At 43.7% G+C, this 253,508-nt stretch overlaps 1 protein-coding gene across 1 annotated transcript; it reads right to left on the reverse strand.

Moving 5' to 3' along the window:
* Positions 1-369: 369 nt before the first annotated feature.
* BACH2 (BTB domain and CNC homolog 2) lies at positions 370-183,398 on the reverse strand. The gene is made up of 8 exons (XM_058020269.1): positions 183,100-183,398; positions 140,290-140,376; positions 98,544-98,648; positions 79,904-80,054; positions 45,717-45,971; positions 16,325-17,869; positions 7,029-7,235; positions 370-3,391 (listed from the first exon to the last, which is right to left on the reverse strand). Exons 5-8 carry the CDS (start codon positions 45,957-45,959, stop codon positions 2,912-2,914), a joined length of 2,475 nt encoding a protein of 824 aa, XP_057876252.1. The 5' UTR covers positions 45,960-45,971; positions 79,904-80,054; positions 98,544-98,648; positions 140,290-140,376; positions 183,100-183,398; the 3' UTR covers positions 370-2,911.
* Between the last annotated feature and the right edge of the window lie 70,110 nt (positions 183,399-253,508).

Below are 253,508 nucleotides of genomic sequence, written 5' to 3' on the forward strand. Positions count from 1 at the left end.
GACACTTATTTGAGCAGTGGTTTTAAATATCAGTTCCCAAGGTAGAGGAAATCAAGGGACCCAGCACCAGTATGAGGCCAGGTCAAACCTAAGAGCTGCAGCGCAATGGGTTGTGGGGGTGGGTTTTTTAAACCGTCGGAATGAGGTCAAGAGTACCAGTTGCACATGAGTTGTTAGTAGAGTAAATCTTCATGTCAGGAAGCAAGTTAAAACTTGGTTTTATACTCATAAAACATTCTATCTATTCATATATATAGGAGGTCACTTAAAAATAAAAAAGGCAACAGAAAAACATCTTTAAAATACTGTGTCAGTTGACCCTTCCCTCCCGCCCACCCCCAACCCCCCCCCCCCCCCCAAGTAGCTATGACTCTATAATGTGATTCACATTTAGTTTTAAATTCTAGCTTTCACCATGGTCTCATAGAAACAAAACTTCTCTGCGAAGCACAGAACTGCTTTGCAACGTCAACAAATTAAAAGGAAAATCAAATCCCACCCCCCCCCACCAAAGAGCTTCTCAGTGAAGTTACCTGCAAAGGATGGTTGGGAGGGGGTTCAGATATTTTTAGGTTAAGCTCTTTTAAAAAGAAAGGAGAACTCCCCCTTTTTCAACCGTCTGAACTAGGAGTTTATGGCATTTGTATATTTTTGAACATTTAAAGGTAAGGATTTTGTACAGTAATGATTAATACCTAAACATAAATATTCTCCTACATTATATACTAGTTTTCCTTTGTACATGCGGGGGGAAAAAAAGTATTTTCAACAAACATGGCACATGCTATATGCAGTTCCTCCTCAGTAGCTTGGCTACAATTACAATAGTTTGCATGAGGAGGATAAAAGCAAGACTTTGTGGCGAGTGGGCGACAGTCCATGAGCACAGTCTGAAGATGGAAGAAAGTGGAGAGAGGGAGCTGATTCCTCCTCCAGGGTTCAAGATGCTGATCTACTTGAGTGCCTCAAAAAACCACCAGCGCACACCTCTAGTGTAAACGTTAGCACAGAAGAACACATTATCACTTAGTGCTTCTGAGAAGCTGCTTCCCCACACTTTTTTTTTTTTTTTTTTAACAGGTGTGAACAGCTGGTCATTTTTTTTTCAGCGAGAACAAACAATATCAGCCAATAAAGCACATGACAGTTGTCGTCGATAAAGCCACACAACCTGGCACACGTAGGGCAAAGAACCACAAAATAAAAACTCAGTACACTTAGAATAGTAATAATTATTAAAAAAAAAGCATTAGGAGGTTGTTCTTCTGTCTACACTGTACATACAGATGTTATGCTTGGAAAGCTGCTGTCTCACACAGTCATAACATGAGTCAACATTAAGATACAAGTCCAATACAGTTACAACTAAGCCAATTCACTGAGTAGTCTCCTTTGAGACAGCGCTCTTTTAGCTGCAGTTTGTGCTGAGGGCAATGCTGCAGGATGAGAGGATCCTGGAACACAACAATTTGATGGGTAAGTGACCAAATTGGGTGTTGGCAAACGTATGTTTTGCTCTTAGAGGATACAGTGCTAGCTGGACTTCCGTAAGGAAGCCAAAGTCAACAACTAGGGGTATGATCCTGCAACTCTGCCTACCTAGGCAGGGTCAGTAACTTCACCAGACCCAGCTCTGCCACTTGGGTCTGGTGGGGAGAACAGGTAATGTCTGAGGACAGCTGAGGTCAGGCTCTGGGGACTAGCCGGAGCAGCAGTTGCTTCCATGAGTAAAGGATGCAGAGTGGGGCTGGAGAAAAAGCCCCCAGGTATATTGACGTGATCTCTGTTTGCTTTACCTCGTGGAACATTTGATGAATTGATCCAGTTGTCAAATACACTTTTCTCTAAAGAGTGAAATATACTTTCCCCTATAAGACTCCAAAAGCATCATTAACAGCACTTAAACTTGGTTTGTGAAACAGAAAGAAGTCTAAATATAAAAATAATTCAAGCAGATTCTCTTTACAAATTGTATAGTGAATTCAGTATTTGGCAAGACTGTTTTTACTACATAATGAGCTCCTGAGTGTTTGTCTATTAGATAAAAATTTTCTATTTCCTTTAAGCCATAAAGCAAAGAAAACCATATACTCAAGTTATTCTGAAGTCATGACTTCATTTATGAAAAGAGGTTTGACCAGAAACTCAGTGCAAGTGGCAAAGTTGACCATTGCTGTACAGTATCTGCAAGAAAATAAAATAACTCCACATTGCTCAAGTGGCACGAAATGGCTGTGCCAAAAAAAATTGTCTATAATAAAATCTCAAATAAGTTTCCGACATTAAAGTTTTATAAATAAGTACAAATTGAATGCTATTGCTGAACTGCGAACTGAGGAAAAAATTATCGTGTAACAAGTTACCAAACTAGTTCTAGCATCAAAGACAAAAAGGAATGTTGGAACTTGTTTGTACAATAGAAATGAAAGCTTCCAGTTTGTAGGATGAGAAAATTGAGGCATGCAGGGACTCTTGCATATGGATATATATATTTTATATATATTATATATAATATGTACAGTTTAGCTATAAAACTTTGATGTGTAAAGAAGCTGTCTTCAATGAAAAATTGAACATTCAGAGGAAATTCCTGAGTTAGGGTTTTGTGACATGGGCCACTGAGAAAAAAGCTGCGGTTGGGTCCTCAGAGGTGTTATGTCCATCCCTGTTAAGATTGAAATAACATACAAAAACAGACAGTGTTGCCACTGCTTCGTTCCCTGCCTGAGCAAGGGATAGCACCATTGTGAAGAGAACTCCTGCTTGTAGAGAGGAGGGAATACTTAAAAACAGTATTGCTGCTAAGACCACTGTAGTGTGCACCAAATACGTTCTTCTAGACAACAAATGAACACTGCCACTGGCTGACTGAAGAACACCTGACCAGGTGTAACGTTAAGGTTACGAGTCACTAGGTGTAATCTTTCCTGGGTTGTTCATCTGTTGTACATTTATCAGTCATTTCCTGACAGAAGTCTACCGTGACCGTCTGGCTGCTCTGCTCGGGTGGAAGCTCTCTCTCGGGGTAAGTACCTGCGTCGGCTCCATCCAGCCCCGCGCCAGCCGAACAATTCTCCGAGATGTTGTTGGGCAGCCAGGGCGCTCCCAGCTGCACCGAGCCTTGCTCCGAGCAGCACTGCATGCTCTCCCCGACGCACTGGGAGCCCACCAGGCTCTGCTCCACGCCGGCTGGGGCGGGGCTGATGGTGGTGACCGGCTGTAGATCCATGGGTCTGAGAACGGGGCAGTATCGGTGGAGGGCTTGGATCTGTTCCGGGCTCTGCATGTCTCTACACACTTCTTGGGAAAGACACGAGAAGTTGTCTAGCAATTCTCCCATGCTCGCTTTCAGCTGGTTCCTTTCTGAGAGCAATTTCTCTTTCTCACACACCTGAAAAAGAAAGAAGGCATCTTAGACTGAGGAAGGGACATCCACTGCCTGCGCACTTTGGGCACATATGTGTGGCACTCACATTCTCTGAAAAATCCCTTTGCCCAGGGTTTTTCTCCTGGGAAGCTGAGAAGCCTCAGCGAAAAAGGAAAACAATTCTTATCGCATTTGCTTCTCCTGTGCTTTGCTTGCCTGGAATGTGGTTGGAGATTGTTTACCCACAGGTGATTGTTTTATTGGATTCTGGCATGAGCTGTTTTGTCTCATTGGCCAATCAGTGCCAAGCTGTGTCAGGACTCTGGAGAGAGTCACGAGTTTTCATTATTATCTTTTCAGCATTGTGTATGTATCCTTTCTGTATTCTTTAGTACAGTTTAGTATAGTATTCTTTCATATAATATAGTATCATAAAATAATAAATTAGCCTTCTGAGAACATGGAGTCAGATTCATCATTCCTCTCTGCCACGAGGGTCCTTGCAACTACAATACATATGCAGCAGTACCCAAGAACATCAATGTGTCACACCTGTTTTCATATGGCCAGAGGAAGAGTCACAAAGACATCAAGTATTTGACCACCATGGCCTGTGTGGACAGGAATTTGGGAAACATCTGGAGAAAAACATTTGAACTGGAAGATGATAGAATCCCAAGTTATTCTCACAGAACTGTTCCCTTTATAAACTAAGGCTGCCCGACAGACGATATAAAAGAACTCTGAACAAAACATTTTGAGGGAGAAGGGCCATTTCCCATCTAATCAGCAAGAAAACAGGTTAATTCCTGAAGTGAGGATGAGCTGCTGGTGTTTGGTTCGCCCTTGAACTGTCAGGTTGGCTGCTTAGGCTGGGTGCACCCCCTGGAGCTCCATTATCACTGAGAGAGGTGAGTTTTTTCAGAAGAGAGGATCTAAGTGTGCTCTGTGGCTTGCACCATGGCTTGTTTTCTTATGTTCTGGTGCTTAATGGTTTGGGCTTGATCTAACACAGATATTTTTATGAACCCAGCCTAGGGTTTCACCTCTAAAAAACGGTGTTGATTCAGTGTAGACTGGCTGGGATGGTCCTGCTGCATCTCCTGTCTCAGGCAGGTGGGCACACAGCTCGAGAGAGAAGATGAGATTTTGTAGAGTACCAGAACAATTTCCAGAGCTGAGCTGGCCCCAAAAGCAGCGCAGCCACGTATCTCACCTAGTAACACTGCTAAACCCAAGATGTCTCAGCATCTGAGGTGTGAAAGCTCCACAACTCAGATTATCCAGCTATGGGTGGTTGTTGACAGCTGATAGTATTGCCCTGGGTGCAGAGCCCACACTGGAAGCATACAGCTGTGTGAATGTGAAAGAGAGCAGTACACATGAAAAGAACTAACTACTAAAATATTGATAAATCTATCAAGAAAGCACAAAAATAATAAAAAAATAAACAGATGCTCAAGTACATCTTGAGATGATGAATTATGGAGGAGAATATGCTGCGAGTTTGCAGGGAAAAAAGGGAATGTGAGTGGGTAGATGAATGAGTGAGAGAAAGCAGGCAAAAAAAAATTACCTATCAAACTCTGAGGATACAACCATTTCACTCACTGTCTGCTGTGAAACCATCTGTGTCAAGAAGATGGGTGACTTACAGTAACTACAGGGGGAAAAGGGGTCTTTCATAAACAAGACCCAGCCAAGTGAAAAACCCTTAAACCACAGCACCATTATGTAATTCATGAGACTGGAAGCTGCTGATCACAAAGTGGACAGAAGAAAACAAAGGAATTTCCAGTGGTCACGTGTTGTGTGTTTATTCTTTTCCCTGTCCCTGTCTTCCGTCTCAGGGGGCTGGGTACCCGGGGAGCAACCAGTCTTACTATTGAGGCAAAGAAGGCATTAAGTACCTCAGCCTTTTCCTCCTTCTCTGTTGCTATGTTTTTACTGCATTCAATAAAGGATAGAGGTTCTCCTTGGCCTTCCTTTTGTTGCTTGTCTGTTTAAAAAACTATTTATTGTCATTTACAGCAGTAGCCTGATTAAGTTCTAGTTGGACTTTTACCCTTCTAATTTTCTCTCTGCATAACTTCACTATATGCTTGTAGTCCTCCTGAATAGCTGCCCCTTCTTCCAAAAATAATAAACTCCATTTTTTACTTGAGTTCCAGCTGAAACTCTTTGTTCATCCACGCTGGTCTTCTCCAGTGCCCTATATTTTTGCATGGGGGATCAGCCTGCTCTTGTGCCTGCAAGATTTATTTCTTGAAGAATGTCCAACCTTCCTGAACTCCTCTCTTCAGTACTGCCTCCTAAGCGATTTTCCCAACCAGTCTTCTAAACAGGCCAAAGTCTGCATTCTGGAAATCCAAGGTGACAGCTCTACTGACCCTCCTATTTAATTCTCCAGCAACCAAAAACTCCATCATTTTGTGATCACTGTGCCCAAGAAGGCATCCAGCCATCACTTCACTCACCAGCCCTTCACTATTTGCAAACATGTCCAGTGGGGTGTCTTCCCTACTTGGCTCACTCACTGCATATTGCCACGTATTCAAGTCCCCTTTGCTAAATAGAAATGTCAACTTGTTTTTGGGAAGAATCCTGCACCTCAAATGGTTTTTGATTCCTCAAATTGAGCATGGATCAAGCCCACAAGGCCACTCATATGCCCTTCATTAATTCCCCTGAGATGCGTGTTTGTGCTGGGCAGAGGACTTAAAATTTTTATTTTGTCTGTCTGCAGTTTACTATATCAGACAATAATGGCAATGTCACAGGATTGCACAAAATCAATTAACTCAAACCAATTTTCAAGTGAAGGCTACAGCTGTAAGGCTGAATCACCCTGGCTGCTAGTCCAGCCCTCAGAGCGCTGCTCCTGAGGCTCTGGAGAGCGAGAGACAGGAACTCCTCCCCACCACCAGCCCAGTGCAGACAGGCACGTGCAGCCAAGACTGAACCTGCTTCTTCTGACAGCCCGATGAGGATCCATCCACTCTTTCACTGTGCAGAACCTCTGACTCACCCTGTACACACTGTGTGCTATTCTCAGTGCAGGAAGCAGTTGCTCACTATTTTGTTTATCTTTGTTGTGTTGTTTGTTTTGCATCAGTGCAGCACTACTTTGAACAATGTTTTGATTTTTCTTTTTTTTCCCCCCAGGGCTTCAGCAGCAAGGCATCTGAAGGCTTCACAAGCCTTGATGATTTAAGCCTCCCAACCAGCTTGTGAGGTCAGTGTCACCTCCCTGTTACAGACGGGAAGCAGACAGGCACAGGCAGCAAGTGAGGAACCCAAAGTCTTGTGGCTTTCTGCCATTTGTGAGGTGATGGTAACTCAGCTTCTTCAACAGATCCCTGCCTCTTTCACACGATGTTTCCTACAGCTTGAGCAAAGAACAAAGCAAAATGAAACACAACAAACCCCGCCTGAAGTGTCCATACCTTGACTGAAAGTGAGAGGAATTTTCTGAGCAGCCCCTTGGCCTCGGTCCAGTCACCTCCCTCCCTTACATGAAAATGTGATGACACTGTCCACTGGGCATTCTGCTCATCAGTGTACAAACTGACTGAACCCCCTGAAGTCTGGACTGGAATTGCTGCTGGTGCAGGCTACAGTGTGAGGGTGAGCTGGGCTGCAGCAAAGGCACAGAACTCACCAACTTGCGGATTTCACATTCCAGGTTCTGAATGCAGTCCAGTTTCCTCTTGCGGCAGCGCTGGGCTGCGATGCGGTTCTTGCTGCGCCGGCGGACATCGTGGATGAACTCGAGCTGCTCTGAGGTTAGCTTGTGCATCTTTATCATCATCTGGAAATCATTCCTTGGAAGATCTGTGATTTGATCAACAGGAAAAGGAAGTTTCACCTAAAACAAACACAAGACAAGAGCAGAGAGTCATATTTTGCTTGCTCAATGCAAGCTGAAAAACAGTGAGCGGAAGGACGATTTTCTCTGCTGCCACCCCCTCAATAAACAACAAACCAAGTTTTACATTGAGCAAGTTCTTCCCTTGTGGCACATTGTGGAGGTCCAGATGGTAAGGATAAGACAACAATCATACTTAAATCAGCAACACATATGAATCCCAGCTAAAAATTTCATCTTCCTACAAAGCCTTAATAAATGATCTCATTGCATTAATATAAGGTTCTGTCCACTCAGAGACACGGCCTTTTGGAAAGAGTGAAGTACCTTGCTGCTATTATATTCAAACTAGTTTCAAGGAAAGGGCTATTACCACAGCAGGAAATGTGCATCTGCTTGGACTGCAGGACTGAAAGTTTGATTAAGTATGAGATTAAAAATACAACCTGACACCTCAAGTGGATGAAAAATAATGTACTGCAATTAGGAAAGGTCACCTAATCAGCATTTCAACTGAACAATACACTGTGTAAGAAGAAAGGGTCAGAGGAGTGTGATGCAACACATCCTATCTTGCTAAAATATACACATTTAAAAATAAACTTATATATATTGTTCACACTCTAATATCCTTGCAGATAAAGAGCACTGAAATTTTATTTCTTGAAAAGGTCAGGGTGGGACTTCAGGAATCCTAGCAATTATGCATTAAAGCAGAGCAAAACACAAAGCTCCCAGCAGTCTGAAGCAATGAACATACACTGTGTCAAAAGCTTGAGAAGGGTGGATGTGCTCAAAGCCTTTTAGGTATTTTAGCCCAAAATCTATCAGTTTGCTCAAATCAAAGCAGCACCTCCCTTTAGAAACCTCTCTTCACTTAAAGCCTCAGACTGATAACTGTTAAAAAACTGATGTTATTTGGCCAACTGTTGTATTTGGTGGCCAGATAAGAGTCAGCTGACAAAGCTGAAGGAGATGCAGAGTAATTTGATTGACCCCTTCTTTTTCTGAGTCATACTCACACTGCCCAAAAGATGGCAGTAAATATTTATGTTTCTGTCCCTGTCTGGTACAATCTAACCTCTGGAACAAGGAGACTATTCTGCACACAGGCTATCAAAGAAGGTAAGTTGCTCCAGCCAAATGAAAGATAATGTGCTGAAAACACTCCTTTGATATTTAAAACATGCATTGTCTTCAAATGGTACTCTTAAAAAATATTTGGAAATAAAGCAACAACATGGATTATAAGTTATCTTCTTCAGAGAGCTGAGTTGTTTGAGCAGACCAGTTTGCTGAGGACACACCAACACCAACACAGAGCAGTGGCCTCTGGCATTGACAGCCATGGACCATCAACCAGGCACCTGAACCTGCAGTAAGCAGCTCCTCACCTTGTTCAGGGGTGTTCTTGGCTGTTTTCTTGTACCCTTCTAACACTGTTCTGTGCAAACACCTACCACATTCTTTCAGATGGCTTCATGCCCTGAATGCTCATTCATGCCCCTCTGCCCCACGTGTCCAGGCACTGCTTCATAACACACTACTTGACAGGTCAATTTAAAGCAGCAAGGAATGCCAAACACCGCCCAAACCCTCCCAAATTCTCGCTAGTACACACAAAGGCTGACCCGGGGCACAGGGATGTGAACTACCTTGTTTACAGACTGCCAGTGAATGGCATGAAACCTGTTTGATTTCCCCTCCCGAGCCTTTGGATGGTTAACATAAACTCAGTGTCACCTGTTTTTTTCTCAAGCTTCTACCAGGGTCTGAAAATGAAAACAGCCAGTGCTTTCCTCTGAAAGACACCACAGTTTCACTGCAAAACCAGCCCTTTCATGTTCACAGTTTTTCCTTATTTTCTTAAGACCAAAATGGAAAGCAATGTTAACTTTATTTCTCCCTACCTCTCCCTTTCCAAACATATTTACTTGCAAGGAGGAGATGTGCTTGCAGCTGGAATGGGAATGAAAGAGAAGCAATTTAAATATGTCAGGTAGAAGCTGCTGAAGGGAAATGGGAAAATAAATAAAAAAAGATTCGTTAAAAAAAAAGAGATTGAAAATAAAACCATCTACACAGCAGATCAGAGACTGCTATCAGTAATCCCAGCATAATCCCACTCCTGTCACAGGCAGCACTGCACAGGATTAAAAATGTGAAAGGGAAAGTGGAAGTGAGTCAGACTCATTTCCTTCACCATTCACAGCATTTTTATTGCCTGTCTCCCTCTTCGAAATCAGCTGTCAACTGAAAAAAAGAAATAAATACCAACGCACCGAGCTTTTGGCACGGCCACAGTGAATAACTGCACCGGGGTGTTGCTGCAGGGAGAGGCTAAAGCGTTTTACATCTGCACAGGGCAGGACTCTCAGCTGCTGTTTACCATAACAGTGTGGTGAGTCATTTTGCTAGAGCCTGCAACTGTGCAGTGGGTGGGATCCATCTGACTCACCCAGAGCTGCCTGAAACGATGGGCTGGAACTACCTCATGTCCTGCTCCCTTCAGATGGCAATGCTGCACGGCTTCTCCCTCCTTCTGGCTGCAGAAGGAGTGGATTTAAGATTCAGAAAAGATTCTGCCTCTTACAGCATCTATGAGAGGTGAGATAAAATTACCTGAGGTGTCTGAGAAAGACAGTTAATCTTTTCTAAAATATGAAAAAACACCACGAGTTTGCTTTCTTGTAAAGTTTTCTTTCTAATTGCTATGATTTTTTGGTTCAAATTATTTCAAATTAAAAATGTAAGTGGGATCCCTGCTCCTTCCAGGAGTTACTCCAGCCAGAGCTAACCTCACAGAGCTCCAAAATCTTCCCTTATCTGCACAGTTACTCTTTCCCTGCATTCTTACACCAGCAGCACACGCTTGCTTTCCACTGCACAACAAATAAACTGGCACCTTCTACCACCACTGCAGACTCTACTGCCCCAACTTTGCCAATCTACACTTGGGAAAAAGGAAATCTGGTTAGGATTTTGTGGCATTTCCCCCCCCTTATTAGCATTAGGATGCCAGTGTAAATGTCAATGCTTTGAAAGGCTAAGTCAGAGCAGTGATGTAGGCAGAGAGGGAAAGTGACTGACTCAGCACATGGAATGCCCATATATAACCAATTAATTCCTTCAAGCTTCACTAGTTAGTGCCAGCTTGGATCCTATGCCAGTTACTGCTGTTCTGCTCATCTATTGCACTGGTCATTCCTGCTGCCCTCCCCTCTCTCTTTTTTACCTGGAATAAAGGAAAGAACCAAGGACCTGATTCATTCCCATTAAAACATAAAATGTCAACTCTTGGGAATTTATCCTATGGGTAACCTTAGCTTCTTCATTCTTTCTTTATATCTTAATTAAGACATCGTCTCACTCTAGCCAAGTGTTAGTAAAGATAATGAACTTCCCAAGTGCCACATCACAGTAACTTAAAGGACAAATACATAATCCATAAGAAAAAGCAACCATTATGTAGTGGGCATGGGAAGGTGGAACTCACTGTACCAGTTGGTCAGGTGCTCCAGAGCTGTAAGAAAATATCCTGCTGCCTTAGTGCCCTCACATCCTGAAAGCCTCTGACACTCACACTTGGAAGGCTCTCAGGACCCACCCAAGCAATCTAGCCCAGGGGCTCAATCATATTAATGCCTTTTTTTTTTTAATGCAGAAATGAGTACTTGGCTTCACACAAGAGAGTCCAAGGCATTAATGTTGTGTTTTCAAGCATCTTCCTTAGCATGCAAGTCTGTCTTCCACACACACTCAGGAAGAAATTCATTCCAGGACAGGAGCTGAGGGGTGTTCACCTCTGATAGGGGCTGAATTGTCTACAGGGTATTCAGGCACCACTTGTGGTCCTGCAGACTAGGGACCTATTCCTGCCCTGATCTCACCTGGACAGAGGCTATCTAAGAAGCACAAAGGTAATAGGCCATACTTTGTGTAAGGGATAGCCAAGATATATTTTCTCATCCTGCTGTCTCCTGGCACAGGTAAAGCCTTCAAAACACCTCCTTTTCCAGGTGTCAACTATACCAAGATGGCAGAGGACTGCAAAAGGGGAATGATGAGCCCAGGCAGTAAAGATCTACCATTGTGTCAGCAAACCAGGGTCTAAATTGTCTGTCCCGCTTCAGATCAGCAGGTTGCACTGCAGTGTGCTCCATCTGACACAAGACAGCTGATAGCCTGGGGTCCACTCCAGCCTCACCTTGTGAGGGCCATGAGAGGTGTTTGGGTCAGCAAGTGCTGCCTGAGAGGGCTCTGCTGGGGAGGCAGCCTGGGTAACCTTTTGATTTGCTACCTGCCTCACAATAGTGGAGGACCAGGCTAATCCCATCTCCCAGTAATCAAGAGATGTGGATGGGATTCTCATCCTTTAGCTCATGATTTAGACCTGTACTCAAACCACACACTGCTGGTACTTAGGATGCTGGGCTGACCTCTTCCCATTGACTGCTTGCAGTGTCCCCAGCTTCCAGCCCTTCAAAAGCACAACAGTGTGATACTCCTGCCCTTTAGCAGGCTTCTCTGAGACCAGGGATGGCACAGAAACACTGACAGAAGCCACAGGTGCACTTAAGAATGGAAGGTCAGGCAGTGAAATGACAGGGGGTAAAGTACAGTATTTCTCTGAAAGAGTTGCTTTTGCAGCTCAAGAACTGGAATCCTTCAAGAGCTTGTGCAAGGTCTACAGAGCAGAGTATAAAAGAATTGGTTGTAGGGCTCCACAAAATAATATAGTGTTTAAAAGGACCCTCCTGACATTTCAAACTCTCAGTGTTGTTGTAATCCAGCAATTCTTTGCTACCAGTATGAAGACCACTCCTACTGAAGAGAGGAAAGAAAACAAAACTTCCGTGAAGTTTATCTTACAAGACCAATGTTTGACAAGACATCATTTAAACAGACATTGAGAAACAATTCCCAGTGCTCTGCTGATGCCATCCTAGTCAGGAAAACATCTATCAGAAATCAATCTGGAGACTAATTTTTCTCATTTTCAAATTTGCAAACCTAGCAAAATCAGGAAGGCTGGGCTGAGTGATCATCACATTCTGGGGAGGTATCACATATCACAGCAAGTTAAAGCCTTCACGTGTATTTTTCTTGGTTGCCCTTCTTTCCATGTAACATTCTCCACTGAATAGGAATATTAAGCAGTGAAGCAGTCTCAGATGAGGTAACTCAGCATAGTTACAGTACATTTCTGGTAGAGCAGCTTTGGTTTAACTCCTCTTTTCTGGGGCTCTGACTTGCAGTATTTTGCTAAGCACCAGCAGATAACAGAGAAAGGGTGGCTGCCTGTCACTTAACATGGAGGGGTTTCGACTCTTGCTGAAAGTTATTTACCAACAATATCCTCAAAGGTCTAATTGCATTAGCTTTCCCTTTATGAAAATTTCCTTTGAAAAGTGAGTCACTAACCCAGGCGGGAAATTCTTTTGAAATACAGATGAGGAGACACTGAATGCAACTCTCTAGACAGTAATAGCTCTTGGAAAACTCCACCTCTTACCTCCTCTTACCCTTGTTTATTTTTTTCCTCAGAAAACTCACTTATCATATTAGACTGAGCTGAGATTTCTTTTTAACTGGTTTAGTAGTACAATATTTTTTACAAATTTTCTAGCAGATAAAAATTCCAAAGTACTTGCTGAAGAAAAGGAATACCAAGAAAAGTAGGTAGTGCAGAAGTTTCTGTTCCTTAAGTAGGTTAACAGATTGACAGACTACTTCCTTCTCAACAATTCATTATTTCAGGGCTTATTGTTTTGTTGTTGCTATTTTAAGCAGGATTGTCAGAACCTGCCTGTAAGCACTGAACTTTAAGTCTTCTCTCTAGTATTATATCTCAGCAATTGATTTTTCACAACCTGGGGAGACCTGAGAGAACTGAGTGAAAAGAACAACACAAACTATTAAATATTTCTGCGAAGTCCCAATAGCTGAAGTTACAGCCCTGTTCCTGCAACTCTGTGCCATGGGTACACCCTACACTGCACTTGCTGCTTCTGTCAGGAAGCCTCTGTAACAAAGGGAGATTGCAGAAGAGCCTTGGTGGCTCCAGGAAGGGAAGCAATAAGCAAGGACATCCTGGAGAAGATTTACCAGTGGTGTTCCAAGGACTGCCACCTCCTCTGACAGCTGTGACTGCCCTCTGCAGCCCCAGTGGGATGGAGGCTCATCACAAGGTGGGGTCACCTTCACCCACGTGGCATCATGCTGAGCCCCAGCACCCCACTTCTGGCACCAAACCACTTTGGCCACGTGCTCCAGAAGGGCAGCTGTCTGTGGGAAAGCAGAATGCCTGAAAAAAGCACAGAGAAGCCTCTCACCTACTTCTCACACAATCAATACCCCAGCAAATGTTTTGTGACATCAATTCTGGCAGCAACAGCACTCTGCGAGCCAAATTAAGACCAACTAGGTCCAAATTCCAGGGGAACTGAGCAGGCCCCTGAGATAACTGATGGTCAGAGTCCACCAGGCTTATTCCCATCAGGCCATCCCATTCCAATAAAAGCTGACCTGAAGCAGAAGAACCTGCATGGCCACTCTCCAGAAGGTCAAGCATGTCACCCCCAGATATCTTATCAGGTGCTTTTTGAATAGAAGCCCAGAAAACACTGTGTGTTCTGATATGGAGGGGGAAAGGCCCTGTCTGAGAAGTCACCAGGACAGGAAGGGCAAAGCAACAATTTCAGGAATGGAGAAAGATTCCCATGCAGCTTGCAGGGAGGTGAAGAACAGAAAGCTGTGCATTTCAGACATTTGTGAGTCTCTCCTGCTGTTTCAATCACAGCCAAACAGCTGAAAGCAGGTAGAGCAACTTATACAAGTTCCTGCTGCTTATTTTCTACTGTCTAGTTTAAGATACCCTTTACTGAGGTTTCCACAGCAGCAGATCTTGCATGATGCACACCCTAAGTCACTGTATTAATACAGCATTGTTTAATGAGGCTGCAAAGTCTGCTCTTGTATTGGTAACAACCTTCAAAAGATTAATTTTTAAACAAAATTTCTACCAAAGCGGTGGTGTGATCTGTTTACCCTTGGCTTGTTCAGGATAGTGCAGTGCAACCTCACGGAGCATTAATTTCCTCACCACATTTTTAATGCCCAGCAGCCCTAATCAAAATACCCTGGGGAAAAAAAAAAAAAAAAAAAAAAGCCTTATCAGCAGTCCCAGGGAGAAAACTTGCTCAGCACAGTTCAGAAAATCTTCCCCAGAGGAAACCAGCAGCAAAACCAGGAGTGGAGCAAACCTTTCCTAGCACTGTCTCAGAGGCAGATGTCTGCCTGCCAGCAGCACACTCAGCCAGCCTCCCCATAGCTGCTTGCTCCTTGTGTCCCTCCTCTCATCCATGCTCTCCTGCACATATGCACACACATTTTTCTAGGAAACCACCACCAGTCTAATTTCACTCTTCCAGGCTCATTTTTGCTGCAGCATATTTCCACACAATTAGGTAATTATGACAGCTAATTAATTATCAAATCTCGAAAGGCGAGCCTCTGCCCTCTGCGCTGCCTCATGCTGAGCAAGCAGCACACGTGGGTGGAAATGGATGCTCCCTGGTCCCTGCTGCCCTCTGCCCCTTGCAAAGGCAGGAATTCACTGAGTAACCCAGCTATGGCCTGGGCTGCTGTAGGGCTTCCCAAATGGGATCTCCTGCACACTGTCCCAGACAGCCTCCCAAAGAGATTCCTCTGCCTTCTGCATCATGCCCATGAGGACGAAGAACTGTCCTCCCAGAATCATTGGTCCAGTGTGACCAGAGATTAGGACACCAGGGGCTCCCCTGGCTCTTCAGCCCTTTCTGAAAGCTAAGCAGCCAACTAAAGGAAGCACCCACATCTGTCTGAAAAATAAAGCCTGGGATGTAGCTGGAATAAAGATTGAGCAATAAAGTTCACTCTTTTCATCCTCACTCCATAACTAAGCCCACATGGTTCTGAACTGGGTGCTCTCAACATACGAACCCTCCTCTCAGCATACGAGCACTTGTTGCTCCCCACACTGAAGCAAAAGCTCTCAGTGGAGTTTTCCAGCATTACTAAAGGAACCTGGTACCTGATTTCACCCAGATGTTCTCTAGGTCATGCAGATTCCCAAGGAAACTCTGTGAATAAACATCCAATCCTTTCCACTTTCTGGGCTACACAACACATCTCCTTGATTTAAGCCTGCCCTCAAAGTAGTGACTTCACACAGTTTATTTGGTCATGGTTAGCCAGTTATTACTGCAGCATCTTCAGCTGACCCACCTGCAGTTTTAGAGAGGGCCCCTCTTTCTCCTCCCTCTTTTAGGAGAACTACATGGAAATTGACAGCTTGCTCTTCAGCCCCAAATCATTCTCTTGTCATTGCCCTAGCAATCCTGGAAATTAAAGGATAACTTCTCTCTGAAAACATTTGTGCCATGGTTGCTAGAGCTGCGAACAAAATGTTACAGGCAGGGAACATGATCTCAAGTTGTCACATAATAGAGGCAAAACCCAGGACCTGAATGTGCAGCACACACACACAGACAGACACGTGCAAAGATGACTTGAATGCCATTCCCTCAACACAAGGTGGTCAGCTAACAATTGTTTGAGTAATTTCACAACTCTGCTGGCAGCATGCAGCCTGGGTCTTCAAGCAAGCTGCCCAACCCTTGGTGTCAGGAAAGGAACAGCTTGAGGTTTCTCAAACAAACCCGCAGCAATAACAAGTGGAGCTGGAACCACCTCAGCAAATTAGGAATAAGGAGCAGTGCTTTGTGCCACAGAAGTGGGTGAGGGAGGGAGGAAGACAGGAACCTGCTGGCAGACTCCTAAGCACATCAATGCACTCTCATCATTCAGCAGTTTGCTGTTTTCCTATACCCAAGTTTATACAAGTGCTGAACACTTCAGAGATCAAGCAGACCTATTAATGTGAAGTCAACCGTGTGCGCTCAGCTGATGAGGGAATAACCAGAAGTTACTCTTTGCCCCTACAAACAAAGAAAGTGCTGGGGAAATGCAAAGTCGTTTGAGAGAATCAAGGAGAGATTAATTGGGTCACAACAACCGTGATAGATGTACTTATCTTAAATCCCTACCTCATGCCCTCTGTCTTGCACAGGACATGATTCACTGTCTGCTTCTGAGAATGACCCAGACTCATCGCTGGAGTTTGTTCCATAGGATGGCTCACATTTAATCTGGGCTCGGACCGGGTTGTACAATCCATCGCCCACCACGCCGGGCTCCTGGTGCTCGGGCGCCAGGAACCGCGGGCCTTGGGAGCACGGGGAAGAGGAGAGCTCGCAGAGGCGCAGGCTGCAGGGAGAGCCGCCGCTGCCGTCCTCCGCGTACGAGTAGGAGGAGCACGAGCTGGAGGTCCTGGTTCTGGTTTCCAGAGGAGGAGAGCGAGGGCAAACTTTAATTGGCACCGGACAGCTGGTGTTGGGCCGCATCCGTCCCGGCAGGTGATCGGCCGTGAGGGCGCTGTGCGAATAGGTCTGGGAGCTGGGCAGGGACTGGCTGCCGCCGGCCCACAGACCCTTTGGCACAGGCTCAGTGAGGTCTTTGTCCAAGCTGCTCACACCAGAATATGAATGCACCGAAGTGTTTACTTGGTCACAAGCATTTGAAGAGAATATAACGCTCCTCCTGTCCAGTTCCCCTTCTTGCTTACAGAGAGTTTCAAAGCCGGGCCCCCTGAGTGGTGATCCCACTGTGAAGTTGGAAGCATCCTTCTGCATGGCATGGGACTGTCCATAGTTCCCTGTGAAAGGGACATAATCAGTTTTGTGGTCACCCTGAGTTGTCCCTTTTTCAAAAGGGCATGCTGGACTCCTGCCAAAGTGCTGTTGGGAAGTGCTGGGGAAGCCAACCAAATCTATGCTTTTTGTTCTGTTGAAGAAAGACCGCAAGCAAGAAGGAGAAGACCCACTTTTTGGCCTGTCGACACAAGTGAGGCTTGGCTGTTTCCTGTCCATTTCAACATCCCCTTCTTTATCCCTGATGTCAGGTTCGTCTCCAGACAGGCAAAGTGTGATGCTTTCTTCATCGTTCTCTTCATTCTGAGGCTCACTTTTTATCTGCCCCATAGCAAGTCCTGATTTGAGGCCATTTCCAGAGCTCTCTTCACTGAATGTGCTTGCAAAACCTGAGGTACTGATGTGTGATGTGTTGTAGACATTCTTGGTACAAGCAAGCTGGTATTTCTTGTATCTGGGGTACCGTGTTACTGCATCTTTATCCAAATTGTCCTTGCTATCTCTCAGCATGTCAGAGTCAGGCAGCATCCCTTCGCCTTTGTCCGCTCCAGCAACAGTGGTTTCAAAATTGAAGGGTTCTTGGTGCATCCTCTCCCTGGGGCAAGATATTTTTGACGTCTCCGATTCCATCGTCTCCTCCTCGTCTCCATCGGAGTTCTCCTCGTCGTGCATGCGCTGGCAGGCGGTGTCTTTTTTGCACAGGAACAGGCCATCTTCGTTGTTCAGCAGCTGTGTCTGAAGGAAGCTGAAGCAGGAGTCCTCCAGGTTGTGCATGCGCAGGAACTCGGCGCAGTGGATGACCTCCTGGATGTTTTCTCTGCTGAGTAACAGCTTGGCAGTGTAGGCGAACTGTAACAATGGACCAAATCCCCTGACAGTGACCTGCAAAAATAGAGAGGAAAATTGCCGGTGTTACCATCAGCTCTTGCTATCATCCCAAGTCCTTCATCATGTAGTTAGATAAACTAACAGATCTGGCATTCAGAAATAAATACTGCCCAGCAGCAGCTGCTCTTCTGTCACACCTGCAGTGATGCTACATCCCAGAACAAGCACTGCTCCCTTTGTGGGCCTCCTGTACATTGCTGTACTGGTTGAACTGAGACAGTTTTTCCCAAGTATCTTGAAGACCTGTGAACTAAGTCTCTGGCCTAATAAACAGTTGACAAAACTAGCCTGGACACTGCAAAGTCTTACATGGATTTCATTTTTACTGTGCTACAGCCCCCAACCATGAAAGCACCAATTTAATTTTGATTCTTCTGCTCTGATGGAAGGTTCAATAAACAGGTTTCAAGCTTAAGATACCACTTATCCAAAAAGTGTTTTGATAAGGAAACACTTATTATTACAGCAAAATTCAACAGAAAATCTTTCTGCCTCTTTCAAAAGCAAACAATTTCCTTTTTTTCTTCTAAATTTTTTTGCAAGCCATTGCTGAATACATGATAGGTAAGTACAGACTGCATAACTTTCCTCTATCCCATGGAGATTATTCCCCTCATACTGTTCCCAATTTTAGTGAGCCTGAGGTACAGCTAACAGAAAAGAAATTAATATTTATAGTTCAAATGGTAGAGATTATTCTGAGTCCCACCTCAGTACTTAATTCCCCACCATTTTCTTTGTAGAAAGAGTAAAAACTGTTTCCAGGAGAGTGATCTCCAGACAACTGTTCCAGGTCTGACTTATGCACTGCTACTCATCTTTTCTTTCCATACCATCTGTGTTTAACATTAATTTATGATATATTTAAAAATACACACTTCCCCCCCCCTGCCATTTTTTATGGTTGTATCTTTACATACAGCTATCAAATAAGTTGCTAAGTCACATAGTGAACTCCAGATACTGTCTATTTTTGACAAAAATACTCTGACTGCCACCACTAACTTCTCTTACATTTTTTTCTCCCAATGGGTATGAAACAAAAGGATTGGAAATATTATTCTTCATGAAGCAGCAACAGGCTGCTTCAGAACCACAACCCATCATCAAGGATTAAGGTTTCTGCACAAGAAAATTCAGTGCTTTGGCTACAAGTTTGAGATTTGGAAGACCACAACTTAATTTCCCATTGCACCAACCACCTACTACATGACCCTGGTAAGTCCCTCCAGTCTCAATTCCCTGAGACTGAAGTTCTTGCCTTTCTTGCAAGTAGCACTCATTTATCTGAGTTCCCTGTGCTTTGCATACCAGGCAAAGGCCTCTGAATGGGATTCAGCACAGCCAACACCTGCATGCCTGTGTGAGGTTGGGATGCACAGCCTGCAACCTTCTTCTGGATGCAGATGTCTCTGGTAGGCATCCCCAGCTCAGGTCCTTCGTTTAAAACAAATAAGAAGAGGAAGCACTGCTGTCTCCATTTTTCTTTTCTTTCTTTTTTTTTTTTTTTTTTGCAAAATGGCCTAAAGACAGAAGGGGAACCTAGAAAGTAGACCAGGTTCCTTCCCCAGGCTGTGAGGATTGAAACTCCCATTTCCCAGCTCCTCAGAAGGGTATATTTGGGATGGTATAGGATACCCTGAAGGTGAGCTGCTTTTTACTATTCTTCCAATTGAATTAATGCCACCGAGCAAAGAAGCTGCTCAAAAGGCTGGTGAACTATCAGGCCATGAATTTGCAAAGGTCTAATTCATGATTAGAGTGTATCTGAGTGAATAATTTGGTTCATCTCAATGAAAAGCCTATAAAGCCCCTATACTGCCTCAGGACCAGCGACAGAGTCCACAGATTTTTACAGAAAATCCTGACTTCCACAAACAAGCCTTTGTTATTCATAGATCTGTACTTATGATGGCAGACTATGAAGACACCACAAGTGGTGCAGATTGTCATGGGGAGAAAAATATTTTAAAACACCTCTAAAATTGCTTCCAATAGCTATTCCATCCATAGTATTACTGCTCTATCTGCTATTTTAAGAAGCAGTGCATTTTCATGCACATACTTACACACTTGCACATTCCTGTCTAACAATACGCCTCTGGTATGGAATTGCCAAGATTTACAGCTGGCTATTAAACCAATCTCTGCTTTATCAGTGTTACACTTTCTGCCTATTTGTTAGATTATCAGCTCACTAAAGGCCTATCTGCATTTTATCTATGCAGCATGATTAACAAAATTGCTCGGGAACTTAATGAGCTACTCGCAGGCTGATGGTAAGATCTTCAGTGTGGGGGCTTACATATTGCTGCATATCTTGTAAGCTCGTAGGTCTGCAGGGACCGCGGAGCACAAACACAGCTCTCCTGGCAGTGGTGCCACTCGGCCACTAGGTGGAATGGCTGGAAAGCAAATTAGAATAATTTTCTGTGCTGGGCCAGGGTTGCACCTGCCTGCCTGCCGCCCCAGCACAGGCGCAGTGCACAGCCTCGGGCTGACTCACACAGCCCCACAGCAAGGCTGTCTCCCACGCTGACACAGCTTTTGCTGCAGGTAAAGCAGCACGGTAACAAACAGCAGCAAGGCAGCGTCGGAAGCGGAGCACCAGACTGCGCCGCGGGCTCCCCACGGTGCCCAGCAGATGCCTCCTGCGAAGGATGATGAACACTCCGAGCAAATGTGTGCCTTGACTTCCTCTGGAGATACTACCCACTGACACAACCTTCACTCTCACAATCCTCAGATCCAAAGGGGGGAAGTTTCTTTTCAAGCACCCGGCACTTGTCATTGCCCTCAGGCAGAAATCTCTCTAGTGCCAATTCTTGAAACTGCACAAACAATAACTTTGGAAACAAACGGGTGCAAAGCTTGCTGCCAAGTGTGAAAGCCAGCGCAAGCTCTGCCGCCTGAAGCTGTCTAAATATTGATTCGGCTCCCGTGGCAGGTTCCCTGCCTCGGCCCCACCAGTTTTGGGACTGCTTGCATCTGATGCATTCTGGCAGGAAGGCTGGAATCGAGCCACTGGAGCGTGACTATGAACACCGCACACTGCGAAAGAAAAGCCTTTGAAGCTGCATGTACTACCACCACACAGGCATTTCTCTAGGAAGAGATAAGGACAGTCTTTTAAAATCATTTGATCTGACTGATGCATCCCAGTGAAAAAAGTTAGTGAAAACAAGTTGATCTACGTTTGCAGAAGGAAAGAGATAATTTCTCTGCTATAACAGTCTTCATTTACACATGAGAGAGGCCTTTGTTAGAGGGGTAAACCCATACCAGCAACAATCCCAGGTTTTTTTTTCTTTATTGAAAATAAGATGTCCAAGAGTTGTTTGCTTTTAAGCCTTATTTTCTGTATAAATTAATGTTTAAGCAGGCAGATCAGTTTGTGGGAACCTCCACCAGGCACCCCGTCCAAGCTTATATGCCAAGTCACTACTTTCCTGCCTTTTAATCCTTTGCCTTATTCCAATTTCTTTTCATTTCTATTGTTTAAATGGAATTGACTGGCTACTAGAAAACCAGACAGAGAAAAGGAAAAGCATACATATAAAACAATGCTCACACAGAGAGAAAAGCAAAGATCCTATCTTCTTGGAGGCTTGATTTCTTTCCCTTATGTTTACTTGTTTGTTTCCCTTATGTGCACTTGGAGCATGTCAAACAGCTCACCCAGACTAAGGATAAAGCACTTTATTTGTCTTGCTTCTGTCCCCGGCTAGACTTGTATGCATTAGAACTGTCTAGAGCACAGAGGACACGGGTAGTGCAGCCCTGCCTAAGGCACCTGGCACACCTCCTTGCTCTGCAGCAATCCAAGAGACCAAGCCCACGTGCAGCTCCTGCCTCTGCTGTGCTGCCACAGGTACACTGGGCTCAGTGTGCAGCAGGGAGGTCTGAGTCAATCCAGCATTGTGGTGATAACAAGGCTGACCACCGTTAAGGTGAGAGAAAACAACTTCTCCTGCCTTTTGTCTATGTCTTGTCTTTCAGACTGAGCTGGGGGACGTGTTTTGTATGGCCATGCCCTTGTGAGTGTGTGCTATTGAGGAACAGGCTGGAAACAATGCAATGATATGATCACCATCAAGAGATGTTAATCAGCATTAGCCATATTGAATTTACCGGCAAAACACAGACAGCAGCCCTGCAGAAAACAAGCACGCAAAGTCTATTTTAGTTGAGTTTGACATTGCTTTTCTCCTCACAGAGTCCCGGGGAGTGCGATGCTCTGGTTAGTCCTAATTGATTTAAGTGACCAGACTTCCACTACTTCCTTTGGGAGATCATTGCCAGACTCTACTTAAAACCTCCTCGTGAGGAAATATTTCCCTTATTTTCCTCCATCAGCTCTCATTACATTTCCTTGATGCATTCCGGGTAATGCTTTTTCCTTTTGGAGAAACAGCTGTATTGTTGTTAGACTCTCTGCCTTCCTTCCCTTCTTCGCTGGTCATTAATGAAAAACTGGCTAATTCAAGGAAAAGAGTATTGATCACTGTCGGATGGGAGAATAAGAAGCTGAGAGGACAGTCAGCAATAAATGCTAGTAAAGGAGGCAGCATTACAGATGCAAATAGAGCATTTTTAGCAAAGCATTCTTCTAGTTCTGGGCCCGTACTATTCTAAAATTAGGAGGAGGGTTAGCTCACTTTCACATTGGGAACACCATCTTTTTGTAAGGGACTTCTAGGTCAGAAATTCTATTTTAAACCTATCTGTACACACACAGGCAGCGTGGGAGACGCAGCGCTGTGGGTGAACTGGCTCTGGCTCCCTGCTGTACCTGTGCCCTCCGTGAGGGCTGATCAGGCATGCCACGGAGGCCTCTGTGCTGCTCTGAACACGCGGGACGGGGCCTGGGAGCACACACGGAGCGCTGACGTTTCTGCCGACGGGCCGGGCGCGCTGCGCACCGCAGAGTTCATCAGTGCACGCTCATTAGCGAGCTGCCCAGACTTCCAGATGTCTCAAAATCCCAGACAAATAGACAAAACCCTCCAATTCTGCACAGACAGTGTTTCTTGTGGGGGGTGGGAAGGAAGGTTATTTCCAAAGGAAACAGGGATGTCTGGTAACCCCGCTCGGAATGGCATCTGTATGAAAAGCTGCATCTGGAGCAGGGAAGGTCAACCCCTGCGAAATGCCAGCAAAGTCTGACTTCAATTTAAAGAGGGGAAAAGTGATTAAGGGCAAGAAAAGATCACTGTAAACATGTAGGAATGTAAAACTTGGCAAGGCAGTTTCTAAAATGGAGCAAGGGAATGTTTACAGTAATCTGATGCAAACTAACATCAAGAACAGAGAAGAACTGTCTGGTTTGCTATGGGGCGCTATTGGCATTTGCAGCAAAAAGAAATTAAAATGTAGGGATTTTTTCCCCTGACTCTTAACCTAACAGTCAATTCAGAGCGGTCTTGGAAGGCTTTCCAGGGAAGATGATGGATACTTTATGTCTGGGTACTGCAAAGGAAAACTAACAAAGCGCAACCTTGTTCTGGAGAGCTGGGCTTTAATTTAGTAGACTTTTCCAGGGCTAATTTCTGTGTTAATGAGGGCACAGCGCCAATGATCTGCTAGGAAAGAGCAATAAAGTTCAACAGCAAATGCACATGCAATTGTTCCTTTCCAAATAAAGCATACCTGGGGCACATGCAAAGAACAAGCTCATTGGTGGCGGCGTGAGAGGGCAGAGCCCTCTCCTCCCTTCCAGGGACACAATGAAACCTGCAGAACATTAGTTGCTAAATGCTACTGAACTGGGGGTAATTTGGGTGGTGAGACCTTCAGACCCACTGAGAATGCACAAGTCCCGACAGAGCAGCGCAGACGCGTGTTATTATCTTTACACATTGGAGTAGACTTGTTAAAACTCAATAGGAGCACTCATAGATTTGCTGTGGAGCATGCAAGCTGCTTGTAGGTTAATGGTTTATATTTTTAGTATTTTGATTTTCAGGTTAAATTCATCAGCAGGCACCTAAGAACATTTAGAAACCCCTCATCTCTAATTTCCAATCATCAATTCAATTAAGCCATTTTGTGGGGAAGGAAGAAAAGAAGATTGAATCAAACCTCACATACTGAATATCAATTCTCAAACCAAGTATTAAAACAACTGGATAGAAAAATAGCAGAAATGTAACTGTTTCTTGCAGAACTCCAAATGAACCAGTTATTCACATATTGTTTCATATCAGGTCTGCTGTGGTACCTGTTTTACTGGCCTTTCAGCATTGTGCTGCAGTCCCAAGGCACGTGTAGAGCTTTTTAATCCATCTCAGCCCTGACGCTGTCTAATATGCCCAAGCATGTAGCCAACAAACCACCAACTTCTCACTCAGCCAGCGGGTTCCCAGCACTGCAAGTTATATAATCAAACACATGCTAGAAAAATAGGAGATAAGATTAGTGACAGTTAACTGCTGCTATTTTTTTCCACAGCCTGAAGAAGGTCTCTGGGATTAAATATTAACTCTAATCTTATTTGCTAAAATTAGCACACAGTGTATTCTTTTTGTTCTACAGCCAATTGCAAGTATAGCACAGAAGTTATTTTCAGGGGGTAATCTGATAACCAAAATCAGTCACCAAAGCTGTTATTCCATTAAGAATTAAGAGACTTCCTGGTTATTTACTTGGTTATTTTTACCTGGGATGGTGAAGCCTGGATTTTTCCTAGCTTGAGCCTATATGGTTTTGGAAAACTCTCTGAAAGATTTAAGTATATTATTAGGCTCAAACAGGTCAGTCACATGTGCAAAACCAACGGTGTTAAGACATCACGGTTTGTTCCTATATATGCACACAGGCAGGAATTGTTTTGAAACCATGATCCTTTTACATAAGGTGGGAACATGCAGGAGGCAGGAAAAAATCAGAAAGAGACGATAAACTGCAGAGTACTTTTGTAAGGCAATGCCACACTGGTATTTTATTGCATTTCCCGTCTTTAATTTAACAGCATTTAAATGTTCTGTCACCAGCAGGTTGCAGATGTATTTCCCTTATTTATTTGCTCATATGGCTGTGGAGCTCCTAAAATGAGTGATTACTCTTTAAAAATTCCACTTGGGTGAGAAGCTGGTTTTTTTGTCTTATATAAGCTTTTAAACAACAAAGGAATGTACAAGATGCTGATGGAGAAGTTCAACAAAAAGAGGCCTTTGTTTTCACTCTAAAAACATTTTTTAAATTAAGTAAATACCCTGCCAGCACCAGTTTTACATTCTGCCTCTTCTGGTAGGGCATACAAATTTTGTGCAGAAGAGTGACAGTGACAGCATGGCCTCTCCCACACCACATTGCAGGGCTGGGAGGCCACCTCACCATCACCTTGCATTCTCTGAGCACGAACACACGCCAGGGGAACAGAGAAACTGGACACACAGCTTTATTATTAATATCAACTGGACACACAGCCCAATTATTAATATCAAAAGTCCCCCTGGAAAAACTGCCATCTGCAAAGCCACACCCTGAGCGGTCTAAGGGGCGTCCCGGTGTCCTTCCAGCGCATCCTCCACTACAGCCTCTTGAGGCTGTCGGACTGAGAGCTTTAAGAAGATGCTGCCCTTAATGGTACTTTTACAGAAGGTGCCACACTGGAAGTGCTTGTCCAACTCGCAATTTTGTGCTTTCCAAAGAAAAAACCCAACAAGCGCCACCCTCAGCCTACCCCGCTGAAATCCCAGCTGTTGGCCAGACAACAAATTTACACTAGAAGCCCTGACTGTGTGAGAGCAGAGGGAAACCAAGTGACTCTCTGGCATAATGAACACATCCCGGGGCAGCACGAGCCCTTCAAAGAGCCTCCTCCCTCGGCACCCAAGAGGGAAGGAGAGACCCACATCCCTCAGTGCCCGCAGAGCATCCCAGTGTGACTGCAGGTGTGGCTGCAGGAGGGGAGCAAGGGGCAGTCATTCAGCTAGGCTTGCCTGGAGGATGGGGAGCAATAATGGCAGGCTGTGTCCAGGCTCCACTGTGGGCAGTGCGTCAGCGCTGACGGCGGGGCCCGCGGCTCCGCATCGATCACCGGGCACAGGGATGGCGTCAGCAGCCACGGGATCAATGATCACACCACTGGCTGTGTCAGCACTCCCCACACACGGCTCATGGGTGCGCTGCAAGAGCTCAGGCACCCACACTGAGGTTTGACTGACTCTCTGTGGCCGTAGCCCCAGCTTTGAGGCGCTCTCAAAAACCCCAGTCCTTAAGTCACAGGCCAGTAATGCCAGAGGAACCAAAGGGGAAGAGAGAATCAGAAGATGTCTAGGAAATTAAAAAAATAACCTAGAGCGTAGTAAAAGTAAAAATAATCTCTGATCCAACTGCAATGCTTATTTTAATCCACAACTTCTAGCTTTATTTTCTCGCAGAGTTACTGAAGCCAAATTGAAATTCCTTCAACCTTTCAAAAGCGAGACTGGTTTCAAATCAATGAAAAGAATTTACTTTTGGAAATTGTGACAGTATCCCTGCACATTTTCTGCATCTCTGAAAATTCTGAGGAAAAGGCAATTTGTTGTATTTGCCACACCTTTCAGAATATATACTGTTTATTGAGAAGGAAGGTAGAAATCATAGGCATAAGCTGCAGACACATCTCAGTGCAGGAAGCAGCAGGCAACTTAACAAAGATCAATAAATACACTTGGAAAACAGAAAGGCTATAGGATGGGAAGATACAGTGCTCTTCCATAGCAGGGATGCACTGCCTGCATCACATCTACTCCAAACATCAGTCACTGCCAGATGTACCCATTGGGCAGCCCTAGGTCTTACCATTATTCACAGCAGGCTTCTGAGCAAAAGGGGACATTTGCCTGCATGGCTGCTCCTCTGGCCACAGAGAAACTCAGTCATGAGAAGTTGGGCAGCTCAGGAAGGCAGCTCTGTGCTGCACCTCTCTCTGCCACCTCAGAGCAGCACAACACCTTCGGCAAAACAGCTCTTGGCCTGGAGGGGGAAACTTCTTAAACCCCTGCAAGCAAACCCGCCACATGACACTGCCAGAGCCCTTGTTTTAAAATCTCACTCAGTAACCTGTTTTGAAGTCAAATACCATTTTATTATTTTTTCCTAACTAATTCTGGTGGCTTGGGGTATGTTGTTGATGTCAGGGGTTGTCCACAGCATAACAAGAACACAGAAAACTCCAAGTTATGGCCAAGAGAGTGTCTGCAGGCAAGCCTAGGAGAAAAGGCTCTGGGAGGAGGATTTTGGGGCTGCTAAGGTGAGACTCTGAGTGAAGATGCTAAAAAGAAAATTAGAGATGAAGATGCTTCAAAGAACAGTCTCTCTAAAGGCACAATGTGGCCACAATGTTAATCAATCAACAAAGCACCCATAAAAAACAGTGGCACTAAGCAGCAGTTTAAACACCCAGACACGGACTGGAAGAGAAAGCAAAGGGAAACATGGCTGTGACACCTGGCTGTTTCAAATACTTTTGTGTTTTCCAGTGCAAGGATCATCTTAAGAAACCTGGAACACAGTAACAAAGGATGACACAAGAAGGTGGCTCAGCAGAAATGCTGCCTTTGCTCCCTGGGTGCCTGTACAGGCCATACTGAAACCAGTGGGGAAGAAACAAGCAGAAATGAACAGATTTTAACCGAAAAGCATCATCAGAATTAAAGTGCAACTGTAATTTAAAATTAAAATTAGTCCCACATTTTTGCAAAAGGAAAATTAAACTGACCCCAAGATTAAAAAAGAAAGAAAAACAAGAGGAAGTGTTAGCAGTAAGGGGGGTGAGGAAGGAGTGGGAAAGCTTTCACAGAATATAAATTGTGAGAGGAGTCTGTGAAAGATCTGTTTAAGTGCATAACATGAGCCAAAGTGGGTAGAAAAAGGGAAAACAAAAGCAGTTTCAGAACTTTCAGAATAAAGAAAGAATCCTAGAAGCCTCCAAATTACATTAGGAAATATCAAAATAGTCAGAAAATAAAGATGTGTGTAGAATTTTGCTAATTCAGAGGGGTGCTTAGAGGAGTGGTTTAGAGTTTCTGAAGCTGTAATTGATTTACAAGCAAGCACAACAACACTGAAAAAATACCAAGACTTGTAAATTCACCAAGGCTCCTCTTTCCCAGGCATGGCAGAATGTATTTATGCACACGAACTATGTAATAGCGTATTAAATACACAGTGCATTAAATACATTGTAATTACTTCATAAAAACAAGGAGTACTTCACAGCAAGCCGCCTCACTGCAAGCCCTCCGATTACACTCCATGCAGTGCAGGAGAGGAGGAAGCAGGCTCTGTCAGACATGATTGAAAATCTGCAAGGTTGCACTCTGAGGAGGAGAACTAAGTGGGAAGACAAAGGAGCCGGAGCAGAAGCAGGCTCAGCAGAGGGGCTGGGTAACACCCAGAGCAGCTCAGGGATGCTCCAAACCACAGCGCTGACGACACCCGTGCTTCTGGCACTCCTGCCACCCTGTGCTGGCACAGCACAGCAGGGAAAATCACTGGCATCCTTGCACTGGGGCAGCAGACAGTGCTGCCCAGCAAACACCATCACATCTTAAATCCAGAGACGCTCTTGCCAGGTTGTGGATGGAAATTAATGTAAAAGGCTTTACTATTGCACTTCATGAGGTAACCAAGCAATCACACCTATTAATTGGTAGGCTGAAACCCTGTAAAACTGACCCAGCTTCCTATTTTTAAAAGAAAACCTGCCAAACGCTGCATTTGTTCCAGTTTTCCTTCTCCTCCCCTGACTTGCTGTTTAATTTCTGGTATTTGGATTTGCAATTCTTCTGCCATCACCTTGTTTTTGTTCTTGCATGGCTACAACAGATCTGAGGATTACAGTGGCTTTTGTTCCACTGCTTGGAACATTTCATCAATGACCTGCAATGCTGCTCAGCTCAGCAATGCAGATTTGCAAGGAGAACCAGCCACTGCTGAGCTGGCAAAGTTGGTTCCCTCCCATCCTCCACGAGGAGCAGTTAACTCTTCTCTCAGTGGCTCAAAAGGTTAACTAGGCTCTGTAAATCCCACCTGAAAAAAATTGTAGGTATTTGCCTTCTTGCTGAGATTTCATGTCTGCCATGAGTAAAAGGCAAATGGCTCTTTTAGTCCCTAAAGGAGTGCAGGCTTAGCAGGAGTGACCCATGGTAAAGAGGTCAAAGGCAGGGAAAGGTGGGAAGGTTGGGCAACAGCATCCCAGTGCAGCCACGACCTTGTGCCCAGCTCTGGGCTGTCCCCAAGGAAATGGCTTTCCCCTTTCTGCTTCATATATGATATTTTTAAGATCTACCCAGAAATTAAAGAGTAGAAAATGCCATGTTACCCTAGAAGCCCCAGAAAGACTTCACACAGAAAAATGATGGCATTTCCAGCTTGACTTCCTCAGAGGGTAGAAGGTGGGACTTTACAGCTATTTGTGTGTGTGTATGTGACTGCATATGCTCACGTGCACCCACGCATGCTAGTGTGAGAAAGAAACTAGATAACGTGAACGTGTGTGAAAGGGATTGAATTAGCCCCATCTGCTCCGAAAAGATCGTTTTCTCTTTGGATTTCTATTACCATCGTATCATTGCCACACTGGAGTGATTCTAAAAGGCTACAGCTCTGGCAGCCAGCATCATTACAGCTGCTCAGATTATTAACAGCATAAATAAACTCTCAGAGACACTACTAAGAAAATATTAACTACAATTATCACTGTCTAATAAAATAACGAACAGCTAAGCGTTACTCTGCTGCCTCAGTCACCAGCGAGTATTTATGTGTGCTGTGAGCAATGAAAACCAGTTTATGTGCACACTGAAGCACTCTGGAATTGGTTCTTGCTACTTTATTTTGTTTTACTTATATTTTTCTAAAGATCAAGCAGCACAGGCTGAAGCTCTGTATTTGCAGAATTCAGTGTACCCTGCCTCCTCTCCCGCTGTATATAATCCTATTAATTCCAAGTGAACAGAAAGCCACGCCTGTAGCCATGCACATGTCTGTTGGAGGAGGGAGATGGGCAGCGTGCAAGCTACCAGCAGCAACTCTGAAACCTCTTGATGGATTTTTACTCTTGGGCCTTGCTGGCTTTTTCCCTAGATGAGGAGCAAGGGCCCACATGACATCAATGCTGTGTTTGCTGCATGGATACTCCTTGCCTTTACCTTTTCCACTGGCCTGCACCACTTTGGCTTTGTGAGCTTGTTTTTCCTCCCATTTCTCAGTGACATTCTAAAGTCATGTTCTTTCTTGAGTGCACTGGGGAGATTTGGCTTGGTTACTAATTAATATAAATTATTAATTCCCTGCAAGCACTGGGGAAAAAAGTTCCTAATCGCGTAGAGAGCAGGACGTGGGAGCAGGAGCCTCTCGTGCCATGTCCCCAGGCTGGGCTCCAGCCCCAGGAACCCCCTCCTCAGCAGCCATCTCATCTTCACTGGCTGCTGGGGTTCACCACAAAGAGGAGAAAGGAGCTGCCTGGCCCTGAAGCCACTCCCTGCGGGGCAGACATGGTGCTGAAGTGCTGGCAGGGTGACACAGGAAGAACAGGCTCCTTACTGAGCTGAACACTGGGACCTTTCTGCCTGAGCAGGGGAGGCTGGTCCAGAGTGAGAGCATCTGCCAGAGCCCTGGGGAAAGGGCCACATCCCTGCCAGGTATGGAGGAAAATTAGAAAGATGCTAGAGAGGGCAGCTGCAACTAAATACAGGTAGAAAGGAAGGCAAAACCACAATGCTGAGTGAGAGAAAAGAGACAGGGGCATTTTCTAAAACAGCTTCCCTCAATCTAAGCCAAAAAAAAATCATACACTGTATATTTAGTGTTTTTATCCCACTGCCTTTTTTGATCATTTCTGCAGCATCTCATGCTCCCTGTCTGGTCTCTTTTTTTCCTCTGCAAGCCCTTTGTTCCACAGCCCCCCCTCCAGTGCTTACTGCCAGCTTCCAGCAGCCACAGCAGGAGCACCTTTCCATTTGTGTGCCCTGGGGCTCTGCCTGCCTGCACTGGTACAACAGTGACAGGTGAAGAAAAAGTGGGGTGCAGAGGCAGGAGGAAACATCTTTAAGTGTCCCCCTGTGCCAGCTGTAAGGGAAGGAAGGACAGCAAGGAGGAGGTGACCTTCTCCCTCCACAGAAACCACTGTGGGAATGAACCTCTGCTCCTGGGAGGGGAAAGGTGGAGCCACAACCCTCCTCACTGTTTTCTCTCCAGCATCCTCCCTCCTTCATTCTCAGCAATTGGCCTCTTCTGGCCACCGAAGCACGTTAGCTGTGGCTTGGCCTGAATAAGTGACCTACATTAATTTTCCCTCTGCAATTAAAGTTGTTTTCTGTGAAACAATTTGCAAGAACTTTGGGAAAGAAAACAATTTATTGTTCCATACATGTTTTCAAATAATAAATTGTTCTCTTCAAATGAACTTTGTCCCCCTAAAAGCTTTTTCCCCCTCTGTGAAAGGTAAAACACAGAGAATGGTAAAGGATTTGTTGAAGAAGAACCGAAGTTCATTTTAAATCAGTGTACCATGTACAAATGCTGTCTTACAAATAGGATTATTTAATTTAAACCTTAGATCTGTCAAGTTCCATTACTTCAAATGGAGCCTGTCATTTCTTGACTTCATTATAAATCAGGATTATATTACAATTTATGTTAGGTAAAGTCTCTGCTTCCACAGGAGATGGGGAAAAAAAAATTACACAGCAGTCAGTAAATAGAGCAAAGTCACTGTGCTGCTCTTGAAAGGCAAAAAGTCATCTTGCTAAATGAGGGTCCGAGCTGTCCTGTACCAAGACTGTTCCTAATAAATAAAAGACCTCTGGGAAAAGTGCTGAGCATACGCTGGATCTATTTTCAGCTTGCATCAGCAGCTGCTGCCCCTGGGATCGCATCTTTGCTCATACCCTACACCATATGTAATCACTCCAGCGCTGCAACCAGTAAGATAATGAAAGAGCATGGCATAAATCTATACTTGAGTGGAATGCTAAATGAGAAAAATAATACAAAAAAGGGGGAAATAAACCACATTTTCAAGTCATTAGGAAGAAAGACTTTGACATATGAAGTGTTGCAACCATTAATAGCACTTATCATATAGAGTGGAGACAAAGAGACAAATTAATCAAACTGACAGAACTGGGACATTTTATGCTAATGCAGGCTCCTGGGTTTTCGTTTGTATTCCTCTGTGTCTGGAAAACTGATACCATTACAGGGCAGGAAATTGCATGAATAACATGCAACAGATCATAAAAATTCGCACACCAAGTGCAGAAACACTGCCAAAAGCACTGTAAAAACAAGGCTAGAGACCTCAACAGAGGAGCTCCCAACAGCTAATGAATGCAAATAAGTACAGGAATATTTCCCATCCATGCATAACAATGAGACATAGGCTGTGACTCCAGAGTCTCCAATAGTGTAGGTAAAATAAAGCCTGGAGAGCAAACATGCAGAGAGCTGGGGGAACTGCTGGCCAAGCCAGGGTCTGACTGTGTTTGCAGTATTGCAGCCAGCAGCTCAAAGCCACTGGGGAACTGGCACAGCCAAGTGTCGCTTCTGTCTGAAAGTACTGCTATGTTAGATTTAATGTAATATTTCAGGTAAAGAGACAGGGAAGGAGGATGTGAGAGGAAACAGAACAGTCACAAAACAGCACATAATCACACAAACCAAAAATCCCCCTGCCCCTGTGCAAATGCACTGCACACTGTAAAACCCCCACAGGCAAAGACATTTAAAACACAGAATGTGCTTGCTGTCCAAAGTCACAGCCATGGTGTAAGGGGCAGGAAATGGTAAGAACTACAGGAATGCTGGGCAGGGCATGGTGTAATGCAGGATCTTGCCAAGGTTGGCTCATTTGCTGTTGAGGCTTCTCAAGGACCTTTAAAAGCCCCTGGCAAAACAGAGCACTGCTGAAGTGCAGAGAACTCATCAGCCACATAAACTCCAAAGAACAAATGCTTTCGCTTGACAGCCAGCCATTTCTCATTGTTGTTTTCTAAAAATGTGAAGTTTCCCCCCTGTAGGGTAGCTACTGCACAAACCTAAAGCAAGGAAAAACTCTGGGGGGTAACAGCAGTAAAGCTGATACCTTTTGGAGCTGAGTCATTTCCAGCAGTGCTCTCACCTTCCCCAGAATAGAATGATATGCAGCTGATAGGATTGAGCAAGAGCATTTCTGTGCCAATACTATGTGCATAAAGAGGGTGTGGAAATGCCAGCCTGCCCAGGGGCTGCTGCCTTCCCAGGTCCTTCCCACATTTGGTGCTGGAGAAGCCCATATTCAGAGGTGGCAGGGCAGCAGCTGGCTGACCTCAGCAGGGATGGGCGTGGGGAGCACACCAGGCAGAGCCCAGCTCTCCATCACTCTCCAGCAGATCAGTGTGCTGGTTACAGAGTTTTAGCCACATGAACAGGGTTTATCTCCAAAACTCCTTCTTTCCCTTTGGTCACTGCTAGAGTCCTAACAGAGTACCTGGTATTGTAACACAAAAAGGGCATGCACACACCAAAGCAAGCTACTCCAAAAGCTTTCTGAGGACAATGACAGAGTAACCTTTGTTCTAACGGGAGAAATCAGAAACAGGCATTCATCTTGCAAATGCACACCCATCTGACAGATGGACAAGAGTTGCAATCTGCAAATGGGATTACTTTCTCCCTTTTATGTAAAAAAATGATAGCACAGACAACTAATTACAGAAAGGCCTCATGAAACCCTTGGCTTTAAGAAAATAGTAGTGTTGGAATGAATTGGTTAAATAGTTATAACCACTTCGATTTCTTCTGATTTTTACAAGAGAAAAGACACCTTTGGAGTCTCTTGAGAACACATATGACACCTGACCATTTTCTTTACCCAAATCAGAGCAGTTTGGGAAAAGAAAAGCCTAGATATGAGTAAAATATCCATTAATGAAAGAGAACAGAGAGGTCTTTACTACCACCTCATCATTCAACCAAGAGGCTGAAAGCACAAGTGACAAACGACCATAAATTCTCACAGCCTCTTAGCTAAGCAATTCCTCTGCAGAAAAGCAGTTATAAAACCAAAATTTAACTTGGACAAATAATTCAGATTAAAACCGTATCTGATGACTAAAATGAGAGTGCAAGAGCAGATGATACAAACAGTCTGGTTCTCCAAGGCTGGGATTGACCTGAAACCCTCTGCAGAGCAGTTTATGTGTGCAGTGCCTGTGTGCCCCACAGAGCTGCTTGCAGAGGTCCAGTGCAGCTCCTGCTAGGATCACCATGGCTGGGTACCACCAGCTGAATACAAAGGCCAGAAATGTAATCACATGCTTGTCTTTAAAACCTTACTTATGTATGTATGCCCTCTCAACTGAGTTTTCCAATTGGACAGCTCATGCATAATAGTGAGACAGAACTCCTAAGAGAAGGATTAGGCTCATCTTTAAAAAGGAAGCAAAACTAAACCAAGCCTGAGGTAGCCCTTACTGGGTGTTCTTCTCAGTCCTCCAACTGCAAGATGCACTGGAGACAGGGAAAAAAGCAATGGAAGTCAGTGATTTAAAGGCTTCTGCCACTACTGAAAGCAATGATTTTTGCTTTTTGAACGCAGTGATGACTTTGTACATGTGAACAAGTTTCTTTGTAGAATGCCCCAGTGCTTCTGTATCTCAGGGACATCTCTCCATTCTTCACTTCCTTGGACAATGGTACAGATATTATGTGACCTCAATGGCTACTGCTTATATAAACTGGGCAAAAATGACAAGGAGAGATGGCTCTTGCAAAAGACAGGCAACTCTTCAGTTTCTGTGCCTTACCTTTGACAAATCAATTCCAACATTTAAAACATACCCATTAAAATGTGGTTTGATGTGTTCAGTCTCCTGAAAACTAGCAAAATCAAGGAATAGACAGAAACTTCTTGATTTGTTTTTATGTATAAACAAAAGTGCCATATGCAGAAAGCCAACCATGCTACAACAAGAAAATCTGTAGTCAGACAAAGATAAGGCTAAAAAATAGTTGAATTCAACATGCAGATTGAATGGCTCAGACCTATCCACCTCAAGTCCAGCTTCCCCTTCCAGAAACAGAAACAAGCACTAGTCCTCTATGGAGATCAGAAGGGAAGTTGTCAGGTTTTGTCTCTCCACAGCTTTTTCCTGTCTTGAAAGTTTACTGGCTCCAACATTGTCCTTTGAAGGAAACAGGAAACAACTCAAACTTACTCTGTTTTTACTCTGACAGGCAAATTTTCTCTGAAGGCTGCCTGTGTATCTGAGGAAAGAGGTGGCTAGGCATGCTGTACTACTGCTCTGTGGTCAGAGATGGAAAGATATTTTGCTTTCAGAGTTGTTTAAACCTTGTTTCTTATTAGCTGCAGGCCCTTGAAACAGAGAACCACAGGTCTGAATTTCAAAGGTAAGCGAAAACCCAAGACATTTCTCAGAAGCAAAAGTTTTCTTTACACAGTCAGAAATGTAGTCTCAGCCTCCTAGATGACAGTCTCAAAAATCCAGCACCACTTGATCAAACAGATGTTTTCCAGAAACTAAGGACTGTACTGGTAAAGTCTGAATAGGCAATTCTTTTTTCTTTTGATCTACTTTCTAAAACTTGAAACATTAACACAGACTGCACTCCCATCCATTCTGGGAACCTAAAGCAGGAGGTATACGCAGAGATGTGGGAATTTGGTCCTATCACAACTCAAAGCAAGCAAATTTCAAGCAGAGCATTACCCTGTGTTTCAAGTGCAATACACTGGATGCCCACAAGTCTTTGAACTGTTCAGGTCCCTTTCTGGGCCAATTAATTTATTTAGATGGTCTCCTTTCTCTTTCACTATCTCCATAAACCCACCTGAGCCCTGTCTTTGGGAAGTACATCTGACACTGCAGGAACAGAAGGAAGCCCTGAGAACACAACAGCACCCATGAATCCATCCTGGCTCACCCTTGCCAAATCTCTCTGCCATCCTTACAGTAAGTCTGTACACTTCCATTTTTCTGAAGTGTTGCTCTGAAATGATGAGCAGCTGCTGCAGGGAATGATGTGGACCAGGTGCAATATATACTCAACTAAATATGGTTCCTTCAGCACTAAAAGAAAGATGGCCTGTTTCTGGTGTCCTGAAAACCTACAGCTCCCATTTGCCAAGAATGATCAGCTCTCTTTGGAAGAGATTAAGTCTTGCTAGGAACCTGCTTGTCTGTTGTTTGGGATATAAGGGATGGTCAGCAACTGCTGTCACTTGAGCAAAATTTCCTAATTAAGCATCCTCAAAGTGCTCCTGGTCTCCTGGTGAGGGACAGGAAGCCTGTAGCAATTCACAGGCTCATCCTGATCTGCCCCATGCCTCCAACCCTACTTTCCTCTTGGATGTGTAGTTTCAGCAGCTGCTGTCCATGGCAGCACACAGGAGCTCAGGAGTGATGCGGGAAGAACAGGCAGGGAACACAGAGCAGACCCCATCTGTCACTCAGGACCAGGCACCCAGGTGAGGTGAGCACCTCCATCCTGCCCTGATCAGCCTGGGAAATGCTGCAGCTAGTCCAACAAGCTCCACTGCCTCGTACGGAGGGAAGAAAATGAGACTGGAACTGGCTGAGGGCTGATGAGCTGGAAGCTCTGGGTCAGGTGTGTGGGCTGCTCTGGGATCAGCAGCTGTGCCAGCTGTGGGTCAGTCTGATCCCCTCCACATGAGGTAATGTGAACCAGAGCGTTTAGAGAGAGGTAAACATTGCTGAGTGGTTCACACAAGGTGATTTAATCATCACTGACCCAATGCACAGACCTGTGCTGTAATTCCCATCTGATGCATCAACTTCCACTCCAGCATGTGCAGAGAGGTGATGACAGTATTTTATCTGGTCACAAGAGGCCTCAGAAATCTACTGCTGAAGGTTTTATATTGCCGTTATTTAGCTTCAGAGCTGATACATCTCAATTCCAGCTGTTTGGTGACACCTTGTTTATATCTTGGTGTTACTGAAAGTTTTAGTATTGCAGTTTTCTGCCATTCTCAGTTCACCTATGGTTATTTTGACTGTGGACCCCCAGAAAGGAGCAGGGTACCATTTAACTTCCAAGTCAACTTTCTCCACAATGTCTTTTAAAGACTTCTAAATTAAAAAAAAAAACAACAACAAAAAAACCCCAAAACAAACAAAAACCCCCCCCCATTTACTTTTGTGTGCAGGGAAACAGACACAGTTAAATGCACACTTTAATGCCATCAACTCTTAGAAGGTCAGATTAAGCAAAGAGAGAGACAGAAAGGTTGATTAGCTAATCTGATGTATCCTCTTTTAGGATGCTGAAGTGCACTGATCTACACCAGTACTGAGCACCAAATTTCTTAAAGGGGTGTCCAAATTTTGTCACTCTCAAAGGCCATTTGCCTTACAGTTATGAAACAATGTGCAGTCAAACACATATAATTGAAGAGTTTGTTGCTAAAAACCCATGCCAAATTTTTCAGTTTATTTTAATCTGGCTTCAAAACAATTGCCAGTGGCTTCTCTGGATATCTTTTCCCAGTAATTTACAACATGCTTACTAGAGAGATGCCTGATATTTCTTTTCATTTAAGTCTTCAAACAGCCACACAAACCTCCTTTCAAGAGCTTTCAGAGAAATTAAAACTCACTTTTTTAAACAAACCAAGCCTGGGCTAGATCTGTAGTTTGACCAGTTACAGCTGCTCCTATTTATTTATTTTATTAAAGTAAATAAAGTACCCAAAGAAAAAGCTTTTAGTAGTGTTAGACTGCACTGGGACTCAGAGGTGTTTGCTGGCTGTCCCTTGTCAAAATGGGACAGATGAAAATTCATTACAGCACAAAAATCCTGGAATAAACCAGACATTTTGCTCTTCAGAGCTTGCATCAAATTTAACAGAACGTTTGTGTCTACTTCTTCCTCTAAAAAAATCCAACTCTGCAAAACTCACAAAAACCATCTAATTCCCAAATTCTAGTATGATTCAATTGCCTTCTGCTCACCTAAACCCCATACTTCACTTCCAAATTGAACCATACTTCTTAGGTTTAATGTTTGTTGACTTGTTGCAATGCATAATTTGAATACATAGTATATTCCATCCCATAACATGCTCAGTTTCATTAGTAGCTGAGAAAAACAGTCAGTCTGACAATATTCACCGGGGAATCCTTGTCAGAAAGTGCTGTATGAAGATTAAAATCTCATTTTTTGGGGGTCTTGGGAACAAAACTTGGTACTGTAATCAGAAAGTACCTTACAGGTCGTGGTGTCTGATGCTGTGAAGCTGCCAGGTGTCTTCACTGGACCTTACCTATCAGTTCAGTCAAACGCCCAGCCTGTATTTTGGGACTCTAAGAGAGCAGATACCTGGTTTGAAGTCTTTAATGAAATTGAAAGGGGTTTTTATGTAAGAGAGAAAGCAAAGGTAAGAGAATTTAAGTGGAGGGGGAGGAGAAGGAGAAATCTTTCGGTCTGCATGGCCTGAAAGAGTGCTCAGAGCTGAGGCACAGTCATGGCTCAGCCATCTCATTTTCATTCATATATATTGGAACACAGCAAGCAAAAACAAAAAACCCAAACAAACAAACAAAACCAATCCACCTCCTGTTATGCATTCTTATTGCTTCTTCTCGTGCCCTTAACATAGGATTTACTATTCAAGCTATCTTTTACATTTTAGACCATGTCTGTTATATTTGATCAAGAAAGCTTCCACACTGCAAACTGCCTTTTCACTAGCAAGTGCAATCACAGTCCATCAGCCCAACTGACAGTATAGGGATAAAATGTCTCTAAAATCATGGAATATTCAGGGCAGTTTGAAAGGAAGGATAGGCCTGGTAGGTCCTGGGAAAATGTTAAGGTAAGCCCTAGGAAAATGTTAGGTTTTACTTGTATAATCATTTAATGACTATGATAAATTTTATGATTGTTAGGTGTGATGATTGTTTGGTAAGTGGATATAATTATTGTTTAATTGTAACAAGAATCATGAGAAGCAATCTTGGGGGGTTTGATGGAAATTACAAACATCCATGCTTGGATGAAATCAATGTATACAATAGAACAAGATAAGTTTAATAATTTATATGTAGTTGTATAATGAAAAAGGTACAAAAACATGTTCATCTCAAACCCGTGTTGGAGTCAGATTTGGCACCCAGAGCTGTTCAATAAAAGCACCTGCCTATAATTATTCCATGATTATGTTTTCCTGAACACTAACACAACTGAACAGGAATGGCAGGCAGGAGTCTAACAGGGGCAAAAAAATTGAGTGCAGTTATTGCAATGGTGAATTTTGTTCTGTGCATTCATCTCCCAATCCCCCTCCACAGTACACTTTCATATGCCTGCTGGAATACATAAATAAATTGTACAGCTACTGCCAAAGGGAGGGAAAGGAGTTATTGCAAGATTTTCTCTACTTAACATGCATGTATACATGACTTCTGTTTTGCTTTTTGAAGCCTAAGCTCTCACCACAACATAGATGTATTTTGCTTTCCTCCACCTGAGAAGACCAGAGAATGTTATGAATAGCAAGACAGCCCTCATCAGAAAATAATGGAAGTTACACTATGCAGAATGAAAAGTATGTGGCTAGTTTCTTCATCACACTTGAAGCATGAAAAATCAAGCAGTGCTGGAAGCTTTTGCTCAAGTGCTGCACATCTTGAGCATCTCATTTCTGTTTTATTGCTCACCTACTAGAAACAAAGTACATCGTTTGCACCTTGCACTGTGCTACATAAGCAACATACATAAAACACCAGCCAATTCTGTCTCATAGTTTCTTCTGAATTGGAGTCCTGTCATGTCAGACTTCAAAGAGTACCCAAATGCTCAGTTTTACTCTCAGTACAGAGCTGCAGCCTCCAGCCATCCCTCTGTGCAGTCTGTGTCGGCACTGTGGGTCAGCATGAAAGATAACACATTCCCTGGGAGGAATTTCACAAACCAAAGACCCAAGCTTCTATCCATATGAACTGATTAAAGTGACATTACTGAGGTAAGGTTGAAGCATAAGTGAGTTTGAAGCCTGATGGAGATAACCCTTTGCCACCACAAAAAGCTCTGCAGATGAAGGGAATAATGGCTTTCAGGTTCTTGCCACCTCCTGAGACAAAGCAGGAATAATTTCGGCCAGTGCTGCAATCAGTGAGGAACATCAATGGCCAATACAGTCATGTAAAGAGAAAGCCACATTACTGCTTTCCATTCTCTGAGAGCTAACCTTAGCTACTCCTAATATATCTCCAGGGTGCCAACGAAAAAGGGTCTTTTGTTGTTCCCTACTGTGTTAAACATCCCTCCAGCTGGGAAATAAACTTCTTGCCCTCTTGCTCCTCTCTTCCACATTTATCACCTCTTTCACTCTATGCTCCTGTGCAGAGCACTCCCAGCTCAGTCCCTACACTCTTCAAAGGTATTATATTTATACATACAAAGAATACAAAGAAAGGAAAAAGACAAAGTAAGAGAACAGTGTTTATTTCTAGAGAGATTAAAAGGAATAGTAAGTGCCTTTAGCCAGCAGGGTATTTAATAGTTGACCTCCTGCATCCTGCCTTTGATTTTCTCCTCATCACAATCATCTCTCGTTGGCTAATTCCCAGCATTTTTCCCTCAGGCTGGCAGGTTGGCATGGATGGTTAGCAGCTGCCAGTATTTCTCCTCCCTGTCAGCTACGAGCCATGCTAATGTTAGATGCCTGGCTCAGTCCCACCCAGAGTGCTGCTGCCTGCCTTTGCCTTCCAACACACTCAGCTTTTGCCAGCCTTGAATCCCAAATACGAGGTCCTGTCCTGCCTTTCTCCCTGCAAAGCTTAACCCACCGTGTGAGGGAGTCAACGAAGAAGCAGATGACAAATTTCACAGGGCTAGACCCTGTGGAGAAAAGGCAGGTTTTGCACCAACGAAGGAGAGAGAATGCGGAGGAATTCAGCCTTTACATCTATTCTCTTAACAGCAAAGGAAAGAGCGGTGGGGACAAATCCCACAGCCTCCTCCTAAAAGAGATGCTGCTTCCTTTTGCACCTTGGAAGACTTGGACACCACAGATAGCTCAGTTTAATCCTTTTGGAAGAAAACATTCCCAGCAGACAGCTCATTGCACTAAAAAAGGTCACCACTCTGAAACAGATTCAAGAAATTTGAGGGCTACAGGTAAAACGAACCAACCTACTGGGGAAGCAAGTTTCTAAAAGAACACAAAGGCTGGTATCAGACCAGTGCTAAAGAAAGCTTGGTCTGCTGTTTCAGAAAACCTTTGTTTAGCTTCATCTGAGAGGAAGGCATTTGGTGCTCTCATGGATGGTGAAAATTTCTTTCAAGTGTAATTTCCCAAATCAAAAAAATGCAAGCAACATTGAGAATCTCTTTCTAACCTACAGGAATCAAATGCCACTGGGGACTTTTACTTGTTGCTGTTTCTATTTCTGCCTTTTCACCATTTAACTGCACCCACAGCTCACAAAAGTGAATAAGGTGTTTGCACACATGATGCTCCCTTATCCAGTGCCCAGCTTTCACCTTGCCCATCCAGACTTGCTGTGCACTTCCATTAGCAGAGTTAGGCAGGTAATAATAGCAAATAAAAAGCCCATTTGATGAAGCACTGGCTGCTTCTCAAGTAAAGTTGAGTACCACTACAGCATGAATGACTCAATCATGTACTCGAGAGCTATTACTTGCAGTGATGAAGCAATGTTAATTGGATAAAGGCCTGCTGCCAGCTAATATTGGCATGACCTACAATACCCCTGGCTGACAGCCGTGTCTTTCTCCATCACACCTTTTTTTGTAATCTGGATGGGAAGTGGAAACCATTAAAAAACCTCGTAAGTGCCATTTAACTTCTTATCATAAATTAAAAACTTAATTAAGTGCCTTGTTAGAGGAAGGAAGACCAGTTTTTGTGATTAAATAAAACAAAACAACAGTTAGGGGTATGGAGTGAATAACCAACTTTACAGCTTCAAACTCAGTTCTTTGAAAGTATTAATTCTGGGTTGCTTTTAACAGCACCTGCTAGAGGAAAGCTGCATTAATTGCTGAAAAACACCCCGGGTAAAAGCAGGCAAGGTTCCAGTTGTTTGGCAAAACTGAAAATGAAGAAAAAAGCATAGAAGTTAAGAGCTAATGGGTCTGTCTTTTATTAGCTGTAGGCAGCTGAAACACTCCATTTCTCTAACTTGCTCTGAGGGCTGATAGTTCACACACCATGGCCACATCTGAGCTCTTGCTATTATGCAGCTGTTCTGGGCAGCTTGTCTACACACTGAAATATGTTGCCTTAACAAAAGGTGTGGTACAAAATCAAATTACCAAGGCCAGCACAAAAGGGTTTATGGAAACTCTTCAATCAGTGCAGAATTAGCTCCATACTGATTTGTTTAAGTTGATTAAGGAAAGGTTTGAACTGAGGCCAGTTAAGACATGCTTGAACTAACCTGAAATGTCTAACACAAGGTTTTGCAGTGGTTTGAAACCCTCTAAATCCAACTAGTCCCAATTCTGTGTGTGCACAATGTCTCCCTACTGAAATGACTGGTGTATTGTAAAGACTGCTCTTGCTTGTAACTGGATATAAACAAGAAATAATGTGAAAAACATCTGTTCCCTGTTTAGCTAGACAACAGTTAACAATGTCTGGATGCCAGATTAACAAAATGACCCCAACATACTATGAAGTAAAAAAAGTCTGCAGTTTAGACTTCAGAGGCAGATTTACTGCTTTGAATAATCAGAAGTAAGTTCTTTTCTTTGATGTTAAGCTTCCTCACACCAACATAACATGAACGTAAAAGCTTTATATATAAAGCTTTATTCAGCTCCAACACCAAACCTTTGACAAATGATAGTAACAACAATGCCCTTTCTCCACAATGTACTTCAGCAGTTTTCAAACTATACTCAGATTTAAAATACAGTGTTTATGTGGCTGAATTAAAAATAGCTCTGTAAATTTATGAACAATTGTTACCTTTGGAAAAGTTTTGAATAGTGAAGACTACATTTAAAAATTCTTTTCAGTATCTGTTTTTCTGTATTCTACACCAACATAAATTGTCTCTAAGCATAAAAAGTAGTTGTTCAGGATATTCACATTCAGCTTTTGTTTAATTTTTTTTCACAGGAAGAATAACCCCCTACATGACAGAACAAGTCAGTTTTCACAGATACCTAAAGAGTACCACTGCTGCCAGAGCTCTGCAGACCACAGACTGAAAACAGTAGCCTTGGGAAGCATCCTAGCATCCTTAGCTTGTGAACCAAAGATGACCCTGCTAGCTTCTTTAAATGCCATATAACTCTTTCCTCTGCCTTATCAGCTTTTACAAACCAGGAGTGTTTCAGTTCCTCTTGCAGGAGCTCCGATGCTGTTGGAGGCACTTCCCATACCTCTGCACAGGCACTATCAAAGCGCCCCGCGCTGAGAAGCTGAGCAGCACCAGAAGCAGGGATGTGCATCTTAACCAAGGAGTAACTGAGAAACAGTGAGATGCATCAGGCTGCTCTCCTTGTGAGTGACTAGCTTTTGTGAGGAAATTATTTAGCTGACCACCTCACACACGGCTACCTCAGAAAAGTAGCCATAAGAAAACTAAGATTCAATGTGTTTAGCAGCAATTAATTTGCATGTGGAAAATAAAATATCTGTGCAAGTAAACATTGGTAACTGTCATTATCTCTTTTAATAGGCCAAGAGAGTTCTTTTCCAGGATGAGAAAGTCAAAGCCCTCATGCTCTAGTAGCTCTTTTAGTAGCTCTTCTGCTACTAACAGAAGCATGTAGCAAAGTAGCAGTGTTGGTCTTGGGTAAGGCATGACGATTTCAAAGTTCTTGGAAAAACCTTAAGAACTAGGTTCACTACTTCTGCATCTCCATGAGCTTCACTGGAGCCATAAGAGCAGCCACTGTAAACCTAAGTCACAAAAATTTTTTTATCTTTCATTGAGATACATTCTAAAATGTAAAACTCTAATACTTCATTTATTTGAAGATGATTCACTTAAATAGAAATGATTTATGGTTGAACTGGAGGATTTTTTTCTTAGACAGCATCTCATATAAAACACATAGAAAGACCAACCTTTGTATTTTAAGTCTGTAGTGTCATATTAACATAGGACTGGGTGACCAAGTGCAAGTACATCATGACCCCTCCACTGGCCTGCAGCTCAGCACCTCACTGCTGCTGGCATTAGAAATCTTCTAATTTCCAATCTACTTTTACTGAAAGCTGGTTGAAACCAATCAGTGCTTGAGCCAACAGTGATTTTGGCATTAGAGAGAAATTCCTCCTCTCTGCTGTTTCAGCTCCTCCGTCTAACTAGAGCTGCAGCACATCTCAGTTGTCACACCAACAGTATGAGCCTGCCATGGTCCTTTCTTCTCCTCCTTTAGGCCAGGCTCATTCTTCTGAACATCTCAGTCACTCTTCTATGTGCTTATTTGAATGTCAATTACTTTTCTTTATGTAACAGGATCTGAATTATACACAAGAGGTTTCACTAAGACTTCATAGAAGAGCACTGCAATTTCACACTTCTGCACCCTTGGGCATGCTTTGTCACTTCTCTGCTCCTACCCTTGCTTTGGCAAGAAAGCCATGCAACTGACTGAGACTCGATTCTTCCACTGGAAATTATTAGTGGACACTGCAGAATCAAAGTGTGCATCCTAGCGGGTCCTCTAAACTCCTCTGCAAAATGTCTGGGTTGAATGTCTTCATGAGTAATACTCAGTGTCAGGACTCATGAAGTCACAGCCAGTGACCTACTTCTAATGCTCTCCAACTTGTGCTGTGACAACATTACAACGCTGCTGAAGTCTCTGGAGAACTAAACCAGAGGGGGAAAAATGATGTGTGACATTTTGGGACCTGTCATCATTTAAAAACACACCATGACTCCTCAAGGGCGTTAAGCAAAAGATGGTGAAAAACCTTCCATATGCCAGAGCACCTTCCCACTGAGTGACTGCTGTGCTGTGCCCTGGGTACATTGGCACTCTCCCCATGCCACCCTTCCCAGCTGGAGACACTGGGCAGGCAGTGCCAAGGCAGCAGAGATGCACCTCCCCTCTGTGGGCAGCAAAGCCACCAGCGTGCCCTACGGTAGCTGTGCCGTCACAGCTCTAGGGCTGTGAGGAAATTACAGTGGGGGTGGAAGCCAGCCAGTGAGATTCTGTGATAAAATAAAGTAAACTTTCCAGTGAGGTGGGTGTTTTCTACGTCCCTGGGTTTCCTGCTGTGGGAGCTACGCTGCATGACAAAACTCTGCTCTCTGACAGACTGAGTTCATGGTTTCTTGGGGGAAAACACGGTTAAATCCCAAACTCTTTATGAGGGGAGCTGTGAGGAAGCCAGACTGAATGAGGAGCAGGAAAGGGGAAAGAAGTGGAATAAAGCTATGAGCTGCCAGAGAGGGGTGGACAGCAATGAAACTCCCAACAACATGACAGCTCAAATGATTTTTCAACAATAACCTGCCATGTAGCTGTCACATCACTCCTTTCAAATTTCCTGTCTAGAAGAGCAGAGGAATATAAGGGTCCTCATACTGCCCTGAACGAGGCTACGTAATGAAATGTTTGGGAGCAATTCCTTCAGCAGCAGCGACAAAGGTGAGACGAAGCATCCTAAAGTTTTGCCTCCATAAGGCTGGCATGGTGTGAACGTGTCCATCCTTCAGTGATTTGCAACCCACCCAAACACAAACAGCACATCCTGAGCCGTGCTGGGACAGCCCCTGACACCTGTGCCCCCCTCCCTTTGCCAGCCCAGCAGACCACAGAGGTTTCCCTCCCCAGGAGGGAGGAAGGGGTACCCTGTTACAGCGGGGGCACGGTGCCCATACTGTACCTCTTCCGGCAGGCTGACCACCAGGTCATTTTCCGTCTGCCCAACCAAGGCCTGCAAGAAGTACTCGCTGCAGGCAGCCAGCACAGCGCGGTGGGCGCGGAACTCCTTCCCCTCCACGATCAGCGTCACGTCACAGAGAATGTCCTGCTTCCGCTGGTCATTTAAGCAGAGGAGAATATTGGTACAGTGCACCGTTGACTCATACACATACATGGGGGAGTCAGTCTTCTCATCCACAGACATGCCGTTCACACCCTGCAGGGCACAAGGGAGAAGAAAGCACAAACAAGGTGGTGAGGAGCAGCACGGTCCCTGGGTGGATACGCTATGGGGAGATTCAGCTCGAGATCTGTAAACCTCAAGACCACAGCCAAGCAGCCCATTAATGCTTAAATCCAAGAATGTTCCTAGGGAAACATACAATGAATGATACTGGTTTGATGCCACTGGATTTCACCCTGTCATGCTTGGATTACCTACTTGCCCCACCAACTTCCCCCTTCAAAACCAAAATAGGGTTTAGATAGACTGAAAAGTGCTTTTCTTCAACCACCTACTATGCATCTCCAATTTCCAGTTTAGTAATGGCAATAACACGGGGACATTGGAAATTTTAGAAGATTTTAGAAAAAAGCTAGAGTGACTGTTGGGTTTTCTAATGGTGAAAAAAAGGGCTTGGTGCTTGCTTCTGATATTTCCAGATCAAAGGGAAAAACCCCTCAAACCCCCAGATCTATTCTCCAGCAGACAGACAGCACTACACAGTCACACTGAAGACCTCAGCTCAAGTAAAAGGTAAGGTGGAACTGTACCTGACAAAGACAAGCCACTAACCACAGCAACTTACTTTCTCAATCACAATTTTAAGCCTTAAGAGGGAGAGAAAGATATTTAGCAGCTTCAGAAGAAATTTGTTTCCATGTATGGCTAAAGCAACATGCCTTCATCAGTGGCTTAATGACATTTACAGAAGAGTAGATCTTCCCGAATTCCAGACCCACAGACCCAAAAAATCCCTTCACCTGAATGGATGTGCAGCCCCAGGCAGCCCATGGGTGCTGAGGCTGCTCCTGCTGAGGCTCTTCTGACTGAAGAGCAGAGGTTGGAATGATGTCAGACACCCATTACACACCCATTGCTACTGTCTGAGGCAGGGAAATTCTCTGCCTGGTGTTCTGCAGTTTCTGACACATGTAGAACTGGCAAAGCCTCTGAACACGGAGACTGGATTTGCAGTGGTGATGGTGGAGGGAAACAGCTCCCCCCAATACCTCACACTGCATGAACCCCCTTTGCACTTGATATACTGAAGTAATTAATTTACTAAAAACATCTTCCCCAGCATTGGACCGAATCCTTTTTGCATTATTTTCCCATTTCAACTTCTCTGAGTAGGAAGGTGTAAAAGCCTGTGACTGAGCAGACTATATATCCCAAACCAAACCCACTTGTTTTCAGGCTTACATGGGGAAAAGGATTATTGGTATGTATTACTCTACCTACTGCTGAAGGGAAAGTTGTGCAAGCGCACAAACTTGCAGCATTTTAAAGGAATCATTTTTCCTTATTTAGAATAACAACTGCCTTCTGAGAGGTAAAATTCAGAGGCATCAAGGGCTAAGGGTAAGATGATGGTATTCTGGTAGAGTACTGCTGCACTGTAAATACATGACTATTGTATCAAGTGAAAGCAAAATTCCTCCTCTGCTACTTTTTCATGTGGATTGTTGCAGCATTCTCCTCTGCTAGTGCAATATACAGGCACATCACTAGACACAACATGACTTCAAACTATTTCTCTTGCTGTGAGTTCAAACTAGGTTACCATTTTCCTACAGTGCCACTTGAAAGACACTAATCATCCAGACAAGAATGGATTTAAGAGGACAGACTTGTTACTTATATTGACTAAACTTCTCAATGGTGACTTCATCTTCCCACCTTTACATGAGTATTTTTAAGCCCTTGGCTATGATGACTCTGTACAGAATAGGTATTTTTGCCAACAGAGCAAAGCTGTAATATTACTGGAAGTCTTAATGGAATGCTTACAGATTTTCTTTTACTGGCATTTTCAATCTTTATGCTGACTCATGTTACACTTTTGAGCACTCAGCTGAAATGCTTACGTGAACAGAAAAAAACCCACAACCAACGAACACAGATTAGTCCTTCAACAACTTAACATGCAGAGAGAAGATACATAGCTGCTAATTGATCTGCATACAGGCAGGGGAAGGAGACACTTCGGGGGGTGAGTTATACCAGCTGGATTTCTTAACTAGAAATAATAAAAAAAATTTCTCTGTATAAATTGAGACTAATGAGAAGAATTGACAGCAATCATGCTATTAGCACTTCACCAAGGTAAAAGAGAAAATGACACTTAGCTCATCTCACTCACAGCTTTCTGTATAACTAAACTCTGATGATAACGATAGCACTATAATGATGTTCTAAGTGGTCACTCTTGCGTGCTATGAAATGAAAGAGTTTACAAGAACAATCTAGTGGGAAAACCTGAGAGTTGCAAATGACAATGCAAAGGGGAAAGCAGTAAGTTTTTTTCCCCCCTTTATTTTCCAGGCATGTCTTATGCCTGTAATATCTCAGATGATGAAGAAAAGGACAAGAAACCCGACACCTGGCAGATAATGAACAGCACATCAATTATATTTTCAGTGCCTTAGAAAAAACCCACCAAACCCCAGCTAGCCTGAAATTGCAATCCTCTCTTACAGTAATAGTGCAATTTGTGTGAATCAAACCCCAAATTACTTAGTTACTAATTAGTAATTTCTCACTTTTTAACTACAGCTCTCATCAAGTGTATTTTTTTTTTTTAAATTGCTGCATGTGCTGTGAAGTGCTGAAAATATCATGGTGTATTTCCCCACTGGTAAGCAAGCCTGTCTCCTCTGCTAGGAAACCTGAGCAGTGCAGTCCTGAGGCGCTGGCGCTGCAAATGGCACCTGTGCTCCCGGGAAGGGCCTGCACCCCGCTGCCCACATCGTCATACTTTCCCAAGGCTGCTGCTGTGACTCCAGGGGCTTCCTGAAGGTGGATCCGTGCCAGTCACCTTCCCACAGCCCCTGAGAATCCACATGGATGCCCCGTCTGGCAGCTGTGACCTCAGCCTTGCACAGACCTCCCCCTGCCCGTGCCCCTGGCCGCTCTAGGCCGCGCCCGAGCCCTGCATTGCGCACAGGGAAACCGGGGCTGGGCTATGGCTCAGGACCACCTATTTACCAGCTTTTAATGCTTCAACACCAGTGATTTACAGTTTTTCCTTTTCCACAGCCTGCCATCGACCACATGACCTCCAGACGTGAGGTGTTTCCTCTCCAAGAGGGCTTTATCCTGCAGGAAAGGTGCAAGATGGTGAAACCTCTCACTGGGAAGTATATTGTTCATTTTCACAGGGAAAGGGTTTAGAGGGCAAAGAGAAAAGGTCACTGTAGGACTTTGGCATGTAGTAGCACGAAAATTAGAAGAATTAAACTCTTTTTTTTCCTCTATCCTTGGAATAAAAAGACCCAGGGATCTGGTATTATCTCTGAACTCTGAGGCAAGCTGGGCTGCAAGCCTTTTACACAGTGTTAATTCAAACTGCATCATTTTTTGCTGAATTCAGTATTATGCTGAGTTTGCAGAACCTTATTCATGGAAATCATTGCTACACACTTCGTATTTTCTTCAAACTGAAAAGGGAATGTCTTAGCAAGCCTTTCTCTGGCTCAAAAGAACATGCTGTGCATTTGTTTGCATATAGGTCACCATGCTGCCAGAAAAAGCCTCTATGAAACAAAAGTTTCCAGAAACTGGCATGAACTATTGTGGGCAAGGAAAGCACCATTGTAACTGAGCCAAAAAAGCTGCTGGTAAAGGCCAGCCACTGCAGTGAAGTGAAATAAAAGGTTGCTTACAAGTTCCTTCCATGGTGATGGGTGGAAGATCCCACCAAACTCTTCAGCATGGAGGAAGCCTACAAAACCTCAGGAGACTAAAAATGTTGCTCACGGAACATCCAAATCACTCTGGTTTGCAGCACATGGTCTGTACTGGCTGGCACTCATCTAAAACTCTCCAGGAACTCATAAACACTTTGACTGAGCTGCTACCAAAAATACATTACCTATCACAAAAAACCAGCTCCTGCCTCACAAGACTGGAGCACAGGCAATGTGGTGTCTGTTTCTAAAGAGAAACAGGAGGAGAGAGAAAATCTTATCAAGACACACCAGAAAGTCCTGCATCAGAACTGGGCTAATTATGTGAAAAGGTAAATCTCTATCATGGCAGAGCTACAGAGCACTTAACCAGGCAAATTATCATCGTGACAAAGCAGCATGGCTTCTGCAAGGGGAAGTCATGTCTCTGATGGGCTCTATTAGAATTCCTGAAGTGCATCAAATTAGCAGTGAGGAACACTGGTACATGTAATTAGTGTTGACTTTCAGAAATTCTTTGACAAATTTCTTTAGAAACGCTGTTAGAGAAATTCAGTTGCCATAAGCTGAGAAATTGCATCAGACTGGAAATAACTTAGGATAAACTGTATTCAACAGAGGAGGAATGCAGGGACAATTTTCAGCATATTAGCAGTGAAATTTCTTCAGAAACTGGCTCACATCTGGCTGTGGTCATGCTGCTCAACGTGTCCAAGCTTCTCTGCTCTCTGGAGCTACAGCAAGGTTGGGCACACTTAACTCTAGGATGGCAGACTGCCTGGATGTACATACAGGGTCCCCTTGCAAGGTCCATGACATGATCGAGCCAGACTCTGGGAACAATTTGAAACAACAGAGGTTTAGACTGAACAAGGAAAAACTGAGGAACAAGTTGCCTGGAGAGGCTGTGATACCCTGACCGTTGAAATAAACCAAAATAGTACCCCATCCTCATAGCAGGATGGTTGCTTAGTTTTTCCTTGAGAGATTTCACAGTCACTGCAATAAAGCATCTGTACAACTGACCACTGCTGAATGTTACTGGGCAAAGAATTCACTCCATATGTAAAAGCATTCGTTGCTCCTAATAAAAATATCTGGAGCCACGTTACTGAGAGTACAAGCTTACATATGAATATTTACATGATGCAGCATGTATATTCCACTGCCCAATATTCCACAGACAATATTCCACTGTCCAACAACAAATGTCCTTGTATTATCCATCCTTCCTGACCTACTAACCACTGCAAAACCCCAAATCTACTGCTTCCTAGACCTCTGCATCCCGTGTCCCCAGCTGTGGGAGACAGCAATGGACATGCTGCCTGGTGCTCCCCTTTCTCAAACAGGAACTGAAGTTGTGTGGGGACCAAGTTGTTGAAGGCAAGCAGTAGAGAACATCTGTCCAAAGATTACACGTGGTGGGTGTCACTGACACCAGGAACTCCCACAACCCAGTGGCTCCGGCAGAGCAGCTGGTTTAGGACATGAGAAGCCATACAATGCTAAATTCAACTCATAAATAGGTGCATAAACTGCAGCAGAAGTGTCTTTGTAGTCTGTGTGTGGTAAACCACCAGCAAGGATGGGGGAAAAGAGGGACCTGAAGGCATCATCTCGTCTGCCTCCTGGTACCCTAAGCAATGTAAACAGGACATCACATCCATAACAGTGCACAGAGGACTCCCAACAACTTCACTGCAAAGGTCTAAAAAGGTTTATCAGTTTCTCCTCATTATGCCTGTAATGCTTCATTTTAATACAGAAGTCAACATATAACACTGTGATTCCTCATTTAGGAATTGCAGTGCCTGACCTGGTGTGAAATGAACCAGAGGTTTTTCTTGGAAGCATAAGCTGGAGATCACATTTTATGTCCTGCTATGCAAGGCAACTCCCAACTTTCCCCTTATTGTGTTAAGAGAGGATCAATACTGAACTGAGAGTATTTTTAGTTCCAGTTCACATTCTCTCAATCAGCTCCACTAACAGCAGAAGAATCTAAGGAACAGTTTCAAATGGCCAACTTGAACACATCTAAGGCTCTTTGGTCAGCAGTAGCTGGAGTCTGCATTACAGATTTGCACGTAAATGTCTCACAGTATTTCTGTTCAATGAGATTCAGGCAGAGAATGTGAAAAAATGCTCTTTTGTTCTGACATTTTCCATTGTTTTTTTTCCCTCCTAACAATTTAGCAAAAGGTACTCAGAAAAAAATGGGGAGAATGATGATAAAATAATGAAAAAAAGTTGAGAGCAGCTTGTACTTCTGACAATTGGCAGCAGAAGCACATCAGACTTGACAGTTTTTAGGGATAAACATGCACTGTTTTTAAGTGGCAAGTGGGAGGAAAATAATTTTCCAGGCTTCCTTCCCCATCTCCTAATATTTTTTCTATGAAAAGACTCATTCTGTGTAATCAACACTTTGTTTTTAAAGAAAGTTATCAATAACTAACACTTCAGAGCTCCTAAAATGACCATGCTTATAATTGGTTATTACGATCTCTCAATTATAGCTATAACAACAAAGGATATGATTATATTGTCACTGCTTTTCTTTAAAAAGAAACTATTGAAAGGCCTAATGATTAATTCACCATTTTTGAGAGCTCATTGTAATGACAGCAGACTATATACAAAGGTCTCTTCAGTGAGCCCATTATTCAATTAATAAATGCTGAATACTGAGCAGTCATAGTCATATGAAACTCCCAAGAATTGTGTGAATTTTTAACCAATTAATTATCAATTACAACATCATAAAACACCAGCACAAAAATAGAAACAACGAAATTTAATTATAGATTATTCTTCTTAGTTGCCGCAAATACTACACAAGACTGATTTTGATTAATAATTCATACAGCAATAAAGTATCAGGAAAGATAATTATACTGTGCCACAATTCTCACACTGATTTCTGTAATTACAGATTACAACAGTGTTAGCAATTTAAAAAGGTTAGGGAGCAGTAGTAATTTGCTATGTCATCCTTAGCAATATTAATGTCTTCTTCTCTGAGCACCCCAGATAATTGAAAATAGACTTGTGGGCCGCCAGGCTACATGGACTTCCTCCCGCCAAACACAGTGTGGGTGCCAGGGCCATTAGCAAGATTGTCTTAAGAGATGAACTTTTCACATTGACCAGGTAGCTTCTGCTGTAAAGCACAATGTACATGGACAACTGGAAAAGACACAGCAGAGCATTCCTGGCCAGCAGCTGCAGATATGCTGCTCCCGAGAGTGATGGCCGGTGCTCCTGACCTAGTGCCTTGTAGAAGGACCTTCACTGGACTGTGAGTGGGAAGGGGGACAGCTAAGGGACCCAGGGAGAATTTAACCATGGCCCTTCGAGACAGGCATGTCTGGCTGGGCACACAGCAGGGCCCTGCAGATGTTTGCTAACGTCTCCCAAAGGCAAGAATTCCTGCTGCTGAGGAGGCTGCACGGCTCCGACCCACTGAGCGTCCACAGCCCAGGGAGCACCCTTGGAACAGCAGAACAGCAAGTGGCTCAAGGAACACAGACTGGTCCTCCATGGGTTACACCACAGGCAGTGGCAGAAGCATCAGCGCCTGAGCTGGCTGCATGGCGGGGCCACGAGCCCCATTTCTCTACGGCAAGCTTCACATGGGTTCCAAATGGAGATGAGAACACTGGATACTCCTTCCTCAGCTAAACTGTCAGGAACAGGGATGTATCCTGCAGACTGTGGAATGGCTGGGTTTGAACAGCTCAATTATCATCACAGTGCAGAGGCTTTGATGTTGAAATTAAGTCCCACTGCAAAGTCATTCATTGCTTTTCTTATACTGGACTAAGACCCTACAGCACAACTGGATAGATACTGCGGGAAAAAAAAACCAAAAAACAAACTAACAAAAAAACCCCTAAAAAACAAAACAAAACAAAAAACCAAAAAAAACAAAAAAAAAAAAAAAAGAGGGAGCCTGATCCTGCAGACCTTTAAACAGAATTGCTGAATATGACTTTAATCTGTAGCATTTTTATTCACAATGGTTTTGCTATTGGTAGAATGCACACATGAGCAAAAGTGTACCACAGCTTCATGTCTACACTGAATCTTTTTTTTTTTAAAGTACTGTCAGGATGCCTGTAGTCTCCATGATGAATGCTTATTTAAACCCCAGGTGTCTACTCTAAAGGAATTGTGCTTCAGGTTGTTCAGAGATTGGTACCATAAGGAGTCAGGGATTCCCAGTGGAGGTTGCTTTGACGAGTCCAAACAGATTTATGTTCCATATAGAGATAAAACCTATTTCTTGACTTCAGAGGGTTGTGTTGCTATTGTTTCTTGAGAGAGTAACCCAGATGAACAAGGTAATGAGAGCTCACATTCTTTAGGGACCTTAGTTAACACGCAAATTATGTTTACACACAGTATATGCATTGACCTATACAATCTATACAGGCCTACTAGGCAAAGTATACACATGAATGTTTTTATGACTCAGTAAAAATTATATAATTATACTACTAATTTTCATACACTGAGTGAGTCAGGCTTAATTTAACATGAATTTTCAATGTTCTGTAAATAAACTGATGATGCCCTCAGGAAAGAGGCACGATAGATGTGCGGGGGAATGGTTTGGGTTGGAAGGGACCTTAAAAATCATCTAGTTACAATTCCTCTGCTGTTGGCAGGGATATCTTCCACATAGACCAGGTAGGAAAACAGGAGGAACAACACAAAAACTGTCCACTATCCTTATTTCTCAGAAGCTACTTGACTGACATATATGAACATGGAAAGCAAGAAACACAGAACTCTTTCTGGATAAAATCTCCTCTCACAGCTTTCACATTGCTCTTTACAGTAGCTGGCCACGGTGAAGGGGACTGGAACTAAGTCTGCTACTCAAAATAGCTTATTCAAAGCAGAATGGGGAATGCCCAACACTGAAACACTGCCAGGAAACCACCAAGCACAACAAACAACACATTATGTTCTTCTGAAGCAGTCAATGGTTTCAGGACCTTGGTAAGACGTAACCTTTTGTATTGTTCTTGGGTGAGCTGGACTGCCAGATTAAAGAATCTGAGAGGGAAAAATGAAACAGTGGTTTGTTTTTATTTTGCCTTCCAGCGTGGTAAGCTCTCTGAAAAAGTTTAAGGTCTCCACACAAACAGGGGCTGGAAATTCTGGCAAATGCCCACTGCTTTTCTTGCTTTAAATGAGTATTTGGGGGTTTTGCTTGAGGAGTGATACAGTGTTATGGCTTCCCCCTTTTTCCTAAACCTTTAAGTAATTTATGTGTACTGGTGTGGGCATATGTGTACATATATGTATAACTCACACTGCAGAAATGCCCTCTGAAATGATGGAAGTGCAGAAGTACAAATGGTTTATCAAATATCCAGGTCACTTGCCAGTATGACAGTCTCTCAGGATAGTAAAGAAGGTGCTTCTGTATTTGACATCTCTTTTGCTAAAATGACTGAGAATAAAGACACAGCTGATATTGCCCTAATGCCACCAAAGTTTGGAAACTACAAATTATGAACAACAGCACTGTGCAGCTTTTTTCAGCAGCCTTTGAATGTCAAAGATTACACTAACAAGTTGTTTGTATAAAAATTATTAATTTCTTTTATCTTCTATTCTCAAGCTTAAAGTGGAATTCAGTGCTGAAGCTCTGTACTTTAAATTTTGGTTGCTATATAATGAGCATTGTTTTCACTTTTTAAAAAAGAAAAAATTAAAAACCAAAAAGCAATCACAAAAAAAAAAAAATCCACAAATAAGCAAACAGGAAAGTTCTCTCAAAATTTTGCTGTACTAATGACTGCTTTTCCAGTCTATTTGCAGAACCAGTGGAAGCAGTTCTATCTGCCTGAGAGGCTATAGCCAAAACCACTGTGAACACCTTTGACTACACAAATTGCAGTGGCTGGGAAAGCAACCCGACCCCATTTTCTCCTGTCATACTGCATAGTTGTTATGGGAAAAATCTGCTCTCTTTGTTTTATCCCCTAAAATGCAAGCTTTTCATCTTTGCTGCAAGTTAGCAGGTGGTCAAAACATCCTTCATCCTTCCTTGGGACACAAACTGGCATGTGCTTTGGAACGTGTCTGTGGTGATTAATGTGTGAAGAGCAGGGAGGCGTGCAGTAGGTCACTGGGTTAAATTTGGGACAGGCTTGTGTAGGGTGTTAACTTTGCACCTTCTGCTCTCAGGAAAGAATACAGGTGCTCCTTCTCCTAAGAACGGGCCACTACCTGTCTGTGCAGCATTTTCCACAACCAACTATGACGTTCTCCCTTGAAAACTGAATGAAAAAATCTTTCTTTACAGTAGATCATAAATTTTTGACTAATCTATAACAAAGTAACTAAACAAATAAATAGATTCTAATGACTACTGCATTTGGATCCACAGATTTACACTGAATCTTGGAAGTACAATCAATATACGCAAAACCCCCCTATTTTGACGTTTTTATAATGATCAAGTGATCAGAAGATGACTGAAATGACTATTTAGAAACTCAGAGCAAGTGCCAAGGGGATACCTGGATTACACCAATGCGGTTTTGATCCTGCAAAGATCTGAGAATCACTGTTTTGTTATCAGAAGGTTTAAGCAAGGAGTTGCAAGCTTTCCCACTATTCTCAGAGTCTGACATATACCTAGGTGCCTACTTTAAGTCCCTTTATCCATGGGCTGGCCTCGACTCTGGAACTTGACTGCCTTTCCTGCTGTAGACAATAAATCATCCCACGGAGGAAGGTGCATGGAAAGCAATCAATTCTGCTGCCAACAGCTACCAGACTGCAGCCAAGGTAAGGAGAGGATGTGAGACAAAAATGGACACTTGGACACAGTGCAAGAAACTGCAGTCTGAAGGAGCCCAGAGAAAAAGAAAAGGTTTGATGTATTTGGGTACTCGTTCTGAGGGTACGTAAAGCCAACATTGCATCTGATCTGTAGCTTCTGATAGGACTGCAAAACGAGCAGAAGGCAAACACAAGCTTTCCTTCTCCTGCAAGATCCAGAGGAGCTTATGAAATCTTCTTTGCCATGGTAAAGAACAAGGGATTAGAGCTACAAAGACTGCTATATGAAGAACTTGGATTTTATCTGTGTTTGAGAATACTTGCATTATTTGTTGAGCTTTTCATGAAGCTTTTTGAAGCTCATTTTTTTCTTTACCCCCTCAGAACTACAATGTACTCAAGCACACTTAAAGCTGCAAAAGCCATCAAATCAAATGAAATCAAATCAAATCAAATAGGAGATTAACACCCCAAACCCAAAACTAAGCCACACTTTATCCCAGGGAAACAGAGTGGCTTGATTATTTCTGTTTGAAACTCTGTCATGGGAGTTTTAATCTCTGGGCATTCCTTATATGGTTCACAAACCTGAAAGGCAGAAAGGACCACCTACTCTGGCCTCCTAAAGGCAAATCAACAGCTGCTTTTATCACACAGACGTGCAATCCTGACAGAGCAAAGAAATCCAGTGAGTTTTTTTGCCAGGCTCTCTCTTCAACTGTAACTGGAATTATCTGTACCTTTCACCTCCAAGTTCTCTCTTGACAGATTCTGAAATAGTTGTTCCACTATTTTACCCTGGACTGACGTCAAGTTAAACCAGCCATCAGTTCCCCGGGACATCCCTTTTATCTTTGTGAAATATCGGAAATACAGTTGGCAGCCCTCCAATTTTCTGGAATTTCCCATTTCCCAAGATTTATTATAAATTACCAGCCACTTAACAGAGCTTTTCAGCTACTTCCTTTAAAATTCCTGGATGTAAAAGTTAGTAGGATATGAAAATGTTTAATTTCAACCACTCTTGCCTCCCAGATCCTCCTTTGTTGCTGCAAACTTTCTCTTCTTTCCATATTACTGCACAGGATGGACACATCCTCTTCCACAGTTTCAAATACAAAAACCACCCGGGGAACACTTCTGCCTTTTCTATTTTCCCTTTTTGGGTATTAAACTAATAAATGTTTTATCACTACTAGTATTTCTTCATTTAACCAGAATGGCTTCTCATTAGAGTAACTTTTTTGTTATTGATGGCAGTGTAAAATCCTAATTTTGAGAGCTGGCAGAAAATTCTTCAACAATTCCCAGTGCGTTCAACGCTTTTTACTTTAAATGCAATGTTATGCCAACACAACAGATTCTAACTTTGGAAAACATCTTTTCCAATTCTGAGTACAGCGCATGCATAAATTCATAATCTCCTAGAAGATGATGTACTCTGATTGCACAAGGTCACTGTATGGGATTTGAGATCCCATGATTCATGTTATTTAAGACTGTCCACAAACAGTAATGTCTGAAAAATTGCTTCCCTTCTTGCTTCATTTTCTCATGCAACAAGTCACAAACTTGTATTTTCCAGTCCATTTCTAAGAGGACCACTCCAACGGAGTGGAGTGGACCACTCCACTCTGAAAATCTTTTGGATTCCTGCTCATGTACCACTCTCTCCAGTGCCTCTCTCATAATGCTAGAAACCTGGCTAATAAAATGTCAAACAAAGCGATTCTTGTGCAATCCTTATGGTTTAGACTTACATACACTGGTTTAGAGTTACACCAGACTTATGTAAGGCTGGTTTATGTGGTTGGGTATTCACTGCTGTCACTCTCTCCCTCTGTGGTTATTTACAGCCCTTGTCTGCTCATTTATCTTCAAGGGCAATGTAATGTAGGTAGGGAAAGAGGCCACCAAAACCAGACATTCCCCACAGTCTCTGCAGACCATAGCTCGGAAACCACAAAATCCCAAGCCTTGTCCACCGTCAGCGGCATGGCGAGTGCCACCTGTGGATAATTCTCCCTTTCCTCTCCATTCACGAGGGGACAGACGCTCCAGGACACCTTGGCTGTACCATATCTGAGGACAACACAAAAGGAATTAGTGAGGTCCTTGTCTGCATAGTGGCAATCACCACTGCCACACTACCTTCAGGACCATGGCAGGTTTGCTCAGGGCTGTGTTTTCCATAGCTGCGACCTGTGGAAGCTTTGCCTGGCTGATGAAATGTACACCCAAACCTACAGTCTGGACAATCTTTAAGAGAGAATGTTTTCTTTTTTACAGAGAAGAAAAAAGTCTGTATGATTTTTCTGATATGAATTGAGAAGCTATATTCTCCACAGATCTTGGAGACATGCAATTAAAGACTGTCAAATTTGCATGCACGCAGGATTCAATTGAAGGCTGAGCAGGCGATGTTATAACATTTCTCACTTGACTTGACAACCTTATATTCTTTTAACAGCTTTTATGCATAATTTCCTTGCTTTAAACAAACGGAAGGTGCCACTGTGTAACCTGACCCCTGAGCTCACGAGGGTGAGGATGAGGGTAGGAGCCAGGAGATTCCTGCTTCCCAAGCAGAACTGGCTGACCATCACTGGTCTGCAAAATCCCACCCCAGCAGTTTGCAACACCACACCAAACACAGACGATGGAGCAAGCAGAGCACAAGTCCCATTGTTTTGTTAGAAACCCAACCTTTGAGGAGAATTGAGCAGAAGCCACTAGATGCCCTGGAATTCCCTTAGCAAAATTTCTTGTTGGTCAGCTGTATTTCCAGCAATGGCTGCAATGTCTCCCCCAACCCACTCTCCAGCTGAGATCTCATGATTTTGCTCCACAGCATGAGGGCACCAGAGCTTTAGAAGAGCTCAAAAAAATGCTGAATGTTGGGAAATCAACACATAATTTCAAGCTTTATTTTTCTTTTTCTTTCCCCCTCAGCTGAAACACTTCGGTGGTGGTTTTCCAGCAACTGTCTGGGAGAACATCACAGCAAGAAAACTGTGACTCTGTGCACCTCAAGTCTGGAAAACCTACTATGGTTCAAAATAGGGCTTCATAGAGTGAAATTTCATAGAGTGAAATTGCAAGACACAGGGCAGCCAGTCCTGTTTCTGCTGCACACGTAGAATAAGAGGCATCAGGAGGTCTTCATGCAACAAGACACAGCTGACACATTCCAGCACTTACTTTTGAGGGTGTTGAGTGCCATTAATCTATGCCCTTTAATTAGATTTGAGATCTCTTGCAACAAGCGGGATCAAGCCATAAAAGCATGAGGACAAGGAGATTATACTAGAGATTAATAATTATATAGTATAGACAATCCAGGATAAAATAAAACTCTCTTGCTCCACTGGAGACTGGCATGTTTATGTATAAAGCGGGAGATCTATAAAGCTCATTGATTAGTATTTCAAACGAAACTAATCTAAAAGCATTACAAATTATTAACTGAAATATGTAATACAAACAGTGTGCTAGGAAACAATCAATACTTCTCTGTGCCTGCAAACCCCTACAGCAATTTTTGTGCTAAAAAGGAGACCAGCCTACATGGCAATCTCTAGTGCTTGCCAGGGAGTTTGTCTCATGTAAAAGAGAACAGTCCTCAATGTAAAAGCAAGCATGCTTTTTTTCTTACTTCTTCCCCCTCAACTTCTGCCTATCCTAAATGTACCTAACCTATACAGCAGACTGCAATAAAAAAAATACATTAATTAGAAAATCACTCCAAAGTCTTTCTAACTAAATCAATGAAGTTTGTTTCTTGGACTGTCGTAAGAATGCAAACATTTTTATGCAGGACCCAATCCAGTCTTTTTAGACAAACTTGACCACATAGAGACATAGCTTCAGGAAAGGAAGAGACAATTTTGAGCTATCAGACTAAATGAAGATTTTGCCATTATGATGATTGGAGTCTTGTAGGCTCAGTTAATTCATATTTATCAGAGGTCAAGATCAGGTAAGTCTATCCACAGATTCATGCCATTACCTCAAGAATTTAAAGTGCGAGTAAGACACAGTTTGATTATATGCCCAAGGGAATGTTAAAATGCTTTAAATAAATACCTGTTGCTTGATGAAATACAGGACAGCCACCACTGGATTATGAATGGTATGATGCTATTCCATCACAGCATTCCCTTCTCACATAGTGTCTTAAAAACAGACACATAGGTGCGTGTGCCTACAGTAATATATTTATATATAACCATACATCTATATGTACATATATATGCCCACATATATACATATATCTATATACATGCACACACATATGCACAATGTTTAATTACTATCTCTTAAAAATATACATTATTGTCTTTCTGTGTCTCATGTAATCTGGCACAAGTTTTTCAAACATTTAAAAATGACATGTCTCTTAATTAAGAGTCCTATCAACAGAGCAACCCATCCTTATATGAAGGAAGAAATGCTCCTTTTACTGTAGAAGTTAGGTGTCTCAGTATTATTTGTGGCCATTATTCCACACATCTCTCACCTGAAGTACATATGCACACATGCATTCTTCTCTGCTACATGTGGCAAGAATTTTTCCAGAAAGAGCAAGAGAAACAGGTGAAATTAAAATCCTGAAAAAGATGTTTGTGCAAATGTTTTTAGTAATAATAGAAGAGAGATGTGAAAAAAAACCCTCTAAAATGGGAAAATCCAGAGGGAATGGTGAAAAGTTGAAAGCATGGGGAAGAGCCAGGAGCAACATCCACAAGGACACTTAGAATCGTGTTATTATGGATGTGTGGAAGGGTTCAAGAAAAAAGGAGGGAAAGGACCAGGGTTACCTTGGAGACAGAGGCTGCTGAAGAGGCTAGGGGCTCATGGATCAAGAGCTGCTCGGAAGGAAAGGCGGAGGAGGGATGGCTGGAGAAGCTTCCAGGGACAAAGGTCTGTAGTAAGGGGGCAGGAGCCCAGTCCCAGCTCCATTGCTTCCAGAGAGGCAGAGGGGCTGGAGTAAGAACAGGGAAATGAATTGTGAGAAAGAGTGGCTATTGTCCACTGTTTTCAGTGAGCAAAAAGAAACTGAAGAAGCTGAAGAAAAAGCATCGCATACTACAGCGAGTATGTAGGGCTGTTGGGAGGGAGGAGAAAAGAGGGCACAGGCAGCAGAGAGAGAGATGTTTCACTGCCCAGAACAGAGAAGGGAATGACTGCCAAGGAGCTTGAAAGAGCAGCGGGAATGAAGGCAATGCCGAGAAAGAAGATTCACAGAAATTGTCTGTTCTCCCTCTGGGAGGTGGGATGATGCTGGGAGGTGAGGAGAGAGAAAAGTCACAGGCACTCAGAGAAGCAAACAGGGAGAAGTGTCAGAGTGGAGAAGAGATGAGAGGGGAGAGGTAATCACTGGTGAGAGGCTAGAGAGTGGGTGAGGACATGGTGCCAAGAGATGATAATCCAGCTGATTAGAGAATTAGGCACAAGAGATGTCAAGCAAAAAGGCAGAGAACAGAAGAGGCTATGGATGTGGCAAGAAGATCCTGAGCTTAAAATAAAACTGTCGAGCAGTCCAAATACACCAGCCATGCACTTCCCCTCTGCCTGCCCCCTCTCTCCATTGCACCATCAGGGATCAACTACCTTATTACTGCAGGGAACAAACAAAAATACAACTGCCCTCAGGCTGATCCTGAAGGAACAACAGAATAGGAATGAGGAGAAATAAAAGCAGGCTGGCAGTAGCTGCCCGTGGATAAAAAGGAGACCTTTAGCACAGCAGTGTGGCTGTATTTGATTTACGAGGGCTTCTTCATGCAAAACGAGGCAGAGCAGTGTAAATGGCTTTCTAAAGAAAGCCTGGTGAGCAGCAATTCCTGCACATCAGAAAGAAAGGAAACGAGGATGTCCTGGGCCAGACCGGGATGGCTCGGGAGCTGGGGCTCCTGGCTCAGCACTCAGCACAAAGGCCCTGGCACCTAGCTGTGCCCAGGCAGGAACAGCTACACCCTGCAGTGCCAGGACTCAGCTACCGAGCCCCCAGCGCTTCCTTGGGCAGCTCTCACCATTCTGATTGCAGTGTGACATCCCTTTGTAACAAAGAGGCTCGGCTCCTCAGGAACAGGACTACCAAGCACTGTAAAAATCCTGCTCTTTCTGACAAAGATGTCCACTTCCAATTTAAGGAACAAACCACAGCAGTCTGGATTGCACACCACACATTTTTGTAAACGTTCTTTTGTAGTAGCAAGTAATTAATCTTGTGTTAGAGCCCAAGAAAGTGCCTATGAGTCTCTGAACTTGCAAACAGCTGGAAAATGCCTACTTAGGCTAGTGCGCACATCTTTGAGTAATTCCTATTTGCTAATTATCCTTTCAGAAGCTGCCAACAGCTATTCTAACATTTTGCTAACCAGGGAGGGATATCACATCTCATAATAATGTGAATTAATAACAGGATGGTGGTGAAGAAATGGGACAAAAATCAGGTAGTTGAGAAAGAAATTAAAACTAATTGATTTGCATCAAAAAAATCCACAGTACGTAAACACCATTTCAGAAACAAAGAACATGGCTGGAAAACAAGTAAACAAAAGTGAAACCAGCATTTGCAGAAGTTGTCAGAGTAGATTCCTTGTCTTGGTGACAGATGAGATGAGACTTAAGCCCAGGACCCCTTGCAAATGAGACTTGCTAGTACTCCAGTAACCCACTGCAACCAAAGCAACATTCCCCTCTGCAACACAACAGATGTGATTCAAACTGGCAAGCCATGGCACATAAAAGCACAATGCCCTCCCCTGCTCAGCACAGTTTTTTGCAATATTCATTGCAGGGGCCCAGAGGGAATTCCAGCTCACGGTGTGCAGAAAGCTCACTGATGCTCCTGCACAGCAGAGCACAGCAGACCCCCCCATGGCTGAAGGGGCACCAAAGGGCAGCGAGCAGGGCTGCTGGAGGAACCACCTCGAGACAGAGCTGTCGATGGGCCAATGGGGCTCCCTGTGTGGAGGTGGGGGGAGGCAGAGGAGGAAAATCAAAGAGGTACCTTTAGACATGTGCGTGCACATTTAACTGCAGCAAGCTAATGCAGCATTTGCAATAGGAATGCCTCCTCTGGAAATGGCAAAGGCAGGTTATTACCAGGATGAACATCCTTATTCAGCGTCTCAGGGGAAGCTCTGGCCACTTTCAATCAAATGCTTTTTCTTGGAATGCTGTTAAGCTGTGGTCATCAATCCTACTTAAGGAATGGGAGGAATGGCTTCATATCACCGCTCTCCCTCCTCACTTGATGTGACATAAAATAGCAGCACATTAGCACAGGCGAGAGAAACGGAGCTTGGCTGATAATGGCCGCACTCATGTGTTTATTAAGCAGCCCAGGGAAGGAGGCACCAGGTGCAGCAGGCACAGCTCCTTCATCGAATGGGCTGCCTGGAGCAGCAGCTTCCTGCTACAAAGAGGTTTCCTTGAAATCCCTCCAGAGCCACTCTGTAACCAAAGTGTAGGAGCAGCCACTTGCTGCGCTCTGATTGCACACTTGAACTTTTCGAGAAGGTTGTGCGTATTTACCGTCGACCTTCAGCTCTGTGTTGCCAACTGGCTTGCAGTGGAAAGGCCACAAAATTTGATGGTGGCACTTGCCTGACCCACACACTGCCCTGCCCCTACAGCTCAGAAAGGCATGAAGGGACATGCAGCACCACCCTCATGTGCTTGTGGGCCACAGACAAATCCCCTGGTTTAGGAGCTTGTGCTGCCACTGCTGGGGCAGTAAGGAGAAATTATTCCCCTGACTTGGCTGCTAAACCAATTACTGTCAATAGATTGGTAAAATCTATTAAAGGACAAGGTGATTTTCCTGATCATTACAGCCTAGACAGGAGCTGGAATTTGGCTCACATTGGTTGTTCAAATGCTTCACTACTGGGCACTGCTAGAGGGTTTAGCATCACTGCCTTCATTATCTCTCCCTGGCTTCATCGTGTCTGTGCTGTGTATACATAAGGACACACGGACCATGAGACTCCCAGTGAACTCTTGTAATACCAGCTGTCAGCAGCCGCCTCAGAGTCAAGGAAAACATGCTCGTGTCTATAAACACGGCAAAACTAATTATCCCAAGAAGAGTTCCCCTTCCTCTTAAAATTAGCAGTGTATACAGTCAGATAGCTCAATGTAAACACATCACTCTGAATTTCACCAGCTTCACTATCTAGCAAGGAAAAGTATGAATCCTGTAGGAAGTCTCTGCCATAACAGATACTAAATTTGATATGTGAAGAGTTTTATTGTAGTGCTTCTATAAGAGTGAAAATGGAAAGAAAACATCTGAAGCCTAAAAACAGCAACACACCAAAGGTTACAAGAGAACTGTTAAATGAGTGTCCCTGTGAGAAATGGAGAGGATAGCTAAAGCTCCTCCTGTGACTAAGGCAGTGGACAAGATCCAGTGAAGAGTAGTCCAGGAGAGAAAAGAGGGAAGTAGTCATTAGATAGGACATCCCAAGTTTGAGAATAGGAAGGTTTTCCAGAAAAGCTGCTCTAGGTAGTTTAAGAATCATTTCTAAAATACAGGACAAGGAAGAGCCCCCAGGACCAGCCATAGCCTGAGGACTATGTAAGCCATACCTGTCAAGCCAAAAGAGCTCAGAGGGTTTGAAGTAAGGATTCATTCTTCATTCATTTCAATTCTTGTGGGTATTTATAAATCTTATCTAGTTGTTCCTTTTTCCAGAGACAAAAGAAAAGTACTACATTCAGTTAAGTATGCCTGTTCCTCAGAGCAGTGAACAGGACATCTCCTGCAGTGCCCAGAGGTGCTGCACAGCTCAGCAGTAGCAGGATAATGGGATGCATATACCCTCATATTTAATGAAGGACCCTGAACAAAAGAGATGTCTTCCAGTGACCACTGCAAGATTGGAGAGTCCTCTAGCATGAAATAGGAGGGTGGAAGGAAGGGGCTGAATGAATCATGAGCAAGGAAAAAAGGGTTGTGGCACACCCCCACATTTTTCCATTTCAGGTCCGTAAAATTCAGCTACATCAAGGTGATGCTACTGGCACCACTACTCAGAGAGACAGAGCAAGCAAGTCTGAATCAATCAGAATCTGCCTAAGAGCTGAGCAAAACCCAGCAGCACAACACACCATGGAGAAGCTGTAATCATTTACACAGGAATAATAAAGCAACCTTACCCTGAGCAAAGGAACCATCAGGAAAGCCTTGCCCAGTGCAGCTCCTGAGAGAAAAGGTCAAGAGAAACACAGCCAGATTTCTGAGCAGAAAGTCCACTCGTCTTGCAAACCCTTTCCATGTCCTTGGGTGCAAAGGCACTGCAAGCTTCTGCAGAGGCAGCCTACCCTGGAGCCCCACTGGAGCAGAGGGGGGGACATGACAAGTGCCACAGGCCAGTCTTTCAAGCACTTAACCAACGCGAAGCGACAGCCCCAAACGCTCGTGCAACAACGAAGCATCAGCAGAAGCCAAATGGAGATGAACAGAAACATGCTCTCGTATCCACAGCCATCTGTCCCTCTTCGCTCGTTGTTTTACAAATTGACCTACTGTTCCAAATCCCAGATTTTCAGAAATAGCTCTGGCTGAAGGTATTACCAGGAAAAACGATCAGCGTCAGCTAACCAGTGTAACAGAGGAATTCTTTCCAGGAGGCTGAGGCAGTGATGACAGAAGCTGGAAAACCAAAATCGCAGAGAGGGGGAAGCACTGGCCATTCAGATACATAGGCAAGGAGCAGCAGGAGCAGTTCTTGACAGTTCAAGTGATGTTCTCTTCTGCCAAAAGCTAGTGAGAAGCTTAACAAAGACCTTTTCTGGTTTCTGGTGCAAATGATGCATTTCAGAGAACAATCAACCACACTGGCCTTGGAGTAAAGGAGACCAAAAAACCAAGGAGATTCCTAAAATCTATTACTGTACCAAATAAACAGCTAGCATTCTCCCATGGACTGAAAATCCCTTCAACTATTCCCAAACAATTATGGGCTCCCCACTCTGAAAAAAGATAAATTTATTCTCCAATATAATTTTTAATATCCTAAGTAGGCTTGGTAATGGTAACCCTGTTAATTTAATATCCTCAGAGATATTTACCATTTCTCCCTGTAAGGGTTTTCTGCAAAGCACTCATCCTCATAATTTTTCAGTCTTTTGAGCCCTTTATTTCCTATTAACTTGGGATGTCTGTACCGGCCTGACCAGTTTTATTATGTGCTTTCACCAGTGGCAAGTGAATGACCCCCTTACATGGCTTTTGGGGGGGATTTCCCCCCAGCACTGCCAAAGGAGCCACGACTTGCCACGTGTCCTCCCCCACCTCAGCACTCCCTCTCCCTTTGGTATGGGGAAAGATGAAAACTTGAAAACGCAACAGATGGTCTGAAATCCTCTTCCTGTGAAACCCATCACTACGGCAGCAAGCCTAGGCAATATTTCAAATATTTCCGCATGTGCCAACAGCGGTATCCATGACTGGGGATGATGAGGAGACTGCCTGTGAAACTCCCCCATAGACACTGTTTGCAACAGCCTAGTCCTCTTGTTGAAGGCTCTCTTCCCTACTCTAAATCCAATGAGAAAACTAATCTTCTCCAGATTTAAAGCTGACAGGTGGTACATGCATAATTAAAGATGACCTAACAGAGAATGCTCTCATTTCTGGCATATTATCAGACACTTAAGCAAAGCAATTATCAGTAGGCAATCTTTTCTGTCAACAGAGATTGGATGAAACATTTTGCCAGTCAGGAAGATACTGTAATGATGATACATATGTATTTGCAGATACTCCAGCAATACAATATAGACTTAAATCTCTCCCGTCTCAGACAAATGTCTTCATCACCTGTGGAGGACCACAGTAACGTCTTCTCACATTTTCATGCTCTGCTTTGCTATTTTCCACAGACTCATAAGACAAAATACATAGACTCCACCTTGCTCCTACTCATGTCAACCTTTTCCTTGAATCCATCTGCACTACAAGTCCTGCCATTCCTCTCCACCTAGGGAGGGACAATCTTACTGTCCTCTCAAGCTCCTGCACTTTTTCCACCTGCACTACTTGGCAGATGGCTGATCAGTGGGCCAGGAAACCTTGCCCTTCTGCCTTTCTTCCCCCCCAAAAAGCAAGCAAACCCCAGAAAATGTGTCCTCCCCCTTTCCTTCTCAAACACAAACAAAAACTCAGCTCCTCCAACAGAACCCAACCAAGCCTCTCCCGAACACCTCCTTCTTCATCCACAGGTAGCAGTCACCTGTGGCACATCAGGAGCTGAGCACTATGTTGCTCTTTTACTCCTTGTCACAGCTTTTGTGACATGAACACCTGCAGGGAAGAATTAGGGACCTCACAGATCTCAATGGATTGTTCCTGTTGTGAACAACCATGTCTTACTCAGGACCACAAGCTGAGCATCTTCACCTTGGGAGCTGTGACAGCGGGAGAGATGAGTGGCCTTGATCTCCTTAGCTTATAGAGGGGGCAAACACAAGCGGAGATCAGTTGGGAATTTTACGTGGAATCAACCCAAAAACCTATACTAGAACTAGGAATATCTTCCCTGCTTTTTGGTTAACAAGCAGATGGTATGGTCTCCCAAAATAGCAGTGTCACCCATGTAGTTTGAAAGAAGAAACTTTTTAACCTAAACTCTTAAAATGCTTCCTTCAAGCAGTGTTTTGCGATGAATCCAGAGAGTGTTCTGTGTCTTTTTTTTTTTTTTCCCCTCCTGAGCAGGGATTTTAAAAAAGAATATTTTGTGGAAGAAAGACAGGGAGAACAAGAAACAATTAGGAAAAGGAAAGCCTAAAAAGGGTAGTGGTTTTCTTAATTTTGGGAAAATTAGGGCTGTGAGAAGTATTAGAAACCGCAATTACATACACACATGGGATTGCATTTTACCTTATGAAAGAGCTGCTCTTAGGGTATAAAATTGCTTTAATATTGCACTACGACAAACGTTTTTTTTAAAAAAGCCTTATGATAATGGATTTTCAAAGCAAAAGTAAAGCTGCTTTTCCCTGAGAACAGGGCTTTAGAGAAGGGAAACTTCACAATGCCAGTGGTGTGCATTTTGCTGCATTTCACAAGATCTCTCATAATTTAAATTCCGATGTATTTATGTCATACATGGATAAACGATCTTATTGTTCAGAACATGTCTTTATATGAACATCTCTGCTGTTAAAACTAGCATTATTTAGCTGCTTTTTTTTTTCCTCTCTCCTTACCAAGTCAGAACAAAAGTGTCTTTTATTGCAGTTTTGTGAACTTCATGCAAATGGCAGTTTTTACACATCAATCGTCAGTTTAATAACACTAATGATAAGAGGGGAATTGAAAATAATAGTCTGATTTTTTGGCAAGCAAATCAGAATTTATAGAGAAGACTCTACAATGTCAAACTTTATAGCCCTGTGTTATCAAGAGCACGAGGAGTGAGAATGAAGATTAAACCACTGACTCGTTAGCAAGCTACACTTACTAAACCGCAGCTTTCCTGCACCTAGAGTGATTATTTAGAAATCCACTGTACAAGATAAGAAGAGATAGTGATAGTCTTCTGGGACCACAGGGAGCCATTTACACAACAAAATTCATTTGCCAGGGGATACCGATCTGACTGAGCAGGCTCAATATCTCTCTCAGTTAAAGCAATACTGGTTAGTCTCCCACTCTTCCCTAAGGCACAGTTTGGTCATTCCTTCTCCTGCTTCAGCCCACTCTTGCAATCACACAACTTTGCAGCATTTAAATTCCAGTTTTGCGCCTATCACTCCCCCGGGCGGCCCTGGTGACTTCACAGGTGCTGGTTATAGGCATTCGTGCTGCAGGACCAAGCATGGGAAGGGCAAAACGGCCTCATATGAGTAGTTAGGGCTGTGAGAATTAATGGACTTTCTGTGGATTAATGGATGACTACAGAGAACTGCATTTTGAAAACACAGCTTGATCATGACCAGAGAAATGATACTAAATAGAAGAAAAAAGCATTTGCTTTCCCAACATGCAAAAACCCAGATGTGTCAAAATGCCAGCTTTTGACACAAAATACCACAGGGGAAGTGAGTGACAGCAGATTTTTACTCCTACTATGAACAGGTGCTCAAGCAGGCATAGTCGTTTCCCCTGACAATGATGGTCTAAGGACAAACTTTACACCTCTAATATCTGAAATCCCTTTTTTATCCAGACAGGCAGACAGAATCCTACACTCCAACCCAGTTGTAATGCAGGAGGTATAGATAGAAATTGTGCTTTGCTTCTTCCCACTCACCTCTGGCCATGATCAGGACCCATCAGTAGGGTAAATTGCTCTACTATTGAATCCCATCCCACACAGGGCAACTTCTTTTCCACAGATGCCTGACTGCTTTTCCACACAGCCTGTGGGTTTGATGCTTTGGTTTCCAGCTACAGATTGTAGGGGCTGAAGTCTTCCCATAGGAGCATTTGAACTGCTGCCTTCCTAGAGTCAGCACCCCTCAGTTTGGCCATATTTCCTGGTTAATGCTCCCACAACTTGAATCACCATTCCCATGAGGAGAAGCCTGTTCTATGGACTGCTAAAACTGTGCTGCATGTCCATCTTCCTGCCTTGTGTGGGCTTTGCCAAAAATCAACTTTTGGAAAGGAGGAACGGAGCCTGCTCCCTTGTCATTACTTATAGCACGTACTTTCAGTGTTGTTTTTTATGAGTAGACAAGTGGGAAAGTACATTTTTAAGAAGGACAAAGACTGCTGAAGTTTTACAAGAAGCCCCAAGATAAGCAGAGCTTATTATGTACCACAGGATGAAATGCAGCATCTTCGGGGAACAGATGTTTAATCATCAAGCAGCAGTTTGGGAGAACTGTGGGAGCTGGGCTGTCTCACCCATGAGCAAATTAGGAAATTACAGGAGCTTGTAGGTGTTGTCTGTGTGTGAGGTCAGAGACAGAGAAGCAGTTAAACCCATCTCTAAGGTACTGTCCCTGTGCGGGTGGATGCAGTAGGTTGTTACAGAGAGTAAAATTGTGAGAAATAACTATTCTGCTCAACACCATCCCTGTGGCTGGGACTGGCCTTAGCACTGGGGTTTGGTGGGCAAAAAGCAGAACATTGTGAGGAACACACTGTGTTACATTAGTGCGTACAGGCTGAAAGGGTGAGTCGGGATTTTTGCTGCATTGTCACCATGACATCACTCTCCTACCTGCCCACATCATGGACCTCACCACGCCTCTAAAGGAGACCTTGAAGTTTGTGTGCCATGACCTGCTGCTCCTCGCCACAGTCCAGCCCCTCGCTGCTACTGAGAACAATAACAACCCATCTCTCTCCACAAATCTATGCTAGAATTGCCCCACAGGCAAAAGCCAGGCCAAAAAGGAAGTCCTCAGTGAAACGAAGCAATGCATTCAAAAACACTGCTTCAGCTGGGAACACATGACTAGATTTTTCTCACGTCCGAAGAAGTCCAAATCCTAATGAAAAAATGGGAGCTGTGCATGCTCACACCTTTTGCTGCAGGCTGGTGTCCACTCCAAGCACCACCTCAAAAAACACTTTTGCTTCATCTATACATTTGTAATTTAACCAAAAAAGAAATTTAAACAGCATCTGAAAAGCTTTGCATGGTAAACATCAGGAAAAAACTGCTTTCCAAGCCTGCAGCCAGTTGTTCTATAATATCTTCTGCTTTGTGCTGACAACCTTTTTTCCCTCCAATCATTCAGACACAATGCCTTCAGGTCTGTCTAAGTAATGTAATTTACTGGAGTGGAATTCCCTTGATACCTTCTGCAGCACTCAGTGACAGTATCATTTATACTCTACACTGTCATGCCATGACACTGATACATTGGCTTTCATCCCTCATTCAGCACAGAGGGTGCAATTTCACCTTCCATTGTGCCCTTCTGCAGACTGTGCGTACAAATTCCCTCCATTCATCCCTAATTACAAACCTCTGCTGAAATACTCTCATTAGATTTATATTTCTCACTCCAAAGTGTCAATCTTATTTCAAAATTCCAATTTTCTGAGAGATCCATCCATTAGCAGCAACCTCCAAAGCATTCCTTAGCTGAGTGCATTAAAAGTGAAGCTGGCAGAGCAGAGACGCACTTAAAATACACCATTACAGCAAATCTCCATTGCTAATGTTTCTGCATTATTTGAGCACTGTGATAAGCAGCCTGTGACTGGCCAGCCCTGCTCCTCCAGCAGCGATGGACAGAAGCCACCAGTCAACTTCTGTGTCCAGCTCTGCTCCCACTGTGAGGCTGCACCACATCCCAAAGCATCTGCTGCTGCCACTGTCTCACAGTATAGCATGAGGTGGCTGTTCAAGGGACTCCAGACGATGAGAGCCACAGAAAGAGTTTATGACAACTGTAAAAATGCCTGACTACAGCTTGTTTTCTGTGGTAAAGTTACAAAAAAAAAGCCAAAAACAAGCTGGGGGTTTCCCAGGGTAGCAGTTCTGCTCTGCAACCCAAGAGGTTGTTAGAGCTCTTTAGCTGAAAATCACAACCACATTGTTTGTGTCACTTGCACTAATCCTAATTTAGTGGCTATATGCAGGACTGTTCCCTTCAAACTGTGTACAGAACAGATAACGTCACAGATCCCCCGGAGCACCTCTACAGGTAGTTAAAAAAATCAAAAAGAGATCCTACTACCTCTTCAAGAGAGAGGCAAACACCTTAAAAACCTCATCACCATACAAGGGAAAAAACGAAGAGCACAGCAGTGGGTACTGATGGTTGCACAGTGCACCCAATGTGCCATCTCCATAAGCAGCTTTTGTGGTGACACCCCTGGAAGAGCCCAGCGTGTCTCATCCCGCTGGAAAGAGCAGCAGCAGCAATCGGCGCGAGAGTGCCGCTGCCACATGACGCACACGGTGCACTCTCTCCCGTCATTATCTACAAAGCCATCAGGCTTGAACTTACCTGCAGCAGGCACAGCAGTAGAAAGAGAAGGGTGGGTGGGCGGGGAGAAAAAAACCACCTCTACAACTGTACTGAAAAAGGGAAAATTCCACAGCAGAATATTACAGCAAATGATTACGCCCCTTGTCGGCATCTGGGCACCTACAGGACTAAGACGTGCAGGTGATTGTAACAGAGGTAATTCCCTGCAGCAACCACTGTGGGGGAAACTAATTATTGCTGAAGTTTTGCCCGTTCCCATTTTGAATACTTGAAGTCTTGATTACTGCCTCAGCTCTCTTGCTATTTGTACTTCGTATCAGGGCAAGAGCCGGTTCAATGAGCAGGCACAAATGCAAAAGCAGAAAGGAGCATTTCAGCAAAAAGGCAAAACTAAGGTAGCAATGACAGGCACTGAGCTCTCCTAGGAGGAGAGGGAGGACTACACCAAGCTAATTTAAAGGGATTTCATATTGTCTAATGAAAGACTCACCATTGACAGCGTGACTAGTCCATGGAACAAGCGCGTTGTACCTCTAAGTGCCCCCAGCACCTCACATCCTCCTCACCACGTGGTGTTAGTCAGAGTGAAAACCTATTGTCTTATACAGCCCAGTTCTCAAGACCAACACCTCTGCTGCCCTGCAAAGCCTGGCAAAGCTGGGAAGGTCACAAAGTGACAAGAAAGCAGAGATGCTTAAGCTGCCACACAGCAGAGAGCAAGTTTTTAACCTCTACCTTGGGTCCTGCAGCTCTTGAATGGATGCTCTCTCCTCTCATCCATCAAGAATGACATCAGACCGAGAAGCCTGACATGCACAGGCACACTCATTCTCTGGAAATGCCACAGCAACTAATGAGCAAAGCTGGGACAGCACCAAAGCTGACACCATGAAGCTACAAATTTCCCTGCATATACTGACATCTCTCTTGAATATTTCTCTTGACCATGAGCTGACATATCAATCAATGTGGTCCGAACACTTTAGTATTCAAGATACCACAACTGGTTTAGTGGATTCCTAACCAGTGCAACTACCTGGAAAAGCATCACATAGTGTATTTCAACAGTCATCCTTAAAAAGCAAACAAAAAGGATTTTATCTGCCAAAAGTTAACCCTGAAAATTTGTTTCTCAAGCTCAGCAGATTTATATAGATTTCCTTTTTTTTTCTCTGCTTCGCTTTTTCTTTGCCAGAAGATGAAGTTCTGGATCAACAATTCAAGGTACACCACTGAAGTTTTGGAAGTTTTGACTTTAAAGATCTTTCAGTCCTCTCCAAAGCTGCTTTTTCCAGACAGCAGAACAATTCTGCTTCCAAAATTCTTTCATCACCACCTTTAACTTATGTACTAAGCCTAACTACTTTTTCTTTTTTTTTCCAGTAAGAAGTTGATGAATTAACACAGCCAGACCACACCACAAGTAAGCTCTGAGTCTCCCTCCAACACAGACCCATTTACAAGCATTAAAACCTAGGACTCACCCACCAGACAGAGCTGAAGCTGCAGGCAAGCCAGTCATCAGATCTCAGAGAAATATTATGCTTGCTCCACAAATGCTGAAGCATTTGAATCTTATTTTTAGTCGTACACAAAGGGCAATAAACGGAAAATCTTATTGTAACCACTGCTTTTTCGTGGCCACCCACACTTCCAACACCTACAGCAAAAGTATATAAATGTAGAAGCCCCAAAACTCATGGCTCATCCGAACAAGGAATGCAAACTAGCTAATTGCTGTTACTTTTTTTTCCAGTTTATATCTAGAGTGCCATTATATTCTGTGAAACACTGAAGACAACTTTTCACATGCTGTGCCTATCTACTGTCCAGGATTCTGCTGTATTTTCATACATTTTTCCCAGTACCAGTGACCCTGGTAAAGCCTTTCTCTAAGCTAGCTGACCACTGACTAATTTTCAAATGATGAAGTAGAGAAGGTGCTTCCCCCTAACTCTCAGTTTCTTCCCACACTGCCCAAAATACTGAGGTACAAGGAGTTAATGCTTCACTTACCTGTGAGAAATTATGCTGAATACTCTACCCAGAAACTGGCAATTAAAAAGAAAAAAATCCCTTCACACTCATAACAGTAGAAGAACTTCAAACAAATTGCTGTCAAGGATGATTTCATTGTGTTTAAATCCACTTTGCTCCAAGTCGCTTTGCAAATTACTCTCTAATTTTGTACCTAAAACTCTCAGGTCTACTGCGATGCCAGTTTACTCTCCTGTGTGTCCTGTGCCTGATTCTTTCCATTTACAGAAAGTAACACAAGCATAAACCTAATTATCATCTGAAAACCCACAGAAAACGAATTCAACTAACTGAGTCAAAAAGAAATAAAGGAAAAAAGATCCATCTTAAGACCAGACCCAACACGAGGGTGATGCCATGTCTGGAGATATTGAGAGTGAGCAATCTCGTGCCATTAATCATCTTGCTGTCGCGGAAAGTGCGGGTTATTATAGCGAGAGAACGATCCAATACAGCGCTTTTACGTCTCTGCTCTTTGTACATCCTAACAGGAAGCATGTCCCACCAGCTAGCAATCAATACTGAACGAAATGATCCAAGACAAAGTGCTGGCTCCAGAAAAATGCACCTTTACCGGTCTTTGCTCATCAATTGCCTGCTGGACCCAATGCACACCAGCTTCCTGCAGCTCCCGACAGGGCTGGGGCAGAGCCGCTGCTCCCCGGCACGCCGCTGCAGTCAGGTGCGCGCTTTTCTGCGCGGGATCCAGGGACCTGTGTGCCGAACGCCGCAGCAGCGCGGGTATCTAAGCATTATGAAAATAAATGGGTCATACACCACTGAGCTAACAACCACACCACCCCCAAGCCGGGCACTGAATGACTGTGCAGGGCTCTGCCAGAGGGAGAGGAGAGGTTGAGCCAGCAGTGAAAACAAAACTGATGTGGTGAGGTGGATTTTACTTTTCATTGGTTTGGGTTACAGAGAAAGTTGGTCTGGCTGCCACCGTCTCTCAGGCTTTTCTGTAAAAAACCAAAAAAATGCAATGTACGGGCTGGTAAGATGACCGGTGGAGATGGGCTGGCATCTCAGCGCACCGGGAAAGGGGAAGTGCCGCTGGCCCTGGGTGGAGGGAGGGCTGTGACTCAGTGCCTCGGGCTGACACACCACACACACCCGCGCTGTCACCTGCCACAGCAAAAAATAAAAGTCCTCGCCACAACACGGCGGCCACGCGGGGAACGCCGAGTAAACAGATCAATGATGCTGCGCGCCCACGCAGCCCGTGGCACCGCTGGGGTGGCGAACAAACAAACCTGTGGTCAATGCCAGCGAGGCGAGAGGCGTCGGAGGAACTCGGGTTCGGGTGGCACACTGCACTGCAACAAACCCCGCTGTCCTGTGCTGCTGCTAGCAGCTGAACACGAGCAGAGCGCTCCTCCTGGCCACACAGCCCGCGGTCACCGTGTGTGCTGGGACAGGGATGCCTCCAGCACCGGGGTCTGGGGCAGAAACCTCCAGGAAGGGACCCTGGCTCACCACCCACACGTGTGGCACCCTGCCTGAAGCCACACCAGCACCGTTCAGGACATATATTTGTCCAGATACATATTTTATTTAAAAAATCATATACTTATATATATACCAATGTGTTCGTATCAAAAGCTGTCCCTGGCCACCAGCCTGGCTGAGGCACAGAGGCACTGACAGTGCTGAGCAGCACCTGATCACATTGAGGGACTGACACAGAGCTGCTGGCAGTGGTCAATGGACAGGATGCCATGGGAGGTTGTGAAGGTCCCCAAGGCAAGAGACACTCCATGCACTGGTGGCATGAGGTACACAGTCCTGATATGCCCCTACTGTAAAATGTGTAAGAAAGTGGCTCTGCCCCTATGAAAACAGCACTCCAACAGGAAAACGTACCAGAAAAATCATGAAACGTAGACATGGCCACATCTCTCATCCAGTAAGATAAACCTGCCAATGTAGTCAGGTATGGTCTTGGCACTTGAGAAGAGGGTTTGCTACTGATGGATAGGAGTGTTTGGTAAGTAATGTACAAAGTGATACAATTTTGCCTTCAGAAATCGGCCTATCTTCTGAATTCTGTCAAGTTATCTGACCTTTAAGAGTAGATTAAAAAAAAATTACATTTTTCCCAGGCTGTGGTGGTAGGCGGGTGACAGACATTAAACTACCAAAATCTGCATATTTAAAATTTTACATTATTTACATCTGCCTAGAGATGGGCATAGTATAGATTTCAAGAAATCTTTAAATTTTTTTTTAAATACTCTGAAGAATTCATACCTAGCAAATATTAAATTTCTGGACAGAACTTTCTGAGTTTTGGGTTGCCTTATTTTTTTATCCTGTTTAAACCACTTATAGGCCCTTGCTGAATTCACAACATTGGATAAGCAGTACCAATCTGGCCTTTTTATGAGCTGCAGAAGGACATTGATTGGGATGCTATTTTTGCTGCTTTTAAAGGAAATCCCACAGGGGTAAAACAAAATGAGAAATGTGAGCAGAGTATGGTCACTGCTAGGAAGAGTCACCTGCCTCTGCTTGGGTGCCAGCAGCCCTGCCCCAGCAGCTGCTCCAAGACACAGCTCTGTACATTCTCTGCCATTAGTGGCTGTTTGGGATAACAAATGGAGAGAGCCTCTCAGCAGAGAGCACAGCTTCTCCCTGACTGCTGTACTCCCACATTACAGTGCACTCAGTCTAACCTGCCCAGGATTCATTCCCAGAGAACCTGGAGAAATGGGGTTTTCTTTACTACCCTGGCACACGCACCATAACAGGGTTTTGCAATGTGCTCTGTCAGAACAAGCAAGTTCTGCTTTGAACTCACACATCACTAAGTACTATTTTTATGGAGATTTTATCCATCAGCATCCTAGTAGTATTATAGAAACAAAATAATAAATAGAAGGGCGGAAAGGCATACTTATTTATCCCACTGCACCCTGGGAAAAATAAGAAGAATGTAGTTGTTACAGCTGGGTCAACCTTGTGCAACTGCTCTTTCCAGCAGGGCTAATTAACAAGTGAAAGTCTGCTTCTTTCTATGGAAATTGCTATAATGAGGTAATTGTTACTAGCAGAGTCTGTCATCAAAACCAGCCAGACAATGGGAAACAGAGAAATCAAATAAGCAACGGGCAGCTTGCCCTCATGTCTACCTGCGCCGGCGCGGATCTGCGCGCGCGACGGGTGCAACCCCAGCCAACAGCCTGTGAGGGGATGCATGGGTTTCTAGGAGCTGGAGTACACACCATGCTTTAAAAATGATGCAGAGCACAAGCACATAACCACAGTTAAAAGAGAAGAAAGAAAGGAAGAAAAAGGAAAGGTACATATTTGATGACAGCTCCTATATCCTCATACTGGTTTTCAAGTTCATTTGGTCCCCCAGATCTGGTTTTGTTCCTCAAAAGGAGACATCTGATTATTTGTAGCACAACAAAAAGCAAGACTAAACTTCCCATGCACTTATTGGAATGAGAGAGGTTTGGTCTTTCCCATTTCTGTCTGCTTTTTCAAGTCCCCCAACAAGGATGATATTTTTGAAGTTAGTTCCTCTGGAAGTGCTTTAAATAGTGAATTTGCAAGATGCCTAATGATAAGCTTTTCAAACATCATGAGAAAATCCTGCAAAAAATTGTGAATAAGGCTTCCAAACCTCATGGGAATAGTGCTAAGTAGGACTAATGAAAAACAAGCTTTTTCTGCCTGCCTAGCTGTTACAACTCATATTTTCAAGTCTTCTTCCCTTAAGACAAGCACTAAAAACAAATTTCAAGCCAGATCCAAAATTTTCCTGTAGTCAGACAATTCTTGCTAAGGGGGATTTGATTAATAACTGCACCAGAGAATGCCAGACCCTCAAGGAAATGGCAATACTCTCCCTTTTTTGGAAAACAAAATCAGACTCACACCTTGTAAGGCCTCTTTGACAGTGAATTCTGTTACTACCCAGACTTTCTCCACTGCCTATGACTTCACCATTGTTTTTGCTGATACTCATCACACTAGAAAAAAAAATTCCTCTCTTTAAAAACTGAATTTCCATATGCATTAAAGAACACAATCCTCCTTCTGCAGTAGACTTTTCTTTTTTAGTAAATCTTTTAGTGTCACATAAACAAATAAAGTACTTCAAATAAAGATATATTTCTAATGTAAATCCTTTGGTTCCAAAACATTCATATTTTTTTAGAAGTAGTACTACATACAGATCAGTTCCACATACTAAAAATGGTATTAGTTAGCATTCAAGAAAAACTGACCAGTAAGGAGTGGTGTACTTCACTGACCTGTTCTGACTAAACTGCATCATATGCATTTGTTACTGCAGTGAACAAACAAGGGTGGTAATGTGCACAGTGCCACACTGTGAACCACAGTTTTGTATTACCTCCTTTGGCCAAGCTGCTTTATAACACCATCCCAAAGATAAAAACCTCTTAACCACAAAGAAATTTGGTTTTGTTTTAAAAATTAATGAAATTAAGTTGTGCTCAAGCCTTTTCCCAAACTTGTCAGCTCTGGGGTGCCCCACCCTCCATAGAGCACAGATCATCACATCCATGACATCCTTATAGTGGTCCAGAAGCTTCTTCTGGCTCAGAAACCAGAATTAGGGTTAGAACTGCTGACAAACTGCAAAGGGTCAAACCAGTTTCTCCCCACTGATTCTATGCCAGGCTGTGCTACGGAATGTTTCAGCGGAAGACTCAGGCATTGTGGATTGTGGCATCAGGGATTGAACATGTGCACAGGATCATAAGCTGCTCCCCATCTTGGGTGAAATACCAAAGCACAACAAGCACAGGGGACTGCTGCTCCAGCTGAGAAGGTAGGAAGGGATCTGCAGTCCCCTCAATCTGTCCCTTGGAGATCTATGCACAACTTTCCTTACCCTCCTACGGTCAGGTGGAGCACTGATCCACCTGGAAGGAGCAGGAGGTAGCAATGAAGACACTTCTGATGCTTACAGAGCCTTTTGGGGCAGCAGGCTGAAGGATGAAGCAGCACCAGGGCTCCTCCAAGGGAAACACTCCAGGAAAACAAAAGGAGAAGCATATGGGTTCCATCATGGGAGAAACAGAAGGGTGCCTGCAGTCCTGTAGGGCAGGTGATGGCCTCCAGAGTGACGTGGAGCATGTGCAGCTTTGGCAGGGTGCACCAAGGTAAGTGTGCACACACACAGCCCGTTGCAGAGAAAAACAAAGCACAGAGCAGTGGGGGAACAGAGCTATTTTAGGCACTTCTCACTACGGTTTACCGTAGTAGCAGAACACTTAGAAAAGCCGTCAAAATGACAATCACTATTTAGGTTAAAAAAGCAAGTAACTACTTCAATAACAATTTATTCACCACCTAATGTTTGCAGTTGAATTACAGCTTTTATGGTGTTTTTCTAAAGTGTGATATTTACTGCCTCTACCTTGCCTTCCCAAGATTTTTTTTTTTTTTCATTTTTTCTTTAAATAGAAAGGAATTGGAATCACGACTTACATGTAACTTTTCTAGGTTCTGTGCTGGCTAAAATGTTCTCACGATGCAGGGAACAGGATCAATGGAGAAATTAAGAGGCTGCAGCAATCCATTAAGAAGTGACCCTCCAAAGTTCTGTGGGGCAGTGTTCTGGCAACTCAGCTGGAGCAACCTAAAATAAAATAAAGGCACGATTTAAAAAAAAATCAAGCACTGAAACTTTACAAACATCTCTTTGTTTTTTCCCTCTGATTCTAAAAAACACACTGGGGCATCTTTTTTCTTTAATATAGAAGGTCTTTATGCCAAACATGACAATTACTTTATGTCCATTTCACACTTTGTCAAAGATTTAAGCTGTAGATACCTTCCTACAAAGATCATGTTTTCCTTTCAGTCACACTATGAGACCCCTGAAAAGAATTCTGAACAGATAAGCTAACACGTAAACTAACTAATAATCACATTTCTGAGATTATTCTGCCACATCACACGACAGGTACGTGCATTGTTACACATACACACTAAGGAATTCTTTACTGTGATGGTGGCGAGGCACTGGAGCAGGTTGCACAGGGAAGCTGTGGATGCTCCATCCCTGGAAGTGTTCTAGGCCAAGGTTGGATTGGGCTTTGAGTGACCTGGCCCAGTGATAGTTGTCCCTGCCCATGGCAGATGGATTGGAAGCAGATAAAAAGCTGAACCTAAATCACCCTGTGGTTCTATGAAACTGCACATCACACCAGAAAGGAGTTATCACAAAACCAGCAAATTTATCTAGTAGGCTTTAAATAATAATTAATACTGGCTTTTGTCAAAGCTTAGCATTGATTTTATCAAGGAATTTAGGTTAGGAACACAACATTTGTTCCTTTGTTTCTCCTTTACTTTGGCAAGCTTCAGAGAAGAAACACCATCAGCCTAATTTGGTACCCCTGGGTTGATGCAATGTGTGTCACAATCCTGCAGCCACCCTAAAGCAAAGCTACCTGTCATTCCAGTCCATGTCAAAAAGAAAACTGGAGAGAATGAAATGTTCATCTGCCCACAGAAAATTCACTGTGCTGTCACCTCTGTGCAAGGGGCCCAGGGCTCAGTCCCTGGAGGGGAGGCACTCTGGGATGGGGAAGGCTGGTGAGAGCAGGGCTGGGGCCAGGGGGATGGAGCAGGGGTGTGAACCCCCAGCAGCCAATCCAGCACCACCACACAGCCCAGACCCCACAGTGAGCACAATCCCAATCCCAGAAAAGGCTTCCCCCATCTCTCAAGGAAGCAGTCACACTCTGAAGTGGTTCTGAAGCTATAGGGGTTCTCAAGTTGAGGTTTTCAAGTTGCCAGCACCCAACACTTTACTGTTTTCCTGGAATAAAACATTGGAATGCTTAACTACTATTTGCTTGAGTGAAGTTGGCAACTGGGAGTGGAAGGGAAGATGGTTTTCTTTCGAACAGAAGGGGACAGCAGCAGTACAAGCAGTGGCATGTATCTGTCTTCACAGGATCACTGCAAAGGCTGTGTCTGCAGGATTACCACAAACCAAAGCTAGATAAAGGGGGAGGTGAGGCAGAGGAAAATAAACCCCTAAAGTTTAGATCTTTTAAAAAACTACTCTTATTTTTTAAAAACATGCAAAATTAACTCTTCAGTAAAAAACCCTAGTTTCTCAAGAGATGTCTGCTACATCTATTTATTATGACTAATGCCTGTTGATGACTCCATAAAAAAGTGGGGGAAAAAAATGCAGTGTAAATGAGAGAGATTTGGTGGTTATTTTTCTAAGTATGTTGTTCCTGATAAAAAAAGTTCAAGAATTTCTGAGCAGTGACCCTATTGCATTTCACTCCAAGCCTTGTGGAGAATTGATTCACTAGTGGCAAGCAGGTTATTTCCTCTGGATGGCACCCTTCTAGATGGTTTACCAACAGATGTTCAAACTCTTGCTACCTTTAAGGATTACCTAATTAGGTACTTGAAAAGAATCATGAGGCTGTGCTAGGAACACAATGCTTGTGTCTCTTTAGTTTCCTCCAATTGGGCATAACATTCATTGACAGACTGTAAGAGTACCAAATATTTATGGTCACAAATATACATTATTTAAATTGCCGATAAACCTAAAAATATAAACTCTAAATCTGTTCAGTCATAAATCACTGGTAGAACAAAAATAACTGTCGCTTACTCAATGGCCAAAGGACTAAAGCCAGGGAAGCCTCTGTGTTTTTAAGGATAACTTAGTTGCCTGGGCAAAAATTGCACATGCCATGGTGTATTAGACGAAAAAAGAGAATAAACACAAGTTGGGAATAGGGAAACAAGAGGAAAAAAAAGGGCCACAGGGGTGGGGGGAGAAAGAAGACTTTCAGCACCACTGAAGCTTTTCTGAGAAGGTCTGATTGATGTTCACTGCTGTAGAAAGCATGAGGCTGCATCCCAAACATTTCATTCCCTTCTGCAAATGTCTCACTCCATAGCTCTCCCCATGTTCCCCAGATATTCTTGCCCTATGCGGGATGATCCAGCCAGCATCAGGTTTTACACATGATCTAAAAGACTAAAGCAGGAATCTCTCTGCCCAGGGGTCAGCTTAGGGTAGAATGAAACTTGACCCCCGCCTATGCTCAGCACGAGGGGCTCCTTCGTGCTTTCCATCGACAAAAGGCTTCTCCTGAAACAGGCAAAGCATTAAAGGCAAAGCTGCTACTACAGCTGCAAACCTACAGGAATACATAAAAACTGAGCTCTAATGAAGAGCCAACAGTGCACCTACTGAAGAGGAGTTTCAGCAGTTTAACAGGCTGATCAGCCAGGTTTACAGCATTGGAAGAGCCGGAGCTTAGGCAGGGTACGATGCACTCTCTGCTCCAAGGCTTGCTCACATCAAGGTCTCAGCTCTCAGCACAGACCTGCACGTGTGGGCCATCAGTTAACAGGGTCATGAGAGGCCACAAAATCACTGTCCTACACCAGCTTGAAGAACCAGCTCCTGCAGTCTTGGAGGTTGCAAGAAAACCTTATATTTATTCTAAAAAGAAGCATCCACCCTAAGAGCTTGAAAAGAAATCTAGAAAAATAACAATACTTCCAACTGGCCTTTGCAAATCTGCTTGATTTTTAAAAAAACTTATATTATTTAACAGCCTCTTGTACATTTTTTGAACCAGGTTACCTTCTTTCTCCCTCCTTCTTATGGCTTCCAATACCACCTGGCAGCTGAAATGAGCACTGAGGAATGCAAATGTAAAGGAAGACACACCAGACACTCTAACTGGCAGAAGAATGCATGAAGCTGAAAAACCATTTGCCTCAATAAAACACCTTCCAGTTTGGATTTCTGTCATACAGAGAGAATGTTCAAAGGAGAGGTTTTGTTTTCAACAGGGCTTTAATGCTTAAAAGGAGAAAAAGTGGCAAATACTTCTGTTTGCAACAAACCAAGAAAGGTGAATTAAGGAGGGCATGATGAATGTACCTGGGTATTACTCCACTTATCATGAAAGATGTTTGAAACACAGAAAATTGTGTAGTTGTGCCCAAGAACACTGGAGATGTTGGATGGGCCATGAGGGAAGTGAGCAACAAGTACACGAATGCAACAAATACACAGTGGGTTGTTTATCCTGATGTTCAGCATAGGTGGGTAAAATGAGGGCTAAGTAAAATGACCCACACAAGCAGACCAGTTGGTGAGCTTCTCTCAGATGTGGACAGGAGAAAAAAACATTTAAGGAAGCAGTACCTCACCTGGTGGGGTGCAATGATGCTACTTACACAAATATGTACAGAAATCGATCCCAGTGAAGTCAAGGATCCTGCTTTGTTACATGCAATGCCATCACAGACCAGCAAATGTGTTTCTCTTACATTTTGTGTGTGATTGCTGTCTGGTTGAAGTAACTTCATGGGAACATTTATAGCTTGAAGGGTCGCCTGAGGCTGAGAAGGCATTTGCAGTGCTCCTGACATCTAATGCCTGATGTCTCACTGAAATCTGTGAATTAAACCCAAGATGATATCGATACCTATGTCACAAAAGAGACATGGTCTGCTTCACCCTCAGTGCACCTAATTTCCTCATAATAACCTGTGGAGTTCTTCCAAAGGGAAAGAACATGCCCATCTATCACTCCTGCTTGTTCCCACACGCACTGTTTAACCAGGAGCAGCCAAAACAGGAGCCAGAAGGGCACAGCAGCTTCTTTCCCAGTGCCCAGAGGTGGGATGCAGAAAACCAACACAAGCAAGGAAGTGTGGACCACAAACAGGGAGGTACCCACCCATCCAGGGCTGTGAGCACCAGCTCTGCAGTCTGGGTGAGCTGTGTCAGCAGTCAGAGAAGATGAGATTGAGCTATTCCCTCAGATAATGGCAAAACAGTGTCAGGAACCACCCTAGCTGGAAACTGTGGCCCAAGTCACCAGGAGAACCCTCAAGAAAACCATTGCTGGCTGACTGGCTGCAGGGGAAGGCAGCTGCTGCTGCCCTGGAGTGCTCCAGAGTCTGAAAACTGGATTTTCACCAGCTACACATAACAAAACCAACCAGGCTTAAACAGAAAACCTCCAGAGAAGCTGGGGAATGTGCATAGGGAGAATTTTCCACCCTTCCTTGTCCTCTGGTTGCACTTAGGTCTGTGACACATCAAGCAGGCAGGGCTAGAAGGCATAAGGATGCAGTTCAAGACTACTGCCACAGGAACTTGTAAATCTTTTCATGTAAAACCCAAGTGATTTTCTCATTGAAATATACTTGACTTAAAGCCACCATCGAAAATATTTTATCTTGGGGTTATGACTCATGAAAGAATGGCTAGGTGTGAAAGGAAAGTTAATATATTTTGTGAGAAAAACCCCCTCCCCAGCAACCTTATCAGATGACATGAGTTGAATATTTATGTCCTATGCAGTAAAACCAATAGACAGCAAAAGCCACAGCCTAATACTTTGTGTCAGATCTGATGAAAATTCAGACACCTAGCTTATTTCCCCTTAAGGGTTGGAAATTATGGTTAACACATATACAAACAGGAGAAAATGAGAAGGTTGAGTGATGAGGATGAAACTGCTGTCCCTGAGTCTGGCATGTTGGAAGATGACACTGGACTAGCCAGTGCTGGTTCTCTTGGATGAGAATGCTTCCAGGTCATCATGAAGTGACACAGCTCACTGGGTTAATGCTCCAAGGCTCCTGACCCAACAGATGTGACCCACAAAAACACACCCCTGCCATGCCAAAAAGATGTTCCCATGTTGAATGATTATCACAGTCAGACTCTTACTGCTGTTTTCTTTTAAAAATTGCAAATTGAGAAAACAGTTAACATAGAGAACGAAAGAACAGGCCACAGTCAACCACAAAAACTTCCCATAAGGTTCAGCATGTGGGAAACAGATAAGTAAATGCTGCAAAAGATGAACAATATTTAAGTATTAACACAAATGTTTGTTTTGGGGAGGTTTATCTGGCATCTCTACCGGTTTTCTTCCAAGCTCTAATACAAAAATAACTACGTCTTACTGCAACTGGGAAGAGATGGCAGCAGCTCAACATTGCTCCCTTTTTTCCCTCTGTACTCAGAAAAAAACCCCAACTGCCTTACAGTGTCACAAACTAATTTTAAGGTGATTTAGGATGAAGTCAGCCATATATTAGCAAGTTCAGAAAGTTCAGTCAGTGGTCTCATTTTCATCATCCTGTCAAATGAGGACATACATGTGCAACATAAGGGCAGGAGAAACAGCTTTTTCTCCAGCTGTACAGGTGGTCCCCCATGTTACAGCACGAAGTGAGGAAATTATCCTTTAGCTTATGTAAATTCTGGATGCAGTAGTTGCTCACCAAGCTATGAAGAGGGAGCCCATGTTGATGGATGTGCACACCTTGCCTGTGCAAGCTATGGGCTGAAAGTGAGCAAATGCTCCATCTCCCATGAAGGAGCTGCCTCTCATCTTCTCTGTCTCCACCCCTCACTCCAAACAGGGGAAAGTCAAAAGACATGAAATTGCTTTGTGGGTGATCTTCAGCGGTGGTTTAAAATATAAAAAAGAGAAAGGGAGAATGGTGATGGGAAAGTGGTTCAAAAATATCTTCCCTCTTGGGTGAACTCAGGTCTTTTTAACAAGAAAAGCCAGGGAGGCCATGCACAGTAATGCTGAGAAAAAGGAAATGGTACTTCATTTTAGCCAGAGTCATAAATCTTACCAGCCAGCCTCTAACGGCAAAACGGCGAGCAGGGGAATTTTTATACAGAGATAATTAGTCGCGAGCTGATATCAGCTTTACTGTGTTGTGCACTCTGTGTGTGCAACATGTTCTCAACCTGCAAAACCCCACACGAGGCTCTGGCAGCCCTGCTGCTGCTGGCTTTGCCAGAAGGCATGCAGCTGGAACTCCCAGAAACCCTTAGGGAAAAAAAGGTGAAGATGGAAATGGGTATTTCTGCTCTAGAGAAATCTTGTCTGTAGCCCAGAATGATTCTTCCAATGGGGAAAATTCACCACATTTATAAAACTACATCCCTCCGCTACAGGGCAGACGGACCAACAGGACACCTTGTGCCATCATTAACACCCTTGTCTTCTGGGACACAGATACCACTCAGATCCTGCAGGGTAGGCAGATGGGTCAGGGAAAAGGTTTATCCATTGAAGGGAGAAGCAAAATGTGGTTGAGGGAAATTTATCAGCCAGAAAAAACCAGCTGTGAAGATGCCTCACAAGCACCAAAGTCAATGGGACATTCCCTGCACCTGTGCTGGGAACAGCCCATCCGCCCGTGCTTGTTCCTCGACGTCTTGCTCTGTTTCAGAGACCAGCCAGGGACTTGCACTGGTGATTGACACAATCAAAGACTCCAGCACTCTAGCAGTCAGCTGTGCTAGTAGTCAGACCACACTTCCAGCCAAAGAGAAGCCACTTTTCAGTTTCTAGATGATAGGGAGTCCAGGAGACACGCCAGCAGCATGCCAGGTGTGCTAGGTGCCAGTGAGCATCCTAGCTCCTGTGAAGCTACTTTAGAGGGCACCAATTTGGTCTAGATGAGGGAGACTGGAAACCTTCATCCCCAAAAGATGCCCAGGTTAGGAAACAGCCCAGAAAGGACAGCAGCCTGCAAAGGGACAGCTGAATGAGAAAAGAGAGCCCACCCCAGCTGCACAAGGAGCTTTGAGGCTAATGGTCCCCACACGTTACCTTGGTGCTCCCTACTTACCTTCTGCCCATTCCCTATTTTCTTTTTCATCTTCAGCCTAGTGCAACAGGTCAGATACACCTATTGCTCAATCACACTCCTCTGCTGGCCCAAAATGGCTGGAGGCAGGTGGGGCTGGGGGCAAGGCAATTTTGCCTGCATGGGGTTAAAGCAGCAGGTCTTTTGTCAAAGGCTCAGTTTGCCTGCAACCGTATGTTAAACTGAAAGACCAATCTGTATTTACTCTGCTAAACTACAATTATGGGTTTTTTTAATCATTCAGCCTAATGGTACACAGCTGTCACAAGAATCTTTGAACACATCACTGGCTCTCTTTGATCTGATTAACCAGATAAAGAACCACAGCCAAAAGATATGAAAGGATGAATCCAAATTTCAAACTCTCATCTGAGCAAAGAATTTCATTCAAAGGAATGTGCAAAATAAGGAGGGAGGAGGTTCACAATGCAAATGAAGGTTTTATTTACTACTGATATAAGCAGGTGAAATACTCTCCATTGCACGGTTAAACAATAAATGGACGCTAGCCTCAAAGTGGTGTTGACAGGTGTTACATCTGCCACACTAATCTGTGTTGATGTCAATATTTGTATCATCTTTTTTCCAGACTTAAAATGAGGGGCTTTCTTCCACAGGGATGCTTTTTACACTGAAGAAGCCTCTCTGTGATATTGAAGAGCTCCAAGGGCATGGCCCCTTCACCCAAACTGCTTCTGTTCAGCATGTTTCTTCAGATAGCACAGTATTTATTTTTTTTAATTCAAGACAGATTTATTTGCTTTTATTTCTAGCATAATGTTTACTATTACAATCAGAACATTCTGTAATCTCATCTAAATGTTTTATTATTAATTGCTGCACCCCACACTCCACCCTTAATAACTATCCTCGGGAGAGGTAAACATTTCAACACAACTTACTCTAGTTAAAGCCATGAATATGCATTATTTATTTATTTAGGTAAACAGTAATTAAGAAAAATCACCAAACCGCCTGCTCTTTGAAACGAGCTCTACTTTACCAGCCTTGCCATGGGAATTGCAAGTCCCTTAAACACATCTATTACTTTGTCCTCCTGCACCATGACTTACATTCATGGGCCTCAGACCACACTGCACGTGCCAGAAAAGCAGTCAGTCCTTACGCTGCCTGAGGCTGAGTGACAAGTCCAAAGCTTCCAGCAAGCATAAGCAAGAGGTACCAAGATGTCAGTAGAGAAGAAAGGTGCAAGATGAGGAAAAGAATATTGCTATCACTCAATATGCTGATTTTTAAAATTTTTTGCAGCAACACAACCACTACTAACATGAAAACGCTCGTGACCCCCTTCTGCCCTCTCCCTACAGATGGAGGGCTGTGTCCTGACAGAGGGGCCTGTGACCACCAAAGCCTCTCCATGCTAAGCTGGGTAGCAGCCAGCCCCAAACTGAGGGGATTTTTGTGCCAGAACAGTCAGCCTCGTGTGCTATATATATAGATACATAAATACATATATATGTATGTACACACACAACTTGAGCATTGGGTAGTAAGTAGCTGAGTGACTTCACTCAATTCTCCTGGTTTTCTACCTCAGCGTTACATTAACTCAAATATTAAAACATCCCATCCTGACTTACATTTCCACCAAATTGCACCACAAGCATGACAGAATATGGCAGCGCCAGAGGCAATGAAGTCACTAACAGGACACTCAATTTTTAAACCAAAAAAGTCAGGCACACCGAAATTGTCCTCACATGGTTCATTATCCAGCTCAAGGATCACACCACCAGCACTGCAAGAGAGGAATCGAAATGTATCCCAAAGACAAAGGGATTTTCACAGATCTAAAATTGTTAGGTAAATAGATAAAACTGCGGTTGGGGCTTTGTTTCAGTTTTCAAAGCTAATTTCCGGCCACCGTTCAGAGAAATGCTTTGCATTTCCATTTCTGATTCACCCGCTTTAACAAGTGCACTCGCTGGAATTACTAAGCATGGGATCTCATCAAAACATTTCACTTTCTGAATCAAAGTGCTTTTCAATTTTACTGATGTGAACTTATCTATAAAATTTACCATGGTAACAACACTGGCGATGTGCAGGTATGAGTGCACAATGCGACGTGTCAGAGGACCCTTCTCCCACCGGGCATCCCACCAAGGTACAGGAATGCCTCCCAAATTCTGCCCAGCCACTCAGAGCACGCTGACACCAGTCTCTCACATCCCCTTCACAAAGTGATACACACTCCCAGAGACACATTTAAACATCAGGTATGAATGAAAAGCATTCCTGAAAAGAATCTGTTATGAAACCGAAAATCGGAGATCGCCGCAATGCTGTGCCTAAGTTGAGTCATCAGTTCCCTTTACAGCCTAATAATTGACACTGCCTTGATCAGAATGACTGATCCAAATGTTGCTTTGTGTTTGTGTGTTTTTGTTGGGTTTTTTTAATTAAAAAAAAAGATTTCTTATGTAAACAAGACGTCTGTCATCTTGCAGGAGTGTTTGTATTCTTCAGATCATGGGAAACATCTGTCAAAACCAGATTTTGCTCTCCTCAATCAACTCGATACAGTCTTAATCAGACTGTACTACAAAGAACTGGTCTTGTTACAGAAATATACCCTGCCAATTCTCAGTGGAAGTGCTGATTTTATTTCACTTTCTTGGGATTAAATGCTGCAAAGATTATTAAAAGAGTTCCCTCCTTCCCCTGCGGGATCTCTCCCCCAAAGGGAATCCTGAATTTACTTGCTGCTTTTCTCCTCTTTGTGCGTGTTTCCAAAATTAACCACCTTCCAGGAAGACACAGATAGGAGAGGAATCAAGGTACAGTGAAACTTCAGAGCATGCTGATTTCCCACCCTTTGACATGGGTACTCGGATAGCGGAGTGATTCCCCCTCTGATGCTGGCAACAAATAAACACTCCCACACGTCTGCATCCCGCAGGTCACACCTCCCCTGAATGATTCATTAGGTATTTTCACATCTTCTACACAGGGAAACATCAAGTGGGGTTGCAACTGCCTCTAGCGGTGTTTTCTGAAGACAAGGTGACACAAAACAGAGTGGTTGCTACTACCAGGATAAGGGTGATGTTAGACAGACATACTCCGAGTCCCCTGCCAGGGAATCTGCCCGGGAATAGCAAAATCATTACTACAAAAGAAAAAGAAGCCAATTAGAGAAACAATGTGAGACTGAAACAGAAAGAGCAGACTACTCCATTAGCAAGTAAATGAAGAGGAGATGACTGGAGCAGGAGGACCAGGATCAATGGGTACCAGCCAGGTGTCTTAGCTGGGGCTGTATGTTAAATGGACCAATAATTTATAGGGGACCCTGTTAAATGGACCAATAATTTATAGATTAAGGGGACAGTACTGGAAACCTTCATAGTATATATGGTCTTAATTAGAAGAATGCCCTTGGAAGGGTGAGAAATTATTGGTCATGTCTATATTAGCTTTTACCCTTACACCTAAACTACTCCACTGGAACCATGTTGCTGATGTGACGTCCAATTTTTGTTTTTTATCTGGCAGTAACTCCAGCCCAGTGCTGCAGACTGAGCACCTACCAGCAGCTGGAGTATATCACCAGCACTGCTGGAGGCACAGCTCTCAGCATCTATCAGTAACTCATGGATTACACATCATGCCACTAATTCTTAAATGCAAGGCATGAGATAGGAGGAGAACCTTGGTATGCTTTGGAGAAGATGGAGAAGGAGCCATCTAAACACTGGGTATTGAGAGTAATACAACAGCAGATTTTAAAACAAGAAGACAGACAAAATCCAAAGCTGTGGAGGAGAAGAAATGAAAAAACAAATGGCATGAAAAGGGAAAAGGAAACAATCTGCTTGCTGTAGATGATGTTAGATTTTATTTCCCTAACTGTGGTAGATAGTTGGACATGAAACTAATATCATACATATCTGCAAAAATCGTACTCTTCTGAATGGAGTGGAACTTGATTTAAATGAAAGCCTAGCTTTAAAAAAAAATCTTCAGGCAAGCAATTTCTTTGAAGTAAGAAATTACTGCATAGCTAGACTTATGAAACAAACCTATGACAATACTAAACAAGATGATATCTCAACCATGTTTGAGAAATAATGTCCAGAAGCATATAGATTCAGCTCTGCTCAGCACAGAATCCAATGAGTATCATCAACCTTGCAACATCTTGGGGGATCTTGTATTTTTCTGAACAACACTTTTATCAACTTCAGCTATTTTAGAGAGAAATGGACTGTCACACTCCCCAAATGTAGGTGAAATATTATTTTGGCGAAATTTGAGAGGAGACTGGACTTACCACTGGTTTCATCTGCCTGACCTAAGAAAACATGTTTTCAACTATAACTTTCATAAACTCTTTGAAGTTTCATTTTACTCCTCTAAGGTCCAAGGGTGGCAATATGAAGACAGAGGAAGCAGAAAAAAAATGGATAGGAATGAAAAGCACTTTGGGCTGTCAAGCCAGCAAACGTCAGAAGTGTATTTGGCTTTGTGAGAGCATTGCCAATACTAACAAACCATTTGCCGTCTGCTGCTGCATACCAGCAGGTTGTGCACAAGCTAACATTAATACTTTGATGCATGCAAAGCAGACACATCTTGAAGTGGACCTGTAATGGTTTTTAAGTCAATTTTGTATCAAATCTTGAGTGTCTTGATTAAAAAATAAAGGCATGGGAAACAAAGTGAAATAGGGTTTATCACCTCATAAAGTTAACCAAAACAGCAAAGACTGTGTTCAAATGTCTATCTAGTTCTCCCTGACAGCTCAACTCAAATTGAAACCTTAGGCATGACATGAATTTCTTCTTCAGTTTCATGTCACCTGAAAACAGAAGTTCAACATCAGTATTTTAACCATCCAGTTAACGATCACCCAAAGCAGTAGTAAGAACCAGGAACCATTAGGCCACAAGCAGTGCCAACTCCATAACCAGAAAAAAAAATTATTTTCTTTTCAATCTCTCTGCTCTTAAAATATGACTGCAGCAGCTTCAGGGACATCCTGCATGGTCCATTCTCACTGCTTGTTCCTGTGTAAGAAAGGTGTCCTCCGAGTTCAGTAATTACAGGTTAACTTTGTCAGGCTGAAAGAGCCTCTTTCTACAGTTCTGATGGTTTTGGAGATGGAGGTCTTTTTTGTTTTGTTTTTAACTTGTACGATTAAACCTACCTGTTCTGCCATTATTGTCTTGTTTTATTACTCCTCATAGTCCTGGCATTTCCCTAAAATGATGTAAAAAGCAGGCAGTTGCACAGAGAATGATTAGTACAGCATGTGCTGTAGCAAGCAATATTATGTATTTTATTGCTCATGAAGTCAGAGTACTGGAACCAGCCAAATCTGTTACTTTGGTCTGAAAGTATATTTTTCCTTTCCTGCTTGCAACAGGGTAATTAATAACTGAGAGAAATAATGGAGAAAATAAGCAGGAAGTTAGGTAAGCACGCCTAATTACGCAACCTTATGTTTGGACCAAAGATTGATGTTTGGGATGTCTCTCTACAAGAGAATAACAAAGTTTGCACCTCATGTGTGTCACAAGGACGCTTGACACACCGCCTGCTCCGCCATAATCCCAAATTACTCACTACCTGTGCCAGTGTCCTGATCCCACTAAAAAGTCTGTACTTTTCCCTAAAGCTCTGCAAGTGAAAAATTAAACCTAATGCTTTCCCATTTATTCAGAGTGGCTGATGAAAAGCTCATTAATACTTGGGCAAAAAGGCTCTCTACAATTGCAGCACCCAGTCATAAAGCCAATGCATGATGGCCAGCGAATGTTTCCAGGTAGCAATTGTCTTTACACAGGTTCCTACTTGGTAAATAGTGAGAGGAAATACTGAATAAATACTCATTCTCCCTTATTTATTTCTACACTGGGTGAGCCAAGACAAAAGGATGTTTAGGCACTGAGCTGGTTTCAGGCCTTGACCTCTGTGGATAACTTTGCCTGCAATGTTATAGGGCTTTTAATCTCACATACCTAATGGATCCTATTATCATCACCATCATAATGAAACCAGACATTGCTTACTTCCTGCTCCCCCAGCCTGACTCTGGCCAGGCACTCAGAAATGAGAGCTCACTGAAGAAGGCCACCCATCATTTCACCTGCTTGGCTTCCCCTCCCCATGGCAACTGGTGTCACCTTAAGCTGTTCCCACCAATGGGCAGGTCATGCAGCAGTATAACCCAACCCATAAGGACCAGAAGACATTCAGCACACCTTGTTCACAGGAAAGGCACAAAACAATCCCCAGGTGTTTCTGTAATTCCTGTTGCTCTCAGCACAATTAGATTTTATTGAACTGTAATCCTAGATAAGTGCATTGAATCTTACAGCTGAAGTCAATTACACTGCGTTAAATAGCCTTCCTGATTTGCAAGATGAAGATCACTTCTGTATAAAACTAAATTAGCTCAATAACTCATTATTTGTAGCTTGGGTGAGGGGTTGAAACAGCAGTGGACAACTAAGCAGTTGCTGCATTTTCAGGCACTAGTCCTTTAGAGCTGCAAGCAAACTGAATTTCCAGTTTCACTAGTTAGGAAAAGGAACAAGCACTGCAGGCACAGAGAGGATGTCTAGTGTCCACAGCACTACATCTTAAATCATCCGTGTTTTCTCATGGCAAGGGACTCTGAGCTGACCAGCCTTGGAAGGAACAAGACATTGGTTTTCATGTACTGAGAACTTAAAAGTTCAACAACCAACCCAAAGGAGATAAAAGGGCACTTCGAAAGGAGTGTGACTTGTCATTTCTGATTCCTTACTCAGAATTAGCATCAGCACTGAGTGAGAGGATATAAAAACCCCTTAAATTAATATTTTTGCTTAGCAGGGTCTGAGTGGAGGAGCCGAGGGGCTGAGGGCCAGTGGTGGTGATGGGCCATGTGGGCATCCTTGGCAGCCACACTGTGCCAGTGCACACCTTGGCAGGAGTCCGTGAGTGTGACATTCCACTGGCTCACACCACCTTCCTCAGCTGCTAGGCTCACTTTTGGTACCCCTCCAACCAGCCCCAAGCACTCCTCGGTTTCTTTCTTACAAACAACCATATTTCCATGTTAGGAGATCTCCATGTAAGCTGGGAGATGACAGAAGCTGTGTTTCTGATCCCATTGGGTTGCGCCGGGTGTGCGCATTGAGCAGACAGGAGTGATTCAAAGACACAAGCTGACAGACTGAGAGGAGAAAGGTGAGAGACAGGGAATATTCCAAATGCCTGCTGCTGCACTGGGGCAGCCAAACTCCACAAAAAAAGTAGGCCTGAACGACTAGGAAAGAAGAAAATCAGCCCTTTTGAGATCTGGAAATAATTTCCTTTAGTCTTTAACACAGAAATGTGAGCAGCATGGTGACCATCTATCCCCTGTGAGGAAGCACCATCCCTTTTGCTCTGGTCTCCAGGGCGGCTCTTCCCATTGCAACATCCACATCTTTCAGCAACATCAGTAGGCTTTGTCCTCACAATGAACATGAAGAAGATGATCTCCACTGCAAAATGAGGAAGTCAGTCATGGGGCAGATGAAGGAGGTTGCCTGAGAACACACAGGAAACCTGTGACTGAGGCAGGGAACTGAACCCAGACCATGAGTTCCAGTTGGGTGCCCAGTCCAAGCTGGGTGGCTGACAGATCACCTCTTCTTCTGGGGCCTTGAAATTTAAGTTTGGTGGGTTTTACAATGAACTTCTTTTTTTATTTATTTTGTCTAGTCACTACGTTTCATTACACTCACACTTCTGCTTTGTGAAGGCTTTTGATCCTGCTTCTTTTCTGTTCTGGCTTAAAAAACCAACACAATGGAACATCAAACAGAATTTATCCTTCACAGTTTGGTCTCCTCCCCTACCAACATGACTCTCCCTAGTGCTCAGTGCTAAGCATCCTCTCCCTAGCGCGCAGTGTTGTGTCCTTTGTGCACCCTGTGCTCATGACTGTGGCTTCATCAAAACCCACCAGTGACATTTAGAAGGTGATTCTTCTTTGTAGCTTCACAGAGCTACAGCAACTGCTTATTTGAACAGCAGTGCTGTGAGGCAGCAGAGCAGATCTGGTGGGAAAACCAGAGAAAAGAGATGCACAAAAGGTAAGTTCCAAAGCGAATATTCTGACACTGCTGTGCATCACGTCGACATGAGCAATCATCTGAGGAACAGCTACCAGTAAGCCACAGCATCAGACTGCCTAGGATGTTTTACTGGCTTGGCTAATGAATCACTGGGAAAATGTGAGCCATGTGCTCACTGCCAGGGTAGTTGTCACGGTGGGTGAAAACAATGACTCTTTCACTATCACCGTGCCTTGTGGTTTAATTGATATTTTAACATTTTTTAAGATCTTTCTGTGTAAAGCACATAATATGCACTTCTAAGACAAAATCCTTTGGTATTATACTATTTGCAAGGAGGTGCAACGAGTCAAACCACTATTTCATGAAATAATTCACACTGGCTGAATCCCCTCACAGAATGTCTCAAGATCTTGAAAAGGAAAAAATAACTAATTTCCACATGTGTAATAACTCACACGGTGAGAAAGAAAAAGACTTCACATTTTTGTGAGAAAATGTTGCAAAACCACAAACTTTTGAAAGTGCCCAATATGCTATTTTCAGCTCATCTGGATGCAGCCCAAACTATCCACAGCTAACCAAGGTGCATCTGAAGACTGTAATCATTCCGCTCCCACCACAGGCTTTTTGTGCCCACTGTGCATCCAAGGCTGTCAGGCCCTACAAAATAACATAGGACTTTAATGCTTAAAGCAGCCAAGCAGCTGCAAAAATAACTCTGTAAAAATATTGAATACTTCGTCCCACTCAGCAGCTGGAAAAACAATTACTGACTGAAAAATTCAGTGTTTGATATTACTTAATAGTTGGGGAAAAACTGTTTGTGAAGCATAATTAACGTTTATTTAACTATTTAAAAACATGCATCTACTGTTTGAGGCTTCACAGAGAGCAGATATGTGGCCTTCTGGCACCATTAAACAGACTAATACAGTTAAACTGGAAGGACATGAAGCAGAAAACCACGCTGGAACAGCCAATCCTTCAAGGAACTGGTGTAACTGAGATTGCCTCAGCATGCAGGCTGCAACACCAGGTTTGAAACAAATCAGTAGCAACTACCCTGGGGTAAATGAAATGAATGCACAGCTCTAGCTCCTGGTGCCAGAGCAATGCAAACATCATGACATAAGCTGGACTAAAATCCATTACTAGCAGTGACAGAGAAGCTGTTCCCCTTGGAACAGCCTCAGGGGTTTATGGGCACCTCCATGGTGGCATCAGCCCCAGTGACAGTGGGGCTTCCTGTGAACAAGCGCAGCAGAGCCTGTGAGAAAGAATGAGAAGTGTTCATCTTCATGAGCAATGAAACAGGTGAGAGCTCTGGAGCACCAGCCCGATGAGCTGAGGGAGCTGGGTTTGTTCAGCCTGGAGAAAAGAAGGCTCAGGGAGGACCTTACGGCTTTCTACAACTGCCTGAAAGGAGGCTGCAGCCAGGTGGGGCTTGGTCTCTTCTCCCAAGTGATAAGATAGCCTCAAGTTGCTCCAGGAGAGATTTGCATTGGATATTAGGAAAAATTTCTTCACATAAAGGAATTGCCAAGCATTGAACAGGCAGCCCAGGGAAGTGGCTGGGTCCCCACTTCTGGAAGTATTTAAAAGCCATGTAGATGTGGCACTTAGGGATATGGCTTAGTGGTAGACTTGCCAGTGCTGGGTTAGCAGTTGGACTTGAGGATCTTGAAGGTACTTTTCAACCTAAACTCTGCTTGTATGATTCTTAATGATCTTATAGTTCCATGAAAGCAATGGTGGCTTAGGTCAGGATATAAGTTCCAGAAGCAGACAAACCATTAACTGGCTGCTAAAAACAAACATTAGGCCTTGTTTGAAATTTCTAATTGGGAAACTGTTTGACTTCGGACTTTTCAGAGCCCTAAGTTCCCCCAAACAATTCCCCCACTTGTTCTCTGCACATGTGCCATAGCTGAAATGTCCCATCACTGACCAGTCCTTTTTTCATCTCATTCAACTTCACCCATGCAGAATTGGGCTGAGTGCCTCATGGGTCCAGCAATCATGGAACAAGAACAAAACAGCATTTACTGTATCTGGCAGATAATTGCAGGCAGAGCCAAGCCAAAGATTCCTGTCCAGCACAACCTCACCTAGAGAGTGATCCAGGTGTGTCAGTTACTGTACAGAGTAAAGATTCACAAAAAAGAAACCTACAGCAAAAAAACTGACTCATCTGCTGTGATTGAAGGACTTGGTGACAGGATTAACATTAAAAAAACCCAAAAAATTTATACCTAGTATATGTACAGCAGATTTCACCTGCGGGGAATATTCTGCAAGGTGCTGAGGAATGTGAGCAGCCTGTATAATAAATATGCTTAACTAAGTCATTTGAACTCTAAGTCACCAGTTCTCCCACTACTGCTCTCTCAAGCAACTGCACTATCAGAGGCCATTTCAACGGAAATGCACTTATGTCAGAAATACTTCTCATATCATACTTCTCATAACCTGCAGCACCAGAAAAATGAAGACAATATAAAAAGAAATAAAAATTACAAAATTCTGGGTCACAAACGTCCCTGAATGGATTATGCTTTCAAAATAAACAGTACAGATAGCACAATAAGGTTTTTGGTGTACCTATCAAAGTTTTCTAGGATGATGTTATCATTCTCAATGCAAACACGTTCTCAATGCCATATACAATGCAATTGGCTTGTGATCTGAAGTAGGGCCACTTTCATTGGGACTCACTCATCACCTAGGATGATCTAAAAAATTGTTGTGGATCCCTTTCAACTCAGGATATTCTATGATTCCATGATCAAAGAAGATGCAGCTGACCAAATTCACCTCTATTCACAGCCTGCTGAGGTTCCCTAGCAATGCCCCTTGCATGGCCAAATGGACAAAGCACTGCACTTTTTGGATCAGACAGGGCATCTATTCATGGATCATTTCAGACTGAGTTAGGCAGATCACAGTTTATGAAAACCTCCACAAAAATTCACTCTAGCAGGGCCATACCAGCACAGCTAAAAGGCTGAAGTACAGGCTGGAATGAACACTCAAAAAACATGTATGTCACAGAGTTAATAACAAAATAGATCAGTATGTATTTGGCCAACTTCCTTTCTAGGCTTCTGTGTCTGCTCTCAGAAGTGTTCAGGTACTTTGCCGGGGAGGTCTAGAGCAAGAGAGCAAAAAGCCTTGAAAGGGCTTTGGCTTTATGCTATGCACAGATATGGGGGTGCTCCAGCTCCCACATGCATTGTTAGTGTCTCACTAGATATTAGAATAAAATTGTGAAATTATAAGAAACAACCAGAACATCTCAAAATCACTCCAAAACTGAAGAAACCATTTGATGATGCTTTTGTAAAAACACTTACAACGCAGTCCTGGAAGTGATTTCCAAGCAAGCCAACTGCTGCTCTAGACAATTTACTGGATGGTGTGGCTCAGCTCTTTCATACAGGCAGCACTTACAGTTGTATCTAGAAAAGGAAATACAACCAAAATTCTTTATGAGCAAATACACAAACAAAGTCATCTTTCTCTTTAAAACCATGACCAGGTTAAAACTAGCTTTAGCAGGTCTCAACAGTTCTTGTGCCAAGCTTCACATGTGCTGCCTGCTCACAGAAGCAAGCCCCAGGGTGCAGCCAAAGCACCCTATGCTGTATAAGCCACGAGCGACTGTGCCTGAGAAAAAACCCCGCACTGAGCGCATCAAAGCGGCAAACAAACGCGCCCAGCTGTTTTTCTCATCTAGTTCTACTTAAAACACTCGCAGGAAATGCAAGATGAATTAGTACCAAAAAAATGTAGGTGATTTCAGTAAGGCCAGGAATTCCAGGCACCAACTTCTATTTTCTCTCTCTTGAGTGGGTGTTCACTTGTAAATTGTAGACATGTTAGCAATTCAACGACTGAGCGAATTAACATTCAGCTTAACAGTCATTGTTAGGTTGGGAGGTTATTACTGCTTGTTCTGCCAAAGTGACAGGTTAAAATACATTTGTATCTGAAAAGTTGTTTTCTACAATACATATTCCCTGTCTTTTCGCACCAAATAATTTCCTTCCATCATGTCAACTCCTATTGTATGAACCATCACTGGCAGCTCCAGCACAGCAGCTGAGATAGGCAAGGAGAAACAGCAAGGGGACAGGTGAGCAGGAGAGAGCACTTGGCCCCCACCATTTCTCTTTGGGCTGCCATATTCATTTTTTTCCAGGCATTTTACATGATTGATTTGAGACTTCTCAGCAAAAGAGCACACTTGCGTGTTCTGCTTTTAAAGCAAACAAGCAAAGGCAAAACCCAAGAGCAAAGAGAGGGCTCTACTTCACCAAGCCATGAGCCTGATAAAGCTGCTTGCTATCAGGCACTGCTTGGGCACAGAATGGAAAGTTGTGATTTCCCAGCCTTGCAGGTGATTACTATTAATGGAAAAGACAAGTTTTCAAGGTTGAGTTGACATACCACTACATGTTGAATTTTTGCAGACTCAGATCCATTTTGTACTAGTAAACGAGGAGCTTGTATCCTTCCCTCTGTGCTTTTTTTTTTTTTTTTAGGGTAGCTCACAAGCTGCTGACAACTCACACTGTACTAGGAGCTGTTCACACTGCACAAAGTGTTTACCACTCACAAGTGATGCTAAAAATTAATTTACAGTACCGCTACAGCAAGCTTTGACAAATTGTCATGTGTTGACACAGTCATAAGTTGTTGGTTAAAAAAAGTAACACTTCCCTCTTCTGCCACTTCATGTTTGAGACCAGGGATGGGCACATTATGCAAAGTTTGAGGGTTTGTAAGCTTCACAAATGTTTGGGCTTCACAAAACAAGCTTGGTTGTGAAAGTTTTTTCTCTTACAGTTAGGCATGTGTTTATTGCCAAAAAGACTCTAGTAAGAAAAAAAAAAAACCCTTTCCCATCTACCAAGATCTGTGTGTTGTGCAAAACTAGAAGAAAAGGCTGTAAAATAAATAACCTTGCAGGATACTTGTTCTAGATAAGATCACAGCAGTGACAAATAGCCTGTATCAACTCCTCAGAGCTGCAGACACCACCCTCCCGCTGTAGAAAGGGAGGAAAAAAATACAGCTACAAGTAAGAGTTTTAATTGTTCTCAGCTGTCACACAATGTTATCTTAAGTGAACGCATTTATTTCTCGATTCTCATTTGTACCTCTATAAGGAAAAGAAAGAACTCCAGCAGTGGCATTCATCAGACAAGGTCCAAATTGATTTCCATGTACTCAAGGAAGGTGTTAGTCAGCACTCATGTCCACCACAGGCAGCTCTTAAATTTTAACTCCTTCTCTTCTTCCTCAGGACGGGACAAATAACCTATCTAGTTTACACTCTGGAATCAGTAATGGACACAAAGTTGTAGTCAGCTGAGGTGAGCAGAGCTTCAGTGGCAGTGCAAACTTGAACCACAAACTAGCTTAAGTTCAGGAAAAGAAACAAAGCCAAGCAAAATGAGCACTCACAGCACCTGCCAAAATGGGCTTAATGAGGAGCCCTTAAAAGCCACTGCTTCATGTTGTGCACAGGACATCCAGTCCTCCAGCAGCTCTCCCTGAGATCACCAAATCTCAGTGCACGGACCACACAAGAATGCAGAGTAAATTCATTCAGGACGTTAGCTGGACAATACAAGGAATTAATTTTCTATTTTTCCCCCCTTAACACTTGTACAAAATAGTGCTTTGAGTGTTCAGAAGTCCTGGGGGGGGGGCAACATTTTACCTTTGTAGAAGCTGCCCTATGCCTGCATCAGTGCAAGAATGACTCACCTAATTTCTCTACAAAATTCACAACATGTTACTTCAACCAAGAAGAGCTCCTGCAAAACACTAGGGAGGGATGAAATTTCATACAGACTCTTCATTTCACACACCCTGCATAGAATTTCTTCACCATGATAGATGACATACTCTCAGACAGATTTAAGCAAAGCAAAGGACATTTCCACTGTTATAGTCAGGATGGACATTGCCTTGTGCTGTTGACTGAAATGAAATTATCAATGCTTAATCAGCGTAGACTGATCTACATTCATAAAAGCACTAAAGTGGAAACTCCCACCTTCCTCCCCTAAGTAACAAAAATTTATAAATATTTTCAATGCATCATATTAAATGCATTATTTCACTGGATTCTGTCCAAGAGTCAACAGGGCTGAAATAAAGGCAATTCAACTATTAAGTCAAAAACTTCTGATGAGTTACCTAGGAGGTAAAAACAATTCTCCTCCATCTTAGAAGAAAACTAATAAAATCTTAAGTTTTACTGTAAGTTATCTCAACTGCCAAAATATGATTTCTCCTGTACCTTTTTACTTTGCTGTATAAAAGGGAACAAACAACTTAAATTCCCTGAGTTCTTACTTTGGGATGGAAAAAGCCCAGGACACCAAAGCCACTAATCTAATTAAGAATACTATGAAGGAAAAGGTGGGACTTGGGTACTATGAAGGAAAAGGCGGGACTTGGGTTTTTCTGAAGCATTTTTTGTTTGGTTTTGTTTGTTTGTTTTGGGGATGTGACTTGAGAGTGTGAAGAAACCACCCCAAGCAGAAGAGCCGTTCTCGCCAAGTCCCTCACGCGAGTTTGAGCTTGCTGTACCCAACAGAGGCCAGCGCAGGAAGGTTCAGCTTTGGGGAAATGCAGACCCAGGATCTCCTGAGGCCTCTCTGCATCACACCTCGCTGCTCTGCCCTCCGGTGTCATCACAGAGGGGATTGCAGTCTTGGCTGATCCTGCAGCCACACTCCCTCAGAACTGCTGCATGCAGGGCATCAGGAGAAAGCCATAAAGGGGACATTCATCCCAGCAAGCCATCACCAAGGCTTCCAAAGCAAAAGGGAACATATGAAGGTGTCCTGCTCTTTGATGATGCATGCACACAGCTGAAGGGGTAAATTAATATATTGAATAAATATACTAAATATGCACTGGTAGTCACTGCTTGTATGGGATGTAGACTGTGAGACAATCTCCCCTGGCTAGAAATTAAAAAGAGAAGGAGGATTTCAGCTTTCTTGTTCCATGGGAACTGCTTTTCCAACAAGTGAGACAGGACACTAGCCCAAAGGCAAGGGGCAGCAGTGACTGCCTACAGCATGGGCAATCTCCCTGTCTCTGTTCTACACCTGTCTTCACTGCAAAGGTCACCATGTCACCTCTGTCACACAGAGCTCTGCCACCCATGAGCAACAGGGAAGCAGCTGAACTGGCCAGCCTGGCAGGAGCTCCTGTGAGCATTTGGGGGTGGGAGGAAACCTCCCAGCTCTCCACTTGGTGCTTCCAGGTCTTAAACCTTAAGAGAAGATCAAATTGCCTTGAACTAAAAGGATTTCAGTATTGGAATACTGGAGGTCTTTAAAGACATGTAGATATGGCACTTAGGGACATGGTTTTGGGCTGGACTTGGCAGTCCTGGGCTGAAGGTTGGACTTGGTGATCTTTGTAGGAAAAGATGCTGTTTCCTTCCTGACTCTCTATCCCCAGTGCAGGAGGGAGCAAAGGGAAGCAGTATCTCTGTAAGCATGAAACAGTGGGAAAAAGCATCAGATCTTTGCCTTCACCTGGAGCACACCTTGCACTTGCAGCCCTTTCAAGCAGAGGAAACTTGGTGGCCCTGTGGAGAGTGTAATGACTTGAAAGCCAGCATCTGTGTGATGCACAGATCCCTCAGGAGGCAGATTGGGAACTGCCTGCCCCCCACAAGTGTACTCACACACGTGTACATGGGCACTCCTCTCCTTTGTCTGTTTTTTAAACTGCATACACTAGTGTATTCTTCACTGCTTTCTCAGCATGACATCCATTGCATGGTATGTAACAATCAATGCCAACATTACCTATGGCACAGAAACGTGTAATTCACTGAAACAGGACTTTCTTCTTCCCCAGCTTCTCACAGCCAGTTCTGTTATATAAATGCATCTGACTTCTTGCTTGATTTGGATCTATTCAGATCAAACCTTTACTAAAGGCAGAAGCATATTGTTTTTAACAAATATATTCCCATCCTCCCCGATCAAATCTCTACTTCTAGGTGAGACAGTGTCATCCAACTTTTATTGTAGTGTACTTCTTCTAAGGAAATGAACTTAAAAATTCAGTTAAATGGTAGTGTACAGCTAAAGGGCTATTTTATCCATCACATGGCAAAACTCATTCTCTGTACAGCATCTGTATAAAAATCCACAAGATTCTCTCAATATTTTTGAGCCACCTCAGGCCAGAAAGGTAACTAGGTAATGAAGAAAATCATGTCAAGTTTTATGAGATCCTTAGTAAAAAGGCTTAAATTGAGCCATGATGGCTAATACAGTCTGAAATCCTCCTCTATATATTCCACACAGCAGCATCTTGTCGGTGCAACCTAGTTAAAAGTCAGGAGAAGGAGACAGCTGAAAACCATGTGTGACCTTCTGATCCACAAACATTTCCCCAGCAGAAATCCCTGCAGGAAAGGTACAAGTCAAAGGAGTTAACTAGTAGTGTACAGTCCACCTTCAATACCTGCTGATAGAGACAACTCAACGAAAAGATGAGCATATTCCGTGTCTTCTGAGGCAATTATTCTTTATGAGGAATTCAAGGAGCCACAACCCCATTTATATACACTTCGCTGCTTCACCCAAAATTACAAAAGCATCCCAGTTTCAGGAGTTGCTGTGCTGAAGTTAAGACATGTTCAAGGTTCTCTCTGTAGCAATGTGGACACCAACACTGGCAACGTAAACACTGAAAAGGCACGTGGGTATATGCAAAAATTTCATTCAGTACAAAGAAAAGCAAAGCTAGGACAGAAGGATCCTAAATTAATCCAGTTTCTGTCTTCCCACTGACTTCCCTCACCATTGGAAAGACTTTGGTTTGGATTTTAGTCAAGTCTGGTTTACAGCGCTCAACTTTGTGTGTCATAAAAAAACACCAACCCTTGCTGGAACGTCTTACTCATTACACAGCCCTGCAAAAATTATTAGCTATGATACAAGGCATTTCCCTTTGGGGACCAGAAAGGGTGAAGAAAGGGGATGTAGAGTGACAGCTTGTGGTTTCTTATGCAGCAGAAAAAAAAAAAAAAAAAAAAAAAAAAAAAAAAAGGCAAGAGGAATACAGGATATAATGTGTTTACATTTGTCAAAACAAGTTTCCTGGAGACATGGAGGGTCCACGCTGCTGAGCTGTCACTTCTGCTTGAAACTGCTGCCTCATGCTATCGGGAGGTCAGTCACTGACCTACTTTCTGATAGGACTGAATTAATTTGCTACTTCTGTACACAAACCTTTTTTTATTTTTTTTTAAGGAATACTTAACAAACCCAGAAAAAGCTGCCTTTTATCCAACTTGGAGCTTCAACTGGTGCTGTGCAAGGCTATTACATACCCTGGCATAGGGCCCAGTGTGCTTGGGCTGCTTATTCTTTTGGAAAAATCTGTACAGAGTATTTTAATGAGTTGACACTGCAAATAACGTCTTTCCTTTTTGAACTCCCACACTACACTAATACCAGCGATTTAACCCACTACACACAATAAGGTAGGCCAGCACTCAAATAGGCTGTGCTTTGTCTAGGCTGCTCCTGAAATAGATGCCTACCACTACAGGATTAGCTCCCCAAATAGACAGATGCATGGCACAATACACTTACAGGATTAAAACATAAAGTTATTTATAGAAAACAAGATGAGTAGGTGAAACTTATGAACTAAACACCTACCAATCCAATCATGCCCTGCACAGAGCCAGCTAACCAGTGCTCACCAGGAGATGCTGGTATGCTAGGAGCCCTTAAACTAAAAAGCATTCTGCTCAGAAAGTGAAGAGGCAGAAGTAGTAGCAAAAGACATGCCACCTACTTCTGCTCTTTGCTTAATGACCACCTACATGCACATAATGTCACTACCCAAACTCCTTCATTAAAATAAATCCATAGTGCAGGGTTTTTCACACATCTTTCAACTACCTGGACCACTGAAGTGCTAGAAGTCAGCTCTTGAAATCATCCTTAACAATGCCATCCATTGAAAGCTTCATTGCTTGGGTGGACTGCTCTTCCCAGGTCTCTTGTGGGTAGCAGCACTGCTGTTTGGACACAGGACAGCCAGGTACCAATCCGTGAGAGCAGGGCCATTCCATGTTAAGGCTCTGCACTAACATTTGGAAGATGAGACCTCTTCAGCAACTTGGTCTCATATGCTCACCTCACCCGCCATCTGCCAAGCAAAGATAAGGATCTTCTCCAAATGCTTGGCTTGCTTAGTACCAAAACATCGTGGGTGAGACTCACACTTTCCTTTGCATTTCCCCAGGGCCCAATCTAATAATAGAGGAGGTAGTACTGCCTACCGTAATACAAGACGACTATCAGCATCACAACAGATTTATGATCACTCCAGTTCCTGGACTTGATTAGGTTCATGTTGCCAAAGATAACTATGCCAAACCTAGCGCTTGCAACTGCAAATGCATTCCTGTCAACCTTTTTAGCTTTCATCTGTGCATATTTACAAGCCCTGAATCTGAAGTTCAAATAAATCCAGCAATTCACTCAAACCCACCAGGATTTGAAAACATTAGGGAAGTGTCAAGATGTCATTGAGCTTGTTCTGCAGAAAAGAGTGCTTTATAGTTTCAGAAAGAAATAGACAAGGGAGCTATTTAACGAGATGGTGGCATATTGAAACATGGATAGATAAGTAATTAATAGCTACCTTCTCTAAGTGAAAACTTTTCTGAGTGAAAAATCAGCTTATATGAAAAACTACAACTCAACTGCTGCCATTTTTGGATGGATAAGAACTGTCATGCATGTTAGCATCTTCATTACCATGAAGGATTTTACTCCTTTAAGCAATTCACAAAGAGTTTCACACAGAACAGCATGTGGGAAGCAAGGAACTAACAGAAGGAGACACCAAAGAAATGTTGATATTTGCAACTAGAATTCTAATGAAAAATGTTATCAGGGATACATGAACACAGGAGAGAACCTCTACCATGAGAAGCTGAAGATTTAGTCCCTTAAAATCAAGACTAACTACACTACACAGCGTAGGTGCTATTATTAGAGTACAAAATATTGGCCAAATAATCTTTTCATGCTGGTATTTCACAATATTTAATTATTTCAAAAGTCAAATATTCAAGCAGCAGATCACCTAGTTAAGAACTCTCTTAACCCTGATGTGCAGGTTTCTTTAGCAAATTTCTATACAGCTTCAAGTGGAACATATGGCACCTTAAAGTAAACAAACAGGAGAGGGAATAATAGTCATGCTTCAAGAAATAGGAAGTATAAACCTATTAATTAAGCATTTAATTCCTTTTATCCCTCATGTCTGTCTTCACAGGCTCTCTCGGCAATCAACCAATTTTGGGATTCACTGCTGTCATGCCAATCGTGGCAGTACTTCAGCTAAAAAGGCACTGTCAAACACAGTGAAGTTTCCCTTCAGCTTGTTCCCACACTGGCTCTGTGTAAAACACACACACTGCCTGGCGAGGAGAGTGGGGCTGAGGCTTCATCTGCCCTACTTCCAGAAGTGCAGCCCCGCCCCAGCTGGCAATGGCACAACTGAATCACACCAATGGTCGAGACTTTGTGCTATAGAAACTACCTCACATCCTCCTATACAACACATAAATAGAACCCAGCGGTGCATTTTTGTCCAGCTCAGTGGTGGATTTGGCAGTGTTAGGTTAAAAGTTGGACTCGATGATCTTAAAGGTCTTTTCCAACCTAAACAGTTCTATGACTCTTTTCCAACCTGCACATGCCTTGGACTGAGGCATACTATAAACATGAAAAAATTTCCCAGCATTTCACTGTTACAGCTCAGCCTCTCACTGGAATCCATGGACATCATCCCCCGTACTTCACCCAGTGATGCTGCGCACAGAGCACAAGGAAGGATGTGGCAGACAGATTCCCTGCTGGGAAGGAGAATATACATCTCTCTGATTCTGACAGTTTGTTTTCACAGTGGTCCTGTGTTCCTGTGGGAACTGATGTTGGCAGAGATCAAATTCTAGGTCTGGGCTTATATGGCTTTGAAATATAGAAGGATAGTTACTGACAATGAGCTGCGCATTTGTATCTGCTGACTTGGGCAAAGAGGGCACTACTGATGTCCTGACTGTAAATTGCATTTAAAATGCATGTTTGGCTGCCTCACCTGAACTATCCCTGCTTTCTGTCCTTAGTATGCTCTGGCCTAGCAGCTGATGCTCCCAAGCAGCTTGTGGCAGTGGCCATCTGAAGCCAGTGACCCAGGCTACTGGCTCCTGGGGCAGGCACTGTCACCCTGCTGTCACCCAGCACACTGCACAGCAGGGCCCTGGCTCACCCAGCCCCTGAGCACCACTGCAGCATAAATGAGGGTAACCTAAATGCCAACGAAGGGCAGATACTCAGGCCTGCAACAAGAGCACACTTTACTGCAAACACCTTGTATCCCAGGGCTTGAAATAGAAATCTCTGCGACAAAAACTTCACAACACGAAACTCTGTATTAAAAAACCAGCAAGCTGCACTGTTTGGCATCTTATATTCCAACCCTTGTGAGAAGTCCAAATAGCTCAAATACAAATCTGTAATATTGCTCTCTGAGTAACAGCTATTTTAAACCAATTTTGGCAGACACTAAGAGTCGTAAGCAGGGTGCCAGCTGCATGGTTCCTTGAGTCCTTCTCCTGGAGCCATCCAGCCAGCAGCAGTGACAGAATACCCTCCTGCTCTGCTAAGGAAGCTCTGACACCTTCACCTTCCTTCCAGCCCAAATGTGCCAGGTTCCTGCAGCAAGGAGAGCTTGCCTTCACTGCTCCAAGGATAGAGGAATATCACCAATAAAAATCAGAATCTTCCAAGTTTCCAAAGTTCCCTTTCCATAAAACAAGGCTTAAAAAGAGAATAGACAATGAGCCACACAACATTTTTACAGGCACTCATTTGAGATGACCCACATAATTAATTCACTTGACCATTTCGCATTTCCTAAGTTATAGCAACAAGCAGTACAAAAGCTTTTACAATCATGAACAATTTTTGCTTTATGTATAAAAGTGCCTAGTGTAGTTTGTCATTTACCAGCAAAAATTAACATCTCCACACAATACATGGACCATGATATTAATTTACAGATACCTGAGCATCAAACACTTGCTGATCCTGGTAATTTCCCTGCACATCTTTACCCTTCACAGCAGCCTCCTGTGAAATCTCTGTGTTCCCTAGCTTTCCAAGCACCAGAAACCCAGAAGTGTGGCTGGTACACAACTTGCCATTTGGTAGTTTCCTTTCCCTGGATCTCCAGGCTACACAAAGATCCCATCCCAGACTCCCATCTGGCACTTCATGATGGGAGGCTAAGATTATGCTTTGTTACCCCACAGCACAAGTTACAGTGCATTAAACTAAATATAACAAAATATAAGAAAAAATAAGGAAAGGTCTATAATAAGTAAATTCCACTTTTTCAATGCACATCACAGGAGCACACAATTCCACAAAAGGGATTAGGTACTACGTCCTTGTTGGATGGAGGGAGGTGGAGAGGTCAAGCCAGAAAACCTGAGAAGTAAAAGCAGAATTATTCAACATAGTGATGGCACTGCAGAAAGAAGGAATTTTTATTTTTGCACAACTGCAGCAAGGCCTGCAGGGACAGGGGGAAGCGGAGGGGGTGGGAAGGGATGATGTTCAAACAGCAGTGCTGGCAGAGCATGAGGTCAGTGAAAGGAGGTCATGTCATTCCAGCAGAAAACCCTGCTGGAATTATCCTACTGGGCAAGAATGATCATACTCACAGAAAGACTGCAACGTGCAGTCTTGGTCAAACCAAGTAACCCAGGGCTCCAGCTATGGAAAAACAAATCCTAGGAAGCAAGGCCATTCCCAACAAACTGGACACAAACAGACTGCAGCTGCTGAAACACATAACTGGAGTGACATAATATTAGAACACATTTTTATGCTTACTAAGACAACAACAAACCCAAGCCTGAAGTTGTATTTTGGGCACACTAGCTCAAACTATCTTTAGACAGGAAAAGAGTGTGTGTGTACAGATGTTCCAGCAGGCACAGAGACCACAGAGCTGGAAACAGCACTCGCTCACTTCCGAACTTTATAAAAATCGTCTGTTGCAAATAAGGGTGGGGATAAATACACCAGGCAATGTGAAACAAAATAAAAACAAAAAGCAGGCAAGAAGCCAGTCGTTGGTCAGGGATTGGTGAGGCATAGTGGCTCCATGCCTTCTCCAGCTTTACTTCTCCCAACAGATGTTTCCAGGTGTTATCCCCTCCTGCAGTCCCCCTGCTGTTTCACTTTTCCAGCCAGCTCTTTCATCCAGCTTTCTATCTCACTTTCACAGCTGCTCTCTTGGAAGCACGATTGAAGCTATAAATTCACGTCCACACATCTGTAGTAAAAATAGTTTTTGTAAAAGCCATTCTTCTTCCCTATTGATGGCGACACAGATGATACAGAATCGCTGGCAATTCAGGGGTCTCACTGCAGCTTGAATCACTGATCAAGACAGGGAGCAATCCTCTGTCCCACAAGGAAATAGTAATAATGAAATTTTATATATATATATATATTGGAATTACTTCTATTTGTGAAGAACTGAAAGACACAAGAAATGGCTTCAAAGCTCTTTTTCCACGGAACAGCTGTTATTTTTTTAAGTAAAACATAATTATCACCTGGTTCCAGAAAACACAACTACATGCCTTCTCCTTTGCCCTCTTGGATGTAAGGAAATCCCTAGGGCCACAACTGAAGCAAGCAATGCTTTCAAGGTCTCTAAAATGATTCAAGTGAGCCAACAGAAGACTCTGCTCACCTCATAAGCTCCACATCTTTCCTGATCTTTGGCAAAGCACAAATACGAAAGCTTGTGCTTTGGGCATGACAAAGAAGTGACCATTCCTCCAAGCACTGCTTGTACAAGAAAACTGATTTGCATGGAGGCACATCTCATTTGGGTTCAATTTGTCTTTATGGCAAATACATCAGCCATGGGCAAGCATTGGGTTAATATTGACAGGGCAAATTCCAGGCATGAAGCCCTAGGAGAAAAACCATAGCTTTGGGTGATGGAGATTGGCCACCAGCCTGCTGTTGGTAGGGTAATGGAGGAGCCAAATAAAGAAACACAAAATTGCACCGACAGGAGCAAAAAGAGATTGCAAAGAGACTGATTTAAAAAACCAAGAAAGAGCTAAAGCAGGGAAGTTTGACAAACAGGGACAGTGCTTCTGGAAAGAGCTGGCATGGCATTTCTATAACAAGGGCAGAGGAGCAGAGTTCAGCACTGGACTGGAAAGCACTGGTCCATCCCAGTGACTGCCTCTGCCTCCAGGAGAGGCTGGGAGCTCTCCTAAGCCCCTTGGCTCTGTGTGTGAGCAGCACCAGAGGGCTCTGCCTGCCATGGGTGTGCCAAGCCACTGCTACTGCAGCGGGACAGCAGCTTCCCAACAGGTAAGGGGATGCTCGTGATTCCAGAGCTGCAGGGGTATTTGCTGCAATTGTTGTTAAGGTTTTCATAGTTAGCTAAGCCACTATTGGTTTTTATTGAAATTCACACATGCACACAGATCTGAGAGAAGGGGGGTGAAAACAGAAGCTGAATTGAAAGTTCAGCTTCTTTTAACTTAATTTGTTAGCAGGTTCATCATCTTTTTTGACAGAATAATCTTTCCGTGGTGAATTATTTTCACTGGAGAAAAAGAGGAGACCAACAAATTGCTGGATAAAATTTGTGCTTTAAATAATAAAGCAATTAATGGCATTTTAGCAAGCACACATTCTTCTCTCCAGAAATAAAATCCCTATTTCATCTCATCTAAATTGCTTGGTCAGCTTCAAATAAGTGCAATATAAATCTCCTTCCCATACTGCTGCTGTTATCTGTGATAAAGGGAAGAGACAGAAGGTAATCCTGTGTTCTGTATTCACTGACACATCATTTTCATGCTACACTACACTGTAATTTATTTCTAATGGGATAAACCTCTTGTAGTCTTCCTGCATTGTTCAGCCACACACACATCCCCAACTGGTACCCAGACTGTAGGACTGGCAGGTGCAACACACAGGGACTCTGCTTGGTGGATTTAGGATGTCTGCTGCACATTTCAGCAAAGCTACAGCTGTGAAAATAAACAGAGAGACTGTATAATTAAGGTACGCTTTTATTCCTTCCCACCCACTGCCTCCTGCAAGCAAGGCAGTCAAAGAGTATGACACTTTTCAGTACTTGCAATTTCCAAGTAAACTTTTCATTTTTTTATCTAATCAGTTTGAGATGATGCAAAAAGGCATGTGGAGCTGTGAGAGATTAAAGGACATAGAAACCAGTTGAAAGTGAGAAGTCCTTATGGTCTTAGCCACAGCAGAGGTATAGTTTCATACAAAGGAAAATATCTTTGATGCTCTTTCTCCTGTCCTCATCAAGAGGAATACAAGAAGTAAGTGAACCAATGTATGAAAATCAAGCAGGGGCCACGAAAAGCTACAGTTTTGTTTACAATATTTTCATATCATTTTGCAGAAGAAGATAAAATCTATGGCTCAAGGCTTATAAAAACTTTCTTCAAATTAGAAGTTTGAACTGAATATCTAGTTATACCTGATGCAATCCTGAAAAGGATCAGTGCAAACAGAAGGCTAACTATGATATGCCTGCAGAAATTAATATATTTTAGAGAATATCCCCATTAATTTGTACAACACTTTTCTCTGTCAAAATGTGCAAGACCACCACAGATACTTAAGCTTCTGCCAGTTAATAAACACTATTATCAAGCATCATGAGTTAAAGAGACAAGAATCTCAGTTTTACCATGCTTTTCACACCCACCTCTCCAGCTCTGCTGATAGCTACACTCAGATACAGAGGACACCTTACAAAGTAAAATATTGTCTAATTTGCTGTCTACTATCTGGCTACTTCTAGGGCTCAATCACTCCAGCCGCTTACAAAAGGATTAATTCCTCTGACTCAGATGCAAGGTAGCAACTTTTAGCTGTGACAGTCAGCTCTGCAGATTCCTTTGCTGCCCATGCAAAGTGCCAGTCCCTTCCAGGGCACAAGTGCCAGCACTGCAGGTACCATCTCTGAGGTGGTGAATGAACGCCTGGCTGCCTCGGGAAGGGGCTGAGAGCTCCCCTGTGCCCACCTGCACACGGACAAACCCCAGCTCAAAGGGGCCTGGCATCAGGAGTCTGATCTCCTGGGCACAGGTCACTCACAGCAGTGCTCCAGCTGCTGCTTTGCCATCTCCAGCTGGACCGGGGTCCCCAGTGCACCCCAAGAGGGATGGTGACAGCAGCAGCCAGTCTGCAGAGAACAGGGAGGAGAAATACAACACCAGGCACCAGTAGCAGGGCTGCAGCTGCTTTATACTGCTTCTTGCTGCAGATTAGGAATGTTAGCTCTGGTTTACCAACAAGTCGTGCTTCAAAAATTTGATAAAATACCCCAAAGGCTAATTCCTCCTGAACTCCATCCCTGCTGCCACAATCCATTTGTATTATGACTTTGTTCTGGAGACATATCTGCAGCCACTTATGTGAGGGGCTCAAATGACCTGATCCAGCCCAGCCTGGGCAGGCAGTGCTGCCCACATCCACACTGGGTCACACTGGGTGAAGGGAAGTGGTCCCAATGAGGCTGGCTGCTACTTTAGCAGGGATTCCAGCTGAGATCCTGCCAGTGAAGCTCCCTGCAGAAACCACCAAGCAGCCTTGCCAGATGCTCCTGGGGCTCCACAGAGCACTGGCCAAGGAAGCCCTTGGGCAATCAGATCTGCTCCCACAGCAAGGCCCAAGCTCTGGCAACAGATCTCTGCTGCATCCCAACCTACCTACAGGGTTTGCTGCCAGTCTGATGTCTGCTGATGTCAAAATTTCAAATACAGCAGATCCTGTGCTCATTTAGGTTTTACTCATCTGAAACTCCCTATGCAATCCAGATGAGCTCCTTGGCATGGATAGCAGCTGCCCTTACTGTCTACAGCCTCACTTAGGAGTCTATTTTCAAAAGGGAGCAGAATAATTTTAGATAGACTGCCTTTCACTGTGGTTGGAAAGGGGATCCTTGATCAGGCTCCCAAGGTCATACCCTGCTTTCTGAGCATCTCTGGGGAGAGATGGCAGCATAACTCACACCACCAGCTCAGGAAAGCACTGTGGGTGTCTACTGAGCTGCTTGTGTTGCCTACCAGTTCTCAAAGGCAAAATACATGGCTTAGCTCCCCTCTGCAAACAGGTGACTTTGTACTTTGTCACCTGGCTACAGACACAGAAAGTTGGCACCATGTGAAGCGTGCAGGTGTGTCTGCACCCACTGCCACAGCTCACCCTGCTGCTGCAGAGGGGGGCAGCTGCATGAAACAGAGCAGGCTAAAAGCAAACCCTCAAAAGAGATGCTTGGTCCCAGATTTGCAGTGTCCAGGAGCCACAGCTGTCCTACAAGTCTACAGGGGAAGAACCAAAAGGGCTAAACCTGGCTGGATACCACCTGGTCGTGGTAAATGGCAATAAATGCCTTTGAGGCATGTGCAAGTAAAAAAGCAAGCTTAAATATGGGAGAAAGACATTGGGATTCTCACTCCAAACACAGCAGAAAGCTTTGGTCTGGGTGCTAGAACAGTCTCCCTAGGCACTGGGCTTGGATCTTCTCACCTCAACCTTTCAAAGCCAGGCTGAATGAGAAAGAGTAAGAGCTTGGCTGGAAAAGCAAGAGCAGATGACAGAATCAGTCAGAATCTTTACTGACTTAAATTTTTAACTCTCTGAAAAATCAGCTTCTTATCCAATAGGCAGGTGACACCACCACTAGGAATTTGATGGCTGTGCCCCAGTGTAGATGTCAAAAGAGAAGCAGCAGAAGGGAGGTAGCACAACTGGCCTAGCAAGAGGGGTGCAAACTGCTTCAGCCCTGCCACACAAGGTGCTAAGATGCCGTGATGAAAGCAAGAGGAATTAATAGGGTCTGGTAATTTTTCTAAGAAAGCAGGGTTTGCATACAGGAACCAGAATTATAAAGAACAAATAATTGAAGAATCTATTTGTACTATTGATTAAAAAACAGCATGGCATGTTATTCTTGTCCCTATGTTCTACAAACTGGACTAAAATTGCAGAATATAAACTTTTTTTTACTACAGTAACAGCCATCATCTAAAACATCAGCTGAACTAATCTCACAAAATTGTATTAAGTATAATATACAAGCACTTTGTATGTACAGTACAAAGCTTAGGGATATCCTTCACCTCTGAAGACAATTTGTAGCTACACTTACACCATGTAAATACTTATTTATAAATAAAGCTAGAAGCAACTTCTTTATTCTCAATGCAGTGTGTGAAACACGTGGGGTTTTTCCACTTCCACAGAAACTTACTACAGTTACTAGCCCCTCAGGACAGCTTGTGAAACTAGAAAAAGTGGTGTACTGTCCACTGCTTCTAATTAAAATCTTACAGTACTGCGGTCAGAGAGCTCTGGAGAACTGGTGGGGTCGCGTGATTTCCTTGAGGTCAGACAGCAAAAGCACACTAGACCAGGGATGACAGATTTCTTGGCTTGCCCATGCAATGCAGCCCTCTGCAGCCTGAGCCAGCAATGCCGTCACTGGAAGCTCTGGTTCCTCTCAGTAACCTAACTTTAAATAGTCTGGATCTTTAAAGGAGAAAATCCCACATAAGCACACCCTCCCTCCCACCATTCCCCCGAGGTACCAAGAGTAACTTTTTCCCCTAAAGCCTTCTTGCACCTGCAGATGTTGCTCTGGGAGCCAACATGGCTCCAAAGCCTGTGCCAATCCTCAGCCACTCTCTGCAGTTTTTCTGTATCGCTGAGTGCCAGTAAGTGTTCACAACACTGCAAGCAATATCTGGTCTGACCATTTGTATGTTCCTCCAGCTGCTTGGGAGCCCATCTGCTCAGTCAGCATTGCTGGCTCCACTCACTGCACACGACCCAGTGTTTCCATTGCTTACCCTGGAGAACTTGGGGGACACACTGGTGAGAAAGTGGCAGATCTTTGCATTTGTGACACATTCACTCCATCTGTTACCTAGTATTTTCCCCAGGTATTTACATCTGGAGGCATGAGACGTCTTTGCCTCTGGTGAGTTTCCAATACTCACATCCACAGGTTAAGATGGAAATAACATCTGAGTGGAAGACTCCTAGTTTGGTCTTTACATTTGTATTTTCAATGACTAATTTTGTTTAAGTTGGTAAACGCAGCTGTTGCCTTGCCAGTTGGTGACATTTCCTTTTGGACTTCCCCCCTGGTTGGTGTGTCTCTGCCAAGACATGTAAATTGATTCATTCCTTCTATTTCTCTGCCTTTTTATACAATGCTTCAGTAGGAATTTGCAAAAGGTCTCTTGAGATTTGTTTCCTTAAATAATTATTAGCCCTGCAATGCCAGACAGTCTTTTCTTACATGATTTTTGAACGGCCACTTAAGCTCCCATGCTCAGGATGCTGGATCCAACTGATGTAACAGCTCACTACACTACATCCAGCTGCTCTTTTTCTTATGGTGACTTGGCCATGTCACTGTCCACTCAACTGCAACCTTTAAGTGGTGACAGAATGCACACTGGTTTCACAGCAGCATTATCCATGATGAACCACTCATGCAGCTCCCTACTTGCTTCAATGGTTTGAGCTTGTCAGTGACTTCACAGCCATTATAAATACATACATGAAAATAAAAGATTAGTCTCCTGAGAAAGGTAATAAACATATTCTCACCAAGAGCTCCAAACAAACAACCACATCAAACTGGCAGGTGATCTGCCTCAAGCCAGGAAGGAGGAGGCTATCCAAAATCTGGATAGCAGAGGCCATCCAAAAACCTGGCCATTGCTTTATCTTCCTGATTGAAATGTCCGAGCTGCAGCTGTAAGAGAAAGAAATTAGAACCTCTGTTCTTCATTTTTGTTTGGATTTTTTTCATTTTTGATGCTTGTATCAGTGAAAGGAACAGAACTTCTCTTCAACTTTTGCAATCACTTGCATCACCTTTCTGAAATACTTTATCTGAAATGCAATTTCTTTGTATCAGTTGGATTATGTTAATTTTTTTCATATTCCTGTATTTCTTGATGAACTCAGCAACTACTCATTCAACCATTTTTCAGCAATGATTGCTACCTCCAGCTCCTCCAAACTGTGGTTTCAGATAGCTTTTCACATCTGCCTTTGTGCTATGAGACAGCATCTCTACTTTGGGATTTTCAGTTCCTTTGGCAAAGTCACAGTGCTCCTCCCACCACCACCATCCTTCTCCTGTCAATAAATAGCTTTCACTTGCTAACCTCAGACAGGCCTATTGGCTGGTAGAACCTGGCCTGTTGAGCAAAGAGAATAGCTTTTTCAGGAGCTATACCAGCTTCTTGAGCAAGGCTATCTTCCTATTTGTCTTGGGTCCTCTATTCTTGTTCTGACACTGATTTTGCTGATGATTTTGCTGGATGCATTCAAATGTCCAATGTTGGTTTTGGTATTTGCATCCTTGGAAAGTCCACTGCCTGGGATTGCTCAGCTGCAAACCAGTTACATTTTTAACAACATATGGCATATTCACTTAAGTAGTAATACTAATTTACTAATTCTTCTTACTAATTCTCCTGCAATTTTTTTAAATTTATTTTTTGTACCGTCACCAAAAAATAATCACTTCTATTGCATGCTAAGATGTGCTTAAGATAAACACTGTATTTGTCTCCAATATACTCAGACCACAACAATTCCACCAACTGCTGTGGGGACACCTCTACACTATGTCCAGGCATCACCAAGGGCACAGAGAGCAGGCAGACTTCTGCCAGGCCCCACATGATTGCTTTGGAGACAGAGGATGACATTTGGCCATTAATTCCTCTGTTTTGTCACTGGCCCTAACCCCAAGAAAGAAGTCTCCCTTTTAGTAAGCAGATGTCAGCTAAGGAATTTGGTCCAAATCTGCTGACAGCTCTTATCTCATCGCAGTAGTTGTCTGTTGGTAACACTGTGTAATTGTCATTTCATGTACTGTGTTTGAAATCTAGTTCAGAGCAATCGACCACTAATTGGTTCCCAGTCTACAAGCTATTTTTCTGCTGTGGAAGTCATAATTAATGCTACTCCCTCTGAGTTATCATCATCGTGCTTCATGAATATATTATAGCTTTGTTTTCATTCTTAAGATTGCTCTTCATCAATTCCTGGTCACAGACAGTTTGCTTACTCAAAGGATTTTACTTCATTCCTCCATTTCCTTCACCTGCATTTCTTTTGTTGTTGCAGCCTTTATTTCACTGTTCCAGAAACCTACTTTCTGTGGTTAGGTTTTTTTTCCAAACCTTTCCCTAAAGAACACTTCAGAAGCTTGCCTGGCTCACAGCTTTCACCAAAGCAGGTCACAGCATTTCACCTCAGACAGAATCTGCCATTTACCTGGCAAGAACTTTGCTGGAACAGCTACCTTGCCATCTTCCTCTAACTTGCCTCTTTTCCAAGGACAGATTCTTTGCCTGTAGCTGAAGCCCAAACACAGTGTTGTATCCTGCTTTTCATCACAACCATGATGTTTGACCCATTCAGTTTGGGCCATGAGACTCTAAAATCTTGCCCACAGCAAGGTCAGTTGAAGCCTTGATTTGGCCTCTGGGTTCAAGTGGTAGCCATGCACTTCCAGCTGCTAAAGAAGCACAGCAGTTTTCCTGTCACCTGCATTCTACTTGATAAGGATGCTGCATGATAAAAAGATTCCGGATACTCTCATTTTACAGTAACAGCAGCCATTTCAATACCTGCCTTAAAAAAGAAACCACATCTTACATCTCAGAAATGGCTGTGTTCTGTCTCCAGAGCTGATGTAAACTGCTCATACCTTCTTCTGCATGGCAGTGCCTCTCTCCCTCACACCCAGCACACTAATAGGTTAGTAGTTATCACCACCTGAATCTTACGCAGGTTCACATTAGGACTCCCTAAATATGGTGAAACACAGAAACTTCACACCTACCAGAGCCCAAGAGAAAAATTCTTTTTTTTTTTTTTTGGCTACTGAACTAGCTCATATTCTTCTACACTTACGGTACTATTTGGTTCAGCAGATGGAGAATTAAAAGAATTTTGCCAATCATTTTTACTGCCTTGCATGAGAGATGTAGCTACACTTTAGCCCCATGTGACACGGTAATTTTGAACCTGACTTTGGTACAGTTTGGGTACCCTAAACTGTAAGGCAAGAGCAGACTTTGCACTCAAATGGTCAAGCCCCAGACCTGAAATAGTAACATTCAAAAGTCAGGTTTGAGGGAGAGCCAAAATGGGCCAGCAGTGTTGAAAAGAACAGCTGCTCATCCTTGCAAAAAGCCTGGTCTTTCAGGGAGACACATTCTACAGAGAGGAAGGAAATTTAACCCAGGGGCCAGTACCTGGGACCTGCTAAATCACTTTTCCACAGCAAAACTGTAGTGGGTAACTATTGACCAAATGAGAGATGAAGAAGCCAAATGAGGATGTTAGGGACTGCTCTGAAAATCTACAGGATGGACAATGGATTAGGTCAGTGCATGGAGGTCATCTGCACTGAGGCTGTCATCTTTGGCACCAGCCAAATGGGGTGGGAGCTGGGGATGGGGAGAGGGAAGAACGAAAAACTGCGGTTTGGGGTAAAATAGAGTTTTCTGGTTAAAGAATGAGACCAAAAAATGCTATTTCTGAGATATGGGGAAGTGAGTGGCAGTCTTTTAATCATAACATGAGACAGAAACAGGGAAGACAAAGAAGGTATGTTCAGAAGAACATAAAAACCAGAGATGTCTAAATGGTATTTGCAGATAACAAGCTCTCAAGTAGTATAAATACAGTCTGAGCAAGTGTAACTAATATATAACGCGCTTTAAAAAAGACAAAGCATCTGCATTTTACCTCTTCATGTTAACACACTGTAATAAACCAACAGCTATGGAAAGCAAACAACAAGGGACCTGGGCTGTGTTAAAAACTTTCTTGTATAACCCCAAGCAACTACTTTGTGCTTCAGCTTATATACACATAAAAGATGTATATACTACAATTAGTGTCTGTAAGGTGATTTTAATTAAAATTTGGTGGTTGAAGTACTGTTTCAGTGTATAACTTCGAGAAAAGTTATGCAATTTTTCCCATCTATGGTTATCTGGTACATAATTTCTCCCTAGAAAATACACTTTTTTTGAAAGTACAAAGCATAAAAAAATGACTTGTGTTTCTGAAACAGAAAGAGGCTGGAATCCACTTGTTCAAATCCAGACTTTAAAATGACATAAGTGACACCCCAAGACAGTCTGGGCCATCACATTGTGGAGTTACCTCCTGTTGAGAAAGAGTGACCAGCAGGATGATACAGGACATGGCTGGTACCTGTCTGCAGTAACTCCCTACACCAAGTGTCCAGGAAAGAACTTCCAGTGTAGTTTTTTACAAGCCAAAGGCAGGCGTCTGAGTATATACAGGTGTGTGAAAAATCTGTGGCTAGTTGGTCTCAAAGGAAGCAAAGAGAAATTTGAAGGAAGACTGAAATGACTCTTTCAGATTCCCAAGAGGACAGCTAGCTTCTGTTGCCCCAAGTAATGACAATATTGCTTCATTTGCTTTGATTATGAATTTCAGTTTTGTGATACCTGATTTTCTTTGCTTAGCCTCCTAATGGCTAGACAACAATTCTGCGCATAACTGCAGCAGTTTTGTTTCTATATCCTGATAATTACACCTCTTTGATGGAGCGTGTTTTAATAATATTTGTAGATAAGCGGAGCTGCCGTCAAACCCATCGAGACTGGGTTTGTTCTCAGCTTTTGATTTTATTAAGTGCAGGCATGGAAAGGCAAGAACTGAAGCATCAGCTCAAACAGGAATGAGCTCCAATCCCTGTTCCCAAAAGCCAGAATTTTGAGACATGTGACAACCCCAGGGAGCACACAGGGCCACCTTCACCTGAGTTAAACTCCTCCACCTCTGTAACTCTCTCGTAATCCATTTTAGCACCTGTTGAGCAGGCAGAAGAAGAGATGCTTGGGGGAAGAATGCCAAGGGAAGACTTCCTTGCAGAACATTTTTGTTTCGTTGTTCATTAGCAGGTAGGCGACAGCCGTACATATCAACGTGGGTGAGCACATGGGGCTTTCATGGAAGACAGGAGTGAATTCTGAATTCCCAGGAGACTCATTTCACTTACGAGACGCCCACGTGCACACCGCAAGCACAGCTGCACCAGCTACAGTCGGCTTGGAGCCTCTGCTCCCAAGATGCTGGGTAAAGATATCCTAAATTGCAATGCCATCTCCCATTATCCCAACTCCTCTGTCAGCAGACTCAAAATCAGGATCCTTTATAATAATGGAGAGGTTTACCAACACATTTACCACTAATATCATCTGCCAGGAAAGAACTTTTCATCACCTGTTTTAAAATATATATTAGTCTGATCACTTATTCCTAATCAACTTCATAAAACAACAGCACAGATCAGCTGTACAGGAGCTCCTGATGTTTGTAATTTGCTTACAAGGACCCAAATTTAAGACACAGCATCACTGCATTTAGAAATGTCACATCAAGGTTTCCAGTAGCTTCAGCATTTCCCATTTCATTACATGAAAGAAGGGGTGGAGAAAGGAGGAAACCGTATTTCTGCTCCACTTACTTGACAAATGCAAGAAACTGCATATAGATCAACTGACACAACCTCTCTGAATCTTGCTGAAACACACAAACAAAGCAAGATCAACCCAGGCAACTAGAATTTGCTGCTGTGGTTTGGGAAAATGGTTTAAAACTCACAAGGTTTTGGATACCTAGGTTGAATGCTTCCAAATGAATAACTGTGCACAAGCACACAGCGAACAGCAGATTTCAGAATTCAGTGCCTATCAATCTACACCACTTCAGTGGTAATCAACAGATTATCTTGGTATGACAATTTAGCTACAAGTCTCAGCCTGGAAGCACTTCCCTCCCCCCTACACCTAAATCACAGTCAGAAATGCTCCAAAGGAGATTAGGGAGATGACTTTGCCAAGCACAAAACGCTGACCTAAACGTGTTCCTGTTTAAGTAGGTGGAGGTTCTAAATTTGACTGAAATGGTAATGTTCAGTCCAGCCCTTTTGTGTCTTTCAAGATTTGTATAAGCTTTTAAAGCCTCTCATTTCTTTTAAAGCAGGTTTTACTATGCCTAGAAATATTTTCTGCTCTTAACCTTTTTGCTATCAACATACTGGCAAACTGCACATAACATATTCTGCTGAATCTAGAGAAATGACAGAGTTTGTGCTTCACCTGCTACATCTGAAAAAAGCAACAGCTGCAGGTGATGCTCTGGCTTGTGCCAGCACTTGGTAGCGGTGTTCTAGTGTACAAGAGGGAGGGCTGCTTCATCCATGTGCTCTGTAAGCTTTTACACTGTAAGCAAGGAGATCCCAAAATACAGGCTGCAGCATTTCTTATTTTCATCCATACAACACTGTTGAACCAAAGGGATTTACATTTACATGGATTAGTGAAGGACAAAATTGGCCTATTTTAGTCATTGTAAAATGACATTAAGATTATAACCCATCTCACACTCCCAAGATTAATTACTTCCCAACTTAATATATCAAAAGGTTCCTTCCGTCTAACAGTCATGCCAAATGAAAATAAAATAGTGGGGATATTTTCCTTTTTTATTTTCGTCTTTAGACACGATGTATTTTAAAACTGAAATAATTATTTGTTTAATTTTCTTTAAAGAATTAAAAAGGAGCACAGGCTATGATGCTTGGTTAGAAACATCAGACAGTGGCTGCTGACAACTCGCTGAACCCTGAACTGTGACATCACAGCTGGTCACAACGTAATTCTTTTTGGAAGATGGAGCTCTCTTACACACCTGTGAGGTTGCTGTTCCCCCCCACCCAGCTGCTCCTGAGATTCTCACACGTGAATAACTGCGCCTGTATGGGAACATTCAGAGAAAATGCCACAAAGGTTTTGAAATGATAACCAGAAAACACACTGTGGTATTGGTTCTGTTTAACTTTGTAAGAGCTTGAATTTTACTTTTATTAGCTTCTGCAAGGCTGAATTTCCCAGAATGATGTAACTGCTGTCTCAAAATAATCTGAAAATGTTTTTTTCTGTCCTCACACTACAGCTCTACATCTTCCCTCTGCTGAGCTATGTCTAGAATAGCTTATCTGAGATCAACTCACACATTGGTTTCTAAGGGACACAAACATAAAACAGGCTGAAGGATACCTAGGATGACGCAGAGAAACGTGTTTTGCACACACAGGGACACAAGCACTGTGGCACCATGTCAGGAATCCTCAGCCACCGAGGGACAGTGGCAGCGGCCTGCCCGCACGCTCCGCAAGGCAACCGGGCCCAGCCCGGCCGCAGGCCGCAGAGCTCCATCCTGGCTGCTGGATGGACAAACAAAGGAGTTACCTGCTGTTAGTCCCCTGGAGAGGGCTAAAGGCAACAAGTTCTTGACACAGAGCCCGTGAGGACACTTGCTCAAATATCCTGCCTCAAGTGCTGCTCGGGGGCTGCGCCTGAGGCTGTGACAAAACCCAGGGCAACTCAGGCTGAGGGGGTCCCGGTCCATACACAGCATTGTGATCCCAGGGGGCACCTCTGACAGCATCCCGAGCTGGGCTCCCAGGAGCTGTAAACCTAAACATGGCATTTTCCCCAGGCAGGCAGTTTATTCTGGCTACTTTGCTTGAAGCTGTTTGCACCCATCCCTCCATCAGCAAATGCAGGGGCTGGTTTACAGCCCCTGTCCTGAGAACTGCATCTCCACAGGGCTGCATGTGTGCACCACAGTTTAAGCACTTTGGGACCGCTCACAGTGAAATGCATAAAATGCTAATGTATTACTAGACTCCTACAATATTTTTAAATAGCATCTCTGGTATATAGAACTATTTTACAAGCAAGTCAGTGTTCCATGACACCAAAGATTTTTATTTTATCTTTTAAAGTTTAAATATCAGTGAAAAGTGGGTGTTGATAGGATCTGCCAGCAGCACAAACAAAATGTACGAATCCAGACTAGAAATGAAATGATCTCTCCACAACAGGGAAAGTAAGGCAGCACAACAGAAAAATATTCCACAACACACAGCACCTTGAAAGTATTGAACAAGCAAGTAGAACAAAGATTTCAAAGCACATTTGGACATGTGCTTCTTCAAGCAACATGTCAAAACCACTACCTTCTCCTCCCCTTCTTCTTGACAGATGGTCTGACTGGGCCCAAGGCCACACCACCAAGCTGTGATCTTGGCAAAACCCACAAGGTAAATAAGGCTGGGCACAAAGTACAACTGGATGGGAGGCATGTGAGTGCTGAAGGATGAGATCCTGGTGATTCAGGCAGCAGCACAAGCTCATCTGAAACAATGCTCCGGCACAGTGCCAAGAGTGCTCTAGAGGTAAACACTACTTAGCGAGGGCTGTATCCATCTCCAGTTGAGGAGCTGTTTAAAAGGTTAAACACTTCAAGTTTCCTGGGCAAATCCCAACTATCCGCATTTTATTTCAAGCTACTACAAAAAAAAAAAAAACAAACCACACCAAAATCTCAACAATTATTGATTTTTGTTTTCTCCTGTGCTGCTAGAGTGGTGTGAAGATGCAAGAAAACATTACCATGCTGTTTTGCAAGACAGGATGTGCTTCGTGTGTTCCAAACCATCTCTATATGGGCTTTGTAAGATCAGCTGATTCCCTCTGAGCAAAAAACCACCGAGGAGATGCCAAGTCACATTGTTTAGGCAATTTTTTTTTGTTAATTGTTGTGCAATGGAACCATCTGCCTGAGTACCAATCAATAATCAAAGCCAACCACGGCCAGATGAAAAATCCCTCTGCTTCTGCAGGTTTGAATGTCAAATTACCAGTACCATTCAAATTCTGATTTGTTTTTAACTTCTGATCAAAGCTAACATAGCTGGGAAGACAATGCTTTCCACACTCCACCTTCCCCCCTCCTCACTGCTCTGAAATCATCTGTCTCAAAGCCAGAAGACTAAATGGAGAGTAGGGCAAGTTCAAAACAGGGAGGGTTGCTGGGAGTCTACTGCCAATTCCACTCTGCAGTCACAGCTTGCTCCCACAGCTCCATTAGCTGCCTGCAATCAAGGGCGGACGACTCAGCCCTGCTCGCTGTCCAGGTTTAATAGGTTCAGCTAGTTAATGAGCAATGGCTAGATTGCATTCCAAGACTTCACAACATTTGTAAAGCAATTAAGTGTACACTTTTTGGGCCCCTCCAAGAGAACTGCCTTGCTTGGCTGAGAGGATAACTGGAAGGCACAATTTTCAAAACAGAATAGTTTGACACAATGGGAAACTGTCAGAAAATTCACCTTCTCAAAGTATCATGCTGAATGCATCGTTCCTTTTCCACAAACCTCTCAAGAGCTCACTTACCTGTACACCCCTGGATTACAGATTGCTCTTGCTAAATGAAACCAAGAGCTTTAAGCCAGCTGGAGGCTGGAAGCATCTCAGTGCATGTTCAGTGCTGACAAAGCAGGCTAAGGAGCCATTGAGTCAACAAAGCAGATCTTTAATCTGAAAGCCACTGCAAAGGTAGGGGTACTTTTCACATGTATACTTTTTACACATATTCCCACCAGAGAACTGGAAGGCTCCTTGCAAATAACAGCACATTTATACCTAGATTTACAAAGCTCAGAAGCTAAGTGACTTGAGCCCTCAGGCATTCCTCACAAAAGCAAGACCATGTCCTTAGAGAACGAAGCTACCTCAGAAGGCAGAACTGGGGGAAAAGCAAACATTTCTATTTGACTCACACATGCATTCACCCCCTGCACTCTAGCACTACTGTTCTAACATATGTACTGCTGCAGTGCCCCTCCTGCATGATTGTGTGTTTTTAAACTCTCACATCCAAGGCAAAGATCCTTTCGTTTGTTACAGGGAGGCAACTTCTCTGGCAGTACAGAGGATCCTCAGCCTTAAATGGCTGATTCACAGTTGGGCCAAAGTTGGATCTTCCAGGGACTCTGAAAGGACAACTTCTACAGCTGCAGGCTGTCTTTCCCATGCTCTTCAGCTGAACCTGAGGGAGAAATGAGTCCTGCTGGCAAGGACCTGTCTAAAAGATATGCTACTTCTACGTTACACCAAGTGTTGTGAGCCATGACCACTAAGCAAGTTAGCAGATGGCAGCCACACTGAGAGAGCATCCTCCTCTTCACGTGTGAGACTTACAAAAGTCTGGATACTTACTGGTTTATAACATCTTTACTAAAAAGGAAAGAAAAACAAGAAAATCTCCAAACACTCAAGGTCCCTTCACAATCCATTTCTGCAAAATCAGAAATCAGATTCCATTTCTCTGAGCACATCCACTATCTAAACTGGAGATAAGTTTCAGGAGTAAAAAATCCCCCCCTTACTCATTCACCAAAACAACTCTTCGCTGAACTTTAAAAAAGACTTCTGCAACAACACAAGACTGGTCTTTTTACTTAAAAGGCAAAACCTTGGTATGGAAAAGAAGCACAGCTGAAGTGTTATATAATTTTTTTCTTCTATTATTCTCCATTTCCTTTGCACATGCCAGTCAAAACTATAAAATACTTGTGGGAGAAATGCAGAAGGCACGGTTTCACATTCCAGAAGATCCATTTCCATGTGCTGCATACGAGCCAGTCGACCACCCAGGAAAGCCAGGCAAACACACTTTGGCCCACCAGTGCTGCAGTTGCTGACGAGCAGCCCTTCTCTATCAGGGCTTTGCCCTGTATTCCCTATGAGAAAGAAGCATCAAGCCTGGGGCTGCATCACCTCTAAATCTGCCCTGAAACAGTACTGACAAGCGGACCAGCACTTTCTCCTCTTGAGAAGTGGTGCTACGTGCTAAATATTTTTAATAAACTGGCCACAAAAAAGGAAATAAAAAAGGACAGAAGGCTGTCATACTATCACCTACTTATTTGTCAAATCCTTCCATCCCATCCCTTTGCCCTCCATCATAGCACTTTCAGTTCAGTTTTGTTAGAGAAATGAGAGCAAGGTTGAGTCATATGTAGTCTTGAGAAAAGGTATGACCAGCTATTTTCTCTCCCTAAGAACCCTGGACAATGTTACTTTCTTTTCATACATCAATCACAGAAAGGATTGGTAACTGTTTCAGAGTCACTAAAAATTAATCAGTCCCTGAGAGGCCAAGCTGGTTGAGAAACTGCTGGCAGGAGCAACAGAAGTAGGCATGACTTGCCTTTAACAAAGCAGAAGGCATTTGGTTTTAGTTAAAGGGGTAAAGGGTACTAAAACTCGGCCAAGTATTTATTTATTGGACCAGAGTGCCTGCAGCAAGAGAGGAGGGTGAGATGGTGTAAAGTTTTTGTAATTCCAACCTTGGAAGAGAGGCAATTGAACTCTGGTTTCACTGTTGGAATAAGACAGCACTGAAAATCTTTGGTATGTGCTGTAGAAATGATGATTTATAGAAGCAATAGGGTGTCAGTGTGTGTGTAAAACCAAAAAAGATCTAAAAGCTCTAAAAGCCCTAAAGCTTTCCCAAGACAATACCTTTTCTTTAACCTGCTGGCCATAACTTTCTGCCAGTTCAAGACAGTTGGGAGCATGAGGAAGCAATAAGCCACCAGTGAGATTGCTGCTTTGCAGAATGATGCTTTCAGTTCAGCAGTGGGGAATGCTGACTGGGCATCACTGAAGCATAGCCTTGGATCTCTGCAGCGTTAAACAAATAAATTAAATAAAAGTTACAAGTATTAATGGAGCTTTATGCAGTCCTGACCCAATGTCCACTCAATGGTATGGCTTCTTGATAATACTTCAGTACGGGCTAATATGTGCTAGCTGTGAATTTTTTGGCCTTCAGTGATGTCCCCCCACTTGGTGTGAGAGTAACACAACAGGGGTGGGCAATGAGAGACCCCCAACTCTGGATTCATTTCAACTCTGGTGGACACAACTGATTTTTGGTTCATGGCAAAGCACGAAAAACATGGAGGTCCATCTGAGGATGCTGCAGAGACTCATTGGATGTGTGGCAGAGAGCAAGAAAAACAATGAAGAGGAAAAGTGGGATAACTATGCAGTCCTTAGCTGGGACTGTCAGGCAACAGTTAATGCTGAGGAATCTTGCAATTCTGTTTATGTTCTTTCAGCACAAGCAGGTGTTGGGAAGCCCAGGATGGGAGGGGCATGCAGATAAAAAAAAGAAAGAGGAACCACTTTTTTTTTTGTTGTGTGCGTGATCTATTCAGATGAATCTTTTTTACCGACAGGCTCTCTTCCTGGAATCAGCACGGATGCCCAAGTGACACTTCTGTGGCTCTCTGATAAACACACAGTGTACCTCAAATGTCTAGGTTATGCTGCCTGTTTGTAGTGGAGGCTTTGATGGGAGTTCTGGGGTTATTAAGTAATTTTTAACAGAGACATTATTAAAACCTTCCAGCTTTTTAAAATTTAGATTTATCTTGTTGAAGTTTTTTTTATTTTCATACTATTATAGTCACGTGCTGTAACGCTTACCATCTGAAAAGTGAGACCGAAAGGACACATATCCATTGACACACATCTCATTTCTTCCCTTGACACTCTGAATACAACTGTGCACACGGCGTTTACAGTGACAAATTTTGTACAGAGGAATGCTCTAACCTGCAGATTTCCCTCCAACTGCTGCTGCTCCTCGTCCAGTGCCACAGCCACCTCTCTCCCTTTTGCTGCAGCCTTTTGTTACTGAACGTCAGTGTGACTGGCTGACACGGTAAGTGTGGCTGACATTATGCCACTGCTCTAAAGGAAACAGGCAGAGGGCAAAGCAAAAAAAACAAAAAAACCCCAAAAAAACAAAAAAACAAACAACCAAAACCAACAACACCCAACCCAAAACCTCTACCCATCTTAGACAAAAGAAATCAGGCTCAAAGACCTATGACCAACCTCCCTCTTCCCAGTTATAAAGAAGGTCCTTGCACTGCAATAGCCATGGCATTTCAATCAACTCCTATACTGGGAAAATGGGTGCACTTCTGCCTGCCCCAATACATGTCCTGGAGTGCTTCAGTTCCCAGACATTAAAGGCAAAGGTGGACTGGTGAGGGGAAGGGGAAGGAACAGGAAATAAAATGGTTAAAAGCAAAGAAACAAGCCAACACGAACAAAATAAAAATAAACCACCAAAAATGCAACCCAGCATCAGACAGGAGATAAAGCCTGGCCTGTGATTCAGCAGATTCAAATGCTCAGAAGTACAACAGCCTGTGTGCACTACTAAAAAACAGCAGCAGTCCATTACAGTATGGATTTGCAGCACTTTGTCAGCACTAATGATGTTACCTCATTAAAAGAGATAAATGCCTTACTGTACTACCAAAAGCATCTGCTCCTTCCTTCTCACCTGTTCTCCATCAGGGCGATCAGCAGCAGTGCAGTGAAAAGAAATCAAAATACAACACTAAACTCACTTAGAGCCACTTGCTAAAGTTGCTTTGTGTTGTTCTAATGTCAACGTTTTGATGTCATTTTTTAATGGGGTTATGCTATGCTTCCTACCAGGTACCTCTTCTCTTGACACTAAATCAGCATAACAAAGAAAACAAAGCCCTGTGAACCACCACGGCCCACCAGCTTTCAAAGGACTTCTAAAAAAATAAACTAATGTCTACTTCAAATAATTCATTCACTGTTGAATAAAATGATGCAACTTCAACCACAGCAGGTGAATTAGGTAAGGGGGTGACAATGACTTCTTCTGCTAACACCCTCTGACACACGCTCAACACAACAATCAATTTCTTCCAACAGATTCCCCTCTACATGCAAAGGTAGCAGTTTACAATAATGAATGTTTTATGCGTTATTCCTTTGTGTATAGGGTCTCCCAAGTACACATTATTGAAGTCTATTAAACTCTCTATTTAGCAGAATTACCAATGTGCCTTTGGGGAAATTATTACAATGAAGCTGTACTGGTATTTAAACTCCAGTTGTTTAACAATCTTTTCCTAATCACCAATCCAGGTATCAACATTAAAGTGCAGTCAGACTTCTTTCAGTGCAGCATAAACCTGTCTATGAGCTGCTTATGGAAATTCATTTAAAAGAATGAGTATTTCAACTTGGCATGTTTTTCATAATTAGCCTCATACGGCTTGTGATTTAAAATAATAGGAACTCCTTCCTGATCCTCTTCACCAAGCAGAGCCCTCTACAGTTAAACCTGGTTACAGAACCAATAAACTATTTGCAGCCACAGTGTTTCTGTCAGCATACTAATATCCGCAAGATACCAGCCCATACAAGGAAAATTTGGCCAAGAAGGTCCCATTCTTTAGAAATGGCTTTTCTGTGAGAAAAAACCTGTCCTGGGTGCAAGGGATGGAGCAGCCCAAAAGCTGCCTAAACGCAGTGCGTGCCCAGGTCCCTCCTCTGGTCCAGATACAACTCAGAGCGTTGGGCAAAGCCACAACAGAGCAGTTACGAACTGGTTTTTGTGCCCCTCAGACCATTTCCCCTGTTCATTTTGCACAACACAGCTTTGGCTAGCTACTCTCTAAATGTGCTTGGTTTTGTGGCAATGAGTCAAACTTGGTTCTAAATTTGTAATGTGTGTCTGTACCTGCCGTGACAAGAACAAATATTTTTCCAATGGGAAGAGTCTCACATTCTCAGGGGAAGAGGAAGTAAACTTCACCCTTCTAGAAATCACAGAATTCAGCTTCCTGGGGTGGGGTAGAAGAGACCACCTTTCGGGTTTCCTCCATGACCTTCAATAAATCACCGTGTTCCTGCCCTCATTTTTCATCAGTATGAAGTGCTCAGGTTCTATCTATGGGGCAGTCAGGCTCTCCAGCAAACACAAAAGATATCTTGTTCTTGCTAGTATGTTACACTAACAGCTTTACAGCTTCAACCCCAGTTCAATGTTCAGTCAACCTTCAATGAAAAAATCAGCATTAATTTATTGAAAAAACACTGAGAACAATCTTACAAAACCAGTGGTCACAGAAACGGAATATAAGTAATAGAGCTGAGCAAAAGGGCTTGCCATCTTATGAACATCTTATGAAGACATCTTCATTTATGAAGAAGCAAAATTTAGGCCATAATACATGCATGTTTTGATATGCCAGAATTCAAATTTTGTGTCAAAATACAGATAAAGGGAGGACTAAAGCCATCACTGGAAGTGTGTATGTATACTAAAGATTCTTCTGACAAGTATGAGTCATATACTATGGGCTCTTCTTGGCTCTAAGGCAGGGCTGCACAGTGAAGTTGCTTCCACCAGGACCAGAAGTCCTTCAGGGAACAATCCTCAGGAAAAAAGCACAGCAAACAGGTGGGCATATTTTAGCCATGCACTAATTTCCCTATAAATCAATGGACAAAAGCTCTTCCTTTCTCCAGTTACAAACCCAGAGCCAAATCACCTTCTCTGTTTTACAATCTCATTGACATTGCTTAAGTTACACATGCACCAGAGCAGATTTTGTCCTTGGGGGCACTGGGAGACCAAACCTCCCATAAATAAGAAAGGAAACAATCTGTTCACCTTCACTGAAGTGGGATAAGGAATGTCCATTTCACCTAAAGAAGGAGACATATGTCTAAGAGACAAATGGGAAATGCCACTAATTTCACTTCAGCTTGCCTCACCATTAGGAAAGACTTTTATGTACTCAAAAAGTTTTTCAGGCATTTAAGGCTATTTTATGCAACAGCAGATCAGAAGCCCTGAAGTCTATTAGCTGTTGGCTTAGAGAAGTTGCTGGTGTCTACTTCACTATCATCCATCCTGTTTGATAGGGGGGGAATCAAGGGTGCACTCCATTGCCTGAATTTGTCAGTCCCTTTTCCTATTGCTTACCTCTTTACCTCAACACTGTTTTCACAACCATGAGGTGAAATGCTTCTGCTGAGCTGTACAAAGTCCAACCCTGTCTTTAGCTTAGTTTGCTGATGACTGGCTTTACCCCACCAAGCAGATTATGGTCAGCTTCATCAGCACCACCACTGGCACAAGAGGGAATGGGGCAAGTCCTGGCCAAGGACAAGGTAGGAAGAGAAAGACAATGAGTGGTTGTAACTGGGACTGGCATAGGCTGCCACAAAACCTCTGGTCCCTGACGTGTGCCAGAAGACATCGTACAAAAACACGACAAGTACACGTTGTGGCATTTAACACGGGGACATTGCAATATCCAATGTTCCTGTCTTGTTATGGCATTGTGTTGATCACAGCAGAGGACAGACCTCACAAAAGCACCTGGCAATACAATGCCACGTTTATTCCACAGTACTGGGCATAGATCATCATTTGTTACGATGGCCAGGTGGACCAGCAGCCACCCCAGCCAAACTGTCACTTTGTCTCTCCTGCCACCTACTGTACTGAAAACCAAAATATGTGTCACCAACTCACATGTATTTCCACTTGTGTTTGGAAATACTAACCTTTAGTTCTCATAGAAACGCCACTGCATGCATATGGGAACTCCCTGCTATCATCACTCCTTCAGCAATGCTATCCAGTGTTTCCTGTTGAAGGCTAACTCCAGCACTTGGAGCTCTACTTAATTCACTAATGCTTCAGGGTTAAAATTAGCATTAAATACTAAAAATTCTCCAGAGTTTAGAGTGCAAACCCCTCTCTCCTTTTGCCCCACAGAGAATTAATCACAGAAGATTTATTTTAAACGGTGAACAGGCTATGATACCCCACAAACCTCTGCCCCTTAATTTTCTGTTATGTCCAATGACAACACTCACTGGGGGCAAAACCCAGCAGAAAAGTAACTTCCCATTGAGCGTGTGATTGTCAGCCTGTGCGCAGGGGTGAAACTCCTGCTGCACTTGAGCTGCACAACCAAATGAGCGTCACCCAAGAACAGACCTGCCCCGTGCAAGAGTCTGTTTCAGACCGTGGTTTACCCTTGTCCTTTTAACCTCTCGCTCTCACGAAGCCATCGGAGCAGGTCTGGCTGTGCCACCCGTGCCCTCAGCAGTGCAGTGCCACCCACGGCGTCCTCCCACGCAGTCCCACTGCCGACGGCGTCACTGCTGCAAAAAGGGCTGCACTGATGCTTGTGTCCAAGCAGGGCATCCCAGGAGGAGAATTCTTTATTCATAACTGTCTGGGTTCTGCCATCCTTCTGGACACCGTTAACCGCAGTGAACAGCACGGAGAAGGGCAGCAATGAGTCTGAGCTGGTCCAAGCCCACCACAAGGGCTTCAAATCCATTCATGGTACTAGTATGTGGAAACCAATTAGCAATCAACTCAAAACCAAATAGACAGATATCCCATGTTAATTATCCCATGCCATTCTCCCAGAATGCACAACAAGTTTATTTTTCAGTATTTTATTGTTAATTTTTAAAAGTATTCAAATAGAAAACAACAAGCTGAATTTTGTAATAGAAATCTCATTACTTTGTAGTAAGAAGCTACCTTGTGGGTGCTGGTTTATTTTCCCATGTATGGTATTCCCTTTTACCTACTCAACAGCTTGGGACTTTATGACAGCAGTTATCTTTGATCCAAGGACTATTGTGATGAGGGAGGAAGGCATCCAACACTTGCATGATCCAGTAAGCAATCAAATGTATTTATTTGTGCTGTGACCACAGTAATCAAGAGGTATTAAAATGTGGAACGGAGGATCAGTTAAGTGCATTTTAAATCTGATTTTTCCCTGGTTGTGGTTAGGAAATTGTTGACTAGCAGGACTCTTTAGGGTCTTTACAGGCTGCAATTAGTGAAGCAGATACAGAAGATAAATTGCTCCGCTCCTGCAAAAGCAAGTCTTATTTTTGCAAGTAAGAGTGGGCCTTTCATCTTGGCACTTAAAATTTGATCAAGTGAGAAAAAAACATTAATATAATTCCACTCAGTCCCAGATAAACTTCTCTGAAAAATGAGGACATTTCTTCTCCTTAAACAAATCCAACAAGGCTATAACTAAAAATATTTTTGTAACACACAGAGTTCAGTATGAACACTGGAAAACAATTGGCAAGAGCAATTGGAATGTCTAATCCCAGCTATTTAGCCACCAAAATGCTTCAAGAGCTGTGATACATCCACTTAAAAGCCAAATATGGCTCACAAATAGCTATTAAACATGAATGAACTTATCAAGAAACAACAGTATGTTCCCATTAATTGTACAAAAGCTGCAAAGAGGTTAAAAAAAAAGACATTTCTACAGCATCTGATCAGAAGTGACTTTCACTGACACCAATTTAATTTATAACAAAATCAGGGCAATAAACTAAAGGATCACATTAGCAGTTAGTAATGCTACAGGAGCTATCAGTGAAAAGCTAATGAAATGAACAGAGCCTTAAAACAACTTTGTATTTTTTAACACAGACTTGAAAACCAGACACTGCAAAGGCACTGTCAGAGGGTGCTTGAGCATACTCGCTAGCAACTTTCAGACAACTTTTAAGGTTCCCTAAGGAGGCTCCAAGGAAATTCAAGAAGGCAATTTTGTACACAAATGCTATCTAGATTGATGTATCACTTAACAAACCTTCACCTTAAACCAAAACTTTAATCTCCAAAAGAACTTTTACCTCCACTGTGCTTGATCACATGGAAGGCAAAGAGATTTAAGCTTGTTTGGTCTATGGTCGATGGAGACTTTCTAACAGAAATGGAAACTGGATGCTAAGCAGGTAACAAGCTGCTCCCAGAGTTTCCCTTGCTTTGAGCAGAGTGAAGCCACTGGGAGATTTCGGAGCAGATCCTACAAACAAGCTGTTAAGAAAAGCCGCTATCCAGAAGGCTCAACAGGAGGAAAAAGGAAGCAGGGAAATCGCAGTTAATGGGATCTGGCTGCATCCAGAAAACAGCTAGGTTTCAAATACATTACAAACAGTCCTGCACTTCACTGCTGCATCAATTCATTGCTGGATGAGAGAAAATTTACTTAGATTGAACTGTTTAGAATAAATCTTGTCTCTCCCCTGAAATGTCCTTTGGATGAACACACGACAAAGAGGAAATTGCCACCACCACACTATAACTTCTATAATTTTCTGTTAGGGGGAAGGAAGGCTAGGGATTTATTTATTTTGAGGTTATTTCCTAAGTCCCATAAATGGACGCTTGGGCCATTCACCTTAGATATCACTGCACAGTACTATAAAGTTTGCCTAAGTTTTCCAAGGGAGAGAATCACTATCCTGTCCCATCGAAAGGATAACGTGACATCAAACATAGAGGGTTACCTCTCTCCTAGCATCTCTCTCCTTGTCACAACATAAGGAAGTTGAGCCACCTTCAGCAGGACGTTCTCAGTGCCTCCCTTCCCAAGCCTTGGTGTGGACATCCTGCTCATCCTCCAACGTAGGAGAAAGAGACTTAGTAGTTTAAAGCAACTAATTGAAAGAAAAATTGCCATAGACAATGTCCTCTACCTTCGCAAACTGATGCCAACCACAAGACATGATTCAACACGTATGAACTCCATACTCATCCCTCCCAGATCCCAAAGGAGGCAGCGCCACAGTACGTGCCAGGAGGGAAGAGGCCAGCAGCAGCAGAGAAATTTCTAGTCTAATCATGAGACAGACAGAAGAATGGAAATGATAGGAGAAGTGAGATAAAAGAATTAGGGGGCTGATAGCATCAACACACTTTAAGAAGAAGGAGAGGAAGTTGAGCGGCTGTGAAAGAGGGGGAAGGAAGAGCAAGGCTGATTTTCCCGATAGACAGGTCATAAACAGTTCCCGAAACCTGCCTAGTCGGGCTGCTTGTCTGACGTACAGATGCAAAAAGCAACACATGTGGCATCTTTGAAGCGGAAAAAGGAGACGTTGAGGACTGGGGCACTCCGTAGGGGGAATGAAAGACCTACCAGTCTTCTAAGTGCCATAAATAGAGACGAAGCTAGAGCTTTCAACCAATAATGAATGTGAATAGTTTAAAATAGTTTAGAATGGTCACTAAGACAAAAATCTTAAAAACTAGCTCTTCACAAATGCATTTTCTTCTGGAAATCCCACACCCACTGCTGAGAGATTAGCTTTACAAAGTGAGAATTTAACTGGAATTGCAGCTCTGGGTAACAACAGGAAATGTTGCTCACAGCAACAGAAAATGTAGGATGATTAGGTTTTTGGGGAAAAAGGGAAAGAAAGTTACAGTAACTATGCAAACAGAATAAATAACAGTGCTGTCCTTCTCCAGAACCTTTCCAAGGATCTCAGAGCAATCGACAGCCATTCCCTATTAAAGGCTGCTCTGCTACGGCCACAGCTTACTGCACCATCTAGGTCCCAAGCCTGGCTGCACTGCTCATCTTCACAGCTCTGTCCCTCCGCTGATCCTCACACCAGACATCAGCTGATGGGGGGTTTGTGCCCTGCAGGACCCCAGCTGGGCCTTGGGATGCTGCCAAGAGCTCCTTGTACATAAGTAACGAGGTGGCCTCATCAAGGGACAGACAAGACAAAAGGTTTCCACCGAGTGAGAAAGCTCCAAGCCCAGAAGGGAAGGCCCTCCCCACGCTGACCGTGCTGTGCTCAGCGGCTCAGCCCAGCAGAGCACGGGCTGGGAAAGCCTGCCGTCTTTCGGACAAAAGTGTAAAAAAGCAGCAGGAGGAGAAAAAGGGAAAGACAAGGTCAAGTTAGAGGGAGGCAAGCTCCAGACAAACCCTTCCCTCCCCAGAGGAAAGCACCTCAACAGACATTGCTGTGGAGTCAGCAATGCAGAAGATACTACTCAGCAGGAGAACACGTCATGTTAAAATACAAATCGTTGTTTACATGCTCCCCCAATTTCCTTAGCTGTTGCTGAGAATTTTAGGAAATACTTTGCATTGGACTTGTTTTATTGCATGTTTCCCACCAATTTCCAGTTCTAGTTTCTACTTCTATTCTTAATTTTTAATCACCACTGGGACAAAACAGTAACGTTTAGATACTGGCTTGCTAAGAAAACTGGAGTAACTGGGAGTTATATTAACAATACTTAAATACAGTCTATTTAAAGGTTTGAACGCATCTTGTTAGAACACTGCATAAATTAACCCAACCTAATTCTCTAGGATGTAACAAGATCTGAAAAGCTCCAAGTTTCATGTTCTCTCTTACCACCCACTTAAAAAACCAAAACCCAACATGCTGGGGTTAGCTTAGGTTGCAAACGAAAACAAAATTCACATTCAACTGAATAAATGCAATTTACTCCTTGGTGCAACAAAGATGATGCCACAACCAGCTCAAAACCAAAGCAAGAAGAGGTTCTCTCCCACCCCCTCTATGCATACCCCCCTCATTTTTGCTGTTAATGATGCCCCCCCAGCCTGACTGCTCAGGATCCCTAACTGCTCGCTCCATCCCTCCCCACTGTCTGAAACCATCCCTGGATGGAGCAAAGCGTGCCCTGCTGCTGCTGGGCTCGCAGTCTCCCCTGCACTGGCGGCCAGACAAAGCAAACTCCAGTTGCATCACGGAGCAAACTCATTTTCCAGCAACCTCCCAGCCCGGAGTTTACCGCTACCGTAATCCGGTGCTGTCAACAACGCCGCCTTTGTTGCGCGCCCGTGTGCGCCGCTCGCGTTGTTGTTTTGCGTGTTTTATTATTTCTTTTTTATTGTTATTATTTATTTTAAGGAGAATTTTTGTTTTAAATGAGTAATCTGTTTTCGAAAGATTTCTCCTCCGTGCTGACTCCACCCTGTACTGTAAACGAGACATTACCTTATACAAAAATGAATCTGCTGCATTCCTCTGTCTAGCTGCCTCGCAGCACATTTCCTACGCTCACAGCAGCCCCGGCAGTGCATGCTCTCCCACCCCTTCCCCCCCACCTTTTTCTCTTTTTTCTTTCCCTTTTTTTTTTTTTCCTTTTCACTGCCTCGCTGTGTTTTTGTGTAAATGATCTCACATGACTCAACAAATCCATCTGCCTGGAGCAGGCCAAGTTTGGAGCCTTCCCAGGAGGGAGGAGAAGAATTGCTTTGTGGAAAGGACCTGGAGCTTTGCCCTTTCTCTGGCTCAAATTACCCGCCTGTCAGGCCTGACGGATTTGGCTAAAAATAAAAGGAAGCGGGCCGTGAAAAGGAGATGAATGAGCTCAGCAGTTCCTTAGATAACATGGGGTCTGGTGTCGCCCAAAGATCCCAGAGCAGGAACTTCGGATGCCGGACATGTAAGTCTGGTGCTGCAGCCTCAGTGAACTCGGCTGCTTGAGGACCAAAAAAAAAAAAAAAAAAAAAAAAAGGCACAAAAAAAGGCAAAACTAACCATACGCTGTTGGAAATAAATGCCTTAAAGACACTCAGAGCAGGAAAACTGCCTGCTGTAGATTTGGGCTTGTAAATGGGGAGATTACTGGGGTTTCCAGAGGGGAAAGAGGGTGTGGGGGGTGTGGCAGGGGGCCGTACGTGATGTCAGCCTCCCGCCCTGACCAGGGAGCCTCTGCATCCTTCCTGCAAATGCCTGCCCAGCGCCCGCAGCGGGTATTAAGCACTTAGTTTGGCAATGTAATGACACACTGCAACAATCTGTAATGCGAGGCAGTCAGCAAAGCCCTGGCTCGAAAAGCTCTTTCTCCTAACCATTAACCATATGTTTGGCTCCGCCGCCGCCCAAGCGAGCGGGTGTTCCAGCGCACCATCTGGTTTCTATCCACACAAGCAACTGCAAAGCACAGAGTATTTCCCTCTGGAGCTGTGTCTTCCTCCCTGGCCCCTGGTCTCCACCCGGCTCCCCACTCCTCTGCTCCCCATCTTCCTCCTTCCACCCCTTTCCAGCAGCAACTTCACCTTCCTGTCCCACTAATGGCTCGGAGCAGTGGAGACCACAACCACCCCACCAAAGGTGCAGCAGAAGAGCTGTCTCGTGCTGCCCTCCGTGATCTCACACGCCTACACACGTGTGTGAGCACACACACTCAGAGGGACTGCATCCCCCATCACCGATGCATCACATTAAAACACCAGTGTGCTCTCGAGTGGCCCAGGAGCCGCTGCAGTGCCCATCACGTCTCGCTCACGCACACATGCGCACAGCGAGCGCTCAGTTTGGATTACATCAACTCCGTGCCGACACTGCAAAAGGACTTCAAGGATGTACCTAACAACAGGAGGACCAACAGCAGTTTTATCTCCTGTTCTCATGCAGGGCTTTCTATGGACATCAGGTGTTGGTCCCCATCCCACCAAAATAAGAACGCTCTGGGGGGACAAAAAAGAAGTACAAAAGGAAAAAGAGAAAGATAAATGGAATGAGAGTGTGCTGAAGAAAAAGGAATGAAAATATTTACTTTTCCTGTGATAACTAAACAAGCTCTTTCTGAAACGATAAAAAAAGCTTTCAAGTGTTGTATTTTAGGAGGCCTTGTACCATATGTTTGTTTTACGACTTTATGAATTCTAACTACTATTTATGTTTTTAAAGCACTTCCATCATTCCGTTTGTTTCTGAAGTACCTATGGGACATCAGCAGTAATTTTCCCCTCAGGCTGGCCAATTTAAGATTAATCATGACCTATTGCAAGAAAGTATTCAGGGATGCAAGCAATAGGATATTCAGCAAATCCAACACTTGCTCCTTTAAAGTAAGTTTATATTCTGCAATGAGTCACACATACTGTGTTTATCCAAGTTACCAGTGCTACAAGGGAAAAAAAAAAGCCCATTACATTTGCAAATACATACAAATCACAGCTGTAAGCACCCAACTGCTTACACCAGGACTTGTTTCTATGACTGGATATTGATTTTTTTAAATGATGTGTCATTATACCAATGTTGATACAGCAACTAGCTTCCTGGAATATGCAATTTAATACTAAAAAAAGCTGGTTTTAGGAAATATCAAATCCACACCCATTCATATGCTTTTTAAATGTCCTTCTTGGTCATGACTACAGCAATGCAAAGCCACAACTGCTTTTTTCCTCACCTTGCACCTAACGAAGAAAATGCACTTGCCAGTTAGAAACAGCTCAGTCTAAAGCAATAAAAGCTTTGCTGATCTCAATAAAATACTGCAGAACTTCTTCAACAACTTCTTCAACTGTTGCTAGAAACCTACATTGGAAAAGATGATGCATATTTTTCAAACTTCCTCCGTATGAGAAATCAGTGAAAGAAAAAGCACACCGTAGGCCCTTATCCTAGAATCAAACAGGCGTGGGGAAAACCATATGCTTGTGAAAAGCCTGATGACTTCACTAGGATTGCCTAAGAAGATTGAGGATAGGATCTGCTCCCAATTACAAATGTGGAGTGCAATTAGCACTGTATACTCCCCCTGCCTTCATTCTGCACTCCCCTTCAGTGAGGGAAATAATTAAAATGATTTAAACTATAAGAGATGCATTTTAGCTAGGAATTTACTTTTCCTACAAAAGGGGATTTAAATATGTTAAAGTCCATTAATTCAAGATAATATGTTGCAAACATTAGTATGCTTAAATATCACACATTAGGTTTCCTACAACCATGCAATGAGAAATTGTCTTCACACACAGAAAACAATCGGCAGTCGTTCTCTAAAGCAGTAAAGGTCTAGGTGTGGGTCTTTCGGCAGATAATGATCTGCTCTGATCCAGAAATCCTTTTAAAGGGGGAATTCAAGGGAAATATTTGCAGATTCAGGGTTCTGCAGTCTGAAGGGACTGCTGATCATTTGACCTTCCTCCATGAAACAGGCATGGAGCTTCCCCGCCTACATCGACGAAGATGTAAGAGGTCGAAGGAGAGAATCTCCTAGGGTTAAAAAAAGCCTGTAAAAAACCCCAACAAAACAAAAAACCCAGTCTCAGATACAACAGCCTGACACAAAGCAGGAAGCTACTGCAGCCCCAGCATCACTCCCCAGCACTGTGGGATTACCCACACCCTCTCTCCTCTGGTCTGAATGAATTAACAGCCAGCTACTGGGGCTTGTTATACCTTCCTCTTCTCCTTGTCACCTTCCTCTACTCCTCAGCCCCTGAACAAAGGGCCACTGGCAGCCTGAAACCCAGCCAGTTTTTAAAGCATAATAAAAAGTGGTGTCACATTATTACCTGAACCCACTGAGTCCTCCTGCCAACAACGATGTTTATGCAATCACATTTTTCTGTTTTTAAAAACTTCTCTCTTGCCTCATTGCTCTGTATGAAAAACAAAACAAAAGAGATAATTGATTAACTAAAAGCAATTATCTATTATTTGCATTATAGCAGTTTTGCAGTAGATATTCAGGTCTTTTGTTTTCTGCCTCATCTCATAAAAATATTAAACAAGAAAAAGTTTTTTCCCCAAAATGACTCATCGATCAAACAGAAGCAACAGATACCAGTTTGGAGAAGCAGATGAGATACCACAGCCCTCCACTTGTAGAGCTACACAGAAGAACACAACTCTCCTATGTCCAAATCCTCTGCCCTCTTCCCAGGCCATCCTGCCTGGCAGCACCGGGACCAATGCCAAGCAGACAGTGCCACCAAAAGCAGAAATACAGAGGGAGAGAAAGCTCATTAAATTTCTTTCAGTATCAACAGCAAATACATGCCACTAATAACCACAGCAGTGATGTAAAAATAAATAAAACTTGCAAAATTGCACAGACAGTAGATTACTTAATCATAAAGTTTCTCCATACTCTGTACCTACAACATGATTTAAGTAGTGATTCCACTTAAAATTCTCAAAAGGGTCTTTTAGTCTGTGTTTACTCCTTGCTTCCCGTATTAGTAGCTTTAAGCTTTAGTGTCAAATTCTCCTGCCAATATACTTCATAGAAGACATTTAAATAAGGAAGAAAAAAGCCCATATGGTAGAAATCCAGCTGAAGACACAACCTCAGTCCCCCACCCACAACCTCTCTGAATGGACAGAAGACACATGCTCAGTAAAGGAAACTGGATTTTCAGTACTGGAAATGCCATTAGTATTTCATTGCTTTCTCTGAAAAAAGAGATGCAACTCAACCATGTGTTCATGGTCCCTTGCCTACCTTCACAAGGGCATACACAATTAAACCCAGACAGAGAGCACAGGCTGGGGGACATGGCTGCCATACCCTTCCTGCATTTCAGGGCTCAGGCTTTTGGCATACTCTACCCATTGTTGACATGGATGACTGACAGAAAGTTTTGCTGCAAGATTTTGGTCACAGCAGTGTGACTGAGACATTCTCAAAAAATCAGCTGGAAAGACAAAATTCTCGCAATCTCTGGAACAGAGTTTAAACCTGGGTTTGGCCTGATGCCACACAACACAATGAGCACAGTCTAGTGCAGGGCAGAGCAGAACAGAAGTGACCATTGCCTCTGGCATCTGCTGCCAATGAGGGCAGGGCCCCCTCCCAAGCAAGGAGGCTCTCCTGATCCAGGTGACCTCCCCACTGCATCCTGGAGTCATCTATGCTCAAAACAGATCTGGGCCAGAGGATGGCAGGGAAAAACATGTCAGAACAAGAAAATTCATTTAATGGGGACAGAAAATTGGAGGGTTGGATGGGGAGAGAGCAAGAACTGGGGTTAGGCATGGAGAACTAACTGCCTGCTGGCTGTACAGCTGCAGCACTGCTGAAGAACCACGTCCAAGACTGTATTATGCCAGAGCACAATGCCATTTGTTTGCTTCCTGCAAAGTCTTGGTGCACCACAGGTATGTTGAAGAGAGAAGGCTGATGAGTTCAAGCACTCACCCCTGAGGAGGGAGGGAAATGTGGCAGGCGAGCGCTGCGTGCTGCAGCTGCCTTCACTCTTGGCACAGGGGATGTACCTGAGCTGTGCACCAGGCTTCAGGGCAAGAGTGCATGACAACTCTAACAGCTGTTGGCAGCAAGGATGGCAGCCACCCTGACACTCCCTGCCACCCTCTCAGCATCCAGGCAGACGAGCTGTGCCTTGGAGAGCTGCCACGCAGCTCCAGTGAACCTCCACACCAGTCATTTAAACTCAGTATCCCTCAAGTGGCCATTAACAGTGAATTCCTAACCAACCTGAAAACCTGGCTTCTCTCAACTAAATGTAATGAACAGTCACAGCAGAAGGGAACTGTATTTCCAGTACACGAAACACTAGGGAGTATAGAGACATCTCAGCAGCAAGGCTGTAACATCCTCAGGATCCTTTGTCCTCTTAAGTCTCTTCCTGCAAAGTGGGGCTTCCCAAATCATCTGTCAAATCCTGAAGCCTGACACTGGTAAATGGAGTAAGATAGTGAGGAAATTACAAACTTCTTCAGTAGGCTTTGAGTACCATGCCATAAATAAAAATATGGGCCAAATATGGGACAGCAGGGAAAAAAACAAGATGCTGAATAGGGAGTTTGCCCAGGGTTTGCAGCTACAGCTGGCAGCAGGCAGGCGACTTGCAGAAAGAGAAGAGTGTGATGAAATACTCAAAAACTGTCCATGCATTTACAAGATTTGCACAAATCCATTTTATACCAGAGTGTCACTCTGAACTTACAGACTCATAGAATGCTTTGGGTCAGAAGGGACCTTAAAGATCAGCTGTAATATTGCAATGTATTTATGTATGAAAATAAAATTACCAGTAAATAGCTGAAACTTCCTTGGATATTATGCTACCTTAGACATTAATAGCTTATAGCAGAGCACAGGTCCACAGTCAACCAAATGCACAACACAGGAAGACAGACCTTAAAGGTAAATAATTCAGGACTTGAATTCTTTAAGGTAAATAATTCAGGCGCTAATGAATTCACTGACTGTAAATAGGGAGTGCCACTGTGAGGACCCCTCCAAACTGCCCTACATCCAATCCTCAGGAGTGCAGAGCAGAAAACTGTCAGCAGAAGCATGTCTCAAACACTCCTGGCTACAGCAAGACTCTAACACAAAAGAAGTCCTGGACAGGAAGAGAGAGCTTCATAGACTGGTTCCAGCGCTCCGTACTGTGACCATGGGCTGCTGAAAAGGATGTGCACTTTCAGAAACACCACTTGGGCAAACAATGAGGTGGCTGTGATGCAAGGAAGCTGACCCATGTTGCATTCAATGGAAGCACTGGGGAAACCCTTCAAGGGTAGCCAACATGGCAGTTTGGTCTAGCAGTGCTAAAAACACACAAGACTATGGGTGAAGCTGTAAGTCCTTGTTAAATATCACACCCTGTAAATAAAAAGAAGCCAGACAACTCCCCATGTCCTCCTCACTTCACAATCTTTCTTCTCTATCCTCTTTGATTGAATATCGCCAAGTGTTTATCCACACCTGAGAATTCCTGTGCATCCATCAAAAAGCATTTCAGCCAACCGAATCCCATCAACAAACCACAGGATAAATCCTCATAAATTCTTAAACTACCAGCAAGTGTCAGTCTTCCCAGCCTGCACCCTCCAGTACCAAGGAGCTGTTTTGCAAGCAGCAATTATTCCTGACCAAGCAAAGAAACTCTACCAAAGTCGAGATGCAGACAGCTGTCAGTAATACAATGGTTTTGCTGCAAAAAAAAAAAACCCCAAACAAACCTACCAGGATTTTTATGCTGTCTCATACTCTAAAAGTAGTATTTAAAACCACCCTAAAGTTGCCTCACACCCTCTTATGAGACCTACATGAAACCAGACTGTGGAATAAAATCCTGCCTTTTGCCGGCAGACAAGGGCATGTCAGCAACAATAGCCAAGGCATTGCAAGGTTGCTGACGAGCCTGTAAACACTGCATGGGAACATGCCCGTGGATCTGCAGTGGTAAACACAACTGCTGTTCTTGCTCTGTGCCCAGCAGAGATAGAGATCTCATCACCAGCAGAGATCTGGGTCACCACAAGGAAGCTGGAGTTATCCCAGCACCGTCATCTTTGAGGTAATGCTCCCAGGAGGGGAAACAGGTATGTGGCAAGGTTTCATCTGAGGAGGTGCTGGTTGTAAACAAAAACAGTGACTGGGGGTTTCCTTGCTCCTGGGTGATATCATCCAAATGGAAAAAAACCCCAATGAATTTCATCTGACGTCTTGTATCCAAAGTGCTTTGCAGAATGAGTTTGCTGCAAATGCAAGGTTCAGATTGCAGTTTCTCAAATGCTTGTAAATGCACCTCGACTGGCAAAGTCTTCCTCGTAAATACCAGGCTAAAAAGTATTTGTTTGCTTATCTTGTACTTCAAAACTGAAAACCCAAACCTAAGGAAGGAAAACCCTAGAAAGACAATGTTTAAATTGAAGTATAGATTTTAAACATATGATGATTGTGAAAAACAAATGTTCTGAGTCTCCACACAATCAAGAAGCTGACTATCCAGGCACCTGACTGAAAACGAGTTCACCTTTCCAGTCTCTGCTAAGCAAAACTTTTGCAACCTTCCCGTATGCCATTTCCTTGTTTACATCTCATGGTTCGGGAGTTCAACTTTTGGGGAAACATGAATGGTGAAACCTAGAAAGTGAAATGTGATATTATTTACAGAATAGGAGAGCACGCTGTTCACAAGAATCTGTAGGCGCACACATCCCAGCCCTGTTCCTCAGTTCAACACCCACTCCTGAAATCCTGTACCAACCAGATTAACTGATGTACACATGCCTGCACTCTTGGAGAAACAATAGTCTCTTTCAGTCCATACAGTCTTCTGAAGAACCAGGCAAAAACGTCATGGGAGAAGTTAGGAAATATCTGCAGAAAGCAGCACACAAGATGAAAGGCAGAACAAGCCTTTTAACTCGCACAAAGTACATAACATGGAGGATAAGCACAGAACGTAGTTACCTAGCCTCTCTTCCAAAGGGATATTTTTTATTTTCCCCAAGATGGAAAAGAGGATTGTTGAAAAAACTTTAAAAACCCCAAAAAACAACAACTGGGATAGTGGAACAGCTCCCTTACAGACAGGCCATTACAAGCAAAATTCAGCTCCAGGAGCTGTGGCAGACCTGGGAGAAAATACACACTGCCCTGAAGCGCCAGGATGTCCAGCAGACAGCTGGGATCCTGGCTGGTGTGATGAGCTCTCCTGTCCCCAGTGCACAGCACTCCTTCCTCCATTCCCCTCCCAAACACTGCTGCTACAGAAGGCACAGAACTATTTTTTAATTAATCCAGCACAAAGTTTGAGCTGCCTCAGGGTTAAGCTAAACATTTTCTGTCTTTAACCACTACAGCAGAACTAACTACAGTGAAAAACACTTCACCATAAGGCTAGGGAATTGAGGACAGAAAAGAAGCTGCAACAGTCACCCCTGACCTCTCAAAATTTCGCCTCCAGAACATGCAAAAATAAGAAACTGAATTTTTAATCAGCTGAGAAACGGGGCAGGGAGACACTCTTGGTAAAATTATTGTTGTGAATATCACATAAAAAGCCTTATGGAATTTTACCATCCACCTTCTGTTCCAAACTGTAGGTCTCCAAATAGCCTATCAGACAAAATCCAACTACACACACTTTCAGGAAAGCACTCAGCACTGAGAGACATTTAAAAAGCTTGTAGTTCTACAAATCCTTTTCTCCTCTCACAAGGGGCTGTAACTCCTGCAGGAAACACATGCTCCTGTAACAAAGCAGGTATTCTCTGCATGTACTCACACTGCCTATTATTTTTTTAATCATCTGGTATGCATCTTCCTAGGCATGCTTATGTTAGAGGAAATACTAGCATTAGGTCTGCAAAAGAACACTGACTACCTGTTCTGCATGAACACCCTGAAGGTTAATAGTGGAAATCGTGGCTTGAACTCTGCCTCTGCCTTGTCCATACAACCACTGGCATTCTACCACATGTGCTTCCCCCCACCCCAGCTCATGTTCACTCTCTGCAGGATTTTACTATGCAGTCCACCAGTACAGTATTTTTCGGATGTAGGAGCAAGTCAAAGCATATTTTGATGTGTCTAGATTGCACAGAGAAAAACTGAAAGTTGATCACAGAAAGTTGATCACAGAAGAATACAAGTTGCTTTTTCATTTCACAGCTCCAAGAGTCAGAAAGGGTGAGTAGAACCCTGATATATACCAGATGTTTTAAAGGAAGGTGGAAGAGCTGGTGTCATGAAAGCTTCCTGACAGCTACCAACTGGCCTTGCTATAGTGAGCAGGGTCTTCTGCCTGTGGAAGATTACAGTCTAATGGAAAGGGAATATTCACAGCCTTCATGCACACATATAATCCTACTCTCTTTTATTGAAAATAAATTTGACAAGTCTATCACTACTAAATGAAAAAGCCTCAAAACTGCATCATTTTGTTACATATACAAAAAAAGTTGGGTCTGGAGCATATCCATGGTTTTGAAGCACCACACTTAACCCAAGAAATGAAAAGGCAATTTTTTTCATTTGCTACTGTTTCTAGTAAGTCTTGAGTCAGTTTCCTCTATTTTCTTCTGAATTTGTGTTTGGATATTAAAAGCAGCAAATAAAAAAGGCTTTCACCTCAGCCACAACCCTCATTCCACTGCGTACTCTACAAATACATATGGAGACTTCACATCCTAAAAAGATAAGTCTCACTTTGTTGTTACAAAATTTGAGGTTTTTTTCTATCTCAATAAAAGGGAAATTTCATCATTAAAACAAAAAGAAAAGAGGAAGAAGAAAAAAAAAATCAGCCCTGCAGAAAATCATAATTTCAGAGTTAACAGGAATACGCATCTATCACTTAAATTGGCCCCTTGGGTGAAGCCCACTGCAGAGATCAAAAGTCTTTCCACAGACTTGGGATAAAGCCTGGAGAGTTCAAAATATTGACGAGAGTGGACATCACTGTTCTTGACTGCATGGTGTAGGGGTGCATGAAGGCAAAACTCCCACAATAGCACTAACGCCTCCCAGCATGAGAAACCTCAGGGTACCACAAAAGCACACCCTCTGGAGAGCATTTCAGACACTGATACAGCTCACTGATGACACAGGGAGACTGGTAACATTTTTTGTTGGTGACTCTGCAGGTCCTATTTCCACAGCCCACGCTTGTTCAAAAAACACCACAGGACACGTGTGACGACAAAAGGAGTATCTCAGGCCAGGGTGAGATAAATACACACCAAGGTGAAGCAAGATGGCAGCTGGCATTGCTAAGGAATACATTCAGGACAGGTAGCTTAGTCTGAAAGCTGCAGGCTGTGCCCTGGGTTGCAAGAGCACCAGGCGAGAGGCCACAAACTGGTGCCGTGGATGCCTTGCACAACAGAAGGCACAGGGACCAGTGGTGCCAGCCAGGTGACTGGACACTTGGAGACACAGCAGGAGCCAGTGAACCAGCAGGAAGACCCTAGACTACCTTGCACCCAGACTGGAAGTGTAGCAAAGCCCAGGGTTTCCTTTGTTTCTGCGGGGCTCCTGTTTCTGCGTTACTGCACCATGATTCAACTGCTTCAAAGATGCAGATGCCTGGTAAGGCAGGGTACTGGTAAGGCAGCCTCGTTGGACTGTGTGGGTGTGGTGTGTGTAGGGAGGTGTGCAGGGCACAGCTCAGGCCACTGGAGCTGCCTGCTGCCACGGTGCTTGGTCCCAGCACTGGGAGTGGTGGTGGGACTGTGCCTGCCAGCAGCTCACCCTGAATTATCCCACAGGAGTGTCTCTCACGCCTTCCATATCCAACCTAAAGCAACTTCTTCACTGAACATCACCTGAACTATTTTTCTACATATTGTTTATGGTAATAAAAAGAGGTTTTGGAGATTTACCTAGGGCTTGTGAGGTGAAGGGATATTTTTCTCACAATGCAGTTGATATCTGTTGTTTTCTTCTCATGTTCCTTTGGGCACATACACTGGCCCCTTCTTGCAGCCTGGCTTTGCCTGAGGTGTAGGTAAGAATTGTCAGCTCCTCCAGTACTAGGAGGAAATCACTGCCTCAGGCTCACACTGAAATCACTCTTCTTCACACAGGATTGTGGACATAATCCTTTGCCCAATAAATAGCCCATGTTCTTCCTTATTGCTCCAGATGGATATGAATGAATGAACTGCACTTTTTCTGAACACCATCTTCTGCTTTTATTGAGTACTTCAGTCACTGCCAACTGCACCTCCTTGCCCTACAAGGCATCAGTTAAGGTTGCTGGGTCTGATTTCCAAGACCCCTGCTCTAAGTCTCTTTAAGAGGAAAAAAGGTTGGATGCTATTAGCCCTCTGAGAAACCATGCTTTTAGTCCATAACCACGGGCTCCTGAAACACAGCTGTTAAGTGCAAATCTCAGTCTCTGAAATTTTCTTTCTGCTGCCTCATTATCTTTACTACTTGCCAGCAAAAACCAGAGTCCCCCCACAGGCTGAGGGAGGAAGTCTTTATGTTTCCAGCTGCATCTAACTCTGGCTAGTCAACCAGATGCAAAATATTGCATCAACCTGATGTTGACTTCAAAGTTTCAAAATTTTCCTGTTACAGCTGGGACTAGGTGCTTGTGGTTTCAGTTACCACAAGGGAAATGGAATCTCACAGCCAACACTTAGATTACTTCCCAACGCTGCTGGGCTACCCTCAAAAGAAAAACAACCAAAAGATGTCAAACACAAAATGGCTTAAATCAGACACTTAGAAAATGCTCTGTAATACACAAAAGGTGCAATTAATTGAAATAAATATTGAAGCTCCCTGTAAATCATCATTTTAATCTTAAGAGTAGGATAGGATCCCCTAAAGGTAGCTCTGGCTACTTTGGTTCTGACCACTAAACTAAAGCCTGCAGGTGGCTGACCTCATACCATTGCTGTCTTCCAGCTAGATTGCTCCAGTTAAGCAGCCTTCCATATTTTCGTCAGAATCTATAGACTGAAACTCCATTTTTTCAGTAGTCATGCACAGAAAAAAAAATTTCAACTTGCCAATGAAGAACAAAAATACCAGATCAATGCACATACAGTCTTAGAATAAAACTCTAATCCTTCACTTGCTAAGAAGTCTCTTTCAAAGAAATGTTTATGCTAAAATTTAGAGTTGTGTTCAACATTAATCTTAGGGAATTTTACAACAGAATGTACCAATTTTAAAAGGTTTCTACAGCCTTAATGAATTCCTAGAACCCATAGACAGAAATTAAATAGGGGGAACCTACAGTGTTGGCTAGACATATTTCAATATTTGTTACCATAGAAACAAGCCAGTAGATTTAGGGTTTGGAGTTATCCTTGCTATAAAATATTAAACTTCTTACAGTTTTTGCATATGTATATTGTGGCAAGAACACTGTCAATCCTGATAGAGCCCAAAGCATCTTAATTAATTAACAGGATTTTAGCTTTTTTCCCCCTTTTTCTTAACAGCGGATCTTTTAATTTATTTTTTCCTTGATAGACTTTTTTTAACATCTTCCAATAGGAAACACTTCTGGCTGACAGAATGACATACAGGAAATGAAGATGTGTTTTTCCTCAATGTTGTGCTGAAGTGGTAAATAAAAGGAGCACACATATAGTCTAATAAACAAGATTCACCAGTAACTATCAAAATTACACCAGTAAGCACTTGCGATGATTTTACCAGCTAAAAGTACATTAAATGTTATACTTCATTTGAAAGACAGCTCAACTTCAAATTTGGTGGTTTTGTTTTCAATCGTAGCAACGGAGAAATGCTCAAGAACGAAAGTGATTGAGATAACATCTCGATGCTTCAACAGTATCAAACGCTTCTGGCAGCTACCTGAGAAATGAAACAAAGCATTGTCCTTTCATGCTTCGGAGGAGCATCAACACCTGCATTCAAGCCACAGCACAACTGGCGAGCAAAAGGATCGGCAATTCCAAGAAAGAGGAAGGACAGATGCTTCCTCCAGCAGCACTCCTTCAAAGAGTAAGGAGACCACGCTTGTTTAGACAATTTCAGTGGTGGAGGGGACCCACAGCTCAAGATGCCATCCAGGCAAGAGCTCAGCTGGGAGCAGTGGGGAAGGTCAACGCCTGGCCAAGCCCAAGCCCACTGCCCCTGGGACTGGATGTACGCAAGGGATTTTGACCCTGATGATTTCACAGCCAAAACTGGCCCCAGATCGCAGCTCTTGCTTTTTGTTTGGATTCAAGAAAATCTGTTTACAGAAGGCTCAACACAATGAAAAACGAAAAACTTTGGAGTAAAAGCCATAAACCACACAGTTGTTTCAATAGTATATTCCAGCACTGAAGTTGACAAGGAAAAACACCAAAAAAAGCAAAGCAAATCAGAACAAAGACCAAAACTGAGCAAGACTGAAACACCCTCTTCTTCCAAGAATTAAACAATACTTTTTATGAACTGTAAAGATAAGCAGTGGAACTGCTATTTCCTAAAGTTTCTGAGGTCAATCTTCTAGCACAGCTTCTCAAATAGCCAATTAAATGTACACAGTTCTCACACTCACATGCATTCTATCATTTTAAAAAAGACCTACAGCTCACACCTCTAAAAAATAATGGAAAAACTTATTCTTGAAGACCTGCACGACAACCCTTTAACTAATGGAAAATCTGCAACACTTCTGAAGAGGAAAATGGTAAGATGGCTTAATTTTAAATGAGTAAGAATTTAAATGTCACTTCCTGCATGTGACCTCGATCTGAATAACCTCGCATTTTTGTTTTCTTTGGTGTGGTTAACAGTGGAATCTTTGTGGAGTACATTTCTATGGCATTTACAGTTGCATGTTTACGTTCAGCAACTCCTTTGCATAATTCTGAACACAAAAAAAACCAGAAAGTGACTTCTCCTCTGTAAAGAAAGAGAGAGATCTAAAAAGTAGCATGCTACTAGGACTTCCAAAGAGGGAAAGGCTGGAGAAAAATAATCCCAAAACTCAGGGGAAAAATGCACAACTTCCTTTAACTGACACCTGCAGTGAGGTACTATGAGTTTGTTTTATCTGAGCAGTTATGCACACACACTAAAGGCAAAGCAACACTATGTACTCTAAAGGAGTTCACACAAGTCCACAAAGGGCACCACTATCAACCTGCAGTCGAGAAGCGGGAAGTTATTCACATGTCTGAGTAAGTCATGGAATGGTAAGAGATGTTGGCAGCACATGTTGCCAAAAATAAGGCATTGCATGCACGCATTCAAATCCAGAGCTATGAAACCCCTTGTCACCCTCTTGTAGGCTCTACAGGCCAGGTTTGTTCCATGGGAAGCCCTACTGCACTGGATACGAGAGCCTCAGGTCTTTCCAATTGATGCTGCAGGTGTCAACACCTCAGCACACCCTCTCATCCTTCCCATGAAAAGCTTTTAACCCAGGGGCTCGTTGGGAGAATGGCTTGGGAGACACGATGTGGCTTTTATAAAGTTTTCTGTAGAATTCATAGATCTAAGTAAAATAAAGCAGTCTACATATGTGCTGCAGGTGCATCTTGGAACAAAAGAGCTCTTATTCATAGATTATTCATAGATCATAGAATGGCTTGGGTTGGAAGAGACCTTAAAGATCACCTACTTCCAAGTCTCCTGCCAAGGACACTTTTCACTAGACCAGGTTGCTCAAAGCCTTATCCAACCTGACCTTGAACACTCCCAGGGATGGGGCATCCACAGATTCTCTGGACAACCTGTTCCAGTGCTTCACGAAACTCAAAGTGAAGAATTTCTTCCCAATATCTAATCTAAATTCATCCTCTTTCAGTTTAAAGCCATTACCCCTTGCCCTATCTACATTCAAGAAGGCCACTCAGCTAATATCTCCACCTTGTTTTGTCAAAAAAACCAAAAAGGCCCACCAAAAAAACAAACGAGAAATGCATTCATGCAGTGGTGGCCTTTAAGTCATTCGACAAACACCTCTCCAGTTTAAGTGGTGCCACCAGGGATGGCTTGGGTTGCCCTCCTGTGGTGGGAGGACAGCACAGGACCAGTGCCTGCCCAGCCCATAACTGGCACTCCAGCAATGGGTGACCCCCCCCAAAAAAAAGGGAGACAGCAAAACCTTTGCCCTAGTGTTGCTGAGAGGAAAGAAGGTGTGCTCCAGTTCTGGATAACATGCTCCATTTGGTCTGCTTAAAATACCTGTTTTAGAAAGTAAACTGGGATGATAAAGCAGGAGATTGTGTTTCTTGTAACTCAAGAAGAAAAATAAATTTCACACAAATAAAAAATCACTATGTGTAAAACAAAATACTCTATACAACACGCAATTTACCCAAAAATAATTCATTTCCCTTTATACCAGGCAGGCCAAGAGTCCATTTGGATTAAAAAAGTGAATGGATATGAGTTTCCCATCTCAGCAAAACACTGGAAAAGAACACAAACATCTCACATCTGTCCAGTCTTGACCCAATTACTAAAGGGTGAAGATACCACTGGCTGTCAGGATGTTGTATTTGCCATTCGAGGTGGGGCAGGAGTACTGCTCCTTCCTCTGGAGCATCTTGTTTCTGGTCACCCAAACAAAGAGAGGAAATTGGGGTACACAGACAGGGATGTGAACTGGCACAGGAATGCATGCATCTCTTCCAATATTGGAAGATTAACGAGTGAGAGAGTTGATGAATGGGAAGGATTAAATATAGAACCAAAAAATAAGCTAAATGATTAATTGCTAGAAAAGGAAACTCATGATTTATAGAAGAAAAAAAAATCAGTAAGGCTTGGGAAACTGAAGGGGATAAGCAGCAAGTGAGCTGCAGGGTGGGACCATCTGGTGCACAGTGCCACGGCAGCACAGAGCACATGGCACAGCACAGAGCACATGGCACAGCTTCAGCGCCCCCCTCGCCTTCTCCCAGCCCCAGCAGGGCAGACAGAGCAGAAAGAGACACAGTTCAGAGGTTACTGGATGAAAGTAACTGATTTTAAAAACAAGCTGAAGTTGGTTTTAAATCATATCCTATAATCTGAAAAGAAAACGGTCTCTTAATTAAATGTTTCCATGTGGTCTTGTAGTGGGCTGGTAGCTGTCACACTCATGTCCTTGCATTCTAAGCTTTCTAGAAATTTCTAAAAATAACTGGATACTTGTTTAACACTGTTTTTATTTATTTTATGAAGAAATGAAAGGCATTTTTAGCCTATTTATTTTTCATTCTGAGTTATAACATCTCAATGGTAATCCATTAGGTTGGTCCTGCACTTCTTTGTTTTGCAACTATTAAGATAAACAAACTCTTCTGCAGTCAGCATGCAATCAACAGGCATCCCAAAGCAGCATAAACCTAAGGAATAATCCAGCACCTTAAAGGTTATTATGATCAGTCATTTGCTTGGTGTCTAAAATTCACTTTTGTGGGGAACAATAGTATAGAGGAAGAAAAGAGATATGCCATGAAACTGTAAATGCACTACATGTTTTAGCATGGCACCTGCTTGTTTTGGTTTTTTTTAACTTAATGCCATTTTAAAATAACTTACAAAAATACTTTTTTCAGTTAAAAAAAAAAAAAATAAGGTACAACCAACTACATCCTCTTTGGGTTATGCCCACGAATGAGCTACTGTCTGCATTAGAAACAAGCACCTGGACCAACTCATGGGCATCCAGCAAAGCCCACTGGTTTCCTTTCAAAACACTAATTTACAAAAGACAAAGTCAAATCCCAGCCTGCGAGCGGCCTTGTTATTAAATACAGCATCTCAAAGAGTGGAAGGGATGAGGTGCAGGATTCAGAGGGGCTGCTCACCACAACGGAGTCCAGAGCAGCTGTGCATGGGCAGGAGACCAGCCCCTGCTCTGGAGAGGATATGCAGACACTGAGGCAAATAACTTTTCATACTTTTCTGACAGTCCATTCTGACATACTGTACTACAACCCCAATTAAGAAAGAATTCTGTGCTATCTTTGGGAGATCTTGCATTTCCTCACACGAGTCTTTATGCGCACATCCCCTTTATGCCAAATACTTTCTGTATGGAGTAAATGGCAGGACCTGGATCTGCACAGCCAGCCAGGAAAGCAGTGGTCTGAGACTGTGGGGAAGCACCAGCACCTCTCAGTCCCAGCACAGTCATCTTATTAAACAAAACATCCCAACACTGCAGCAGGGACACTCCTGCCACCCTTCGTTTCATCTGGTCTAGATCCCACAAATCCTAGGAAAAGGTTTCTCATCCTTCACCACCCAGAGGGAAAGGACATGCTCGGAAGAGCTGCCACTCTGTCACCAACAGACCCAAGGGGAATTCAAGCTTTTGCAAGGGGGCTGAGATAAAACCCATCACCATCTATGCAGCCTTCTTTGCCAGTCACTCCCTTCTCAGTTCCCTGCAACTTCTGAACTTCGCACCATCCTCTTTCCACTACATCTTCCAAGAGTTGTCTTTGGGATGAGGATACTCAGCAGTGTTTCTGAAGGATTCCAGCAGCTCCTCCTTCCATCAAGAAAGAGCCACATAAAATTCAGAGTCAGGGACACACTACCTTGATGCATTTTTCTTGCTGAGGTCCAGTTCCCCTCATTAGCCTTTTGAAAGAGCACCTTTTCATGCAACACAAAGACAATATGAAGAAGATTCTGTACCCTTTTCCCTGCACAAAGGCTAAGGTCTAGGGGAACAGCACGTGTCATTTCTTGTAGTGAAATTCTGCATGAAGAGCAGTAATAAGATTTTTGAGAACCTGATGTATATATATAAAAAGAATCAACACACAAACTTCTATTTTCAAAAACCACACCATTCTCAGTTTAATGCTGCAGGCTACAACAGTCTGTTTTACAGTCAGTAATGCAACACAGTCTCCCTATTAACTAAATAAATTCCCATATTTGATTCAGTGGGAATCTGTTGTTCTAAACAAAAAATATGAGGCAAGAAGGTTTACTTAAAATGCCAAGTATTTAAATGGAACTGACAAGAAAAATAGGAACAGGCATCACACATTTCACAAAAGGGCAGCTATAACAATAACTTACACTGAAGTGGCCAAAAGATGAAGCAATAGAAAATTGGAAGCAATTAACATGTAACATTCAAGAAATATTAAATACATACTGAAGACTCAACACAGCATTCACACAAAAAGATGTAGTGATGAAAAGCAGATACTTTACATAATAAGTAACAAGATATTTCAAACGTGGCCATAAAAACAGAGGAGACTGCCACACTGAGAAGAGCTGGCTGCAGAACTGCAGTGCTGATAATGTCAGTAGGGAGGGATGAGGCACATCACCCTCACCGTCAGAAGACGAGCTAACAGCCCTACAGCCCTGCTCAAGCACCAACAGCATCTGCTTGCTGCCAGCCCAGGGCGTCCTTATGGCTTTGGTAAGTCCTATTCCTCTCGAGAAACAGCTCTGGTAAAACCAGGAGAACCACAGCACGTGATCCATGCCCACTCTTGCTGCTCTGGGAAGGCAACTTCACCCTCTAGGTCTGTCCTGACCCACGTAAGTATCAACACTGGTGTCTCTTCTGGCACCTTCTGAGGTCACCCTCTCCAATGGCTTCCCTCTAAACAGGACATCACGATGCAGTTTCCCTCCACACATCAGCACCATCCTCTCAGGCTGCCAGCAGGTTTAAGCATACAAATGTTTAGCCAGAGTTCAGACTAACTCCATGTCCAGGTTTAGTTTGTCCAAGGCACAGAAAAGGGACTCAGGCATATGAGTGGATTTCATGCAGGCTCTAGAAACCAACTTTTACTTCAATGAGTATGAGACTTGTGTGTAGCCAGGCAAACCAGCAGTTCTCTACATGCTCTAGCCTTTCTTTCAGCTGATGCAGAGGAGGACACAGTAAGCACCCTAAGGGATTATTTGCTTGTCCAGAATCACAGTGCTCATTCTCTCTACCAGGAACAAACACCATCTACCCTCCAAGCCGTGCTTCTTGCTGCAACAATCCCCCAGGCCTAAGTGACCCCATTTATAACAGAATCACACCTCACAGCTCCTCTACGCCCCTATATAGCTCCTTGTGCATTCTCCCAGGGCTTCTGAGAGCTGGAGGTTCCCTGTTCATGCTGCATGGGGAAAGTCAGGAGCCTGCCAACCGCTTCAAAGAGACAGCAAGAAGCCTAATGATAATGAAGTGCCAGGTTTTCTGTCGCAAGTTTAGGTAGAACTTCAAAATGACAAAGGAATTATCCACCCATCACAGATGCAGATGCCAAGAGAGGCTTTTTCTTTGTTTTTCTCCTATGCTAATATTTCAAGAGGATGACACATTATTTAATTTTTTTTTAAACTGAACTGTCATGGTCTTTGAAGTACCACCACACTTACAATGTGGGGCCTGGCAAACTCAAATGAAAATAGATAATGAATTTCAGATTTTTTGTTTTGTTGCTCTTGTGTTTGATGTTGAAACCTAAAAATGTTGGAATGCGATTGTTATTCTTGCATGATAAAGGCTGTTTCTATCACATCCCTGAAATACTGCAGGGGTTACACACAAAATGCAGAATTTTATTACTTTATCATATCAAGACCATGAAGTTGTTACCTGCAGAAAATCAATTCCTACACAGTAGTTATTACACACCACTAATTTGTACAAGGAGAAGTGTGTTCTCCCTGGATTTATAATTTTTTTTCTAATATTACAGCCTTTTGTCTACTTGGAAAGGATGAGGAGCATTAAAAAAACAACAACACAAAGTTGAGTTAATGGGAGAAGCCAGCTAATTTTTAACATACAGATCTGAAGTCCTCTGGAAGGCAGGGATGCACTTGGGCATCCCTTTGTTCTTCACATTGTGGGAGCTCATTGCACCCCAGTTTCAGACACTGCTTTATCTGTTGGGTATTATCCAGCCCAATCACACGGAGTTAAATCCCCAAGGATGCTGAAGGGAATGGGCAGGAAGGAAAACCAGTCATGGCAGGGGGGTAAAAACACCAGGACCTTTAAGCAGATTATGGGGAAGCTACTGATGGGGAGAGCAAGTGGCATGGAGCTGCATCCCCCCAACAGAGCTCCCCTGTGCTTGGCACTGGTGAGGCCACACCTTGTGTGTCGCATACATTTCTGGGCCCCTCATGACAAGACAGACACTGAGGAGCAGAAACAGATCCAGAGAAGGGCAACAAAGCTGGTGAAGGGTCTGGAGTGCAAGTCCTATGAGGAGTGGCTGAGAGTTCAGATTGTTGAGCTTGGAGGAAAGGAGGCTGAGGGGTGACCTTATCACCCTCTACACAGCCTGAAGGAGACTGCAGCTGGGTATGGGTCAGTCTCCTCCCAGGCACCCAGCGACAGGATGACAGGACATAGTCTTAAGCTGTGCCAGGGGAGGTCTGGGCTAGACATTATGAAGAAATTCTTCACAGAAAACGTAATTAGATATTGGAATGGGCTGCCCAGGGATGTGGTGAAGTCACCATTTCTGAGGCATTTAAGGAAAGACTTGGACACAGCACTTAGTACTATGGCTGGGTTGACTAGGCGGTGCTTGGTCACAGTCTGGACTCAGTCTCGGAAGTCTCTTCCAACCTAATTGATTCTGTGAACACAGAGACAACAGGGACTAGCAGGAATGGCACAGAGCTCAAGAGGAAAGAAACACACTCAGCTGGGTGGGAAGAGCCAGGTGAACATTTGCTCTCCTAATGCTGCTACGTAAGGTGAACTTGTCACGAAGCAGGTAGTCATGCAGAACCCAAGCATGGTTTTCCAGGTAAACACCAGATTTGTGCTGGATCATGACAATAATGTCGCTTTCCTTTCCTGGTATGCTTTCTGGGGGAGGCCTGGGGCAGGGTGATGGAGCCTGAAGGGGCAGGGTGATGGAGCCTGAAGGCAGCAACCCTCAGCCCAGGGAAGGTGCAGGGACCTGCGCACACCCATGCCAGAACCTGAGCTCACCCAGCAAGCCCAGCACGTGCAGGTCCCAGGTACAGTTCACTTTGCATAAGCTGATTAAATCCAACAGGTTTGTGCTCGTAAGTACCCAAATGCTGTGGGTATTTTGCCTCTGCCTGTCCCACTCTGCGTGCTTTAAAGAGCAGGCTGCATATTCCCGGCAGGGCCAGCCAGCCCCAGGCGGCTGCAGTGTCCCTGTGGCCACCAGTGGCCTTCCCTTCACCCCCGTGTGCCCACGCAGGGACTCTCCTGACCTTGTCCTCACCTGATGCTCCTCCCTCTCCAGGAGCACCCTGGTGCCTTTCTGTCCCCATCTCCACTGGAGCAGGCATACGTCACACCGCCCTGCTTAGTGCTTCTCCCCTCCAAAGCCGGCCGTAAGGAGTAAATAATCCTCTCTAAGCCCGGGGAAGGCAGGCAGTCTCCATTTTACACATATAGAAACGGAAGAAGGGGTGAAGAGGTTCAGGCTGTTTCTATCAGTAGATCCCTGAAGATCAAGCACACCACTGGTAAGCGTTTTAACTTAAGCTCTTAGGCAACACAGGGTAACCTAACAAACAAACCTAACAAGCAGGCGCTGAATGTTTATGATCTGTTTGTTTACGTGACACACAAAAAATTTACTCTGGGCAATTTCCCTGGGTATGTTCATTGTTCTGCAAGCTTGTGTGTGCACGTTTGTGGCTGTATCCTCTCCTCTAATCTTCAAGCTAATTTCAGCCAAAGAATTGACTGGAGGCAACAGGAACAATCCATGAGCTTCCTCCAGAAACATTTGCGTGGACTGCACAAGCCATATTCCCCATTCTTCCAGCCTAACTGCTATACAAGAAAGCCAAGAGGAGAAATGAAAGCCGAAGCAACCACAAGGTAGTGTCAGTTGCAAACCTCTCCAGCACAAGAAGTCGCCAGCCCACTGTCAGCATCACATTGGACATCCCACAGATTACCCACCCTTTGGTATCTCACGTGTGTGGTTATTATGTAAGGTCATATGGTCTGACACATGTGTTCCTCGAAGTGATGGGCTTCCTGGACTCCATCCAGAGGATCAGTGAGGCTTCTATGATCAACAAGAGCTTTGAGAGAACACCGCTGTTCAGGCAGTTGTACCCTGCTTGGACAGTTAAAGGGGATGACTCTACTTTCCTGGGAGCTTCAAGATCTCAGTGGATTCATTAATGTGGTGGAACTCCACACCAACACTACATGTTACAGACTGATCTCCAGTACCAACGCTGATAGACATTACCCAGATGGAACATAAAAGTTCCTTTAAAAAGACAAGAGCCTCTTAAAACCACTTCATAATGTTAAGATTTAAAAGTCACTGTAATAAATGCTATCCGCTAACAACAACATTTAAAGTGGGCGGCAATCCTGGTTCCAGCATACTTAGGCTTTGCATCAGAACAAAACTATCATAAATTGGTTAAAAACCGCAGTGATATGCAGTTGACACCCACGTATGTTACACTGGTTCCCAAGAACAAATGATATGTGTATAATATCTCAGTATGTTCCATGTGTTATCGCTCTTAAGAATAATGCAAAGTACTTAAAATCTAAAAAAAAAAATTATAATGCAGTTGGAAAAAACATGTAAACTTCTCTTGTGCACATAATACACATTCCTCTACATTCTCTATCAAATCAATATTGTTTACTAAAGCATTCTTTGTACAGCTAGCAAAAGATCAACAAGAGATCAAAATGTGGTATATAAATAAAATAATAGTTTTAACTATGATGCCTCCAGTCCTTTCCCCTGTATATTCTTATTGTAATACATATACTAAAAAATCACAGGAATCAATATTTATAATTATTGTACAAGGATATAAAAATGCCACCTGAAACACAACGTATTAAGCTGACAGATGTGGTCTCTGAATAACAGTGATTCCTTTGGCTATTCCAAGTAATTGTGGTAACAGGAAATCAGCTAATAAAACCACCTTGGTCAGGAGCTATTGCCCTAAATGGCATTAAATACTACTAATGTGAGAGTGGTACATCATATCAAATCTTTCCTCTATTTTTACAAAGAATGGAGTGGCCTCTGACTACTCACCTGAAGCTCCACAGTACAGTAACTCTGACTGACAAACTCATGTGATTTCCAATCTAAAGTTTGTTTTATCTCGATCTGAGGAGCTGAACAGATGCTTCTCCCATGAAAAATGACATCCAGCCCGCTGCTGACACGTCGCTAGTAATCCCAAAAACAAGAACTATGGACTTGCTGCAGTTTTTAAAAAATGGTGCTTTTCTGCTAAATCCCAAGTATCTGTCCTGACAAAGCCCTACATGCAATCATCCACCGTGCTCAAGGAAGAGAAGCTCTGCAGGCTTTCCCCGGCGCACGCCTCACAGAGCAGCTGAACAGCTGCTTACCTGCTGGTGCAGGGAACTGCTCAGGGAAGGGTTCCCTGCTCTCACCTGCCTGCCAGGAGCTGGCAGAACACCACTTGCTTCCTCAGCGCTGGAGAGCAGCCTCCCAGCAGAAGGTGCAAATAAACCCTAAACCCCCTTCATTATTTGTTTGCCTTTTGTAAAACACACTCCAGCAGGTGATGCTGCTGCTGAATTTCTCAGGATTTGAATTATCTGAAAACACATTAGCAAAATAAATGAAGGTGAAATGGCACTTCATATACCGGTTTCCCTGGGTTTTATTCTGCCTCAGAGGAAAATTTCACTAGAGAAAAAAGGCTGCATCAGTTTTGGAACTAAACATTTGGACTAAAGCTTGGGAAAAAACTTGGACATGAAGAAACTAATCTTTTCATTTATGAAGTGAATTGATTATTAACTTGCATAATCCCAAATTCTCCTCTGGGTAAACATGACATTCAAGACAGAGCATAGACAAAAACCAGATACCTACATGGATAAATAAAAGCACAGGCAAGAAAAAGAACCTTTTAGGAAGACCATATTAAATGCATACAAACCCCTTTTTCTCAAAGCCTAGCACTTATTTTCCCTGAATTTATTTTCCCACACTTAGCAGATAATTTCCCTAACACCCCTGGAAAATACCAACACTGATTCTAGGCATTATTAATGAGCACAGGCTCCATCTCCTAACTGCAATAATTCTAGGCTGAACCTCATGTAGTAAACATCACATTGCACAGACTGATGAGCCAGCTCTCAGATAAACATGCTTGCTTAAGTATCAAGTATTAACACCCTATGGCAATCCGAGTCCATGCACAGTGACTCAGTGCAATTATTCTGAGTGTAACAATAAGTGAGCAGTCATGCAGATTTGTAACTTATTGGTTTAAGCACAAAATTAAACAAGCAAGAAAAATTAATGAAAACTATTCAATTTTAGGCCAGACTAGGGACAAAATATGAGTAAGTATTATAAACATGACATAATCTCATTTAAGGAGACTGTGTAACACGTAAGTTTTACAAATAGTTACAGACCTTAATCTTGTTACATTTATTTCCAGAGTTTTATTCAGTAACAGGATTGATTGGCTGGAGAAACACAGGCTCAGACAAAAAACTAGCTGAAAGCTCTATTTTTGTCAGAGTGACAGATTCTTTTCTTAAGTAACTTGTTTTGTTGTCTTTTGTTCCAGGGCTATAAACATTATTAGCAATTCTCCAACTGGCAAGAGAGGCTGAGATGTTTTGTCTTCACCATCCTGGACTGCTTTTTTTCTTTAACACAATCCAGGCATTGGGAAGAGGCAGCAATTTTGACTTCCCTGCCCTGTAAGATCACTTTTCTTTTGCTCACAACTGGGTTTTTCTGCTGAAGCAGTGAGGAGAGGACTGCTCCATGGCTCGCCCTGGCTCCGGGAAGAGATGGGTTGCAGATCCTGATAAGTGAAACTATTGCAACCTATGAGCTTACGTACCTGACAACCAACATCACCATCCAGCTCCCCGTCATTAATTTGCTTCCTATCATCACTGACTCCCCACAGCCAAGCTTCTGCATGGCTTTCATGTGGCTGCAGTTATTTCTGTTTGCACCAAGAGGTCATTTCATAGGTTGCTAGCAGAAGGGATACTGCTCTCTTCTGTGACTTCAGGCAGCTTTTAGGAAACAAAGATTTCCTGCCCCCTTTCCAACTAGAGGCAAAGGTCAGGGAGTCTAACAATGAAGCACAGTGTTGCAGCTCGATATTTTAGCGCTAAAAAATTTACCCACAAAAGCAAAGAGGACAATTGCTGTATAAAACCCCATGCACAAACACGTCCCATCCAAAACACATGTTTGCAGCCCAAGCAAGGAATTGTGCCCACTCAAACAATGTGTAGTAACATACCATCTTTCTCAGGAAATGTATACATAATAGCAAAGGCCCAACACTTTAAAAGTGGTACATCTGGGGTTTTGTAAGAACTGAAAAGTACAATCCCTGAGCACAAAACAGGATACCTTCCTTGCTGGACTCAATTGCTAATGGTCATATCCACACTTCACTTCCATGCTGTGACCTGTTTCAGAGCCTCTGCCATCCCCTTGACCTACCGAGAGCATTTACACCCAAGGGGTGATTTCTTTAAATCAACATTATCTTCCACTTTTCACTAACAATGCTACATGTGATCTACCATTCTCCCTCTGTGGTATTCATCATATTCAGGATCCAAGAGGAAACGTACTGGAATAGCTTTGCCATACATTTTCCAGAGCAATATAATAGTGCTCGGAGCACCAAGACCTCACTACATATTTATGAGCTCTGATTTTCAAACAATACCCTTCCCAGACAAAGGAAATAATCACCAAAACCCCACAGTGAAAATTGTTTCATTATTTGGACCACAGTTTGTAAGCATGGTCTTTGCTGTCCCATACAGGGAATGGCTGCTTTGTGTTAAGGTTCACAGTAGCTCTTCCACTCCATTTGGAGGAGATGAGACCCTGAATCAGCACAGGTCAGTGCAGTGTCTCCATCCCTTTATCTGTTTCACTGGATGCTGGATAGTGGTCTGCTGCATGTAATACACTGCATTTCATTTTGTTCATTTTCATTTCTGCAGAAGATAAGTGTTCCCCACAGAGTAGTACTTTTTGTTTACATTTTTTTACAAGACTCCCAAATGCATCATTCAGAGGAAACACTGTCAATATAATAGTTTATACTGTACACAAGAAAATGCCTTCTCAGATCACACTCATAATCCAGCCCACCATCAGCTTCAGGAAGTAAACCTACAGAAGCTTCAGAGAAAGGTGCAAAAAGACTAACACCAGTCAATCACAAGAAAACCTACTCTGTCCTGTCTCTTCTGTTCCCCTTACCGTGCTGGAAACCAAGCTCTGAGAAGGATGCCTTTGCCCCAAAGCACTAGGCTGTCAGCTAGCAGCTTTTCCCAACAGCTTCTATCTGGAAAGCTTCACTCTTTTGGGTTACTCACCAGGATGGAGAAAAAGCGCATTCAAACCTCTAAGGCTTCCTCCATAAAAAATGAAGCTGAGCCACTTTCTCTGCCCCAGACATTCAGGCACACCTTCTTCTGCAGCCTCTGCGATGAGCATCCAGCCACTCATGCAGGTGGCTGAACTCACCATGTAAGGTGCTCACCACAGCACTTCCCAAACTAGTCAAGCATGGGTTGGAATAAGGACATATGCAGAATAGAAATCCAGCTGCTTTTCCTGAATGACTTCAAAGAAATTAAAATCCTCCATCTACTTGCTGACTTCCTCCATTTAAGACAATTAGTTAAATCAACACACATCTATCCCTGCAAAAACCAGGTGTGTTGTATCCAGGGTTTGGAGAAACACAGAAAATATTTACTATGTAGATAGACTAGCTATATATGAGCAAAACAAACTGAACTCCCTCATGCATCCACAGCCAAGAAAAAAAAAGAAAACTTATGGTTGCCTCTTCAGCTGGGCAGAAGCAAAAAGCAGGGCTTTTAACAAGTTGACTAGATGATTTTTTGTTAACTACTCTCCAAGTAGGAGAGAGGCAGGAAAGGAACTCTAAGTCCCACTGACAGAGAAGCAAAAGCATGCTATTGCCTGACCTCCAGTACCTGTATTTTTCAGTAGTCCTCCATCTCCCTGCTCTTGCTCTACAGAGACCCTGGCACATACTCCAGCCCTCTGTCCCCACATTTCCTGCTCCTCCCCTCCATACCTTGGTCAAAGTGGTGGAGGAAATGACATGGACAGTTGAGAGTGGCTGTAAAGCATGCAGGACTTATTCAGGGGGACCTGACAACCAGGAGTCCCTTCTCCAGCCCAGGTGAGTCACCATGGAGTAGTGGCATGGGTTCCCTGAAACACTGGAGGGACTGCCAAACTCAGCCTCTGCTCCAGCACAACGTTCCTCAGCCCAAGGGAAATAATTTCCCCTACAGTGATTCACTGACTTACAGCTGGCTAGCTACTACCCCCACCTCCTTGGTGAATGCAACATACACAAGCACATGGTCTGCAGCTGCAGAGACAAACCCCAGGGGAGGCAGAGTGATTGATGTGCCATATACAGCCTGCCACCAGTTGAGAAAGTTCCCATCTGAAAGGATAAATTGCTTATCTTCAGTGCCAGAAGTTCCTCACACTGTCTTAGGCGAAGGATCAGTCCCATGTCTAAGCCAAACCCTCCCCTATCGATAAAATTCACACAGATCCATACAGGAAAAATTAATTTCTCACATGAGCACAAGGAACCATGTGCTTTTACCTGGTGCTTGTCCTTCTCCGAGCACAGAGAAAGGCTGGTGAAGGGCGCTCCTTCCTCTGGCCAGCGTTCCAGTGTGGGACAGGCTCTGCTGCCATCACACAGCCGCAGTGACTGGGACCACCAGCCTGCTGTGCACGGGGACCATCCTGGTGTGCAATGCAAACCTGACTCCCCTGAGCAGTAGGGACTGTGGGCAGACTCCTGGTACCCAAATTAACCTCTTCTTGGTTAGGCCAAAATCTCCAGTATAATGCTGCTCGCCTTCTTAAGCACATCTGTTTTCAAGGTGAGGATGTTGGCTTTATGTGTCACAGGAATTGTTTTGTACCAAAGCAGGGAACAAAATGAGTGGTGGTGGGAATGGGACAGAAAAGCTACATGAGTAGTGGAATGCATCCTTGCAGCCAAGGAGCTGGTTGAGGGTAGATTCTTGCATCTCACGAGAGACTACTGATGACAATGCCAACAAGACAGAAATGAAGCAAAAAGCTAGGTCATTGAGACTACTAAATGCCAAGAGGCAGAAAAAAACATATGCAGAAAAGCTCATTAATCATAAAATACCCTCCCGTGCCTTGCATTGAGGATCCAAAATAAACACTGGGAGTTTTAAACTCTTTTCAAGAAATTAAACCAAGCTACGTGAATTCTGGATGTGTCCATGTTTGGGTTTCTAGGCAATAAGACTTCAGTATAACTCTATTCCATGCCAGGTACTAGTTTTAAAATGGAAGTCAGACCTCCTTGACATGTGATGGTGGGAGGTCTGAGATACTGCACATGACCAAATAAGTCTACGTCTCTGAAGAGAGTGTGGGATTCCCCCCCACACTTATATGAGAAGCAGCTGGTTCTTTTTGGTGGTAGTGTTTGCGTGTTTTTAATGCAAACGCATTTCCCCTTCTCCAGAAAATGTTCCCAGGGTATTGTGGCACCCTGAGGGTAAGTCTTGCGTGGCATCTTGCTTTAAAGGAAAGCTGAAGTTTTCTCCTGCAGAGCACTGTGGAGACTCCACAGCCAGGGCCCTCCCAGAGGAGAGGAGCAACACATTGCCAGAGGAAAGCAGAGGCCAGGAGCTCAGAACTGACCTCAGGACTTCCAAACTTCTTACCTAGTAACAGTGCTACCCAGCACAACACATGTCTGCAGGCTTGAGATGTGAAAACGAGGCCCCTACAACTAAATGTTAAAGTAAGCTATTGGTGAACAATCTGAAAATGAGGACCCACTTACATCAGGCTTTGGGAAAACTGCTCAACAAGGACTGTTCATTACATAAGATTCAGTTTTAGGACTGACTGTCACATAAGGGTCTGAGAACAGTTTTCTCTTTCACTTTTGCCACTAATGGAGACTCCGTGGGGAAGGTCATTTTTGCTGAGGAGCAAACGACATTGCTGCAGACTGAGGAGAGTAAACAAAACTGGAGGTGGAAACCCTACTGTGTGTGCCTGCAGCAACTCCAGCCCAACACGTCCATCCTCCTCTGCCTCCCTGACCTCCTCTACTGCAATACATTGACCCCTTACTTTTACCACTTACGAGAATCATGGCTAAATGACTGAGTTTGAAACATCATTGAACAAAGTGGTCTCTTTATTCTTCTCTAACGTGAACATTTCATTGACAGGGGTTTTACTAGAATCACAGAACTGCTTAGGTTGGAAAAGACCTCTAAGATCATCAAGTCCAAACATTAACCCAGCACTGACAAGTCTAACAGTAAATAATCATGTCCCCAAATGGCACACATACATAGCTTTTAAATACCTCAAGGGACAGAGCCCACCACTGCCCTGGGCAGCCTGTTCCAAGTCTTCCAATTTCTTCTTCCATTAAGAAATTTTTCCTAATATCCCATCTACACCTTCTCTGAGGCAATTTGAGGCCATTTCCTCTTGTACTACTACTTTTTACTTGGGAGAAGAGACTGACCCTCCCACCAGTCTACAATCTCCTTTCAAGTAGGTGTAGATAGCAATAAGGTCCCTCCTGAGCCTCCAGGCTGAACAACCTCAGCTGCTCCTCCTAAGATGTGTATTTCAGACCAGCTTTCTTGTCTTTCTGTGGATGCACTTCAGCACCTCAAACAAGGCGTCATGAGGGCCCCAAAATGAAATGCAATATCCAAGGTGTGTCCTCACCCATGCCAAACACAGGGAGACAATCACTTCCCCAGGCCTGCCTTTGGCAGCTATTCTGATCCAAGTGGATGTTTAGGGAATGGCTGCAGAGAGGAGAGGGTAAGCCAGGAGCCTTGAGGTGAAAACCTGGCAGTCCTCTGGAGCAGCCCCATGTGAATCCACACTTTCAGCTCAAGTTGCCAGCTATACCTGACTGCAGAGCCATGAGATTCTGGCTTTGCCAAACGGGAGTACAGCTGCCCTATCTTGCTTTACGGCAGCAGGAATGATGGTGACACAGTCTAACACAAAGTGTGCCACAGTGCCAGCAGAAGAGCAATGCGTGTGATGCTCTTTCCTCCAGCTGCTGTGTAAGGCATGTCCTCAGCGTCCTCTGACCGAAGCAGCACAGTGATAAAGGTGGATGGGCTTTTCTCTTCTTGCTGGAAACCTTTAAGAACAATACCCACCTCACAAAGGGCACCACAGAACTTAGCATGCTCATTGCTGGTGTCTGCAGTGCCACAGTTCTGGCTCCTAGTGCCTTGTCCATGCGTATTTCAGAGTGGGCAACTCTTATTTTAAGTGACTATTTCAATTACCATAACAGGCATGTTCTCTGTTCACTATAAACCTCCTTTGTATCTGGTGAGTGCATCTCAGAGGAGAGGGAGTCAAGGGAGGAAGACATTCTGCATTTATGTTTCCATTAATTCAGCATGAGAAACAGATCAAATGTTCATTTATTCCGTGTTCCAGGACACTTCTTCCAGACACTATAGTTTCTCAGATACCAGCATCTCCCTCACCTACATATTCACACTAATCCATATAAAACTATGAGTCATTACACAAAGTTCCATCCAGAAGAGTAAGCCATTCATCCTTTGGGGGAGGAGGAGGAGAGGGAAAATTAAGAGCTGTTTCCAATTTAATTGGCAGACTTTACATTTTTGTTCTGCTTCCATTGGAAAGTGTGGTGCTAATTTTTCTGCCACAGCTTGCAACCACGGTGAGATCTCAATCTGCTTCATTTATGTCTACCAGCAGGACTGCTAAAAAAATAAAATAAATCAGAGCTGTGTTTGCCGTGCCTCTGGTCAGTGTGCAAGCTCCATGTGCCGAACTAACGCTTGTGTTATTTCTGGGAGTCAAGTGTTTTGAAGCTCCCTGCAACTGCTGTGTGCCTTTCTCAGCTGCTCAAGCCTTGGTGTGGTATTCTTGAGAGCACAATACCTTCTGAACTCTTTTTGAAAAAGAAAGGTGCCATGGATTCACACACACTGCTCTGCAGCATACCCTTGACTTTGACTTTTTTTTTATGCCACAGAGCACAATTATGCCCCACCCTGTCTTTTTACTGTACCTTCTAGTAAAAAACATGGTTTCCTGTAAGCAAGCAGCTTTTTTGGGGGCTAATTTTGAAGTGAGGATACTTAGGAAGCAGCTAATTAGAACAGTATGGGTTTTAGTTCCTACAGGAGTTTTAATGATGTCTTTCCCTTTCCAGTGTGACAGAGTACTGGACTTTGGCTGTCTTCTCATTTTTACTCTTTGTACAATTCCTAATTTTTTTTTCTCAGATGCTTCTTGGCTTTGCCCCTTTTTCTCCCTCATTTTCTAACCCAACAACTCCAGCCTGGCAGCTGCACATAACATTTATGACTATTTCAACTCAACCTCCCTCGCCTTGCTCCTTTTCTCACACAGCTCTTAAATCACAACCTTTCCCTCGTGAGCAATTCAGGGGCCATTCCCACTGACTGTGTCACCCGAGAGGCACGAGTGGTGCATTGGTGCACATCCATCAGCCTGCAGTGCTCAGCTGGGTTAACTCCACAGGCGCTGCAGGAGCACTGGCAGGCAGCACTCGGCAGCAAATCCTCTGGTGCAGGACTGGAATCATCTGCTTGAGCTGCTCCTGGAGCTCCTGCAGTGCTCACAGAGGGACATTTGGGACACCTGATCTATACCTAGATTTTGGTAAATGGATCGCAGGGTTACAAAGAACAGCTACCCTAAGTCCAACGCAAATAATACACAAAAGACACCAAATCAGCATTCTTTCTGCAGGAGATAAGCTAAAGCCAAGCTGCCGTGAGACCTTCAGCACCTTTTCCCAAATTAAATCAGTTTAATTCTGTGTGACTTTGCTAATGATTCATGGATCTTTTAATGATGCATAGATTCATTGATCTTTGAGGAACATCAGATTTCCCTGCACTTACTCCCTTTCAAAAATGCATCAAGCCTTAAGGCTTCCACAATGGTTGAGTATCAACATTTTCTAAAGTGTCAAACATGCAGAGAAGAACTCTGGGTCCTTTGGTAGCCATCTCAGTTGACAAGGAGATAGGAGGTGGCACACACATCAGAAAGACTGCTCTGCACCTCTGATATCTAATAGCTACAACTGACAGTTCGACTTGCTCAAGCTCCCCTGGAGCAGAGCATCTGGAGCTCCTGTCAATTGAGTGATGCCAAATATTCCAGGTACCTTCATGCGAAAACCACACTTTTCTTCATTAAAAAAAAAAGAAAAAAAAAGAGGAGTACATAAACTATATCCTGCTCCATGGCAGCTCATGACATGAAGAAAAAAAAAAAAAAAGAGAGAAAAAAAAGGAACCACAGGCACAAAAGCAGCACAACTGGCTAAGAAAGAAGTGTTACATCAAGCAAGGTGTGTATGTGTAGGTCTGCCCCCTTCCATTTCTACCTCCTTCCTAACCTAGCACGTGCAATTTTATCCAGTGTAGCTGGCTGTGTGATAGCATTTCATCTGAAATGTCAGGGGATACAAGCCACATGCAATACATTCAACAAATATTCAAGGCATTAAGAGGCACCTGAACAGTTCAGGAAAATTACAAGCCCTCAAGTAAAGGCTTCGAAATCACAAGGAACAAAACTGTACTTGCAAATGTTAACACCAAGCTTTGTGGGGTACGGCTGCAGAAGGAAGGAATCTCATCTAATGAGAGAGCATTTCCTCACAAAATCCAGGTATTGAAGCTTTCTTTTTATTTTCTTTTAAGGCTGTCCAACAGTTTGTATCAGATACTTAAAACTTACAAGCCAATTATTTAGTCTCAAAAAGCGATCCTTGAAAGGCAAAAATGCATACTTTTAGCTGATGAGTAATCAGGGAAAACTTTTTCTCTTTTAAAAACGAACTTATCCTTCTTGCCCTCTAAAAATCATGGAAACTTTTAAAGGCAGAAAATGCCATCGGTGGGGGAAAAAAAAAAAAAAGAAAAAAGAAGAAACGTAGCACTAGATAATTTTAAACCCTTCACATACCTAAAAAGGGCATATTAAACCACAACCTTAGTCATAAACCTCCAGTAAGCGCAAAGACGAAGTACCGCGGGCGCGACTTGCAGCCGCTTGGCTTGGAGCGCACAGCACACGCCAAAGGAAATGGGTGTCGAACCTCGCCTGCCTCCAGCATCTCCTCCTGCAGCCCCCACCCTCCCAAGCACCTGTAGCAGCCTCAGAGGAAGCAGACACGCTCCCACATACTTTCCAGCTATGCCGTGCCAGCCGCAAAGCCCGCACGCAGCCAGCGACACGTGTGTGAAAACGCATACGTGGGGAGCCAGCACCGGGGCGCTCTGCAGTGATTAACCTCGTCTGCCAGCAAGCCAGGATTACTTTCTCATTTTGTAATTTAAAAAAACAAACCAGAAAAGCAGCCCAAGGAGCAAAAGAGAGCCCCTCCATCGAATTTGTGCCCTTTCTCCCCCGCATGCACACCTACCCACACCCACACTGTGCTGGAAAAAGGCTGTAAGCATGGCATTACCACTATTGTGTCCTGGGTACAGGGAGTTGTGGTTTTGAGATTAAACACCCAGCAAAGAAATTTTACCCTTTTTACCAGAATTTTCCATAAGCAATTGAACATTGGTTAGGAAAATAAAATAGAGAAATGTCTAAATTTCCTCTCACGCTCAGATGAGGCTATACGGTTGAGATCACTTCCCCGTGATAACCTAAAATTAGGGCAAAAAGGACACACACCAAGTGCCAGAGAGAAGATGCCCGGCCATTGGGACCATGGTACTGGGGACACTGGGAACTGGTGCCAGGGCAGCGTGACCTGGTTTGGGAGCTTTCCTTGCTGGTGCCAGAAGGGCACCCTAACTCTGCCAGATTCAAAGACACTGCTATAGGTGTCTTTTTGTCAGTGGTCAGTCTTCAAGGGAAAGAAAAAAACAAAACTAAACTGAGGGGGGAAAAAAAAAAAATCATTACACCCCTACAGCCCTGAAAAACCCTGCAGCCACAGAGAAAGAAGTTTTAACCCTGTAAAGCCCAAAGAAAAAAGGACCAGAAAGAAGACCCAGGGAAAATAATTTGTTTTCCAAAGGACATCTGGAAACTCTTGGGGTGCTTTGCCTATTCTGCAACAATGATCCTCTCTCTGTGAGCCATTTCACCTTTGCCGATATACCGGGGGAGGGACCCATGGGTGGGGAGGGAGTTAAAATGAAAACAAACACTGAAAAGCTATTTGTAAACTGTTTCACCCCAGCGAACCCTTCCAGCTGTGGTTTCTCTAACCGACTGCACAGCACACCTGCAGGTGGGCTGGGGCAGGAGACACCCCTCCATAAATACCCGGGAGATCCCTGCTGGGTGCAGGATCCGTGCAGGATGAGAGGGCCGTGTTCCTGGCAACAGCCTAAACTTTACAGCCAAGTAACAAATGGAAGGTGGGCAGGGGACATGACCACATGAATACAGATATCTATTTCCTCGGATAAAAACGCCCTGAATACAATTTCAGCTTTGCAACAGTCAACACTGCCCTTTTCTGGGCTTCGGCACATACAAGATCTCAGGCACCTGGTCATCCCTCCTTCACGCCACAATCTCTGACTAGCTAAAGACAGCAGCTGTGCCAGGTGTTACCAAGTAGAGCTATAAATCCTACAGCCTTCTCAGCCCCATCCAGGTGACCTGCAACCTGAAGTGCCAAATCCAGCAATTAAGCTATCCCTCAAACCCTGCAGTCCCAGGAAAGCTCATCTCCTCCAACATCAGCTCAGCACTCCAGGTCTGTGGCCCAGCATTTGGAGCAATAGGCTGGGAGCAAAGACATTTCTCACAGTTCTGCTTTACTCATAGTCCAACAAAAGGGCACTAACTTTCATCTCTGGACGGATTACTACTTTACAAACAAAAAAACACCAAGCAAATGCCAAACCACCTTCAGGTGGTGAATCACCCATTGCTTGAGTCATGCATGCACAGAGTGCACCAAACTCAACTGAGAGCTGCACCACCGACCTCAGCCTTTGTTCTTCTCTGCCTGCTCACCCCACGTTCACCCCAAAACTAGCAAGGAACTTCTTCACAATGCTCTGAAGGTTTAAATCAGAAATATGCAAGCAATGATAGTGTGGGCATAGACGTCCCAGAAGGCAGAGGGGGGAGGGCGGATTGCATTAACTAACATTGCTAATGCTGGAAAATGTGCAGGTAACCAGGAGGGGCAAATCCCAAAGGCTGGTGATCAAATAAGCATCCCTGGTATGGCTGTTTGTCCAAAGCTTCACCAAACTATTGAAACTTACTGAGGTGCAAAGTAAGACTGGAAGGGAAAACCTTTCAGAAGCCCTAATTCTTCACACTGGAACATGGTTACCAGGATATTTTTTTACATGGAATGGAACTGGATTCTAGGAATGGATCTTCTACCTTTTCCTCAAGACCAAATCAAGTTTTTATTCTGACAACAGCTGAGCACAACGGAACTCTGCTATAGCCCCATCATGCTACAGACCCTATAACCAAAGATTATTCTTTCCTCTCTATCAGCCTTTGCCTTGCTTGTTTACAGAACTGTGGCATCAGGAAACCCTAAAACCACCTGTACCAAAGGACAATCATAGAGAAGACAACTTCACTGCAAGAAGCAGACTGCAAGTGGGGGGGAAGGACAGCAGGCACTTGGGGAAGGAACAAGGAAATGTGTGGGGCCAAGCAAACCACTTCTGGCATTCATGTTTACCACTGCCCTACCCTTCTGCACACGCACACCCTCTCCAGAGCACTCAGTCCCATCTGCACTTTGAATTCCTTTGCTGCTCAGTGTAATAGTCAGCTCTTTCGTGTCATTTTAGAGCAGACTGCAAAGATTTCGCTCCTATAAAGTTCTCCTACGACATTACTGACCTTGTGGCTCTTTACGCTACTCCAGTCTTTATAAGAAAGAAAAAAGTAGTAATGTTCTCAAGTGATTCAATCAAGTACTGTGTTCATCTTCAGAAATAACTGGCATCATTTTGAAATCAAAATATCTGCCCCACTGATATAGAAAGACTTCATAGCTGGAAGTTCTATGCAGATAACACTTAAGGAAACTCATCATGAAAAGCACCAGAAATATTTGTAGCAGGCAGCTAATAACAATTACTACTTTCCTTGCAAGTTATTTTAACTAAATTAGCTTTGATAGCATCACAATTTGTTGAGGTAGGAAACAACAGAAATTAACAAGCCATGGCAATCTTGGGAGGGAAAAAGAACTATGCAGGCAGCATTTACTCCTTGAAAGTAGTACTTGGGAAGAAAAACAAGAAGCATTACACTGGTTAAATAACATGTGGGTCTTTTGTACTTGTGCACTCCATTTGCAACCCTGTGTTTTGCTTTAGTAACTGGGGCTAGACAAAACAACTGGACTGTAGCTATACAACACTGCATGTCAGACCTTTACTTTGATCTTACAAAATGGGAAAAATTTTCAGAGAAAGTTTAGAGATGCTCTGAATGATACTCACAGCTTTTTAAGCTTGGAATTTGCTGGTTGGTGCATTAAGCATTACTCACTTTCTGAACAAAGTGGAAAGTTAACACAAATTGGCAGATGACTAACTGTCCAAGAAAGAGATTACTGAATGAATCACTGACTCTACTTTTAGTCTAATAATAAGACAAATGAAGAGGACCAAGAAGGGGAAAAAGACAAACAAAAAAAGTTTCCTTGCAAGTGTTCAAATTTGCATTGCCCATGAATTTCCAGCTATGACAAACTATGCATACATTTCATAATTTACCATGAGTTTTACATTGGGGTTAGCTTACTGGCATGCCCCATGATTACTTCACAGCCTCACTTAATTTGGATTTCTGTAAGAACTCAGCTCCACACTTTCCCTTGGTATACATTTAATAAGTTACAGGAACAAATTAAGGGATTGGAAATTAAGTTAAATTGTTGAGTTGAGTCACAAGCACTTGGCAGGGTAAAGAACACACAAAAGTACCTCAGGCACAGCAGATACCTGAAGCTGATCTGAAGCAGAATTTTTGTTTCCCAGCTCAAGCAGAGAACCTAACAAAAGGTTCCATTTTCATTTTTGCTACCCAGGGTCTGGTAAAAAGTTTGCCTAATGCACAACCAGCATTCAGCTTTGCAGAAATCATCCCAGGGTGCTGCTCAAGAGCACAGGAAAGGGGCAGCAGGGCTGTCCCCCTCCCAAACAACAGCCACCCAGCCCCAGCAGCCTGCTGGGGTGAAGCTACAGACAGCAAATCTAGGAGATCTGGGTTTGCCCCTCAGCAACCTGCACACCCACTGCTCCTCCCTGACTTTCCCACATTAGCCCAGCTGCTCTTTGGACCTGTGGTCTTACTCATCAAATTGCCTGGGAAAATTAGCCAGGGTTAAGAAAATGGTAAAGTGACGTGTACTAGGTCGAAAAGCTGAATCAGCTCAGCAGAGCACAACGAGCAGATGGCCAAGCAGGACCTCATGCTCCCACCCAGTGGCACAAGGCACTACCAGCTCTCAATTTCACCCTCTCATTTCAAAGGATGACATTAGACTGACTCCCTCCCTCACCTGAGTAAATTCAAGTCACTCGGGTCATCTGCTGAACCTGTTACTCAACATTGCTCACCATCATCCCCAGAGTGATAAAAGGCTGTGAGAAGACCCAAGAGTTTAGGAATGCAGCCACATGGTTCAAAAACTTCTCCATAGTCAGCAAGTCTGCTCATTCTCAAGTAAACATCCTCAAGAGCTCATCACATCTGGGCGATCGGTGACATGACCTGGTTGCACGAGGCCAGAAGCCAGAATCAGGCAGGAATTAGAACAGTTGTTGCAGAATGACAGCACAGCGTGGCTTGGAAGGACTTTCTGGATCATCTAGTTCCAAACCCCCTGTCATGGGTAGGGATGCCTTCCAGTGGACCAGGTTGCTCTAAGTTCCATCCAACTTGGCCTTGAACACTTCCAGGTTTGGGGCATCCACAACTTCTCTGGGCAACCTGTTCCAGTACCTCACTATCCTCACAGTAAAAATTTCTTTCCAACATCTAATTTAAACCTACCCTCTTACAGCTATTTGAATATTTTCAGGAGATAGTACTTCTGCATTTTGTTAACACTGAAGACTCATTTGATTGAGTTCTGCTTTCCTCTAACTATTTCTTCAATTGTTTGTTGCACATACAACCTGGAAATATATCCCTAACCTCTCATGGGCTAGGAAGCAAGATCCTACAGCCAAGCTACAGGTTAGGCTAGGCACAGGCTGCTACTGGTTTTCTGCAGAGCCACCACATTGCCAGAGCAAGACAAGAACAATCTTCAGGAGATGGGGCATGATGCAGTGACAGTGCACTTTGGAGACCAGATGTCCCATGGCCAGCTCTAAGCCTTTTAACAAGTTTTGGTTTAATTTGATGCATTACCCAAGTTCTTGACAGAGTCCACAGCAAACGTAACACGCACAAAACTAACCCTACACACAGAGTAATTTCCTGCCAATTTAGTTCTCAGGGTTGGCCCACTGTGGGATGAGACAGGTGCCAGGGCAAGCAAAGGCAAGGAGAGAAGATGCCAAGCAGAATCACAGCCCCAAATTTGGCAGCAACACTATCATCTGCCCTTCACAGGTCCTGCCCTCAGTGATTTTGGACACAAATCCCATTTCAGAGTCAAGAGCCCAAAACATCAGTGAGATCTAGACCCATTATTCATTTGCCATGATCCAACCTTCACGGCACTTCTGATGGCAGGGTTTTCTAAAGACATGCCAAACTCAGAGTGCTGAACCTGTGTCCTCTTGAACTCTGAATGACCACTGACACCTTATTTTGCAGGCTTTACCGATTATTCTTCTGTGAACTTCAGTAAGAACTGTTCCTAAATAAATCCTTTAAGTTGGAATTTGGCCTTTTATGCTATATCCATCTGAAAATAATAAAACCTGCCTTGTTGTTGCCATGTAACGAACAACTGGATTTCCACATGTTGCAAAGTTTAATTTCCACAGGCTTCTGTACCTCTATTTTTAGTGCACTTCTCCCAGTACGAGGCTACAAGATAAAGATTCTCCATCAGAGTCTGGTCACACAAGAAACTGACAAATACACCCAAGGTATTTCAGCACAACCAAAACCAACTACATTAATATATATAAATATTTAGTGGCAAAAAATGCCCGCTGACAATGTGGAAGCTCGGTTAAGTCTAGATTTTCTGAGCGGATTTTGTTAAAAACACACTCTGCTTTTAAAATAGAATAAGAAGAAACAAAGAACCATCATATCCTTATAAGGATTAACTTACTAGTATAAATATTGCAACAACAGAGAAAGTTAACATGGAGGCTTCATAAATGTGGGAATTTTCACTCCAGCAGGGAAGGAAATACTAGCACTGCCTCATGTACAGCCTTTAAACCTTGTAACAACACAGGCAACTTGAAAACAGATAGCAACACTAAATATTAATGCAGCAGATCAGGAGCCACTGATTGGACTACAATTCAAAGTACAACACCTTGAAAAAAAATAATTAAAATTTTATATACTGTAACACCACGAAGGGCATGGTCTGCTTACATGAAAACAAAATAACCTCGCAACCTACAAGTAACACTTTCAAACAAAAAGCAGAATGTGCTAGAGGTTACTCCACTGCATTGAACAAAGCGCAGAATCTTTACAAAAAGGTAAACAGCTAAAAGTATTTGAAAACTATTACTTTTTAAGAGAGAGAGAAAAACAAAATCATTTAACAGATCACTTTCTGATTTGCACTTTTCTCAGTATCACTTTCAGTACTGGAAGATGCGCGCTTCCTCCCAGGTAGTGACAGACACATCCTACAGTTGTCATTTATGTTTCAACTCCTATTTTCTGTTTACCTTCCTCTCCACATCCTCTGACCCCCAACCGAAACAGCAACACAGGTCCCTCGCCAGCCTTACTGTGCCTCTCCCGACCAGACTGGAGAGGAGGTAGAGAACAGCACCTCAGCAAGATGAGGTAGTGTGCCAAGCCTTCCCCCAGTCGACACAAATACTTTATATTTTCCAGATCTCTGACATCAAGGCTAAGCATCGGCAATACTCTGCAGTCAAATGTAAATCATTAAAAGAAGACAGGAGAGGGGAAGACTTTTGCACTGCAAGCAGTGGTATAAGTAGGTTTTCTTTGGAGGGTACAAGATCTTTCATTGCTGCATAGCAAATCACTAAATCTCCCAAAAGTTTAAAAAAAAAATCCCAAAGTAATATTTTCCAACCTTTCACTGAGAGTAGGGGCGAAAACCACACGTTTTAAAGGTCTTCCACAGCTTTATTATTAGAAGTAGAAACCCTACTGATACTGATGAGTCATTTGTATTGGCAGAAACCAAGAACACCCATTTTCTTCATGTGTTATAAAGCTCTCAGTGTGGTTTTCTATTAATTACTGGTCAAAGTAGTTGACTAAAAACAAAACAAGTGATATGAACTCACCTTGTTTTTAAACCCTGCTCTATAGCAGCTGATTTTCTTTATCACACTTTCAAAGACTGCTTATTTTTCACCCTATTCCACAACAAGAAGAAGAAAAATACACAAAAGACAACTACAAATCTAAACTCCCTCACAGTAAATCCAGAACTGCAGATGGCTAATTCACGCCACTTCTGCAAAGGCTTTTGTGATCAGCTAAAAAAGAAAGAAGAAAGGAGGGAAGAAAAACACCCAAAAACCACAACAAGAAGATCAGTTAAAAATCATCAGTCAGCAGCAGCTATCATTTTAGAATCCTTATGAGTAATCAGAATAGAGTCTGTAAATAAAGAAGCAGTTGTACAAGAGCGTGAGCAGATGAAGGAATCCTTTCATGCCAGCAGCCAGTGAAATTGCCACACATGAGGTAAAAATGAGACTAAGAAATAGCAAAATTTTGAAAATTAAAGACAGCTAAAACCGGTTTTTTTAAAGTTTAATCATAATTCCTTGCTGGCTTTAAAGAAGATTTATGCCATAAAAAGTGGTGGAGGGCAGGAGACTCCACAGCACAGCTTGCATTTGGAAAGGAAAAACACAATTTATAGGCTAGACTTGCCATACCCAAATTTGAAACTACGCTCAGGGGGAGTTTTGGGTAACACCCCAGTCACAAAAAAAAAAAAATACAAAAAACCCAAACAAACCCAAACCCTATGTAAACCAAAAAAAACCCAACACCAACAGAAACACCCAAACCCCAGAGGCTGAGCTTGCAGACCAGCAGCATCAGAACGCACTTGGGGCACAATGAACTTCCACTGTACCCCCGGCACCCAGAGGAACGGCAGCCTGGCACAGCGACAGCGTGTTTTGATGTTGCTGGGGAAGAAAACCGCAGCAAAGCGGTGACCGGAGAACCGAAAATAACCTTTGAACAGCGGCTCGGCACTGCCGGTCCGTCCGAGTGCCCGCGCCTCCCATCGCGGATGGTTTATGGCCAGGGCAGCCCCAGACACGTGAGTCAGCAAGAGCGGCTGGCAGCGAACTGCTGACACGTTCAACTGCACCCGCACACACACCCAGCACACCTACCGCCGAACAGAAAACAGCCGGCATGCAAATCGGCCCCAAGGAACACCTCCACACCGACAGTTCCTGTTTTCCTAGCTCAGGTTAAAATTTTAAAGCGATCACTCAAGAGAGAAGGGAAAAAAAAAAAAAAAAAAAAAAAAAAAAGGAAAAAAAAGTACTCGGCGAATGTCAGCTATAAGAAGTAGCTGTGATTAAGTCTCAGGGGTCATTTTGTTTATTTAAGCTGCTTTTCCTCTTTTCAAAAAACAAAATTGCTGCTCCACAGCCCAGAAGCCCCGCGTGGTGACAGGCAGCAAACAGTTCCTGTTTTTCTTAGTGGGGTGACTCCTTTTGAACCTGTGCACCAAACCCCGTCTACCCATCACAGCCTGGCTGATTTGGTTTCAACATTCAGGAGGAGAAAAGAAAAAAATAAAAAAAGCTTCAAGCTTCTGTTTCAGCTCTTACTAGGGATAAACTGGAAATTCCCTTGCTTTTTGTTCCTAATAGCTTTTCAAACATCTTGTTCAGCTGAGATAGCAGAGACAGTTTGTATGCAAATAATAGGTCTCAGGAATAAATCTGGGAGGATCTGACCATTTCAGGTCACCCTTTCAAAGCAAAAAGAAGAAAAAGGCATAGCTCAGGTCCCCGTGTCCCTTGCCCATGCAACCACCACCTGCACCACGTCCTCCTCCTGCGTCTCCTTTGAGGCACGGAGTCCGAAAGGTCCCGGCTGGCTCTGGGGACAGGTTTGCACCAGCAGGTGTAAACAGCAAAGGGGGAGCAGACACAGAAGTCAGCGAGGGCTGAGGGGGCACACACAGGAGCTGCGGTTCAGCCCCCACTGTATCAGGAGCTTTTACAGACAGTTTTTTTTCAAGCTCAATAGGGACACATCTATTGATCTGCTGAGATGCCAGTGCAGCACAGGTGGTGTTCTTCAGATTGTTGCTGCGGCTCCTTCTGCGTGAAGATCAATACCATCGAGCAGAGGAGTCTTCTGAGCCCAATTTTTGACAGATCAAAGCTCTGCCACACGTGTAAACTTTTAGCATAAGGGCTTTCCCCAACTTATTCCCTCGTTCCTTTTCTTTAGCCTGTTCTGAACATGTGCGTGCTCTTTGATCATTAGTTCTAGTAACTCACAAGATGCAAGTCCATCATTGGTCATAGAGGCAGCATTTGTACACATTCCTCTGCTTGCCTGCTTTAAAATTGTAATTCATAGTCTAAGAGTGGCATAGTATGCAGTGCTCTTTTCAATCCACTACAAAGATGTTTCTGCCTATCTAAAAAGCAAGATGAGCACATTGCAACTCAGCTGGCTATATTCATACATTCTACATCTTCTTGATGCAAGCTTCAAATAAATGTGGAATACTCAGACAGCTGCCAAGGTTAGTATCGTTTGGCTGAATTTAAAGGCATGATGACCATTTTTTGTAACAACCTGAATGAGTACTTTGAGCACTATTCCGGAAATCCTGCAGGAGTTACTGGGAGTAGAACTCCACTGCCCATTCATCTATGACAACAAAATCATTTGGGCACCTGCTCAAATATCAGCAAAGAACTGCAGTATCAGAACAACACTTTTTACACATTCTTTTAAAGCACTCTGTAGTCTGCAGGAACACTGAAAGCAGCAGGAGTAACTCAGAGAAAGCATGAAGTTTAAACCTGAATTTTCTTCAGCACATCAATGGAATGAGTGTATTTTCCCTAATAGCTCAACTCAGAAAACCCTTATATACAAGCATCACACCCAAAATGAACTGAGCTGGAAATTCAGACCTGGAGGTGAAAGAAGCATGCATGCTTTCAAATTTAAGCCAGACCTGCTCAACACTGCAGTTACATTCTTAGAGTAAACTAAGAAACCATTCACAAAGTATTCCTTTGAGTAAAAAGGCATACACCATTTTGATTTGAATATATAAACCATGTTCATAGCACTTAGATTAAAACCACAAGAGACACTGTTCATGTCACACAATAAATACTATTCAATTTTACCAAGTTTATTACATAAAAACGCCATTACTACTGAAAAGATTATTTTGCATATGTTAATGTTACACATCTCATTTTTCAGCTTAGTGCCATAAACCTCTCTTTGCTATGGTCTGAGAAGTCTCTTTATCTGTGCATATGTGACACCCTACCCAAAAAAGAATGTCACAGATGTCACAGGCACACAATGAAAAAACATCTATTTCTATTCTTAAAAAAAACCCCCAAACACTGATTTTTTTTTTTACACTAACCCTTTAGAGAAAACCTAAAAGAAAATAACTGGCAATCACACTGCAGCCTCATTAAGAAAAAAATGGCACATCAGCCTGAAAAATCAAGCAACAAAAGTTTTAAAATAAGCAAAGAGGAGCAACTTCTGTCACATATTCCACACTACACATCATCTACACAGGGTTTTATTTTCAGCTCTCTTTGTCTTTTACTGTGCACTTGCAGAAAGAGATATGTAAGATTGCTATCTATTATGGAGACTTTACTATTTCAATGAGTATCTGAAGACTTCTCCAATGTCAAAGATTTACCAAAATCTCCTTATAAACTCAGGTTTTATGCCTAACTTCCCTTCCTGCCCAACACAAAAGAGCAAACAGCCAATGTTTTCTTGCTGTAAAATGAATGACTGAAAGGCAAGAGGAAAAGAGAGGAAGGCATCCCATCTACATCACCAGAGCAATCTGCCAGCATGCACATTACCACCAACAGATGCTCCAGATGTGCCTCTGGGTCAGAAAAAGACCAGGAGTACCTGTCCTAGAACTGTTTCCCAGAGTGAGATACCTGAGCATAAACAATTGCTGTTGATTAGCAGATCTGTCAGCATGTGCATTAGTCATCTATTCACACTGCCTGCATCTTCCCCATCTACTCTCCACAATGGTAAAAGTTTAAAAAAATTTTAGCTGTTCAACCTCAAGTCTCAAAGCAGAGTTGCCCAGCACTGCACACTCTGCTCCTCTGGAGCATTTCTCAAAAGATCCCTAAATATCTTGAGAGCCATCCTATCTCCAGAATCACTGGGGACCTTTCCTGCCCGCTTGGCAGCTGTGTGCTGGCGTGCATCTGTTTGAGCGGCAATACAGAGGAAACTAACAAGACAACTAGACCTATGATCCTGATTTTTCAGTTCTCTACTTTTCCAATTAGTCACGGCTCCCTTCCATTCCTCGTAGAGCGCCTTCAGAGCAGCCTTTGAAGCTGAAGGGTCAAACGTGAAAAGCAATGCTGAAAACTCAGGTTCAGTGCACGGCAGGGAAGTACAACGCCGATCCATTTTGCTGCACAGCTGCCCAGATCCCAGTGACAGGGGCAGGAGGGTGGACACAAAAGGCAACAAGGCTTTTAAAAGAGCAAGCCCGCATGTGAGGTGAATTTTATTTCTATTTGTCAGAGGTAGAGCTCCTAGAACACTGGTTTAAAGCTGTTGTCTATGGGGCGGTTGCAGCAAAAACCTAAGACACCACCTTATCGTTTTACTCTACCCATCTCATCTCAGCAGTTATCTCAAATTTCACTATTTACATACCTGAAAAAGTCAATTTACCCAAACATCACCACCCTCCCCAAACTGCAGAGCATTCCACCAGCTACAGCAGAATCTCAGACAATTCCCAGCTCAAAAAAAAAAAAAAAAAAAAAAAAAAAGCAACAAAAACCCAACTTGTTTTCAGTTCGAGGCTCAGAAGAAAAAAAATAAAATATGCACAAGTTTAGGGACAGTTCCAAAGTCTCTGAAAACAGGCTTTCATCACGAAAACACTGACACGGCTTCAACAAGAGCAAACAGGAACGCTGTAATTTCCCAATCTCTCCAACATCTTAAGGAGTATTTCTAATCAGATGTCGTCCCTGCCTCACGCTTATCAGTAAAGACCGAAACCCGGGGTTTACTCCGGAGCTTCAACAACAAGGGCACTATGATCTCACGGCAACTGAAGCGATTTCAGCAAGACACCCGCCGCACGACCAAAATAGCCCGCTCCACAAAAGGAGAGGCACGGTTTCACACTCAGCCCCTTTCATGACAGCCAGCGGCTCCGCGGCGCGCTGCCGCCGTGCCCGCACGCCGCGCCTCAGCGATCCCGGCGCTCCTGCGCCCGGAGCTCGCCCCGCTCCGAGCCCGCGGCACCGGGGGGCGCGCTGCCCCGGGAGGCTGCACGTGCCCGCGGCGGCGGAGGGGCGGCCCCGGCACCCCCGGGGCTCGGCGGCAGCGCGGAGGGGAGCGGCAGAGCGCGCACGGACGGACGCACGGACGGACACACGCGCGCCCGCCGCGCACTCCCCGTTACGCAACGCGCGTATTTCCCACTTTGAGGAATAATCGCCGAGCGCGCCTGCACAGCCCGCGGAGCTCCGGGGGCGGGGGTGCAGCCCCCCGCCTGACCCCGCGCAACAGCTGCTGCGCCCGGGAGGAGGAGGAGAATGAGGATGAGGAGGGGAGAAGCCACGCTGCCCCCCGCACGGCCGGCCTCCCCCCAAAGTTCGCCCCCCTGCCGCCCGCTCCCCGTCCCCGGCGGGGCTGCCGAGCCGCGGAACAGGCGCACTCACCTCGCCTCCGCGCAACTTTCGGGGGTCGCCCCTGTCGCTGCAGCCTGGGCGGGAGCGGGGGGAGGCAGCGGGGCGGGGTGCAGCGGGCCCGGGGCTGGGGGGGCTGTTACGGCTGAGGAGGTTTGGGGAAGGGGGAGGTTGCTCTTGTTGTTGCTGCTGCTGTTGTTTCGGAAATTCTTATTAGTATTTCTCTGCGGTCAGAAACCTGCACCCTCCCCCCCCCAAATGAAAAAAAAAAAACCCGACCCAGACGATCATCACATGGCGATTGCTTTGAACCAGCTGTTTCCAGAGCCAAAGTCTTGCGGAGAAAAATAAAGGGGGAAGGGAGGGAAGGAGGGGAGGGCTGGCAGGGGGGCCGGAGGAGGAGAGAAAGCCGCAGCGGAGGGAGGGCGGGTGGAGAGAGGGCGGGCGGGGGGGGAGGGGAGGGGGAGCAGCACCGCGGCGGCTGTGTCGCTGCCGGAGCGGCACCCGGGGCCGGCGGCGGTGGCAGCCCGGCCGGTGAAGGCGGAGGAGAGAAGGCGGCGCTGCTGTGCTGCTGCTGCCGCGGCCGCTGCTGCTGCCCGGCTCTGCCGCCCGCCGCCGCCTCCCGCGCCCCGGCCCAGCGCCGCCCCCGCCCCTCAATCGCTACATTGTTGACATTCGCAGGCTGACGTCACCCTCCCCGCCCCGCCGCGCGCTCCATTCACAACAACGCTACGCCAGCGGCGCAGTGCCCGCCGCCGCGCCTACGCCCGCCGCGGCCCCTCCGCGCGGGGAGCGGCGTACGGCCGCTCCGAGAATAGCCGCGGCGCTCCGCCCGCCCCGCCCCTCCGCGAGCGGCCGGCGCATGCGCGGCACGGGCTCGCTCCCTCCCGCGGCAGTGTGTATGTGTGTGTGTGTGTGTGCGCGCGAGAAGGGGGTGCGTGCGTGCGTGCGTGCGTGCCGCCGACCCCGCGCCGGGGCTCGCGCCGGCGGCCGCGGGGGGCTCTGGGAGCCGTAGTCCGCCGCGAGGGGCCGCCATGGCGGCGGGGGCGGCCTGAGGGGGCCCCGCTACGGCGGCTGTGGCGGTGGGGAGGCACCGGGCAGGGTGCGACGGGCAGGGCAAAGAGCACCCACCCCGCTCAGCCCTGGCTGCCAGCGGGGCCGCCTCAGTGTCGATGCCTGCGTTATTTTGCGCGCTCCGCCCCCCCGGAGAAACCTCATCCTACTTATAGTGGCGACCGCAAGCGCCCAGCAGTCATGAGTCAGCCGTGCCCAGCATCGCACGGGGAGGTGAGCGCTCCGGGACTGAAAACAAAAACACAACCCCGACAAGTGCTCCCGAGGCGGGAGCGCTGATTGTTCTGTTCTTCACCTCCCCTCGGGGGTGTGTGTGTATGTGTGTCAGTGTGTGTGTGAAGCGCCCGAATCCGAGCCCCTTCCCCGCCCCGAGGCTTGGCGCCATGGTTCCTTTTGCCAAGTGGAGAGCTGTGATTCCTGCAAATTATCCCGGTGCCGGCAGCCAGTGCTTCTGAGCGAGACCCCAAATGTCAGTGGACATGAAATGCACTTGGGAGAACCGGTAAATGAATAAGCCGCATTCTGCAAGCCCGAGTTACTCAGCCGGGCTCGGACGGAAAAACATAAAGATGAAAGACAGCTGATAAAAAGGAAAGTTGGGGAATAAATGATTCACAATAGGGGCCGTGAGTGAGATTATCTCTGGAGACATCTCTAATTAAAGGGCGTTGGATAACTAGAGGGTTACATTTTCCTGGGTCAGTGATCTTGAAAAAGAAATTGCAGTTGCAGTAAATGTCAATAAAGAATGATGGTGACCTACTGCTAACAAAAGCACGTTCAGTAATTAACATGTGCGTGTTTGTTGTTTTTTCTGCGTTTGTCAGTTTTCGTTGTACATTTTCATCCTCTGTTTCCCCCTTTCACTACAGCCAGATGATATACTGTGTTTTCTGGATCTTTTAGACAGGAGCCATTCCTGTGAAGTTTTCTCAGTGATGTCTTCTGAAATTGCATCAGCTACCTGCATTTTCAAAGTCTGCTCAACTCCAGAAAACGATGTTGTCAACCTAGATTCAACTCTTTGTATGTCAGGGCAAGCATATAGTCACTTTTCAAAAATGTGATTCTCCCAGTTTGCATTTTGCACTGTTGTCCACTTGTGTAAAGTGGAAAGCCTTCAGTTCCTCACAGCATTTTTGCCCCTACTCTTCCTAGCTACATGTAGCTGCAGAATAGCACCCCACTGGAGATGTTGACTCATAAACTTCACTTTCCCTTTCCAAGTAATGTTCATATGAAGCCTTGCTCACCAGTGCCATTTAGGTTCTGCAGACGTATATGGTGTAAAGCACACAAAAAGTCCCACAGGGTGAAGGAGACTCATCGTGTTTGCACATCAGCAGGGCTGAGGCTTCGTGTTGCCTTGTTTTTCCCTGAGACACAAAAATAATTTTGTATTGGCACGGGAGATAAAAATACTATAATGAGAAGGACAGAGAGATAAAAATAAGCCATGCAGCATTTGTAATGCTTTAGTTAGCATGCTACCTGCCCCTGCATTCAGAGTGCACCTATTCTGTTATTTACAGCACTCTACAGGAGATACAGCTCCAGGTAGTCAAAGCCATCCAAACTGGAAACAAAGCACGCCGAGTGTGCTCTGCCCACAGCACAGTGATTGCCATTTATCTTACTGGCTGATGCTTCAGAATGAATGCTACCATTTGGCTAAAAGGAGGAGTAATGTGAGAATGTCCCTTCTGGGTTTTATTGTTCAATCTATGCTGTGATAAAATTTTGCAGTGGCTTCAGTGTGAATCAGGTCATGCTTGTGCAGGACAGAGATACCAGTACAGAGTGAAAGAAGGTAGAGCTAAGCAGGGGCGCTGCCCAGAGGCTTTTTGAAAACTCACCAAGGAGCTCTATGAGCAGCTTTTGGTACCCAAATGCTATTAATCATTTTTGTGATCAACTCATAATTCAAAGCAGAGTTCACATTCCCGTAAGTCACTCAGATCATGATTTTGTTATGGCTGTTGTATCTCCATGTAACAGTAGAAAACTGAGGAAAAGCTGACAGTTGTTTTCCAAATACAGAAGGAATATTATGTTAACCAAAAGGAATATTATACTAACCAAATGAAGCCTACAGTTTCAAAATGCTATTTTAGATCACATATTTTACATTTTAATGCTTTGGCTTTCCAATTCATTCCCAAACTGCTTATATTCCAGCAACAAATCTGGTCTGATACTGTTTCCATTGCAATCAACTATCTTCATGCCTAAATTTTTGTGTAGGTAACTATTTCTGGACCACTTTTCTTGCAGTGCAGCCAAACATATATTCCAGACAAATATGAGTTATTTGAAGAGGTGTCATGTGTGGTGTCTCAAAACAATACCCAGTTTGTCAAGCAATAACAACAAAGTAAGGTAAGAATGAAGGTGAAGAGGTACAATTTAGAAGTTGACCCAAGAATACTTTAAGAGATAACCTGCCATGAATGCTGCAACTCATCCTCCAGAAAAGGCTGCATGCACACATTCAACAACATGTGTTGGCTCAGAGCTATGGGCAAATTTCCTGGTTGCATGTTACCTTTACTAACATATTAATTAGGTGGTTTCTCCACACTGCCATGACTTCATCTCTTTCAGGAGGACTGCCTGGTTGAGCTTATGGCACTTGACCTACTTTTCAGTGGTTCCTTTTTGGATAGCACAAAACTTTCCAGAGTAGCTGAATTATGAATGTATATTTCAATCATATTTCATATGTAAATTTAAAAGATTTTAAAGTGAATCCAATATTGTAAAACATGTCCCAACATCCCTTTCTGAGATCTCATTTGCATATCAATCTTGTAACTTGAATAGTCTTAATAGTGCCACTTGTTGGAGAGCTCTGTGTATTGCAAGGTATTTCAGTCACGTATTTATAAAAACAAATGGCTTTTTCCTAGTGAGAGGCAATTCCTAATTTAAAGTGCTATGGAAAGACAAGTACTGCAGTCTTGGCTTCAACCACGCTGACTCAAAGACTATGAATGAGCAACACGTTAGTGGGTCTTATGCAATTTGATCTTTACAATGGTAATGAAGGAGTGAAAAGGGAAAAATAAGGACAAATTTTGCAAGTTTTAATTCAGGAAGTTGTCATTTCCTTCCGAAGCACATTTTGCCCTGCAGCATTTGGGTTGAAAAATACCAGTTTTCCTGTGTAAACCCTGGTCCTGTGCTGAGATCTAAGTCATTATTGGTAATTATGCACATATTCTCCTGTGTTATGCAGGTAGATTTAATGACATTGCATCATTTTCTTCTCAGTGATTAAGAAATTCACAGTTGATTATTGATTATACTAAAGGCACCACATGTCTTTTCACAAGCAGGTCCTAACACACCCCAGGTGCATTCCATTTCCTGGAGCTCTGACAGTGCTAACAGCACACCCTGAGTCAGTGGCAGTGACAGCTCCGAAGGAGACATTGTCATGGTGTGCCATATCAAAGATCCACGGCGTAGCGTCTCCGGAGCGAGGCTCGACATCACATCAAAAGCTCCACAAAGGAGCATTTGTCATGCACATGGCATTTTGAGGATCTGGTGAGATACAATATTGGAATTATATTGAAGTATCAGCGTTGTTGCTGGGACTAAAGTTACAGTGTCAGGAAGCAAGGCAGGAAAACACGGCAGGCACTGACCTTTAAAAAAAATTGATGCAGGTGACATAATAAAAAAGGAATATAAGGAACTCTTTGTATGTCAAGAAACAGAGGGCCAGGAATCACTAAGGTTTACACGCTATTTCCAAAAAGTATTTTGTGGTCACTAAGTGGATTCACTGTTTTTCATCTTTTTCAAAAAAAAAAAAAAAATAGAGATGTAAACCATTCACATCGCCTGCTTGCACCCAACTTAGGTTTGACATAGTTTAATTTGGCAAAAGTAGTTGCAACACCTATGCTAGACAGGTAGGATGAATGAGCTAAAAATTATTCTTTCCAATGGTTTTGCAGGAGATGAGAATTTGTTAGCCCCAAAGCAAACACAGCCCTAGCAGCCTGCTGGTGCTTTGAAGTTCAGTTGAGTGAAAAGCAGTGCAAATACAGCCCCCAGCAAGTCTTGGAGATGGCTAGCCAGGTTAGGCTTTGTCCTTCCTCATTTTGTTTTAAATCAGTGCCATCTTCTGAGAATTTCCTCAACTCTTTTACTGCATTTAGCTTTTCTTTTACTCAGTGTGCTCATTATTATTTACAAATTGTGAGTTACTTTCTAGAATTTGCATTTAGAATAGTATTTAAAAATATAACATATAACTTCTTTTTTAAAGAGTTCTGAAGGTCAAGTCTGTCAGATTCCATGATTTCGCAGGTCAGGATGATCCCAGAGTGTGTTTCTAAAAGCAAGAGCATCTGAAATTACTTATTTAAATCTTGGTTCACATGTTCTCCTATCACTAAGAATCAGCACAGTCAAATGGTTTGAGGGCAGTTGTGGGCAAAACCTTTTTTTTGCTCAGCTTGTAATCCATCTTTTCAACAACACGTGGCCTTTAGAGTTATTGTATTAAGAGTATAGAAATCTGGGAGAAATTAAGCCCCCTTGCTTTCCAGCTAGCCCTGAGATCAGAGGGGCTGGGTCGGGCTGAGCTTTATTTCTCTTTACAACTAATTTGACACTGTAAGTCCACTTGCATTCATTAAGATCCCAGATGCACAGATAGTCTGGGTTACACTGTAGGTCTGGTCTCCTTCACACTCACAGATTCACAAATAGTGCAGTGTGCAATTCAGCACCGTCAGTCTGGTCACGTTCAGCAGGAACTTTGACAAACACAGATTTACAAATAGTGCTGTTTATTGGAGCAACATCTTATAGATTCTCTCTGGATTGCTGGTGATAAGTTCACTAGACCTGCAAAATACTAGCATGTAGCACTATGTACAAATGTTCCAGAGTATGCTCCGATGCAGTCAGAGGTCTAAATCTTACCAAAAATGTGTCACTGGCTTTGGGGGAGAGAGAGGAGCAAGTCCATTGACTTGTCTGCAATGTGAGAGATTTACAATGCTGGTTCCACTTTGGGGGAGACGTGGAGGCAGTCAAATATTCTATTAGTGCTGTCATCAGTGGGGAAGGGGGTAACCCCTTCATGTGTAAATGGACAATTCCAGAGAGAGTACAAAGACTCTGGGTCTTGTGCGAGGCCAGCACAGAACCATGGCACCTTGCCACCACTCCCTCTCCCACCTGGCCAATTGGTAAGGGTCATCCATCCTCCTGATAGCTTACTGCCCCATCAGCAGACCATCATGTCCATGGTAATTCCTTCACCACTGTCTCATGGAAATCCCTTCACCATACCAGTTATGGCATAGCTCATGGCTATGTGCCCGCTCATTCCTAGGCAGTTGTCTCAATGAGGCAGTAGGCCTCATTCCTAACCCAGTTGTCCAGAAAAGTGAAAATATCTGCAGCAAACTGTGAGATGAGACAAAACATCTGCTTTGTCTAGGCTGTCCTTCTGCAAATCAAGGGATGCACAAGAGGATTAGAAAAATGCTTTTTTTCTCTTGAACAGTGCTGAGGGAGGGAAAACATCTGGGACTGGAGAACAAAGAGGGCACACAGAGGGTAATCTAGATATGACAGAGTGGTGTTTGCATTCTAGATATTAAATGTCAGGCTGGAGACTTTTTTCCATTCAAGAGCTCAGAGATATTTCTGAGCAATCTAGGTTGCAGTTCTGACATGCCAAGGACACCAGTTATTTGGCAAGATTTATTTCAAAGCCATTATTTTGGGAAGGAACAGATAGGGAGGAAGAATATCACTATTCTGTGGACAGAATTTGCTGTTTCTAAGGACCCTTTTACTCCACATAGTCTTCAACATCAATGAGAGTTTATACACATGTGCCAATGGCTGAATAAATCCACTTATTAAGAGTAAAATCCACTTATTAAGAGTAAAAGCCTAGATGTAAGTATTACTCACAGAGGTACTGAGTTGGTAACAGTTGTGACCTTCTAGCACCCATGATTCTGCTTTCAGTGCATGCTGTAATAGAGGCTTTTTCTCTTTCCGGGATGCACTGGGCAGCCACAGCAGAGGACATCTGGCTGTTGTTTTATGGAAGTCAGAAGGAGTTTCTTCATAACTGGCAGTTCTGGTGGGATGTCTGACTGGATGCCTGGCTGCCTCTTGTGCCTCTGGCACAGTCTCTCTCAGTGCTGTCTGGGGTGGTGTCATGGTGGCTGTGTGCTTGCTCCCTTTGCCTCTGCAGGAGGAGGAATACTGAGCGCTCTGCTGCCTAAGCCTTACCTGGAGAGGTATTTCAGGTGATGAGTCATGCAGGATGGAGCAGATGGAGCCATGGAGACAATGCAGTGCTGGTGTGGCTGGGAGAGAGGCCTGGAGTGCTGGGGTTGGGCAGTGGAGATGGGGGGGAGGACAAAGCAGAGTGCAAAGCCACCAACTCTGTCAGAGCCCAGCAGCAGTACACACCACTGTGCTGTGTGTGTAGGTGTGTCCAGTGTGCCTTCAGAGGGAGGGGTGGGAACTGATGCACAGCAACACTTGGGAAGGTAAAATTTAAAAGGCAAGTCTGATTGTTGTGTAGTTTAATAATAACATGTGCTTCATGAAGCTGAAACATGGCTGGAGCATAAGGAGGCTTGTGCTGGTTGAGGATGGCTTCTGGCTGAGCAGAGGCTGCAGAAGGACTGGTGGGAGTGCTTGGGGGGAACATGGAGGGTGCAGATGTACTGGCACTCAGCGGGCACACGCTGGCCCTGCTGGCATGGTGGCTCTGATGGCCTTAGAGAAGCTGTTGGAGGGTTTTGGACTTGTTATTAAAGGCTAAGTGCTTGACATGCTGCAGTGCTGAGAGAGTGTGGGGCTTGGAGTGCTTCAGTGCTACACTGCAGACTTTGGCTTTGCAGGGGTAATTCATTTTGCTTTTAGTTCTAATAGCAAAGACTTGGGACCCCAGTGAAACTGGCTTTCCACTGATACATTTAATTATCTGTTTGATTAATTTACTTCTCACATCCACTTCTTTTGCTTTTTTCAAGAAGACACCTTAAGCAAGGACCAGGGCAGAAAATGTATTTCTGTAAGGATGAAGATGGCTCTTTCCATGCAGAGGGATTTATAAGCCGCCTTCAACTATTTTTTGATTAATAGATAGTGTTACTGAAGTGTTAACACATAAGGCAGAAGTCAAGCCTCTGTTATTTTTCTCTCTTAGAGGTGAAAGCAGAGTGCATTGGCTTGCAGCGTGTGGTGTTTTTGTGGGGTTTATTTGGGAGCTGCAGCAAATAATTGTGACCTCTGATTAGAGGAGTGATTTAAAACTGCTCTTTGCTATGTTAACTTGAAGTTGTGAACTACAAAGGTTTGCAGTGAATAGCTTATGAATAGAAAAGGGACTCTGTTGGAACTCGCTATTATGTTTGAAGTTGGTAGAAACTAGAGATTGAAAAGACCCGCTGGTTCACTGAATTAATTCATTGCACAGGCAAGACAGAAAGTCCTGGCACACTGATATCTTTCCTATGTTTCTCAGGAAGAAGAAAATATGTTGAGATGTTTCTGGACAAAATTCTTTGACACAAGGCAATCCATTAGGATGTCTACATTTTGGCCCAGTCTGCCGTCTAGTTAATTTTTACATTAAATTTTCAGTGTCAGTTGCAGAATGACTAAAAAATTAAAGCTTCATGTAGAAGAAAGATGATTTATTATGTATTTCTCTTTCTTGCAGTGAAAGGAAATGTTATTCCATAGCTGTTTCTGTTCTGGTTTTCTCTGAAGAATAGTCAGTTTAGTCTAGATGTTGTGAAAACATAAATGAAACACAAGGCTGATAATGTTTTTATTTTTGTTTGGTTTTTTTGTTTGTATTTTTTTTTAATATAAGTCAGAAAATAATTTTTTAAACTGGCAACCCACGGCTTTTGAAATCCAGTAATGACACAGTAAAATCTTGTAAGCAGTAAGGAAACAAAATATTGGTGATATTTGGTGATTATGCCAAGTGAAAAGAAGAAAATAAACAAAGTCTGTAAAGAGTGATGAGCAAATTCCATGTGAAGAAATTTCACTTGTCTAATAATTGAACTTAATTTAATTTAACTAGATGTGTAGGCCAAGAAATCTTTTCCTTGTTCCTTTTATTTTTTAATGGACTTTCATAGGAAGTTGATAGAGTTCCTCGAAGGAATAGACTTGCTAGCTTCAATTTGTGAATGGTGCAGCCTACTTTTGTCTTTAGCTTATGAAATTTGGTCTATTTTGTCATGACTACTTTCTTTGTTAAAAGGTAAAATGCACATTGGGCAAGTGCTCTATGGCAATTTGCATAAAAAGTGATGACAAAGAACAATTAATTCCTCATTATTATGCAGTGAAATGCTACTTTCCTCCTAAGTGACTGTAGAGGAAGGTTTCTTCCCTGTGTGTAAATCTGTTGCGGCATTGTTCTAAAAATAGTACTTAAGAGCCCTCTGCACTCTTTGTAAATCAGGGTCTTTGACACTCCAGTCGGTTCTCAGCAGAGAGATTTTTGTCACACATGCTGAACACCACAAGTATCGCCCCAAATATTCATCACAATAATAAGCATCAGAATTTTGTTAGATAAGGCAAGATAGAGTAATTTAGTATTTTGTCAAATTAGATCTCTATCCTTTTTATCTGGAGATCAGTATTCAAAGTACACTCAGATCACACACAAATAGAAACATATTCCTGCCACACACAGCTAGTCTGTACAGAACAAAGAGTCAAGATATCGTTGTCTATGAAGGCTTGATTCTGAGTACAGATTTCATTACCAGCTCACCATAGGATAATGAAATTCCTTCGGGGCAAAGATGAGGTACATCAAAGAGGCAGCATGGAGAGGCAGACTTTGTTAGTGCATGCTCTGTCACCTGCATTACTGGTCCTTGCCTGCCTTTAATTTGTAAGGAAATGCTAGTAATTCAAACCCTTTTATTGGACCAACTTATATTTATATATATCTATGTGCATAAATGTATGTGCATACACAGAGAAATATGTATTTTTTAACATACAAAACCTTCTGGAAGTTGTTTGACTTTGCAGCTGAAATGGAATACAGAAAATAATTAATTTCATGCAGGCAAAAATTTGCCCATACAGGTCCTAAAAGGATCTTTGTATTTACTAAATAAATGCTGTCTGCACCATGTAGATAAATAACCCTTCCTGCAACTTTGCCTTTTTATTTCTGTGGCAATTCAGAGTGACTTTAGTGCCTATGGAAATGAGAGGACAATGTTCAGCAAGACCAGGAGCTGCTGAAGACATGAATCACTGAAGCTTTCCCACAAAGCTTTGCCAATGTGGGAACAAAAGGGCTGCCCTACAGAAACACATCACGGGTCTATCTAGTCCAGCATCCTGCCTCTGGCAGCCGCCAGTAACTGATGCTGCAGAGCAAATCAAAACCACAGCAAGCACCTAGCTAATTATGAGATGCGATGCGTAGAGGAAAAAAAAGGGTTGGTCCTGACTCACAAGAGAGCAGTTTATGCCCTGAAGCGTGAGGTTTGATTTCCCTTGTATCCGTTTGCTTAACTCACAAAGTTGCAAATACTATTTATGCTTAAAAGAGTTTCTAATCCTCTCTTGGATTCTAATCAACAATCTGCCTCAATAACCCGAGAGTTACCAGGAAGTTCTCGGGGCTGAGCACACTCTGCATGAAAGCTTTGTGCTTTGCTAGTTTAGGGAAAGTTTTCCAGCCTTGGCCTAGCACCCACTGCCCCGAGGATCATACCTAATTGTCTAGATGAAAAATACCCAAGCTACCACTCCCTTCCCCCTGAGCCCTGCCTAACTGAAGCAGTCCCAGCCCCCACTTGTGAAATGATTGCTTTGGAGAGATTTCTTTTGCTGGCACTGGGCAGTGGCTCCCCCTTTCTATCCTTCCAGGAGGTTTGGACAGGTTCCTCTGTGTGTCTCACATCTCTGTGTGAGAGGTCTGCCAGCAGTCAGAGGATGCTGCCTGGCCTCGCTGCCTCCCTCCCAGTGTTGCAAAGGAGAGAGCAGTGGCAGGGAGAGGAACAGGGCATAGGGAAGATTCACAGAGGGCAGCAGTGGTATCAGCTTCTTTCTGTCCTTTCAGTATTTCCTCATGAAATAGCAAGCAGGAGTTCCACTTGGACTGCTCTGTGAAAACAGAGTCCACAATGCCTGTGAGACTCTCTCTTCTTACCAGCTTAGTCCACATTTTCTTCTCTCCTTGCAAGAATGCAAGCAATGCTTTCAAATCATCTTTTGATGACCTTGCATGACCTTGAGGATCATTGCAGAGTGATCCTGGCTCCATTACAGCAGAGTGATAATCCTCTCTGCACTCTCTCCATTGCATGTGGTTTTCTACTATGTACATGGCAAAATGGTTATTCAAATGCAGCATATGGACCTTAACAGCAATATCAGAAGGTAAAGGAGATCAAAAAAGGCTTAACTACTCCCCATGGGGCCTAAGTGCTCAAGCCTAGGGGTGTGAGCCTGAGCTCCTGAACAGAGAGGTGGCTTCTAACCAAGGAGGTGCCCAACTCTGAAGGTTTTAATCTCAAAGTTTTGCCTTCACTGCCTGAGGCTGTCATTGCTGCACAGGTGAAGGAAGACAAACTTCAGTTTTGAGGTGGCCAGCAGACTGACCCCAACTTCTGAGACAGCTCCAAACAGCTCTCGCAGCACTGCTGCCATGGCATCCTCGCCTCTGGCCATGTTTTCACATCCTTCCCTGCTACTTGCCCCTAAGGCAGGCACTGGTGTTGCAGCACGCCCATTTGGGATATCAAGTGGCTGCACACTTCTTTGCAGAATTAGTTTTCTGCCAGCACAATTTCCTGAACCAGCTGACCAAAGCATATAAGAGCAGGACATGTGCAAAGGGAGGAGTGGGAATGGGAGTCTGGGGATAGGGCAGAGCACTCCATCTTGATGTGGATCCTCTGCGTGGAGAGTCCAGCAAAGAGGCACCCCTGGCTCAGCCTGGCACCCCACAAGAGGCTGATCTGCCTGCTTGGTGCTGCCCTGTGAGCTTTCATCACTTTTGTGCCTTAGTGAGGGACAGTACTGCGGGTCCAAGAAAGGCAGGTTGGTGCAGTGGGGAAGGGAGGAGGGGAGGGGACATGGGGGTCAGGTAGTGGGCTCAGACAGTGGAGAAAAGTGATGAGTCTGCTGGCTTACTGCAGGCTTAGAATGGGGAATTCTTGAACCTTGTGTGCCCTTCTGTGTGAGGCAGAGACACAGGGCATGTCGGGAGTGCAGCGAGGGCTGGGAGCAAGCTGCCTGCATGAGCAGTGAGGGTGGGCATATTTGTGTTTTCCTGCCTGATGTCCTTTTCCCTTCATGTTTTCTCTGTACCTAAAGGCAGCCGTGCTTCTGTTTCTACCAGCCTTCCCAGGATCTCTTCAGCTGCTGCTTCAGCTACGGCAAACAACAGAACAAATCCCAAATCAGAGCCCTTGTTCAGCAAAGATCTACAGACAGAAGAAACAGTCTGCCAAATACAGAGGTCTGAAACTGCCTGCAGTGTGTTGGTCTGTTTACCTAGCATGGCTCATGCTATTCTATTTGCTTAAGTGTCATTACATACATCCTGGGAGAGGTGAGAGGTATGCCTTCTGCAACCTATGCTGAGTTTTTCTGAAACCATGATGTGAAAAGAATGCCATTTCATGTCAAGGAACTGTTATTTCACCTAGCAGCATGTTATTTTGTATTCCTCAGACTACATTTTACCTGCCTGGGGTGTGTATGTGTGATCTACTGAAATCACTCGCCATCTTCCATAATTTATGCTGCTCTTCAGTCTTAGCAGCGTGCATAAACTTCAGTGACACTTTGTCATTCCTCTCTAAATCATTTTGAAAAATCATTTGAGGAACAGCACCAGATCCATGGTGTTCTGTGTTTCTCCTGCTTCACTTTCCAGACCAGGTTCTGAGGTGGCAGGATGATACAGCAGAAGAAAAATCACAGCCAGGAAGGTGTGCATTGTCCCAGTAGTAAGAAATTGGAATGTATAATGTGGTAGCATGAACCTTGGCATACCTATTCAGCCTGGCAGTGTCATCCCATGGTGATGGAGGCAAGGAGAATCCAGCTGAAAGAAAATGTTCACCTTTTTCTTCAGGCAATCTCTTCATAAAATCTCACAGTGAGCAAATAAACATAGTGGAAGAGGGGAGGTGTGAGGGGTAATCTTTAAGACACTAGGGACTTAGCATTTACTATTGTCACGCAGGACTGTACCCAGATTATTTGTTTCCTATGCTTAATCCATTTATAACGCAGTGTACTAATCCACAGTTTGTCATTTGACCCAGTGCCCTGCTGTGTGGAGCTCTGTCAAAGGAATTTGAAAACGACCCAGTGCCCTGCTGTGTGGAGCTCTGTCAAAGGAATTTGAAAACCTGCTGACACTTTCTGCTTCCTTAAATCAATGGGACTCTTTTGTGGGTTTGAGGGAGAGAGCTGCAGCTCAGCTGGCCTGATCCCGCACCCCAAATTAACAATGTCTGTGGTTGCACATAGTGAGCATCCTCAGTGCTGGAGCTGACCCTGCCTACCTTCCTTTCTGTCTCATATTTTGGAAGAGAGAAATTCTTTAGTCTTGGAAAACATCCTTGTTTTTCCACACTGCATGCTCTTGCCAGTCTTTCTGTTCTGAAGTTTAGCATCTGAACACTCCTGAATTCTTTTAACTTCATCAGCTTAGGTTTTCTTAACGTGCTCCATTGCCTCCTCTTCAGAAATGTTTATCTACATAACAGCACAATCAGCATTTCAATAAATTTCAAAATCCCCCACTACAGTGAGAATAAATGTAAATAAGAAATTCAGCTTCTTGAAAATGTCTTAATCCTTGTTAATTGTGTCCTTAGTTCCGTAATGACCCGGAGGGCTTACAGAGACACACATGCAGCTTTATTTATGTTTAGTCTATTTGAATAATTATATATTGTTTATCTTATTATCTTTGGCTTTTCACTCCCTCTCCTCCCTCTGAATTACTGTCTATTTACAGTTTACTTGTGCTGAGCTGGTTTGGTCAGAATTTCTAACATGTCTGTGTGAAAGCTCCCTCAGTACTGTCCTGGAGGCAATGTCTCTGAAGTTCACAGCACCACATTCTACTACAGCAGCTCCTGCCTTGAAAGAGCCTTCAAGGCTCTGAATTTTGTTATAAAGGTTTGTTTTCCTCAGTTCAGTGTGATAAAGAAGTACAATGGGATATTTCAGTGAGGCATTTGATTTTTTAAATATAGTAATCATTAACAAAGATATTAGCCAGAAGAGCAACTTTAACTTAAGGTTGTCAGATACTTTCCTCCTGTCAGCTGCTTATAATTCCCTCATTTTAACCATTGCAGGTGATTTCTTTTAGGCTCTGGGTCCACCTCATCAATTAAAACTGTCTTTTTTTGAGAAGAGGAGTGGGCATTTTTGGAAGCAAGGTGGGCCAGGAGGTGAGGGAGGCAGTGAGAGTGGAGCTGAATGAGAAGCTGGTAGGAAACACTGAGACTACCCAAGGACCAGGGCTGAAACTCAGCACCTGCACCCATCCACCTCCCTTGGCTGCCCGTGGGGGTGATTTACAGCACTGCCCTTTTGGAGTGTGTGATTTGTACAAATGAGGCCCTGGACGGGACCGCAAACTTAATTTGTTCGTCTGATGTAAACTGGCAGTGAGGCAAACCTGTAAAGATGCACAGGTAATTCACTACCTTAGCCAGCCTTTAATTCCAAGTCATTTCCATTTCTCCTCATCGCTGAGAAGGTCATGACAGAAAAACTTTTGACCAAGTAATCTTTGCCTTCTTTTTACAGCTTTGGTACAAAACAGATTAATTAAAAAGGAGAGGAAAATAATCTGTTCCTTTCTCTTGTCATGAGAACCACATGTGCTGTGTAAAGTAGAGAGTGAAAAGAAGCAAGTGCTCTAAGTAGAGGATTATTTTATATATTTCATGGGAAAAAGTTGTTCAGCTCTTTTCAAAGCAAACTATGCCTACAGTACTTTAGAGGGAAGTAGGAGGAAATGACAATAATTATATCTGAACTGGCTTAGGGCTAAATTCTGCAGATGAATATGGGTGTGACTGGGCAAAATGTTGCCTTGATGTTAACCTGAAGGGAAAATGAACTTATCAAACCCAGATTCATTTGCAAAAAGTGTTACATGTGTTTTTGTCTATTCACACAAGTATATTTGATTTTTTTTTCTTATCTGAATGTGCAAATTAGCCTATTCTTTATTCACCTTTGTAGGAGCATATTCACATGCAAAAGTATGACAACTTAGTTTCAGTATCTCAGTCTTAAAGATCCCATATAGCCAATGTAAATGTTAGTGGAGAATATAAAATTTAAAAGAAAATCAGTGACAACTTGAGTATTTGTGGATTTTGCTCAGAAGTAGATGGGAAAGCGAGTAAAGACCAAAGAAGCAAAAGACCCATAAGCTTATCCGTGGAATTAGGGATATCTGTAGGACAGATGGGATTATGTTATTGGTCAAGGCCAATAGCCATGTTCATAAAGAGTAAGAAATAAGAAAATTATTAAAGGGAGCTTATGAATGTAAAACTTTAATACATGGGACATCATAGACAAATCAAAGAAGCACTAAAGGATAAAAAAGTCTAGTCCTATGTGGTGGAAAAGAGAGCTCTGCTAAAAAGGGTCCAGTCCCATGTGGTGGAACAGAGAGCTCTACTGCAGCTCTTAAGTGCAGCAGTCCTGGTGTTAATGAAAAGCAAAGGTTTTTTTTCAACATCCAGAATTGTATGGGTTAAAGATTCTTTCTCAACTGACGAGAGCTCAGCTAAACAGATCAAAAAGAGAAAGAAAACCAAAACACAAGCTCAGAAGTTGCCTTTGCCTTGTACCAGGAGTCAGAAAGTGTCAAAAGATGTGTCATATCTTAAAAGGCTAAATGAAAAGTTATAGTTCCTCAGTACATGAAGAAAGAAAAGCTTTATTGAAATAGTTTCTTTGTCGCATCCTATAAAAATATTATGAGGACAGCATGTATAAAAGAGTAAGAAAAACAGAGGTTACTGGAAATTCATGTAAAGACAAGTTTCTCTATCTTACAGCATAACAAGAGAAAGCCATCACTCCCAATACAAGTGTTTCTAATTATATGGAGGTTTGGGGTTTTTAAAAGTTTCTGGACTTTTCTGCTAAAAACCTATGGCACTTGCTGAAAACTGACTGCTACAGATGTTACCAGGGTAGCTGGAAAGCCCATCCACCTTTCTGAACTTTGATTAACAAACAAGATAAACATAATTTATGTTGTCCAGAAATGTGTTTTTTGAAGTGAATGGCCAAGGTTTTCACTGCTGAATTTTGCCATAGCACCCACAAGTAGTGCCACACCAGGGGCTGTTCCTTCAGCAGTGCTGTGCAAAACACCCTCCCCTGCCATGGAACGTGGCTGTGTTTGCAGAGCTGTGGGGATATGCATCCTCAGTGGGGCTGCCACTGCTAATTCTGGGCTGGTTTTCTGTAGCCAGACCTTGAAAAAGGCTGGAGTAAACAGGTTGCCTCTAGCACATACTGAAGTTTCAGTAGTTCCAGCATTTTGTTCTTAGGTCCCACTCATTGTGCTGACTCCTCTTGCCAGGTCTGGATGAAAGCAGTTGATAGAGTTGACCTTGTCCTAGTTTAGGGCAAATTTGGGAGGAAACCTCCAAATGGGGTCCCTCTAGAAGGCAAATTCAAGCAGCTCCAACCCCCACTGGTTTCGGAAAGGTTTCCTTTTAGAAAGGTAGAAAAAAAGTTTATTTAACAAGCAAATATTCACAAGTATTAAAAAAATTGAAAAATATACAATAAAACCTCTTGCTATTCTGAAGAGATGGCAAATTCAGAAAGTCCTGCAGTTCAGAGGGAGTCCTTTGTGGGTGTTTCTCAGCTCACTGAGGTCTCTCAGCCCCTCTGGTGCTGGAAGGCAGCGTCGTGGGCCCCGGTGGGGGCATGAGCTCCTGGAGTTTTTCTGGGGTTTTGTCCTGAGTGGTTTTGAACAGTTCCAGAGAAAGAAAAAGCCACAGTCCAGGGAACTTCTCTGCCTCAGCTAGCTAAAAAACTAACTAAAAGCAGAGGAGAGTTCTCTCCTGCTCCCTGCTTTGCTGCAGACAATATGCACCAAGAGAGAGAGAGAGATGAAGCTCTTATCACTGATTTTGAATACAGCTGTGAGAAAATTCTACCCTTTTTCCTTGCCCCAACTTCGCTCTCAGATCTAGTTTTAAAGGTACAAAGCTTATTTCTAGGCTAAACAGACGAATGGGGATACAATTCAGCATCATAAAGTCACCCCAGGAGAGACCTGTACACCATTTCTGTAAATCTGAGAGATTTCTACTCCTTGTTCCACTGGAAATACAGGAGTGGGACTGAGAGCCAAATGAAACTACTACTTTTCTCAGGAGCAAGCACTGAAATATTTCCCCCTGAGACGCAAGTCGTAGGTGGGAGCTGTAACATTTACCTGCAGCTGATTTGAAACTTAGCGGAACTTTGAATGTGTTCTAAACAAAGTAAGTGGGAGCCATTTAATTCTAAATATTCCAGCTGAGTCTAGGCCTTCCTTCAAGACAATTTTGGATACTACTTGAGGCTTAAGTTGCTGGAAAGCCCTGTTGTTCACCCTGAAAATTGTGGTGAGATGGAGACTAGGTAAAGGGAGGGAATACTCAGGGGGGTTTCTGAGCCTGTTCAGGGCTGCACTAATGGTGGTGAGGAGAATGACCATTATCTTTGTGCCTGGTGTGACAGACTCCCCCTGCCAGCAGCCTCCACAGCCATGTGCACAGTCAGAGCTGGCTGGATTAGAAGATTTACAGTGTTTCTTAGAAAGAGCCCAAGATTGCTACTAGAAGGGCTTGCAGAGTTTGTAAGCTGCTGCAGCCTAAATTCAGATTGAATGCAAACACAATAAGGATTTTGGGGAGTTAGGATGTGGGCATCCTCAAGAATCCCAGATCAGATACAAAATAGACCCTTTCCCTGACCTATAATCCTGTTGTAAGATAAACAAGGAGAAATTCTGCCTTCAATTAGATAAATTCTCACTTCAAATTTTTCATGGCTTTTTGCATGCTTACTCACTGATACCAGCATAAATCAGTTGCTAGGTCGCTTCTGAGACAGGAATGATTTGTATCATCCATGCACTGGAGAAATGGCTTTGCAGCCCACTGGGTACCCTGTCCCACTGCCTCCACCAGGAGATACATGGCTGTAACTGGGACTGTTGCTGACTCCAGAGACCTTGATGAACACCATCTATTCCTCATCAACTATTAAGCTTTTTTGCAGTGAGACTAGAAGAGGGCATAGGCACCCATAAAGATGTATCCAAAACGCTGCGTTTCTCCTCTTTCTCTAAGTGCTGCAAGCTCTCCTCCTTGTCTTCCTCCCAGCCAAGGAAATTTTGTTACAGTGCATAACTGAAACCACGTATTTCTGACATCTTTAGGCTGCTGACATGTACTCTGGGAGGAATTGCTACATGTCTTTCTCCCAGCTGAAAACCAAGTAAAAGCAAACACTAGCCATAATACTGATTAATAACTAGCTGTGGTTTCTGTTAACAAAGCTCTTTTACACACACAGTGGAGAAGCAGCAGACTGTGTGTTGTTAGCAATATATTGTCTTCTCACTATTGTTAGAATGGCATTTCATCACCTCATTTTATTTGTTCCATCTGTTTCATACTGACTTTGCTATAATGCTACTTTGAGAATACTGTGATAGTTTGTTTGTACTGATATCAGAAATAAATATAAAATGTTTCTGAAAGCACCATAAGGATGGAGGGTTTGATGGGATTATGGTGAAAGCGAGCAAGCTGTGAACAGAGACACAGACTGCTGCCAGAATTCCTGGAAGAAATGAGTTAGAGGTTATTAAGGGAGAAAGGAGAAGAAAGATGTTCTTGTGACTAAGGCACTGGACTGATATTAAAGAGGTCTGGTCTCTGTTCCTGGATACATTATTGGATTCCTTTGTGACCTGTGACAAGTCACTTAGTCTCTCATTGCCTCAGTTCTTCACCACTAAAATGAAAGTAAATAAAATTTCTTTACCTCACCAATCTATTTCAGAGACAAATCATTCAAAAGTTATGAAATGCTCAGCTGTTAAAGTGATGAGCACAGGGGAAAATGAGTAAATCAATGAATTCTAACTCTGCTTGTGATGAGTTTAGTGAGACATTTCTCCAGCCAGTGAACCTGCTATAAGGACAAACACTGGCTTTTTCCTAGTCAGAGAAATGTCAATGACCAGTTTTTTTGTGAAGTCATAACAAAGTCTGAGATATTTTTAAGGATAATATATCAGTAAAGGAAAAAAAAAAATGAAACCCCATTTTTTCTTATCACATCAAGGAAGAAAAGACCCAAGAGAGGGAATGATAGATGTCCTAACTGTATAAAATGAAAGCTTGAATAGAGAAAATGTACAACTTTTCTATCACTGGGAATCTTTTAAAGATTAAAACATACATGAGCTTGACTTTTCACTGCCAGGTACCTTACACAGTCAATTACACTCACTAATGGTGTGAATAAAGTGCTTCACATATAACTGGTTGCATTTTATATTCCCCTTGCACCATAAATGACCACACAAGGCTATAGGCATGGAGAATCCATTTCCCATAGATTTCCAGCGTATCACAACCTGAGAATGTTGCTTTATTCTTCAGTGCCATGTTTGTCACCAAAGCTGGAGAGATATGAGGTAAATTCTATCTGCAACTCACGCCCAGAAAGCTTCCTAATCCGAGATAACTACTACCTGATGTCATATGTGTTTGGAACTGATAAGGAAATCTTTTAAATTTCCTATTATCTTTGATTAGATATGGGTTTCGGTTTTGATTTAGTGTTAGGCACCTACTGTGAGGAACAAAGGAGGTGTCACAGATAACAGAGAGGTAATTGTTTTTGAAAGTGAGATCCCTAAGAGAATAAAAAGCAGGTTGTTGAATTTCTTCTCATTTTATTGATTATCCTTTCACTATGATTATCCAGCTGCGGAAACATATGCTTTCAAAGGAGATAATCTTATCTGTGAGATGACTAACATGCATCTAAATTTTCCATTGTTACATACCACTGACATGTCTTTAAACTAGATCCTTCTCCTGACTGTGTCCAACACCAATGAGACTGACTGGTTTTCCTTTAGGATGAGGACAAGCAATTTTCTTTGAATCACTGTGCTCTTCCTGCATGGCTCACGTGTTTGAAAATTATTTGCAGGCAGATGCTGACAATTTCCCAAAGAAACTTCATGGTTCATTACCTCTCTTTATGATAGCAGCAAAATAAATTGCTGTAAAGTCAGTTAATGTGATAGAAAATGTTCACATTTCCAATAATAATAATAATAAAATCTCAATCCTGCTTTCTAAACTCTCCCAAAATACTTTCCAAATCACCTCCCCTTCTGCTTTTGCACGCAGATACTGAGCACTACTTTGTGCTGAGTAGAACAAAGGTTGTCTCGGCGATGCAAACACCGCTGGTTTATGGTGCTGCTTAAACAGATTCCTCAGGAAAAACAACGTGCATAATTTAGTGCGGCTGCTGGGTGAGCAGGGGAGGAACAAGGAACAGGGCTTGTTGCTTCTGCTGTGTGCTGCTTGCTAAGTCCCTCACGTGAACTGGAATTACAGCAGGCAATAGAATATTGGTTAAATACACGCTCACGTTTTCCCTAGAGAGGGATGGATGTAATATAATAAGCGTGTAACTACTGTGTGTATTCTGGGGATCATAATATGAGGACTGGAGGTACAGTAAGTAAGAATGAACAGACAATCAGGCTTTGCCAAGATCCAGTGTCTTTGCTATACTTGATACTAGCACTGTTTGGACATAGCTGTGCTGATTTCTATTTTCCTGAATGGTCTGATGGCCACGTTTTCAGCGAGGCTTGAACGGAGCTGACTCTCATGTTAAGAGGGAAATAATACAGGAATGCTTTGGAGTTTGCTCCTGCCAGTCAGGAGAGGGATTTTCTCCAGGGTAAGCCTGGATTCCGGACTGTGTTGGCCCAGCCTTTGTGTATTATCATGGCTCATGACTCTCAAAAGGGCAAAATGCAAGGAGATGGATAAAAATATTTGCTGCAAGTGGGGGTGGGTGGGAGAGGGTGGGGAACATTAACTAGATTCTCTTGATCAGCAAAGAAGATGCTGCCCAAACAAAAGGACAAAAGTGGTGTAGCCAAATGTGACCTGACCCAATAAAGGAAAACTATTTTGAAAAATCAGTGCTGAAGAGCTTGCATGGCAGTGAAACAGATGATATCCCCCTGTTTTAAACAGTAAAGCAGCAGATTCTGTAACGGTGGCCACACCCAGGGTGGGCAGGTAGTTATGACCTCGGCAACGTGTTTGTGTGTGGGCAAAGCATGCAGGTAGCAAATCTTAATCTCATAGTGGGCAAATCATTCTAAAGAGGAGATTTGCATCCTAAAAGCATGCCCTAAGACAGAAGATAAGTCTTCTAAAGCTTGTATTTATCACACGTAGCACATGTTTAACCCTGGGTGACGTGACTTCACTTAGCAGTTGAGGCTACGAGCACAGCTCAGACTCCAGGGGTATGCAGAAATGAGCAGTGCTTCAAAGTGTGGATTGCTGGACTGCCTGGCCATCTCAGATGTAAGAAAGAAATAGGGTTTCTGGGGATTGGAGCCAGGGCTTGTGTCCTGTTTCCTATTTTTTCCATTAAGCCTGATCAGTGCATAAAGGAATAGAATTGAAATGCAGACCTGTAAGTTCATTGCTGAGATGAAAGAAGACACTCAGCATGAAGGCACAAAGGCACAAGAAAGAAAGACAGGGAAGTAAAAGAGGAAGCAAAAGGCAAAACTTCAGTAGAAAAATCCAAAGCATCAGAATGGCTGATTTCAGCTTCATAGAGTCGCCCTGAGCATACATTAAACTGGGTTCAGCTGCTGTATGTACCATCAAATATTTCATATTAATAATTAACTAGTCACCGGCTGTCAGAGCAAGATTCAAATGGATGGAAGGGGAGTTTGGGTCACCTTCCCTAGGACTGAGAGTTTTAATGAAGGGATAGCTTTACAGCACTGTTGAGGAATGATGAAATACTAGGCAGAAGGATTAAGGGATATACATCTTGAAGGATCCTTCCATGCTTGCTCCCCCATAGGACAGTATTTAATTTTCTCTTTTTATTCTTCTCCTTGATACACTGCCAGTGTGTACACACAAAGGGCTTGGTCTCGACTGCCAAAGTGTGATGTACCCCAATATACATGTCTGGAAAATCAGCTTACATATATGCAAAGTCAACAGCAAAGGCACTGTGCATCAGGAACATGACTGCATGCAATGACTGTTATAAATCAGAGTGCTTGGTGTGTCTTTGCTGGACACATTCTCATTTATCAAGGTGATTTTTAAACCTGTGCCTAATTCCCGTGCGTGAGAAATGGGAATTCACTGAAATCTCTTGCAATGCCTTGTTCTGGCTTTAGATTTTCTCCCCAACACCCCTGTTCACCTTCAAACCTACTTGAACATGAACATAAATGACAGACTACGAGGCACTGGGTTTATTGCCTTCCCATCGATCACTGACGGGCGGTTACAACTCATGCCATCACATGAGCAGCTCGAAATGGCACAGTCAAACCCCAGGCTTTCCTTGCTCCTCTCATCAAGGGGAGAACGAGTCCCAAGAGACACCAAAAGCCCTTTGCAGCCACAGCTGCAGGACCCAAAGTGACCACAGCTTCAGGGAATTGCTCCAGGGGAAGCAGCAAGCAGGACTTCAGAGAAAAAACTGAGGAAACAGCAATTTCTTCATAATCAACTGGAAATGTTTATGAAGTCAGGCTGCCATTTGCATGTCTGGCTTAGGGTGAGAAATGAGCACAAAAGCTATGCAGAATTACTTTTCTTCTAGTCCTACAGAAGGACAGACAGACACAATGACAAACTCTGAAAGCCCAGAAGAAAAAGTGGCACATTTCAAAGAGCTAATTACAATTTCTTTCCCTTAGAGATTAATCCACTGACTGTAATTAAGCTCCCTCTATTTTTGAGATCTTGGCAAGATCTAAGAAAAGCGTGAGCAAATGGGAGACTGCCCTTGCTAGCCAAGCAGATTTTTTTACTAAGCTCTATCAGCCCTAATTAATAGACCTTTGTGTAAAACCAACGAGAAATCAGATTTCCAATAGAGCTGAATCAAATGGTCTTGGCTACCTCCGCACGCACAGTTTGTTAGGAGCTTGGCCACAGCCAGGATTTACACATTCAGAGGATGAAAAGGAGGCATGGCGGGGAGGCAGGATGAACGAGCTCCCTCTGCCCCTACTCCTTCTTCTCTTTTGCTGCTGCTTTGTTCTGTTTGTAATCTTACCAGATGGCTAAGGCAACCTAGAGAAGAGATTGCCTGAAACAGGCAGGTGATGAGGCCAGCAGCAGGGACTCCGTCAGTGATGGAAGAAACTGATACAGCTCTCTAACCCTTGCTGCTAACAAAAACCTTTGTTATTCTTTTGCTCACTGCTATGTTGCATTTTGTGCCTTTCTGACAGACAAGAAGGATGCCAGAAGCCAGATCCTCAGTTGGCACGGGCAGGGTAGCATCACTAACACCCCTCGAGCAGGGCTGATCTGTGCTAGCTGCAGCTTTAGCCCTTAATTGCTGCAGAGCCCAGCTCTACTCCTCTCCTTACGGCCTCTCCTGTAAGTATGCAGGCGTGCTCCTCTCAGAGCAGGGAGGGCCTGGCCCTTTCCAACAGCTGTACCTGGCAGACAACATGTTTTTCTTTCCACCCACACCAGGGTAATGCTATGGGCAAACAGCGGTGCAACAGAAACTGAACTGGGTCGCAGAGAGCACTCAGAGATGCCCAGAAATCTCTAGAGACAATATTGACTATGCCAACACCACCCTCAAGAGCAGACTTGACTGTTTTCCATGCTGGGAGTCTGTGTGCACAGTGTCTGCCTGGGCTCAAGGTGTGCTCTGCACTGCAGCTGCAGGGACTGTGCTTGCCTGAGCCTGCTCTGTGGGCTAGGATGCTCCCAGGTGCATCCAAACACTCCAAGAGTAAACTGTTTGTGAGGCAGCTGTATGGACTGAGAGTGGGTGGGATGTGGGGCAAAATATGTTCACAGCCACTCTGAGGCTGGTTTCCAAAGCCACCAGTGATCCTTTGTAATACAGATCAAAACCACGGCACTGCCAGTAAAGGTTGGAGCAACTCATTCTCCGTTTCCACTGTGGCTCCCAGCAATTCTGTGTGAAGAATTAGCCCTTTAAGAAAAAAAAAGAAAAAAGAAAACACCTGACCTGTCAGGTGTTTAATTCCATGCAATATATTTTCTGACCTTACTCTCATAAAAGTTAACAGTGAAAATCCAGTTGACTTGAATGGGAGCAGAATTAGGTCCTATTACTGCACTGATCAAGCTGTAAGAGCAGAACAGGGCCCACAAAGCTTTCCAGTTATTGTACAAAGACCCAGCTTTGTCAGTTCTTTGGTTTGTGGATCATAATGACATAAAGTACATTTATGTGCTAAACAACAATAGAAAGCTTGTCTGTGTAGTTAAAAAAAACAAACTGAAACCTCCAGAACAAAAGCTGAAATACCATTAAAATAAGGTAGGAATATTTTTCATAGCTAAGCTTATATATAGTATAAATGTCTTTTGTCTGTATTTTTTATTCTTTCTGGAAAATTAGGCATTGAATTTTTAAAAAGAAGAAAAAAATACTATTTATTTTCTTAATCCTCATTGTAATTATCTTTTAATCCCTTACAAAACTTTTTTCTAATAGAACCTTAATAGTATCAGTTTCTCACTCTATATTATTGCCAAACGCTGCTTAGACTTCTTGTATATCTTTTAGAAATAGAAGCACTTATACTCAAAATGTGGAAGTGTCTATTTGAAACAACAACCCTTGAAAAATGATAAAGTTTGGACAGGGACATCTCATATAGGAGGTTTTAGGTATAGGTATAGGTTTTAGAGTATTGGCAGTTTGAGAGCTCTCTTCTATAAATGCAGTGATCAGGATGGGAAGAGCACTACCAGCTCTTTTTATCTCTACCACATCATATTTGTTTCTTACCTGTGGTCATCTTGAAGTGGGAGTGACAAGATCTACAGAGAGAAGTTAAAGAAAAAGCTGATGATCTCACAAAAGATCATGAAATATGAACACTGTGTTGAAGTTTCCTTGATCTGGCTGGTATTATGGCAAATCTTTCAAGCTTTGGCAATGGAGATAGGTTGCCCAGGGAACACAAGAAACAAAGAAAGAGGCTGGCAATTTGTCATGATCAGAAGCAGGAGAACCGGAATGCTATCGTCACATCTGGCAGTATCGAGTCACCCCCAGGTGCTGAATCAGACATTTGAACCAAGAACCTGCAAGAACCAAATGGAAGAGGGGACACACAGGGGGTGGCGTGGCAAACTGAGAGATCCTGCTTGTCTAAATCCAGAGAAACCTCAGGAAAGCCCATAAGGGCCTCCCAGCTGGTCCCAGTCAAGACAGAAGATGCAGAGAGCCATCAATCCGAAGTGCATGCGGCTCTTGGAGGAATAGGTGTATCCCACAGTAGTTTTCTGCTTTCCAGAAGTGAAGGACAACATCACAATAGTAAAGAACACTGATGTTGGGCTGATCTTCCAGGTTGATATATGTGGTGGGGATCTGCACCAGTGACATCATCTTCACCCAAGGCACTGTCCATTAAGAGCACTGATACTTTTTAAACCATTACAGATCCTATCCAGCCTCTCTGAAAGGTTATAGGCTACACTTTCAAGCAATGAATTAAAGACATGTTGGTGTTAGTGAGCATTTATTAAAGTGCATCTTATCTTTCATGCTCTTAATCTTTCTTTATAATGTGCAGTAAAACTTCACTATCACACACCCCTTTCTCTTAGTACACACTGACTAGACTCCCTTGGCCAGCAGCAGCATTTCCTGAGTTTCCAGAAATGACGAATGATTTCTTAATGCAGAAGTGCTGTGGCTTCACTGCAGTCACAAAAGCAGATTAAATTAGTATTGACCTTGGTGCTGCAGTAGCCGTGCGGGTATCAGGAGAACATATGACAACTCTGCATACTGGTTCTCATTCTGCTTGAAGAAGATGAGATCATCACTGACCTAAAAATTGGCAGCTGTGCCTGCACCAATGAAATCAGTCTGGTTTCATCGACCTTGTAAAGAAAGTACCAACATCTATCACACGTATTTCAAACTTCAAAAGGGAGAGTTTTCCAGAAACTCAAGCTTCTTGGTGACATGACCGATTTGTAATATGGGAACCATTACCTCAAACTGAGGGGGTTTTTTTGTGCTGCCCTACTGGCATCTCTCAGCCTTGGTTCTGCAGTCACATGGGGAAGATGTACTGCTGGAAAGATTTCCAGGCTGAAAGGGTGGATGGACAGTGAATCTAAAAACTGTAAATAATGCCCAGTGATGGGGGGATCTGAAGGAGTCACTTGCATAGCTTGGGACTAAATGGCTAAAGGCAATAAGAAGGTGTCTTTGTCATATTAAGGAAAAAGTTTGTGGGTCACCTAAAGCTCCACTACTGCTTGCAGGTGTGTGAATTTGATCTCAAAAAGGCAGACATTTTCAAAGACATTTTTGTGTTGTAGGTGGGGTGGAGCAGGAGGATATATCCAGCTCAGATGAAGTTAGAGCCGGGAGTAGAAACCTCTGAAGTACAGAAAAAGGTGCATGAAGCAGCATCTGCTAAAGATCAAAAATTTAAATCGGCCTTTTCAGATTACCCATAGCCAAGAGGATGAAAGGAGCGAGTCAAGGTGCTCAGAGCTTGAAAAAGCTGGATATGTAGACAGGGGGCAAGCAGTGTCATTCAGGGAAGTATGAGACCCTGGTCAAAGTATTAGAGGACTGAATTCAGGACTCTACAAACAATAAACCAAGTTACATCCAAAATTATAGCAAACTACAGTAGTATAATTTCAGGTGTGGCATGTCTCATCACACAAACCTCTTGCCCTTTTTTGATATGACTACTGGTCCACAGAGCTGCATCAATATCTATGCTTATACTTTTCAAAACCATTTGACTTCATACCACATTATCTTCTGATAGAAAAATTTGCACAAAATGAAGAGCCCTTTCTTGGAAAGTGGTATTGAACAGAAGGACATGGGGGTCATTGCAAATAATTGCCAAACCACAAGCACATGAGGCAGTGTGGTGGGAAAAATTGGCCAATGCAACCCATAGATGTATAATAAAGGAATATGAAGTAAAAGAAGGAAAGTGATTTTGAATTAATGACAGCTATTACTATACTTTGTCCACTTCTCATTTTCATGCTTCAAGGAAGATGTGAAATACTGCAGGAAATTCAAAGGACAGCTACAGAGATGACCCAAGGGCTGGAAGGCAAGCCCCAAAGACAAGGCTTATGCAGGCAGAGAGGTGACATGATCTGTATTTATAGATATTTACACAGAGAAATGAGACCTAGGGTGATATTTTAATGCCATATATAAAAACATAACAAGATCCAATATCTGTAAGCTGAAGTTAAATGAATTCAACCTTGAAATAGACGCACTTTCCTAGCAGTGGTGGTAAATAGATATTGAAACAGCTTACCACAATGGTGATGGCTTTGACACTGCTTCGTGTCATTAGAATGAGATCAGTTGCTTTTCTGAATGATGCATCTTTAGCAAACTGCTGTCAGATTTTCTATGGTGATGCAATTGTTTCTGGCTTTGGGAGGGAGGAGGCTGAGCCCCACACCTGAGATCAACCACAGCTGAGATGGAGGCAGGGTGAGAAAGGATGCAGCTCTTGGGTGGCATGGAGGGTTGGGAGCCAGGTCGGTGATTCAGGGCTCTGCATCAGGGGCAGAAGTTTGCTGTTGGGAACCTTGCAATGCTACCACCAGATTGCTTTCTGTCTGCAGTGGTGGCCACAGACATTGCAGGAAATTGGTATTTCTCCTGCACTGGGCCTGTGCCTGAGAGTCCAAGGCTTAAAGTAAGTTTTTAGACCTTGTATTCCTCACATTATTGAGGCTTCCTAAGGTTTATATACAGGACAAAAATTCTTCTTGTTACAAGGAATGCTAAGGAGCAAAACTAAGATAACTTTTAAGTGGTGATAAACTTCACGCATGGAAGTTTAGGTAAATTTAAGAGGAGGTTTGACAACTATCTGTAAAGCATGGACATCTCTGATTCAGACCATGAAGCACAGTGGTTTTCACAATGGTTTTCACAGGCTGACCTGAGGGACATCCATGCAAGCCAAAGCTCAGTTTTATAATAACCAAACTGATAGAGCCAATGTCTTTGAAAAGCCCTGTTGTCTCTGGCTGTTCGTGGTTCCACAGCTTCCTTCACTGCTACCATCTCTGTTTGGCTGGCCTGACCCTACTGTGACCTGGCCAGGGCAGAAAGCCATGGGCAAATTAACCCCAGAAGAAAAGGTGGGCTGCTCCCCGCTTGTTCAGCTCCTGTACTGAAGAATCATAGGAATGCCAGCACCCTGGAGGAAAGAGAACATGAGCAATGCATGGGGATGATGATGAGGTGAAGGACTGCTCATTTTGGTGATGGTTTGCCCTAGGTATGATGTCAGGTTTACTCAAAAGCCACATGGGTTCACCCATGCCACCTCCTAACCTCAGAAGGCCTTGCCACCACAGGAAACATTTAAAGGCCCACAGTTCAAGGAATCAGAGTATAGATAAGGTTTGAAGACACCATAGTGGGACATCTGGTTTAACCTCGCTGCTCACTCAGGGTCATCCTAGAGCACATGGCATAGGATTGCATCCAGATTGTTCTTGAATATCTCCAGTGAGGGAAACTCCACAATGTCTCTGGCCAATCTGTTCCAGTATGTGATCTTCTTGTTCCAGTGTGAAGTTCTTCCTCGTGTTCAGATGGAACTTGCTGTCCATCAGTTTCTGCCTGTTGCCTCTTGTCCTATTGCTCGGCATCACCAAGAAAAGCCTGGCTCCAACCTCTGATACCCTCCCTTCAGATACCTACAGACACTGGTGAGGTCCCATTTTAGTTGTCTCCTCTCATGTACTGAGATGAGGCTGAACAGGCCCAGCTCTCTCAGCCTTTCCTCATACAAAAGATGCTTCAGTGTCTCAATCACCTTTGTAGCCCCTGCTGGACCTGCTTCAGGAGCTCCAGGTCTCGTGCTCAGGAATTCAGAGCTGGACACAGCCCTCCAGATGTGCCTCACCAGGGCAGGATCACCTCCCTCCACCTGCTGGCAGTGCTCTTCCTGACGCACCCAAGACTGAGAAGAATTGGAGTAGGTGATATCATCCTGTCCTTTCCAGTCCAATCTGCTGTGCTTCTACAGTAATGATGGAAAAATGTCAGCTGACAGGAGGACAGTGAGAGCAGAGACAGCAACATGCCATGCTGCTCTCGCATCAAACATGGAAACGCCTAGTCCCTAGGAAAACTCTAGGAAAAGGTACAAAATAGATTTTTTCTTGGGCTCCATTGACTGGCATGTTGTGGAGAGTGCTGGCACAGCCAGGGTTCTTCAGGGGTGTTTTCAACAGCTCTGTTTTCCTCTAGCAATTCTGTGTTCATATAAATCAGGTCAGGAGAGAATCAAATGGTTCTAGCAGACATACAGGCTATCAGACATAGCCACAGTTGGATCTGCTCTGTTTGTCAGCAGTGCTTATTTGTACATAAATGCACAAAGACATCTTACTCTGAGATTTTTATACTGGGATCATAAATTTATATTAGAGTACTTTTATTATAGTCTGCTTTCCTTGTCATGAAAATATTAGAGTATAACTTAATCCTCCCTTCTTGCTGCCTCTCTTTTCTTTTCCTCCCCTGAAGAGAAAAAGCTTTCAGTAAAGAGTGGCCAGAAGATGCCCTGAGGAAAGCATGGGCCCCCATAAATAGGAAATGAAACAGAAAGCTGCAAACATGAAAGAAAAGGCTAGAAAAGATTTTATTAACATTCTTCAAAAGGTGTCTTGTGAACACTCACCACAATATAATTCTTGAGCATTTAAGTTCTCCTGAAACATTGCATTTTCTAAAAGTGAAAAGAAATATTTTTCTCCCGTAGTGTTTCTAAACCAGTGTGATTTTTTAAGCAGTATATTTTCTTACAAAGCTAGTACATGAGAAAGGGAAAACAGGTCAGAAGCCTTGCAAAAGCTGGTACCAGCACCAGCTGCTGTGGTTTGCACCAACACCATCCCATGCAGTTGTTGTTCACGTTCCCTTCCTAAAGTCGGTGGGATCAGCCCTCAGGCACTGCTCTGGTCCGAGGGGCTGGCTGGGACACTGGCACAAGGCAAGTGTTGCAGGTTTGGCTGTTTTACAATCTGCTGGCAAAGCTGCATTCAACCATTTGATACCTCCAGCTATGACCGGAGCTGCTGACTAAAGTCCCTCTGTCTTAAAAATTACCGTCCAAGCCCGAGGTTGCCGCTCTCCCAGGACAGCACGGGCTGGATTTGAGGTGGGGAGGCCAGTGGGCCACAGTGCCTTTCTCAGCCCTGGGGCAGCAGGGATCTGCAGCAGGAATTGCCCTGGAAGCTGAACTCTGAGCTCCTCTGGTCTCCCAAACCTGGAATGCTGGGCACTGCAGGAAGGAAAATCCCTGAACAAAGGCACAGGTTAAAATATCCTAGTGAAGAAAGATATTCTGCGGCACAGGAAGCAAGCATGTACTGGTCAAAGAATTAGATTACTCAAGGCAGTGACTCACCCAATAACTATTCAGTATTTGTGGTTGAAAGGGAAACCTTTGCCAGAAAATGACTAAAATCCATTGGCACAGGCTCTAAGGGAATCATGACTGGGCCTAAATGACTGTGTACGCAAGTGAGTTATTTTTCCACCCCTTTCCACTGAAGCAAGGCGGAGGATGAAAATAAAGAAAAGAACACCATCCCTGTTTACGTAGGTTATTACAGAGCTGGAGCTGCCTCCAGGGGCCTTTCCAGCAGCCGCTGTCGCTGGGGCCAGGTTCAGCCTCACATTTCCCTGTTCAGGCTGGGCTGTGATTTTTGTGTTCATTTTAAAGGCTTGAGTTGGCAGTGTACAGCTAGCTCCAGGGCATTAATTCTTGCTTCGCTGAATGGTATATAGGAGGAGAAAGAACAAATTCCAGGATCTTGCAGTTTTGCCACAGAAATGAAAAACAGAATGACTGGCTTTTGCAGGCTGCACCAAGATAATCTGGGACTAATCTTGGCTCCATCTCTGCAAACTGCTGAGTGTGGCTGTGGCTTGTTGCTCAGCATCTGGCAGGATCAAACCAAAGTCATCTCAAGTAACCTGGAGAAAGTACTGCAAATATATGCAAAAAAACAAAGGCATGGTGTGATCAAGAGGTAAATGAGATGCCTATTTTTCTTCCTACTGATCTCCAAAGTTGTTTTCATGTTACCCTTTCCTTTGTTTAACTCTGAGATCCCCAATGCCCTGATTTTTTTCGTCCCTACAGCCTAGCAAACCTTATTTACTGTCTTTGTCAAAGGTCAGTGAAATATTTCGGTGGCAAGGGCTGTCAGCAAACATGCTTGGAAAAACTTGAGTGTGTTTGCTTGCTTTTGTCAGGTTTTTGTAACTGTAAAGGAACTATGCAGTAAGGCAATAGCCTGGCATGCATAGATGTGTGTTTGCCTCCTGTAAAGGTTAAAGGACAGCCCTGGCATCATTTAGAGAAGCCTTCTCACACCTGCTTTTGATTTCCTTTTGCTATTTCTGGTAATGAAAATTGGAAGTGTTGCCATAGATTTGGGATCTAGAAGGCCTGCAACACGTTTTCTTGTTCCTTAAAGGCAAGCCTGGAATTAAATCAATGTTTAAGACTTAAAAAGATGAAACCAGGGAATTTCTGGAAGGAGAAGAAAAGGGAAAAAATCTTGGTCTGTGCTTATTATTATTTTTTACTATAGCTGGGAAACTCAAATTGCCTTTCGTTCTTTTCAAACCTCCACTGGTTTTGCACCAGACAATCCCCTGTGTGCTGGAGCTGCCCCTTTCTAGGGTTTAACATGGAAACAACAGAACTGCAGTCTGTTTTACGACAAACCATTGAGCTTCCTGCAGCAACAAATTCCTTTCCAGCACTTTCTTCCCCTGCTCACCAGTCTGCCTTTTGTTCTCTGTCTTTCAAAGCTTGGCTGCGCCGCTTGAAGGAAAGGGGCTGGCCCAGCCAGATGCACTTTTCTGCTGCCTCCACACTTCCCCCACCCCAGCTGCTGCTGGGACATCCCCGCAGATTCTGGCTGCAATTTGGGTGCTCAGATTCCTCAGGGAGAACCTTGAGCATGTCGTCCCCTCCACTATCGTCACCTGGCTCGGCAGGATCTTTGGGTGTGTTCTGTTTCCCTGGGTGGGATTTCTCAACCCCTTAAGGGAGAGAAGTACCAGATTCCCACCAGCCCAGACAAAAGAAACTGCTGCTTTAATGTCTCTGTAAACAGAGCAGACAAAACCCTCAGAGCAGCCCTGCATGTAAGTTCCTATCTCACCTGAGTGTTCGGAGTATTTCCCCAGCACACACAAGGCCCAAGCTGAACTCTTGTGCTGCCTGGTTTGGAGAAACCACCCGGAAAACTTGAATTCCATGGGATCCTGACTCCCCCAGCAGGGCATGGGCCATTACAGCTGGAATGTCCTCAAAAGAGGAAGAATCATTCAAATTGTTGATAGCTGGGCAGCCTGTGTAGATGGCGAGTGTCCTGCACTCACAACCTGCTCATGTCAAATGCACAGGGCTGTCAGCACTGGTGCATTCCCAGCTGGTGATATGGCTGTGCACTGGCGGGCAGACCAAGCTGGGACACAGCAGGAAGGCTCTTTGCATCCTATACAAAGTGACTCGGCAAGTTTTGGCATCCAGTGCCAAGTGAGAATTCCGAAAGGAGCAAAGAACATAGCTGTCTTAGAGGGGCTTTGTCCAGTCTGCTCTGGGTGCTAATGGCCACCTACTTTCACTCCCTGCTCACCCTGCCAGTGTTTCAAGAGCTCACGTTTGGCTTTTCATGCTCTGCACTCAGCCTGTGGGGAATGTGGGTTCCTGCCCTGTGGCTGTGATTCCTGTAGATCCGAACCACTAAGTCAGGCAGCACTGAGACTGGAGCAGGTTTACCCTCAGGTATGGCAGCGCTCTCAGACATGTTTGCAGATCTCATCCCATCCTATGATTCCAACCTCCTCTTTCCCTGACACGCTTTTGGCCCTCCACAGTTGGTCAAATGATAGCAATGTGATGTCTGTGTCACATTTTGAGTGAATGTGCATGTGGAGATCAGAGTGTTTCATTTTAAGACACTGATGAGACAATCTCCAGAGGTTTCTGCCTACCTCAGCACCTCTGTTATTTGGGGTGTGAGATTTTATGTACGAAGTGACATTACTGCTCTTCCCGCTCTCTCTGCTTTTAAATCCCTTTTGGTGCCTCTCTATGCTTTTGCACTCCATTAAGGTTATTAGCAGACACTTAGGAAGAGCATAGTTTGGCTTATCCACTCTGAGAGCATCTCAGCTAAATTAGAACTTTATAGGCAGGTTTCAAACCCCGCAGGTCAGTGTGGTGTTTTCCAGACACGGCACGCTCTCTTTTAGCATTCATAAAGCAGACTCCATCACTATCTCACAGCTTGGGAAGGGATTCTCTCTGCTAGCTAATATCCTTATTTTAACATGTAGGGTAGAATCCCAATTGCTGTATACAAAGAGTGAAACTGAAGATGACAGGCCTTGAAAAAATGAACAGGATCTGATCCCAGTTAAGTGCAGCACTGTGCTTAGCTCCGGGGAAAGCAGGAATGATGCAGAAAAGTGATCTCCACTGAGGCATTCCTTTACTATGGGTTTTGTAGCTCATCTTTATTCTCTGTCAGGGCTTCCTCCACCTTCTTTAAACCACAGTGGATTGTATGTGCTCCTTTGAAAGAAACATGCAATTGTTAATAAGTATTTCTGATGTGTAAAGGAATGTAACAGCAGAAGGTTTTGACTTCAGCAGTATTGAATTGTCCTGATTTGCTTGTGGCTTTTTTTTTTCTTTTTTTTTTTTTTTTGGTAATATGTGCTGAAAATGCTCTCCATCACTGTAAGGATTCAGACTTAAAACAACAACCCCATCCTTTCTGCCTTTGTCACTTTTTGCTGCTTAACCATCTACTGTCACCAAAGTCGTGGTGAGAATCGTGTGCTCTGCAGTGCTGACTGAGCAGGTGACATTTGGCATTACCAAGCCACAGAAATACCCAAAGCAGTGTCTGTGCAAAGCCCAGGGTCCCAGAGAGCCTGTCTATTGCACGCTGGGCAGAAAGCTGAGGGAAGCACCAGGAGCCCCAGGTGCTGTGAAGGGCTCTGGTGCTGGGTAGTGCCACTGTCCACCTTGTCTGTGCTTCCCAGATGAAATTATTTCCTCATGAAGTGCCCCATGTGATTAGTCTTGCTTTGGTTCAAATGTCTTCAAGTATTACTGGAATATGACATCATCTTCTGTGTTCAGCCTTTCAAACAAATGACATTCCCAGGAAATAATTGCTGTGAATATAAGTGGTGTGGTTTTTCTTACCAAAATTTTTAGGAGGGAAGATTACAGAGTAAATGGCACTTGGTCAAGAGCACTCATTTGTGCCAATCAAGAGGCAAAAGTTTGAAAAAGCAGTGCTTGAAAGAGAGCTGACCTTCTGCAGCAGAGTGTTGCAGCAGCTCCCCTGCTTCAGGCGCTTGTTGATTTTCATTTGCTGTGGTGCTCTTAACTCATAATTTTCTAGAAGAAAATAACTGCCATTGACCTAATGATGCTACTCTAGACATAATAATAATAATAATAATAATAATAATAATAATAGTAGTAGTAGTAGTAGTAGTAGTAGTAGTAGTAGTAGTAGTATAATACACAGCACACCACAATGATAGATTACATAAAGACAGTCCATCCAAAAAGACCCTAAATGAGAACATCTACTTGCTGCTTTTTTTCCCAGATTAAATACCACGTGCAACTTTGAAGAGTTCATCTGAGGATGAGACGTGGATGTTTCACTTGGACACATGCATTGGCTCATAGATAAGGAGGGCAAGAATCTGGTGTGTGCTTCTCTGGCAGAGTGCAGAGGACACCAGCACCTCCCGACTCTGAGCAGGAAAAGATTTTTTTCCAATGCCAAATACATGGCAAGAACATGGACCATGCCCAGGTAGGGCTCCATTTCAACCATCCCCTCTGATGCCAATGGTCTCTCCTGCTGCAGGAGAGCTTATCAGGGCAGCTCGTTTCAACCCCCATCCCTCAGGACTAAAGGCCCTCCACCACTTTCTGCATGAGGCTGACTCAGGACGCAACCGGCTTTGGATGAAATGGTGGCAGAGCTGTAATTATGTGCAGAAAAACAATGTAACAAACTGGGTCAGGAAGGGAACACTTTTCCCACACTTGAAATTACCACAAGGACTTCAGGACGAAGAATATCACCTTGTCCTTGGAAATCTGACTCATCTCGGCCTTTAAGTCCCCCGCTGAAAGTGTATCTGATAGCCTTTTCTCTTTCTTTTCAGCTCTTAACAGGATGCTTTCGGCACTCAGGTCTCTACCTAGGTGATCGAGATCTTATGATAAAAACAAGAAAACAGAAAGAAAAGAAACCAACAGTACAATTCCAATAGGTGGAGAACCTAAACAAATCTCCATGGAGTTTTTAGCTGGAGACAGAGCCCCAGAACACATGATGGAATGAGCAATTGCATGATAAAAACTTAACACATCCCTGAAGCTCAAGAAACAGGCTCACAAACTTTGAACAATCCTCCAGTACCTCCAGTGCTCCTGTTTAGGATCAGTGCATTCTTTTGCATTCTGGTTAAAACCCAGGCATGGCTGGGTAACTGAAAGGAAGCCAAGCAGCACAGACAGCTCTGATGTTACTGTACAAAGTAGTTATTGCCATTAGGAGATAAAGGAACACAGCAATTGCCCTTAATTTAGGAACAGAGAGCAGAGGGATGACTTGCAGCTGAGGGAGTCCACATGCACGTGCACTAACACAGAATCTATAGCATGGGGGCAAGAGGATGCATTTTCAAGATGACATGGAAAGAACCCACTTTGAAGTTTCCAGACTGAGTAAAATCAATATCTAAATGTTTCAGTGAAATGTGTTTGATGTTGTCTACATGTAGAAACCCAATAGAGGCCACTTATTATTGAATAGTACTAGACTGAGCAAAGTAGGTCATATTACAGCTTTGTTGGAGAGGCAGCATTGTACCTGCCAGAACAGCACCCTTAATGCATTGTATCTGGCACTGGAGAATAGGGAGGATACGCACCCAAACCACCTGCAAGAATGACTACAAAGATGAGCAGATCTCATCTGCGCTTGTTTTCTGAAATAATCATTGGTCAAATTGCCAGAGTCTGTCAAGTGGCTACTTGAACCCATCTCACATACCAAGCATTTGCAGTCTATTTATAGAGGGGCTGTGAGTGCCGTGGTGCTGAAGGTCTGTCAGCATTTCCATTACAGGCTCTTATAATTTGGCAGTATGATACCCACTCCAGGCTACAGTCTGAATGTGAAGGATGGGCTCTTGTTTTAAAACAAACAGTACTTCTCCTTACCTTTGGGCTTACTTCCCTAAATGCATTAAAAATTGTTGGTCTCTGTTAGACTCTTTTATTCCTGTTCCTTGAAAAAAAAAAAAGAAGATTAAAAAGAAAAAAAGAATATATATATAAATCCCTGATTTTTTAAACAGACCAGAGACCAAACTATGTTTTCCTGTAGGGAAAACAGAGATGTCTAGAGAATTGGAAATGGCAAGTGGCTGCCCCTGTGCATTATTAACGCGGTCACTGGCTGATGGCTGAATGTGACACGGGGATGTTGTGCTCCTGCAGAATGTGTGTGACACTCTCCTCTAGCAGGGCAGAGGACTGTCAGGTGCTCCTCACAAGCTGTGGAAAACTGCTTCACTGTTCTGCTTGATACCCTCTAACACCATCATGTGCTTTGGGGCAGAGTTTTCCAAGCATACGTGAGTCTGGGCATGGCCCCTGCCTGCATGGACACATCTGAGTTGAAGTAAAATTCTTGTCATTGTTTCTGTCATTCCTCAAGACCTTGGATCTCACCTCAGGGAGAGCCTGGGACAAAGACACTCCAGCCAGTTCGCACTGGGTGTCTCCACCCACGTGTGCTGCCTGAATTGTGGGTGAGCCCAGCTGAGTGCTGTGCTCACAGCCACGCTGCTGTGTGTCAGTACATCAGGTGTGTCTGGAGGGCCCCTCTCTGCAAACAGGAGGTGGAATGATGGGGCAGAGTGTGCAGGGCCCAGGGCATTGCTGGTTTCCACAGGAGGTGTTTTGCTGTGTTTTTGCCTTTCCTCGCTCTCTGCCTTGCTCTTGCTGTCTGGCCCAAGAGGGATTGCAGTGCCTGGCAGCCCCAGCTCCTCGCCTCTCCTGTGTGGAGTCTGGATGTGTATTGATTTTTTCTGCTTTTCTCAGACTGCACTCATCCGTCATTTTATATTACTGGAGATACCATTAACAATAAAATAAAGGATGAAAGGTACAGAACCCATTAGAGTGTGTTTACTTCATGTGCATGAGAGAGTGAGTGAAACAATTAAAAGCATATCATCTTTTAAACATGCTGATACAGTTATTAGCACAGTGAATAACACTCAGAGAGCCTGATACCAGGGGATTGAGATGAAATCACCCCTTTCCTTTCTCTTTCCTTTCTTGGGAAGAAGAGAGAATGATCTGATATTTCATAGCCATGCTGAAAGTATGCACCCATGGATATTGTACATGAGCAAGATGAAAAGAAGATAAAATAATAAAATAAAAGGACATTACACAACCACCAGTCCACAGTTGGCTTCCACGTGAATGGATTTCAGACCCACCGTGGCAAAACTAGAGTGACAGGAAGGTTAAATGTAAAAGGAATACATAGCAATACTGTCCTGGAACTAGTCCCTAGTAAGCAGGGAAAAGCTTTGGCAAAAAAATAACAAGCTTGATTATTCCCATTCATGGAATGATTTAACCAAAATCCTTCTAAGAGCTTGATACCTTGAAAAGATGATACAAGTGAAAATAACATGTGTGAAAATATTAGATAATAAGCAGACACTCTGTTTTCCTGACTACTCCAACATCATTTGCAAGGAAAAACATCTGCTCTGTGTGTGTTGTGGCTTTTGCTTTTATTGTCTGCCCTTTTCTCTCAGCAACCTCAGGTGACACATGTGGCATCTGGAGCCCCAGGTGACATCACTCCAATCACTAGGAGTGAGCACACCATGGTGGTCCCACACCCTGGGGTTTAGACCCTCTTACTCCAAAGGGTTGGTGTATGTTTGGTGTCTCTGTGGGCCAGTGGCCCCACTGCCAATAGCCTGGCACTTGTGGATATTGTCACAGATGGTTGGACCAGGTTAAGACCAGGCCATTTTCCAGGCTGACAGTGCTTGAGAACTTGTGTGGAACAGAAAGTTATCAAAGTGTTTCACTGCTATTTGGGATGGCAGGTTTTTTTTTGAATTTTTTTTATTAGGTCAGTGTTGAAAAAGCATGGACTTTCTGTATTTTTATGTTCCTCTTCGTCTTCTCTTTTTAGTCTGTGAACTGTGTGGAAAAGAGCTCCTGCTGTGATAATGTCCTGGCTGATAAAGTGTGGCTGTGGGCTGGGTGAGTCAGGCACGGCAGGGGTGCAGAGGTGACACAGCTGGCCCAGCTGCCTGCCCCACGTGGTGGGTGACCCTGCCCAGAGCCACTGATGCACCCTCACCTTTCACACTTTCCCTGCCCTGGGTCAGAGCCTGCAGCCCTTGGTCCTGCTGATCTCTGTGTCCAGGTTCTTGTGGTTCAGAGCTCATAAGTGCTGGCAAGCCAGCTGAACTCAGTAAAACATGAGATTACAAGTTACGTGGGCAGACATCGGTGTCCACAAAGTGCTCTTTGGGGCAACCACCTTCAGTCTCTCTAGAAAAGGATACGTATGAATATGGATCCCAGCTCTGCAGAAAGTTGGTTGGCAGCAATTAAGGAGTTTGTGCACACCCAAACCTCCATGAGTTCAGTTGCATCAGTGCAAATCTCTCTGGACTGATTTAGGATGTGGTTATACCCATTTACCTTGCTGTTTGTGGAGAAGCCTGAGTGAAGGCCTGTAAAGGATACCCATGTACAAAAATCTACCCCAGGCTCAGTGGGATGTATTCATACTGACCAAAACCTGCTTAGTATCTCACCTATAAGCTAAATGGAAACAACAGTGTGTTTACATCAGGCTTAACAGCTCCCTGTGGAGTAAAGCCACAGTGTCCCAATGCCTGAGCTTCTGCTTGACAAGGGTATGCATGGCAGAAGTTAAAGGGGAAATATAAGAACAAAAATGCCCTTAAAGTTTAAAAGTTTGGTAAAGGGAGATCTGATAAAACCCAAACTTGTGTAGTGCTTTAATTCTGCTTTGAACAACAAACACTGCAATCTTCTAGCCTCTGATTCAACAACATTTGGAGCAGAGCAAGGAAGACAATATAGGTCCTGCAAGCCTGAGCGTGTTTTGAGAAGACGCCCAGTGTCAGGACATTTCCATGGCCCTGGGGCAGATGGCAGGGTGGCAGCACACTAGGAGTGGCAGGAAGGCTCTGTCCTTCCCAGGTGAGCAGGAGAGGAGAGTGCACAGGGAAGGCAAATCTCAGCCCTGGTACACACATACCTCGTTCCTGCTGAGGGATCAGGAAGGAAATGCTGACTAACAGAGGAGCTCTCGACAGCGTGGTTTTTGTCACTGATCCCCCAGCATTAAGCAACAGTGACTTTTGATAGACTGACTCATTTCAGATATCCCGAGAATGGAAAAGTAACTGAAAGATCCTAAATCTGTCAGAAACCTCCTTTTGATTCAGGTACTTGCCTACCCAAATATTTATAAAGATCACATCAGAACAGATTCATGCCTTGGTTTTTGTTCTCAGGGAAACTGCCAAATGCAACAATAACTTCCCTTTCTTGTGTGACGAGACGGCGCCCAAGTTTTTGGGTCATTAGGCCGTGTGGTTTACCATCGTGTCAGACAGAGATGTGCTGTGCAATGCCTCCAGTGGTGTATGGCTCTGCCAAAGTCCTGGAGGTGCTGAGTGTGTGTCCCAGGGGAAGGGGCTTTGGCAGCCAGCAGGGCTTGCCCAGAGAACTCGTACAGCAAGATGTGAAACAGCTGCTTCACTGGGCGAGCAACTGGGTGCTGGGGTGAGTCAGGTAATCTGGGATGACAAGTATCTTTCCTGTCTCCTTGGGATGTTGGGATCCCTCTCTGCTCCAATGCCATGCAGTGTTACCCCGTGGCTGTGCAAGGGCTGTGCACTCATGGGAAAGGGGTGGTAGCAGCTGGCTGCTCTCACTGACACTGGATTTGGCCTGCTCCTTCAGATATCCTGGAAAGGGAGTGACTGGGCCATAGGATGTGTGACGAGGCTGAGCCATGTGGTGTGTGAGGAGTGCAGATTCTCAGAGAGGATTTCTGTGGTGCCTAACTCCCAAGGGCTGAAATACCTTGTTTAACTGAAAAGATACTTTATTTACATCATTTTATTTTTCTTCAGAACAAGTAAGATAGTTGGAAATAGAAAACTGCTGAAAATAAAACCTTGTCAGTGAGAAAATGCAGAATAAGAAACAATGAGAAGTACAAGAATTAGCCAAAGCCACTCAGCTCTTTGCTTTGCCACAATTATTTCCTGGCCTGTTTATTGCAGTAAGTGCCTATTAATGGGCTGACTCCAGCTCTCAGATGTGTGAGTTCCTACCCCAATAGTTATGTTGAGGTAAAACCAAAGTGCGAACAGCAACCCCAAACCTTCCACAACCAGTTCTTGCCATTCAAAGAGTTAGCAAGTGTTAATGTAGTAATTAAATGTACCCAATGCTTTCTGACTTCACAGATGACATTCTGTGGTTTGCCTGCCCACCCAAAATGTGTGGGAGGGCAAACCCAAGTCTTAGAGCTCTAGCTGCACTAAGTGTCTCATCACTTTCCTTATCAAGATTTTCACAGTCACTGGGAAAGGGTTGCACCCATCAGCAGGAGACATTCCAGTGCAGGAGACAAAATGACTTTCCTACCGTTCAAGTTGCACAGGATTCCTGCATAATCATAATCCCTATCTCATCTTTTTCTGCTGTGCACCTTTTCCCTCCAAAGAAATTTTGCATCACTTCTGCATCTGAATATAAAGGAAACTCACAGGAGAAAGCAAAAGTTTAAAGCAAAAATAAAACACTGCAGCTCCATGGACTACTTAGAGGCATGGTTGGGGCTGATCTACAGTGATCCTGAGTACCTGCACTTTCAGGAAGCCTTTGACAAAATCTCTGTTTAAAACTTCATAGAGGAAGTAGTTACAGACCAGGGGTGCTGTATTCGATGGCTGGGAGGCGCAGGGCAGAAGCAGACTGGCAATTCTCAGCGTGGCTAAGAGCTAACAAGGAGAAGCTCCCAACACCTTATCTAGAGCAAGTGTCTGGAGTACGTCACTCCGGAGAGGAGGGGAAACCACTGCAGCCGCAGATGTACAAACCTGCCACGGGCTGGTGACTCAAGAGAGGGCAGCGAAGAGCAGCAAAGAGGGCTGAGAGATGGAGTGAGACGGCTGCTGGCAACACTGCTGTCATTAAGTCCCTTTTAGAATATTTCAGTACAGTTTTGGAGGCTTGGCATTGCTGGAATGCTTGCCTGGCAGCTGTATGGAAAAGTGAACTTTTCTTCTGCACGCCCTGAGATTTTAGCAGTCACGTAGTTTAAGCAGTATTTCCGTCTTTGGATATGTGCATTTTGGAGCAGATGCATCACAAACATCTTCCTGTGTTCTTGCTGGGGGTGCTCTGTTGGCTTGGTGCTGCTGACAGATGACATCTCACTCTCCTCCTCTCTCCTTCCTCCTGCTCTTGCTGCTGCTGTCAAGCAGGACTCACCCTCTTTCTGACATTGTTTTCCAGGCTGGCTGTGGAGCTGATCCAGCTATCTGACCCACCAGAATATGCCCTTTATTCCTGATGTTCATTTCCCTCTCATTTCAGGAGCTGGTTCAGCTCGGTGAGAGTTCCAAGAAACACTGGTGCTGCAGGGTGGCAGTAAGTGCATCTGCAGGGCGGGAATGCAGAGGTGTTGTGAGGATGAAGGGGAGCATCACCTCCTGGCAGCAGTGATCCTGTCAGGGTGCCCCACCAGAGCTCAACCTCCTCGGTGGCCAGGGAGAGGCTGGGTTGAGTGTTATGGTCACCAAGTGTACTGCTCTAACCTGGAATTACAAAAAAAACCCAAAAATAAAAACAAAAAAAACCCCGAAACCCAAAAAACCAAAAACAACCAATCCAGAAGGACTTGGGAGTATTTTTGTAAACAGGAGCATCAACACACTGCATGCTATACCATGGCTATCAGAAAACAAGCAATGTGCCTCAGACAATTAAAAAAGGAGTGAGGTGATATGATACCATCTACATCTGCAAAATCATTATAAATCTGTCATGTAAGGTATGCTCACTGGGAGGTGGGCCAGTCTTTCTAGAAAGGACACCGAAATCTGGTGATAAAACAACGGAAGTGATGGGAGACTTCTTAATGAATGGTTGACCAAAAGGGTTTGCTCTTGGACAGGAGGTGAATAGAAAGGGACAGAGCATCCTATGGCACACAAACATTGCATATAACATCACCTGAGATAAAACCAAAGTGAAACTGAAAGATAACCATTTCCAGTAAAAGGTAAATACTTTTTCAGCAATCTATCATGTTCATTGCTACAAGATATGAGGAAAGTAAAGGGACTATTAGGCATCTAGACATTTACATCAATAAAAGAATATGTACTGTTAGTCTGTGTAAGATATCTGGAAAAATTAAGGAGATAAATACCCACATCACTGATGACAAACTACTTTCTCTCCCTGGTGCAGGTAAATTGGAAACTGTTTTGAATATCACACTACTCCACAGCTGCTTAATAAGGTCCTGATATCACACTACTCCACAACTGCTTAATCAGATCCTGGCACCTTTTTCCAAAACATCTGGAATTGGCCAGTTTCATGCAGGACACAAAATGCTTTAACCTTCTATGGAAATCCTCCTATTCCTAGCACAATAGTAAAATCCCATGTGAGCACAAGCACAGAGGATGTTGGGAGCTCATTTTTTTGACACTAGGAACCAGGAATGTTTGAAGGAATGGGTAATGGTGTGACCCCAGATGCTTATCTTTGTCTCCAGAGCAGTGATTATGAGGTGCTGTGGCAGCCTCTGAGCAGCCATATAAGGGCATTCAAGGCAGAGTGCAAGACCCATCCCCTCCTCTTCTCAGCTTTAACTCAAGAAATGTTCAGCAAATGGTGTAACCCAGAATTATAACAGATTTTCTCAACAAATGGCACTGTAGGCCTGTGTGATGTGAGGGTCTTCTTGCCACTGAGGCTAAGAGAAGAACAGCACCCACCCTTGAACAGCATGTGCCAGGAAACTCAAATTAAAAAGCCTGTTCCATGTCAGATTAACAGCTCTTAATGGCTTTTTGATCTGCCAGTCCATATGAATTTATAGCAAAAAAACCTTGGTTTGGATCCATAAATAATCATAAACAAATGTTGGCCCAGATAATCTTGCTCCTCCGTACAGAGGAGGATTTTGCAAACCTTTCAAAAACATTGTGTCTTGTTGAATTTGGGTAGAGAAGTTAAAGTTGCCTCGAGGCAGCTTTAACTTGTGTGACCGACACTCACAAAGTGAATCACAGTAGGTTTTGCTGACCTTGGCAAAATCAGAGGTCATATTTTCACAGATATGCCCTTTTAGACATATTCCCCTGACATAGTCACTGAGAAAAGGTGGGTTTTTTGTACATCTACAGAATGTAATACATGTCCTCACTTTCATTTTTCTCTCTTCAGAGTATTATTGAGGCTATCGAGAAGGAAATTAATCCCTTTTAGAATATTTCAGTACAATTATTCAGGGAGGATTCTCGGCCACGCTCTTGGGTAGTTTTATATTTATGAGTTCTCTTTAAGGTTTTAATGGGACAGCAGCCACAGTAAGATGAACCAAATAGGACTCTTAAAGAAGGACTTGGTACATTAGGGGCAGATTCTCATTCTTATTAGCCTTGTAATTTTTAATCCTCTAAGCAGTGACAGTGATCGCGATGTCACTTGTATTTGAGTGAGGTACAACTTAGGGTGAACCCAGTCTTCAGAGTCTGGCCCTTCCTTATTCCATGAGAAAAGCTCAGACCAAATAGTAATTTCCTGCTGAAAAAGAGCTGATGGATGAGGGAGGTTATTGGATCAAGATCTTCATTTTCTCTATGACATTTCAGGTAAAATAGAGATGAAAACAAAGCACAGAAAAAGAATAAGGTCCAGAGGGCTTGAAGAAGCCTAATACAAAATATTCTGCTTCCCTTCATGCTTTCTGTGGGTTGCCCCTTTTAGTTTGAAGTAAGAGAGCACACGATGCCAAGGCAGGAGGGAGTAGCACCCTAACTGCGTGTGCTCTTGTAAATTTATGGTAAATCTGAAGCAGCTGATGGAGATTGGCTTTCAGTCAAAAGCACTAAGCTGGGTCACGTTTAGCACAGCCTGAGATCAGTTCCTACAGCTCAGGTGATGCAGTATGAGGGGACTGTGACCAAAGCCCCAGCTAACTCAGTATCCTGTCTCCGATGCTGATAGTCTTTGGGGTGCCAGCGACACAGGAGTATTCCCATTTTCTGACCCAGTCTCTAACCCAGAATCTTCCTGAGCTGGAGGTGGCACCTTCATGCACAGTAGCTTAGGATGGTCTTTTTCTATGACTTTGTCCAACTGCCTTTTGAAACCCATGCAGACTTTCGGCAGCTACAGCATCCTGTGGAAATCAATTCCTCATTGTGTCCTTAGTGCTGTGAAAAAATGCAACCTTTGCTTTGGAACTACCGCTTTGTAGGCTCAAGATGTGAAGTTGTGTACTTCCCACTGTATAGAAAGCGTGAATAATGATTCCCCATCCAACTAGTCCATGCCATTCAAGGTTACCTTTCATTTCCCTACTGACCTTTCTAGGTGCAAGACTCCTCCTAGGCTTTTTACTTGCTTCTTGAATATTTTCTTTAATATTTTTAATCACTGGTGGTGTGTATTAATCCTCTTTTTAATTGTAACCGTTATTTTTCCCCCACCAAGATTGATGAAGTACTGGAACTCCATAGATGCTTCAAAATACAGGAATAAACAAGGATTTTGGGTTCTGTTCCTTTCTTTAGTTCCAGCTAAAACAGTTGTCTCTTTGGTAAAGGGCTGCTAAACCCTGACCTAAAGTGTTTGTAGAAAAAGTTGTTGTAAGAGCAGTATTACTTTCCAAAGGGTTAATAGGCACCTCCAAACTCATCACTTCTCTCTGGATTTAGGGTTGTTTTTCCATATATGCATAAATGTTGTGTTCATAGACACCAAATTTTGCATGGCATCTTAGTGCCCTGTTGCTTTGTATCATAGCACTGGATTGTGATTCTGCAGAGTCATCACTCATTTTTACAGCTCCAGTGGCTTAGTATCATCAATAAACCTCATTAGCTTACTGTCCATTGCCTTTTTTTGGTGGTTAGTGAACACGCCTAATGACTAGCAGAACAGATCTCCACAGGACTTTCAGGTTTATTCCTCTTTGTTTCTTTTAACTTTAATTCATGAGAGAACTTTCCCCCTAGTTTAGCATCTTTATGAGCCCATGGTAAGGGATATTGTGAAGCCTTGTTTTAAATCTGGTCCTACTTTATCAGTCAAATGAGCTACCCCTACATGTTTATTAACTCCTTTAGGAAACACTGCTAAATTTTTAAGACACAGCTTCCTTCCACAACATCCTTCATTATCCTTCTCTATCACATTTCTCCATGCATCTATTTGTTTTATGCTTTTTTAAAGTTTGTACTGTTTGGCTTTTTCTTTTTTAATACAGCTGACTTTGACACTGATTAGGCAGCTCCCAGTTTGCCCTGTCTTTACTTCGTGAAGCCACACGCCAAGCAGTGATGCCAGAAACATCATGAAGAGCAGCCTGGAGGACAGAGTCATTCTGAAATGTCCAAGGGATGCAATTATTGCTACAAAGACATTTTCAGGCCTCCTTCCTGGAACTGCCATCTGCTAGAAGATATGTGAGCATCAGTTGCTATGGTAGCACACAAAATACTATGTCCAAACCCTGGAAACATGGAGTATAGGTCTAGAGCTGGGCTGTGGACCAAGAATCTCTGCAAGGTCTGGAGGATGAGCATTTTATCCCTTTCCTGGCCTACGCAAAGAAATGTTTTTGCTGTTGTAGAGTCTCACAGCTGCCCTGAATTCAGTGGCAGACTTTGTCATCCTGGTTGGGAATGACAATATATGGAACTCCTTGTAAAACAAGCCTTGCTTTTGTTCTGCAAATCTCCCAGTGGAGAGGCCCATAAGGAGCAGCACTGGGCTGCAGTGAGACATTTTGGTGGCTGTTTCCCACTAAACTTATGCAACATCCATTGTGCTTGTGCAGCCTGTTGCAAAAAAATGGATGCCATCTCCAGAATGTTGGCTGAATATTGATTTAGCAAATGGTGAGAAAAAGGGAATGAAATAAAAGGCTATTGTAGCTGGTACTGCATATAAATAGCTGGGAGTTTAATTTATGTTATTTATGGAAATCTGGAATAGTGGGAATGCTCTAATGCTTATCCCAGCTAGACTATTAGTGCTGCTCTTATATGCATGCATCACCATGTTATCTAAATGTCGCTAAGCCTTCTTTAAAAGCAGTCAGGCAAGGCTTTAAGCAGACTAGAAAGGGGACTGTGAAAAAAGTATCATTCTGTGTAACTATTTATAAACCTAAAGGGATGCATGTAATACACATTACACAGAAATGCTTTTATTTACCAAACAGTAGATAAAAGCTGCAACAAAAGAAGAAGAAAAGAGTCTACCTCTCCCAAAAGAATGACAGCTCAAGGTGATTTTTTAAAAAAAATAAAACTTATATATCTATTTGGCTTGCTTAAAAAAAAAAAAAAAATCTGCTGAAAGGGTGCACATATGACTAGTGGAATCTCTCAGAACAAAAGAAAACCCTTCAGACCAAACTGTGTTCAATGTGGATTTGTCTTGTACAAAACACAGACTCCTCACTCCTTTGGCTATGCAAATAACATAAATTAAGGAAAATGCAAATGGAATATGTATCTCCCCCCTTACTGGAATGATAACCACAGCACTTCTATGATAGGCACTTTGTTTTGCTCTCAAGCCTTCTCTTTTAAAGGCTTGTGGAAGAGGTGTGACAAGGAGATCCAATGGTGAAATCACTGCTCTACATCAGCTAAAAATACTTGCTGGCCCAAGCAAAGAGTGGATGGGAATGTGCCAGAGGTGGGGAGGGAGGCAAGCCCGCAATGTGTACAAACAAATGCCCCAGCGACAACTGGAATGCACACAAAGCCATTGTTGGAGATTTCCTACACCTTCAGGGGCTCATTCTTCTGCTGACATGCACAAACACAGATGCTTTTCTGACAGGTATCTCAAAGAGTGTAAAAGCAAAAGCCACCTCTAAATATAGAAGGCTGTCACATGCTGCTTTAGTCACATTTCAATTTATTGTAAACTGCAGCATGCCTCACACCACGGTTCTTTTAACCTTGGCGACGTGTTTGAAGGCATTTTTCATTTGGGCACATCCCTTTTGCCCCTCTAATTTGGAAATGCAAATGTGGATGTGCTGTCGATAATCAGGCAGTTTGGATGGTTCTGTGGAGATTTAAAATGTACCGGCATGTTTGAAACAACATGGGAAGTGGTGGAGAAAGGGGGAGGGAGTGGATGAGTCACTTTTAAAGCAAAGCAGGCAAACTGGGGAAAAAATAAAATAAAAGAAAAAGATCTGTGTCTTGACTCAGTGCCCAGACTCTTAAGACGATGCTTCACTGCAGACTCTGAAGTTCAGCTTATTTTTCCTCTCATTTGTTCTTTTATTTTTATGTCTTACATAATGGAGCTTTGATTCATAGAAATCTATTTATATAGTCTAGGATTTGGGCCAAACTCTGAAGTCCTAGCTCTGTCTTTCCTCAGGCAAAATGGCCATTGTGGTTAGTGATATGAATGAGGTTTGCTAGGACTGTGTGTTCAGGGCTGGACTCCTGGGGGGTTATTCTTGTTCACCCTGTAATTTCTTGTATCCTCACTGGAAGAGTGATTTCATGTAAGGAACTCTAGGCTGTGTTGCAGCTGGAGGACAAATTTCCTGAAGCAGACAAAATATCCCAGCCCTCACTGGTGAGGCCAACACGAGCCTTTGCTCTCTCTGAATGCCCAAAGGCTGCCAGCCAGCACTTCAGGTCCCAGCTTTTGGCCTTCTTTCCCTCTCTTCACATCAGTCCTGTAAGAACACAGGTGTGGAAGCCACATGCCAGCTGTTTGCTGGGAAAGCCCTGACAGGATGGGGATGTTCTCCTCCTCCTTGGGGCTCCGTCATGGGATATTTGCTGTGGAGGAGGAACGGCTGGACCAGGAGGCGCTGGCACGGCCCTGCTGCAGAGTGTGTGTGTGTGTGAGGACTGCACTTGGCTGGTGGAATTGAGGACAGGAGGCTGAATGGGATCTAATGGGATCTTGGAAGCAGAGAGCAGGAGCTGGCTTCCTTCAGGGCAGCTTTGCTTGGGGCAGTTGGGTGTGAGCAGAGCCCCCACAGGGTGGGTCTGTCCGAGGAGCTGGCAGAGCCAGCCGACCTTTTATCTGACAAGCTGGCAGCAAGGAGACGGCTGCCAGAGAGAGAGCCTCCCACTGACATCAGAGTTATTCTTGGGGCTAGATGGAAAACAGCGAGAGATAATGCTCTTTGCTGTAATGATGAGGCTGATTTCTAATACTTTGCATGAAAATAGCAGCCCAAGCCCAACTAAGTAGGTCAGAGGAGCAGAACTGAGGGAGATTGCTTCACTGTGGCACCATGACCAGGGGCTGGAGGTTTTCTTTAACAAAGTACAAACCCTAAAAGAAGCTCCTTCAGGGGCCAGATATGTCCAGGAATATTCTTAGCACTCTGCTAATGCCTCAGCTCATCATCCAGGATTTCTTGCAGTGTAAATGCTCTTATACTCTTGTGTTTTTACTGGGGTTTCCTGGTTTGTTTTTCAGTTTGTTTGTTTGTTTATGGCTGCTGGTAAGAATGCAATTTCTATGATAGTGCTACCTCTTGGCCATATTTGATGACACAATGTTCATATTTTTAGCCAAACTAAAAGAGATCCCTGTAATGATTCAGGGAGAATCAGGGAAAATATTTTCAGCGTACATTGGAATACACACACACACACATTTATAAATAGCTCTCTCTATATAGATGAAGATTTTTGTCTTTTGACTGATTTGTCACAGTCCAGAATGCAAGAGCCATAGAGATAAGTATGCCAGTTTTTGACAGTACCAGAGTAATGAAATAGCCAAACAAGCACTCCTTAGTTCTTCACTTCCTCAGCTATTATTCTTTAAATGCTGGAGATAAATGTCATTTGTAAATCCCACTCCTTGCTAACATTATTACTATGCATATGCACTTCCTTTGACAAGTAACCCTGCCAGTGAAATCTGTAAGACAGCAAACTTTAAAGTTTTCTTTTAAACATGGATAATTACTGATTGGGGGCATCTGTCTCTGCTGAACACCCACACTCACTCTTCTTTAAGTGTTCCAGCTTGGTGACTTACAGTCAAAGAGCCTTGAAACGTTTGACGTCCTTTCTCCTAATTATGAACTTCGTTATCAACTTTCTCTACTGGAGTGGCTTTTCTCTCCTTTCTTTTTCTCTTTCTTTTTGGAGCACTAGCAAAGGCTATGGCCCTTGGCCGTGCTCCTTTTCACACACAACCCACACAACTGAGCTGACCCACAGGGTACAGGACAACTCTGAGAGACCCGAGCCTGTTGGCGCAGCCGCTGCTTGGGCTCCTGCCAGCTCTCCAGCAGCACCACGCAGCACAGAGCAGAGCCACTCTTGTACAAGCAGAGAGCAGAGCCACTCCTGTACAGTGCTGGCTCATGTCAGGAAGCCTGAGGACCTCACCTGTGTATGGGAAAGCATCCCTTCTTCACAGGAAAGGCGCTGTTCCTCAGAAACCTGTTTTCTCCCGGTAGAAGTTTGTGTCTGGTTTTGTTGTGCCAGCAGGCATCTTGAGGGGTACAGCCCATGGAGATAAATCATTCAGTCCAATGGCAGACATACTCTGTCCCTCAGCCCAGAGACGACAGCTGGATTTTCCCCTGTGGTTCTCTCCCTGGCTTTACCATGCCAAGAGGGGGGCTGATGAGTTGTCTCAAGCCAGTGTCACCTCTCTGCTGCTGTGCTGGAGGGAAAGGGCTCTGAGGATATTGCAGATCTGAAGTCTCTTGAAGTCCCATGAATTGTCTTCTGGAGTTGCCTGCCTTTCTCCGCTGACTCCTGGATAAACAGGTCCTTGGGAAACTGGCCTCTGAACCAGCCCTAGAGAGGAGGCCAACCCTGGTATTTGGGAAGATTTCTGTCCCTTGTCCTTCCCAGCTATCCTGCCTTGAAGCCACTGATATTGAGGAATGGGTGGAGCCAGAGTTTTTTGTGAAGATGTGAATTATTTTCTTACTCTATGTGCTTTGGTCTCTATCTTCCACTGCTGTTGCATTTTTGGTTTGCCCTGTTGTATTTGCTGCAAGCTCATCTGTGTTCCTGGTCATTTTTTCCTAGCAAGAAGTTGTTGGTACTACTAGGAGGAGGCAAAGTTCTGTGTTGCTTTTGGGGTAGATAGAGAAATCCCTGCTGGGTATTTAACCTACATTTGTTTTCAATTTACAGAAGTATTCAGGTTCCGAGTCTGCTGTTAAAGATGAAATGATGTAGTTCAAGTAGTTCAATAGGATTTAGCTGAATTACTGTAAGAGCTATGCTAACAAAATTTGTAGTATCTTTTCACGGAGGTCATGAAGTCTTGAAGTAGGGAGGAGATTACTGGACAAGTTAAATTTCCTTGGAGCTGACAGCCCTACCTTTCCCCAGAGAACAGCTCATTTTAATTGCAAAGGAAGATACTCTCTGCTCAAAGCTCAGCATTTGACTGACGTATCCAACACCACGCTGGAAACATTAGTCCCTGGCAGCCCTAGGCAGGTTGATGAGAGAAGCAAATTCTACAAAACAGGGAAACAAAGGCAAGTGGGAAGCCACACAATGCATTTCTTGTCTGCATGTATGTGAAGTTCATTGTCAGAGGCCATCCTCTCCTCCAACAGTCGGAGAAGGCTGCAATTGTGGAAATTCCCAACAATGGTTTTGAAGCAACAGAGGCTCTAGGGCATCGAGGCAGAAGTACTGCATGTTCAAAGGGACAAAAGGGAAGGGCCATTAGAGCCCAAGAAACTGTAGCAAGGAAGGATATACACACAGTTTCTCTATATAAAGCCGGTGATTGAACAGCTTCCCTTGTAATTCCCAGCACTCTTCTGGCAGACCCACTATATCTTAGATTCAGTGCTGTATCTCATAGCATAGAATTAGTTAAAAGCAGGGCAATCTTTTAAAGTTCTACTAAAGGATTTTGATTAGAATTTGTCTGATTAGGAAATCTTTTCCTGACACAGTGCTGTCTGTGCTTTTGATGTGAATCTGTAGTTTGACATCTAGACTGCAAGTAGAGAATGTCTGTAGGGCCATGTATAAACAGTCACAGTCTATAAATAGCTGGCAGTGGACAAAGGAATCACTTTGTTGAAACAGGTAATTGATGGGCAGGGTACCTAAGGAAAAGCTGATTCCCCTTTCCTGAGAAAGGCATAACAGGCCTTCTGGCATAAGGATTTTTAGACATTAGTGGAAGCATTTTTTTCTTCCAACCTAAGTAATTAGTATTTTCTCTTAAAAAACCATGCCAAGTTTATGCCTCCAAGATTTCTTGTTCATACTTCATCTACATATAATATTTCCTGGCTGGCTGGCTTCATAGCCTCTCAGCTATGAAGAGCTGAGAGGCATCTTAACATTTTTATTGCAGCAGGAACTTTGTGCAGTGGTCATTTCCTTTGCCCATTGCTTAGACTACCCAATCATCACTTTTTCTTTGCTGGCTCCTTTCTCTCTGCGTGATCCCATCCCTGTGCTGGCTCTCATCTCTTTGTGATATCAGGCAGAAATAATTTCTCTTTGCTTGCAAGCTCTAATGGAGGCTGTCCCCACCCTGCCCATAAACCTTTCAGTCAGGAGACTGACTTCCACCTTCATCAGCCACAAGCAAGCACCTCTGCTGTTTTCTCCTCAGGCTTGGGTGGAGCTCCTGATTAAAAACGTGTAATGCTCTCTCCCTTTCTTCCAGCTCCTGCTTTTAGAAAGGTTCTGATATGAACACTGCAGGCCAAAATCCTGTCTGTAGTTTGCTGGACCTGCAGGATGGCTGAGGTTGTCCTGTGGTTTGTTGTGTCTCTGGATCTAGTTTTTCATGTTTATGTTGTAAGCAAGGACTGTGTTCATGTGTACTGAGTAGTTCAGTGGGGATCCCAAGCCTGTGACAACCACCAGTGACTCATTGCATGGGAGCAAGCTTGGGCAGAGAGAGAGGAAGGGAGGGGAAGGTACACAGAGGTTTTAAGAAGCTCCTTTCCCTCCCTTTAAATGCTTTCTTTGATACACCTCAGCACTGTCCCTTGGGGGAACGATGCACAAATCTCACAGACCTTTACTCCAGCCTCCAGCTCCGGCCTGGCTTTCTCCAGGAATGCAGGGAGCTGCACAGAATGCTTTCAGATATTGCATTACAGTCTGAAACCAAGGCAGTGCTTTCGAGTGGAAAGCCCAAGTCAGCCTCAAAGAATTGGGAATTTGGTCAGTAGCCAACTCCTTCTATGTAACTCTGTTTTTCACATCACCCTGCTCTCCCTTTTCCTTTAGGCTTAGTCTTGGGGAGAGTTAGGCTCTTGCTTTCTCCAGGAGTTCTGCTATTCTGAACAGTGCAGAATTTTACTGTTAGGTGCATCCTCCCTGTGCAGCCATCCCTGTGAGGAGAAGCAGCACACGCTAGAGAGAAAAGAGTGTTGTGAAGGACTGTTTATAAATTACTTCAGTGAGGCAGAGTGATGTGTCATTCTGGCAGAGAGCCCATTAAAGAGGAAGCACTACTCTTGAATGCATTCAGCTGGGGTTTCTGAGAACTCCTCTATACCCACTCATTATTCATTTCACATTCTGGAAGTGGATGGTCATGTTTGCCTATGTGACGCAGATCTTAATAGTTTTCTGCAGTACTACATCATTTAGCTCTCAGCTAATACAAACCCAAGCTAGTAATTAACATTAAATACTGAGAAATGGATCTGATGTGATGAACACTCAGCACATAATGAGAATGCTGTGATTTCTTACTTGGAAGCCATCGTGGTCTTACAACATAACCAGTTGTTACAGATGCCCAAACAGAATTGGGATTAACAATAGGATCTGGTTACACTTGCAAACCTAATTGCTGCTAGTCTGGTAGAAGTTGCACTCCCAGGCTCCACTTTGGCAGATAAGAGCCCTGGCATCTCTTGTCATTTTGTAATGGGGTAATGCTGTTTGTGCCACACAAATCCCAGCTGAGCCATGAATTACAGGTAGATCAGCCACACCACAGAAAATGCAGCTGTGCTGGGGGACGGGACTTGCAAGCAAATGCTCTGAATGGCCAAAGTACACCGTAGAATGGGACAATGTAAGTTAACCATAATAATTATCAACAAAATTATTAAAGTGCCAGCAAAACTGCAACCTGAGCATGCCAGACACCGGAAAAAAAGCAGCTGGTTTCTGCTGGACAGAGAGACAGCCAGGAAAAATAAAAGCCTTAACAATGGGTGGGCTGGAGACTTTTTCCTTGATTACCCCTAGGAAGACAGGTGACAGGAAGGGGTAAATATGCTGCAGCCCTTCTGTGTTCTGATGCTGCTGGGATGCTGGTGGTGGTAGTGACTGTGAGGGCTCCTGTGGGACTGTAGTCTCCTCAGGGTTAAGGATGAGGGTATCAAATGTTCTGGGATGGGCCCTGAATACAAGGGCATGTTCCCAGCATCCCTGTTTTACAGTTTAAGCTGGAGAAGGGAGAGGCCCCTCCAGTTTCTTGCCCCATGCAACACAGCTGCAAAGCTCCAAGCTCTCCACACTCTGGGGTCCAGGCCATGAAAAGCCACCCAGGGAAGAGTTGTGACAGAGAAATGCAGAGAAAAGCTGTCCCTCACTGTAAGAGGTGACTTTACACAGAGTCTTCATCTTCCCTGATTTAGCTGCCTCTGCTGCTGCTGGATTTCTCTGCAAGAGGGGAGAAACTCACTGGGGCAGAGGCAATGAGGGGACATGGCCCCGGCCCATGGATGGCCCCATTGCCCCGTGTTTCTCCAGCCTGGATGCTCAGTGTTTGTGGGAAGAGAGGGGACACAAAGCAGTGCTTAAAAAGAAAAAGAGAGTAGGGCGGCCTCAGCTGCCAAATGTCTTCATCTAGTTCTCAGTCCAGGAAGAAATAGGATGCTGTGTTTAAGCACAGCAGATATTGTGATGGCATCAAATACAAGACTAACTGTATGATTCTTGCGGGATTTGTGTCTTGGTTTAGGTTTTGGGGGAGATTCCTCTGTAGGACTGTATTTCCAGTTGGAAAGGTAAAATGCAAGTGGAAATAAAAGACAAGTGTGAGAAGGGATAACGAATGAGAATATGGGAGAAACCAGATGAAAGCAGAGGGTGAACCCAAAGTGAAGAGATCACAAATGGTTTGCAAAGACTTGAAATAAAGGTTTGATCAACCCATGCCAGGGGAAAGCCAGCCTGTGCTGTGGAAAATTTTGAGTGCACTCTATCAGACTTTAGCTTCACCCTGACCAAAATATTCCACATTCATGTCAGGCAGATAACCAAGAAAGTTCTCATGAAAGTTCACACACAGTAGCAACTTGGAAAATAGAGTGATGTGAATCCTAATGGTGTAAATACAGATATTCACTGACTTTACCCTGGAAAAATTAGGCACTGAATGGATTCTACTAAAATTGGAGCTTGTCTCAAGCCCAAAGGCTGCATCACAAAACTTGCCTTCCTGGTGAGTGCAAAGCAATTCCTTGCATACGGTCATTAACCATGTGGCTTACCATGAAATATGTTATTTTTCTTTTCCTTTCCTGTGGAAAAAACATTGTTTAAACTGTTGTAAACTGAGCTGAATAGAAACTTTTGTACCAGATACAGGGTGATCGAAAATACTACTTCAAAGCCATCTCTCTTGGGCTTAAGGCTTTGCTTTGTGTATTTTTAAGATTTTGTGTGTTTTTAAGATTTTGTTTGCTTAGAATAGCCTTCATTTGAAACAGCAGGCATTATAATGTATCCACAGTCCCCTCCTTGACTAAATTAATCCCAAAAGACACAGAAACAGGTTCTTAAGGGGAAATTCCTCATGTACCCTTTCAGTCAGTCCTTCTTTTCTCTGTGCTTTTATTTTTCAGTTTTCAGTGTAGAAATGTCACAGTCATGATCTGTCTTGTTTTTAGGCTGGTAATTCTATTTCCCAGCTTTGTTCGGTTTTCCTTGAGCTGTTGGATCCAAAATGCACAAAGGAAAAAATAAAAATGTTTGAGTCCAGTGGGGAAGCTAAGGTCAGCTTTGGGCCCACAGTATGAGTGGGGAAAGGATAATCTCTTGCAATGTGCCTTTATGCACATTCTACAATGGCATATATTAATTTTTAATTTATTAATTTTCTAAATTATTCATGTCAGAGAAATGGAATAAAAGGAGGAAAAGAAATGGCAGACAGTAACTAAAACCAGCATTCCTGTGCAGCCAATGATATATTTTCTCTCTTGGTGTGCCCTGATTCTCCTTCTGTCCCCTGATGCTCTTGTGGACACAGCTGTGAATGGACATGTGCTACCTGGCAGCTCTGGGGGTACCCAGACCTGGTGCTCCTGGGGCTGAGCTTTGCAGGCACCCCAGTGCTGGTGCCAAATCAGGGACCTCACCCTCAGCCTCAGCCTCTCTTTTCTCCCCTGCAGGGATTCTTCCCCACACCTGTGCTGACAACGTTCCTTGTGTGTGCCTGCTGTAAATTAGGTCAGGCATCTCTTCTGTGTGAAGAAAGATGCAAACGTATATTTTTGAAGTTCCTAGGCCAAAATCCATTTAAAATCACTCTCAGAATGGATACAGTGCATGGGCAGGTCTATGGTTTGATGAATCAGGCAGCTTTTCTTTGACACCACCTTGGTTAATAGTGTCAGTGCACATGCCTGCAGATGACACTGTACAGACCTGACCTCTGGCGCCTTCAGCCTCGGCTCATCTGTCCAGTGGGAGCTGCTGCTGCCCCATGGTGCTACACACATCAAAAGCAGCTACTTAAATATGCCTACAGATTTTCAGACCTGCCTCTACATCTCTCTGTGTGTCTGGGTGACACACAGCACGACTGATGCTGATCTCAGTTGCACCTTTTCTGCATTACCGTCAAACAAACCATGAAGGAGCCAGGGGTGGAATCCTCCAAGGCATTGCTGTCTGCATGCCATCTCCCTGCTTGAGCTCCTCAGGTCGGGAAGACTGCGAGAGCAATCCTCTGCAGGAGCTTTTATTTTAAATTAAAGATGCTACAAGACTATTATGCCATGAGGCATCATGAAAAATACCCTTCCAGGAGATCAGATTGACGCTTCCACCCTGCAAGTGCACAGTGCAGCAGCTACACACATTGCCAATGTTTGTGTAGGCACAGTGCAAGGTCCTGGAGGGCAGGCAGAGGCACTGCTTTGTTCTCTCACCTGAGCTGAGTAAAGAGCGCTGTTGGTGCGCTGACAAATCCTGCCACAGAGCTTTGTTGTGCTTGGAAGGAACACAATGCCGTGTGGTACAAAGCCCTGTAGGTGATAAGGAAAATTTTGCTTTGCTTTGTTTTAAATAGGGGTTGATTTGTGCATATGCACCTGCATAAGGGGGTACAGAACTATGAGGACAGCCAGATGAGATTGACAGCTGCATTTAGAAGGCCTGAATTTCAGCATCTGACTCTGTGCTCTTCTCCTGAGCCATGTCAGCATCTATCCAGCACAATCTAACAAAAGTGGCCCTGCTGGAAAATCCAAGGCTGATTTTTTTCATTGCCTGGGTGCCCAGCTGCCAAAGCAGTGGGCACTTCAGTCAACGTCTCTAGGCATGAAATCTGTAAGAAACTTGGCCTTCTGTTTGCCCTCCACAGCATCCACTTTTGGAGAGATAAATAGTGTTCAGCAATACCCTCTCTGGAGTTTGCTCTGAGCCCTGCATGGAGCCCTGAAGTTGTGAGAAAACTGGCAAGACTGCACCTTCCTGCCTTTGGCCTCCACAGAACCACTGGGGCATGGACGCAAGGTGCATCCCTGTGCATGGCCTGTCTGGAATCTTGGTGCTCCTTTTCATGCTGAAAGAGTAAGTGCAGGATTGCTGCTTTGGAAAAGCCACCACTGCAAAGAGAAGGGAAGACCCTGAGGAGCAGCAATGCAAGTAATCCTGAAGATGCTTGAAGGAGGAATTTGGTAGGGTAGGGTAAACTGTCTTACCTGTGTTCTTTCATAGATGATGGGAAAAAATCCACTTTACCGAGAAGATGGATGGATAGATCATAATCTGGATTTGATACCTCACACAGTAAGTCAGAAAGGGTTAGTGGCTCATTCTTCATCTGTTGAACTTCTTCAGATTCCAAGAAAGTGCTGAAAGGGCAGACTATATTTCTTACTTATTTTTAAGCTTTAGATCACATTACGATTTTATGTTTTCTGTTCTTCTTCAATGGCCTATTCCAGCCATAAACCAGTGATGGCCTGGGCACATTTAGTCTGAGGGGATTCCAGATGGCTGTCGTAACAGAGAGTGACCAGGCTTTTAGTGTGTGGTCTGTGCTTTATCTGAGCTGGCAAAAATTTTAAAAAGTGATATGAAAATACTTCTATTATCTGTGCATTCCCCAGTGAGGAAGTCTGAAACTTCTGTAAAAGTTTAGTGTTGCTTTTAGTCATTAATGGTGCAAAGCTATTAAATGTGGACTGGTTTTGGGCTTACCCCTTGGCAGTAACTTCTCTGCAGGGGATCATTATCATTTTCTTCCATTAGAGAACAGAGATTTTTGCTTTTGACAATTGCAGAATAGTTTTGCACTCTACATTTGCTTATTAGTTTGATTTAGAGCCTTGGGCAAACTCTTAGTTCATGCACTGTCTTCTGTCCCCTCTGTGCAAACAGAAGTGAGGGTCGTGGCCATGCCCTGAGCTTGTCAGGTCTGAATGTGGCAGGAAAGGCCTCTAGAAATTTTCAGAGCTCCTGGTGTAGGGGAGGGCAGTCTACCTGGGGCTCTCTGTGCTTGATCCCAACATGGGTGATGGTATTATACCCTTTTCCAAAAGGTTCCTTTCTGCTCACCCATGTCAGTTTATCATAGCACCGTGGTCAGTGGGAAGCTGGAAGCCTGCAGGGATTCGGATACTGAATGCATCTGTACTTACAGGGATTGGGATCAGAGGATTTAAACATGTCAGCTGAGGGGGTAGTGTGACAATGACAATCCCTTTCAGCTGAGATGCGTGATCAACCATATCCCTGATCTGATGGCAGATGGGGGCTGCTAACAGCTTGGGCCACGGTGGTGGCCATCGAGAGGAACCTCAACAAACTGTGTGGACATTGCCTGAATGTTCTGGGCCTCTGTTGTGAGCATAATGGAAGATAACAGCTCTTCCCTATCTCACAGAGATATTGCATTTGTATTTTTAAGGTTTTCTACAATGACAGATAAGTAATTATCTAAGTAAGGGAAACTAAGTTCCTAACATAATGGCATGAATCTTCTCATTTGCTTTGACTCATCTTTAGCTGGACAGACTCCAATCACCAATTGTAATTCCCCCTCTCCTCATAAAATCAATATTCCACTAAATCATTTTCTTTTTCAACTCCAAACATGAACATTTTATTGCACAATGACATCTATCTCAAATGCAGGCAATCTGTCACCCTGAATGCCCATAAATTTTAGGGACAAATATTTGATGATGTTGAGCATAAGGTAAATGAGCTACATTAGATATTTTGGTCTATGGGTTCTGAAAAACATTGATAAACTTGTAAGAAATATTCTGTTAAATGTAGCACAGAGGGTGCTCCAATATGGCATGAGCACACCATCTACTCTCCCTGGAAATATTATGTGATAATTTACTAGTCAAGTATGAGGTCCCTGCACTCAACTGGTCAGCCTGCACCATATGGGAGTCACCTGCCCGTGCCTTAGTTACACCTGATGGTCTGGCACCAGAGCTCCCCTCACCAGGCACCAGCAGGCAGCCCACACTCTTGCACTGCCAGACCTTACCTGCAGAAAGGGGAGGAAGCCTTGGGAAGCAATAGTTGTGTTCTGGCAGAAAGGCTCTAAAGCGGGGATGGGCACTTGTGGGTTTATGGCTGGCAGGTGTGCAGTGCTCAGAGTGGATGTACCCAAGTGTGCTCCCTCCATGCCATGGGACAGGATGGGACACTGCAGTGTTGGTGTGAGCACCAGAAATGCATCAGAGCTTCGTCTGGGCTGCCACCTGCTCCTGTGGGGCCACCACAGCTGCTTACAGCAGAGTGATCTGAGACTCACTGCAGGACTGCCACGACTGCAGGTTTGGGCTCAGCAGCACTGATCAGTGCCAGCCCTGGGCTGGTGGCCTGCCTAGAGGCTGAGCAAAGCGTCCTGCCCAAGAGCTATGTGACGTGTCAGGACAATGCCTTGTTTGCATCTTTATCCATTTCTTTATGTGAAGATGACAAGTTTATTGAGTCAAACTGTGAAGCTTTTGTCCGGAGTGGTGGTGTCTCTGCTTGACTTGAGGGAGCTTTGCCAGAACAAATTCTAAATGAAAAAGGAGGCCGGGCTTCAGGTTTTGTGAAGTGCTTTAACTGACATTTTAAGTTGAAACACATTTGCAAGGGGACTCTGACTGAAACAAAGTTTTTGTGGTAAATACAGCAATTTGGGAATCAAAAGAATTTTCACAATTGTTGCCATGTGTGCAGAATCTTGTTCCATGCAGGAATCCTTCAGATAGGCTTTGACTAGTAGAATGGGTGAGACTAATAAGGATTTGAATAATTTGTATCACAGAAATATTTTTTGTGGGGGTTTTACTCTTCCTAAAGATGTCTCAGTTGGACTTTTAGACGCACTGTCTAACAATTTTGAATACATGATTACAAATACTTAAACTTATAAAAAGTATGCAAGGCTTTTGCAAGCTATTCTCCCATTTCTAGACACCCAAAATAATAAAACCTGACCAGGGCACAAGACAGCCTTTCTTGAGATCTCCCATGCCAGCATCTTCTGAAAACAAAGGCATAATGAAAGTATAACTGTTTTCACATCACTTGCACATGTCACAGAGATGGAAAGAAGGAAATTTTACCAAGTAAGGAGGAAAGGAAAGGTTTTAAGTGGGTCCTGAGTTGGATTCTTTTCTAAATGGAACTTATTTGTCAAGGCCTTAACACAGAAGGAGAGCAAAGACAGGATTTTGGGGCAGCCTCTAGGCATGTGGCAAATCAGAACTTCCACACTACAGCTTTGTGACAATGTGTACAGTGACAGGGGTGAACAATGTGGCACCTCCAAGACATAGCCTGGAAAGGCAAGGAGAAAGCCTGAGTCAGCTGCTGACACTGTGCGATATCCGCTGATAACCCACTTGGTAGCATCGCATCAGTGCTGTGGGTCACACCCTCTCTTCTCTGGCCTCCTGCTCACAGAAACTGCCACTGTCTGCATCCTCACATGCCTGCCATGCTCACGTTACTGCCCATCAGATCTCTGAAAGAAGGGTCTTTTGTTTGCTGCTGCAGGGGTGTAGTGTCTCATCATGTTATGCCTGGTTCTCATTGATGCTTGTAAATTTAGCTGTAATATGAGGAAATCTTCCTGCTGCTGTCAATGAGAACACTACCCCTGAATCTGGAATTGAAAAGGCAAAGGTGCACAAGTGATGTTTCAGACATCAGAGAAGACCTAGATGAGAAGCCTCCTGCATCCTTGTGAGAGAGCCCTTGTTCCTTGCCATCATAGCTGTGTCTTGGCAGGACCACAAGAAAGAGCTGAGTGAAAATGAGCAGACATTATTAAAATTATCCAGTGGACCTCAGTAAAAATGTACTGAGTGGTCTTGACTGAGAGAAACATTTTTCACACTGTAATGGCCACATGGCTCCCTAAGTGGGAGAAGGAAGGTCATTTACTTCACAGAAGAAAAAAAATAAAAAAATCTATGAGATCATTTATAACATTACTCACAACCATTATCTATCCCAGATCATTCTTATGCCTTGTCTGTGATATTGGCTGCCTTGCAGTGCTCTGAGTTGCTCTTTACATAAAACCCTTTCTTATTCCTTAATGGCATACCAGCTGAAATATTTAAAGCATTTGCAGACAAATGGATCTAATTGTATCCTAGATGCAGGAAGGCCCCGGGGAATGCTAACTGCTGCCACAGTCACATTTACCTGCCCTGGGGGAGGCTGTTGTTTCAGTAAAAACCCTGTCAAAAACTGGTTAGTTAATAAGAAAACGCTTTTCCACATATAGAGCATCTTTAGGCTAATATTCTGCCCTGACACACTCCTCTGAGTGATAAAATCTTCCTGATCTGTCCCATAGCCTGCTGGTCCATGATAGCCTGGTCAGAGGGCTTCAGTGGCTGGAGGGCTGTCAGCACCTGCCTCACCTCCCACCCACACCAAAGCCCCCCTTCAGCTGAAGGAAAGGGAGTTGTGCACTGGGTTGGAGGTTTCTGCATTCAAAACTGGATGCGAGAGTGGGATTAAATACAAGCGCAGAAAGAAAGAACAAGAAACTCATTCCGGGAAATGAAAGTTTCTTGCTTGATTTGTGTTCCAGTCCTGTTTCCCATCCCCTTGTGAGATCTGGTCTGCGTGGCAATGGTTCTTCTGCACGACCCTAGCAGATACTTCTGAGCTGCAGCCCACTGTGATGGCTGATCTAGTAATTATCTTGATATTTCTTGTATGGTTTTTAGTGTCTTCTTTGCTTAGTAACAATTAGTGAAGGACTGGTAAGGATCATTCACAATCTCCTGACTTTTTTTCTTGCTCACTGTCTTTATTTGTCTGTAGTCCCACCCTGCACTTTCCAAAAACATAGGTTTTGACTCTCCATGCTGCAGAGCTGCATTGTTGCATTGCTGAACCCTGGGGGAGTCTCTGGGGCCTCCCTCCAAATCATCATCATGTTTTCTTTAAGGATGCAGTGCAGTTTTTTTCTCTCTGCCTGGGGCTAGTGAATGGGTCCTATTTATTGTTGCCAGAAAAGTTAGAAATGGTGATGTGCCTTTGTGAGGCAGGCTGGTAGGTCATCCAAAAAGGAAAGCACTCTTTGATTACCCCAATGCTGAAGAAATCACAGCCATTGCTAAAGATATCTGCAAACCACCCACTAACCCTGCTTATTCCCTAACACAATGAAAATTACCACCCCTCTAGTAAGAAACTATTTGAATAGCAGACAACTGTGGAAACATTTGGCAAGAAAGTGTGTGGGAAATAACAAAGCAGTTGTAAACTTGGACTGTCGTGGAGTGTTTGAAAATCCTGCCCAGAATGTCCTGAAGGGAAAATGTTACACGTGGTGCCCCAGATAATTTCGTATGATATATTAATATTTGTGCTGGTAATGACTATCACTTTTCCCATGCTACTGGTGGTGCCCTAAGCCAAATCAAGGGCAAAAATAAATTGCCCTGCCCAGATCTTATATTGCAAAAAAGCATGCCCTATTTCCCAGAGTAAAAGTGGTAGAATGATCTGCTCTGAGGAACATGACTCCAGCCATTTAGTGGCTTCTACCTCAGGTCTCTGTGGTGAAGCTCCAGTGAAAAAAAGAGAAGTTGAGAGGTGGGTGGAGAGCAGCTGAGAACACTGTGAATGAGCATGGATTAGTCCTAAACCTGGGTTAAGACTTTCAGCTGAAGAATAAAAGAGCTGGTGAGACAGGGAACATGCTGTTCTCATTATCTGCCAGTGGTTGCACATCTGCACTAAAAGTCAACAAAAGGGCATTTTTTTTTATACAATTGTACATTGTGTAATAAGATAAGAATAAAACTAATTCACATTTATCTAGAATTTCTCAGAATGGTTGTAGTCCCGGTAGACATAACTGACTTTATAAAATGCGAAGGTCTGAGTCACACCAGCAGATTGTACATGGCAGGGAAACTAATCTGATGTAATAGAAATGTTTACAAGCCCAGTAACCCTTCTCCCTCCACCCTCCTCCGCTTTAAAAAGCCACGTAAGGCCACGGATCAAAGCGGTGCAGCAGCAGCAGCATGCTGAACACTGAAACAATAACAGCCCTGACTTCCTCAGACGTCAATTGTACCAGTTACCAGTGGATTTTTGCATTCACTGAAGAAGGAGGTAATATAATCATATGCATCAAAGGCTGGAAGTGGAGCTATCACTTATCACTAAAATATTGCTAAACATGATTAAACACAGTTCAGTGGAAATATCAGAAGCTGACTACCCAGTGGGATCAAAAAAGCAGCAAACAGTTCAGAAATGTGTGCTCAGTTAATGCTTACCAGATGCAATCAATTTAGATAGTCAGTTCCAGTAGTTAATTCATATCTTTACAGAATGAGTGCAGATACACTCCTCCCATGTCTAATAGTTTTCCAGCCTTTACATTTCTCTTTCTATTCCAAGAGACACACCAGCTTTTGTTTCTCAAACTCTCTGCCACTCCCTAAGAAAGCTGTAGGTTCCTTCCAGATAGCAGGTTTGCTATTGCTTCCTGAGCAGATCTCAGGTTTGGTAAGGGTAAATGCGATGACACAACACATTTAGGGTTTTGTAAGATGTGATTTCACTGAGCAGGGTGCTGTGGAAATAAATGAGATCTGCAAAGTCAAAAGAGCCCATCCTGAATAGATTAAATGTGGCACGTAAATGAGAGTTTGTTCCCCCGGGGGCTGTTCCTTGCAGGGTCCCACAGGTTTTCTTTCTGGTCCTGGCTGAAGATCTGGAGATTAAAAAAAAAATGGTGAAGAAGCATTAGGGATAGGTCAGCTAGAAAAATTGATCTGGATTACTTGTTAAAGGAAGGTCAGTTAAACAGCGCACGTTTTGACAGCCAAATGAAAGACCATGAAGCTAGGGATAAATAAAGGCAGCTTACCTACAGGAATAGGGGCTTTATCCTAGAAAGTGGTGGTTTAGCAAAGGATTTAGGTGAATAGGCTGCTAACCAAGCCTATGGGAGCTCTGGGGATAATTCATAGCATAAAGACCGATTTGAATCTCAAAGAAGAGCAGTGATATATTTAGCTGCCCTACTAACATGCTGGAAAAAGCTCAGACAAAAGCAACAAGAGTGATTAGAGGTCTAGTAAATGTGAACTCGGGGGAAAAATTGAAAAATGAGAGTGTATCTACTCTGGAAAAGAGAAGGAAACAGTCTTCAAATATGTAAAATGCAGGTGCGATGGAGACTGTGATAAAATGTTGTCCATATCTAGTGGCAATAGCACAACATGATTTATTTTAGCCATCAGAAGCATTGTCCAATGATAAGGACCATGGAGCACTGGAACATATTGCAAACTACCACAGGATTAAGAACTGGTTATGCTAGTGGTTTCCCATATGTATTTTGCACCAAACTTCAGCTGAGAAAACTGACAGGGTTCTGCCTCCCTTTGTTAAATGGCAAAACTGTTTTGGCATAAAGCAAAGAGCCTTAAAGGCTTTTGAATACTGGGAGGAATGATGGAGATGATGATGATACACGCAGAAGTTACCACACAGGAAACTCACCATCTCTATTAAAAACAAAGGAAAAGGAAAAGTTGGTTTGGGAGTTACTCATCTGTTTGTAATAATCTTTAGGAGTGGGAGAGTGCTGGGAACTGATGGGATGTGACTGGGGTGTGAAGAAAATGGCACAGTGGTAAAACTTGGGGGGCTGTGCAAGAGTCATTACAGACAACTGTGGCGAGTCCGTCTTCAAGCAAGCAAGAAATAAATGGGTTTGGGATGCGTAGTGATGAAGGGACACTAAGGACTCTCATGGGTGGCCATGGGGTAACTGGCATGACACAGGGCTGGGAGGAGAGAGACCATTGTGAGAGAGACGATATGACAACAAAGCAAAGGGCACAGCTGGGGGGCATTTGTGGCTGGGCTTGCAGCAGCTTTTCCACAGCTGCTGTGACCCCATGGTGCACACCTCGCTGGAGAGATCCCCAGCAGAGGCAGCTGTGCCTCTCTGAGGGAGGCTCAGACCCAGTCTCGGGGTGACGTTATTCAAGCAGACCTTGTTATGATTGCAAGTACTGTCTGAGCAGACTTTGTCAGATATGTTGCCCTTGCCAAGCACACAGCTTTGACAGCAGAGCTGCTGTCAAAGGAAAGGGAGGCATCTTTCTGCTTTTCTGTGCTTCTTGTGCTGTTTGAACCGGATCTTTCCGAAGCCTACGGAAATATATACTGATGTAAATGTGCACTTGAAAATGCAGCGGTCCTGCTCTGCTGGCCACTGAGGGTCTCAGCAGATGGTGCCTTCAGTTATCCCTTTCCTGATGTGTTCTTGCACTGCTTCACTCCTACCTCCCCAGCTGAAATCCCATATTGCTCATGTTTGGGAACTGGAGTCACGATCTCAAATGTCGTCACTGTAGCTGAGCAGAGAAATGCCAAGCCTCCCACTATGTTCGTGTGGGTAGAGCCTTTTCTTTGATTAGCTCAGAATACTTTCTAATAGGAGTTAACCTTCATGACATCCTTGAGGGACTGGCCCACTGTGATTAATCTTAAGATTTCTATCTTACAAATAGGAAAATTAGTACCAAAACTTGCCTAACATCATCCTCTAAGTCGTTGCTTAAGCCTGGGAAAGACTCTGCTATCTCTCCTTTATTTATTTATTTATTTATTTTTCTTCTCCATTAGTTGCTTTAGCAATTAAAATGCAGTACTGGATATAGGGAAGAAGCCAGTCTGGTAATGCAACTCCTTAACAACATCTGTACATTAAAGAAGGTCTTACTGCTGCTGCAAGCCCTGTCTGGGTGGATCTCTACATCCTCTCAGTTCCTGACCAACAAGGACTTGAAATGAGTCTGGCTGAAGCCACAAACCCCCAGTGATGTCTCAGCACTGTATATACTCTGATCCTTCTTGCAGGGAGTCCCAGCCCATGCTCAGCATCCCGGGAATAAGAAATGCTCAGAACTGCAAAAACACAAATCACAAAACAAGTTTGGTGAAGTTTGAAGAGAAGTTTTTGAATACCCCAGCATGGACGGTAAACCACAACAACAGTAACAGGAAAAGCAGCACTACAAACGAAAACCCAGCACTCCATTTGAAACTAAATTAATTTATTAAACTAAAAGAAATTGCTCAGAAATGAAAATCTCCAGCACCACCACCCTGACCACATAAGATACATGAGAATAAACAGACTTGTGGGCACACCTCAAGCAAGCTTAAAACAGCAACCTCCTCCAAAACAGTCTCCACGCCCGCAAGGTGATCTCACTGTCTGGTAGAAATAATTCTTGTTGGCTAACTGTAATCAATCTATTTCACAGGAGTGCTTGCTATATATAAAGATTGCGGTTGGTAACATGGGCAGGACGTTTGTACCAGACCACTATTTTCAGACCTCAATGAAGAACCAAACTGAAAGTATTTCTCACGGAAACCAGTTTTAGGTTACAGATCAGGTAATAATTTGGGAACTTCAGCAAAGAATAAGTCATAACTCAGCTAAGTCTTCAGAAAACATTTGCAGTTATTTTAGGTTTGGTAGCAGAACACCACCTGAGGTCTGCTTTTGTAGAGGTTTCCAAGAAATTAGTTTTATTCTTGCACTGGCAAAAAACTCCAGCTTTGGAGAGTGGGTGGTCAATCTGCAGAGCCAGGTTATGAAGGGCATGAATGTTTACTTGTTGTAGCAGATGGCTGGTAACCAGGAGAACCTCTGTGATGCTCAGGCACAGGACCAGAGGATTGAGCAGGGTAAACATCAAATGTCTCTGATCACGAGCAAGATGTTCGTGTAGACACACAAGTGTTGTATGAGAAAAAGGTAAAAGACAACGTTTCTTAGAACTAACAGTTCCATTATTAGTGTCAAGGAGTTGGTGGGTGGAAGTGGAAAATCAATAAAAAGTATGCAAATCAGACATTTAACCAACAATTTCTATTAATAAACAAAACCCCAACTGCTTCAAATGTGCCTGGTGTTTTGTGGGAAAGGTTGGCTAGACAAAGCATCAAAACAAGTTTTGTACCTGCATCTAATGGATGTGTTAAACAAGGGAAGTAGTGAGTGTGCTCAGTGAATGGAGAGCTGCTACTGGTCACTGTGAACTAGATACTTAAAGACATCCCAGTTCTTAAAGATAGAGGTGAGCTCTCTGTGGCATTTTCCAAAGCATCTCACTGGAAATTAGTGACAGTTGTGTGAAGTGGGAACCATACCTGCTTGAGCTGCAGTTTGGAAAGTCTCAACCACATCCTTTATGTTTCTAAAATGAGCAGGTCTTGACCTTGCCCACCTGTTTCTAGTCACAGGCTGGAAGAGGAAATGAGCTTTACTGCTTCTTCCACTCCCAACTGATTTCTTAACTGTGAATGAATGAGTCCAAATGAAGAAAGTGGTCTTTTTCACACCCTTTAGCTAAACTGAAACCAAAAGTCACTCCACTAAACATGTTTCTGCATAACAGAAAACTAAAATCTTTGCATTTAAAAAGGACAAATACAAAAAAAAAATATTATCAATGATACATGATGGTTTAAAACAATCTTAAGAATTAAAATTAGGCTCTTTTTACCCTGTGCCTTTGCATATTGACTTGAAACTGGCAAATCAAGGGCAACAACTGGCAGAAACGTTTTCTCTGCATGACCTCTTCCACTGGGCAGCCTGGACCATCTCCACAAAAGAGCAGGGCCTGATCTCCCAGTGTGCAAGGTGTAATGGAGATTGCATGTGGAAAGGACAAAAAGCGATGGGGAAAAGGAATGTGGTGGGAGCCTGGGTGCATTGTCTGAGGTCAAACAAGAGATATTTGTGGTGTTCAGGTGAGCCAGCCATTGGCACCTGTGGAGGGGGTGTGCTGATTTCAGTGACTCTGCCCCAAGAAGCCAACTCAATGATACATGAATTATCAGCTGTCACCCAAGTGTCCCTTCACAGTGACATTATCATTCATCAGCTCCTGGTAGAGTTCATCCACACTGACTTTGCAGGGAAAACAACCCTATCTTTTGTGCTAAATGACATTCTGGTGCACTTTGCACAAAGCAGGAGGTACCAGAACCATCTAGCAAAACAGGGAAGTGATGGAAAACCACTCAGTAATACAGGATACACTCAGGATACACTCAGGATACCTAGCAAACCCCATTTCTCTCAGATTATTTACTAGTTCAGCCCAGCCAAAGCACACACAGGCTGCTGGGCTGCATCAGCAGGGTTGGGGTTGGCACTTACCAGGGTAGGAAATTTGGCCTTCACAGTGGAGGTCATTTGGCAGGAGACTGTAAACTACTGCATCTCATGGCAGCCAGTGAGGAGGGATTCTCTGTTTTGATAGCAGCTCTGCTACCAAGAGAGGACTCTACAATTACCAATGTGAGCACAGATTACAACAAATAAATTGTCCTGAAGGAGTTCCACTAGTTCCACTTTTTATTATTATCAGTACCTGGGGAAAATGAGAAGGAGAGTTACCTGCCTTTGCTAAAGGGCACAGAGCTAGGTACCAGCCTGACCAAATTCCTGTGACTTGTTTGCAGAGATTCCCCTGGGTCTCTCTGCATCCTCTTCATGTGTACCCCACAGCACTGAGGCTGGGGACTGGACGAATCCTAGAGGCGAACTCTGCAAAACAGTGAGCCTCAGGTGTTACTAAAACTCTTTCAGGCTGGGGAAGGAGAAACGGGGAATGGAAGAAAAACACTACATACTTTCCTCAAGAGCAGTAGGGCAGTGGCTGCAAATGGAAAATGGTGAATTTTCCTCTGCAACCTCCATAAATCTGGACTCCCTTCCTTTACTCCCCACACCCTCCTGGGAGCGTCTGCTGAATTGTAGCTCCCTTGACACGGCCTTCAGAGCAGTGTGTGGCTTTCAGCCACAGTGTTTCCAGCTCTCTTTGGGATACAAACTTTGGGCTTCATTCAAGAAAGCACTTAGGCATGTGTAATTCTTTAAATTTCAATGTGACTATTCATGAGCATAGAGTTAGCACATATTTAATTGCCTTCCTGAATATGAGCCAAAATAGAGAGAATCCCAGGAGTGCAGTGGAAAAAAACTTAGTTTTCGTTGCTTTAATAGAGATAGTTGCTCCACTTAGAAGCATTTGCAAATGGTTTGGGAAGATTTGGGACTTCTAGGAGGCACATCTCTAGAGGGTAAAGCAGGCAACCAACCCTACCACAAAAGTGATGAGGATTGCTCGTGTCTGCAACCACCCCAAAGAGGATGACTCACATGAAAATTGATGCCGTTTCTCATTTTTTTGTATGGCTGCCCAACAAGTGCTCATGTCCAATGCTCTCTCTATCTATTTTTGAATTTGTCAGTTTTTATTAATGTCCTTTTGGAAAAAAGCTCTGGATTTAAAGTATTCAATTGTGCAAGTAAAAATAGAAGAGAAAACTTTTTAAATGCCTCATTTTAATCTTTAGTATTTAGCACCAGCTCTTGGCCAAATACCCCTTCTACTTTTCAAAAGCTGCTCTAAAACCTGATGTGAGTTGTTGGTGAGTAGCAGGAGTTTCCATTTGGCTTTTCAATTCTAAATAGTGAACATCTGAAACAGGGATGAAATTTAAAAAGATGAAGCACTTTTCCCAAGATCTGCATTCATTCGTCCACCTATAACTCCACATCCACAATGAGGATCATCTGGCCTCAGAACAGATGTCTCTCAGGTGACTAATTGAGGCTGAGAGGTCATTGCCTAATTTTCAGGCTCCGGTTTGCAGCACTGGCAGCAGGCAAGGGAATCTCCTTTCCTCGGGATCCCTTTGAGTGGTGGCTGGGGCCAGGCCGGCCGTGACCCACGTGGGCACAGGGATCAGCACAGTGGGGATCAGCACAGTGGGGATCAGCACAGTGGGGATCAGCA

Source organism: Melospiza georgiana, chromosome 3 (genome assembly GCF_028018845.1).
Source record: "Melospiza georgiana isolate bMelGeo1 chromosome 3, bMelGeo1.pri, whole genome shotgun sequence".
NCBI lineage: Eukaryota > Metazoa > Chordata > Aves > Passeriformes > Passerellidae > Melospiza > Melospiza georgiana.

Excerpts from the sequence above, each read along its gene's own strand:
- BACH2 (XM_058020269.1), bottom strand. The coding sequence starts at position 45,959 with ATGTCTGTGGATGAGAAGACTGACTCCCCCATGTATGTGTATGAGTCA. Across the intron at positions 7,236-16,324 it reads TGCAAGACAGAGGGCATGAG|GTGAAACTTCCTTTTCCTGT; the intron begins GTAGGGATTTAA and ends TGTTTGTTTTAG. Across the intron at positions 3,392-7,028 it reads AATGTGAAATCCGCAAGTTG|GTGTGTGAGAAAGAGAAATT; the intron begins GTGAGTTCTGTG and ends TTTCTTTTTCAG.